Raw genomic sequence first — 243793 nt, forward strand, 5'->3', positions numbered from 1 at the left:
TTAAATATGTGAAATAATAGACCAGGTCTTTGCCTTTTTATACTCTTATTTTGGGGATAGAGAATCACACATCATTATTCTTATAAGCTCATAGGTACTGACACCCTGCCATATGCAGGATTATATAAGGTACAGATAGAAACCTTCCCATTAAACGGTGTGCTACTGTGTTCATTCCCTTGAAACTTTGTTTCTAAAATGGATATTTTGAAATAAATGTACATCAAGAGAATTGCAAAAAGGGTCAAGTAATCTACAGAAAGATATTCATGTCAAATACAAGGCAAAGATAATATTTTCTTTATGAGGAGTTGTGTACATTTTGGTTCATTTTTTTACCCTCTTGGTACACAAAACCAGGAAGGGATATTTAACTGAATAGTTCAAATGTTCCTGAGTTTTCTTTATCTCTGATGCTAGCTGCTTATTGGCCCCTAAAATATTTATAAAAACTACCATCATCTTTGTCTAATAAAAGCTGAGTAGGTTTTTTATTTGACGCAATTTTTAGAGTATGGGAAAAGAGGGAGGGAGAGGTCTGATGGATGGTTGTGTGAAATTAGGTATCAGGATTTTATTGTACCTGGGAGGGGGAAATGATTGCTATCATTGCTTTATAGCTCTTTACTCTGGTGAATTGGCAGAAAATATTGAGAAGTAGAAAAGGCTCTTTATTTAGGACCATGTCATATGCTTGGGTCAATTTGAAGATGAAAGTATCAGAAGTAATATTACGTTTCTCACCATGGCAGTCAGCCAAGTAATTGGAGTTGCTTTTAATTAAACCCTAGTAAGCTCTTACAGAGGTGTACAGAGACCAAAGCAGTATCTCTTTTGAATTGAATGGACTTTGCTGGCCAAAGCAGGCACTCAGATGTACACACTGTGGAGAGATGGAGAGAGTCATCCAGCTTATCCACCATGTTGCCCCGTCCCAAGGTGGTAAGCCCTTCCTTCACACTATATAGTTTCCTTAACTGTCTGAACACTTTATGCAGTCCAGTGTAATGACCTGCTTTGCAATGGATGATGATAAAATTAGTCCATGCCTCATCAAATATGATTGCTTGTATCTGATGAGGTGATTACCCCTCCACAGTATTCCTCTCCTTCTTACAGCTGTTGGAGAGTTTACCACTATTGAATGGTCTTGCTCTTTCGCTTCATGTGCTTGTGAGAGTCTCTATTTTGTGTTCCACCTCCCCCTAGGAGGAAGATAAAAACTCTTTCTCAACTTTCTTTCTTTCTTTCTTTCTTTCTTTCTTTTTTTAAGATTTTATTTATTTATTTGATAGAGATCACAAGTAGGCAGAGAGGCAGGCAGAGAGAGAGAATGGATGAAAGCAGGTTCCCTGCTGCAGAGATCCTGATGCGGGGCTTGATCCAAGGACCCTGGGATCATGACTGGAGCAGAAGGCAGAGGCTTTAACCCACTGAGCCACCCAGGCGTCCCCCCAACTTTCTTTTTAGCCAAGGCACAGGTATGTTTCCTGGGTTCTGCTGACCCTAAGACATCTTTCTAAAGAAAGTGGGAAAGCAGCCCTAGCAATAGCCATTTCCTAGCAAAGAGAGGAGGGAGCTAGCTTTTGAAGGCAGTGGTGGTGAAGGTTCTGGCCTTCCATCAGTGGTGTGGTTATGGAATCAGCACCAGGGTTCGTGGCTATGAAATCTTTGCTGGAATATTCCATAGTGTAGTTCAGATAATAACTTCCACTGTGTAGGCTTTAAGCATGATCCTTTCATCTTCTTTCAGAGATACTATAAACTACTTAATATCCTTTAATAGAAACCTTTTCTATTTGAATTGTCTCGTGCTCTTTTGTTTGCAACTAAGAACTCTGAGAGATTTAGGGATGGAGAATTTTTTTAAAAACAAGTATTTCTATTCAACACTACCATTTTATAACCCTGCCTGTTCAAGAGATTCACATTTGATGCTTAAAGGACTTCTTTTTTAACCTTGTTTCTAAAACATATTTGAAGAAATCTCAATAACTTTAGACAGTTTTATGTGATATTCAGAGAGTGATTCAGAAAGGCAGATGTGCCCTGGGTGACTATGAGCATTGTTAATCAAAACATATATAAAAAACTTAAAAAAGAATAAAGTGAATAGTCCAGGAAGGGAGTGGGAAGATGCGGAAGGAGAACAACAGGACTGCATGAAGAGTGCTGCAGCATAAATGTAAGGCTGTGTGTTTTGTATACTGAATGATGATCCCTCAGTACTGTGCAATGTGGAGGGGAGATTAAAGCTAACACGAAATTTCAGGACAGGGGAGGATAGTGTGGAATGGAAATCTGGGAAAGGATTACAGATAAAAGCAGATTGCAAATCTGCAGGTAACGGCCTTCTTCAGAGAAATCACTAGCTCAGGCTCTAGACATAAAAGGGAGCAAGATCATGTCCTCAGCAGGTCTCCTCCCGGGATGTAAGAGCCTTCCCTGAAGTGTAATCTTGCCAAAAACAAAACAACGCACACAAACAAATCAAGAATATGTTCATTACACCTGTTATGTAAGCAGCTTTTTCTTCCTGGAGTGAGTCCCTTAGCTTAAGGATCTCTTTTAGTTTTGTACATTGCATGTTATTTTCTCCATCGTCATCCCCCAAAGCCTATATCCAGTTCTCCTCTTTTTGGGCTGTTTTGCTAGGTTCCACTCAGAGCAAATGCACATGAAATTTTTCCTGCCTACAAGGAGTTTGCAATTCAGAGCTTAACGAAGGCCCCCCCATCCTTCTTCCTTCCCTTGATCCCCCATGGTAGAAACCTAGTTTATATCCTGGCAGGCGCTCGATTGTGATGGTTGGAAAGTTGAGATCAAGCCTCCCTTAATTTTCCTTCCTTAAACACCAATGTTCTGAGAACATCAGAATGCTCTTTCACTGTGCATATTTTCTTATTGTTAGAGTGATTTTAAGATGAAACACAAGGAAATTCTAAAAATGACATACTTATGAATAATCAAAGGAACAACATTGAAAGCTATTTTCCCCTCTTCCTTTTTGTCAGAAGTATTTGATCTAGAAGAAATTTAAAAAGGAAAACAAACATTGTAATTTATTACTATCTTTGATATACAATAGGTCAGTTTTGATGGTGTTCATAGGTCTAATTTAATGCCAAACTTTAAACTTCACTCGAAGCGAAGTTCTCTGAATGCTTTGATCCCCCAGTAATATTGTGTAGAATAGAAAAAAGATCTCAAGGAAGAACAAAATACTGACCTAAATATTCAGTGTATATAGCTTTAGAAAATGAAAACATTTATGGATTTTAAAATATGTTGTCCTTTGCCTGATAACATTTTCTTAGAATACATTATCCAACAACAACCTGTGACTTAAAGTAGTAAATGGAATATTCTTTTTTAAAAAATAGTATGTTTAAGTGTCCTACATCAAAACCTCTAGGCCAGAGCACCAAACATCTGCCAGAAATCTTAAAAATCAAAGACTTATAATAAAACGCTTGTCCAAGTTCCCTACACGTGGAAATTGACAGGTATTGAGATAGGTACACAAAGCACAATCATTCACATCTGTTTAATAAGCCATCTGTCTTTAATGAACTTTACAATTTATTTTTTATTTTCTTTTTTCTTTTTAAAGATCTTATTTATTTATTTGACAGAGATCACAAGTAGGCAGAGAGGCAGGCAGAGGGAGAGGGGGGAAGCAGGCTCCCTGCTGAGCAGAGAGCCCAAGGCGGGCTTGATTCCAGGACCCTGAGACCATGACCTGAGCCAAAGGCAGAGGTTTTAACCCACTGAGCCACCCAGGCGCCCCATTATTTTTTCTGATTACAAGGAAATAGCTCTTACTCTTTAATGAAAGGATAGAAAAATATAAAATATTTTTAACATTTTACATATTTCTTTTTATGATAGTATTAGACATAGAGTACATGTATTAAGATCATACTGTATATATAATTTTATACCATGTGTTTTTTCTTACTATAATGTAATGATTTGTCTATGTGTATTCTCTGTGTATGTGTTCTCTGTGTGGCATACATACGTATACTACGGTGTGCTAAGCCAGTCTTCTGTTATTAGATATTTGGATTGTTTCCAGTTTTGTGCGGTTATAAATAATACTGTATTGAATAGCTTCATGGGTGAAGTTTCCTGTTTTTTAGAGTTCCATCTTAGGAAAGAGTTTGAAAGTGGATCATGGCATCACTTAGTGGAATGGTGTTAGAGCTCTTTCTTGGCCTGTACTAAAGATTATTTCCTTAAACCCTCAAATAGTGGTGCCAACTTAAATTGCTATCAGGGGCTTATCAAAAAGAATAGTTCATAAGAATCTATTACCAGTGTCTGTGCTGTCTTATCGTCTTATGCTCTTCCCCCTCTTAAAAAATTGAGGTTTGTATCAAGGTATGTTGTGAGGAAGAAAAATATGCAACTCCTTTTGTAGAGGCATTGTTGAAGACATGGCATGGTCTGTCACTTACTCCTTAGGACCACATAGGGAAGAAACTGCCCTCAGGTTTCATCGACAAGGAAAGCTGTGACCCTCCCACCCACCCATAAACAGCTGGTATTCAGTCCCATGAAGCCCTGCAATGGCACGTATTTCTTTCTTGGACCACTAGGGGCCAAGAAAGCCATTGTGACTCATTTTCTAGCCTCATGGAAGACTTATTCTTATGTATTTATTTGTTTATTTTAATTCCAGTATAATTTGCATATAGTGTCATATTAGTTTCAGGTATACAATATAATGATTCAACAATTTTGTACATTACTCAGTGCTTATCATGGTAAGTGTACTCTTAATCCCCATCATCTATTTCACCCATCCCCACCGACCTCCCCTCTGGCAACCATCAGTTTGTTCTCTATAGTTGAGAAACTGGTTTTCTTTTTGCCTCTTTTTTTCTTTATTCACTTATTTTGTTGCTTAAATTCCACATATGAGTGAGAATGCATGGTTTTGTCTTTTCTGGGTAATTTATTTCACATAGCATTATACCCTCTAGATCCATCCATGTTGTTGCAGATGGCAGAATTTCATTCTTTTTTATGGCTGAATAATATTCCATTGTGTATATATACCACATCTTCTTTACTCATACATCTATTGATGAACACTTGGGCTGCTTCCATAATTTGGCTGTTATAAATAATGCTGCAATAAACTTCAGGATATATATATCTTCTTGAATTAGTGTTTTCATATTCTTTGGGTAAATAAATACCCGGTAGTGGAATTACTGGATCATATGGTATTTCTATTTTTAAATTTTTGAACTATCTCTGTACTGTTTTCCATAGTGGCTACACCAATTTGCCTTCCCACCAACAGTGCAAGAAGGTTTCTCTTTCTCCACGTCCTCACCAACACCTGTTTCTTCTTTTTTATTTTAGCCATTCTGACAGGTATAAAGTGAGATTTCATTGTGATTTTGATTTGTGTTTCCCTGATGATGAGTGATGTTGAGCATCTTTTCCTATGTCTATTGGCCATCTGGATGTCTTCTTTGGAGAAATATTGTTCATGTCTTCTGCCTATTTTTTAATGGATTATTTATGGTATTTTTGTATTGAGTTATATAAGTTCTTTATGTATTTTGAATATTAACCCTTTATCAGATATGTCATTTGCAAATATCTTTTCCCATTCCATAGGCTGCCTTTTAGTTTTGTTGATTGTTTCCTCTTCTGTGCAGAAGTTTCTATTTTGATATAGTGTCAGTAGTTTATCTTTTAGGAGGCTTATTCTTTGAACTTATTTGGCTTTGATTTGATTTTCTTAAAAATAATTTTTATGCCATTAATTATATTTTTTAAACTGCTTTAAATTCTTAAAGAAAATAGATGTGATCTAAGTTAATTACTAAGTAGTTTTCACTTAAGGGGCACCTGAGTGGCTTAGTTGGTTAAGCAGCTAACTCTTGGTTTTGGCTCAGGTCGTAACCTCAAGATTGTGAGATGGAGCCCTGCATTAGGCTCTGCATTCAGTGGGGAGTCTGTTTGAGATTCTCTCGCTCACTCCCTCTTTTCCTCTCCTCTGCTCACTCTCTCTGTCTCTCTCTCAAATAAATAAAACCTTTAAAGAATAAAAATAAAAAAATAGTTTTCATTTAAGAATTTGTTTGGTGATGAAAATACATTGTTGCTTTAAATTGTGTTTTATTGATTATTTATCAACTATTTTTAGTTCCCCCTTGGCAGTTTCCAATTTGTTCCTTTTCCCCATTTATCTCCTAAGGCCTTATTTTCCCTCTGATAATTTGTATGACTATTTTGTGTAGTCAGGCTATTGGAGCTTTCAATCTTTTTCATAATTTGTTGAAAATAATTGCTGGTTTTCTTTCTTTCTTTTTTTAAAAGATATTATTTTATATATTCGAGAGAGGGAAAGAGCAGGAGCTGAGGGGAGGAGCAGAGGGAGAGAGAGAAGCAGGCCCCCTGCTAAGCAAGAAGCCAGATGCAAGGCTCAATCCCAGGGTCATGGGATTATGACCTGAGCCAAAGGCAGACACTTAATTGACTGAGCCACCCAGGCGACCTCCTAGTTTTCTTTATGATTTTGTATCATTTTTATCTTTAAAAAGTTCCCTTGCTATTTCATCACATTCTCTACAGCAGGCTTTAGAAGCACTCAGTGCATGAACTGATGGATAGTAGAATTGATAATAACAGTATTATTTGTAATTTTCTTAAAACTACTTAGGGTCCAGTAGTAGTCATCTGTTACACTCCACTGGCTTTACAGATCATTTTATGCCAATGCCAAACTGAATTAATTATTGCACCTTATTATTTTTGGGGAAGGGATGTTTAGTTACTGTCCTTTTACCAAAACTACCTAAGCAATTCTTACCTATTTTATTTTTCTGGGTACACTTAAAGTTATTTTGATAACATCCCCCCAAATTTCTTAAGTTGTATATATTTTATTAAATCTCTAAATTGACTTTGGAAGAATAGACATCTTTATAATATTCAGCTTTCTATTTAAGAATGTGGCTCCATGTATTCAACTTTTAAGTATTTTAGTAAAACTTTATGATTTTATTCATTTAGTTCCCACAATTCTCTGGCTAAGTTTACTCTTGGGAATTTTATATCTTCTCTTGCTTTTGTGAATAGTATCTTTTGCTATTATTCTTTTTTTTTAATTTTTTTTTTAATTTTTTATTTTTTATAAACATATATTTTTATCCCCAGGGGTACAGGTCTGTGAATCGCCAGGTTTACACACTTCACAGCACTCACCAAAGCAATACCCTCCCCAATGTCCATAACCCCACCCCCTTTCTCCCAACCGCCATTATTCTTTATAATGATTATTGTCAATATATAGAATACATATTGATCTTTGGATATTTATCTGTATTTAGCCATTTTTCCATAATTTTTTTCTTTGTATTTATACATATAGAGTCTTAAAAACTACATGTAATGATAGTTTCTTCTACTTTTTTTCCCTGTGATTATTTCTTAAATCTTTGATCCGTATTTTTTTTTAAAAGATTTTATTCATTTATTCGACAGAGAGAGAAATCACAAGTAGGCAGAGAGAGAGGGAGAGGCAGGCTCCCTGCTGAGCAGAGACACCCCGCCATGTGGGGCTCGATCCCAGGACCCTGAGCTCATGACCTAAGCTGAAGGCAGAGGCTTAACCAGTTGAGCCACCCAGGCGCCCCAAATCTTTGGTCCATAGTTTTATTCCATTGGCCAATACTTATAAAACCAAGGTAAGTGGTACTGATAATAATGGGCCTCTTTGTTTTTTTTTAAACTCCTGATTTTAATGGTAATACCTCCAGTGTTTCCCCAATAATAATATGGCTGTTGGCTTGATATAAATACATTTTTGAAAATGTATGGTCCTATACCTATGTACCTATATCTATTTTCCTATACCTATATCTAGATTTGTAATAAGTCAAAAGTGAGTATGAGATTTTAAGAATTAACATCTCATCATATATTGGGATACAATAGGACTTACATACTGACTGTATGATTATTATTAAAAAATTTCTTTTTTTTAAGATTTTATTTATTTATTTGACAGATATCACAAGTAGGCAGAGAGGCAGGCAGAGAGAGAAAGAGGGAAGCAGGCTCCCTGCTGAGCAGAGAGCCTGATGTGGGGCTTGATTCCAGGACCCTGGGATCATGACCTGAGCCAAAGGCAGAGGCTTTAACCCACTGAGCCACCCAGGCGCCCCAAAAAATTTCTTAATACTAAACTATACTTTCATCTCCATGAAACTAGTGACACGATGGTATACTCTTTTTCTTTTTATTGTGTCAAAATCAACTTGCTGGCATGTTATTCAAGATTTTTGTATCTATATCTGTTTTGAGATCGATCTTTAGTTTTTGTTCGTTTTGTATTACTGCTCTGAGGTTTTTATATCATGGTTTTCCATTTTCATAATTAATTGAATAGCTTCCAGTGTTTGTTTACCCTTCAAAATAGTTAACATAGTAGCAATTATCTGATCTAAAAAGTTTAAGAAAATAATATTGTTTCTGTTTCTATTTATTTGTACCCTGAAACACTCTAAGGAGAACTGTTTTCTAAAACCTATATAAGGGGATAAAGTATAACTAGGACAGAATAAGCATTTATAGAAAAGGATCAAACTTTTACTGATACTAAAAATGGAAAAGAAAAGTTCCCTTGAGATTGCTTAAAGGTTGTGCTGCCTGATCCAGTCACCACAGCCCTCACAACCACCCCACACTAATATATGCTGGATTTTTAAAAATAATATCCTAATATGACAGCTGATGGCATAATATGAAAGTATAATTAATAAAATTGGCAAAATGCAAAAAAAAAAAAAAAAAGGAAATCCATCTCAGATAGTTGCATTCTCCCACACGGTCTGCTGCAATACAGTAAGTATAACATTTGGAGTATCAAATGGATGCATTGCCTGCTCTGTGGGACCTTCATAAATACTATTTTATTAAAGCTGAGCTTTTTTTGAGGAATGAGCAGTAAAACATTTGAAGTTGTAATCACTCTCTGCCAAGAATCTGTGGTGCAGATTTTCTGTACAGGTGCCATATGCTTTGAGACTCAACTAAGGAAGCGCAGGTCTGCCATCTTCTTGCAGGCCACTTGCCTGACCTGTGGCTACTCGGTGGGTCTGAGCCTGGCCCCTCATCGCTCTGTCCTCACACCCAGCTGCACCCGTGAGAATCTGTAGATTGACTCTTGCATCAAATGACCTTCTACCTTGCACTCTCTAACTTCCATTCAAGGCTTCAATGCCCCTGTTTGTCATTCAGCTGCTCTGAATTGAATATCTCTTGTTTTGTCTTGCACAGAACCACTCTGCCCTTCCTCTGGGAGCCACATCCTACTCTCTTGGTGCTCAGTCACCCTTTCTCAGATTCTCTGTGGTCCTGGTGGGCATGTCCATCTGGGTGCCCTTGGCCCAGGCCTCCATGTGTCATGTGCCCCAGACTGTGCCATTCAGAGTCTCCTGAGAATCCCAAGCTAGTCACACAAGGGCTAAAGGCAGAGGCAGCAGAATCATTCCAAAGACAGAGCCCTAAAAGAGGCTTCTCAGAGTTCAGCAATCTACTGAGCAATCTACTTTCCCAGATGTGGCCTTCAGTTCTTCCTGTGGTTCTGACTGACTCACTTTTCTTCCAGTTTCTCACCGTTTTTGGCCCCGGTTAGTCTCAGGTTCATTTTCTGTTGTTTACAGACTCAACACTGTCACAGGCCTCATATCTGGATTCCAGCTCTGTGTAGCCCCTTTGGGTTGTCATCCCAGTTGTTCTATCTGCTGACTAGTCAGTCACCTTGGCTGCATTCCTGGAAGCTGCCTGCCAGGTCACTCTCTATGCTCTCCAGCTGGGAATCTAGTCCTGCCCCACATCTAAGACCATCCCAGGGCCATAGCACCCCAGCCCACATTAAGGCTTTTTTTCCTCTTGGCAGAGGAGACCAGGCACAGTGCCCCGAATTCCTAGGGTATTTCACCACCCTGACTTCTTATCACATCTCTGCTGCCCACCGGCCTGTGTTCTAAGTGGAGTTTTGCCAACTTGCTGCTCTTGTTCTAAGGATCCTCAACAAACACCTGGTTTATATGCAGATGTTTCCAGGTAAGAGGAAGAGGAGGTGCCCACCACAGAGATAACCATGCTTTTAGACTCCTATCCAGACCTGTTCTACAAGGCAAATGTCTACTGTCCCTGGGACCCAGGCCTTCTGCAAGAACACATGTAGCAAGTTGTGATGGTGGTACTTAAGTATCCTTTTTTCCCTGGTGAGGATCTGTATGTTCTCTGTAAATAATATGGAGTCCTGACTTCTCTAGGACTCTCAGGTCTCAGCATGATAACCTCTAAGAACACTGCCCATTCCCACTGATCGATTTCTGAACTGGCTGTCCCAGGGTGTCTGAATCTTGTCTTCTTCTGTAAAGGTGGTGCTTGGAAGGTGGCAATAGAAATTGTATTTTGCCGAAGTGACATTTAGTCTATGTGTTAAATTGTAGCCATCTTCTTGTGTCTTATGAACACTGTGTTCTGTGACTCTTGTCTTAACTATCAGGATGATATGCCGAGGAAATCTCTTCACTGAGCATTCCAAGAACCCATGATCTGGAATATCTTCTACCCATTTCTGTGCCATTTCTCATTGCCTCTAGGAAAAGCTAAAGATAAGTGTTTTGGGGATCTCTTTAAAGGAAATCCTGGGCCAACTTCTGTTCTTTCAAGGGGTCTCTGAGCCTACATCCCTAGGAACACTTTTGGTGACTTTGTGGCCAGATGATTCCATGTTGGCTTGATAAATAGAAAAACCACTTATGTAACCGCGGTGTTGCAGAGGAAGATAGGAGGCCTGAAGTGTGCTTTTTAGCTAGAGGGGAGAGGAAGAAGAAGAGAATAAAACCTGATCCTGTCTTTATTTAAAATTGAAAGGGTACTTTCTGAAATGATTTTCTGTTAGATGGGTACTCTCTGAAATTTTTTAAGAAAATAAATTTCTGCTTGAGCTCTCTGCACCATGAAAAAAAAAAAAAAAAAAAAAGAAATGAGCTCCTTCTTTTGAAAACAGGAATTTCATGGCAGTTAAGGTGACCTCTGAGGTGGTGAGTCAGAGGGACATATCTGCTGCTTGTGGGATGAATGAAAAGGGGGTAGAAAGAAAGGAAGAAGCTTCTTCCTCAGCAGGTCAGAGAGCAGACAATGGCCTCATGGCCCCAAACACTGAATTTTGATAAAATGTAACTTAGTTCTTATCCCAAAATGAGACTGTCTATTCCCTCCCTTGGGAATAACAATAGCCTGGGATGAGATTGATTTGAATTTTCATCAATAGTAGAGGTGGGAATCTACTTTCTTGGTATTTAAAGAGTGTGTGAGGAAGAGACACTAAGCTTCACCTAATCCATCAGGCCCCGTTATTAAAGAATCTTTAATTCTGGGCTGCAACTGCACACAGAAATGAGCTTAAGTTTTAGTAAGGGAAATCAAGTGTCCATATAGGATATATCATTATGCAGGTTTTTATGGCACCCAGAAAAATCTTCGTGGGACTGGGAGTGGAACAAAGGCATGGGTAGTTCAAAAATATTTTTATCAGCAGGGAATAGCTTTAACTTAAGTGTAGAGCAAGAGAAAACATGAATTAGACCATTGATACCGTATGTTTCCATCATTAACATTCATAGTGTTGCTACATCTTAAAAGAAAAAACAATTTCTGACCCAAAAGTTGGTCAGGACCAATAGCTATGCATCATGCTAAAAACAGAAGTGAACCTAACTTTTTGAGAGCTTACTACGTGCATTTTTAATAGTTAGGTCATATGGGGGAAATCAGCATGTCTATTATTAAAATAGAAAAGCTGAGTGTTAGAACACTAATTTGGAGCAGCAAGATGATACAAGACAAATTCTGAACATGGGGACAATAACTCCCTTGAGCAGGAAAATAATTTCGTAGAATTTAATGTATTAACAAACCTATGGGAGAATGTTAAAAAGGAAAATCCAGCCAGTGATAATAGGAAAGACCCAATGGGAATATTCAGATTTGAGCTATAAATCATGTAGATACAAATGATCCATAGCACTTATTACAGAGCTTGGAGCAGCTACAGAAGTCAGAAAAAGAGCAGGAAAAATTTCAGAGAGATTGCTTTTGCTACAAAGTGGGTGTGTTTGTGTGTGTGTGAGCTTTAACCTAAACCAAATTAAAATGATAGGAGTGCTGGAGGTTTCTCATGGTATTGTACTATTCCCCCTCCAAGAGGTATTGCAAAATTTGAAGCTGTAAATCTCTTATACAGAAGGATTCTTAATAAGTCTCATTTTGGAAAGAGATGTTCAAGACAGAATGTAGACCATTAATTAAATGTTTGAACAATTATTCAAATGTATTTAATACCTCTCATATGGAAAGCATTGTGTCAGGGAGTTTATGAGCTTTCAAATGCTGTGGCACTTCAGGAAATGAGACAGGATACTTATAGCCAAGTTGATAAGTAATGAGGCCATACACAAAGTAGAACCTAAAAACTCTCAGTGTGCAGAACTGATTTTGTCTGCCTTTGCACAGTGGCTGTCTCTGTTTGGGTTTAGGGTTTGATTACATGTTGTTTCCCTGAGAATCGATCCTGCGAAGTACAGTGAGCAGGTGAAGAGGTGAGTTAAGGAAGGGAGGAAAGTCAGTGGCTTATTGACTTAAAAATTGGTTACCATTATGGCCAACTGGAGGCTATCCTACTGAAGATCCTCCGAGAGACTATATAGAATGTTCTCAGAATTGTCCCTTTGTGGGGAAGTACATATCTGTCCACTGCCATCCTTCAGTCGGTGACAGTTCCCTAGGCCCATTGTGCATGCACCAGGATGGCTGAGGTCAGAGAATGGCTAGGTCATCCTGGGCGCCTTGTGATTCAGTGCTTCCTCTGTGTCAGTCTCTCAGGTGGGCAATGACATGAGACATATGGACAAGCTGAGGCATTTACACTTTACTCAAAGGTACTACACAGTCACTGAGATACTTGGAATGAGCGAGTTCCCTACTCACAGCTTTACTGTCTCCTGGGCATCACTAAATTAATGGCCAGGACAACCCATGTTGTGTGAGATGGTTCCAGTTTTGTCTGCCACCATTTAGGTATCAGGAGCTCCTCTTCCTGGCACAGAGACCTCAGGAATACAACACCCCCTCTGTGTCTTATCAGTAGTCACATGCACTGAAGTTAGACACTTCCTGAGTGACAGATCTACTTTATTCAAGACATGCAGATACAGGGAGCAAACCGTACAGAGGGGGACAATCAGGGGCCCACAAAGTCTACCCAGGGTGTGGCCCTGAAGAGATTGATTTCCTTTCATTCATCTCTCTCTTTCTTAATAGGAAAGCTTTCCAAACATCAAATTCTGCTGCTTTTTACCCCCCACAAAGTCTCTTGTGGACATTTCTCCTCCCTTCCCCATCTCTGCCATAGCACAGACTCCCAAGAGACATGTTCTCTTTCTCGCTGAGCCACCAGGGGAAGCCAGAGACCTCTTCAGGCTCTTGTTTCCTGACCTTGCCTGGTACAACTCCTTCCCTGGCAGTCTGAGCAGAAAGTCTTCCAGAATCTGAGTTTTCACTGAGGTTTTTTTTTTTTTTTTTTTTTCTTACATTTTCAGCCTTCCATCTGGACCCTAAAAACTTCCCTTGTGCTAAGATCCTGAAGCCATTCTGGCTTCAAGAAAATATTTGCCAAACACCTTCTATGATTTAGGGACCAACAGATGAAGACATCCCTCTTGTTTTCTCAGCAGAAATGAACCCAACACACAGCTCAGTTTAAATCAGTAGATATTTGTGGAGAATCTACTATGTACCAGACACTTTTTTAGAGTCGTGGATAATGTAAGAATGTTTTCAGCTGTGAGTAAAGGAAATCTACCCAGAAGCCAGAGAGAAAGGCATACACTTCAATCTTATAGTTGTTTTTTATACATCTTAAAAGACCTGGCCAGGGAATAAAGGAGATTGGTAGCATGATGTCTGGCAGAAAAGGAGGGTACTGATGATTCATGACCCTGCAGCACAGAAGTTCTAAAGTGGACGTTATTTGGACATAACAAAACTCCCCCGAATCAGGTACAACTTTCTTCAGGACATATGGGACCATATTAAATTTAATTCACTACTTCTTGAATTTATTTTTCAGTCAGTAATTATTATTAATCATAATAATGATTATTGCCATTAAGTCTTTAAAGAAAATATAATCCATCTAGTTAGGAGTTAAATTTGGTTATGCAGTGGTATGAATTACATGCCTTTCTGTGAAATACAAAGAAACGTGTTCTTAGAATTCTGTGTAAAATCATTTTGGTAAATATACGTGTACAACAACAAAAAAGATTGATCCCTGAAAAGAATCAAGGTTCTTTAATGAAGGAGGAAGTTGTGTTAAATGGGTGTGGAAGTTGGATTGAATGTTGGTAAGATAATCAGTAGAATTGGATAGGTTTTCATGTATGATTGGTTATTCCTTGTAGTTTCCTATCACCTGCAAATATTTATAAGCTTGCCTTTTATTGTTCTTCAAGTAAAGGAAGAGCTGTGATTAATAATTCCAACATCTAAAGTCTTTTCTTGAAGAAGGACTGAAGTTTCTTCTGTTGTATCTGCTGACTCTCCTTTATGGTGTGATCCTTCCTTGTGTGTTTAGTTAGTTTTGTGTGCTTCATCATTTTCTAGATTTCACTAAAAACTTATTTGAGGGAATATTTTTGAAGTCTAAGATAAAGGGGAGCTCCTCCAGAAAGTATTTGCATTTCTTCTGCCAGGGCCTTGGGAAGTTACCAGCCCAATATTAAACTGAGTTCCATGGTTTCATGAAAATTTAGGGCTGCAAACCCAGCCACCAAAGGGGTACAGAACCCTTGCTTGCTCAGGAGTAAGGGTAGTACTGGTTGGAATGAACATCTTATGTGCATTAGATTTGTGACGCTTAAGGTAGGATTAATGTTTAGGGAGTGACCTTGAATTAGGAGCTAAAATTGTAAGGAAAGGTGCAGAGTGACATGGAGGCCTGAGCATAGCAGCAACACTTAAAAGTGTACAATAACCTGATGAAGTAAGATTCAGAGCTATAGGTTTTTGGGAGAAGGGAGGAATAATGTTCTGGAAGCAACACTGAGGAACAAGAAGGATCCCCACTTTTATCTCCTGACACAGTGATACAAGAGGTTGAGAGGGAGAAACCAGTCATCACTTGTGAGGACTGTGGAAACAGTTTTTCTAGGGAGAGAATCAGGCTTACATTAGAGCAGGAAGTGGAGGGAACCTCCAGAGAAGAGGCTGAAGATATAGGGCCTTTTGCTAATGGTGGATTTTGCTTTCTAGAAGGGCAAAACAGGTTCTAGGAGCTGGATAGGGAGAAAGGGACATATAAGATGTGCTCAGTCTTATGAACATCAACATGTAGGAGATGAGAAATGCACTTGAGATTCTCGAGCTGCTTGTGGTAACCAACATAAATAGGCACTGAGGGCTTAATGAGATTAACACTGGTAGACTCAAGAGTCTTGGGGAAGCTGTGAGCACTGAGGGTGAGAAGGTTGTCTGCTTTGTTACTGACCCCCAGTGATGAAGGTGAGGAGAACTGAAGTGATGTAGACTTGGTCCAAGTGCATGGAGGCTCTCTTGAGGTCTCTGTTCTGGAAGCCAGCTATTAGTTACCCTAAGCTTGCAGGAATATCTTAAAGAACGAACACTCTAAGGCACAGGCTTGGGAAAACCTCACTCTGGCTACTAAAAGGGGAAGGGTATTAACATTTAATCTATGTCCACTGTGTGCTAGGCACTGTGCTTCTTATGTTGTGTGATCAAGTTTAATCACCACAGCATCTGTACTTAGTATGAATTATTTTTATTGAATCCATGTTGCAGATGCAAAGATAGATCTCTGATGCTCTTTACCTGGGTTTAATGGCTTACCTTCTAGCATTCTCAGCAGATACTGCACTGAGGAATAAAATTCCAGATTGGTAGGAGGGTAGTGACATCAGAGCACTGGGATTTTGGGGAGACAGGAGACAGTGTAGGTGTTCCCCTTTACCCTCCCCCATCAGCTCCTACAAGACAAATGTTTTTAGGAGAGAAAACACATCCTTATAATGGAGGTGTGAAGACTCTTTTGAGTGTTGTATGCAATAGGCCTGGGGTGTACCAAATGGGACCCTAAAAGGGCAAGTTGAAGAATCTTTGCATCCCATCGTCATGAGAGAATGTTTGTTGTCCTCCAAAGACACAGCATTAAAATGCCCTTCTCTAACACAAGCCGGTCTTAAACTGAACATTTCTCAAAAATACACAATTGGGAATTTTCCTGTTGGGGCTGTTATCTTCAACTGCATCAAGTCATGAGGGGCACCTGGGTTGCTCAGTGGGTTAAAGCCTCTGCCTTCGGCTCAGGTCATGATCCCAGAGTCCTGGGATCGAGCCCCGCATCGGGCTCTCTGCTTGGCAGGGAGCCTGCTTCCTCCTTTCTCTCTCTGCCTGCCTCTCTGCCTACTTGTGATCTCTGTCTGTCAAATAAATAAATAAAATCTTAAAAAAAAAAAAAGACATGAAAACTTGGCAGCTTGAAAAATGTTTATACTCCTTTAAATATCTTCCATGGACAGCACAGGGAAATGACTGAAGGAAGAGATAGCATGGCACAGGGCACATTGATCATTCATGGTTTTCTGAACATCTCTCATTGGAGAAATAATCCATTATCATGTGACATTTGGGGGAAGGTTCTCAAGAGGGGACCTGTCTGTCCATTTGGAAACCCAGTGAATCACCAGCATGTTTTGCAGTTGAGAGATCAAAAGCTTTATGTGTAATAATATGCAGGTGATCTGGATAAGATTTATAATTTTTTTAATTTCACAATTTCATTTCCAATGCTGGATTTATTTGGCATTCCCATGAGATATATTTTCCTTCTCATGGTAACAGCACAATGATTTTAGCCTAAATACTTATTTAACTTAAATAATTTGCTTATGTAGAGGGATCCATGAAATGCAAATAAGCATGTTCCTAATTTTCATGTTTCCTGATCACCTTACAGTGCTACATATGGTTGCAAACTGCAAAGCCTTTAACCCAAAAAAACCCAGGCAGGTTTTCAAAGACCAGTGTACCAAAGCAAGTGTAGGTTAAGCAGGACAGGGGAATCATAACTTAAAAGAGTTCTTGAGCGCCTGAAATGGAGAGAAGGGAAGATTATAGCCAAGGACTGCATCTCTGTCTTTCTCTTTCCACAGCATCATGCATAGTGATACAAACCAAGTTAGAAAGCTCATAGAGCAACACTGCTCAGAAACCAGCCACCTCATTCCCACCAGCTTCTCTGGGCAGGAGGCTGCCTAAGATGCCTTCTCTCTTTTCTTTCCAGCACGAGTACATGTAATACTTATATTTGTATTTGTATCTATACACGGATCCATTCAATCATCCAGGCATATTTACAGGAATAGTACACATTGGGCAGATAAGCCACGCGCGTGCACGCGTGCGTGCGTGCGTGTGTGTGTGTGTGAGAGAGAGAGAGAGAGAGAGAGAGAGAGAGAAAGTGTGTGTGTGAGTATACCACCCACCGCATCCCGCTCAGGCATTGCGCTTTGTCTTGCCTTCGGCCACTCACCCCTAGAGCAGTGATTTTAGGAAAGACACCTGCTGGTGTGTCCGCTTCCCACCCTGCATTCGTTCCATGTGAGCACGGAGCCGGCAGGGTCAGGGATTTGGGGAAGCCCAGCTTCTCGCAGTATCTGGGTGGCACTGCGCGAGATGGGGGTGACGGGTGGAGAGCTGGGGGGGGGGGGCAGTCAGAGGCTAGCGGACGACTACGCCCTCCTCTACCGCGGTGGAGTGGCCGCGCCAGCCTTGGGTAAGGCGTCGCCCCAGTCGGCTTCTCGGAGACGCCGAACCCTGCTGCTTTGCAATGGGGAAGCCCGATTTGGGAGTCTCCAGCACGCCAGTGGTACTGAGTATACAAGTAAAATTCCCGTGCTTCCCTCTCCTTTTAAAATATTCAGTAGTTTCCCCTAAAAGAGCCCCTTCCAGTGTCTGCCTGTGGATCCGGCTGTCTGGGATCGGGCTGTCTGGTCCCACCTGGCATTAGGGAGACCTCAGGCGCCCAGCAAAGTTTGCTTTTGCTGCGCCCCAAGTTTCCAGTCGACTTGTATGCCCGTGCGGAGGTGGAGGGTGAAGGAACTGGTCAACTTAGCCCTGCCAAATGGCTCTCTGGAAGACGAGTTGAGGTTAACAGTCAGTCCCAGGCCCAGAAATAGGGGGCAAACCCTCCCTCCCCTGGCAGCAGCTAGGTCCCGCACTCAGAATTCCTTGGTGTCTTGGGGGACCAGACTAGGGGCGCCGCCCCCAGTACACCACTCAGAGTCACGCTTTACCCTCGCTGCAAACTCTCGGAGCCATGACTCCTCCGAAAGTACTTGCCACTTGGGGGTGGCTCCGCCCCTCCCCCCATGCCCCCGGTTCCACGCTGCAGCAAGACCTTAGCACCCCGACTTCCCGGAGCCAGTCAGCCCGCCCCGCACCGAGTCGTGCGCCGCTCCCGCCTCCCCTGTGCGCGGTGACTCCCTCCCTGCGCACCGCTAGTACTCTCGCCACGCCGCCGCCCGGCACTGCAGCACCGAGGGGAGGAGGCGCAGGCGGAGGAGGGGGAGGAGGACCGCAGCGTGCAAGCCCGGAGCCACTTTCCCGCCCCTCCTTTCGTCGCTGACACGCTCGGAGGAGTCACCACTCCGCGCGCTGCAGGCGAGAGTGGCAGACGGAGGCGGCCCCAGGGAGCGAGCTCGAGCGACGCCCGCGAGGCAGCAGCTGCAGCGCTGACACCACCTAGAGCAGGGGGTCCCAGGCGGCCAGAGCGGTGAGTGAGGGACCCCGGCAGCGGTGGCAGGTTTTCCAGCCGCCGCCTAATTTCCCTTCCGGACCCGGGAGCCGGGTGCTGCAGCGTGGGGAACTTTTTACTGCCTTGTAAAAGCGCAACTTTGCCCCGCGTGCCCCTGAGGAAACGGTTGCAGGTGCCTGGTGCTGCCCGGGCGGGTGCTTTTTTGCTGGGGCGGGACGGGGGAATTCAGGGTAAAGCAGATGAAGTGACTCTCGGATGCCCAGGGTAGGTCGGGGAGCCGGGCGCACTTTAGCCCGGATTCCCGGGGGACGCTGGAGGGCGGCAGCCGGGATTCGAAAGCCGCGCCCGCCTTCCGTGGGGACCTCCACAATACTTTGCTTACGTGGATGGACGGGGAGGGTGAGGTTGAATCAAAACAAGCAGCTCCGAGCCCCAGCCAGGCGTCCCACCTGTACTCCGACCCCAGCTTTGGGCTCAATTTTCCGGCGGGGATCCCTCTGCAGACCTGCGGGTGGCGGGAGAGCAGAGGCAGCCAGCCGCATTGGGCGCTGTGCGAGCCTGAAAGAAGCCCCGGGGCTTAAAAAACTATGCCACGGATGTCCCCGAAGCCCCCGTCTAGTGTCTGCGCGAGAACCGGAGAGGGATGGAGAACAGGGAATCCCGCGGGGCTGTGGCTGTTTGTAAGTGCCGCACTTCACTACATACACGACACCTTTATTCAGCAAAACCTACTGAGCGCCCACTGTGCTCCAAGTGCGGCGAAATAGACGGAATGGCGTGAGGCTCAGGGCGGGAGAGGGGCTATGACCCATAAACGAGCTACCTGGGTCATTTCAGGTGGCGGTGAGAGCTGTGGCGGCGATCACTCAATACACTTGACCCTTTCAATGATCAGACTCTTTCCCTTCCGCCTGGGTTCTAGAACTGGGAACACTTTTCTCCAGCTTGTCGCGGGGACCCTCCCCAGAGCTGGGCCCATGAAGACTGCAGAATATGGAGATGAACTTGTGGGGCAGCGGGCACCCCGCGGCAGATGCACAAAACCCAGGGCCTTTCTGTGGGCGTGCGGGGACCTTAGGCGCCGGGCGCGCGGGGGTGGAGGGGGTGGGGCTGAGTCACAGTGGCAGGAGGGGCCGCCTGGACGGCTAGAGTCGGCGGTTGTGGGGGGGGGGGCGCTCACGTCACCCGCTGCGTGTGCTAGTGATGCAAATGCAGACCCGCGAGGGGCAGGCGCGGGTGGGGGCTGGAGGGGAGGTGGCGGAGTCTTGATCTGGAAGAGCGCGCGTGTGCGTCAAAGTCTCTCGGGTGATGGATGCCCCGCAGCGCACCCCGCGCAGACAGCGCGCACCGGGCGGGGCTGCAAGGCGACTGTTGGGGGTTGGGGGTGCGCTGCGGCCCCGGCGGCGAGGAAGGCCCAGCAGGGCTGGGTCTGCGGGCCGGCCCGCAGCTCCGCAGTGCGCCACAGTGCCGGGAAGGCGCCGCAGCGACTAGGCTCTCTCCCGGGATCGAAAGATGGGGCGTCTTTTAAGGCGCCGCAGTGGGAATGCCCTGATGGCTTCCTCTCTCAGCAGACTGCCTTCCTAAATATTTAGTTGCTTGATAGCAGGAGCAAGTTGTTTCAGTTTAGCCATAATTCTGGAAGAGCATTTGGCATTCATCACTTTGGCGTTCACGCGTTTTCTGGGGCAAGTTCCGAAAGGCCTCGTGCTGGTGGCAGGTTTTCATGTGAAAGCTTTGACGTTGAGGTTCATGAGATGCCATAATGCTCATCCACCCCTTCACCATTCTTCAGGTTTGTCAGGACACCTGGCCTCTAAGTGGGGCTTGAGAATGGCTTTCAATATAGTGTGCGGCATTTCTCCTTTAGGACAGAAAAATGTGTGTTAAAAGCATTCCCCGGGGGAAAATAAAAAGCCCAATCTATGTTTCATTTTATTTATTATTATTTTTTAAAAAGACCCCACTTCTGGAAGCCTCCTGACAAAGGTTTTTCTACTGGCTTTGCTGAATGACTCCAGATTTGCAGGATATATGGCAAAAGGATTGAAAGGGGGGAGGTGGAGGGGAGGAAGGAAGGTAAAAAGGAAGGCAGTCATCAAAGAGCCCAGAGACAAAGATCCTAGTCCTGGCTTTTCCAAGCGTTATGTTATAATCACTTCTGACAAGTGACTTATCCTCTTGGGTTCATCCTCCACATTTGAGAAGTCTGAAAAATAGCTCAGACTAGCTCTTACTACAAAGTTGTTTTGAGGATAGAAGATGATGGTCTCAGCTTTGTGCCTACAAATTCTCTATGAATGGAAAATATGAAACACAGTCCCTTTAAGGGAAAAGGAAAACAATTTTATCTTTTAGAAAATTCTGGAGACATTCACCAGTGCTGTTCTTTTAATGAAATTTAGCTTTCAATGTCAGCAAATGCAGACAATAGACTTTTCCTAACAGTCTTATATAAAATCAGATGCCATTAGCTGCTGTCTGGAGAAGGGGTGGGGGAAGCTCTGGATTACATCTGAGTGTTTTGGGTGATGTTGTAGAGAAGGCAGATTTATTTTTCATGACCTGATGACAGTCAGACTGTGTGAGCAGCAGATTAGCCTAAGAGCTTTTAAGTAAAAATTCTACTCATTATTAATCCAGTCATATTCCTTAAGTGTGGAAGGTGCCTCAGAAAACAGGATGCAGTTTCCACCCTTAAAGAGATGACCACAAAGGGTATCATAATGTGCAATGTATCACGTGACCACAAGTCTCAGAAAATCCATTTCCTATAATTAAGGATATTATCTCTTACTCTAATGTTGATAATACAGTTCATGAATAAAAACATCTGATTTGTCAAAATGCCTTCCTAACTACTCACAGTGTTGTTATTCATGTTATTCATACATAATGCGGCATATCTATGAATGGTTAAAGTTAAGATGCCCTATTTAGCCAGTGCGGCTGTACCGAGGGAAAACCCATGATTCACCAGAAATAAATGGAGAAAGATCCGTGCATTGGGTAGTTTGGTACTTTTCTGGTTCTGATATTCTTTCCCTCCGTGAAATACAGAAATACATGATGAGTTATATTTTATTTTATTTTTTAAAATTTTAATTCCAGTATAGTTAATACAGGCTGTTATGTTAGTTTCAAGTGAAGTATATAGTGATTCAACAGTTCTGTACGTTACTCAGTGCTCATCATGATCAGTGAACTCTTAATCCCCTTCAACTATTTTACCCATCCCTCTGCCCACCTCTCTTCTGGTAACCACCAATTTGTTCTGCAAATTCAAGAGCCTGCTTTTTGTTTATCTCTCATTTTTTCTTTGTTCATTTGTTTGTTTCTTAAATTCTACATATAAATGAAATCACAAAACATTTGTCTTTCTCTGACTGACTTACTTCACTTAGCACAATACCCTCTAATTCCATCCATATTGCAAATGGCGAGATTTCATTCTTTTTTTATGGTTGAATAATATTCCATTGTGTGTATACCACACCTTTCTTTATCCCTTGATGAGTTATATTTTAAATTTGAACTTTACTTGTAAGTAGAATATAAGAAGTGTTTTTGTTAACTCACATTGCGATTTTACATGGAACTGTGGGCTCTGTTTTTGTAGAATAATTGATCTGCTAGATTTTGTATTATGCCATTATGATTATGGATTAAAACATTTTTAAAAAAGATTTTATTTATTCATTTCACAGAGAGATCACAAGTAGGCAGAGAGGCAGGCAGAGAGAGGGAGAGAGAGAGAGGAGGAAGCAGGCTCCCCGCCGAGCAGAGAGCCCGACGTGGGACTCGATCCCAGGACCCTGAGATCGTGACCTGAGCCGAAGGAAGCGGCTTAACCCACTGAGCCACCCAGGCGCCCTGGATTAAAACATTTTTAAAAGACCAAGATTGAAAAATAATCTCAGGTTTACTAATCTCAGTCAAGCAGATACTCAGATGAATTTAACATGACAAGTTTTATTTTATTTTATTTAAAGATTTTGTTTTTAAATAATCTCTATACCCAATGTGAGGCCCAAATTTACAACCCCAAGATCAAGAGTTGTACACTCTACCAACTGAATCAGACAGGTGCCCCTAACATGACAAATTTTAAATGCTTTCTCTTGAGCCCCCAATGCATACCATGGCTGCTCTATCATTTCCTGTGGACAGGATGTCCTGCAGATGATTAATACTGGAAAGTAAGAACTCTATTAATGGGCTTTAGTCTCCTTATAGCACTTGGGCCCTCTTACAACTCAAGAGCACAATGAAAATTATGACTGATTAGACCAAGTGCTTTTTCTTATTATTTGCTACTCTGAAAATCCTGTGGATTAGACTCTGTGTATAGCTGAAGAGACCTATGATTCTCAGTAGTCCTGTGTATCATGCTTTCCTGGGGAGCTGATTCAAATGGAGATGTCTGAACTTCATCCTAGATATTCTAAGTAATTCTATGCGTGGGCCCAGAATATACTGTTTACCAGGATCTGCCAAGTGGGTTATATGTCTTCAATAGGGGTCTACCCTTGCAGGAGTGCTTGAACTAGTACTTGACAGGGTAGCAGCATGACAGGGCTTTGTAGGCTGTGTTGTTCTCTTCGATGTTTATTGAATCTCTGCTTGAAGCTCTCAGGGAAATCACCTTCCAGCTGGAAAGACAGACTTCAAGAGGACCCAGTTCTGTGGTAGGAGTCAGAGGCAGAGTTGAGTGAGAGGGGTGGTTGGGAAGAACCCTGTGGAGACAGTTAGGTAGATGGTATCACAGAAGGGAAGGCCCAGAGAGAAGGAGCAACATTTGTGGCAGATTGCTCTGGTGCCAGAACCTTAGCTTGGCCTTCACGGTCCTGGATGGCTTGGCCCCTGCTCACTTCTGTAACTTCACTTTGCTTAACCTCCAAACCTCTCCCGTCCTAGCAACCTTCAAACATCAGCACAGTCCTGCTACAGCAGCCTTATCACGTGCTCTACCCTACCTTCACCATGTTAACTCCTGATGTTCTTTAGACTTCCATCATCTTTCCTTTCTGGGACAGCTTCCCAACCCTCTTGGGAGATGAAAATTCTTTATTCTCTTACAGTGTTCTTTTCTTTATAAATAAGGTAGTTGGAAAAAAAACAGGATACTCAGTAACTTTGAATGCAGATTAATAAAACTTCTCTTAATCTAAGTGTGTCTCAAATATTGCATGGGTCATAGTTACAGTAAAATGTTATTTGTTGTTTATATGACATTTAAATTTATCTGGGCATCCTATGTTCTTATTTGCTGAATCTGGCAACTCTGTTTATAAAACTTGTTTATTTTACTGTTTCCTCTTTTGAAAAAGTGAGATTGTTTCATTAAAGCCCGTCTCTCATGGCTGAACTACAAACTCCATGTGGCCAAGGACAGAATTAGAGATAGGTTGTTGTTTGGTCTTGCTGTTTATCCCTAGTGTCTAAAACAGAATCTGAAGCATCATAAGAGCTCAGTAAATTTTATCAGATGAATTAATGAGCTGCTTGAGAAAAATGGTATAACCATAGACAAATTTCTTTCTTTCTTTCTTTTTTTTTTAAAGATTTTATTTGTTTATTTGACAGAGATCACAAGTAGGCAGAGAGGCAGGCAGAGAGAGAGGGGGAAGCAGGCTCCCCGCCGAGCAGAGAGCTCTATGGGGGCTCCATTCCAGGACCCTGAGATCATGACCTGAGTGGAAGGCAGAGGCTTTAACCCACTGAGCCACCCAGGCACCCCCAAGTTTCTTAATCTCTTTGAGCCTTAATTTCTTCAGCTGTCAGAAGAGGATTTTTATGTCTACTTTCTAGGACTGTGTATAAAGGGTAAATGGAGAAAACATACATAAAGCTGCTATTGTGTTGCTTTGCAGGCATTGTACTGTAAAAGATGTCTTTTCTCTTCAATCAGTATTTGTTTTATAACATGACAGGGTTCTTTCTTAATGTGGGAAACCCTGCTTCCTTTTTATTATAATGCAATCCTCTAAGTAGTCAAATGTTTCCTGAATATTTACCTAATGCAAGGTACTCTGGAGACTGAGCTGTGCAATTCCTAAGGTCCTATTCTCAAGGAGCTCCCATCTGTGGAATGTTAACACTGAGGGCTTGCTTCATGGGCCCCATGGGGGTCTCATGGTTAGAAAGCCCCTGTGTATGGTTGATACTCTGCCATCACCTCTTGAAACTTTTTGAACAAGGGGCCCCATGTTTTCCTTTTGTCAGTTAGTAGCTAATCCTGGGAACCTATGTGTATTTGTACATACCTATGCATGTGGATCATGCAGACTTTATCATGACCCTGGGCCTCTCATTACTCAGAGAACTTGTGATTTTTTTCCCCCTTGTTATATGGTTTGTAATTGACTGAACCAAAATCAGTGTCTTTACTGGTATATCACGACGGTCTTCACCTGATTACAACCATCCAGTGTGGTCCAAATCTTTGAATGAGCATCAAAAACTTTTAAACAACTAGCTTTAGGGGGCCCTTGGGTGGCTCAGTGGGTTAAAGCCTCTGCCTTCAGCTCAGGTCATGATCCCAGGGTCCTGGGATCGAGACCTGCATCGGGCTCTCTGCTTAGCAGGGAGCCTTCTCCCTCCTCTCTCTCTCTCTGTCTGCCTCTCTGCCTACTTGTGATCTGTCTGTCAAATAAATAAATAAAATCTTAAAAAAAAGAAAAGAAAGAATTAGCTTTAGGTCTCCCATCCTTGGGTCATTTCCATGGACCTTCCCTCCCTGTCACCATTCTTGCAGTTGCTGAGAGACCACAGCTTCAGTTTCTAGGTCTGCCTTCGTAGGAATGCCAGGAACACCGGCAATGTATTTTAGACTCTGTCCCCTCCAGTATTCAGGTTTCTAAATCTGTGGATCCACACAAGATAAATAGTCATCTTGGGGTGTTGAAATTGTTCTAAGAGAAATATCTGAAATGTTTGTTCTTTGCTTTAAATTACCCAGCTGAGTCACACAGCTCAGGAGCCTCTGCACAGGGAACAACCAAGCGTTTTAGCAATGGGTAGAGAAGGTGACCCACTTTGTCATTTCCAGCTCTGACTGGCTTGTTTTAAAATATACTCATTGTAATATTACTCTCTGGTAGTGCTAAGTACACCATTTTTTCTTTTTTTAATTTTTGTGCTTCTGTATGTTTGTATTGAAGAAGCGACATTCTAGTATTTCCATTGGGACATTCTCATGTTTGCCTTCACACTAGTATTATTTTCAACATGTGACACCATGCTCCAGTTAATGCACATTAAACAAATTATGAGCTGCATTCAACATGAAAGTAATTTAAGTATAAAGGTAATTATTTTTTGAAGTATCCCGTTATATGTGCAGCCAGGGTTTCCTTTTAGCCACGTCAGTGTGGAGGTAGACATACAGGTCCAAACTGGCATCCACAGTCATTCCCCTGGTTTTATTCCTTCCACAGCTGCGGATTCCCCGTCTGCTGCAGGAGTCTTACTACTTCTTTGAGCTCTCAGGGATAATGCCTGTGGTCCTTGCCTCTGTTTCCCCTGCAGCAGCATCCCATTGCCCAGGATGCCTGGCTCCAGGATTATTGAACCTCCTGATGCTACCAAGTGCTCCTAATGTCCCTGGAGAGTGTAGAGGATGTGCAAATATATTGTGCTGGTGAGAAACATTGCAGGTGACACCACGTCCTGTATTCACAATCCATTTTCCCTTCTGACTCCAACCCATTGTCCTAAGACCATAAATTATGGGTCTCAGATGGTCTTCTGCTTGGACTAAGTGCTTTAATGGGAGATGTCTTAGTCCTTCCCTTCCAGACATGCTCAGAAGTACCAGAATATTAAGACAAATCATGAGAATTTTGCACAGGATGTTCTGTGCATATTATTTGTGGTAGTGAAAAATTGGAAACAATCTGAATGTCCTTCAGAGGGTGATCAGATCAAATATGGTTTATCTAAATAATGAAATACTGCACAACCATTGAAAAGAACGATTTCCATGTACTAACATGGAAATATTTGAAGATAAGTTATGAATTAAAAAATACAGCAATTTATTGACCAGAATATGTCATATGTCTCTATTAAAAAATTAAAGTACATCAAAAAGCCTAGAAAGACAAAGACCAAACTATTATCTTTTGGGGATTAAAAGGGAGAGGACCTGATACTTCTCACTTCATATATTTCTGAAGTATTTGAGTTTTTAACAATAATTACATGTTACTTTTATAATTAAGGCATTAGTAGAATTAGTAAAAATTAATTTCAAGTTGCCCTTGTAATGATGTTTCTCAAATATGTCCAGATATTAATGTTTTAGTGGCTAAAATTCAGTGTCAGTTTTTCCCATGGATATTTTTTTAGTTCATAGTACAGGAAGGTAATTGAGGTTGTGAGAACATAAATTATTTTGGTGCTCAATAAAGCTGTTTTCATTTTGAATGAAAAAGGGGAACTCACCTATAAACATCCAATACAGTGGACCCTGAGAGGAGCTGTGCATTGCTGACTTAGGTCATTAAAGTCGAGGACCTCTCTTCCATCTTCCACCTGTGTTCTCAATAAATCTTGTGTGTCCAGTGGCTGTCAAAAGCCTGTATTTCTCCTCAGAATGTTTTGCTTTTAGGAACATTTTTCATCCTATGGCTGTGTACTTGATGGGATGGGAGGTGGACGATTTTTATCTTCTCTTCCATGGGTCTGGAATGTTCTCCCTCCCACCACTTACCCTACCCCGACTCTCAACATATACCCACTCATGGAAAAGACTCCGACTTGCCTCAAGCCTCAGCTTAAAACTTCACACCTCTTCCTGGTAATTTGGGCCCCTTTCTTTGTTTCTCCCTTGTAGCCACCACCATCATAGTGCTTTTCACACTTTGTCATTGTGACTCTCTACATGATTTCCCACTGAATTCTGAGTCCCTTGAACTTAAGGGAAGAGGCCAAGTCACTGAGATCTTTGTAACTCCAGGTTCTTGACACATAGAACACATTTTAAATATTTATTAAGCCTTTTTAAGTGAAGTATAATATGCGGAGACCAAAATGTGCATATTAAAAGGATATAGCTAAACTGATTTTCACAAACAGAGCACATCTCTTTAGCCAACACCCAGATCTTGACAGGGGTGATTCCCGGCACTCTAGCAGTACCTTGCATGTCTCTTCCAGACGTAACCTCCTTCTGGAGGTGCCTAACCGTTCTCCCTGTCGTGCTCAGATGCCCATTGTCTGGGAAACTGCTTGGCAGAGCCTTATCACTGCTGATGGACTTGAGAATGTCATGACTGTGCCCAGAGAGGATGCTGTCTCCGGATGGCCAAACTCTCAGTCCGCCAGATGCCAGAGGCAGGGAAAGCAGTCCTAATTTGTTCTCTACTCTCCTTGGTTCCACCTGTGACCTGAGTCTAAGTCCCTCATGAGCAATTCTGTCATTTGACCTCCACTTCTATCAGGTTGGATACATTCACTTCTGTTTCTGATTTGCTAATATTTCTTATGAATGTGTGCAGAATTTCATCCAGTGCTTTTAAGTCTGGATGAAATTATAAGATTTCATATCAGATTGTAATGAATGTAAGATTTATTACAAAATGATTTCTTTTTATAGATAAATGCTCCAGAGTTTCCATTTCTTCTTATATCCATTTTGGTAAACAGTGTTTAAAAAAAAAAAGAAAGAAATTTGTCAATTTTATTTAGATTATCAAGTTTATTGCATAGTTATTTAAGATCACTGGTTTGTTTGTATTTTATGAACTCTTGTGATTCTTATATCTAATTGTATTTCTTCATTGCTTTGGATACTTCAGTCAATTTTTTTGTATAGATTCTAGAGACTTCAGAGTCATGTGGCATTATCGGTAGATCATTAAAAATGTATGTGAATTATTTAAAATGCATTCCTATCTCATTGGAACATGGAATCATTGCCTGTGGTTATTTGCAAGTATTTAAGCCCACGATTTCCTTTATTTACCATTAATCAGCTCTGAAAATATCAGAACATTAGTAACTAGATAGAATGACAGATACATTTAATCAATTTTACAAATATCTGTATGATAGAAGCCAGGTTTACAAAAGATTCCAATTTCTTTAAAAGCAAAGTTGTTGATAAAAATTAACTACTCATAGGCGTGCTATGATCTAATGGTTGTTTAGTGTATACATGTTTATAATCTGAACAGACAAATGAACCATGATTTGAATTTTCATGACAAGGGTTTTATTTGGTGAAAACCATGAACCATATTCAATTCTTACTACTCTTTGCCTGCCTTTACAGTCTGTCAGACTGTGGTAAACTTTGCAGATTCTATTCCTTAGTGATTGTAGAGGAGCAAGCTCATGAAATTCACACTGGCATGGTTTGTTGGAGAACTCTTCCATATCCCAGCAACTCATTATAGCTAGTGACTCAGCGTTGCATATTTTTTATAGTGCTGCTTAGCTTCTACCTTTTCCTTGGATCCCACCATTCCTTCTTTTTCCCAATATCCATCCATTCCCTGTCCAACATCATGAATTTCTTTTTTTAAAATTTAAATTCAATTAGCCAAGTTATAGTACATCATGAGTTTTTGATATAATGCTCAGTGAATTTGTTATTGATTTTTCTATCCCTCCTTTAACTGTACTTGCCTCCCTTATGCTGGGGTGGGGTGGTTTGGGGGGAGAGGAAATCTCATTTGATACATCTAATATTTACTGCTACATCATAGTGCCTAACTGGTTGCTCTAAAATTTAGTGACCTAAAGCAATTTCTTTTTGCCCATGCATCTCTGGACTGGCAGAATTTTTAATTTATATTGACCTTTGCTAGGTTTTCTCTGAATTACAGGGTAGGGTCATGTCTTTAATTCTACTTGGAATAATTGGCTACCCAGTTTATATCTTTTGCCTGGAGATGACAGAACTACAGGAAAGGTGAGTGGAAACATGTGATGCCTCTTAAGCCTCGGCTCAGGGCCCATGCATGTCACTTCAGCCCATGTTCCACTGACCAAAGACATAATGCATAGGGCAGTTCCACACAACAGAGTGTTGTCTCACACACTGTACAACGTTCCCGTGTCCCATCAGACATCCATTTAAGTAAAAATTTCATTTCTAATAATTCAAGTCGAGAACTTTTTCTGTATTTTCTGTATTTCTATAAAATACAAGTAATTTTTTGCATAGTTTTTATATATATTTTCTTTGGGCGAAACTACTTATCAATCAATCAAGGGAAGGCTATCCTTTGTTTTATTCAAAATCTTACCAAGAGTTAGTTGCTCATCATTTCCAACAATCATGTCACCAGCAGTAGCACACACCAATTGTGGTATTTAAGTTGCTAATAAGCACACCTCTGTTTGTCTCCTTGGTTTTTGTTTTATTTATGGTGATTATACACTTAGAAGCAAGCATTCCATGTCTTCATTTTGTATTTTAGAGTTGTTACACTAGAACATTTACATATTTAAAAACACATTTTGTTATTTTTTTCTATTTCTCCTTGACACTTTATGTATGCAGGTGGGATATTTTATTTATAAAAATTATATAATAAGGCATTGCAAAATGTATGTTATTACTAGATGTTGTTGGATTGCTCTAAATTCTGCACATTTTAATACCACATGTAGTAAGCCGACTTATATTTGGGGATGAGAAGGTATAAGTCGTAATGCAGGGAGGGCTCTTCCATTTTGGCATTTTCTCTGAAGGGAGCATGCTCTTTCTATGGAAGACTGCCACATTACTCTCTCTGTAGTATAGGGATAGGGGTGATGTAGGAGCTGGACTTGTTTATAGAAATGGTATGTCTGTAGAAAATATACAAGCTTTTATCATAATTCTTCTTCCAAGCCTCACCCAAAATGCAAGCAGTGGGAAGACTTGAGTTGTGAAGGCATGAATTTTTACTGTCTGCTCTAATCTTGATTAGTAATGGTTATGGATGGGGAAAGCTTATAGGAATGAAGAAAAAGACATTTTCAAAGATGGCTGCTCTAACAACTGCGAGAGATGCCCAGTAGGAGTCTGGTGGTTTCTTTCTAACCCTGCTTTCCAAATAACAATTTCTTGTTATTCTCTGAGGTTACTGCTAGACAATGTTTCCTATGGGATTCCCTTGCCTGTCTTCTGTGTTTGAGGTGGGAGCCATCTCAACTGCTTCCACAAGAGACTGACAAAACAGGGAATGAAAGGTAGTTGACCTGTCTTGGTCTGTAGTTCAAAGATAAGAATATTTTTCTTATCAACAGAAATTGATGTAAGGGTAATTCAAAAGGGAGACATTTAAGGAGTGACCTGGGACTGAAAATGTATCCAGTTAGTGTGCCTTTTAATCTAAAGTGAGAGTATTGATAAGGGCATCACACGCTATCTATGGTGTGCAGAGGACACTGTTACTAGGGCAGAGTTCCAAACATTCATTACTCTGAACCTGAATATGTAATGATCATGCCTGCCTTTTGGAATACAGATGTGTGTGCACAAGAGGGCTTGATTATATTCAAAGGCGGTGAATAATAAAAAAAAAAAATCCTAACCCCTAAAGGTTAAGATCCACTTCCCAGCAAGCCTGAGGAGAAAAGCCAGTGATTAATATAATTGAATGTGAGACATGAATACAGGCCATCTTATACTTTCAGCTTTATTTAACATCAGGAGAATGATACAATTCTTCTTTAAGGGTGACACCAGTGGAACACACTGGCTGCGGAAGATTTGGAGTCATTTGAGCTCTGCCTACATTATACACTGACAAGACCTGAGCCAAAGTTAAAGGGATATTTTGCAATAGACAACTAATTCATTTACTCCCAAGTTTTTTACATTATCTACACCCTTATTATTACCATATTACATACCTGCTATGTTGATGTCCACATCAGAAATTTAGTGTAACATCATATTGCATTTAATAAAGCTCCTAAAAAATAAAAAAAATAGATTTCCTAAGTAAAGATAGAAAATAAGAGTTCATACTCTGTCTGATCGTTGGCTTAGAAATTTTTTTCACTGAGTAAATGGTTTTGAATTAGGGTAACACAAAATTTTAAAAAATCATATGATGTACTGTCTTTGCCTAAAGTTAAAAAGTGCAATGAACCTGAGCTCTGGGAGCTCCCAGTGATGCTTTAGAAGTTACTTCTGCACCTCCTCCTGGCCATATTAGTGCTTCCTTTGCTGGTATGTATGTTTTTGTTGGGCTACTGTGTGTGTGTATGTCTTGTCTGCATGTCCTCCGCTGGTAGTGATGGGTTGTGACATCTTCACTCAGGAAGTCGTGACAATGTTAAGTGCTTCTCAGGGTTTTCTGATTGCATGGTGCTTTTCTGCTTGGAGGGGTTTCCTCTTTCCCTTGAAGGATAACTAACCATTGAGTTTTTTTCGTTTGGCTGACATATGACAACACAAAACTCTTTGATAACAGTTTTTACTGCCCGTGACTGACAGCATTGGGAATCAGGATGCCTAGCTTCTGAGTGTAACAGCTTCTCAGGTGAGCGCCTACACATGCCCTCAGCCTGAAGGCCATTTGGCTTTACAGTCACGAGGGTTCATCCTACCTTCTAGTCATGGTGAAGGGATTTAGGATGATCTTGTCTGATTAGATCAGATTTTCCTTCTTTTCACCAAGCTGAGTTTTTCATTCAACATTCCAAACTGAATTCTAAGGACTAGTATGTGTCTGTGTCTGTATATTACTTAGGCTAATCACTCTCTTATGTCTCAGAAGAGATGAAATTAGGAGTTGATGGCCAGATCTGAGTTTTCACTCTTAAGTCGAATTTGGTAAATGTGGCAAAAGCCTCTGCATGTAGAGCCCTGTTAGCAAAATGAGCAAGCTATTTTATTTGTGAAATGCTCAGAGAATAGTTATAATGTTGATGGACTGTAAAATTAGCAAATAGTTATTAACTTTGTTAAGTATTAGGATTATAAGAAAAGAAGGAACTTTAGATGAATCACAACATGTATTATTTGGTCCTTACTTGTATAAAGCCACATTTTAACTCAGCTGAGGTTCAAGGTTGGCTGTTCATTTACTTGTTTATTAGCTCAAAAGCTATACATATGTTAAATGAAAAAATACAGCTTCCCTGTATGTGAAGAAAACTAACATCCAAACTACAGTTAATCCAATATAGCAGTAGTTACCATTCTAAATGGATACTTTTTCCTATGAGAGCATAAAAAGTAGCAGAATGTATCTTAAGGATTTAAAGTTTCGATGCTCAAGATGGTTCTTACCTTTTCTTTTCTTCTTAATAGGACATAGGAGAAAGACTTGAATAAATAACTGAAATGTTTTCAAATGAAATAAAAATTTCAATTCCATTTCAGTTAACAAATTGATCATCTTCTTTGTGCAAGGGATATGCTGTGATCACTAGGGAAAATGAGCTGGGTAGGATTCAGCCTGTGATCTCAAGCACACAGACTTGTGAGGGAGGGCTCAGATGGGTTATATAGAAATTTTGTTGAACAAAGAGCAGGCGTTTGGTATAAGCAGTCCAAACCCCTGCAGTGGTTTGAACATGGCACAGGAACATTTCCTTAGGGGCTTCTCAATCCCAGCACTATTGATGTTTGGCCCAGATAATTCTTTGTCGCAGGGGGTTGTGCTGTGCATTGTAGGAGTTGGCCGCATCCATGACTGATACCCACCAGATACCAGTAGTATTTTCCCCTCCAGTCATCACATTCAAAAATGTCCCTGAACATTACCAAATATCTCTGGGTAGTAGAGAGTGTGCAAGATTGCCCCCAGCTGAGAACTGCTGACTTGAAGTATAAAGAGAAACTTCAGAAGCAATCACTTTTGAGGTGAGCCTTAAAGAGCAGTTGGGATTTTTTTTCAGGCAGGGAGGGAGATGCAGGATATTTGAGGCAGAGATGGAGTAAGTCTAGGAAAGTGCAAGTTATCCTGCTGATGGGGTGAGAAGCAGTATGAGCTCTAGAACTTAGCTGTGGTGGGAGATGGAGAAGCTGTGGTGGGTGGGAATCTTTGAAGGTTGGGTGCAGCAGTTTGGACTCAGAGCAGGGAGATGAATTTTAATCCAAGTGTACAATGATTTAGGGTAAGGAGAGCCTTGAGGTAAAGATACCAGTTAGGAGTGGCTAATTTCAGTTACTTCACATAGACGCCCACCCATTCTTCATTCATTCTGTGAGGCAGTTAGCCCATATGTATTTATTGTGCACCTATTAAGCACTAAGCACTGTTTCAGCTGCTGGAGGTAGAACAGAGAACAAGACAGATAAAGTCCCTATTCTCATGGAGATGACATTCTATAGGGGGAGGAGACAAACAATAAATAAATAATATGAAATGATCAAAATGATTTTAAGATAGTGCTTAGGGGCACCTGGTTTGCTCAGTTGGTTAAGCTTCCAACTCTTGATTTCTATCTTAGAGTGTTGAGATCGAGCCCTACATCCGGCTCTGCACTCTGCACAGAGTCTGCTTGATATTTTCTCTCCCTCTCCCACGGCTCCTCCCCCTGCTCATGCATGCACATGCTCTCTCTCTCAAATAAAATAAATCAATAAAGTCTTAAAACCTTAAATCCGATGAAGACAGTAGAACAGTTAATGTGATCTTCAGTGACTAGAAAGGCTGCTAATATTCATGATAAAACTTACTGTAACTAACACATTGAAACAATTTTGTTGCAATGAAATTGCATTTAAATCAACATTTTACAGCAATCTCATTGCTAGGTGACCCAAAATAGAGAGGTGAAATAGAATATATTTCTTCCCTGCTGATATATGAAAGTATCTGTTATGAAGAATATTTCTTCATAAAATTATTCTTTGGAAAGAGGTTTCACATGGATGGCTACTGGGATATTTGGACAACTCCTTTTTTTTTTTTTTTAAAGATTTTATTTATTTACTTGACAGACAGAGATCACAAGTAGGCAGAGAGGCAGACAGAGAGAGAGGAGGAGGCAGGCTCCTGGCCGAGCAGAGAGCCCAATGTGGGGCTTGATTCCAGGACCGTGGAATCATGACCTGAGCCAAAGGCAGAAGCTCTAACCCACAGAGCCACCCAGGCGCCCCTGGATGACTCCTTTTAAAACAGTGGGACCAATTACAAGAGAAGAAGAAACAAGGCATCTAACAGGTGCAGGGTTCCTAGCATACACCAGCTTTATGTTTCTAGACACCTGTTCTTAGTTTTTATCACACCTGAGTCCAGGCCACCATCATCTCTTAAAACAGCTTTTAAAGGGCCTTTGGCCTTCATTTTGTCCCTCTTCATTACACTGTTAGTTTGTAAAACAAAAAGACTGTGTCTATTTTCGTTTTAAAAATCAGCAAGGCTCCACTTTGCCTTAAGATCATGATCAGTTCCTTACTAGGGCCACAGTGAATTTCCACTGGTCCTTGATAGCTCTGGTACTCTTTCTGCCTCTCGTGAGACTTCCTGCCTGCCTGGAGGCTCTCCCCTTCACCCTCTACTCCATAGCTTTCCTATTAACTCCCATTCATCCTTCAGAATTTACCTAACAATAGTTTCCTTAAGAGAATCCTACTCAATTTTCCCAGTCCAATTTAGACACCATTCCAATGTGCACCTTCTTCTTGTACAGTGATAATACTTGTTACTCTATTTGGTGAACGTTTATTTCTTTGTCTGGGTTCTCGAAGGTTCATCCTCATGGACCCAGCAGGTGACACAGGGCCTAGCATAATCACGAAATATTTTGGGAGTGCCGCAGTAGAAGGTAAAGCATTTTAGACATTAAAGGACTGGTGCAGGAAGAACATAAGTTACTTGCTCAAGGTTATAGAACTATTAATAGTGAATTTATACCTGTGGGGCTTCAAAACCCAGGTATTCTCCATACACTGAGGGTATCTACATATTCTGTGGAGCACTGTAAGAGCATTACACAGACTTGTTTGTCTTAGATAGTTTCCATGCAGTCTTGCTGAGTGGCATTCATAAATATTCATTATTTATCCAACAGGAAACAAGATCCTGACTTTAGCATTCTCTTTCATTAATGTACTTCTGTGATGATCACCAGCCTAGAATTGCCAAGGCTCAAGTCCTCTCTGTTCATAGCAAATGAAGCCTTAGCATTTGAAAGATCGAAATTTTGCTTTTCATTTGTTTGATTCATTAATATTCCATTGGGCCCTTATACAAGTGCTTTTGGTATGCTTTCACTGTCTCCCACCACCCCCATTCTGTAATAACGTAAGTCCAAAAAAGCATATGGGTATATATAAAAAGCTATGTAGTATGTAATAATGCATAATTAAAACTGCTAAAATATTCAGTATGTTGTTTAATGTATTTCTAAAATTACTGCACCTTTGATTCATTATTTACCATTCATTTAGTCCTTTTATTTTTTGTTTTGTTTTGTTTTGTTTTGTTTTTGTAGTCACTGAAATGCAAAGTGGACATGGAGAGGAATTTTGTCCTATTATTTACCTGTATTCCTAATTTTTTTTTTCTTTTTGAGAGAAAGCATGTGAGCAGGGGCAGGAGGGAGGGGCAGAGAGAGAGGGGGAGAAAAAGAATCTTAAGCAGGCTTCATGCCCAGCACGTGAGGCTTGATCTCATAACCTTGAGACGATGACCTGAGCCAAAATCAGGAGTTGAATGCTTAACTGACTGAGCCACCCAGGTGCCCCATCAGCATTACAAATTTTAAGCTCATTTCTAATTTTATGATTGTAGTAAATAGCAACTTGTTTTTCTTGTGCATATAGAAATTTAAAGAACAATAATGAAACAAAATGTTTCTAATAGCATAGTGCTGAAATTCTTTTAAAATATTAATGGCTCTTCACGATGTATCTTAAATGGGTGTATAATGATTATAGCGAAGAAACCCAAAGTTTTTTTTTTCTTTCAAAACTTCGGCTTTTAACCTTATCAGTTCTGGCCAATGGAGCTGGGTTTGCATGCCAGCCTGTGGCATATAATCTTCACTGGGAAGGTGCATGCTCATATACTTAATTACCTGTATTAAGTTGGATTAATAGACTAATAATCATGGCAAATATTTGTTATTGCCTGGATTCTGCTTGCTGTAATACCTAAGGTATATTCATATGTTGTCTCATTAATTCTTCACAATTCTATGAGGTTGGTACAATTAAATTTTAATGTGTTTTTTTTTGGTGAATTCTGCTAAACATTTAAGCAAGAAATAATACTGATTCTACTAAGCTCTTTCAGAATATAGCAAAGGTGGATACACTTTCCAACTCATTTTATGAGGGCAAAATTGCCTACTCCTGAAACTAGACAAAGATGTTACAGGAAAAGAGCTGCAACCAATATCCTTCATGAACATAGATGAAAATATCTTCAACATAATACTAGCAAATTGAATCCAGAAATTTATAAAAAGCATAATACACAATAACCAACTTTATCCTAGGAATGCAAAGCTGTTTCAACAGTTGAAAATCAATGTAATCTGTCATATCAGCAGTGTAATAGATGCAGAAAATCCATGTGATAAAACTTAGCACTCATTTATGATTTTTAACAAACTCTCAGCAGAGTCAGAGTAAAAGGGAACTTCTTAGAAGGGGCATCTACAAAAACATTATAGTTAAAATAATATTTAGTGATGAATGGTTGGATGCTTTTCCCTTAATACTAGGAACTAGGGGAAAAAAAAAAAGGGATGCCTGGGTGGCTCAGTTGGTTGGACGACTGCCTTCGGCTCAGGTCATGATCCCAGAGTCCTGGGATCGAGTCCTACATCGGGCTCCCAGCTCCATGGGGAGTCTGCTTCTCTCTCTGACCTTCTCCTCACTCATGCTCTCTCTCACTGTCTCTCTCTCAAATAAATAAATATTTTTAAAAAATATTTTAAAAAATACTAGGAACTAGGTAAGGATTTCTACTTTAACCATTCCTATTCAAAAGTATATTAGAAACCATAACCAATGCAATAAAGCAAGAAAAAGAAGCAAAAGTCTTACAGATTGAAAGGAAAAAAACCACAGTTGTCTTTATTAACAAATCATATAGTCATAAAGTTGCAAAGTCCCAAAGAACCTCACAAAAAAGTTACTTAAACAAATATTAAAAAGTCAGTCATATTCTACGATCCTAGCAATAAAGAGTTGGAATCCAAATTTTTAAAAAAATTATCAATTTTAGTAGCACACAAAAAGAAATGAATCTAGCAGAATGTGCAGTATTTTTATGTTGAAAATGACAAAGCACCAGTGAAGGAAATCAAAGATCTAAATAAATGGAGAGCTATCCTGTGTTCATAGATTGGAACATGCAATATTATAAAGATACCAATTTTGTATCAATATTATAAAGATATCAATTTCCTTCAAACTAATCTATAGATTCAGTGCATCCCAATCAAAAATCCTAGTTGATTTTTTAAAAATATGTATGAATCAACAAGCTGACTCCAAAATGTATATGGAAAGACAGGGAACTAGGATAGCCAAAACTGAGAAAAAAGAAGCTAGTTGGAGGATTCACATTACTTGACTTCAAAATTGACTCTAAATCTATGGAATCAAAGCAGTGTCATATTGGCAAGAGGATAGACATATGGAAAATGGAAAAGCATAAAGATTCTAGAAATAAACTCTTATATATATGACCAATTGATTTTTGAAAAAGGTAGGCAATTCAGTGGAGAAAGAACAAATGATACTTTTTAACATATGATACTAAATACAAATCTTTTTAACAAATGATACTTAAATCTTTGGATATCCAAATGCAAAAAACAAAACAAATAAAAACAAAACAAACAAAAATATGGCTCCCTCAAAACAAAAAAAAAAAATTCTTGATCTATAGCTTTAGACTGTATGCAAAAATTAATTCCAGGCGAATCACAGAAGTAATTGTAAAACATAATAGTATAAATCTCCTGGTAGAAACTATAAGAGAAAATGCTTGTGATTTGGGGTTAGGAAAAGATTTCTTAAATATGAAATCAAAAGCATGATACATAAGAGAAAAACTTGACACATCTGACTTTGTCAAAATTAAGACCTTCTTTAGACACTGGTAAGAAAATGAAGATCAAGCCAAAAACTGGGAGAAAGTATTGGTAAATCTTTATTCAATAAGAGACTTGATTGTATAATATAAAAATAAGTCTCAAAACAAGTCTCAAAATAAGTCTAGAAAACAACCCGGGAAAAAATGGATAAGATATTTGAATAGACACTTTATCAAAGAAGATATATGAATGGCAAATGAGCACAAGTAAAGATGTTCAACATCATTTCTCAGTAGGGCAATGCAAATTAAAGCTACAAGTGTGCTTGTTGTCCATTTCACTCATCTAGATGGAAATTTATTGTATAGTGTTTTCATTTATGGGAGATTCAAACAGAAGTGGATTGAGGATTACTCTCACTACCCTCAGTAAAAAACAAACCGACAATACCAAATGTTGACAAAGATGCAGAAAACTGCAACTGTTACACATTGCTGGTGGAAATGCAAAATGGTACTTTGGAGAACACTTTGGCAATTTCTTATAAGGTTTAACATCTATTCATTGTATGGTCCATTGATCCTGATCATAGATATTCATCCAAGTGAAGGGAAAGCCCATGTTTACACAAAAACCTACATATATGTGAATATTTATACGGTCCTTATTCATATTTCCAGAAGTTGGAAGCATCCAAAATGCAGCTAAAGTCAGATAAGACCATTTGCTGCCTCTCTCTAGTGTTAGAAAGCTTGAAGGAAATAGCTATATTCTTCTCTCACACACACAGAAGAAAACAAATGGTTATTGTGAGAAGTTTCTCTTAAAAGTAATATTAATGAATATGTTTTTCTGCTTCAGATATTAAATGAGAATATGACTCACAGTATAACCTTACATTGCAGGCTGGCAACTATGACCAAGTGGAAATTGTTACTTTAAACACATAAACATACAGATATAGACACACCCACCCACCCGCCCACACACCCTAAACAGAATCTGCCAAAAGTCCTTTTTCCTCCTTTAGAGGATTTTCAAGTTTTACCAAATGTAGTGATTTTTAAGTAATGCTTATCAGCGAGCAACATACTATTCCAAAGTAAGATAATACCCAAGGTTGCTGTTTCTAACACTTTTCTTTGACTAGAAATATGTTCTAGAGGAATTCCAGTTAGATGAAACTTGCCCCCATCTTCTGCATTTAGCACAGTGTAGAGGAAGTTCTGCTGGATGGTTTTGGAATCTGAAAAATGAATCATAAATGTAAAAAGTCAAATTGGTGAACATATAGAAACCTGACACAGAAAGTCAGGACTCTGTATGTCCTCCTAGAGCTCAGTTACATTAGTGGCCCATCCTACACTGAATTATTATGCATATTCGTCATATTGTTATCCCCTTTTATCAGTTTTAGACATGACCAGATGTACACTAAGTGTTTTCTGGTTCTGTTTACTATCTATTTTAGACACACTAACTGGTTAATTCCTAAGAAAGAAGAAAATGTATTGATGTCAAATAAATTACAATTACAAATGTGAATTTCAGTATCTTAGTTTCCTGTTAGTTTGTACATTTGCTCAGCACTATCACTTTTCTTTTTTTTTTTTTTTTAAAGATTTTTATTTATTTATTTGAGAGAGAGAGCGAGAGCATAAGAAGGGGAAAGGTCAGAGGGAGAGGCAGACTCCCTGCCAAGCAGGGAGCCCAATGCAGGACTCGATCCCTGGACTCCAGGATCATGACCTGAAGCAAAGGTAGTTGCTTAACCAACTGAGCCACCCAGGCGCCCAGCACTATCACTTTTCCATGAAAAATGCAAACCCTTTTATAGAGCACCCAAAGGGTGATTTAGATATTGAAGTAAAATCTTCAACTAATTTCCACTATCAAATTTCATAGTAATTGCATAGTAACACTGATAACCATACATGTGACTTTTAGTAATTAGATAATGCAATTCAAAGTGTGACAGTTTTTTAAAGATCTTTTATGCCAAGTTTTTAATTAATAGTTGAAGAAAATAGTGCCTGGGTTGCTCAGTGGGTTAAAGCCTCTGCCTTCGGCTCAGGTCATGATCCCAGGGTCCTGGGATCGAGACCTACATGGGGCTCTCTGCTTAGCAGGGAGCCTTCTCCTGCCTCTCTCTCTCTCTGCCTGCCTCTCTGCCTACTTGTGATCTCTGCCTGTCAAATAAATAAATAAAATCTTTTAAAAAATAGTTAAGAAAATAGATCAAAGCTGTTAAAGCACTTACCTAACTATAAACTAGTTAGTGGCAAATGTAGTCTTAAAATCCAAGCTTCTTCCTTTATAGTTCAATACTGTTTTTATGTTGTCTCCTCATTGTTGTTATTTTGTATTGTATATTTTTTTAAATATTCAGGACTTCAGCAAGTTTTATAAATTTTAATTTAGAAAAGAGCAGAAAATACTTCCAAAATAATCAGTGAGGTATTAAGGATGCAACTAGGTCTCTAAAATGTGCATTGAGTTTGCTCCAGATTTACCAAAACAGTTTTTTTCCTGTGTACAATGTAGTAACTCAACAGTTATGTATGTTATGAAGTGCTCACCATGACAAGTGTAGTTACTATCTGTCACCATACAAACTTATTACAATATTCTTGTTAAAATTCCTTGTGCTGTACGTCTCACCCCTGTGATTGATTTGTTGCATCAATGGAAATTTGTACCTTTAGCTTCCTTCACCTATTTTACTCATCCCCTCCACCCCCTTTCCATAGGTAACCACCAGTTTGTTCTTTGTATTTATGAGTCTGTTTCTGTTTGTTCATTTGTATTTTTTTAGATGTCCATATAAGTGAAATTACGTGGTATTTGTCTTTCTCTGACTTCTTTTATTTAGCATGATAATCTCTAGGCTCATCCATATTTTTGTGAATGGCAAGATTTCATTCTTTTTAGGCTCAGTAATATTCCACTGTGTGTGTGTGTGTGTGTGTGTGTTTGTGTGTATGTGTGTGTAACTTTATTCATGTATAGATAGTGTATGTCTATAATAAATATATATCTTTATCCATTCATCTACAATGGACTGTACATTCTTATCTTGCTGATTGTAAATTATGTTGCAGTAAACATAAGGGTGCATATATCTTTTCAAATTAATGTATTCATTTTCTTTGGATAAATATCCAGAAGTGGAATTACTGGATCATATGGTATTTCTTTTTTTAAAATATTTTATTTATTTATTTATTTGGTAGAGAAAGACACAGCGAGAAAGGGAACACAAGTGGGGGGAGTGGGAGAGGGAGAAGCAGGATTCCTGCTGAGCAGGGAGCTCAATGTGGGGCTCCATCCCAGGACCCTGGGATCATGACCTGAGCTGAAGGCAGATGCTTAATGACTGAGCCACCCAGGCGCCCCTCATATGATATTTCTTTTTTTTTAAGATTTTATTTATTTATTTGAGAGAGAGAGATCACAAGTAGGCAGAGAGGCATGCAGAGAGAGAGGGGGAAGCAGGCTCCCTGCTGAGCAGAGAGCTTGATGCGGGGCTTGATCCCAGGACCCTGAGATCATGACCTGGGCTGAAGGCAGAGGCACTGAGCCACCCAGGTGCCCCTCATATGATATTTCTATTTTTAATTTTTTGAGGAGCCTCCTTACTGTTCTTCATAGTGGTTGCATCAGTTTACATTCCCACCAATGGTGCATGAGGGCTCCCTTTTCTCTATATCCTCACCAACACTTGTTATCTCTTGTCCTTTTGATACTAGTCTTTCTGATAAAATAATTTCTTTCAACTCCTTTGACCTGCTCTGTTACCCTCCAAAGAAATAGACTAAGGGAATATAAACACCTGCTTTCAATCATCCATGGATTTTTACTGAAATTACAGAAGTGGAGTAAAGGGGAGGGAGGGAAGCTGAATTTTCACCTTATTTTAGGTCTGTTGCCTGACTTTACTTGACAGGCCCCCTATGCAGTCTATGGACAATTCTGGGAATATGTTCATTTCCAAGGTGACTTTAACTCATGTGCAAATGTAGGAATACATTTCAGCAGAGGACACCGACAGGATATATGGTGGCTGTGGGTAGTAGCATTGTAAGCTTTTGTAGATGACGGTCTTCAGTTACATTGGTCGTAATCAGCTGAACACTTTTGAAAAGGAGCTGGCCAACGTGCTGAAATGCCTGGCCAGTCCAACAAAAAGCCCTAGGACAGCACTCCTTGAACTTTTTTGATCATGGAACAATTGAAGCTAAATTCAGTAGACAATTATCAATTATCATCTTTCATTACCTGTCAGCAACCTTTTTGACATGGTTGATCATTACCTCCTTGTGCTAATTGTTAAGAGACTGTCTCTCAGCTCCAAGACTACCTTTCTCTATTCTGTTTATAGTGACAGTGATGGAATACAAGCTAGACTTCTGAGATGACGCCATGTTAGGTTCTGTCAATAGGAGATACTAGAGAGAGACTCAGAGTCTGGAGGAGGAAGAATGGCCTTGCTCCTTCTCAGTCACTTCCTGTGGCTTCCTTTCTACATGTGGTTCTCATGAGTGTCATGGCTTCGAAAAACATCTTCACTCCAGAAGTGACAAATTCTTTCTGTTGCCACATATTATCCCAGTTTGTAGTTGTTCCAATACTTGCAGGACCTGCTGCTTCTGCACACTCCCCCGTGACAGCTGATGAAAAAAATCCATCTTTCCCTTCCCTCTCTGTCCTGTCACACTCTACATCAAGGAGTCTCCATGCCTCTGCTTTCAAATTTCATCTGGAATCTGACCGCTTCTCATCACCTGCTGCCTACAACCCTTGCTTGAACCCCCTGAGTTACTGAAGTAGTTTCCTACTTTGTATCTGGTTCTATTCTGGACTCTAGAGTCTATCCCAGCATAGCAGCCAGAAAAGTCTCTTAAACTGAAGTCAGTTCATGTCCCTTCTCTGCTCAGATCCCTGCAGCAGTTCCTCTCATACTCACAGTAAAAGCCAGAGTCCCTACTAATGTCCACAAGGCTTTACATTCTCTGATCCTTGTTACATTTCTGAGTTTATCTTCTACTTTTCCCTGTTACCACTCTGTTCTATCCATTCTGGTCTTCTTGCTGTTCCTCTAATATGCCAAGCATGATCATGACCTAGGGATTGAGTTCTGTCTGCTGCCCTGAACATTCTTTTTCCATGTATTCTTTTGGATGACTCTCACCTCCTATAAGTCATTGCCCCAATATTTTTTTTTAATTATTATTATGTTCAGTTAGCCGACATACAGTACATTATTAGTTTTTGATATAGTGTTCAATGATTCATTAATTTCCTAATTATTGCTTCGACTCACTCTCTTCCCACTCTTGATCCTCCTTGCCTTACTATTTATTTTTCATGGCATAGATTATCTTCTAATAAACCAGGTTATTTCTTTTAGCATATTTATTATTTATTATCTTTCTCCCCCTGCTAGCATGAAAACTTCACAAGGCAGGGATCTTATTTGTTACTGTTGTATCCTGGGTGCCTAGACTAGTGCCTGACACATAGCAGAAAGGCAACAAATAACTGTTGAATGTTTAAAGAATGAATGTATTTGCAGATCACTAATAGAAGCTCAAGAAATGAGTGAAACACTTGGGTTAAAGTAGACCACAAAAATGAGTACACCAAGGAATTAAATACTGCCAGAGATGACCAAATAACCAATGGAAAAATAAATAACTTACAACAGTAGGTTTCTTATGAAAATCAGTAAGTGATCCAAAAATGGAATAATTAATGTTTTGAAGTATTCTAATTTGAAAGCAACAGTGTTGCAAAATCTGAGGATTATAAATTTTTGCCCAGTTCCAATAATTTGAGAGCAATGAGGCCTTGTTGCTTTTGTGATTTCTGAATGTATAATATATAAGAACACCTATTAATATTTCTTCAACCTCTATTCCACAGAACATAGTTTAAGAAATGCTGCCATAGGATAATGGGCTGGCACAAAAATCCACTTTTGCATATATACAATTTAGATATAACAAGCAAATAACACCTTCAAGTTTTCTGTTTTCTTTTCAGTAATATTTTCATTCACTACTGTGTTTGGCAGTTAAGAATTGATTCCATAAAATATGTAAGGAGCGTTTGAAAATCCATAAAGGAAGCAATTTTCTCAAAAGAATTTTTTTTACAGTGTTGTTGTTGTTTTTTTTTTTTTCAAGATCAGCCACTTAAAAATAATGTTTATTCTTGGAAAACATAAAACATCTGAAGATCCCTTTAAACTTTACATTACACCTAAGTATGCAAAAAACCACATTTTTAGAAAAGGTCATGCACATTTAGTCTACACAACACAGTAGGCAAATGTTGAAGATATTTGGTTTTCAGGATATTTTTTTGGAGGTATTTGTCTACACTGAACCTAGAAAACCTTTGTTTTAGAGCCAGTGATCCAAGATCAACAGAGGGAGGGAACTGACAGAAGATCATGTGGTATGAAAGCAGCTTATGGATTTTTTTTAGGCATTATGAAAGCATTTTTAAAAATTCTTCCTTTTAAAATAGTAATAAAAGACATGAAATTAAACAATAATATGAAAGTAATAAATTAACTTCTTTCTATAATGCAGTCTGTAAAAAGGGAGAACATAAAAGTGAGGTCCTCTATGTAGGTACAAAAAAGACATAAAGAAAGGGATTGAGACAAAAGAGTTTAGAGGAGTCACACAGAAGGACAAAAATTATATGAGAACAGAGTGGTTCAGACACAAGCTATCAGAAACTAAAGACATGGGCAATATTTTCAGAACTTGCTCCAAAGACACATTTTAATTTCTATATTTTTACATAAAATTTTTAAGCACAGGGACCCCTTGGTGGCTTAGTCAGTTGAGCATTGGACTTTTGATTTCAGCTCAGGTCACGACCTCTGTATCCTGGGATCAAGCTGAGTTGGTCTCTGTGCTCAACAGGGAATCTGCTTAACGATTCTATCTTCCTCTCCCTCTGCCTCACACCCCCTCTTGTGCTCTCTCTCTCTCTGCCTCTTTCTCTCTCCCAAATAAATAAATCTTTAAAAAAATTTTTTTAAGTACAATTGTCCTTGAAATTCTGTTCTTCACCATATTAGAGGAGGAAATACCTTTCTGTTCTGGAAAAATGATATATCTAGATCCCATAGAGGAAAAAAAAAGTTTTTTTTTTTTTTTTCACTAGATAACCTTAAAATCATTTAACTTTTGGGCATACAAGACCATATTTTGATTTCAACTTAAAATCAAAGGTCTGTGTGACCTAGGGATCACACAGAAATAAAATGTGAGTTGAGTACTCCATCCTAAAGCAAATAGAGATAACTTGTTAATTTGGGTAATTGCAGTGAAAAAAAAATTGATTGGTTGTCTGGCATTGTGTAGACAAAGAAAAGGTTGACTAAATAATTAGCTAGGGGTTTGTGTTGGCTTCTTGTTTTCACTGTTGTCCTGTTGACTTTAGAGGCAAAGTGATTACCCCTAGGAAATTGATATACTAATGAACTTATTGATTAGTTTTAATTGTTTTCTTGTGCAATTCTTAGGCTTTTCTCTATCTAGTATATAGGAAACTAATACAATGGTATGTGTCTAGAAAAGATCTCTCAAGAAGTGTTGACTTACCTCAACTCTGATTTTTCATAAGCACAGAACAACAGTTAGAAATTACATTTGTTATGGACTATTCTTCAAGGGACACTATCCACAGTGTTTTTAACCACCTAACAACTGTGAATGGTGTCTCTAAGCACCAGATAGTGAAGTGTTTTGAACACGCGTGCCACAAAAGACTTTCTTTTATATTTCTTGAGATCCTTCGGCAGGGAATATTGTTGAATGGGGAAGAAGCCATTGCTTCAAAAACATTGCTGTGTTTGCCTGTGAAGCGAGTAGGCAGGGCATTCTCTCAAACCCAGGCATGATCCTGACGGAGCCATTCATCTAACTCAGCAGACCTTCCGAGTATGTGGAGTTCACATTTGGGATTAGACAGGAAAGAGCAGTCCTAGGAGCCTCTGACTTGTAGTACCAATGCCTGTGGCTCACAGAGCTGCAAGGCTGGTGTGCTGCAGCCATTCCGGGAGTGGGGCAGCCTGGTGGGCTGATGGCACAGATGCTGCTCCAGAGCTCTGTTGGTCTCCATTTGCCTCTTTCTGTGCATTGGACGGAGAGGTTAGAAAGTGAATTCTGAAATTTGGGATGGGATGAAACACACTGGAAAATGGGTGCAATGTCGCCTGCCTGCCATAAGGATGCTAAGACCGTGTTTGAAGTTCAGCACCGCTGGGCAGCTGAAAGGGCAAGATTAGGACTTGGCTTGGCTTAACATGTGTTAGGACTGGCCTTCTGAGACCCTGGGTCATCCCAGTATGTCACTCAGCCTCCATTTCTTTGCTTACGAAATTGGAATGAGGATCCAAATGAGGCTCATATGAGATAATGTCTGTGCAATTACTTGCAGTTGTTATTGTACTATACAGATGACGTGGCATAAATGCATATTCCTGAACACCAGGGGCGAGGGGTTGAATGCTGCCTGTATTGCAATTTCTGTATCATGCAGCAAGAGAGGAAACAAATATTTGAGGGAATGGGCAAAGAGAGCAGATAAACCTTATTGATTCTGCTTACAGATAGACAATCTTTTAGGATCTTTTAAATCATTAGGACCCAAAGCCCTCACTTACATTAAAAAATTTTTTTAATTTAGAGTATGATACCATTTTCAGCCAGGAGGAAAAAAATACACTTTACTGTGTTGTTTTCTGTAGTTATCATTGTTTTCCCTTGCAAACATGGTGGGTTAGTCCTCAAAACCCAGATGTCCCAAATATTCTATTAAAGCCCAAGGCACTGGTCATTTCTTAACAAGTCTGTCAAAATCTGGATCACACATCCACTGGCATTGCTTTAAAATAGAATCACCTCTAAGAGCCCACACTCAGCCCGTGGACTTTTCTGCCTTCTAGCAGGCTGGTGAAACGGACCCCTTCCCTGCTCCTCCTATCCTGGCCCTTTGTGCACAGCATGCCCCACAGTGCTGTGTATCCCAGCTAGCTGAAACGAGGTTGGAGTCCCACTAGACAGTGACTTCACAGGGAACAGGTTGCTCTTCCTTCTCTGTCTCCCATGCCTCTCCCACCATCCATTCTCCCACTGTTCAGCTTCTGCTTGTCACAGGCACTCAGAAATATGGACTAGATTCAATGTTACCATGACCCAGGAGTGATTTTTTTTTTTTTTAACTGTCCTTTGAATGATAAGTTCTTTCACTAACTTTCTTTTTTTATCTAGATCTTTCTTAAAGAATCACTTCTAGTCACTTAAGGTTGTACTTTCCTTATGACTATAGCAAATGTGATTATTAGAGAAGAATACTTAAAATTACTACCTGTAAATTATGAGGAAGAGATTGAGAGAGGGCATACTTCCAGTAAGGAACTGTAGTTTGTCCTCCACCTTCTACCCTGAGTATTTCCAGCATGTATTTTCATTTGAAGAGTGACTTGCGAGACTCTTAGAATTAGATTCCATTCTGCTGATGTAGACAGGAAGACAAAGCGAGTCTCTTTTTGCAGACCATACTGGCTGTGACAGAAACAGTTGACAACTCAGTGGTAGCATCAAACTAATTTGCTTCCCCAAGATTAGACCGAGGATCCTACTGAGAGGCAGTGGTATTCTTCCTGTTCTTGTGTTATAAGAATTGCAATGGTTGCAGGAGAAGGCCTCTGTCTTTCTTAAGGAAACTTCTCTTGTTGGCAACACTAGGAAAATGTGTCCATCCCTATTCATCTGACTCCTGATGAGGGTATCTGAACACTTGTACTGAGAATGCTTGTTCTGTAATGTATTTGGGGCTGCAGTGTCAGGTAAGTATGGGTGATGTTGCTTTTTCCACTTCCTGGAGGAAGGATACACACAAAGCACGAGTGGCATGTCAAAGGCCTTAAGAAGGCCTATAAAAACAGTAAGAACAATAAAAATATTCAGCTTTGCTTATTTTAGTGTTCTGTTCAGGAATTTGTTTTACAAGTAATTTTAGAAAGTGTCGAGCATTCTTTAGAAAGTGATGGGAATTTAGCTAAGAACAAAATAAAAGTTCCCTTTCTCGGGGTACCTGGATGGCTCAGTTGTTAAGCATCTGCCTTTGGCTCAGGTCATGATCCCAGGGTCCTGGGATTGAGCCCCACATCAGACTCCCTGCTCAGCGGGAAGCCTGCCTCTCCTTCTCCCACTCCCCTGGCTTGTATTCCCTCTCTCATTTGCTCTCTCTCTGTCAAATAAAAAAATAAAGTCTTTTTTTTTTTTTTTTAAGTTCCCTTTCTCATGGAGTTTATAGTTTCTGGAGATCATCAAGTAATAAAAAAAGTAAAAAATATATAACATGTTGTCAGATAATGAAAGATGATAAGGAAAAACAACATAAAGGGTCAGAGAGTGATGATGTGGGGGCACTGTCTTAGTGATCTAGGGCTCTATGTGGAGGTGGCATTGGTGAAGGGACCAAAAGAAAGTAAGGGAGGGAGGCCAACAGTTATAAGGGAGGGAGAAGAGCATTTTAAGCAGCTAGAATAGCAAGTGCAAAGGCCCTGAGGCAGAAGAGTGGCATATTTTAGTACGTTGGGGTGTGGTAGAAGATGAGACCAGAGAGGAGATGGGTTGGACCCTGTTAGGGAGAAGCCCCTGGAGGGCTCTTAGACGTGGAGTGATATTATCTGTCCTATCTTTGGAAAGGTTTACTCTGCCTGCTATATTGAGAAAAGCCTCTGAGGTCAAAGGTAGAACTGGGAAGACCATTGTAATGTCCAGGTGAGACAAGATGGTGGCTTGGACCAGGTGATGAGCACTGGAGGTTGTGAGAAAGTGACAGGTGTATTCCCATCTTAATGGTCCATAAACCTTCTTTTTGAGGAATACTTTTTAATATCTCTTGGAGTACATTTTAGAATATACTACTATATGTAATCAGGTGTCAATCATGTATTTCTGTCATTTATACCTTCCTCCTTGGTGCTAATCTGTAGTGGATAGCAATGTCAGAGAGATGAGACACCCAAAAGCTAATGGAAGAAATTGAACAATTTTAGCAAGTATGGTCAAGGTTGAGTTGACTATTGGCCCCAATGGCGTGACAGTTACAGAAGTTACAGTTACATTTCCAAAAGTGGAAATCCATTTTTGGTTTTGCTTTTGTTTATTTTGTTTTGACACAGGTACAGTTGTGCCAAAGTCTCTCGTGCACAACATGTTTATTTATTTTTATTTTGATGTATACTGAGTTCCTATTATGGCTTCAATAAGCTAATTCCTTAGTCTGTGAATGCTTTACTTGTCTGGTCAAATCAGTTTAGATCTCACTGTATCTCAGATTATCAGAATAACATGTGCCAGCACATAGCTATTATTACATTATAAGACAATTATCTGTTTAGTGCTTGGATGCTCCTCTAAATGGAAAATTCCTTGGTGATGAGGACCCGTGCCTTTAATTTCCGTATGCATGGAGTCTGGGAAGAGTCCAGACGCTACTACTGAATAAGTAAAAGTATCTCTTAGTTGAATGAGGGTCTGGGATTGTCTTGGGGACTAAGGATCTGAGATGAACCCAAAGAGTCTCTTCTTTTAAATAACTAGTAGTCTGATGGGGTGGATGGATGAATTCTGACTTCACTGTGACTGTTGTGTTAGGCCCAGATCTGTTCTCATACGTTGGAGGAATATTCAGTAATCCACTCGACAGGTTTTTAACAAAGAAGTCCATCTTACCTCACCAATATTCATCTTATCAACCCAATTAGTGAACTTGGAATTCCATGATTTCCACGTTTCCTTGGCCTAAAGAGTTTAACTAAAAATAGGTCAGCAAAGGGAGGAGTACTTTAGAAACTCCCTAGCCATTTTTGTATATGTCCTGTGTGAATTATTGAGCAGCTTGTTTCCACATAGGCAGCAAAGGAGAAGGTTTTGTTGGAAAAGAGAGGAGGGCACCCATTCTTCAGTGTCTACCTTGGTCACGCAGAATTATCTTGCAGCGAGAGAGTCCTAGCCTCTTATACAGAGAAGGAACCTATGGTTACCAGTGGGGAGGTGGGCGGGTAAATGGGTGAACAAGGTGATAGGGATTAAGGAGGGTTCTTCTTGTGATGAGCACCAGGTAACGTATGGAAATGTTGGATCACTATATTGTGCACCCGAAACTAAATACAATGCTGTATGTTAACGAACTGGAATTTAAATAAAAACGAAGCAAAACCAAACTTAAAAAAAGAAAAAAAAAAAAAAAAAACACCAAACAGTTGGAGAAAGAGAGAGCCCTGGGCAGCAGATGGTACATTGAATCCATGGACACTCCATTCTTAGGCTTTGCGGATCACCACCCCAACACCTCTGTCCCAGAGCTGCAGCTGCATTTAGCCACAGGGCACTGGTGGAGGTGTCCTTGTAGAGGCCCCAAAGCCAAGGGAACAAGGAGAAGAGCATCCCTGGGGATAAAGCTCTAGGGAGTTTATCACGTCCTCAGAGGCGCTGAAGTAAACAAAGGCAGCTGCCTTTGTAGCCGTGCCCTGGGCAGCTTGCAAAAGGAGATATGGACAAAGAAGAAAGAGAAAACACACCGTTTGCAGACATTAAGGGGAGAATAGTGCAAGCCTGGAGGAGTCTCTTCCCTTTCTCCTGTGGACGTGAAGGGAATTACCTGAGGTCCTGGGAGAAAGTGTTTTTCTGTTATCCATGTGATAATATGAATGAGGCAGATTTGATAAATGTGGCTCTGCCTTTAAATTGCATGCATACTGCAAGGACGCTAATCACATCGCCTGACTAGCTCAGAAAAGACAAGCAGACAAATAGACATTGCTCTTGGAGCTTTCCTTGCTGCTAGACCTCAGGGTGTGTATCTCAGCAACAGCCATAAACACCTCTGTGAGTCTCTCCCCAAGAAGAGCACTGTGCTTCGTGACTCCCCAGCCTGGCTCCTGGGCGAGGGAAGCGCACTGCCAACCCGTGATTCTTGGTCATTTTTCCTTTCAAAAACGGAAATTGCCAGCATTATCACTGCTGGACTGTGAATTATATTTATAAATGACATCCTTTTATACTTCTTTAATTTCAAGTACACTGGCACTTATTGAGGAAGTACCATGTGCCTAGGGTTGCCTTTGATGCTATTTTATGTAATCCTCCAAATGGGGCTTTTATCTTCCATTTTACAAAGAGTGTATGTAATTGATGACTAAAGACCGGAAGTGACTTGCCTAGTGTCACAAAGCTAGCAAGGCACAAAAGCAGGATTGGAACCCAGGTGTGTGTTTGACTTACAAACAAGACCACTGTTTATGTCTAATCACTTAGGTCATTTTAATATGTCAAGGACACCTGTCTGCTCAAGGGTTGCAGTAGAGTTTCTGTACTAATGTAGGAATAACCAGGTGTTTATTCCACTGACACAGTGTGTGCATTACATGACTCTTGTCATGTTCTGTCTATGCATGTAAGTGATTGCCAGACACTGCTTTTTGGCTCCCTAGCCAACTTTTAAATATGTAAGATATGGCCATCTAAGTTATAAATTGCCTGTGTCCACTTCTTTCTCTTCTAGTTCCAGTGATAGGCAAGCAGAGGAAATGGAAATTAGTCTCATTTTACGGTAGCTCTGACGTCAGATTGAGTGAATGTGGAGAAGGGTAACTGATCACAGGTCCTTATTAAGTGTGTACTGGGTACATTGGAGGGTTGGGTTTTTCTCTTGATTGCTTTGTCTGTTCTGAGGAACTTTTTTTCCAACTGTCTTCCTCCTTCCTCATACCTGTCTTTAAAAACATTTAATAAATGGTGCCTTTATTTTGAAGTTTTCGTATTCATTATCAGAGATTATAGCCAGAACAAAGATTGGAACAGATGTGAAAAGCAGGGCTAATAAGATACAGTAAAAGAAAAGAAAGCATTTCCAGTGTTTACATAAATAGGGTTTTATTAAGCTACGTTTTTCCTACCTTAAACCCATCCACTTAGAGTAAAACCCAAAATCTTTACTGTGGCCTTCAAGTCCTTGATGATCTGTCTCTATTCACTTCTCTTGTTGCCCCTCCCTGACTCTACTCAGGCCCTGGCCTCCTTGTCTTTCTCCAGCTGAGGGCTTTTTCTTGCTGCTCCTTTGTCTGGAAAGCTCTGAGCCCCTGGAGAGCAGCCTGGCTTATCACCCTGGCCTTAGTCAGGCTTTTATTCAGTTTTCCTCTATTCAGAGGCTCTCACTGAGATGACTCCTCTTAGAATAGCTGCCCTTCCTGCACACCCTAACCCTACCGTGTCCAATAGGGTAGCTACTCATCAGGTGTGGTTATTTAGATTTAAAATTTTGCCCAACTGTTATTGGATAGTACAGATCTAGAACATCTCTATCATCACAGAGAGTTCTGCAGTTCTCCTGCCCTGCTTGATTTTTATTTGTAGTCTTACCACTACATGAAATCATATATTTATTTGTTTGTTACCTGTCTTATGACTAGAAAGAAATCTCCATACCATCAGGGCTTTTATATGTGTTTTTCAGACTCCGCTCCTAGCAACTCCTAGCTGAGTATCTGGGATATAATAGGCATTTAATAAATTCTGCTTGAATGAATGATGGGATCTTTTGAGGGCCCCTTTTTAATCCCAGAGGAGATAAGAAGAATTATTGAGGGAAGTTGCTCTTTTTCCTCTCTGCTTTTCCCAGGCCTCAAAAGACTTTGTGTTAACCCATGCGCTTCTGGAAAGGAATTCAATTCCTGGTTTTGTTTCTCTTCAAGTTTTCTTCCCATGATCCGTAAGTTCTAGTGAAAGGAGAACTGACCCGCATTCACTCTGAGTGGTTATTGCCACATCCCCAGATGGTCCCTTTCCAACCTGGCAGCCTGGGTTTGATGCCAGGGATCTCATCTGCCAGAATGTCTTTGGTCATTTTGTAGAAGAAAATATCTCATTCTTAAGAGTAGTAGTTGCATATGACAGAGTTGTAGATGATTATGCCTGATGATATAGATTGTTTTGATGCTCGTCAGGCATCTGGCTTCCCCAAGGGGTAACAGCATCCTGATAGCTACTTCGGGCCAGGAATCTAGGATATTGTACTCATTCTGGGCTTCACTGAAGACACTCTGAGTCTGCTTGCCAGTTCTCCTGCAGTGTTGCTCCTCTTAACACCTGACCAGGGATGGGCCAGGTGCATAGAAGGACCTAGAGAGGACGGCTGAGATGGGATTGTCAGAATGGTTCGGAGGCTTTCCTCTCTGAGTTCTCCATAAGCAAGCCTGACCTGGCAATTGCAGTTCATCTGCTCTATTCCGTGATTGAAATTCAGGGAGTTCCCTTCCCACCGAGGCCAAGTTTGACTGTGGGACAGAGCATACTTCCTGGCCCACTGAATGGATCTGACAGACACTAAACTTTGTGGCCAGGATATATGTCATGGTTCTGAGAAACCAATAAACAAATACACAAATGAATAAAAAGTTTTAAAATAGATATATCTGTATATGTGTGTATGTATCTTGTTCATTAAATAACTGGCACAATACAGGGAAAGTGTCTAAACTTCACTGAGTTACGTAAAAGAAGACTTGAATAAATACAAAGATGTATTTTTGGACGGGATGACTATTTTAAGATTTTGAGTTCTAAAATTAATTTGCAAACTTAGTTCAATTCTAGTTGAAATTCTAATGAAAATTTTCTTGGAAAATGACTAACATAACACAAAATAAATAAATTAAAATAATAAAAATTTAAAAAGAAAAAAATAGAAATAATTTATTGTCAATCCAACTTTGATTAAATAATATAACAAGCAGGAAGTAAGCTCATTTGCTGAGCTAAAATTGTTAAATATTGATATGCTAGAGTTTGCTCAAAGTGTGTGAAGAGGCATTTCATCCAGAACAGGGCAATTTCCTTGCATACTCTTTAGTTATTGTTGTGAAAGGAAAATAACAAGTATATTAATAATTCTCTATATTAATTGCCTGTGTATACACTTCTAAACATGTTTAGTGCTGCAATTCTTTGTAATTCTTTTCTCCCTTTTGGTTAAGTTTCTTCTGATTATATCTACTGAAATGCAGATTTCATGTTTGTTGAATCTAATAACAATAAATTAAACTTAGATTTTATATCTTTTAAAAAAAAGAAAATGACTAAGCAATTCTAAAGTTCATTTGGAAGACAAATTCGATGGGATGCAAATAAATATTTGCAAAGGATGAGTTCTGAGGGCTAAAAGCACTGATAGATATTAAATTTGTAACAAAATGATAAAAGTTAAAGCCAAATGGTATGAGGGCAATAAGAGACTGTAGCAAAATTCAAAACTGAGGAGAGACAAATGTGCATAGGAATTTTGACTCTCATAAAAGGGGTGTTTTAATAAATGTTTCTGGAATATTTGTTTATTCATTTGAAAAATCCCTTCCTTGTATAATATAGCAAAATAAATTCCAGAACTAAACATTAAACAATGAAACTGAAACCAGTTAGAACAAATATGGGTGAATTTTTTTGAACTTCAGGAGGGCCTTAATACACTAGGGCCTTAATACACTACTGAAGGCAAAAAACATAAAGGAAGAACATTTTAAACAGCCTATGAAAACAGTCAATAGCTTCGCCTGGCAAAAACACCATAGATGAGACCCTCTGAGACAAGTATTTATAATATGCATGACAAAAGAGTTTGTATATAAATAGTTCTTAAAATTCACTAAGAAACAGATCTTGTGTTCTTCTCTTGAGGCTGCTTAACAAATTACCACCCTGGTGACTTGAAACCCAGAAACTTATTTTCTCACAGCTCAAGGTGATGCAGGGATGCACTATCTCTCTCGAGGGAACAACCCCTCCTTGCCACTTGCAGTTTCTGGTTGTTCTGGGCATTCCTTGTCTTGTGACTGCGTAATCTCCGCCTTGATTTTCTCATGGCTTTACTTCTGCGTCTGTGTCGTCTCTCTTCTGTATTTTATAAGGACACTTGCCCGTGGAATTAGAGCCCACCCACCTAATCCAGGATGATCTCATTTCAAGATCCTCCACTTAATCTCTTTTCCAAAAAGGTCATATTCATAGGTCTTGGGGATATGATTGTATTTTTTTTTTTAAGATTTTATTTATTTATTTGACAGAGAGAAATCACAAGTGGGCAGAGAGGCAGAGAGAGAGAGAGGAGGAAGCAGGCTCCCTGCTGAGCAGAGAGAGCCCGATGCGGGACTCGATCCCAGGACCCCGAGATCATGACCTGAGCCGAAGGCAGCGGCCTAACCCACTGAGCCACCCAGGCGCCCCTGATTGTATTTTTTGAGGGGGCCACATTAAACCCACTGTGTAAATCTCAATACAAAAATGAGCAAAAGATAAAAGATTTCCCAAGGAAAGAGATGTTCAATTTCACTGGTAATCACATGCAATTTAAAATAATAAAACACCATGTTTCTGTAATTTGGCAGAAATCTCAACTCCTGAATTTTGGTAGGTGAGAACACAAGGAAATGGGGGCTCTCCTTCAGGTTTCTGAAAGTTATAAGTTGCCCCAGTCTTTTTTTTTTTTTTAAGATTTTATTTGTTTATTTGAGAGTGAAAGAGAGCATGACAGGGGAGACGGTCAGAGGGAGAAGCAGACTCCCAGCAGAGCTGGGAGACTGATGTGGGGCTCAATCCCAGAACTCCAGGATCATGACCTGAGCCGAAGACAGTGGCTTAACCCACTGAGCCACCCAGGCGTCCCTAATTGCCCCAGTCTTTCTGAAGAACAGTGCAATATTATATATAACAATCATCAAACTAGTTTCTTCCTTTGACTTTAGGAATTCTAAGTGAGATCTACCAGAAGGGTGTGCTTCACCACATTACTAATAATACTGAAATAGTAGAGATAACCTAAATGTCCAAGATAGGAGATAAGTTAAATGAATTATGCTATACCATAAATAAAAGTGTAGAAGAATATTTAAAAATATGAAAAATTTAAATATAAAATATATGATTAAAGCAGGTTATTAAAGTGCCAGCCTCTGGGTCAAGATGGTAGATTGAGCAGAGGCTAAACTCTATTTCACCTACATGGATAGTATATCAAAATATTATTATTTTTTTTTAATTTTTTATTTTTTTATAAACAGATATTTTTATCCCCAGGGGTACAGGTCTGTGAATCACCAGGTTTACGCACTTCACAGCACTCACCAAAGCACATACCCTCCCCAATGTCCATAACCCACCCCCCTTCTCCCAACCCCCCTCCCCCCAGCAACCCTCAGTTTGTTTTGTGAGATTAAGAGTCACTTATGGTTTGTCTCCCTCCCAATCCCATCTTGTTTCATTGATTCTTCTCCTACCCACTTAAGCCCCCATGTTGCATCACCACTTCCTCATATCAGGGAGATCATATGATAGTTGTCTTTCTCTGCTTGACTTATTTCGCTAAGCATGATACGCTCTAGTTCCATCCATGTTGTCGCAAATGGCAAGATTTCATTTCTTTTGATGGCTGCATAGTATTCCATTGTGTATATATACCACATCTTCTTGATCCATTCATCTGTTGATGGACATCTAGGTTCTTTCCATAGTTTGGCTATTGTGGACATTGCTGCTATAAACATTCGGGTGCACGTGCCCCTTTGGATCACTACGTTTGTATCTTTAGGGTAAATACCCAGTAGTGCAATTGCTGGGTCATAGGGCAATTCTATTTTCAACATTTTGAGGAACCTCCATGTTGTTTTCCAGAGTGGCTGCACCAGCTTGCATTCCCACCAATAGTGTAGGAGGGTTCCCCTTTCTCCGCATCCTCTCCAGCATCTGTCATTTCCTGTCTTGTTGATTTTAGCCATCAAAATATTATTTTGATAATAAATAGCTGACCTCAAAAGAAAGAAAAAGAAGTTTGTCATGTCTCAGAAATGGAAAGTGCAGACATAGCAGTGTGTGGGAGATGACACTGTGCGTTCCAAGTTGTGACCAGCACATGTCAGCAGGCGCACACTGCCCATTCCCACCTGGAAGAGAAGACAGTCCACAACTGCCTGCCCTAGACAAGGCTTGGATTTCCACCTGAGATGGAAACCCTGAGCTTACCAGTATCTCTGGAAATATGGAAATCCAGAGCTGAGCTACTGATAGAAAACAGTTCATCCTTTTGTGAACCTTTTGGGGCTCAAGGAGGGGCAAACCTGACCAAACCCTACTGGAAAAAAAACAAACTCTCAAGGAAAACCTCTACATCTCCAGGTTCAAGCAGGAGAGGATTCCTCTAGAACCATAATTCTGAATTTGGTCTGGCCTCCATAACCATTTTTCACTCTTAAAAATTATTAAGAACAAAAGAACTTTCATTTTTGTTGGCTGTACCTATTGGTACTTACCGCTTTAGAAATTAAATCCAAGGAACTTAATTTTATAACACAAGAAATTCCCAAGTACACATTTCATTAGAGAAATGATGTCACCACACACGTAACCTTTGGAAAATGCCACTGTACACTCGTGAAAAAATGCAAGTGAAAACCTCAAGTAACATTTTTTCTATTATGAAAATTATGCCACTCCTCCTGCTTGTGCATGCTCTCTCTCTCTCAAATAAAATCTTCTTTAAAAATTGCATAAAAAGAATGTTAATATACTTAAAATAAAAATTTCCAGGTCTTTGAATGACTTATTACTTAAAAATATGCAGATATGCTAAATACTCTTTATTTTTGTAGCAAATATCTTGTAAGAGATTATATTTTGTAAGCTTAATTTCAGTTTTGATAGACTTGAAATACTGTATTTCATTTAAAAATATTATTTTAATGTAGAATTTCTGCCTTCCATCCTGCTTTTCTCCATTAATTCTAATTAGTGAGTTTTATGGTATTTTTTAATAGACATATTAAAATTTAGGTTTTTTTTTTTATTTGACAGAATTCAAGTAGGCAGAGTGGTGGGCAGAGGGAGAGGGAAAAGCAAACTCCCTGCTGAGCAGGGAGCCCTACGTGGGCTCAATCCCAGGACCCGAGATCATGACCTAAGCTGAAGGCAGATGCTTAACTGACTGAGCCACCCAAAAGTTCCTAGACATGTTGGGATTTAGAAGGATCTTGGCATTTATTTTAATACTGCACTGCTTGTTGGTGTCCTGTTGAGAGTGGGGACATTCTGTCAGAATAGTTTGGGAAATGGTTGGATAACACATTTAAACAAGGGTCTTTACAAAAAGCTTAAACTGTGTGTGACACTTCTAGAGAAGGACCTATTATGAGACAGAGACTTCCCAAATTTATTTGCCCATAGAACTTTCTCCACTCGGATCACCTTGTAGGTCCACATACTGCAGACTACACTTTAGGGGAAATGTCGATCCAGGCAAGTCCCTCATGAAGAAAGGGGCCGTCAGAGAGTTGGCCCCCTTACATTGCTTGTGTCCTCATTCAGTAACATTGCTTTATAGCACTTTCTTTTACTAAATTCTTGTTTTCACAGAGCTTACGTTCTAATAGGGAAGACCGTTGCACTCATGGATAAATGTAAGACATGATTGAATGCCCAAAGGAAACTATGCTTAACTGGAAGCTATGATTAGGTTGAGAAATAATGAAAGGAAATCACTAAAAGAATAGGAATTTATACATATTTACAGATAAATTTAAGGGTTTGGAGGATAAGCAGCATTCTTGTTTTTTTTTTTAAGATTTTATTTGTTTATTTGACAGACAGAGATCACAAGTAGGCAGAGAGGTAGACAGAGAGAGAGGAAAGCAGGCTCCCCGCTGAGCAGAGAGCCCAACGTGGGGCTCGATCCCAGGACCCTGAGATCATGACCCAAGCCAAAGGCAGAGGCTCAACCCACCAAGCCACCCAGGCTCCCCGACAAGCAGCATTCTTAAGTGAAAAATGTCTGATTTTGAAGATTTGGACAGGCTGGGATGATGGATCAGTATATTCTTTATCTGCAGTGTCCTCTCCTCCCCCCCAAAATCTTCTTTTCAGAATGCTGTCTCACTGCAGATATGTATTTCTGAATTTTAACTCTGGTCACCTTCAAATAGTATCTCTTGCACAAGGTTTGGCTATATGTAGTAGTGGTGTAGACTTTTTCCATAATATCTAGAGCTCCTCCAAAGCATGCCCATCATCTTATCTTTCTCCACCAAAGTCCAGAGCTCAGATATGCTGATCTTCTTTGTTGACAGTTACTATAAGGTCCAGAGGTTTCAAGCCTGTGCTGAATGAGCATTTCAACCAATGTTTCTGCCAGAATAAGCGTCTTCATAATCTGGTAATCTGCACCGTATCTGTTGCACTCTGTTCTTTTAGTCATCACCAGAGCATCTTATTCAATGTAAATTATTCCTCGATGAAACTGATCTTAAGCCTTTTTAAAAAATCGTTATCTTTAGACATGTGAAATAGCCATAATAAAGAGGTATCTAGTTGTTTACAATCAGCCCTGCATGCAAGGTGGGTGGTGAATACTAAGAATTGCCTTTCTTTCTGACACAAATCATAGATGAAAGTGCATGTTAGTTTGGACTAATGCATTATAGAGTTCCTCAAAATACTTCTGGAATATTTGTTGCAATTTGAATGTTTATGTCACTGCCTTTCTGTTTTAACAAAGCTCTATTTTATGACATTACTATAATGTCATCACATAGAATTAGGTGGAAAGTGATAAAGCTCTCACTGGGGTGTCTGGTGTGCTTTGTTATAGTCCTGACCAAATTATATAGCACTGACTTAAGGTGAAGTTTTATTCCCCACTTCTCAACCTCTGCTCCAGTACAGGGATTTCCACTCTCCCCAGGAGAGACAGATGTGGAAAAACACTTGCAGCTTCTCCCTTTCCCACCATACACATACCCTGACTCCTCCCCAAGAAAGAAGGACGAATTTCTCAGGCGAACTGGGTGAAAGACCTTGGCCTGCCGGCCTCAGCCCCATGGAGGTGCTTACCCAGGTCTGCTACTCCTGCAGCGTGGAAAGTTCCCCGGACAGCCTTCCCTCCAGGATGAGTCCTGTGTGGTGCTGAGTCCCAGGAAGAAGGTGGGGCATTGGGGATGAAGTGTGGGCATGATTCTCCATGAACTGGTAACTGATCACTATCTACTCTGTTGAATGTTTCCTTTAGATCCGAACTTAGGAGGGAAGGAGGGTTGTTAGATAATGACCCCTCCCTCCAAGCCCAACATGCTGGAGACCTGCAAATACTTTTGAGCGTTTCTATCATCTGGGTGTGGCAGGTAGGGCTGTCTTTTGCCCCAACTTTGCAGTATCAGATTTCTGTTACCCTCCTGGCTCCCATTTCTGCTAATTGCTGATAGTTTTAGTATAAGTGGTTAGGCCTTGCAATAGGCTTGTGTAGGTGTGAATTCTTACTGGGTAGGTTTTGATTTTCCCATCTGTAAAACAGAGATTTAAAAAGCATTAAGACTCTTGTTAAAATTCCTGTTCTGTGATAGTACCTCTGAAGTGCATAGCACAGGACTGACGTAAAAATGGGTGAGCTTTTATTATTACTGTCATTACTCTATGTGTGCCCAGTGACTTCAAAGCTCCATAAATACCCTTATTAAAAGTAGTGGACTACGGGCGCTTGGGTGGCTCAGTGGGTTAAGCCTATGCCTTCGGCTCAGCTCATGATCTCGGGGTCCTGGGATCAAGCCCCGCATCAGGCTCTCTGCTCAGCAGGGAGCCTGCTTCCTCCTCTCTCTCTCTGCCTGCCTCTCTGCCTACTTGTGATCTCTGTCTGTGAAATAAATAAATAAAATCTTAAAAAAAAAAATAGTGGAATTTCCCAGTATCTGGAAGATCCCAGAACGTTATGGTGAGGAGGACTATCTCTCCCACATCTTTTGATGATGGTGGTGTTGAGGGCTAAAGCAGAAGGAAGGACTAGAGGTTCGGGGACAGTGTGGGGAAACTGAGAGAAACATCTGTGTGTGTGTGTGTGTGTGTGTGTGTGTGTGTTGGGAGGGTTGTGTGTCACAGGAACACATGTAGGATGGTTTTGATATGGTATGTGATGTGAGCAAATGTACGCCCTGTGACATGAATTATTAAAGGGGAAAAAAAAGAACTGAAATTCTTTTTTGCCAGAATAGCTCTCATTTATGTGTACAAATTATTATTTGGGCAAAATGATTGTCACACACATGGAGATAAGGCTGATTTGTGCATGTCATTAAATATCTCAGATAAGCTGTGCTGTAAATATTCTTTGGTTGTAACAGCCACTTCTATAAATAAGGTTTTAATCAGCTGTGGGACCTGTTGCTGATTAGCAGGGCACCTAAATAAGTAGTTATTCAGTTCTTATTGCAGGAGATACTGTGACTGCTCTGCCTTGATATTCTGGGATCCCCTTCATTTTCTCTGCTCTCCTCTCCTGGCTCCTGTGGGCCTTTGCTTCCACCAGCCAGCACCTGTACCCCTTCAGAGGACCATCCCTGGGTCCTGAGGAACTGCCTAGCTTTGGGTGCAGAGAGCCAGAAGTGCCTACAGTTCATCCCTGCCCTGGGTGGCCCTTAGCCAACAATGGGTGGGAGTGGGAGCATGAAAGCCCCACACCTTTGCCTTGAGTGGGAATAACTCTGAGCAGAGGCTGAAGCTCACCCCCCAGGATCCTCCCTAAAACTGTCTTGCCTCAGTTGTCCCTTCCTTTATCAACTCCTCTTAATAAATGATTCGCACCTGATTCCTTACCCCGGGTTCTGTTTCTGGGGAAACTGAATTAAAATCATTTGATATATGCCAAATTTTCTCCTGGACGCAGTGTAAAGAGCACTTATTATTCCTCACAACTCTGCAAAGTGGTTGTGTCATTACCCTTATTTCATGGAAAAGTACACCACCTTGAGTTACAGGGAACAGGCAGTTGCACTTGACTGGAGGCGGTTGGGGGCTCATTGTCTTGCCTTCTTTCCTGCCCTTCTTGCCCGCTGACATCTTTGTCATGTTTGGAATGACTATAGGATTATCTTTTGAAGTACAGCTACCATGTTGGGATGGTTAATCTGAACAAACAAGACCATATTTTGGAATTATTACCCATATAAAGCCTATCATGAGTGAAGATATCACAGTAATTTCCCTTGTTTCAGAACGTACAAGGTGATTTAGGCAAGAGGCTGTAAAACAATTTTTGTATAGGCAACCAAGGTATCAGAATGACCAGGAAGAATGCTACTATGTTTACTAAGCCCTTAGCAAGAGTACTGGGTGAAGCAGAGATGGGTAAGGGTCAAGGCTTTGGGGTCAGAACCTTCTGAGTTGGAGTCCCAGTGTCTTCGCTGACAAACGTGACCCTGGGCCATTTACTTAATCTCAATAAGCCTTAATCTTACCACCTGTATAATGGAGACTATAATACCTATTTTGGAGGATTGAAGTAAAAATTAAGTAAAAGAATTTAAAAATGTATAGAAATTTCTTGGCATGATGTCTGTCACAGGGTATACACAAAATCAAGCTGTTTTTTATTAAAATGATGTCTGGCACATATTCTGTGGTGTAACTCAGTGACTCACCCTGAAACAGAGTTAATACGATTTGAGTCTCTGAGCCTCCATCCGCAAACTCTTTTCCAACTGCCTGCTCATCTTTTCTTAATTGGCTCAAGGATCCTCCCATCTCTCCCTTCCCCTGACTCTCAGCTCTCCAAGAGAAAAAAAAGGGGGGGGGGGACATACAGCCCTCTGTTAAGACATTTGGCAAAAAAGCTCATAATCATATGTTTATTTTAATTTCACTTTGCTGTCTTCCAAAACACAGGCCTATGCAGAACCATGCTTCTGTTTGCCTCCTGGGCATTCACAGTTATTCAGTGGTAACGATGCACAGTCCATTTATAAACAAACATCTTTTTGTCTTTATTGCTGGGTTTGTTTGTGATGTCTGAATGAGCCGTTTAAGTATATGTTTATACAGCTACTTATCAAGTGTTTTGTACTGGGTGCAAAAAGAAGGTAGAAGTGGCTATTACATAACTCATGGTTTGGAGTGCTGCCACAGAGTAGAGCTTGGGGAGTTAATGATGGAGGAGAAGGACTCTCTCACATTTATATCCCCTCTCTACAATGGTGGGCCACCAGAGGGGAGAGCTCAGTGGACAAGTGAAAGATCAGTTCCCATGTGTTCAGCCTGAATGTAAGCCAAGATCTAGGGTGCACTCAGTGAGAAAGAAAACCAAATGGTGGGTCATGGGAGACCCATGACTCGGGTATCCAAAACAGCAGTTAACTGGAGTGGCAGTAGGACAAGGTGGGTGTGTGTGTCCAGAGACAAAGAAGATAAGAGACAAATCCTGAAGTATTAACAGGGTGGGGTTGTGAAGGGACATGGCATGTGGCTTACCTGTCCCTGCTGGCCTGGAGGTGGCCTCTGAAAGGATAGACCCCGACTAGACAAACCATATGTTCTAATCCAATGTTTATCAAAAGGTATCTGAAATCATTTGATGAACTCTGCCCATTTCTCACTGATCTGATTGTTGTACTAGGGGGAAATACTCCGTTGTGGCTTTGGGTGCCATATGAGTCTTTGTTATTTATTGAAAGGAGAGATAATGAAAGTAGAGGGGAAATGCATCGTGTATAGGGCTGCTTACCTGTGATTTTTTTTTTCACTATTGTGAAATAAGGTCAGATGGGATTCTTCTCCTATTCTAGTTTTGCCTTTGCAATGTGTGTATGTCTCTGAGCAATACTGTTTTTCTCAATCAGAGTATATCTTTATAACACTTACAAAATGTGTTAGATGTACTTTTAGAGGTACCAGATGTCCTGTTTTACTCTCTGGGGAATGCCTGTGTATTCTATCAAAGTTCTCAGGGGACAGAGTTCCTTAAACACCAAATAATAATAGTAATAACAACAGTAAAACCCATTAAGTATTCTAAGAGCTGATCACACCTGAGCAGAGAACTGTTGTTTGTTGCATGTGGACAGTAAGATCAAAGAAAGGAAAAGCTAATTCTGTGTCTTAGTCTGAGGGAACAGTGAAAAGAGACTAGGAAATAAATGGTAAAAAAAAAAAAAAAAAAAAAAAAAAAAAAAAAAAAAAAAAAAGATAAGAAAGGAATAATAATGGTTTCATGTGGTTTTTCTTCTTTTGCAGTTCTGTTTTGACCCCAATGTGGATGATGCAGTCAGGGCCGAACCACTGATCAGAATCTGAAAAATTCCCATTTTCTCAGTCGCCTTCAGTTGAGATAAGATGGAAGACTCTTACAAGGATAGGACTTCACTGATGAAGGGTGCCAAGGACATTGCCCGGGAGGTGAAGAAACAAACAGTAAAGAAGGTAAATCAAGCAGTGGACCGGGCCCAGGATGAATACACACAGAGGTCCTATAGTCGGTTCCAAGATGAGGAGGACGATGACTATTACCCGCCTGGAGAGACTTACGATGGGGAGGCCAATGATGATGAAGGCTCCAGTGAAGCTACAGAGGGTCATGATGAAGATGATGAAATCTATGAAGGAGAGTATCAGGGCATCCCCGGTATGAACCAAGGGAAGGATAGCATTGTGTCCGTGGGGCAGCCCAAAGGAGATGTGCACAAGGACCGGCAGGAGCTGGAGTCAGAGAGGAAAGCTGATGAGGAGGAACTAGCCCAGCAGTATGAGCTGATAATCCAAGAGTGTGGTCATGGTCGTTTCCAGTGGGCCCTATTCTTTGTCCTGGGCATGGCCCTTATGGCGGATGGTGTGGAGGTGTTTGTTGTTGGCTTCGTGTTGCCCAGTGCTGAAACAGACTTGTGCATTCCAAATTCAGGATCCGGATGGCTAGGTGAGTGTACCATGTCAATGAGACAAATTCTGAACCTGGATTATTTATTGAGCACAGTTAACAGATAGAATAAATACTTCCCCTCTAGAGCAGTGTGTTTTTCCCCCAACATTTTATTTTATTTATTTATTTTTTAAAATATTTTATTTATTTATTTGACAGACAGAGATCACAAGTAGGCAGAGAGGCAGGCAGAGAGAGAAGTGGAAGCAGGCTCCCCGCTGAGCAGAGAGCTCGATGTGGGGCTTGATCCCAGGACCCTGGGATCATGACCTGAGCCGAAAGCAGAGGCTTTAACCCACTGAGCCACCCAGGCGCCCCACCCCCAACATTTTATTATGAAAAACTTTAGACATACAGAGAATTAAAAATATTGTACAAGGATGCCCATATATATCCACCACCCAGATCCTAGAGGTTACATTTAATACCGTATTTTCTTTACCATCTGTCCATCCAACTCATTTCTTAACGCATTTCAAAGAGCAATAGATTTTAACTTATCATATTACAAATGTTTTATTGGTTTCTCCTTTATTAACTTCCAGAGATATGCCCTGGGAATTTAATAAAGCTGTTATGTGAAAACCTATTTGAGTAGTTTCCTAAATATAGAGATTAATTCTAGAAAACTCTGACAAACGTGATTTCACATTTCAAATTTTATGTGAAGTACTACAATTTAAATACTTTGGGGACCCTGCTAATTTTTTTTTCTATAATCTATGTGTATGTTTGCTTGTTTATTTTTTCACTTAGTCTTAGTCATAGAATTTTCTCTAGATTACATTTTCTATCTTTTTCAAAGTTCATTCCTTTGTGCCTAAACTGGGAAGACTTCCTCATATGATTTTAAAAATCTCTTTCAAATCATATTAATATCTAAATTATATGTATAAAAATATTACCTCCCTATAAAATATCTAGATAGCCGATTTGAGTTTTGTTTTAAAGTTACCATGGGGCAGCTGAGTGGCCCAGTTGGTTAAGTGTCTGACACCTGATTTTGGCTCAGGTCACAATCTCATGTCAGGCTCTGTGGTAGGTGTGGTGTCTACTTGGAATTCTCTCTCTCCCTCACCCCTCCCTCTGCCCCTCCTTCTGCACATGCTTTGCACACACACCGCCTCTCTCTAAAAAAAATAAGTAAATTAATTAATTGATTTAATTAAATAAAATTAAGCTACAAGGTTTACCTTGTTACAAGATCTTAGTCAATGTTCCCACTTATTCCCTTGCTTGATCTCGCCACCCTGATCATGACCTGAGCTGAAATCAAGAGTTGTATTCTTAACCAACTGAGCCACCCAGGTGCCCCGAAATGCCATTTTCTAACCTGCTCTGTGACGTTGTGAGAGAGATAATCATGAATGAGAAAAGGATTTATATCTATTCCTTTAACAGCTGTTTCTTTATATCACTTCCTTCTAACATCTATTTTTTTAGTCACTTAACTGAGCGAGATAGATCTGTAGAAGATAGATCTGTAGAAGCAGACAGTGAGGGAGAGAAGGTATGGGGGAATGGGGCACATTTTGCGTGTTTTTCCTGGTAGACTCATCTATGTGTTCAGCCATCAAAATGCAGAACATAATTCGGAGGAGGGTCATTAGTCATTTGTCAAATTGATCCTTTCAGTGTATCCCTTGTGTATCTAGTGCACCATATTTTGTCTTTGGTTTTTTCTTTGGTGGGCACATAGATCTACCGTAAGTCTGGACATCAAAACCTTTTATTAAGATTTTGCAAAAGGAATATATCAACAGAACATTTTAGAAAGCTAGAGCCTTAGAAATACATGCAGGGGCACCTGGGTGGCTCAGTGTGGTTAAGCCTCTGCCTTGGCTCAGGTCATGATCTCAGGGTTCTGAGATCAAGCCCCGCATCGGGCTCTCTGCTCAGCAGGGAGCCTGCTTCCTTCTCTCTCTCTGCCTGACTCTCTGCCTGCTTGTGATCTCTGTCTGTCAAATAAATAAATAAAATCTTTAAAAAAAAAAAAAGAAAGAAATACATGCACACACATATTTAATAATTGCAAGCTAAATTTTACCACAGACATCTTTTCGTGTTGTGATCCTAGCTTTTATATTGGAAACGTTCCAGGAGAATCTAAATTATGCTTAGTGTGGGATGGAAGCACAGTATTGCCATGGTGCCCTGACCAGTCTATCCCAGAAACCTGTAAACCCCAATGATGTTACACACCCCCAGGTGGCACCCAGAAGTGCAGAGAATGCCGCGGAACAAACACAACACAGATATTTTCATCTTCTCATGAATATTGGCTGCTTTAGTGAGTTAAAAATGTGTCCCTGGGAGTGTATGGTTTCACTCAATGTTGCGGGTCCTCAGCAGAAGCATTTTAATGGTTTTGTAACAGTCCCTCCCAGACTTGCATTTCAATTATTTTGCCATTGTAATTTCACTTATAATTGCATTCTAACAGAGTTTTTTTTGGGGCAGGCATTGAAATTGTTTTGCCGTTTTCATTTCATCAAATAATAGCTTTGTAATATGATTATCACACTAAGTCACAGCAGCGGGATCAAAATACAAGAAAGATGCATGGCCCATGTTTGGTGGTGTTTGAGGAGTATAGATTTGCAAAATAATTTCTCATTTGCTACTGAGCGTTCTGTCATTTCGTCAAGGAAGGTGAGGAATGAAAAATAGGAACCAATGTATGTCTCAGTTATTTGGGAGATCAGTCATCTCTTGGTGTTTGCTAGAAGATTAACTTAAAGGGAGTTAAGAGTGTCTTGTGTGTGCATGTCTCTATGTGTGTGGTCTGTGTGTATGTATAACATTATTAATTAGAGTAAATATTTAATTATCCAACAAGTTGCTCTTTGAGGGGATGAGTGCAGTCACTTTAAGATAATCCATGCTTTATTGCCAAAGTCTATTTATTGAGCAATTACGTGCACAGCACAGTGTCATATCACAGGGGGTAATAGGGCAAGTAATACGAGGCTTCTATGTCAAAGAATACAGTCTAGTACAGAGAACGCACAAGTGCCAGGTTAGTGGTACAAAGAGTGTGGTACCAGGTTAGTGGTACAAAGAGGCAAGTACCAACAGCTGGGAGAGACGTGTAAATAAGGAGACTTGAGGCTGAGAGGCCACAGAAAGGGTTAGGACCTCACCAACGTGGTGAGGAAAAGGCAAGGATTTCAAGAGGGTGGAGTCAGCAAGGATCAATTCCAGAGGGTGGAGTCAGCAAGGATCGGTCCTTGATTAATTCAGACAGTGGAACAAGTGGACAGTTGATGAAAAGAAGGTGACTCATCTAAGTAATGCAGAGTACTGGTCCTAACATGAGGAAGAAGGATGAAGAGTTGGTTTTAGACTTCTTTCTGCGAGATCCTTGGGGGTGTCCATAGAGCCGCTGGGCTACTCTCCGTTTGGGCTGAAGCATAGTTGGTTGGTGAGCCATCTCATTTAAGATGACACTGCCAGTGACCTTCACCAGGAGGCTGGCGACATCCTGCAGAACGCTGTTTATGGGTCTGGTGGTGAAGAGGAGGACTGAGAAAGAGAAGCCCGAGTAAGAGGAGCAGCCAGGAGAGTGGGGAGGCCTGGAAGTTGCTGGGAAATGGAAGAGGCCTGTAACTCTTGAGTGCTGCAGTGTGGTACAGGAAAGGTTGCAAAGGGTCTCTCAGTTCAGGCAGTGAAGTTCTTGGCTATGCAAATGGCTCTTGAGACCCACAAAGTGAACAAGGCTAGGTGAATAATAGGTTCAACAGCTAAAGAACGGCACAAAATTTTAAACGTCTTATCTGGACGGTCAGTGACATTAGCTGCCACTCTGACGTTACAATAGGTTCTGTGTTGGAGTAAGAGGTATTTATGCAGTGGCTCTGTGTGGGGGGCATGGCCCAAGGCCCTGTAAGGGAGATTAAGATGAGTAAGGATTGGTTCCTTATATGGATGGAGATCATGGTATTCCCCAGTGGCTGGTGCCTTAGGGATTTAGGCAGACCCTGTCGTCTTAAAAGTGAGGGGAGGTGCTCTGGGCATGTGGGCAACTTGCCTAGTCCAGGGCTGCGTACTGGGGAAGGCAGACTGTGGAACATACTTCCCAGCTCCTCATCCCATGTTTCTTTCCAGTTCTCTAATATTTTCATTTGAAGTCCTCTTGTTTGGGTTTACTCCTAGGAGAAGATGATATTCTCAATTACTAGCAGAAATATACCACTCTGGTATCTCAAGGGATGATCTAAAATTCACTTTTTGTTTGTGAACTCCAACAGTGTAATCACCTGTTCATCTTAGACCTTTGTCGCCCTTTTCTAAAACCCTAATAGAGGATATTGTCTGGTTTTGTTTTTTTGTTTTCTGTCTTTTTGAATTTATAGACAGTACATAATGGTAACAGTCACAAATGAGAAATAAGATTTTCTCTGAGAATTAACATGTGAAATCAACCCATAGTACAAAGTCATCTTAAAGAGGCAGAATAGTAGAAGTAAAATAGAGGGAATGTAAGCCCCATGGGACCAGGGGCTTTTGTCTGTGTTGTTAAGTACTATCTCCCCCCTATCCAGATCAGTTCCTGGTACATATTAGAATCTCAACAACTCTTTGAGATGACAGTCTGTGAGACCATTAACACATTGAGAACTCATTGAAGGTACTGATATATCCAAAGGAAGAATGTGTTGTTTCAAATGGGACTTCGTTAGTTGTGGAGGACCAACAGGAGGGAAAGTCATAGATGTACATGTTGGCAGTGCCCTTCTAAATGCTGTCAGGGTTGGTATGCTCCGATCTAAAAATTTTAACCTATGTATTTTTGGGACCACATGTATCCCTATTATAAGGAAAACCACATTAGCCTGGAGTCTGTGAAGGCATGACTCCTGTAGCAAAGACATTTCGTTCTCATTCCATGCTCCGTAGCACTTTAAGATTTCAAATTCAGCTTTTTTTAGAGTTTTCCCATTAGGAATGTGCTTGCCAAAGGATGCCAGTCTTTTTGGCAATTTTGGTTTTTTTGGTTTAATTAACCAAATGTCCATTCTGGCTTTTATCCATCTGTCTTGGTGAGGTTGACTACTGAGAGTCTGTTTCTGAAGATGGATCTGTTCAGGATGTGCTGATACGTCCAGTTTTGACACATGTAGTTCTGAGGTCCAGAGTAGGACAGGATAGAAGAAGCTGGCACCTACATGGCCTACTTGGGTGGTCCCCTGGGTTTCCTGGAGAAATATCCTAGAGTAATACTAGTTTTCTTTTAGAACATGTATAATATTGGCATATTGGGCAGAAATGGAGGTAGACCATGAACATCAAGCATTGAGAATATATTTGTACATATGAATGCAATTTTACTTGACATTTTTTTCACTTTTTGAACTCTTGGAAGTTTAAAAAAAGATTTGTAAATAATTCTAGAATAAATATGGACTTTTGTGAATTTAAGATATATTTTTGACTAGAAGTAGAGGGGTGATTTTCCTTTTAGTCAATACTTGGCTATTGACTGTATCAAGTCAGACTATTGGCATTTGTATATCTTCTCTTGATAACTATAATGTTCACTCAACAAAAATGTATTGAGTGCTTATTATGTGACAGGCATGATTTTAGATTCAAGGAATACAATGGTAAAAAACAAACAAACAAACAAACAAAAAAAAACCCCACAAATCTCTAATAGACCTGAAGCATATTTTTTAACCTTTCTTTCTTTAGTTTCTAAACCTAGGTGGTGGAATTCCTTGGAACATACAGTGTTTTTCTCTCTCTTTCTCTTTCTTTTTCATTTTGTTTGCCACTTCTAAGAAGGGTGATTTCCTTGAAGCCTGAGCTGGATGGAGATGACCTGAACTACCCCTAGTTTCTCTTTCTCCATCCCTACACATGCTCCTTTATTCTTTTAGGTATTAACAAAGGAAGATACATTCTTTTGAGATTTCTAACCCCTTTATATTTAGCTGACTACATTTTAAAAACAAAACAAGCTTCAAGTTTCTGAGATACATTTTGTTTTAGGCCCATTCACTACTGATTGCCACAAAACTGCAGACAGATTACAGAAGCTGGCTCACTGTTCATTGAATCAGCCCTTTCACTCAGTCTGTATCACCCATTCCCAGTGCTGTCAGGTAGACCAGTATATCCAGGCTAATAACAAGATGCAGTCTTAGCTTTAGTCCAAGCTTTGATCTTTTAGCATCTGGGTATTCTCTGTATGTTTTTCACGGTTTTATTGAAAAGTAACTGGCATACATCACTGCATAATTTTAAGGAGTACAGCATGATGGTTTGGTTTGCATATATTGTAAAACGATGACCACTAGGTTTAGCTAATGTCCATATTCTTATAGATACAATAAAAACAAAAGAGAGGGGGAAAAAAGGCAAAAAATTGTTTCCTCATTATGGGGACACTTAGGAATAAGAACCCTCTTAGCAACTTTCCTAGGTAGCTGACTCTTGAATAACGTGGGGGTTAGAGGTGCTGACCCTTTGCATAGTCAAAACTCCCCTTGTAAATTTTCACTCCCCCCAAACTTAACTACTAATAGCCTTCTGTTGATGGGGAAGCCTTACCGGTAACATAAATAGTCTATTAACACATACTTTGTATGTTACATGTATTATATACTATATTCTTATAATAAAGTAAACTAGAGACAAGAAAATCATAACAAAGAGAAAATACATTTACTCTACTGTACTGTATCTATAAAAAAAAAAAATCTGTGTATAACCCAGATAGCTTCAATCCACATCGTTCAAACCTGTGTTGCTCAGGGGTCACCTGTAAATCGTACACCAGTGTTAGCTAGAATCATCATTCTGTACATTACATCTAGTACTTTCTTATCTTATAGTTGGAGGTTTGCGTCATTTGACTACCTTCCTCCATTTCTCCCTACTTCTTCCCCTCTCCCTCGGCCTCTGGTAACCACAGTTCTGATCTCTTTTTCTGTGATTTTTTTTTTTTTTTTAGGTTTTTGGGTATTTTTTGTTGTTGTTATTGTTGTTTTACATTCCACATATAAGTGAGATAATACAGTGTTTTTCTTTCTTCTTCTGGCTTGTTTCACTTAGCATAATACCTTCAAGGTCCCAGCATGTTGTTGCAAATGGTTGGATTTCCTTGTTTTTTTTGTTGTTGTTGTTTTATTTTTTTTAATGTCTGAATAATATTCCAGTGTGTGTGTGTACGCACCGCAACTTTTTTTTTTAAAGATTTTATTTATTTATTTGACAGAGATCACAAGTAGGTAGAGAGGCAGGCAGAGAGAGAAGGGGAAACAGGCTCCCCACTGAGCAAAGAGCTTGATTCAGGGCTTGATTGCAGGACCCTGGGATCATGACCTGAGCTGAAGGCAGAGGCTTTAACCCACTGAGCCCTGAAGGCACTCCTGCACCATAACTTCTTTATCCATGCATCCATCAACAGACAAGATTGTTTCCATGTTTTGCCCATTGCAAATAATGCTGCTATGAACATGGGAGTGCAGGTATCTTTTTAATTAGAATTTTTGTTTCCTTTGAATATATTCCCAGAAGAGGAACTGCTGGATCATAGGGTAGTTCTATTTTTAATTTTAAGAGAATCCTCCATACTATGTTCCTCAGTGGCTGTACCCATTTACAGTGCCACCAACAGTGCACAAAGTTTCCCTTTTCTCTCCGTGCATGCTAGCACTTTTTATCTCTCATCCTATTGGACGGCCATTCTGACAGGGGTGAGGTAATATTGTGGCTTTAATTTGCATTTCCATAATGATCACTGATGTTGAGTTTCTTTTTATATGTTTATTGGCTTTTCTTATCTCTTTTTTGGAGAAATGTCTATTCAGGTCCTTTGCTCATTTTTAAATTGGGTTATTTGTTTTTTGCTTTTGAGTTGTGGGAATTCTTAAATATTGTGAATATTAACCCCTTATCAGATATGTGATTTACTGATACTGTTTTCCTGGTCCATAGGTGTTCTTTGTACTTTGTTGATGGCTCGTTTGCTCTGCAAAGGATTTGTACTTTGATTTAGTCACACTTGTTTATTTTTTATTTTGTTGCTGGTCATGTCCAAAAACCTGTGTCATATCAAAAAATCATTATCAAGACCCATATCAAGGAGCTTTATTCATATATTTTCTCCTAGAGCTTCACAGTTTCAGGTCTTACTTTTAAATCTGTAATCCATTTTGAGTTAATTTTTGTGAGTGCTGTAAATTATGGGTCCAGATTTGTTCTTTTACCTGTAAATATCCAATTATCCCAGCACTGTTTATTGAAGAGACTATCTTTTCTCCATTGAGTATTCTTTGCTCCCTTGTCAAATATTAGTTAAGCATATGTGCTTGAGTTTATTTTGATTCTGTCCCACTGGTCTATTTGTCTGTTTTTATGTCAGTACTACACTGTTTTGGTGACTATAACTAATATTGTATAGCTTGAAATCAGGGATTGTGATGCTGCCCTCTTTGTTCTCCTTTCTCATGACTTCTCATGACCCTATTCAGGGTCTTTTGTGGTTTCCTATGAATTTCAGGAGTGTTTTTTTCTATTTCTGTAAATGTGTTCTAAGTTTTAAAAGGAAATGCTTTGTATCCTAAAAGTGTAGGCTGCAGATTTCAGGAACAGCAGCTGTGTACCCTGCCTAATCCCTTTGTCATTGACATCGGCCTTGGCGTCTTGAAGGGAGGTTTGAGGTCCAGGGTGTGTGTGTGTGTGTGTGTGTGTGCACGCACACGCACGCGTGCACACACCCTCTGGATCTGTTTAGCCTCTAAGCTGTCACAGTGATTCTAATTGGAATTAAAAAGCTATTGGCTTCTAGAGAACATCCTGTCCACCAACACTAGCAAAATCTTATTTGGATTCATTATTGCCAAATTGGAAAAGAAGACTCAATAATTTGTTGCCATTATCTTCCTGGGTCTTATTTCCTTTGGTCATTCATATTCTCCTGAGAGATGTGAAGTTTTTAATGTCCTAGTGGAGTTGGCCAAGTAGCCTGAAAAGATTCCTCCATCCCGAGATTCTGTGATCCACTTTCACAGGATAGGATTAAACAGAAGCTCCATGCCACATTCCTGAAACTTGCCAGTGAGCAGCATTCTGGGATGGTGAGAGTGTGATAGTAAACGCCTTTCTGTCACCTGGAGGCTCATTGGAGCTTTTTCCACAATACGGCTTTGAACCTGAAAACTGATCCTTGTATCCTGATGTCCTAGAGCACTCCTGAATGAGGATTCTGATTCCACTGGTGGTCCTGGCCTTACATATCCTGATTCAGCGTGGAACTCTCCCTGAAGTCTCAATAGAACTTGTTGATCTCCAAAGAACAAATAATCCAATCAAGAAATGGGCAGAGGACATGAACAGACATTTCTGCAAAGAAGACATCCAGATGGCGAACAGACACATGAAAAAGTGCTCCATATCACTCGGCATCAGGGAAATACAAATCAAAACCACAATGAGATATCACCTCACACCAGTCAGAATGGCTAAAATCAACAAGTCAGGAAATGACAGATGCTGGCGAGGATGCGGAGAAAGGGGAACCCTCCTACACTGTTGGTGGGAATGCAAGCTGGTGCAGCCACTCTGGAAAACAGCATGGAGGTTCCTCAAAATGTTGAAAATAGAACTGCCCTATGACCCAGCAATTGCACTATTGGGTATTTACCCTAAAGATACAAATGTAGTGATCCAAAGGGGCACATGCACCCGAATGTTTATAGCAGCAATGTCCACAATAGCCAAACTATGGAAAGAACCTAGATGTCCATCAACAGATGAATGGATCAAGAAGATGTGGTATATATACACAATGGAATACTATGCAGCCATCAAAAGAAATGAAATCTTGCCATTTGCAACAACATGGATGGAACTAGAGCGTATCATGCTTAGCGAAATAAGTCAAGCAGAGAAAGACAACTATCATATGATCTCCCTGATATGAGGAAGTGGTGATGCAACATGGGGGCTTAAGTGGGTAGAAGAAGAATAAATGAAACAAGATGGGATTGGGAGGGAGACAAACCATAAGTGACTCTTAATCTCACAAAACAAACTGAGGGTTGCCGAGGGGAGGGGGTTTGGGAGAAGGGGTTGGGATTATGGACATTGGGGAGGGCATGTGATTTGGTGAGTGCTGTGAAGTGTGTAAACCTGGTGATTCACAGACCTGTACCCCTGGGGATAAAAATATATGTTTATAAAAAATAAAAAAATTATAAAAGCAAAAAAAAAAAAAAAAAAAGAACTTGTTGATCTGTTGTCAGTTTAGAGAATTTGTTAATTACAGGTTGGTTTAAATAGGGCAATCTGAAATGTTAATCACCTAATAACTACAAATAATTAGGCTTGTAGGTTTGAATTCCAAACATGAAAATGCAATCATCCCCTTCCATGGGAAATCTAACCTTTCAATATTCTTACATAGCAAGAGCTTTTATAGGACCTAAGCTTCCTGCAGAATGCTTTGGAGAGTAGGAAATGGTTTGATTACATTCATTTTGAAGAGTTAATCTGATAAATTACTCAAGTAAGTATTCCCAGCCCACATCTTTGCAAACTGACATACTTACCTTAAACTTAGAAAATTCTTATTGGCTTTTTCAAGATTGTGAGAGAAAAAATAAAAGAGATCTTTGGGTATAGTTCTTACCTTTGATTTCAAAATTGAGATCTCTTGTCAAATATAGAATGATGAAGACACAATGAATTTTTCCAGTTGTTTATGTAAGTAATTTGCTTTAAAACAATATAATGATCTTTAAATTATTTTCACACCTCTCTGTTATCTAAATGCTAAAGATAATAAATTTTGTTGTGTGTATTTTATTACATTAACAAATGTAATCTTAAATGAGCAAATATGTCCACATGTTGGAATATCGTTTATTTTTGCCATCAAGTTTATTTTTTCACTCTCAAGACAAAGCCTGGAAACAGAGAAGCTGACAGCTGAGAAATGCCTAACATCCTATTGCAAGCACTTTCCATAGCCAACTTACACTGTGGGGCTGCTATGAACAGTTGTGCAAGTTGTAACCCGCCCAAAAGCACCTGGCAGGTGCTGGAATCCAGCCTTCCTTCTACTCACCAAGCCATTCACCCTGGCTTGTGGGTAATTCCACCTGCCTATAAGAAGAGGTGACTTTTGCTAATTCTTATACTCTAAGGAGATTCTTTTTTGTCATTTATCCACCTAGATGAGGACCTTTTCTCAGTTAACATAGAGGAGCCTTCTGTGCCAAGAGGCTCCATTATTTGGGGCTCTACATCAGGTAGTGGGGAGCCTGAGGGGATTCAAAAGGAGGAGGAAGATAAGAAACCAAGGTCTTGCCCTTCCAAGAACTTATGGCAGGTTTAGATTACTCAGAAGAAGGAAAAGATCAAAGGAAAAGCATAACTGAGGTGCAAATATAATTCAGTAAACATTCACCCAAGCAGTTACAGTTGTTGGGTGCTAAGCATAGTCAAATCAATATGGGCTTTATGTTAGAAGATCATGTGCCTAGTTTCATTGACTTAAAATACTTTGGAAATGTTGAAAAATGGGGGACTTTATGTTTGTAAAGGCACTACATTTGAATGTCTCAGAACTACAGAAGTGGAGAGAGTAGATCTGGAAGGGACACCATCATCAGAGAGCTTCAATCCCTCTCCCAACCAGCGGCATGCATGTATTTGTTGCCCAGAAATTGCTGAGTTTTGTTTTGGAAAAAAAGTAAAGAGCACAGGCCTCCTTTTCTCGTCCTCTGGAGGCAGGCTGGTGCCCCAGAGACTCTGGGTGGTGATGAGAGAAACCGTGAGGCTCAGAGCCCTAGGACAGTACAGAGGGGAATTTTCAGATTTGCCCTGATCCTAATCATGGGTAGGGTATCCTGCTAACACTCCCTATGTGTCTGGCATCTCAAGGGTAAGAAGGGTAGCCAGCGCTAAAGTTAGCAGAAATGGCATATGAGGGAAGGGCTGCCCCTCAGCCTGGGATGGAAGGTCCCTGGACAGAGGCTAGGATGGGGTGCCCTTAGGTGGTAGGGGATCAAGCATGTTACAGGTTTCATACTCGGTCCACTTTATCTTCCTGTCTCACCATCTTTTGTTCATGCTGCCTCTTCTAGTAACTTTGCGCCATTGTCCTTAATAAATGACATCAATATAATTACCATTAAAAAAGAGAGAGAGAGAAAGAGAGAAGGCCCTGCTTTAGGACAAGGGACTCTGCTAGCTATGCCTCTGATGAGGGAGTTTTCAGTCAAACAGAAGACCTCCTAACCTGCACTGAGGCTAGGCTGGGGCTTGGTGGAGTGGCCAACATGCATCTGTACTATCAGGTTAACCAAGGAACATCAGAGAAAGTTGGGGTGGGTGGTGAAGAAGAGTGTGTTCTTTCCTGATGCCCAGGGGAGAGCTCAAGGAGAACAGGATGAAGTCATGCACCTGGCACTTCTGAAGGGCAAATAGCCTTGGAGTTGCTAAGATGAACATTGCATCAATACAGCACCCTTGGTTTGTGCTTGGGAGAGCTCCTTTGATGGGTATAGTGTAGGATCAGGCTCAGAGAGGGGAAGTGAAAGGGGATACTTCACATTCAGTATGGCCCTTTGTGAAGTCAGGAAGAGAAGATGAGAAAGTTGGGCTTTGCTTTCCCTAAGACGGGATGTTAATAAGACACTTCCAAATAAGTGTTGGAACCCAACATTCTTCTAGGAGACTAAGATTTCTGTGGTTCTGCAGAGCAGCAAGCCTTTGGGGAATAGTTTGTAGCATTTGAATTACCAACGATCAAGACACAAAATAAATTACATTCATGATGTCTTTGGTTATTTAAATTTAGGCATTTATAGCATTCAAAGAGAAGAGGAAAAAGTTGTTTTAAGTAAAATCATTACCAAGAATAGCTCAGTCCTTGGGAGGGATTTGCATGAACCAAAGTGAGAATAAAGTATGTAGCCCCTTTTCTGCATAGAGGCTGAGGGTGTGTAGCATAGAGATCTGCAGTTAACCTATTTAATATGCACATAATGTGCCTATAGAAAGAAGAGAACGGATGGTGAGAGGCCAGGTTTGTGACCCAAAACAGGGTAAGGTTTTAGGATGGGGTCTCTTTATACCCTCCCCAGTGACTAAGTAAAACCAAATCTACCCACAGGTGGTACCATGGTCAGGATGGGGAGAGCAGGAGCTGGGGCATATTTGGGAGAAGTTTGGGGGGAGTGTGTTTTTACCTCCAGAGTCAAGAATCCAGTTTATCTCTGTGACCTTAGGCTAGGACTTTCCTCCCCCAACTCTGAGACCATATTCTTATAGATTGCCATACTTTACTTCTGTAGGCTCAATCATGGCAGTGTGGCAAAGATATTTCACACACACACACACACACACACACACACACTCACACACACTCCTTCTCCTAGGGATTCAGGTAGAACAGAAAAGCACAGTGTGTTCCAACTATGTGAAAAACAAGGCTACTATCCCTTGGGGACAATGCTTCCTGACAACAGTGAGCTAAAGTGTAAGGAAGATACCACCTTGAGGTGGAGTCAGCATCTCCATCTTGTCAAGTTAATGTAGGAGATGGATGGACTGGAGGAAGCCATGTGATGGTTAGCAGTGCTCAAAGTTGGAAGGAAGGATGACATTAAATAATCAGAAACCAAATATAAAATCAAACAAGAGAAAACAAATAGAAAGTAAACCATAAAAGAACTGCTTAGAAGAAAAAAGATACAGGTTTGATACAGGCTGCAACATGAAAAAATTTTGAAAACCTTATGCCTGAGGGAAATAAGCCAGACAGAGAAGGACAAAAAGGATTGTATGACTGCAGTTATAGGAATTATCTAGAATAGGCAAATACACACAGACAGAAAGTAGATTAGAATTACCTGGGGCTGGAAGGGAGAGGGAATGAGGAGTTACTACTCAAAAGTTAGAGTTTCTACTTGGAATGATGAAAAACTTTGGGGAAAAATGGTGATGATGGTTGTACAGCAGTGTGAATGTACTTAATGCAGCTGAATTGTACAGTTAAAAATGGTTAAAATGGCAAATTTTGTGTTGTGTAAATTTAACACAATTCAAAAGGAAAAGGGAAAAAAAAACCAACCCAATTTGAAGGAAGTTGTTTTGGAGGTGGTTGGGTGCTTGTAGCCATCTTCAGAGATGGCCGGAGTTCACTTGTCTCCTGTGTTTGAGCCGCTGCTGGGCCTAGCAGTGAGTCCTGGACGGACACAAATGGCTTCCCAGAGCAACTTCTCTAGCCATTTCCTACATTTTTCACAGAAATCTGAGTCCTGACGGGGCTCAAGTTCTTAGTAGCCTGCTCCTACTGGTAGCTTTCTTCCTGACAAATTCCAGGCTGATTCTGGGCGTGGAGTTTGCCATAGTGGCTTCTTACATAAGAATATTCTAGGGGCACCTGGGTGGTTCAGCTGGTTGGGCAACTGCCTTCGGCTCAGGTCATAGTCCTGGAGTCCCGGGATCAAGTCCCACATCAGGATCCCTGCTCAGCAGGGAGTCTGCTTCTCCCCCTGACCCTCTCTCCTCTCCTGTTCTCTCTCTCTTTCATTCTGTCAAAAAATAAATAAATAAAATATTAAAAAAAAAAGAATATTCTAGACTGCTAAATTCTTGAATATCTTGGGGAATATTTGAGGGTATAGGGAGGGATTTGGATATAGATGAATTATGTGACTTAAAAATCATAAGGGAACAAGTAATATAACCTAGAATATTTTGTAGGCAATTTTTCAGTAAGCTTGTAGTCAAGATAATCATTAGATTAAAATGTGCGACTACACTATGTAACTTGTTTGAGAAATGAGGTAATTTTTTTAGGTAAATGAAGTTTAACTCCTCAAAAACCAAAGCTGCTCTTGTTTAAGCCCATTTCTTCAAAGAAAAGCAGAAATGTTTTATATTATTTCAAAATTTATCTTCTATCATTTAAATGTGTCTTCATGGTTCAGGGTATTGATTTTTGTTCTTTGTGTAATACTTTAGTTTTTCTTCATCCCTTTCTATCATCCTGTCTCTGCTGCCACTTTAACTGTCTCTAACTTATCCCCTGATGTATCTGTGCTATGGGTTAGGAAACTAGATAACCAAGGTTGTTAAGAATTATCAGTTAAACAAGAGTAAATAGATTATGAGAAGGAACTGAGAATTATTGGGTAATTGCTTGACTTTATAAGTGAGGCTTTGTACCAGATAAACAGGATGTCCAGAAGCCAAGCTCAGGTTCTGTGGAGGAGGCTTTGGAAGGACATGGGAAGTTTGGCTTTTGGTACTATTTGTCATTGTTCTTCAGATCATTCTTGGGGGAGTGGGATGGAAGATTTGGGTCACAACACATCCTTGATCAAATGTTTGCTGTTTGGTTTATAGAGTGCCTTAAACTCCCGAGTATGGTATTCCAAGCTTTCCATAACCTGGGCCTGATCTCTTTTCCCCTCTTTTCTGCTGTTCACTCCCCTCTCCCAGATATTCCAAAATCAGGATGTAGAGTTGCCGGATAAAATACAGGGTGCGCAGGTGAATTTGAATTTGAAATAAATAACAAGCAAATAATATTTTTATAAAGGTATGTCTAATGCAACATTCGGGATACACTTAAAATATTATTTGTTTATCTGAAATTCAAGTTTAACTGGGCATCATGTGTTTTTATTTGCTAAATCTGGCCACCTTACTGGTGAGTGGTGATAACAGCAGGAGGCAGAAGGACTAGAGTTTGTTCTTTACCCTTTATGTGTCAGGCATCCCATCAGTCATTAAATTTACTATTTCATTTAATCACTATCATATCTGGTCTCAGACTTTGTGAGTCGGTGCTAAGGGACGTGTGTATGTTTTATAAGCATCCCAAATGATTCTCATTCAAAGGAAAGTTTCAGAAACACTGTGATAGAGACCACTGCTTCTCAGACACAATGTGCAGATGTCACCCGAGGATGCAGCTTTTGATATAGCAGACCTGGGGTGGGCCTCAGGTTCCTCACGCTAAGATGAGCTGGGATCACAGGTGAGGCTGAAAGTGGTGATTATGAACCCCACTGTGAGTAGTGCAGTCTTGGGCCCCCAGCCAAGCAGCAGCACCATCCCCATCATTGTGATAGTGAAGGTAGATGTGATACTATGATTTTAAACAATGGGGTATGTGTTAATGTAAATTCACCAGCAACATTCATTACAGCAACATTCATTACAAAGGAACCTAATGGTCTATTTTTGAGGAAAGGTTTTCTTTCCAAACAGTAAATCTCTCTCTTATTGACAGTTAAGAGATGCCCATTTGTTTTTCCTCCACCGAAATGGCTATTGACTTCTTTACCCCAGTTTTTCTCCTACACAGTGGGGGAGGGAGGGGTGACATCACATTTACAGCCACGCATCACAGAGTGGTCCCCAGATGTGCAGGGCAGTGTGACTCTGCTTTGTGGAAATAGTTTCTCAGTACCAGAGCCATGGTGATAAAATTATAATGTGAATTCTTCAGGTTTTTCCCAACTCCTGTGTAACATGAAATTAAATGACGTTTCTGAGTGGGGCTTATTGTCTCTGTAGAATCTAGTGAAATCAGAAGTATGAAAAGTACTGCTGTGTCAAAAAAACTGATTGGAAACTGGCAAGGGTTAACCAGACTGTTTCCAGGAACAAAGGAAAGCCCCACAGTGGGACTCAACCCAGCTGTTAACACACACACCCAGGCGGAGTCCGATTATATGTGTGAGAAGTGGTTGGCTTCTCAGGGCTTTCTGTCTGATCATGTGGTTAACTACTCATTTTTCTCATTAATAGGCCAGAGATGCCTTTGTGGAATGTAACCTTTCAAATTTTAACAGTTCATACACAGAAAGACACCAGCAGGGGTCCTCCACCTGTTCATTCCTCAAATTCTTATTGACTTGGTGCAAGACACTTGCACTCTGTTTTGTGGCAGATACAGACATCAGCCAGACCAAGGCACAAGGCACTTCCCATCAAAATGGTCTGGGGACCAGAGGATGGAGAGAGAGATTCTGTTTCAGGAAGGCTTGGTTTTAAAAAAGGTTTCAGGAGATCATCGTATTTGACCAGGCTTTTCAATGCGGACACAATGTGGACTTGCAAAGCCAAGGGTGGACAAAGGGGGTTTCTAGGAGAGGGAATAGACTGAGCAAAAGCAGGAAGGCAGGAAAACCATGGGTCAGGTGTTGTGAGTAGATTGTGGTTCCATTTTGTTGAAGTGGAGCATACACAGAAGGGAGTGCTTGGAAGGGTGGGTGGGGACCTACCTGTTCATGGAGACTAGATTGAGTTTTTTCAGGTGTGGGTATGGAGCGCTTTAGATATTAGCAGAGAAGTGATGTGGTGAGACTGCTCCTTTGGGAGACTGTTGTGTTTAGAATGGGTCAGAGATGAGCCTGTGGGATTAGCTAAGAATCATTTGCATTGAGTGGTCCAGACAGTAGGTGTGGAGGGCCTGATGGTGGGTGATGCACAGAGGCTGTTGGAGGACAGGGGTTTCCCAGTGAGTATCTGGACCCTCACAGCCCACTAGCTATGCGAGCAAGGGAGAGGAGCATACCAGAAGGCACTGAGGTTTCATGCCCTGGTGTTGTGTTGGGCAGGAATGCATAAAACATAAACTACAGTTCTGGCATTGGTGGGGAGGTACCGGGAGCCTGTGTGTAGGAAGATGAATTTAATTATTATAGGTGCAAGAATTGAATGTCTTAGTCACAGACTTCCCTTAGCCTAGTGATCACGTGCCCAGTAATTTTTTGTTGAGTTTGAGGTGCCAACCAGACTCAGAAGAAACGATCCAGGAGGCATTTAAAGTGGGTCCTGAGACTTGGCAGGGAAAATAACCCTAGAGATGGGTGTTGGAGACATCTTTGTTTTTTATTTATTTATTTATTTATTTATTTATTTATTTATTTGACAGAGATCACAGGTAGGCAGAGAGGCAGGCAGAAAGAGAGGAAGGGAAGCAGGCTCCGTCCTGAGCAGAGACACCAATGCGGGCCTCGATTCCACAACCCTGGGATCATGACCTGAGCCAAAGGCAGAGGCTTTAACCCACTGAGCCACCCAGGCGCCCCTGGAGACATCTTTAAATAGAGATGCAGAGCCCACAGGAGAGGATACTTGCTGAAAGAGAGAGCCTGAGGAGGAGATGGGGCTAGTGACAGATCTTCAGGGAATGCTTAGGGGTGACCAGAGAAAAGTCATGAATAAATGGTAGGAAAAGTCTCAGCTGCCTGGAGGCCGAGAGTAGCCAGGATTTCAGGGGGAGGAGGTGGGTATAAACAAGAGTGCTTTGGGGTGAGGGGAGGGGGGCCAGCAGAGGAAATGACATTGGCTGTGGCAGTAAGAAAACTCTTCCAGAGGGTGGAAAGGACAGATGTCAGATTAATCACTAAACTGAGTTCTAATGTCTATTTTAAAGGGAAGGAAAACAAATCAGCATTTAAAAATTGATTCTAAGGTACTGTGGTATATTTGTTTTGGATAATGCTTCTAGTAACATAATTATACCATAGATTGGAGCAGCTGAAAAAATATTAATCCTCTTCTGCAAAGGAAAATTGCACATTGGTAGCCATTATCTAGTGCTCCTATGTCCTTAGGTGCCAATAATCACATCCAGATTATATAGAGGAGAGAAATTGGAAGACCAGGAAAGAAGTGCGTTAGCCACTGCTATCTCATTTTTTTTTTAATTTTTCCAAATGGAAAACTATCAGTTACCGGTACCTCTGGATTTAACAATAAAATAAACTTTGTTGAAATGTTCACATTTAAGCAGTCAAATAGGAATGATAAATGTAAAGAATTGCCCAGGGGAAAGATAGCTCCCAGTGACCACTCCCTTGTAGGGGTGGCCCTCAGTGAGAGGGTCTTTCACGACTACACAGTATAGCTTTGCCCCCTGGATTTCTGCTGGATCAGTAAAAAAGCCTCCTGTCCCCTGCCTCTCCCTATCTTAAGCATACTACATTTGTAGTGTGATGGTGGCTCTTACAGACTCCTATGGTACATCACATAGTGTGGATGATCCCTGATCATATTTTCTCAGTCACAATGCGACATGTTGTTCCCACAGAGATGCAGTTTCCCTCCTTTGGGAGAAATAAATTCTTACAGCTATGACACAGAAGTGCATCTGGATGGCCTGTTGTGAAGCCAGGAGAGATGAGGAAAGCCAGGGGATGGCCAGCTTCTTCCAGTATGGGGCAGGTGCTTCCTCTGACACCTGCCCCCGCCTCCAGCCCCACTGCAGCCTCCTGAGCTGTTCCTGTTTGAGAGAGACCCCAGCACTTCCCCCAGCCTGGATCCTGAAAGGAGTTCCTGGGAACAACCTCTTCCCTAAGCTTCCTCATATCACATGAGTTCAGTCTGGAGGCCAAGCCTAATGAAATGTTAACCACCCCCTCCTCTCTGAAATTGCATCTGCCTTTGGCTTTTTCTGGAGTGTCCCATTTTCCCCAGTGCTCATTCTGCATTCTTCTCTGTGCTCCCTGGAGGGTCTTCCCAAGACTCAGCCCTTGGAGCTTTGTTTTCTGTGTATGTGTTGTGATTCGAATTGCTTTTCTTTATGCAGTCATCCAACAAGCACTTCCTTGGTGTGTTCCCTGCCCAGGTCCCAGACTGGATTCTGGGGTTGTAAAGACATGGTCCTTGCTCTCAGGTGCTTATAGGCCAGGGAGGGAGACAGACAGGGAGGGAGACAGACACGTGGCAGATGAGGGCACCTCTGTATTACAGATGCCATAACAGGGAGATTGAAAAGAAGGAATGGCTAGTGCTTTGAGAGGGCAGGGCTGGAAGGATTTAATAGAGGCAACATCAGGCATTTTCTGATGATTTCCAGGCCTCTACCTTCAAATGTCTAGTTATATATTCCCATTAGAATAGGCAGGAAAGAGTCAGAGGATGGCCTGTGACTTCGGGCAAGTTTCTCTAAGCTTCAGTAAACTAACCTGGAAAAAGAAAATAAATAGCATCTTTATCTTGTAGACTTTTTTAAAACTGTGATCATCACCTTTCCAGAGCTCTCATCCTTTGTTTCTGATAGCCTACAGCCAGTTGTGATTAAAACGTCACCTTAGGGAGCAGCTGGGAGGATTTGAGACAAAGTACAAAAACCCTAAGTACTAGAGGGGGCTCCTGGGTAGCTCAGTCGGTTAAGTGTCCAACTCTTAGTTTCAGCTCAGTTCACGATCTCAGGGTCGTGGACTCTGAGCCCAGCAAGAGTCTGGTGGAGATTCTCTCCCTCTTCCTCTTCCTCTCCACATCCCCCCGCCACCCCATTTGCACTCTCATTCTCTCTCAAATCTTTTCTTTTTTTTTTTTTTTTAAAGTTCCTAGTACTAGAATAGTACTAATAAATGCATATCCTGTCATCATCAACTTCTGCCTTAACACATTTTTAAGTGTGTGGTACAGTATTAAGTGCGTATACCATGCCTTACTATAGATCTCTAGGATTTGTTCGTCTTGTGTAAGTGAAACTGTGTACCCTTTGATTAATGCCTCTCTTTTCCCTTCTCCACAGCTGCTGGCAACCACTGTCCTACTCTCTAATTCTCACCATTCTATTCTCTATTTTAGCTTACTGAAATAGTGGGATCAGATAGTATTTGACTTTTTTGTGTGCCTGACTTATTTTACTTAATACAATGTCTTTCAAGTTCATGTTGTGGCAAATACCATGATTGTATTATTTTTTTAAGGCTGAATAAAATTTTATTTTATGTACATATACCACATTTTAAAAATCCATTTATCTGTCATGGACATTTAGATTACTCCATGGCTTTACTTTCGTAAATAATGCTGCAGTGAACATGGGAATGCAGGTGTCTCTTAGAAATACTGTTTTCAGTTCTTTGGGGTATGTACCAAGAAGTAGGATTCCAGGTCATATGTAGTAGTGGTAGTTGTTGTTGTTGTTTTAGAATCTTCCATTATGTGTACCATAATGGTTGTACCAAATACATTCCCAGCTTTCCTTTTCTCTACATCCTTACCAACATTTGTTATCTTTTGTACTTTTGATAATAGCCATCCTAACAAATATTTCATTGTAGTTTTAATTTGCACTGCCCTCATAATTAGTGATGTTGAACACCATTTCACATATGTATGGCCATTTGTATGTGTTTTTGGATAAATGCCTTTTCAAGTCTTTAGTGCATTTTAAAAACCACTTTATTTAATTTGGGAGGGTTTTTTTGTTTTTGTTTTTGTTTTTTTGCTATTGAGTTGTTAGAGTTCCTTATATATTTTGGATATGAATCCTTTATTTGAAAACATTTGAAAAAATCTTGAAAGCAGCAAGAATAAAACAACTCACCACTCATAAGGGAGAAGTCACTAAGGGAATAGTTTTAAAATGTAGTGAGAGGGGTGCCTGGGTGGCTCAGTTGGATAAGCATCTATCTGCCTTTGGCTCAGATCATGAGCCCAGGGTCCTGGGATCGAACCCCACATTGGGCTCCCTGCTCAGCCAAGAGCCTGCTTCTCTGTCTGCCCCTGTCCCCCTCTTGTGCTCTCTCTCTCTCTCTGTCTGTCTGAAATAAATAAATAAAATCTTTTGAGTGAAAAAAGAAAGCAACGGGGAGAGACATGATACCTAGAAAACAAAAAAATAAAAGAGCAGATGTAAATTCAACTGTGTATAAATGATATTAAGTATTTATGAATTAAATAATCCAATCAAAAGTCAGAGATGATCAGACTTGATAATAAAACAAGATCCATATTAACTGTTGACTTTATATCAGAAACAGTGGAGGCCAGAGATAGTGGAATAGCATATTCAAAGAGCAGAAAGGAAAAACAAAAAACAAAAAACAACCTTAAACCTGTTAACCAAAAATCTTATATCCAGAAAAGATATCTTTCAGAAATGAAAGCAAAATGATAGTCCTGGATAAACAAAAACATAGGGAGGATTTATGGATAACAGGTTTGTTTTAGAAGAAATACAAAAGGGAGTTCATCAGCCTAAAAGGAAGTGACCTCACCCAGTAATTTGAATCCACATGAAAAAAACAAAGAGCATTATAAAATTATAAGAGATAGTACATATGAATGAATGTATCTTCTGCCTTCTTCTGTAAACTGATTTAAAAAGCAATTGTGTGTATATATACAATATATATAATATATACAATACATACACTTTATACACACACACATATGAAATAACGTTGGGCTTGTAACTTACAAAAATACAACATGCTTGCCAATAATAGCACAAAAGATGTACATGGAGCAAAACTGTACTAGGCTAAGAAAATAACTCCAGATGGTAGCTCAAACTCACAGAAACAAATACTTTTTTACAAAACAAATTCTTTTTTTCAGAAACAAAACCAAACTCTTCTTTAAATATTTGGTAGTGAAAATTCAGCAGTGAAGCCATCTGGGCCTGAGATTTTCTTTGTGAGTTTTGTTTTTTTTTTTAATTATTATTATTAATTTAATGTCTTTTGTTTTTTAGACCTATTCATGGTATCTGTTGCTTCTTGAGTCAATTTTGGTAATTTGTCCTAGAATTAACTTTAGCCTTACACTAACTTAATTCCTGTGAGACAGAAATGTTACTCCTATATAGCTCTATTCCTTTCTCTACCTTGTTATGACGTTGTTAAACATATTATAAGAGTAACAAACCCAACATTATCCTTTTACAATTATTACATTATGGCATTTTTTTACTGGAGCTTCTAGCTAAGGTGGTTAAATTAGAGAAAGAAATAAAAGGCATCCATATTAGAAAGAAGAAGTAAAACTGTTTGCAGATGATACAGTCTTGTATATAGAAAATCTTAGAATGTCACTAAAAAACTACTAAACGTAATAAGCAAACTTAACAAGTATATTAGTTTTTAAAAGCTGTTCTGACAAAGTACTACATTGTGGGTAGCTTCAAACAATAGAAATATATTTGGAAGCTAAAAGTCCAAAATCAAGGTGTTGGTAGCCTCTCTGAGACTGAGTGGCATCCTTCCTTGCTTCTGTTAGCTTGTGTTTGTTGGCAATCTTTGGTATTTCTTAGTTTGTAAATGCATCATTCTGATCTCTACTTTCATCGTCTCATGGCCATCTTTGTCCTGTGTGTCTCTCTCCTTTTCTTATAATGAGACTATCAAATGGGATTGAGGGTCTGTCCTTCTCCAGAATGAGGTCATATTAACCTATTACATCTGCAGTGCCCCTATTTCTAAAGAATGTCACATTCTGAGGTATTAAGGCAATTCAGCTTATCCTCTCATTCATATATATATATATATATATATATATATATATATATATGTATGTTTAGGGGGATAGGGGTCACAATTCAACAATAGCAAGGTTGCAGGATATAAACTTCATATGCTAAAATCAGTTTTATTTCTCAATGCTAGCTATGAATAATCTGAAAATGATAATTAAGAAAGCAATTCCATCTATATAATTTTACCAAAAGGAGTAAAATACTTAGGAGTAAATCAAACAAATGTAAAACTTATACTCTAAGACTAAAAAAAAAAAAAAAAATGCTGAAAAAAATGAAAGAAGACGCCCCAAAATGGAAAGATAACCCATGTTCATGGATTAGAAGACACTATTATTAATGGCAATATTCCTAAATCTGTTCTACAAATTCAACAGCAAAACAATCCAGCTAGCTTCCCTATAGAAATTACATACCAATTCTAAAATTCGTATGGAACTTCCAGGGATATAGAATAGCCAAACAATCTCAAAAAGGACAACAAATTAATTAATGAACTGTTATTTAAAATCTAGGAGCATTTACAATGTCAAGACTTACTACAAAGCATCAGTGATCAAAACTGTGTGGTAGTGACACAAGACTTAGACACATGTGTCAGTGAAATAGAATTAAGAGTCCAAAAATAAACCTGTATCTAATATCAACTGACTTTCAACAAGTGTTCAAGACCATCCAATGAGGAAGAATTGTCTTTTCAACAAATGGTGCTGGAACAACGGGATAACTGCATGCAATAGAATGAAATAGAATCCTTACTTCATGCCAAATGCAAAGATTAATACAAAATGGATCAAAGACTTAATGATAGAGGTATAAGATTACAACACTTAGAAGAAAATGAGGGGTCCATGGGTAGCTCAGTGGGTTAAAGCCTCTGCCTTTGGCTCAGGTCATGATCCCAGAGTTCTGGGATGGAGCCCTGTATCAGGATCTCTGCTCAGCAGGGAGCCTGCTTCCTTCTCTCTCTCTGCCTGCCTCTCTGCCTACTTGTGATCTCTGTCTGTTAAGTAAATAAATAAAATCTTAAAAAAAAAAAAAAAAGAAAATGAAACCTTCATGACCTTTGTTCTGACAAAGGATACTTAGACATGACACCAAAGCACAGGCCACAAAAGAAAAAAATAAACAAATTAGACTATCAAAATTAAAAAGTTATACTTCCAAGCACAACATCATGAAAGTGAAAGGACAATCCATAAAATGGGAGAAAATATTTTAAATCATATATCTGGTAAAGGACTTGTGTCCACAATATATAAAGAACTCTTACAACTCAATAGTGAGAAGATAACCCAGTTTAAAAAATGGACAAAGGACTTGCATAGACATTCCTCCAAAGGAGATTTCCAAATGGCCAATAAGAACATGAAAAGATGCTCTACTTAATTAGTCATAAGGAAATGCAAATCAGAACAAGATGAGATACCATTCCACCCCACTAGGTTGGCTAGAAACAAAAAGTCAGATAATAATAAGTGTTGACAATGATTTGGAGAAATTGAAGCCCTCTGTGCTATGGGGGATTTAAATACAGGCACTTTTTGGTAAAAAGTATGGCAGTTCCTCACATGGTTAATAAAGTTATCATATGATCTAGCAATTCTCCTTTTAAGCTATATACTCAAGAGGAATAAAAACCAAAGTCTATACAAAAGCTTTACATGAATGTTTCTAGTAATGTTATTGATTATAAAAGGTGGAAACAACTCTAATGTCTATAAACTGATGAATGAATAAATAAAATTTGGTATATGCCTACGATGGAATATTATGTAACCATGAAAAGGAGTGAAAGTTACAATCTAAATGAACCTTGAAAATATTATGCTAAATGAAATCCCAGTCAAAAAGACCACATATTAAACCATTCCCTTTATATGAAATGTCCAGCAGAGGCAAATTTACAGGTATAGAAGGTAAATCATTGGTTGTTTAGGGATAAAGAGGAGGAAGACAATAGCTAAAGACTATAATGTTTTTTGGTTTTTTGTTTGTTTGTTTGTTTGTTTAGATAAAGTTATGTTCTAAAGTTGACTGTGGTGATGGTTGCACGAATCTATGAATGTACTAAAAACCATTGAATTTTATACTTTAAATAGAAGAATTGGATAGTATGTTAATTACCTCTCAAGTTGTTTTTAAAAAAGAATAGACATGTAAGGTTGTTTGGCAAATTGACTGGCTTGCTTTGTAAAGTTAATTCAAGTATGTGTGCAATGCCATTTTAATGGCTATGTAAAATGCAGGACAGAAATAAGAAAATGGTGGGATCTTATCACTTGGTCCTCTAATTTTAAATCAAACCCGTTACTCAGCTCTGTTAGCTATAGACTACAGTGTCATGTCATTGACCATTTTACTGAAGCTCTTTACATTCTAGATGGATACTCTTGGGTAATTTGGTCTAGAAGGGGCAGAAAACTCTTTTCAGAGTAATAAGCCCTACGAGCCAGTAGGTTAGTAAGATTATAGCAACAATGAAGATATAAGAAAACGTCATTGGCATGGTGATGGAAGTGACACCGTCAGATAATGATATTTTTGAGACCCTACTGACCCTTTAGCCCTGGTAATACATTCTGTCTTTTTTGCCTGAAATATTTAATGACTGCTTCTAAGGAAAAGGCCATACATTTATTACTGTTTTTATTTTCATATAGTGACTTATTAAATTTTTAGCATCTACCATACATACCTGTTGCATAGAGCACATGAAAGGCAGGTACTTATTCATTAGGGCCTTAGGTCTGGGATTCAGAGCCCAGGATTTCTTCATCGTCAGGCCACAGATTAGTTTTGTCCAGACCCAGCTGTGGAATCCAAAGATTGTGCCAGAGGTTTCCCAACAATCTCTAGCCTTCTTGGATGCTGAGATTCTATGAATGATGAATTATCTCTTTGTATCTTAAGCAGAAGAAAGATGGTAAAAATGCTGCGTATATGTTCCATGGCATCCTACCAGATATTTGGATAGCAGTGACATTTCTGGAGAATTAGCCTGTTTATGTGGACTGGGCCTTCTTGGAATCTTTCATGGGACACAAAGTATCACTTGCTTGATCCTATCTTTTTTTTTTTTTTAAGATTTTTTATTTATTTGTGAGAGAAAGAATGAGATGCAAACAAGCACAAGGTAGACAGGGGAACAGAGGGAGAGAAAGAAGCAGACTCCCTGCTGAGCAGGGAACCCAATGCGGAACTCGATTCCAGGGATCATGACCTGAGCTGAAGGCAGCTGATTAACCGACTGAGCCATCTGAGAGCCCTGAGCGATCCTATCTTTTCACCATGGATGCCTGTGCTCCCACACCTCTTTACCAGTCTGTAGTCCTGACAGCCCAAGCTGTTTCTCAAGCTGGATCCTGTGAAGTATTAAAGTCTTTGCCAGAGGACTTCTCACAGCCTTTCCTATGCAAAATTGGGACAATTAATACAACATTCCCAAAGTGATTTGGCTGTAAACCTTTTGTTTCATGGAGCATTTGGTCATACTTCAGTGAACAGGAATTCAGAGGAATACAGTTTGGAAGCCTCTACCTTGGATATCTGTGAACCAGTGTCAAAATTCACTGCCTCCAAGAAACATTCTTTGGTTGCTCTGTATTTATACATCCTTGGGCCACCAGTGCTGACCACATAGTTATTATTCAAAACTCATTTGTGGAATTAGGGGCACCTGGATGCCCAGGTTGGTTAAGTGTCTGACTCTTGATTTCAGCCAACCCAGTTGGTTAAGTGTCTGACTCTTGAATTTGGCTCAGGTCATCTAAGGGTTGTGAGATAGAGCCCCATGTTGGGCTCCATGCTGGGCCTGGAGTCTGTTTGGGATTTTGTTTCCCTCTCCCTCTACCCCCCGTGTCCCCTCACTCACTCTCTCCTAAAGGAAAAAAAAAAAAAAAAAGCTGGTGGAATTAGTGATGGAATAAACAAGTGATACGTGAGTATGTACATGGACCATACCCCACTATTCTCCCTTCTAGTTAGCATTTATGTAGTAAGCTTGGATAATATAAATGAGCTCTGCTTCTAGTGACTTTCCCCAGGAGTTTTGGGTTTGAGATCTGAAGGATTCTATCACCTCATTCATCACCCTCTTTAATGGTACTGTGTACTTCATTAGTTGTTGGCCTGACCTTGTCCCAACCCTGTCTTGGCTCTTCCTAGCTCTGCAGTTCCAACCTCAGGAACTGATCTTCTCCTCTGCAAGCCCTTTCTCTCACACAGATCAAAGAGTTGAGTTTCATAATGAAAGCCAAATTAGACCTATGATGACCGCCATTGTAAATGTTCTACTGCAAGATCATTAGCTTCTCCGGACTCTTGAACTTCATGCTCTTCTCCCGGTCCTAAGAAGGAATGAACCATTTCAATTTTCTGTAAACTCTCACTCAGAGCATATGGAAGGAACCTCTGCGAATGCAAAGAAAAATTCTGGAGCCCTTGGGTTAGGTGTACCTAACATTAGGGCAGACACTGACATGGGGAAGTAGTTCTGACTGGCATACCCAACTGCTGTAGTCTTCACAGTCTTCATAGGTGTGCCATAAGCACTTGAAGTTCACTGTCTTTTGAGAATTGGGAAAAACGTGTTCACCCATTGTTGCCTTTTCTCAGCAAAGATGGATACTGTCAACATCTTAACTCAATTGTCAAGTCCAAGTAAAAATGTCATTCACTGCCTACATTCTTAGAGCCCTCAAAGCACCAGGTCACATGAGAACAATTATTTTTTTAAGGTGCCATGTTTTCTTTAAATACTCTAATCTTATTTAGAAGTATTAAGAGTTATATTACTGGCTTCTTTGATACTTTTCAGGAACTCATGAATTGTTAAGAGAATCGCCCACTCCTTTTTCAGATAGTCTCAAGATCACATTCCATGCAACAGCTGTGTACACCAAGGATTGGTGTTCATGTCAAGGAGAAATTATACTCTGCATGGTAGTATAAGAACTATATTATAGAAAATAATTGCCAAAAGAAAAACAGCCAGATTTGATTGATGTGACACATTTAATTTGCAGGTCACCTCCATTTTATGTGTCCACTGTTTGAGCTCTTCCAGTTGAAGACAGATCATAGGTTAAATCAAGTGACTTATTCAACTTTCTTTGGTTTTTCAACTTTAGTGTAAACTTGACACTAAATTCCATATGATTTTTTTTCATTAAGAATGTGATGGAAATGAGTTCTTGTTTTGGCACTCTGCCAGTCATTTTTTGTCCCTTCTTGGGACATGCTGTGGCCGGGAATGGAAATCATGACCTTACTATTGAAGAGATATACATATTTATAAATCATTTTTAAAGTAGTTTGTGATCCATAAAAAGTTGCAAAAATAGTACAAAGAGTTCCCACTTACTTTTCATCCTGCCACCCTTCAGTATAATAGCATACAAAAGCTCAATATATTATCAAAATAGGAAATAGACTATTCTGTGATACTGTTAACTCAGACTTTATTTAGGCTACAGGTGTTTTGTTTTGTTTTGTTTTGTTTTTTCACATCTATTCTTTATTTTGTGTTTGTGTGGGGATATCGATGTAAGAAATTTTATCACATGTATAGATTTGGGTAACCTCACCACACAACAGGGTCCAGAACTGTTCCGTCACCACCAACAAACTGCCCCATGTTACCACTTTCTTGTCAGTCATACCATCTCCCCAGCCCAACTCCAGGCAACCCACTGATCTTTTCTCCATCTCTATAATTTGGTTATTTTGAGAACGTTATAGAAATGAAATCACGAAGTGTGTAACCTTTGCAGATTCCTTTTTCTGCTTTCCACTTAGCATAATGCCCTTGACATCCCTCGTTGATTACATGTATTAATCATTTGCACCTATCTATTGCTGAGTAGTAGGAGTCATATCAGTTGAGCTGGGGGAAGGTGGTGGTGTGTGTTTGCTCGCTTTTTGTTATGTTAAGACCAAAGTCAAGAAGACCAGACCAGTAGCCGAGTAGACTCAGGAACTGGGAGCCAGTAGAGTGAACTAAGGTCGGGCAAGAGGCAGCAGGACAGATTGGGGCAGAGAGCAGGGATAGAATCAAGACTTACAGCGAGAGGAGTAAGGCCATGCTGCCAGCTCCTGACCAGGAAAGCGATACCTGCAGCAGAGATGTGCCAAGAATCAAATCACAGTCTAGAACGAGGTGTGGCCAGAAGGAAAGCTTGGTGGGGGCAGGTTGGGAGTGGGTAATAATTCCCCACTGTCTCCTCCACCTGTCCTTGGCTGAGCCCAAAGCTTCCTGGCCACTGTTCTCCCTGAGTTTCCTGATTTTGTTTCTGCCCTGCAGTATCTTGTGTTAATATCATACCCAGAATAGAAATGAAGATAAGGGGTAGGGTGCAAATACCTGCATGGGTTAGAGTGTGAGGCTGAGGCTTTTTTTGAAAACAAAGAAAATTCTGATCAGTTGACCTAGCACTTAAGAACACAGCAGAATTCCACATCCCCACAGTGTGGAATCTGAGGTGATTTGGCTCCGTTTCCAAAACCTTTTAAAGGCAGGGAAGGTGAAAGAAGTGGAAACTCGGTTTTCTAATTCCAAGTATAATTGAAACCAACAAATGCCTATTTGAGTCATTAAATATCCTTGCTTAGTACAGATCTGATAGGAAAGTAATAAAAGAAATGGGACTTGCAACAAATGAAAATAAAAGACATCTTTGTAGAAATCATCATTGATATTATGGCAAATAAATCCTGCAAATATCTGTGAGCTGGGGTCAAACCAATAGACACAGCTGTTCCTATTAAATGCTGCCTTAGAAAATATTTCACTGAGGGGCCCCTGTGTAACTCAGTTGGTTAAGTGTCTGACGCGATTTCAGCTCTGAGCATAATCTCAGGATGGTGAGATCGAGCCCTGCATTGCATGCTGCTCTGGGTGTGGAGACTGCTTGGGTTTCTTTCTCTGCCTCTCCTTCTGCCCGCCCCCTCCTCTAAAAAAGAAAAAGAAAATGTTTCATTGAGTTATTTTTCCCTCACCTTCAAGTTTGGGAATGTGGCATTTTGTGGGTCCCCCGTATGCTCTTTCACAAAACGATAGAAATGATTTGGCAAACAACAGAGCCCATGTTTTAGGCATCCAGAAAACGTGTTCTCTTGAACACCACAGGCCCACAGCTACAGTGGAGCTCTTTTCCCACTTGAAGAGAAACTTGAAAAGAAACCTGACCATGTTCAAGGTCAAGTCTGTCAGTGGAAAGGGTTCTTCTGAGAGGAAATGATCAGGCATGGGGTTGATGACGTAGAAAGCCTCTTCATTACTTGATACACATGATGTAGAATTAGTACATTGAAGGAAAGTAAAACCACATTGGTTGTATCCCATGCTTAGCCAACCCCTACACAATTATTTAGTGACCCTCTCCTGTAAAGCTCAAGACGTTTTCACATTTGATCCTGCTACAAAAAAGAAAACAGACTAGGTTATCAATAAACAGTGGTAATATTGACCTAATAAGTACTTGCTATTAATATGTGAACCTTGACACACTGGCAAGTTTACTTTATTGAATTCTACCACTGGTTCTGTTGCCGAACTGACGCTAGGACCATAGAAAGCTTTAGCTATAAGTTTTCGCTTGTAAAATGAGTGTTTGGCTCAATATATCCTTCCCTTCTAGCTTTCTGTCCTCCTAGGCTTGTGTTTTGGTGGCCTTGAATGTGACTGATTCGTGTGAAAAGTTCCAAGTTGCCATGACTCTTTCAGAGTTGAGTGTGTGCACAGACATTATTTTTGTGGAGACAAAATAGGAAGGCAACATTAGCTTGTCTTTCCTAATGGGGAAACCCAGGATAATAATAATAGCAAATATTTACATAGGTTTTTACTATGTGCCAGAAAGTTCTGAGCACTATACAAGATTTAACTTGTTTTATCTTATTAGTAACCTTATGAGGAGCTTACTATTATTATACTTATATTGCAGACAGTGAAACTGATGCCCAGAGAGGTTAGTTTGTCCAAGGTCACATGGCTAGTAAGTGTCAGAGTCTGGATAAAAGAGCAGTCCTTCCTGCCCCACTGAGTGGTTGGGCATGAAGAATCTTCAGACCCAGGAATTAGAATCAGAATCTCTATCAACCGAGTTATTCTTAAATCCCAATGTAGAGAATGCACTTCACACCACTTTTTGGTCCTAAAAGAATACAGGAAAGATAGGAGCTCAGTGTGTAGGACAGAGAAATCTGCTTCTGTTTTTGAGACAGGAATCATGGAACCCACTTTCATGGTATCTAGACCCATGATCTGTATATGCCTGTTATCTAGCCTCTGATTGCTTTCTTCTTGCAATGAAGGGCAATCATTTATAAGTCCTGGTTAGGACATTATTGGTGAAAGGGTTCCTCAGTTTCATGCATAAATGCATGTGTCAAAACACACCTGGCCCTCTTGATCGTGTACATAAACCATAGACTTCTGCACTAAAATCCATGGGTCCAGAGTCACCTGTTCCCAGGCAAGTAGAACCTTTCCTGGAGGGTTCCTACCAGTGCCGTCACTGTGGGCTTCCCCTGACCTCCAGGACTCTGCATCTTGGGGCTCTCTCTGATGCTCCCTGCTTTATTTGACTCACCCCCTCACATGCCCAGCTGCCAGATCCCTGCTGCCCACCAGAACTCCTCCCCCTGGATCTCACCTACACCTTGGACCTACCTCAGACAATGATGGGTAAAACTGTTTCATCTCCTGTAATCATACTGGCCAAGAAGAAAAGCAGGCAAGCAAAAAAGCAGACAGTAGAAGATGATTCTATAGAATTTTGGACATGTTCATGGATGACAGATCCACAAACACTAATTAAGTGAGAAAGTATTTTACTTTTTCTACTTTACTAAATTAGGAATTTACTAAATTCCTGATCTCTTTTTGGAGATGGTATTGTAGTGGGTAGTAGCACTCTCTGACCAAATGCCCAATGCCCCATCAGCAAGTCTCCCTAGGAGGCAGCTGTCTCTATGTGCTTTGCACACCATGGCTTTTACTTTCATGTGCCCTGAGGTGAGTATATCTTCCCTTTCTTGGCAGCCCTCCCCTTTCTCTCCTAAATTCCATTATAAGTGTGCCTTGTAAAGTTCAGAGACCAAAGGTTCTCACAGATTTTCCCATAAAATATAAAGTAATTTTCCTTTTGTGAAAATCTAGAGGCTCTGGGCATTTTGTGGTTCTGAAATGACGTTCCGGGAGTGCTCCAGTGATGAATTTAATCCTGAAGAGATTTGTTCAGGATTTGCTTTGCTTCTTTTGTTCTTCAGACCGCCCTATTGACACCATGGCTTAATTTATCCTTCTGGTGTAACATTAATCTTGAGGAATTCCTTTGGTGCTAATGTAGCTGTGATAGTTGCTCTAGCAAGATCTCCCTATTTTTCTGCTAGTAACTATTTCACTATTTAAAGTATTGCTGCCTTTCCTGCTTTCCCACAGCAGGCATTGCTATTAACTGGGTGTGAAAAGAAACATAACAAAATAAAAGCATAAATATGTTTTATTGGACAGAAAAATGAACAGTTTTTCTGTGAATGAAAAATGTTCATTGAAAAACGTTTCAATGAAAAATGAACAATTGTCCCATCAAATTTTGAATATATGGGGGAGAATTTTGGAGGTATGTCAGAAATCAGTTAATCCAGGGACATTGGATATTCAGTAGTTGGTGAGATGCCATTAGTGATCCCATTTAGACGTATTGTGATCTCCAGAATGCCTGTTTATTGGTGTGACAAGATTGGCTCAGGTCTCTGTGACTAGTGTGTGGTGGTACTTAGCATCTAAAAATGACGTGGTATTTGGAGAAACTTTAGTTCTGGCTGGAAACTGTGGCAGGGTGGTGGGAAACTAGGATTTAGAGGTTATTACAAAGGCTTAAGTAGATGTAGTTTATCTCAGGCTTGTCAGTTAAGATTTTCTTTCTAAAGCCGAGAGGACTACTACAGCAAGGAAGATAGGACAAAAGCAACTGAGGCCTCATTTCCACCAAGGGAATCCATCAACTGCATCACACCATTCCCCAGTTAGTAAAAGTTTGGGCAAATCCTGTGTCAACCGAAAGTTGGTGATAGGAATGTTGCTAGTTGGTGCCTTTATATGGAACTCATGGACCAAGCTGCCAGACCCTCTGATGCTGTGGGGAAACCAGCAACAAGAACACATGATGTTTGAAGGGCTTGAGAAAGGTGGCTCTAGGTGAACCTGCTTGCTAGGGAGCAAGACAATTTGGCTGGCTACAAAAAGCATGCTGGTAGAATAGTGCTGTCAACTTCCAGAGAAAGTTGGTAGGAAAGAAGTCATTTTCTGAGAGTCAGAGGGGTGTTTTGAGGACTGGAGGGCAGTTGGAAATCAACTGTGCAAGAACGGTGGTCACCGAGTCCTTGCCCACAAAAATGTTGATGTGACAATCAGTCATCATCTCAACCCCATCTTATGAAAGAAATCTACCCTCCTCTGATGTTTATCCTCGGGACGGAAGTAAGAATGAAAGAAGATAATCTGCCCTTGTTCCATCAGGCCTGCCATTTGCGCCTCTAATGGAACAAGAGAAAGATCCTGAATCCGCTGTTGGCCATACTGCTCCCCTCCCCCACACCCTGATAGCACCCCAAGTATGAAGGATGCTGGAGAGCAGGGATCAGCAAGCTTTTTCTGTGAAGGGCCAGATAGCAAATCCTTCGGGCTTCTTGGGCTACCTATGATCTCTGTCATCCTCTTCTTTCGGATAACCCTTTTAAAAATGTAAAACCCACTCTTAGCTCACAATCTTAGCTCCATAAAAACAAATTTCTTGATCCCTTCTATAGACCTGTACACACTTGGTTACTAGCTGAGAATGTGTCTTCAAATTTGGGCATGGTCTCCTATCATGATGATCTGGGATCCCCTTTGTTTGGCATGACACCAAGACCACAGGCAGGCTATAGCGGCCTGCTCTGTTCCTTCTCGGTCAGCCTGAAAGCTGACCCTGGTGATTGCTGTTGCTGTGACTGCGGAAGTCTTTGTCTCAGACCTGGAGCCTCATGTCCTTTACCTGTATCAGTGAGACAGATAAGGAAACTTAGCAAGGCAAGGTAAAATCAGTTCCTGGGAGAAGCTAGAGGCAGAGTAGGAGGAAGGGAAGGTTGTGTCTGGGCAAGAGGTGATACAAGAGCAAAAAAATGTAATGGAGATGATCCAATTGAAGAGATTATTTTCCACCCCAACTACACTAGCTGCATTTTTAAATCTCCAAAGTTTTCCATTTTGTCTTTCATAGAATCTGAACTCCTCTTTCTTGCTGGGTAAAAAGAGGGGGAGTCTTTGGCTCCCTCTAGAGGTGTTGTTTGCCAACAACAGTAGGGTCCCTAAAACAAACTGATTTCTTTCACTCTTTGTTATAAAACAAAAGGAAATTCGGCATTGACTAGATTTTACTCCCATGGCCTAGGGATTAGGCATAATTCAATTAGAAAGGGAATTTATCCATTAAAGTAGGAGGATATATATACATATATGGTTAGCTATATATACACACATACACATAAAATAAATATATATAATTTAGCTTTATAACTATTATAGATAACCATATTTATAATAAATATATAAATTTGGTTAGATAATATATACATATGTAATATATATATATATATATTTAGTTAGAATGAAAAATTGATAGTGAATATAATTGTGAATGTTTAGACATTAGTGACCAATTATAATTGTTGAAGTGTAGAGAGAAAATTGGATCTAACACCAAAGGGCTAAATAGTAATAAATTTGGCCACATTCTTAGACAGCTTTGTGTATGCAGCTTGATTTGCTGATGGGGTACTCAATGGTAATCCTTAATGTGCTGCACTTTAGAAAAATTATTGGTAATTTGTTTTTTAGATTGCTAAACAATTAAGACAAGAGGTCTAGAAACCTACATAAAATGGATTATTTCCAAAAGTGGGACTTGGAACTTTTGAAATGAAAACTACCCATACAACCCAGAGGTTTATTGAATCAGATTCTCTTTGGGAAAGTCAGGATGTGGGCCCCCTGAGAGAGACAGGGTTGGAATCGGCATATAACAGTCTCTCTCCGTTGGGGTGGGGCAGGTCTCAGGGGAGTGCAGGGCAGCATTGTCCTAAGGTCTGAATGAGAACGGGAGTTTAGCACAATCTGATCACTACACCCACTGTTGTGCTTGTTGGCACCAGCCTGGCCCCAAGAAATAGTTTGTTATCTGTGACAACCTGTATACACGTGCCCTACTCCATCCTTCCCACCATAGTGAGTCAAAGTTTAACATGCTTAGTCATATTTGTGCTGTGAGATTTAAACAATCACTGATTTACCATGTCATGGAGCCTCAAGATGGAAAAGGTGGAGAGGCCTGGAGAATCTCAGTTTGGTGGAGGGTATCTGAATATAGAAAAACATGGTAGCCAGTCTGCTACCCAGTTTCCCAAGAAGAACTGTGGTTCCATCTCCTCCTGCTGCTGGCTTTATTAATCAGCCACACTGTGGTGGGCATGCTCCAGAGCACATGGAATTTATGTCCTTGTGTTCTTCCCTCTAGGAGCTAATTAATATGCTGTTGGTGGGGAGAGAGTGATCCCTATGTGTTCCTGCTCTTGAAGTCGTGACCAGATCTCCCATCATAAAACCAAACCACCCACTACCACCACCGCCACCCATAAAACACCCTCTGCTTCAAGCCTACTTGACATTTACTTCATTCCTCTCTCCCCCCTACTTTAAAATTCACTCACTAAAACAAAATAACACCTCCTCAAATCTTTCCTGGAATTTCCTGGAAAAAGACAAGACTTGATAGGAGCCAGAGGGAGAACTTGCTAGCTTCATTTCTGGTTCTCCATTTAGTTTATGGCTGGCAGTTAGCAGGAGAGGGGAGTTTCCCTTAATATTATGTTAATATTATATTCTTATTTTGAAATCATTTGCAGTGGGAAAAAAATATTAACCATTAAACCACTTTGATCTTTCTTAAAATAAGTAGAAAACTGTTTTCCTTATAGTCTTGGTGTCCCAGTGAAGAAATGTCTTTAGAAGTGTAAGGACTGTGCTATTCTAGGTATGTGTTATTGTGTAGCAAACTACCAAACACTTAATAGATTTAAACAATACCCATTTTATTAGATCTAACAGTTTAAGTTTTATTTTATTTTATGCATTAGGAATCTGGAGAGGTCTTGGCTGGGTGATTCTCCCTTTTTCATGATGCTTTCAGAGATCACTCAGTGGTGGTTTAGCTGACACATGGACTGTTCTGAGGGTCCAAGATGGCTGACCCTTAGTCTGGGTTTAGCTGGGACTTAGAGGATTGTGCCAGCATGGTATTCTCCGGGTAGTCAGTCTTCTTAGATGGTAGCTCAGGGATCCAAAAGCAAGTGTTCTAAGTGAGCGAGGTAGAACTTACATTTTATGTAAGCTTTTATGACCCACTCTTGGAAATCAAAGAGCATCAGTTCTGTCATACTCTGTTGGTCAAGTGGTTGCCCAGAATCCAGGAGAGGAAATATAGACTCCACTCCTTGTGGGATGAGTGGTGAGAAATTTGCAGCCACGTTATATAATCATCTTATGTGCATGAAGAGACATCCCTATTGTTATGTGTTAGAAATTCATTTTGTGAGTCTTGGTTTAGTATATTAATTTTCCCCTGTTAGCCTTTTTTGAGAGTGCAGGATTTCCAAAATATTGTTCCCACCATTTTGAGATTATACTAGTGATGTTCAGTTTTGGGGATTTTAAAGTCCAATTTTTAAAAAAGTGAGGATTGGCCAACTTTTTATTTTACTAAGGAAGGTGATTTAAAAATAATAATTGCAGCGCACCTGGGTGGTGCAGTTGGTTGAGCAATAAGTGGCAGACTCTTGATTTCTGCTCAAGTCATGATTTCAGGGTCCTGGGGTCTAGCCCTGCCTCCAGCTCTGTGCTCAGTGGGGATTCTGCTTGGAATTTCTTATCTCCCTCTGCCCTTCCCTCTATTCTCTCTTTCTGTCCCTCTCTCAAATAAATAACAGTTTAAACAGTAAAGATTTAATAAATCTTTAAAAATAATAAGAATTGCAACAAAATACATCACTCATTATGCTATCAATTCATAAAACAAAAGGCATGTTTGGGGTGCCTAGCTGGCTCAGTCAGTTAAATGTCTGCCTTCGGCTCAGGTCATGATCTTGGAGTCGTGGGATAGAGTCCCACTTTGGGCTCCCTGCTCAACGGGGAGCCTGTTTCTCCCTCTGCCCTTATCCCGCTCATGCTTTCTTTTTCACTTTCTCTGTCTCTAAAATAAATAAATAAAATATTTAAAATAAACAGATAACAAAAAACCCCAAAGTCATGTTCACATTAAAATAATAAGAAGGACATAGCCTTAGAATAAAAGATCTTTAAATAAATTTATCTTGACAAAATGGCATATATTATTTTTCTTTTCCTTTTATTTTCATTTCACTATAGGCTGGTGGAAGCTTTCTCATGAAGCCTATTCTGTAGGTGTGTGCATTTGGGTATCACTCTTCTAGACGAAAGGTCTCAACTATATGATTTATCATACTTATTTGGGATACTCAAGATCTTGCAGTCAGGATTTCTGATTTACTTTAGTTCCCTCGGTCACATAGTTGTGTGTGACTGGTTCTAGGGTTTAGACTGGTTCTGAACTCCTGCATTCAGTTTAAATTACATCAACCAGGTTTTACTGATTGAAATGTGCCTAGAACAACATAGTGTGATGGAGTTTCAGAATAAGCTATCTATGATATGGTAACTTGCAGGGGTCAGATTACATGTTGGTTGTAGAGCTAAGACCATCACCAAGAGTGCGGATCAGATCATGGATGAGAATAGATAGAGGTCACTCACGAAAACCAGATAGTCTGGGTGTGCTTACAAAAAATGTGAAGGTGAAGTTCAAGAGACAGGGTTTGGATGAAAGGCAAGAGAAAGATGCATCTGGTAAGGTTCATTGGGTAAGAGTTCAAAGAAAAGAATGACTGTAATGTGTTTGTGAAACATTGAGGCATTTGGGGTCAGGGTGATTTCTAGCATGTCTCGTCTTAGGTTCTAGAGGACAAAACAAAATTGATTCAACATTCTTTTGTTTTGTTTTGTTCCTGAGCCCTAATATAGTAATTGATTCAAGTTCTTGCTTTTTTCTTATTCTCAGAGTGGTCCCATTTTTTCCTTCCTGATCTAAGCAGATGGCTAACTGCTCATGCTAGACGCAAATCATTTATAACCATACCGAGAATAATGAGCCGCTGAAGAACAGCTTCAGTCCTGCGGGTCAATACCTGAATATTTGCATGACCTTCCCTGAAATACCTAACTGTACTTCTGACAGTTGGGGATTGAGGAGCCCTTGCATGGTGTTTCATCACTAATGACAAAATAAATCTCCAGTGTCAGGAAGTGCTGCCCCGAATTCATCTCAGCTCGGCCAGCAATAATGGGTTAGGACCAACATCCCTTAGTGCAAGGCCGATCCTTGTATTTATTCACTTGCTGCTCTGGGCTGACAGCTCAGGTATCTGCCTGTTTTGGCAAATAAAAAGTCTTTATGGAGCATCTGAAATGGATTACTGAATTCTCCTTTAGACATTTACTGTAATCTCTTATGATCTAGTCCGGTTTTCATGATGCTACTTCACACCTTAACTTAAAACAAACCAAAAAACCCATCAGCAACAAAAAAACTTCCACATGGCTTTCTGAAAGGGGTCTTGGAGGACTTGAGGAATCATTTTTCCAGTCATTATCGATCATGCACGGTGTGATCTTTAAGTCTATTTTCAGGCCTATTTTCCTACCATGCAGTTGCATCCCCAGTGTCTGGAAATGGCCTGAGTTAAGCTGCAGGAGCCCTTTCCCTTCAGGCATTTTGGTTACTTAAAATATCTAAAGATAGCGTATGGACAGAGCTCCAAGATTATATTCCTGTTCTGTCCCTCTGAAGTACCCCTTCCTGTTAGATTTCTAGGCTTTGTTTGTTCACTGTGCTTACATAAAAGAGACTCCTCTGGGAAAAAAAAATCCTTTCATTGCTTGCAGGTAAACTTGAGATTAAGGAATTTCTCATAAGCCTGTTTTTCTTGCATTTTCTGGGAATGAGACACATGAGAGCTCTCTTCTTCCAGAATAGCCCATTCTTTCAGTAGCAGAAGCCCTCTGCTAGGCTCTTCGGTATCTGCGGCTGTGTTTCAGGGCAGTGAGGTGCATGTTAATAGGCTTGATATTTTCTTTATTCTCACCCCCCCCCCCCCACCTTGTGTTTGCTGCTAGGTTTGTCTCCAGCCCAGCAACATCCCACCCCTGTGCTCCTTGGAGCTGCAGCTTGCTTAGCTACACCCCTGCCTGCCTGTCCTCACCACCACCCTGCTTCAGCTCTCCCCTGGTAACTGCCCCAGCACTGCAGTTGCCCCACCCCGAGACCTCTGGCGCCCTCTTCCAAGACAAGGGCCTTCTGGGCTCCCCCTGGAGCTGCCTTTCTGTTTCTCCCTTCCTTCTGAGGTGCATGCTGTCTCCTCCATCCACACCCTCTTCTTGTCTCCTTGCCCACACTTCTTCCCTTGGACTTCTTTTCCCTTCACTCCCCATGGGTGTTCCTCAAGGGTTGATCCTGGGATCTCTGTCCTCTTTTCCTTCATCCTTGTGGAGAAAACCCATGTTTCACAAGGCTCTCCTGCTGCCACTCCCCCACCCCACCTCCCAATCCCTGCCTTGACATTAGGCTTTCTACCCTCTCCCAGGTACTTCTTCTGGCCAGTTCAGTCCTTGCACCCCTGCTCCCCGCGCTGCTACAGGCAAACTTTTCCTCAGGGTGGGGTTTGCAAACTATAGTTGCCTCCCTGCCTATTTTTGTGAATAGTTTATTGGAATGCAGCCATGTGCATTTGCTCATGTATTTTCTGTGGCTACTTTCGCGCTGCAGCCACACAGGTGAACAGTTGTGACAGAGCCCTGGGGAACCAGCAAAGTCTAAACTGCTGTCCTCTTTCTCTGGCCCTTTAGAGAGGAAGTTTGCCAGTCCTGCTCTAAATGTCCTGGTCTTTTCACATTAGGGCTTTGATGGCCTTATTTCCCCATGTGAGAACACATCAGTGGCTCCCCCATGGTCTATGTAATTAATTTCATCTGGGGGGAGGGCTTGTAATTTAATGATTTTCTCTCACTTATCCTGCTTGTCTGTACTTCTCCACACACCCAACCCAGCCACTCTAACCAGGTTCCATCCCCTCTGCTTACCTGCCCAGCCTTCTCCTGCTCTTTCCCACTCCAGAACTTCCCCTGCACTATCGTGTATGTCTGAGGGAATGCAAAAAGCCGTCCTGCCTATCCTCTTACTCATGTTCTCCTTGTTCTTTGGACACTCAGCTCAAGCCCTGCTGCCTTCCTGAAGCACTTCTGAAGATGAGCCATCCTGTTCGTGGCCTTACTGATTTTCCTGTGTTACCTGTACTGCCCTATTTGGCCCGTTCAGGGATAGTATGGTGAAACCTAGCAATGTGAACTCCCCCACACTTGTTTAAGACCCTGACCTGACAGGCCCACTCTCGTCTTGCAGTCCCTTTCTTTATGAATTTTACTATGAGCCATCCCAAGCCCGTCTACTCTTCCTTGCTTCACCCTTCAGTGTATAAGAACTATGGACCCTGACCACGAAAAATACCCCTAGCTATGTGAATCTTCTCCAAGCCCACTGCCCCTCCCTTAGATCAGGTTGCTGTCATTCCTTCACAGGGCTATTTCTCAGCGGTATTGCTGAAGCTGGTCTTTTTTTCCCCTTGGTGGAAGCACAGATTTTAAAAAAAACACTCATTCTCAGGGTCGCACAAGTACAGAGTTGGCTCCTGAGAGGGACTACATCCCTGTATGTTGTGCTCCAAGCCCCTCGGGCAGCAAGTGCCTTGTCCTGAGCTGGATCCGCCCCCTCTATCCTTCCCCACTGCAGTTGATCCTCCCCGTAGTTTCTGGAATGATCTTTTCCGGCACTGATGATGGCCAGTCTGTTTTATAGTTTCCCAAAGGATAAAGGCTTTGGATTGACTCCAACTTGTCTTCTATCCTGGTCTCTTGTCACTCTTGTCCCCAAACATGAGCTCTATATTCCCTTCATCCTCAACTACCAGAAGTCCCTTTGGTGTGCTGTGCTCTGATACAACTCCAGAGCTTTTAACTGAGCCTTCTCTCCCTGGGAACATTCCCCTCTTACCTGGAGGATTCTTACTCATTGGTCACAACCCAGCATGATCTACCTTCTTTGGGAAGTTTTCCAGAATTGTGTGGAACTAATTAAGTTGCTCCTTCCTTTTTTCCCCTTAAGCACAATGTGCTCACCTTAATTAAGCATGCTTTTCATTTAATGGTAATTAATTTTCTGCATGTTTTTAATCTCTCAGGAAACGAAAGGTTCAAGGCCGCAGTTTTATATTAAAACTTTCAAGAAGTTTTTTAAAAATACTCTTGTCTAAGCCCTACCCCAGGACCAGAGCCTCTAGGGGTGACCTAGGCATCAACATTCTTTTTCTGGAAGCTCCCTGGATGACTGTGATGTGCAGCCATCGTCTGAAAGCACTATGCTAGGCTGTGAGCTGCTCAAGAGTGAGGACCATGCCAGTTTCATATTTGTGGACCTCTCCTCACTGCTCTTCTTCCCTTTCCCCTGCCCTCATTCCTCCAAAGGTACCTGACTCACAACAGGAACCCAACAAAGAGCTGTAGACTTAATGACGACCTCCTCATTGTTGACTCAGTGACTGAGCACAGGCCTGCAGTGGGGGAAGTTTCCAGAGAGAGGGGTCCTGTTGGTGTGGAACTGATAGGTGATCTCATGGTATAAATCATAAAATGACTGTCTGTAATGCTCTTCATTCCTAAGACTTGTGTGTTTAATGCTTTGATCACTGAAGAGGCTGTAATTGCCCTTTTTAGGGGCTTCCAGAGCTATCCATATAAAATATGTTTGAATATTTCTTCCCATTATCCAGTGGGTTGGGTTGGGCTGCATACTAGCCATTTGAGGAAGGATGTTAGAGAAGACTGGGCTTCCTTCTTAGGACTCTGCTTCTTCCTTTGGCTCTCTGGATTCGGCGGATTCGGCAAGAGTGTCTCTAGGCCTTCAGAAGCTGTGTCGTGCCCAGGGAGACTTAGATAACAAGTAGTAAATGCTGCTCGATGTGGCCTTACCTGTCTGTACAAGCAGCTGCCGCCATCTCTGCTCCGACCAAAGGACTTAAATGTCAGACTTCCCCAGTGTAAAAGTCAGAGATGGGCTGTAGACCGCAGCTGATATTTACAGTTCTTTCTAGCGAAGGTGAGCTGACTTTTGTTGCAGATGTTCTCCATTGCAAATTAGGAGGATTTTTCTTTTTCATTTGTACATATGCCTTGGATATTATCGCTTTCCTCGCTTGTATTTGATTTTGTGCAAGTCCACAGATGCAGTCAAACACGTGATGGCCCTTCCCTGTGGCTACTAAAAATAGTAATTGAAAAAATTATAGGGTTGGGTAAGAGAAGCCCATTAATTATTAATTACTTAAATTAATTAGATTTGAGCAATCACTTATTATTTACTCATTTGACTAGTTTAAAATTGCAAAAGAAAAATAAGTCTTTGAGACTTAAAAAAATTACTTAAGTCTTCCAATACTGTTTCAGGCGGTGTCTTTTCAGAACTTGAGCCAGGGGAGCCCAAAAGCTGTAACTGTCTTTGTATACCAGCTGGAGCCCACTCGCTTTCATCCTGTTGTCTCTTTTCCATCATCATTTCCTTCGCTTCTTTTCTTTCTCTTGCACCAGTAGTAATATTAGCATTTCAGGACCTTGCATAAAAAGGGACCCTGCTCAAAATCCCAAACAAAGGCTCACTCACCTTACTAGAATCAGGAAGTCTGTATGTGTCCTCATCTGGAGGGCACCTCTCAGTGTTACTGGCCCTAGACACTTTCCCTTGAGTTGGTCTGGCCAGAGAAGATGCAAAGACCTTTCAGTGTAAGAAATATTAGGCCAAATCCTGCTCTATTAACATGCTCCTCTTTGGTAAGTGGTACTTTGTGGAAGATAAGAGTCCTGCGTGAAAAAGTTAGTTTACCAGCCAAAGTCTGAGATTATGTCTAGTGCTGTCTTCCATCCAAGTATGACAGCCAAAAAAAAAAAAAAAAAAAAATCTAAAACCTGATCATAGACTTCAGAAACAGTAGACTTATCTGCATAAGTATCCAAATAACAACAGTCTGGAATCTGGCCTTTTCAAGTATATCCCTACAGAAACTATTACTAGGGCATAGCTATGGCCCAAGTCAGTCTTCTCTTTCAGCATAGCTTTACTTTTTTTCCTTTTAATTGAAATTTAGTTAACATACAGTGTGACATTAATTTCAGATGTACAACCTAGTGATTGGACAACTCTTTATAGGATGCTATGCTCCCCCCAAGTGTAACTACTATACAGCACTATAGAGCACTATTGCAATACCACTGACTATATTTCTTATGCTGGACCATTCATCCCTGTGACATATTCCTTCTATAACTGGAAGCCTGTATCTTTGACTTCTCTTCACCCACTTTGTGAGTCTCCCTACCTCTCTGTCCCTGGCAACCACCAGTTAGTTCTCTGTATTTATGGATCTGTTTCTGCTTTCTGTTTGTTTGTTTGTTGTTTTTATTCTGCATATGAAACCAAATGACATTTCTCTTTCTCTGTCTGACTTAGTTCATTTAGGATAATACCCTCTAGGTCCATCCCTGTTGTTGCAAATGACACAATCTAATTCTTTTTATGGCTGCATAATATTCCTCTGTGTGTGTGTGTGTGTGATATCTTCTTTATCTATTTGTGTATCAATGGACACCTATGTTGCTTCTGTATCTTAACTATTGAGAATAATGTTGCAATAAACATCGGGAGGTACATATATCTTTTCTTAGTGCTTATTTTTATTTTTCTTTGACTTAAAAATTTGTTTTATCCTAAGACAACCCCCTTATAAAAGGTGACTATGATCATTACCTCATGGAGATTATTTACCATTGAATTCAGAATACTGCCACAGAATAATTTTTGTAGAAATCCAACTTGTAAATAAATAGTGCAGTGAATTTTAGAGTAATGCATTAGCCATGGATAACTGAAGTGCTTAAAACAAATTTTAAAAACCTATTCATTAAAAATTTCTATGAGAAAAATACTATATACATTTCTTAAAATTGTTCTGTTAATTTAAAATGTGCTTTAAAATGGCGCTACAAGGAAAAGATGGGCCCCCTTAGGTATTGTCAGAAAGGATCAAAAGCAGCTTATTAGCAGAGACAGAAATAGAAATGTGATATTCATCGGGGGAAATGAGGGTATGATTAAATAAATGGAATCGGTCCCCACGTTGGAAAATACTTTAATGAGGAAGTCATGCTTGAGGCCTCTTTTGGTCTTCTGAAAGACCGAAGGGCTGGCCAAGCCTGGCCTGAGCCCAAGCTGTGGTAGGAAGAGTAGTGAAAGCCTCAGGTCACGTTCAACCTCCCAAAAGCCCAGCTGAATTAGAATCTTCATTCAGGTGGTATCTCAATATGGACTCTGAAAAACAATCTGAGGGTTTTGAAGGGGCGGGGGGCAGGAGGTTGGGGGAACCAGGTGGTGGGTATTAGGGAGGGCACGGATTGCATAGAGCACTGCGTGTGGTGTAAAAACAATGAATACTGTTACGCTGAAAAGAAACAAAAAATTAAAAAAATAAAAAGAGTCTTCATTCAGTTCATAGAAGGATCTGAGAGTCACAGCCTGGCCTCTCTCAACATCAGAGGCCTGCCTCTAGCTAGTCCTGAGGAGACATGTCCTAGGAGAAGCACAGAGTTCCTATTTGCCCTTTACATATCTGCAACTGGTATGGGGAGTTCTTGCTTGTTCTGTGTCTTTGAAATTAAAATATTCCATAGCCTGCATCTCCTCCTATCAAATATGTATTAGACAAATGCAAACTTGAAGTAAAAAAATGTATTAGATTAAGTGTTTTAATGGAAAGCACAGCAGACTAAAATTGCTTTCAAACTCTGAAATGCTCACAAATCTGTGGGAATCTTGTCCAGATGCAGCTTCTGACTTCTGTAGGAGTGGAGTGGAGCCTCACAATCTAAATTTCTAGCAAGTTGCCCTGGGATGCTGGTGCTTTTTGTCCAGAAGTCATACTCTTGTGGAGCAAGAATCTAGAAGACCTGATTTCAAGTACTGGCTTCTCACAGCATTGGTTTTCCTATCCTTATGGACTAACATACCTTTGAATTCTGACCATCTGCAGCATCATGAGGAGTGGAGAACAGGAGGGTGGTCTATGTCAAGAGCATGTATTGCTGCTCTGGGTTTTCCCGGAATCCCCATCAGCACACAGCAAAAACAACATGGAAAACAGCACACAGTGAAAACAACATGGAAACAAACAAGCCAGGAAATACAGCTTGTGTTCTGACAATCCCGGAGTGTTTCCGGTTTTATTCACTCTGTGCCTTTGCTAGCATTCAAAGGTTTGTCTTTAATTAGGCCACACAGTCAATAAATGAATCTTCTTATTGTGCTGTCTGTCTCAAATAAGCTCAAGGAGAGGCTGAATTCCTGTCCATGGCACAGCCAGTGGGACAGGCTAATTACCAATAATAAGCAATGTAGGGTGGAAAGATTGTTATCTTTAGATCTGACACATATTCTTAACCAGAATAGAAGTGAAGATACAACTTGATACTGTATTTTGTTTTGGTAAACCTATTGCTTGTGGAGGAATTTAATACCATCTCAAAATCTTCCTTATCCTTCAAAGTCCTCTCAGATAGCCCCTTCTCAGTGAAACCTTCCCAGAGTCCAGTCAGAGTTACCGGCCACCTCTTGTCGCCTTGCTCCCACTTATGCCCTACTGGCGTGCATACCTCATGGCTGGGCTCCTTCTGTTGTGTGTCTGAGGTCTCCCTCACTGAATTATGTGCTCCTTAAGCCATTTGGATGGAATAGAAAGAGTTCAGGGACTTAGAACCGAGGTCCCTGGGTGTGCATTCAGCACTGCCCTGTCCTGGTCATGTGTCCCCAGGAGGCCATGGAAGGTTTTGATCTGGCTGTTCCACTCTGTAATGTCCATGATCAGATGGGGTGTTGGGAGGGTAGTGTGAAATAGTGGGTGTGCCACTGTCTCCATCTTCTGGCTTGGACTGGGCACCAGATAAAGGTTTGCTCAGGCTCTGCCTGGGTGAGCTCAGGGATCGTGACTTATCAATCCTTGTATTTCTAGCACTTCAGGAAAAGTTAGGTTAAGTGCATGCTCAGTAAATTCTTTATAATTGAATTTGACATTATCTTTCAAGGAGGTTGTGGTGTATTAATTTTAGGCACAGAAAAAATACAAGATGGGGAAATAACTGGTTTTCCCCTGGTAGCTGATAGTGCATGCTTTTCTGAAATAAATGAAATGTGTCTTGAAGTAATTATTAAAATTCTGACAGAGATTTATTTCTGGTTTGCTAAGTTCAGAAATCCTATATACAACAGGAGAAAAGATAAATATTACACAGAACAAAGACTATTTTTTAAGACTTTTATTTATTTATTTATTTGACAGACAGAGATCACAGGTAGGCAGAGAGGCAGGCAGAGAGAGCGAGGGAAGCAGGCTCCCTGCTGAGCAGAGAGCCAGTCTCGAGGCTCCATCTCAGGACCCTGAGATCATGACCTGAGCCGAAGGCAGAGGCTTAACCCCCGGAGCCACCCAGGTGCCCCACAAAAACTATATTTAACAGGAAATTCATAAAGATTATCCATTTTTCTATGCAGTAATAGGTATAAACTTTTTAGAAGAATTAGAAAAACTGATAATAGTTACCTTTGGGAAGAGGGTCAAAGGCAGAGGAGAAGGAAACTTTCATTTGCTATATTTCTATGTGCTTTGAATTTTTGGCCATGTAGGCATATTTGGGTTGTAGATATACATACATAGAAATATATATATGTGTGTGTGTGTGTGTGTGTATATACACACACACACACACATATATATATATGCACACATATATACATATATGTGAGTGGGTGTGTATTAAGGATATCTGGAGGAATTGAAGGATGGGCCATTTTTATTTTAGTCTTTTATATATAAAAACCTCTAATGAGTGTAATTTGGGGGTGGCTTAAGTACAAAATGCTAATGATAAATGTGGGTGCTCTGCCCCTTGTCAAGTCACTGAACCCTCACCATCACAGAAGTCAAGGGCAAACTCAGCTCACTCAGCCCTTCCTTTGTCCGAGCTTTAAGAACTCCCAGGCTGGGGCTGTGTTCTCACACTACTGCCAGTTGGGAAAATAGAAACCAGTTATGAGTCCTTAAAGTGCTGGAATCATCTCTTCATAAATCCATGATCTGGCTTAGTAAAGATGAGACTGCAGGTGACTGCCTGGAATAAGGAGAGTGGTAAGATATAGAGCCCAGTCCAACAGGAGTACCATCCCTCCTACAACCAGAAATGCAAGGGAGTTGCCCTAGTTGCCCTTCTTTGGAACATAGCATGTCCTTTTTTCTTTAGAGCTGGGTAGAGGGGCACAGAGAGAAAGGGAGAGAGAGAATCTTAAGCAGCCTCCACGTCTAGCTTGGGGCTGGCTGCAGGCCTCAGTCTCACAACCCTGAGATCATGACCAGAGCCAAAACGGGGTTAGATGCGTAACCAATTGAGGCACTCAGGCACCTCCGTAGCATGTCCTGTTTAGCAAGATACTGGGTGTTCATTTTTCCTTGGCACTCCTGAGCTGTTTTCAGCATTGACCTGCTTACCTCCCACCAGCAGGTGGGGATGTGCCTATTTGGAGTATCTGAGAACAAATGGTGCACCCCTTGTCATATGCTTGTGTAGAATGAAGCAGCATTTCCCTGTAGCTTCTGCCCATGATATTCAGCTACCCTGGCCTTAACTCTGATTTTGTGAGTTAAGAAGGACACACCTCAGAGACCTTTCAAACAGTGCTTTCAGTTCTGGGTGGTACCACCACATAGGGGCCGGGGCAGACGGGGATGTTTTCTTGGCAGGGCATCCAGGATTATTAAAGGAATTGTAACCATGTTGCATGAAGAACTGCTGATGGGCTGGGATGTAGTCGCCACTCACTTTTCTGTGGTCAGATCGTTCGATTCTCTGTGCGAATGAACTGGGTTCCATAGTATTAACCTCAAAGGAGTGTTGTAAGGAAAAAATACATTAGTTCATACAAACACTTAGAGCTGGTAAGGGTTCAGCAATTGCTAGGAACTGGTTTTTGTCCTTGGGGCTGGAGGTACAAGAAAGATTCCCACATCTTTGGACTGCAGCAGTCACAGTCCCCCTCCTGATCTAAAGGAGTTCACCTTCTGGTTTGTAGGCATTTTTTAAAGTCATAGATATTATTATGAGAAGCTTAGCTATTGATTATTCTTCTGAGAGGCTTGAGTAGCTGATTTGAGCCCCTTAAGCTATAAATAAGAGATTTGCTGCGTATGCATTTCCCTGTGTGAATCTGTCTCCTTTGGGAATTCCTTTGCCTTGTGCTGATACATTATTTAAATTGTCTTGTAACCATGCACTGGGCTTTGTGATATGAGTATCTTCCCCCCTTCCTTTGAGAAGGATGCCCTGTGTATGATTAGCCCCATAATAAAGAGAAACTTGTCATTCCCCACCAAGGCAAAGGACCACTCACCCCTTTGCAGCGTTCCAGTCTGAATAAAAATGGCCTCTATTTTGTCTTACTGTACAATTGTGCCAACATTTGCCATTCAGTATAACTGCCTATACTCAGCTATATACAGAACAGCATCCACATGTCATTGATGTCAAGGTCATCAGACTTTTCCAGGTGTTCTCCTTCTGGGTCTTGTATTGATCCATTAACTGTGTGTTAAGCAAATGAATTCAGGGTGAGTGTTTAAATAGGATATTTCCCAAACTAATCTAAGGCAAAAAATCAATGTGTTTTTCTAACTTGTGTCTTAGATGCTGCTGAGTATCTTGAATGTGCCTTTGAAAAGAACTATTCAAGTGGTGATTTGGTGAAGCTGGGGAAGCAGAAATGGATGAGAGGTGTAGTAATAGCTTTGTAAATACCTCACCCAGATATAACAAACTTCCATTTATTAATTATGTCGTTTCCCCTAGTTATTGCACACCCTTTGACAAACATCTCTGAAGTAACTTTTGCCATACCTAGTACGATTTCATCTTAAGAAAGATTTTGGACAGGGCTTCTGGGGGCCTGTTTTTTTGGATGAAGCAAGTGAATTAGAAAATTCACAGGGCATCTTAGTGGCTCAGTCATTTAAGGGTCCAACTCTTGATCTCAGCCCAGATCATGATCTCAGGGTTACATACTGGGCATGGAGCCTACTTTAAAAAGAAAACAAAAGAAGAGGAAAGGAAATGTGTACTCACAGTGACACCAAGAGGGACATTGATCTAACCCTGGATTTTCCATTTGTTTCCACTATGGGAGTAAAGCCAGCCATGATAAGTTTAACAGCTCCCAAACTGCAACAGTTATTTTTCTTCTCCTTAGGCTCCTCCTTAAGCTTCTGATGCCAAGAGAAAGTTTTTCCTTATTAGCAGAGTTTGAGACTATTTTAAGATTAACTCTTGTGATCTCTAAACCCACCTTCCCTAGCCTCCCTTTCCTCCCCAGGGAAGGGCCAGGGCTTTTAGGAGAAACTAGGGAGAAAGAACCTATGGAATCTTCGAGGGAGCCTGCAAGAGTTTGGCCTTGGCCCCATCATCTGCTACAGGCAGAGATTTGAAGCAGGTTGGGGGATCCACTTTGACCAGGAAGTCCTTGACTCAGTCTCCCATCTTGGCCTTGTCAAGTGCTAAGCTGGACATTTATATGAAAGGGAACATGCCGTGAGTCAGACTCCAGGATTGCCCAGTGTGGAGACTCCTTGTGCCTGTCCACTATGTACCCATTCTCATGAGCCAAGTGAGAATATCACTGTTTTTTCTTTTACCCCCGTCCTTGGTTGTGACAGCTAAAGGTAACCCACAGAGCTTACTTTCCAGCTTGAAAGGTGATTTGTGTATCCAGAAGGATGTATTTTTTTAAAGAAATTTTTTCCCATGAAAAACGCTGAAATGTATTTGTCTCTTGTTCATTTGATCTAACATGTGTCATTTACTCCCAATCTGACACGCTTCTCTGTTTTTTGTGTGTTGCAGGCAGCATAGTGTACCTTGGGATGATGGCAGGGGCTTTCTTCTGGGGAGGACTGGCAGACAAAGTGGGAAGAAAGCAGTCTCTTCTGATTTGCATGTCTATCAATGGATTCTTCGCCTTCCTTTCTTCATTTGTCCAAGGTTATGGATTCTTTCTCTTCTGTCGCTTACTTTCTGGATTCGGGTAAGCTTTTTTCCCTTTCATTTCTCATAGTAATGTTTATTCTTCATAATTATACATGTTCTTCACTCCAGAGGACCTCATTACTGGGAAATTACCCCTTAACACACTTCTTTCCCTATCTTCACATCAGCCTTAGGAATATGATACTGATAAATATATAATTATCAACCGTAAAGGAGAACACACTTCTGTGTTCTTGTGGCTGATTCTGGTAGTATTTTTACTTCTAGGAAATGAGTTTTAGTTTAAGTGGAATCTTGTTTCTAGGGTAGAATGCATTCCTAAGTGTCTTTTTCTTCTGGTCCTACCTGTTATGAGCTAGTATAGGTTCAAACTATTCAGGCTTGCTCTTAAGTACAGGATGAGTGTGTCTCAAGCAAATGTTATTTTATTGATCTGTGTTAACTGTCTAACTTGGTAGGAAGCCTACTTATTGAGATGTATCATGTTCCATTTGTAAGTTCTTGATTTTTGTTGAATTAATGGAAGTTGTGATGTTGGCCAAGTACAGTGGAATAGTCCCATACGCTCCCCCTTACTCACGGGGAATACATTCCAGAACCCCCAGAAGATGTCTGAAACTGCAGATAGTACCAAACCCTATAGAAACTATGCTTTTTCCTCTACCTACAGACCTATGATAAAGTTTAATTTATAAATTAGACACAGTAAGACATTGACAGTAACTAATAATAAAATAGAACAATAATAAAAATATACTACATATAATAAATATATATAATAAAAATAAATATAAATAAATATATACTGTAATGAAAATTATGTGAATGTGGTCTCTCTTAAAATATCTTACTGTACTATACTCATTCTTCTTGTGATGATGTGAGATGATAAAATGCCTATGTGATGAGATGACATGAGGTGAATGAAGTAGGCATCGTGACCTTCTGATGATGAGTCAGAAGGAGGAGCATCTGCTTTGGACTGAGGTTGACTACAGGGGGTTGAAACCACAGATAACTGAAACCTGGGAAAGTGTAGCCAGTGTTGTAATCATTATCCCTAAAGAGCTGGAATCACCTGTTGACTCTACAAAGTAAATTCACAGCTGAGGAAACCCCAATAGCTTAATTAGGAGAGTCAAAGATACTCTGCTCTGATATGGAAAAAGTAAAAATAAAGAATTTCTATTTGAGAACTTTATTTTCATTAGAGTTGTTCTTTCTGAGATATCTATCAGAGGATGAATCAGTAGGAATACTATAAAATAAAAGTAAATAAATGGAGAAAAGAAAGGAGACAGTCCTGGGTTATGAATTTGAGAAGCATATCAGTTGTGGTTGTTGAGAGTGGAACCCACACAGCAAAACATAGTTTGACCAAAAGAGAAGGTCAGAGAACTGCAGCATGTCTTCCTTAATTAGCTCCAGTAGTACTTTAAAATCAGAACTAAGATGAGAAGGAATATAAGCCATCATAGAGAAAGACTGTATGATCTGGTTACTTCAGGGATACAAACATTTCTGCATGCAAACTAATGGATCACTTTTATAACTCATTCAAAATATTTAGAAAAAAATTTGTATCATTTTATGCCACAAGATGAAGTATGTGCATATTAAGATTGGTGGATCATTCACAGATTTTTCTGATGTGTCTTTTCATCTGTTTATAGCCCTTCATATGCTACATTCTGCTCACAGTGGGCACTTGGCAAATACATGACTAAGTTGCCCAAATCAGGAGCCTTCCTTAGAGTGAAGACATTCCCATTGACCAGTCCAGTAAACCAAGAAGGTTGGAAAGTCTGGGAAAGTGTAAAATTATTTTTTCCTTAGGGGAAAAAAATGATCAAAATCAATAATTAGCTTTGTAATGAATAATAGAGAAGGGAGGCTTTCCCTTGGTGCTCAGAGCTCTGTGTGAGATTGCCAAAATAACATGGGTGACCTGGGGAAGTAATTCGGATCATGGATTCAAAAGGCTACAGCGGTGAATTGGGGTGCCTGAGGAAGAACATGTGTTATTTGGGGCTATTTGTTAAAAGACCAGATTCTGAGGGTCCATAGGATAAGACATTCTTGCCATCAGGAAAGGCTAAACCTTTCTTTTACTTTCTCTTACCTACGTAATACCGTGTCAGAAAAAAGCTAATGGCCTAAATTCTGAACTTTCCAGTCCTTTCCATTTACAGTTTTATCGAGGAAATTTCAGTGATATCCATAAACTCAAAGGTACTGGAGTGTGGTCAAATTATTACGGCAGTTTTAATTGCCAATTCTGGATTGTGATGTGGTCAACCCAATTGACTGCAGAGAAAAGGGTCATTATGGTGGCTGCGGAACACTCCTAAACTAATGGACTGTCTAGAAGTTAATTCAAGGGCAGGACAGAAGCAGAGACTGCCTGGGTATATTCATGATATCATACTCTTCCCTGTCGCAGACAAATCATTCTTCAGCCAGCAGCTCAGGGCTGCTGACTTCTAAATAACGTAATCTACCTGGCAAAGCACAGACTGTGTCTTGCTAGCTCAGCTAGCCTCCATGAATTGTGATACCAGAGGTTAATTCACCGTGCCTTTGCCAAGTTGGCACAAGACTGGGAGGCCAGAAATCCAAGTCCACCCTGCTCCTGCCCTTTACTGAGGACCCTGGGAAGGTCATTCAGGCTTTCCAGACAGATTCTTCTATTGGGTTTTGTTTTGTTTTTTATTTTTATTTATGTATTTTTGTTTCAAGTTCGTATTTAAATTCTAGTTAGTTCACATAGAGTGTAGTGTTGGTCTCAGGGGTAGAACAACACCCAGTGCTCCTCACAGCACCTTCCCTCCTGAATGCCCATCCCCCATCTAGCCCATCACGCACCCACCTCCCTTCCAGGAACCCTCAGTTTGTTCTCTGTAGTAGAGTCTCTTATGGTTTGTTTCCTTCTCTTTTTCCCCTTTCCCTCTGTTAATCTGTTTTGTTTCTTAAGTTCCACATAGAGTCAAATCATACAGTATTTGTCTTTCTCTGAGTGACTTATTTCGCTTAGCATAATACACTAGCTCCATCTGTGTTGTTGCAATGTCAAGATTTCATTCTTTTGATGGCTGAATAGTACTCCATTGTTTGTCTCCTTTATCCATTCATCAATTGAGCTCTTTCCATAGGTCTTTTGGGCTCTTTCCATAGCTTGGCTATTGTCGGTAATGCTGCTATAAACATCAGGGTGCATGAATCCCTTCGAATCTGTATTTTTGTATCCTTTGGGTAAATACATAGTAGTGTAATTGCTGGGTCCTAGGGTAGCTCTATTTTTAACTTTTAGAGGAACCTCCATACTGTTTTCCAGAGTGGCTGCACCAGCTTGCATTCCCACCAACAGTGTTAAAGGGTTCCCTTTCCTCCACACCCTCTCCAACATCTGTTGTTTCCTGTGTTAATTTTAGCCATGCTGACTAGCATGAGGTGTATCTCACTGTAGTTTTGACTTGTATTTCCTTGCTGATGAGTGAGGTTGAGCAACTTTTCATGTATCTGTTAGCCTGATTCTTCTTTTGTGAAAAGAGATAGAGATTACCAAGGCTGGGGGTGCAGCTGAGGGGGTAGCCCAGGTGGCAAAACACTCAGAGTTTTGTGCGATCCAGGCACTGAGGGAACCTGAGGACTGACGTTGTTAAGGAAAATGAAGAAAGTTATCTCTCTTCCTCATCCAAGTTTATGGGTAATGTCACCTGTACACAACACATGAGGCACTGTCTCCATGAGAGAGGGCTTTTCTCAGCAGCTCTAGAGTTTCATTTGGACATGCTGTCTCTGAACCTCTGGGGCGTCTCAGCCAAGGCTCTGCTTTCTCCAGAGATCTTGTTTTTCCTACTTAGTTAAGAGCTCCCTCTATCCACATCTGATCTGGGTTTTAAATTAAGTAAAACTGAATGGCCAAGGAAATAAGGCTTCAGAATGCTGGAGTTCTTCTGGAACGGGCACCTGGCCTCAGACACATCAATGCTCCATGTGTTTCCCAGGAGTGTTGCTCTTGCCGTCTTTTCTGCTTCAGAGGTTCTTCTCCCAGAGCCCTTGGCACTCAGGGCCCCGGGGAGGCCCATTCTAAGACCAGCCCTCCCTGCAAATACTTGCTTTTCATGTGTTTATTTCTCTCTTCCTCCCATTGTAAATTCCAAAATGCTGAGGTTTATTTGCTCAAGGCAGGGCAGGTTTGGTTACTTAAAGGACACTGGTCCTGCCAGGGGTGGACCTATATGGCTTTGGCTAGTTGATCGTGGTGTTGCTGCCAGAGTGAAATAGATGGGAAGTTTGCTGAAGTCTTACTTGATCTGTATAAACAGAAGAATTCTAGGTCAAGTGAATGAAAGTTTAACTTGAATCATAAAAAGTCATGAGGCTCATGAGAGTCATGACCCATCAGTGAATTCCGAGACTCGACTGCAGTCTGCAGACCCAGAACTCCTCAAATGAAGGGGAGGCTGGGTCTCTTGAGGGAGAAGCCCCAGACACCACTGAAACTATATACCTTAGTCTTTCACTCAGCCTTTCCCAAGGGACTTACAACCTTTTACTAGGGTAGCAATCCTGAGGGGGGAAGGAGATAATCAGACTTTAGGGGGCTCACCTGTTCTGAACTGACACTAATTCCAGGAGACCCAAAATGTCACTGAGGTCCACCAGTCGGTGTAGGGGCTCATGGAGGTGGGGTGATCATGAAATTGTACCTCAGGCCCATCTCAGAGTGGGTCCAGAGGGTCCCTGAATCCATCCTCTGATTATTTCCCGGTTACTGAATGCGTACTGGAGTAGACATTGTTACAGATAGAATCTCCATGTTGGTACAGCTCCTGTCTACCAGTTCCACGTGCTGGGAGTTTCAGAGGAGGAAGAGAATTTCTGGGTCACAGACACAGCCTTCGTTTTGCAGATTAAGGTGCAGTGATGGAATCAGGAAGGCACAGCAAGGACTTAAGTCACAACTAAGTCCTTTTGAACTAGCAAATTTGTACTTAACCGCATTATGAATCCAAGATCAAAATGCCTTTGTGCTGATTTTATTGCAAATGCCACAGGTTTCCAGCTGTTTTGTCTTATTTCATGGCTGAAGCATCAGGAGCAGCACTGTGTTAAATTTCTGTTACTGCATCTAAGGGATACTGAAAGGAGTGCTTCATTTAGCCTGAGGTCTACCTGAGTTTATGGTTTCATTGCCTCTAAATGTGCTTTCCTCTTAATTTCCCACACCAAGTCATGAGTATATTTTGTTAGAAACATAAATATGTCCAGCTGCCGTATTCTGTGGGACTTTAAATATTTATTCAGTATGACGAATGATTTTCCAGCTGGGGACAACAGCGTGAGTGAGGACTAAGGCATCACCCATTATTCATCTGTCTCTCACTTTCCTAAGTGAATCTCACACCAGGGAACAGACACTTCCCCTCTCCTCTTTTGTTACAGAAAATTAGAAAGATGGGAAATAGAGTTGACACCACTGATTCATTTTCATTTGCCCCAGAATTAAATTATTTGTTTCCAGTCACTGTTAATTATGGGAATGGTAATGCTTCAGATGCTGGGCAATGTCAGAGTTGGGAACTTCTCACCAAGGGCCTGGCATGGCTAAGCGTAAAGGTCAGGGGAAAAATATGACAGCAGCAGAAATTAAAATGAAATTTCTATGTATCTGTATATCATCATGAACAAAGAGTCATTTCTCCCTCCACAAATGGAGCCTCACAAATGCATACTTCATAGCTTTATGCTATAACCCTCCATTAATCATATTATAACCAGATTGCCTTGGCTTTGTAGAAATGATTTTCAACTAATTGGAATCTTCAGTGTTTTATATTTAGGATGTTTAGGCCCACAACATTTTTAATAAATAGGCATGCAAAAATCGTACACTCTTTTTTTTTAAGTAGGCTCCAGGCCCAGTGTGGAATCCCACGCGGGGCTTGAACTCAAAACTCCGAGATGAAGACCTAAGCTGAGATCATGAGTCATATGCTTAAACCGCCTGAGCTACCCAAGCGCCCCTATTGTGCTTTTAAAAATAGAGGCACAGGTAGATTAAGTGGCTTCTAAATGTTCAATAGATCCTCTACTCTTCTGAGGTTTAGTCTAGTTCTGAACTCTGAGGGTCTCCCTTCAAAGTAGTCTTTCTCTTAAGATATGTTTTACCTCCTTATCATATTTGAAAAATGCAAACTCATTTCAAAATTTTCAAAATGTGTTTTATCAAACACCTATATATGCTTGCCCTATGAGAGATACCAAGCACTTTATGATACTGACTCCTCTAAACCTCAGAGTTTAGAGGAGGAAATTAAGGCACAGAGAGGTTAAGTAATGGTCCATGGTCACACAGTAAGTATTGTGGTCATACACAGGCAGCCTGGTGCCAGGACCCGTGCTCAGACCACCAGACTGTGCTGACTCAGATTCAACGAGAAGTATCTCTGATTTCATAGGACATATATGATAGGCACTAAATTGTCACGGCGGCGCGACAAATCAACCAGAAATGTGAGGGTAAGAGGATGAAGAAAAGAACTCAAGAAGTAGAGAGATGGGCGCAGGAGGAGCACTGAGGAGGATGTCCAACAGTGCTGATTTTATTCCACATTTTACAAGCATTTTTAAGGCAGATCACAATAGAAGGAATAATACATCAGTATTTAGTCAAATAACCGCAAGTTCCTATAACAAGTTTACATTAACTACAAATAAATCTCGTGATGCCAGGTAATCACGGCAAATGCCATTAGCTACTATTGATACAAGAAATTACAATCAACCAGGGAGTGGGTTATGGGAAGTACAGGAACAACAAGGACCAACTAAGAATTTAAGACCCTGACCACATTGTTCCTTTCTGTAGGGAGAGCGTGTGGGAAGTTATGTAGGCGAGCGCACATAGCACAGACCCTTTCTCAGTGTTACTCAACTTTCCTGTCCTTAACCCCTTATCAAGGCGTCTGGACTTTAGAGGAGACACAAGTCAGGGCCTGGTTTGATCCACAACTCCAACTGTGCTGTGGTCTCCAACACTAAATAAGCATTTTGGATGGATCAATTCAGGAAGGTTTCTGACCCAGAGAATTAGGATTGAGAGCTCTCCCAGTATGAAAGATGAGAAAAAACTACATTACCTTTAATCTTTTTAAAATGGTCACAAACCCAGATGGTAAATAGGAGGTCGTTGTTTCCTTAGGTCTATGTTGTTCAACAGGCAGCGTGTAGCTACGGAGCACTTGAAATGTAGCCAGATTGACATGAGCTATAAATGCAAAATACCTAGCACTGGTTTCAAATACTTAGCATGTATGAAAGAGTGCAAAATACCTCATTAATAATTTATATATTGATTCTGTGTTAAAATGACAATATTTGAATATATTGAGTTAAACGAATATATATTAAAATTAACTTCACTTGTGGTTTTGGGGGTGTTTTTTGCTTTGTTTTAATATCTTTTCTAGAAAATTTAAAGTTATACATGTGGCTCACATGGTACTTCTATTAGAAAACACTGTCTTAGACAATGCGTTTTATGAGAATTTCCAACAAAGAACTTGACCTTTTGGGCACACATTATTTCCCACTATGCCCTTTGGCAAAGGTGCTATTGGTCCCAAGAGAGAAGTAACAGAGCGAAATATCTTCCAGACTTACAATACGTAATTTGTGGGAAAATGAACCATATGTACTCTTTAGAGTCTTTTCTTGAGAAAAAACTGTGAGCTCCTTGAGGGCAGGAACTTGGGTGCATGCATCTCCAGCAACTGGGCTGTACCTCACCCAAAGTTTGCCTAGAGTGGGTGGAGGTGAGGGTTGAAATGGATGGTAGGTGGGTGAGAGGTTGAGTGGAGGAATGGATGAGTGGACACATAGAGTGTCTACAGGTTTTTGTCATCATTTCTTACAGATCATCACTATCTTTATTCATGATGACACCATGTAGGTGCTATGGGAATGGATTTTTCCAGCTCTCTCAAGAGCTCGATTAATTTTTTTAAAGACAGCATTAGAATCCTGATCTATGACTGGACCTGTTCCCCGTGGCATACTGTGCTGCTGTGGATACTATAGGTCTGTCAGCTTAGGGCGCCAACCTGATTGCAAGCAAGGGCTAGGGAAGTTGTATTGAAGCTGTTTTCTTAGAAACACACCTTTTACCCACACTGTATATTTACATCTCAATATTTTTAAAATAATCGAGTTTCTACCAATTGTTCTATCCATAGTTCATACAATATTGGGAAATAACAACTGCCCCATCAAAGAATATGGTTTTTTAATCTGTGGCTTTGGACAGTGGGAAACTAAAACTACCCACACGACACATCCTTTAGCACTGCCACTGGGTCTGGGAGATTTCCATTCTTGATTTGGTGATTGGTTCGGGTACCAGTAAGTGTTCTCCTGTTTCTGTCTTGAGTACTCATCATGAACAGGTGATACCTTCTAATCAATACCACAATCTCATTTTCTGTGAAAACCAGCCCGTTCAGAGACAGATCTGTGTTCTTCTCTCTAAGCCTCTGTGATAGTCTATTTACTTTCGTGAAAAGGAAGTCACTGAAAAGTTCTTCTTTGGGGCTAGTGCTTTAATTGTTTATTTCTGGGTCCAATTTAAAACATAGTGAATTGGTTCTGAATTGCTATGCAATTTGCCTGGCATTTCAGTGTCGTTGATTTTCCTTTTTTGTTGATTCTGAGTGAGGATTAAAAGGCTATTTTCATGCAACTCTTTTGTAATTGTGATTCCCAGTATAGACTACAGCATTCAGTGTTCTTTTTATAAACCCATAGTACCCATCTTAATAAAAGCTGTCAGAATCAGCTCTTGGTAGACTTTGCCCTCTGCGTATTATCAGTATAGAACACGTGACTTTACAATGCATATTCAACTTCCTCCTTAATTCTGTCCTCGCATAATGCCCCATTTCCCAAAGGAAATGGGAGATGGAAGATTGAGGTGAGAGACTGACAGTCACATGGTGAAATAAGTTAGAATGAAAGTATTCTTTGTTACATGCCCACTACAGCAGAACAGAATCACTCAGGAGAACCCCTCCTCGGGACAAGAAGTCATCTGACATTCCACACTTTCTCCTCTAAACTGTCATGTTTCAAGCTATTTTAAGTCCAGCTACCCTTTTTTTTTTTTTTTAAGATTTTATTTATTTATTTGACAGAGAGAGAGATCAGAGTAGACAGAGAGGCAGGGAGAGAGAGGGAGAAGCCGGCTCTCTGCTGAGCAGAGAGCCCGATGCAGAGCTCGTATCTAGGACCCTGAGACCACGACCTAAGCCGAAGGCAGAGGCTTAACTCACTGAACCACTCGGGCACCCCCTAGCGACTCTTTTTATCCACAGCCTCCCTCTTTCATAGCAGAACCCTGAGCCCTTTCCTATCTTTGCCTCAATAGCCAGAGTAAGTCAGTAACTATGATTTGGTACAGGGACAAACATGGTCCACCAGAGTTCCATCTGAACCCAAGTAATAGGAGGTGTGGCTGTGAAATTTGCAATCTCCGTGAAGTTCGTGCAGACAGAAATATTTGGCATTCTCTTTCATCCTACTATGCTAAAGGGACTTCAACTTATGAGTCTCACATTCCCAGCAGAGTATTTGTGTTTGTAAAGCTGACACACCCTTTGCCTTACACCATATCCCACTTGTGAATTTGCCTTAGATTATTGAGGTAAATAAATATGTTTCATGATACTCTCCAGACACCTAGGATTGAGTCATACGTAGGTGGTTTGTGTGTGCACATATGTGTGCATATGTGTGTAGAATGGGTTTGGAGAATGGTCCCAATTTATTCTAGAATGTGTTTTAATACATTTTTAAGCTTCTTTATATTTCTATAATTAAAGTTGCAAAAACGTAACCTTAATCTTACTTGAGAATAACTCCAACTCTGAAATTTCAACGATCAGTGTTCTGTTTCAGTTGTATCAGTTTAATTATTTTGAATCTGGCTAATCTTCCACCTCTATAGAGTGTGGATTTCAATTATTATTCCCCCTATGCCTCTTTTTACCAAAGATAATTAAGATTTAACCCTCTTTGACAGTTATTAAAATAGACTTAATATCTGATCCTGAAAAAGTTCTTTGTAAACCACCCTCATCTGGTGGCTTCATTATGTAAACATTCCATCAAAAATGAACTTGAGAAAATTTCAACAGTAGCTAACGGATCATTAAATAGTGAACCATAAAAAGATCTCTATGCTAACTGGATTTAGAGATATATTACATATCAGGTAATGTAAAAGATAACCATTTCATGCCTTATGTTATGAATTTTTAGTATAAAACAAAGTACATTTTCCATATTAAATCCCTGTTACAAAAGTTTCTCTACCTTGGTACTATTAATATTTTGGGATGGATTATTCTTTGTTGTGAGGAGCTGTCTTCTGTATTTTAGGATTTTTAGCAGCATCACTGGGTTCTTCTTACTATTTGACAGTAGCACCTCCTGAGTTGGAGAGCTAAAAATGTATCCAGACATTGTCAAATATCTGTTGGGAGAGGGGAGAACATATGCAACTGTATTTAAGAACCACTGATATGTGGGACTTCAAGAACAGCCACATATTTGTTATTTCTTCATGTATTCTCAGAAATTTTATCTTGATACAATAAAACAGACCAGGAAATGTATAGCTCTTGCACAAAATACTGAAATGTTGATGTAGAATAATAACAAAAACATTTTTTTTTACTCATAAAAATGGGGGGGCAGCTTTTTCCTATCTTCAGTACTTAAAGGAACAAAACCATATCGTGAAAACGTATGCTTCATCTCTTATCTAAATTTTTATTATTGTTGATAGCATTCTGGAAGGTATCAAAGATTTTAGGAGTCCGTGGAGTGCCCAAGAGGATTGCACATTCTTATGCCCAGGGGTTCTAAGTAGCTCTTTTCACCAAGGTATCTGGTCATGAGGTGACTGTGCAACTCAGACATAGCGTGATTTCAAGAACTCTTTTGCTACCGGGAACTCTTTTGCTACTGGGACCTCCATTCTAGCACCCATAACTTCTTTTATGATTACATTGACCCGGAACATCAGATGTGTGTTTCCATTCGTGGGAGGTGTTTAGGTCCTCAGAGCAAGTTACTCTAGTCTGTTTGGAGTGGCACCTCCATCAGCAGAGAAATACAACTCTCTTGAGACGCACCGAGTGCGTGTCCAGTAGGCCAGGTAATGGAGATTCAAAGATGAATGGGATATAGTCCTCACCCTCAAGGGGCCTTCAGTCTAGTGTGAACAATGTTTATGATCTCTGCCAATGTATAAAACACTAGTAAGACTTAACATGACATCAGGCTGTAATGTTTTTTTCTGCAGTAACATGAGGAGTAACATGAGGAGCAATGTTTTCCCTAAAATGGGTGATCAGCCTACAGTGAGAGATATGAATGCCTATGTTGTTTCGTAGGGCTCTGAATCTGAAGAATTTTGCAAAGGATTTGAAGAGACCCCTCACTCATTCTTTGGACTCATTTATGTATTGGTATTAGAGTTTTTTGTGATCTGCTTTGCAAACATATTGTGGGACATTGGTGCAAAAATAACCACCTTGAAAAAGAGGCATTGACTCAGAACCAGCTGGATTGCCTATATGCCCCTAAAAGCTGGTATTCTTTTACACAACAATAGTTTGTGTAAAGCCAGCAAGCAAGGCTATGATCTTCCACTTGCCACTTTAGCCGTCCCAGAGTACATTTCTCTCATTTCCGAGTGGCCTGGCATATCTTACATGCAACTGTGCCTTCATGAAATGGGAGTGATAGCTCTTATGTATGGAATGTCCAGAATCCTGATGAAACATTAATTAGGACGTGGAAAGTCAGTAAAAACTGGACTCTTTTTATGCATCAAGAAGTGAAGGCATAGATATGGGACCTGGGGCTTTATGGTGCAGAGAAACAGATTCTTCACGTCAAATGAAAAAAGCAGTAGCATTAAATGATTTATGACACAGCTGTTTTATTTCCTATTAAAATTGTGGGTTGTAATGAAACCATTTAAATCTGTTCAGGGCTTTGTGGAATTTTAAAATTCAGTTAGTTGTCCATGGTTTCTGGTCCTTGAGAAGTTGGGCAGAGAACTGTGTGTGGGATAGAGCCAGCTCTGACTGCCTGCCACATGCCTTTGTTTCTTGTGTGTGGAGGGGTCCACTTGATGACCTTCGAATGCTTGGCTCCCCCTAGTGTAATGGCACCAAATGGCCACGTGCTGCATCTGAGGTCATGTGGGGTCCAGCAATTTTAGGTAGAACTGCCACATTCATAGCCCAGGCAAACAGATAGAGATGCTTTTGGCTAGTGTTTTTTTCAAGTCTTTGAACAGCAATTCCCATGAACAAACACATTGCAATCCAATATACATTTTTATACATATTTATGTGTTCATGTATATAAATTTATAGTAGACACGTATATGCATATACATGTGTACTTTCGACATTATAAATATTTTTGTAATGAAAACAAAAGTTTCATGAAATGATATTTATCCTCATTACTTTAGTTGTGCTTAACTCTTTTCATTTCTAGTTCAATTTTTTAAAAAATTCTGTTTATAGCTACTAAGTTAATTTCATAGCCCACAGATTGAAAAGCGTTGGCCTAAGTTGATATGCCCATGTCTCGAAGTAGATAACTATCATGTCACTTTAGGCAGGGGCAAATGAATGAAATGGTGCTATATTTTGACCTACCATTTGATGCACAATGACATGATGGATCCTGCAATTGGATTGGGGCATCCAGTTGGCTACAGATAAGGCCTTTCTCTAAATTTCATTTGCTAAGGTCACTGCCAATACTTCTTTATCATATTAAAGACTTTGAGGAAATCAGTTATTGCTAACTGCATAAATATATGTTTTACTTCTTGACATAAAATGTCAATAGCAATTTACCTTACAGAAATCTAAGCATAAAGGAATCAGCACATATTTTTAAAAATGTATTGCTAGTGTTTTCTCTGCAACTTGCTCTTGTATATTGTTGTACATCTTCCCCCCAAATTTAAGAATTCATATACTATTTGGGATGATGTTGAGTAATGTTTTCTCCTACGTCCCTACTTCTGAGGCTATGTTTTTTAAAACTTGGGGGTCAAAACCTGTTTGAAATGCAGATGAGATCTAGGGCCCATCTGCCTAGAAGGAACAAAATATTTATTCTATAGACCCTCATTGGAGAAGCCTTAACCTGAGTGGAAGTCACTATTCATGTCAAGATGTCTTATAGTTACACTACCAGAAGGAAGCATTGTACCCCATTCTATTGGTATGGAAATCAGCAGTGCCTTATTTGATTCAACCAGTGTGCATATACATGTACTCGGGCAGCAGTGAGATCTACTGGGTCAAAACCAGAGTGGTCCAAGAAGCAACCTGGTTGGGCCTGTGTCCCACAGCACAACAGGCTGACCGGGCTGCAGGACCAACTGCCACAGAGTAGCCACAAGTAAGCCCAATGGCAGACAGCCTCCCAGAAGTGTTTGAAGCTCTTTCTTTCTTTCTTTTAAAGATTTCATTTATTTATTTAACAGACAGAGATCACAAGTAGGCAGAGAAGCAGGCAGAGAGAGAGGGGGAAGCAGGCTCCCCCCTGAGCAGAGAGCCCGACCTGGGGCTCGATCCCAGGACCCTGGGATCCGATCCCAGGACCCTGGGATGCCGAAGGCAGAGGCTTTAACCTACTGAGCCACCCAGGTACCCCTTGAACCTCTTTCTAAAGTTACCATGTCTTTGACTAGGACATATCCTAGTACCTCTTTTTAAAAATGAATTCATTAAAATATTCATGAGATTAGATCCAATACTGTAATTTTTGCAAATATGTAGAACATTCAGTCAACCTGAGCAGAAACCTCTCTGATCCTTAAGCAAGGGTAAGCATTATAAACCCCATGACTAGGGCACCACTGCCACCTTTTGGTGACATCCCTTAATTACAGGTTCTGGAAGGATAAAAAACCTATATTTAACAGAGATTATAATATTAAAGTTATAAAATGATAGAAAATATACATCCCTGGATATGCTGGGGTGAAGAGAGAGTGTGTGTTGCTAAAGCTTGCTTTGGTTCTGCCCTTTGCATCTCCTACAGCTGTCCTTGCTCTGATCTCACATAGTCTTTGTCGCTCTTGGCAGGATTGGAGGGGCCATTCCCACGGTGTTCTCCTACTTCGCGGAAGTGCTGGCCCGAGAGAAGCGGGGGGAGCATCTGAGCTGGCTGTGCATGTTCTGGATGATTGGCGGCATCTACGCCTCTGCCATGGCCTGGGCCATCATCCCGCATTACGGTAAGAGGCTGGCCTGGCATGAACAAGGCATCACCTTCTTTGACTTCGGCCTCCCTTCTGTCCCTTTCTTGTCTTGTCATTGCTGGTTTGAGAACAACACTGTCATGATCAAGTTTTTGCCTTTTGTTTATCTAGGATTTTCTCCCTTGTATAGAGATCTGTAGAAGGGTTCTGTAGGAATATTGCTGCATTTTGCTGTTCTTCAAGGGATCACTTTCATTGGCTTTCTATGTGCTATCAACTCTAGGCTCCCCACCAAAATGGACAACAGGGGAGACATAGGTCATAATTGGCATAGAAGGCAGAATGACTTACCATTGTTTTGGGGACTATCATACACATCAGGCACATACATGTGCCTTTATTCATCCCTTCTGGGTCTAGTTCAAAGCTCAACCCCATGTCAGTCCACCTCTGCTGGCAGCTGAGAACTGGGATGAGAGCAGGAAGCATCCTGTCTTGTCATGGAACATCTATTTGTAGAACTTAAGAGATGACTCAACTGTCCTTGCTGGCTAGACCCTTCCTGAGTTTCTTCTAAGCTGTTCCTACCACCTCTGAACACTTTTAAGTTCTCCTGTTTCTGGGCAGTCAGCACTGTCCTGCTTAGAAGCCAGAAACTGCCAGGTGCTTCACCCACAAACAGTGAAATGCAGGGAGAGGTTCATCAGGAATCAAATCCAATAAACAAGACAGAGGGGAGTGGAGGTTTTCTGGTTGTGTGTATCTGTGTGAAAGAGAAAGAGAGCAAACATGTTGAAGTTTGCAAATTATGAATACTATGTAAATTAAAACCACATGTGGACTTTAAAAACTTACTCTTTGTTCAACCTAAAATCTAATTGATCATTGGGTGAAAAAGTAGATTTCAAAAATTTGCTTTTGGATCATTTTCTTTTTTTTCCTTTTATTTTAGAACAGAGCAATTTTGGCTATAAAGCCTAGGTTTGTTAGGGAACAACCCTGAGTGAATTTGATCCACTGTTAAAATCAAAGACAAGGGGTCCCTGGGTGGCTCAGTGGGTTAAGCCTCTGCCTTCACTCAGGTCATGATCTCAGAGTCCTGGGATCAAGCCCCACGTCGGGCTCTCTGCTCAGCGGGGAGCCTGCTTCCCCCTTCTCTCTATGCCTGTCTCTCTGCCTATCTATGATCTCTGTCTGTCAAATAAATAAATAAAATATTTTTTAAAAAATCAAAGACAAGATGTAAACTTTAGTATTTGAACTCATTGTAATTGAGCTTTATCCTATTGAGTTACAAAATTTATGCATGTCACACTCTTTTAATAAACCTATAAAGTTACATGCAAATCAATGTTGTATATAACAATAACAAGGAAGGCATAAGGAATTGGTTACTTGGCCTAAAGAGAACTTTTCCTTGCCAGACACTTAAGTTGAGTGTGGCGTGCGAAGCGCAAATGGTGGGTTTTCCTTTTTTGGACTCTGGTCTGTTCAGGGCCAGAGATACCCTCCCAGAGGTACTAACTCACACCTGCCATAAGGCTTGTCGTCTCCCACCATGCAAGGAATTACAGGTGATTCTTCTTCTCTGTCTGGGCCCCGAAGACCTCAGCCACCCTCAGAACTAGCTCCCAACTCACTTACCTGGTTGTTTGGAATGGAAAACCCACTTAGCTGCCATGGAAAGAATTGCTTTAGTACGCCTGGATGGCTCAGTCAGTTAAGCATCTGCCTTGAGCTCAGGTCATGATCTTAGGGGTCTTGGGATCCAGTCGCAAGTTAGGCTTCCAGCCCAGTGGGGACACTGTTTCTCCCTCTCCCTCTGTCCATCCCCACTCCCCCTCTTTCTTTCTCTGACACAAATAAATAAAACCTTAAAAAAAAGAAAGAAGAAGAAGAAGAATTGCTTCTTAGGAGCTCTGCGTGAAGAGACAAAAAGGAGATGCAGAGCCCGGGCAGAGTCCAGCTTTCCTCAGCATTGCTCCTGGAGCCGCCCTAGTCCATAAGCAACCTCTGTATGAATGAAAATTCGTTGCCTCATCCAAGCGGACGCAGGGGCAGCCCCACTGGCCAGCTCTGCCAGATGCTCACACAGCAAGTCACTGCTGACCGCTTCACGTGGCGGCTGGATTCCTTTGGAGGCCAGCCTTTTTCTAACCCCAGATGGCGGCACAGCTCTTTGGCTCCTGGATGTTTGCTGTCCCTTCTTCCTGGTCCCCTTCCCATCCTGTAGAATTTCTCCAGCTGGTCTTCCCAAACTTGGAACTCAGATTGGCTTTTGCAGTCTGCACTTTTCCACAGGCCTGGGCGTTGATTGGTTTTGTTTGTTTGTTTGTTTGTTTTTATTGTTTGTTTATTTGTTTGTTTTTCCTCATTGGGTATTTAGTTCTTCAGACTCCTGCTTTTCACACATCCCTACCCTTGAGCCATGGTGGGCTCCAGATTTTGCCTCTGGACTCACCAACCATCAGCTAGTGGCTGACCCACAAAAAATGAGTGTAATTTTACCTTTATTTTTCTCAAGCATACATAAGATATTCTTTTTTATAGCAAAATGGTCTGCCTAGTCCATACATAATTGGAAAGAGCTGAAGCTGTGAATCAGAAACAATTTCTAAAAAGTTTACCAAAAAAACCCCAATGACAATGTAACAAAATTAAGTGTATCTGAGGCTGGCATTAATTCTATGTTAAAGGAACCTTGAGAAATAATGACCTGGTTAAGAAATCAGTAACAGAATATTGAAACTTTACATGAAGGCTTTCCTGGCCAGAAATGTGGCCAAAGCAACAATTATTGCAAATAAGCCTGTCTGTATAGTTTTATCAACAGGGGAGATTTTTAAATATCCTTGCTGAGTTCATTGCTATGCTCTTGCAACTTGAGAGCTCTAATTATCTCAAAAGAAAAGAACTTAGTTTTAAAAATCCTGTGTTGAGGCTTCTGGGGGTTGATGATGTTCTCTATATTGGTGTGGGGGAGGGTGTTTCAGGAGTATTCATTTATAAAAATGCATTCAGCTAGGTACTTAAGATTTACATATGTCACCATATGGGAGTTACACTTTTTTTATAAATATTTTTTCATAAAATTTACCACTTCTGTTACCCCCTGAAAATACCCACGCTTGGGTCCTACTCTGGATCAATCGAATCTAATTATCTGGGTTAGGGATTCTGCATGGATGGGGTTTTTTTTTTTTTTTTAAATCCGCTGAGCAGAGAGCCTGATATGGGGCTTGATCCCAGTACCCTGGGATCATGACCTGAGCCAAAAGCAGAGGATTTAACCCACTGAGCCACCCAGGGGCCCCTGCATGGATGGTTTTTAAAGCCATTTAAAGCTGGTTCTCTGCAGCCAGGTTTGAGAATCTTCAGCTTCCTACCTCTGCCAGGGGGTGATCTGGGAAGCCCCTGAGGCTTCACCATGTATGCACAGGGAGGGGGGCTACAGATGGGCACTAAGAGAAGAGTGAGCCTGACTGGCATGGTTGACTTGTTCAGTGGGCGTTTAAGTTTCCATATTGTTGTTTTCATCCAGGCTAAAGGACTTTCCCCACTCATGTGGCTGAGAATCACTTACAAAGTGGCTTTGACATCTTGGTCTGTCTTCTTAATGCTACATCTTTTGACTTTACGTAAAATGGATAAGAGCTGTTAAGTCCATCCACTTTCCCTACAGTCTCAGAGGAAGTGAAAAGATTTCTCTTTTGCCTCTGAAATTCTGCCTAGTATAAATGGTGTCACAGCTTATAGAAAAAGGAGAGTACATGGGTCCTGGGCCTCCATCCTCTTTCATTCAGGAGACCCCTGGGCACCAGCACCTGGACAGCAGATGGAGTTTTCACCCAGCAGGGGAGGAACCTGGGAGTATCATAGAACGACTCAGAGCCAGGTTCTGGCCCATCTTACATCAGTAACGGGATTTGTGCTCGAGGGAAAGGATCAAAAACTGGCACCCACCCACTTAGGAGAAGAATCAATGAAACAAGATGGGATTGGGAGGGAGACAAACCACAAGTGACTCTTAATCTCACAAAACAAACTGAGGGTTGCTGGGGGGAGGGGGTTTGGGAGAAGGGGGTGGGATTATGGACATTGGGGAGGGTATGTGCTTTGGTGAGTGCTGTGAAGTGTGTAAACCTGGTGATTCACAGACCTGTACCCCTGGGGATAAAAATATATTTTTATAAAAAATAAAATATTAAAAAAAAAAAACTGGCACCCACACCATAAGCAATTCAAATGATAAGTGATGCAGATAAGAAGGTGTCTGTGGTGTTCTCTTTCTGCGTTTTGTGGCTGTCAGTGCACAGAGCCCTCAGCCTTCAAGAGGCTTGAATTCTGACTCCCAGACAAACTTCTTATGCAAAGAGACCAAGAGCGGTCACTCAGGATGGGCAAGGAAATCTGGAAGGATTCTTCAGAGGTTAGACAAGGCCAGGAAGGGGGGTTGGACAGCTGCAAGGGCTCCTGAGTTCACATGTGGGCTGTGGCCAGGGTCTGCTGACCGACAGAAGGAGCCCCCCAGCTGGCCGAGGCTCGTCTCTGGACCAGCCCCGGATCATGATGGTGCTTTACCTTCACACTGCTGCTGGTGGGGATGAAGATTTCCCTGCAGACGGTCTCCAACATCTGAAGGTTCCCAACAGAAGATTACATCGCCCACTCTGACACAGCCTTAGGGGGCAGAGTGTTTGAATGTCATCACCTTTCCTGCCAGCCCCCTCCCCTGTGACCCACTCCTTCCAGCAGCTGGGATCCCTGTGAGAGAAGAGATAGCACAGGGATGATGCTTTTCCTTCACCCTTCCTCCCCTGAGTAATCAGGACAAACACGGCATTAATGGAAGCCCCTGGGCCTCAAGGGAAAAGGGAACAGGTTGCTGACTCACAGCACTTTCCCTCTTCCGCTGAGAGCTGAGAGCTTGCCCGTTGGCCCGGGCTTTGGAGTTGCCCTGGGATTACAGCACTGTCTGCTCCATTAAACCCTCCCACGTCATTTTCTCTTTGAAATTCGTTGTGCACATCAGATGAGGTTTGTCCCCTGCTGAGGGGCACCACTGTGCAAAGCAAGGACATTCAATTAGCTAAGTGGGAATGTTCTCCGTTCAGCACAAAATGCCTCAGCTCTTAAAGCCCAGAGTGCATGGGGCTGCCTGCCGCACTTTAGCCACACCACAGCCTCCATCACCCTCTGCCCTTCACCGCAGACCTCCCAGGGCCAAGCTGAGGGCACCCTGAAGGCCAGGCCCATCCCAGCACCACCAGCTTCCCCACCAGCCGCATCTTGAGGTCTGGACTTAAAACCTCACATATTCCTGACCAAGATGTGCCTGCTTCCTTTAGTTCTGTGATATGGGAAGCTAATACATTTCTAACTCCCTCATGATAAAACGGTGTGAAAGGAGCACAGTCTAGTCATAGTCTAATGACTGTCTGGCTGAAGAAGGAAACAGACGAGGGTATCACGTTTTGTTCATGATTAGAAAAGCACTGTGGCCAAGGGAAGGGATGGGGGGGGGGGGTGAGTGCTGATCTCGAATCCCTGCCACACTGCTTCTGGGTATGACCTTTGTCAAGCTTTTCAGTCTCCCATCCCGTTTTCTGCATCATGCTGGGGGTTAAGCATGACAATCATGTTAACACCCAGTGCATAGTTAGTGCTCAAAAACTGGTAGATCTTGCTGCTGTCAGGTTTACCTACATGGGCTCCCAGACTCCATCAGCGCAGTCCAGCACGAGCTCTGAGCTACAGGAAAAGACGGAGAAGGAGCTGAGAAATGCCAAACAATAAACCTCACCTCGCAGGTGAGGAGATCAGAGGAGTCAGAAGAAAGGAAAAATCAGGAAAAAATTTAAGATAATGAGAGAGATTCAAGGAAAAAAATAATACCATAAAACCTGGATTACCTGGAACCCAATGAATCCATATCTTCCATTCAATTATTGGTTGAATGAATTAATATTTGAAGGACACAAACTATACAAAGACCCACCTTCAAGGCACTCTCGCCAGGTAGAAGGAGCAAGATGTCCTAGCCTGCCAGCAGAGATGCTGCCCAGCCCACCAGGTTACAGGGACCTTGGCAGAGTCATTGCTGTCTTGGAGGGAAGGTGTCCTATGCTCTGGACCTGGTAGGAGGTAGAGTGGTTCCTGGCATGGGATTAGATCTAAGGCATGCCTGGTTCCAAGCCGACTCTGCCATTCTCTAGTTTTGTCACCTCTAGGACCGTTCTTGGGCTGTCTCGTCCTCTGTCTCCTTGTCTAGAAAGCAAGCATACTACCGCATAGTGCTGCTGTGTTCAAGCACTGTGTACGGAAAGTGTTTACACCATGCCTGACACGCATGGCCACTAAGTGCGGTCTTTTATTTCCACAGATGGAGCTAATGTTGAGGTAAGGGTATGAAGAAGGAACTGGAAGAGTGAAGAAACCATACTCCCCTTTTGCTGACCATATTCTCTCAGTTGTGTGCTTATCATTTGAACGTTGTGGAGGTGGATAAGAAGGGGGAAGATGCGAGAACAGAGCTTGTAAGGCATGCCAAGTATTCTGCACCCACTCCAGGTGACAGGTGACAGCTGTGTCCCACTTTCCCACCCAGCCAGGTGCCCCCAGCCTTGCCACCCACCTTTGCCGTCCCTCATTGAATGTCATGACACTGAAGATTTTATGCTTAAGTATCTGAGTAAGACATTGCAAGGGGAATCCCCTTGGTACATCAGTGTACACCAGTGCTATTTCTTAATTTGTCCATTTTAGGATGCATCTTATCTTTGATTTCAACAAAATGACTCTTAGGCTCAGATTTCCTTCACTCTATGACTTAGCTTTCCCCAAATGTTAAGAGGATACATCAGCCCCCAAAATAATAACGACAAAGTCCTTCTTTAAGAGCTTAAGAAATGGATATGAGGCATTCTCATAGTCAAGTGTATGGCTATGTTTTTAGTGAGTGTGTGTCATTGTTCAGGTGTTCTGGAAGCCTCCTTTCTTAAAGTCACAAGCTCTCCCACCCCCACCCCCAGACCTCCCGCTGCTCTCCTCATGGGAAGTGCATCACCTGGGAAAACATGTGTCTGCTTGGGTACAGGTAATCCCCCACCTGCCACCCACCCCACCCCTGCCAGTCCTGCACAGTTCTGGGAAGTTCTTTTCAACATCCTCACTCTGACCACCGAGGCATAGAGGAGTCACTCTTCTATTGTGCATTAAGCCAATTATCATGGTGCTCAAGTCCTCCCACTGCCATCCACACACCTCAGAAACAGAGGGGCGGCAGTCATTTGTTGAGAGCCTTCTGTGTCCCAGACATTGTGCCAAGCACATTGATCTTAAACTCACAGTCTGAAAACAGAGATAGGGGCTTTAAAAATATGACAGTTTTCCCATTCACATGTGGGCGGGCAAGGCTGCAGGTGCATATGCTGCTGGCGGTGCTGGGTGACCCCACACAGCTGGGCTGCTCGTCCATCCCTTAGCCTGCACACCTCTTCTCAGAATAATGCTTTTAAAGGCAGAAAATAAAAAAATAGGATTCTAAATGAGACCAGTTGTTAGTAAAATGAATTGGTGTATGAAATAACTACAGCTGGATCAGACATAATAGCTATCTTTATTTTTAAGTAGATATGGATATAGAAGCTAGAAGTCAACAAATCCTTTCTCTTGGCTCCTAAGAAACCACTGGTCTTTGAGTTCTCCCAGAATCCCACATTCCATTCTTTACCATCTCTTAGTTAAGATTAGGATTGACTAAGGGGAGAAAAAAAATTAAGATTGATGGATATAAGAGAAAAAAAAAATCAACAGAGGCAGGAACAAGATACAAGCTTATTATATTAAAAGAAGCCTGGATGGGGGCTGTCTAGTACTGGGATGGTAGTTCCACCCAATTTCTTTTAACTCAAAATTCCTTTTATCCACCATTCTTAGTGCATTTCATCTGGTAGGTCCACATTTTAGGCAGGACAAAGCAGGAGGGATCTATAAAGATACACCTGGGCTGCCATTAAGAATCTCCATGGAAATCTCACACAAATCTACTTAAATCTCATTAGCCAGAACTTTAGCTAGCATACCTAGCTACAAGGGAGTTTTGGAAATGTAATCTTCTATAACCAAGCAATAAAGAGAACACAAATCAGACAGAGTGGATATTGAGAGACAACTAGCCACCTCTGCTTGACCATTTCATTCTTCTTCTAGAAAGTCTTTAAAAATGTCCATATGGTTCTTGATTTAAATTTTAATGTGGCCTTTCTGTATTGGGCAGTTTTTAGATGTACATAATGGAAAGTAAGTCAAGCTAACTTAACCAGAACAGTAATTTATCAGGAGGCTATTGAGTAGCTCATAGAATGGCCAGGAAAGCTAGAGAACCAATCTTAGAAAATGGCAGGAACCAAGGGAATCCTTCCTTAGATGGCTGGCATGGCTTGTGAACAAATTCAAAATGTCAACACCCAGACTCAAAAAACCCCCAGATACAGCCTAAGAGAAATTAGCTCAAAATACACAGCTTCAGTTTCCACTGCACCAAGGAGTTTTGATAGTGGTTTAATTGTTCTTCAAAGATGGTGGAGTTTTCTGTGCAAGATTCAATCATGAGGGGTGGCACCTGCTGTTAGAAAGGCATGATTACCAACATGTGACATCCTAGTCAAAGTATCTTGAGGCCCTAGTTAGGGTAGAGCACTTCACATGCAATAATATGTGTCAGGGAGGAGAATATGGGTCCATATGAGGGCAGGTGTAGTTTGAGCTAGTGTGGCCTTTACATGTTGGTTACAGAAAATTCGGTACAACACTCTAAAGAGCCCTAGCCAATGCAAATTCTGGACATCATTCCAGCAGACCAGACATCCTTATCCTCAGATTATAGCTGACTAGACCCCTGGGTCCTTCCCAAAGCAAATGTGAATCCCAGCCTAATCACTGGCCTAGATCTTTCATAAATCTTGGAGAACTTGATCTCCAGAAGAGATAAAAGCACCTATATTTACAATAAATAAAACCACAAAAGTTGGTTTCACTTACTATAGATAAAGATGCTTTTTCCAAGAGCTGTTGACATTAAGGTTTGCCTTGGAACAAATAGTATAAACATTTGATAGTATAAAAAATTTATTTAACAAATGAATGGTGATACTGAATGCTGAGAAGGATTCAGAGAAACTGCATGTTTCATACATTACTTGTTGCAAAATAGTGCAGCCACTCTGGAAAATAGTTTGGCAGTTTGTCTAAAAAAAATTTAAACACACCTAATATATGACCCACAATTGCACTCCTAGGCATTTACCATAACCCAGAGAAATGAAAATTTACCTACACGAAAACTTGCACATCATTGTTCTTAACACAGGATGCTATAACTCATCAACAAAAGGAACTTGATAAATAGCTTGAATAGGCCCCGAGGCATTTTGCTGAGTGAAAAAAGCATTCTCAAAAGGACAAATAACAAACTGGAGAAAAAGTTAATGGTTATCAGGGGTTAGAGGGAGTGAGGAGAAGGGGAGCAGGCATGACTACAACAGGCTAGCCCCCGGGAGATCTTGGAGTTGATGGAAAGGTATCTATCTTGAATATAGAGGTGGCTACATAATTCCACACATGTGTTAAAATGACATAGAACTACACACACACACATGATCCCACTGCCAGTTTCCTGCTTTTAATACTGTACATGGTAATTTCAGAACAAAACATTTCTAAGCATTGAGGGAAACTGGGTGAAGAGGACCATGGGATCTCTCTCTATTATCTTGCAAGTATCTGTGACCCTAGTTACTTCAAATTAAAAAGGAAAAGGCAAATTAATAATGTGTTTTTGGAAAGGCATTTTTTTTTTTATTTTATTATTTTTTTTAAAGATTTTTATTTATTTATTTATTTGACAGAGAGAGATCACAAGTAGGCAGAGAGGCAGGCAGAGAGAGGAGAGGAGGAAGCAGGCTCCCCGCCGAGCAGAGAGCCCGACGTGGGACTCGATCCCAGGACCCTGAGATCATGACCCGAGCCGAAGGCAGCGGCCCAACCCACTGAGCCACCCAGGCGCCCCTGGAAAGGCATTTTTATATCTATCATCATATTTATTACAATTACCTTAGAAACCAGAACAACAGTAGGTGTTACTCCCATTTTTTTTTTTGAATGGTGAACCTGTTGCATAGAAAGTTCATCATTTCCCAAAGAGACTGAGAAAATGGAAGATTAGAAATTAGAACCAGTTTTCTGATCTTCATTTCTTCAAAATGTCTTCCACACATGTCAGAGCTAAGAAACGTCTCAAAGAGCAGCCCACAGAGTTGTTTGGAGCCAGAAGTTGTTTGGTGGTCTCTACAGTGTGCATATACAACCCATGTGACAAACACTGGTCCCCTGTCCTGTCTGGGTAATGCCTGCCATCCCAACCCCTTGGCAAGCATTGCAAGACTCATGCCTCCATCCTTTGCCATAGGAGAAACCATTTAAACCCAGAATTCAATCATTTATAAAGTACCTTACTGGGCGCCTGGGTGGCTCAGTGGGTTAAACTCTCTGCCTTCGGCTCAGGTCATGAGCCTGGGCTCCTGGGATTGAGCTCTGCATCGGACTCTTCGCTCAGTGGGGATCCTGCTTCCCCCTCTCTCTCAGCCTGCCTCTCTGCCTGTGATCTCTGTCTGTCAAATAAATAAATAAAATCTTTAAAAAAAAAAAAAAAAACTACCTTACTGCAAATGTCATAAAAGACAGAAGAGGTTTTTTTCCATCATATGCCTTATAACCCACAACTTCATCAATCTTTATGTGATACTTGTGTGCCTTTGAAAGGCTGCTTTATATCTTCTCTCTCTCCCTCCCCCATAGGATGCGACTTCACTGGCTAGTCTCCTTCCTCCAGGAAGCTGTCTGAATGGCCCACCTGCTTTCCTTGCTTAGGCAGAGAAATTCAGCTCTGCCCAGCTTCTAGCTCAAAACGTACATACCCTACCTGTGCTAGTCTGCTTGGGCTGCCATAACAAAATACCATTGACTGAGTGGCTTAACCAACAGAACTTTATTTTCTCACAGTTCTCAAGGTTAGGAAGTCCAAGATCAAGGTGGTAGTTGATTCGGTTTCTGGTTGGGGGCTGTCTTCCTGGCCATCCTCTTGCTGTGTCCTCAACGTGGCAGAGAGACAGAGATCTCTCTTTTCTTATGTTTGATCAGGGCCCCACCCTTTAGATCTCAGTTACTTCCTAGAAACCTATATCCAGATATCACATTAGGCATTGGGACTTTAATATATGAATTTTGGGAAGACATGGTTCATGTCATAACACCACCTCTTATGGTTTTAGCAAACAGGGAACCTTCCAGTCATCAGAAGTACATGGGTATTCACCTACCCTTTAAAGTCATTGGAAGCTAAGAATTTTTTCTAATGTTTTTCTTGTCAGGCCCAACTGCAAACTTAACTCTGCAACACTGATCTTTTTTCCTCCCTTAAATAAGGTCTTATGATATCCTTATGTTTCAAAAGAACTGCCCATCTCACTTCTCTGAACATTTGTATATTCTGAACAAGACAAAATGCATGTGCGTATGTGTTTCCTTGAAAAGAACTATTCTGAGAATACACTTGCTGGGCTGAATTCATCATTAACCTAATTAGATCCTTTTTCCCAGGCTTACAATTAGCACCATTACCAAGTCTTGATAACTAATTACAGTGCTTCTAAATCAAGCTCCACCTGGAGAGACATGAGAATTGTAAACTTCTAAAGTGTTCCTTGTTTGAAGAGGTGACCATTTCCAAGATTTCTGTCAATAATACTGAACGGGCTTAGAGGGCAAGAGATATATTCACAGTACTATGGAGAGGTAGAGAAGGTTTCCTTGACATCTTAGGGTACAAGCTAGAGAACCTGGACATCACTTTTTTTCCAAATGCATAGTGAGGTCCCCAAAATGTGTAATCCCTCCACTAACCCACATGGTTAAGATGAAAGGTTGTAGAGCTGCCCATCTTTTTTTTTTTTAAACAAGTGCAGTATTCTTTCATTTGTAAGAAGTAAACTGAACTTTAATTTTTACATCAGAGGCATTGATGCTAAATGACCTGGAAGTTCCTATTCTCTTATGGACTGACTTAGCATCTCTATTTTATATAGCTGTCTCTGTCAAAATTGAGTTTAGATTTACTCTGATTTGCTTTTAGAGTGTCCCAGAGCAATCCCAGTTAAAGATCAAGGGTGTGGCATCTTAGCAAATGTGGCCATTTGGCACAACTGGACCACAGAAAGGATACCAATGTAACTAATTTCATAAGATGCACAATTAATGCCTGGAATGGAAGCTTAGAAAAATAGACGATTAAGCAGGACAGAGTTTGAGGTTGAAAGCATGATGAGGGGAATCTTACTATGCAATAAAGTATTTCCTTCTCAAGTATAGGAGGTGCTTCTTCTTCAGGAAGTGCCTGATCTTTATGTAACATTGGAACACGCCTCCACTTGAGGACGGGTTGGATTATATTGTCCACTCTTCCTCACCCTCATGCCCACCCCTCAGTGAGCCGTTTGGCTGTGCTGCCCATCATCCTGTGTAATGTACAAGACAAATGGTGGTCGTGAGGCTTGAAAGGGATACCTGCAAAGAGGTTGGAAAACAGTCTGAGAACTATGTGCTGGGAAACAGTGGTGGCCAGGCTCTAAATTTGGCAAAATTAAAGGATACCAAATATGGCAAAAGAAAATGTGGGTGAAAACAGAGCAGACTGGTTACCATAGATGTGAGTCAAATGGACCATCCTGCTAATGAGAGGATGCTCTTGCTGGTTGTGTGATTCAGTCGGAGTGAAGAGACGCGCTGTCTCAGCCATTTGTACGTTCCCTCACCCAGTCTTCTCAACAACTGGAAGCATGTCTTAATGAGGGGACTGGCAAGGGTCAGGAAACTCTCTGAAGGTCGTGGAACCCATTTATTTTTTCCTAAGCCTAAATTATCCCACGAAGAAGTGGCTCCTAGAAGTGAATCCTCATTACTGCTAAACTAACAGAGATTGAACCTTCATTGAAATTACATGATGAGATGTAACACCGCGCTTTGGGTGTAGCAAACATTTGGGGGACATCTACCCTGTGACTGGCCCAGTGCTAGAAGCTGGAGAAGGTTTGAGGCTATGGTGGAAGTCTACAGAAACATCTGATCTTGGGTAACAAACAACAACCTTGAAATCAAGCTTTGCTTCCAGTCTTTCCTGTTGCAGCCTGTTGGCACAAAGCACCCCTTTCTCAAATACTGTGGATTGGGAAGTTCAGCCTTGCCCCGGCCACTTTGAATTCCATGGGTCCTTTAACATACAGATCATGTTACAGTGTAGTTGGAGGGAACACATCAGCCTGAAAGATTAGGGTGGAAGGCTGGGGAAACCTTAGGTAAGAAGGGAAGATGAGTTGTGAAAAGTCAGAGACTCCTGGTTTCATCCGATTCAACAGTTTACCACTGAAGTGACCAATTTAAATATCATAGTGCCCAGGCAGGCAATGTGTATGCATGAAGCAGACAAGAAAGGGAATGGAGGCAAAGAGAGAGTCCATGCCCTCTGTTGAGGGTTGGCAGCTACTCAGCCCTAACAGATTTAAGCCAACCAGTTATTGATGCCTAGTGTGGCCAGATTTACTGGGAGAGAGCCGAATTCTGGACAGTTACGTGAATTCTCTCCAATTTTTAATCTGTCAAATTTTAAATTATTTTTATAGGGCTATAACTTACCTGTGTGGTAGGCAGAATGATGGTCCCCAAAGATGTCCACATCCTAACCCTCTGGACCTATGAATGTAAGAGTTTCCATGGCAAAGGATAATAAAGGTTGCAGAGGGAATTAAGGTTGCTAATCAGACCTTCAAATAGGAAGATGATCCTGCATTTTCTAGTGGGCTCAATCTAATCACAGGGGCTTTGACAGCAGAAGATGGAGTCAGGAAGAAAGACGGAGAAGTAACAGCGTAGGCAGAACTCAGTTTGAGGTTACTTGCTTTAAAGATAGAGGAAGGGGGCCATGAATGAAGGAAAGTGGGAAGTCCCAGGAAGCTGGAAAAGGTAAGGAAACCTATTCTCCTCCAGAGTCTCCATGAGGAAGGCAGACCTGCTGATACTTTGCTTTTAGGGCAGTGAGATCCATTTTGGACTTCTGACCTGCAGGGTTGTAGGATAATACCTTTGTGTGGCTTTTAAGCCAGTAGAGTGTACAGAAATTTGTTGCAGAACAATAGGAAATGAATATCACATACAATAAAATCAATCCGTTTTAAGTGATGAGATTTGACAAAGGTTTACAATTGTGTAACTACCACCCCAGTAAGATACAGAACACTCCCATCACCAAAAAGATCCCCTTGTACTCCACGGCAGTCAATTTCCTCGCACCATCCCTGGTCTTTGGTAAGCAATGATATGTTTCTGTCTTTTATAAAATTTCTTATATATGGAATCATACAGCACATAATTTTTGTACTTGGATTCTGTTTGGGCATATGTCTTTGAGATTCTTCTTTGTAGCTGAGGGTTTGGGGGTTCATGTCTTGTGGTTACTGAGTGATATCCCATCATATGGATGGGTCACAGTTTGCTGTTGATCCTTTCCCCAGTTGATGGATCTTTTTGGTTGTTTACAGTTTGGCTATTAGGATTAATTATGTACATTTGAGTACAAGTCATTGTGTGAACGAGGTTTTTATTTCTTCTGGGTAAATATCTGAGGGGTGAATTGCTGACTTGTTTGGTAAGTATGTCTTTAACTTGATGAGAAACTGCCACGTTGTTTTCCTAACTGGCTTTATCACAATCACCTCATCTTTTCAAAAAGTTTTCAAAGCTCTGTATGGACCAAACAGAATGTACTTATAGGCCAGGTGCTAAATTTAACACAGGAGGAACCATTTTTAAGCTGAAAGGAGCTAACATGACCTGGAAGAGAGAAGACCAGTCTTCAGCTTTTGCTGAGGGAGAGATGGTGCCTCTCTGGAAACCAGAGTGGGAGGAAGATCTCCTGAGGAGAAAGGCAGGTGGGGCTCCTGGTCATTAAGTACCTGTGGGACAGCTGTGCCCTCAAACTAGAGGAAATGGAGCTGTGTTGTGGGGTGCAGTCCCAGTGACCAGAGAGAGCAAGAGCTTAGTTTGGGTCAGAGGTTGGACGTGAGCTAGTGGCCCCAGAAGAGCAGGGCCTCAGCAGTGGCCTGCTGAAGGGTGAAGAACCTAAGGCACCTTCTGAGAAGTAGCAGGAGGCAACATGTCTGACTGCCAGGTGTCCTTATCCTAAATGAGATTTGCCCTTGGTTGTTTATGAAGATTTTCAGAAGCATCCTCTCATAACCCAGATAAAAGTCAAAGTATGTGACAGCCTGTCCTGCCCAGGAGCTGACGGGGCAGAAGGCACTAGGTAAGCAACTAGCAGGACCAGCTCCTTCCGTGACCATCTTCTCTCTGCCATGTGTGGTTTGTGCTGCCGGGCCAGCAGTGAAGTCTCTTTCTACAGTGTAGAGAGGGCAGAGGACAACTAGAAAGGAGATAGGAAAGAAAGACTGTAGACCAGGGCAATTCCCCCTTTCTGACCCAAATATCATACCCCTGGGCCATGGTGCCTCACACGCTCTATGTGACCAGGCACAATTCTGCCTTCTTCCACAGCCATAATTTATAGATTCAATTTAAAAAATGCATCTTTCCGAAATACCCTAAGCAATTTCTGGACTCTTTGAAGCCAAAGATCAATTCTTTTTTTTTTTTTTAAGATTTTATTTATTTATTTGACAGAGATCACAAGTAGGCAGAGAGGCAGGCAGAGAGAGAGAGGAGGAAGCAGAGAGCCCGATGCAGGGCTCGATCCCAGGACCCTGGGATCATGACCTGAGCTGAAGGCAGAGGCTTTAACCCACTGAGCCACCCAGGCGCCCTCCAAAGATCAATTCTTAGTCATCTTTATAATCTCCATGGTACCAGAACACCATTACTGGCCCAGACTAGCTCACAATGAATGTTTTGTTGAACTGAGTCACCAAATGACCTGGGGAGGGATGTTAGACCCCTCTTCGCATCTGATCTAACATAACCACTTAGTTCTACTTAGTTTGGTTAAATAAGCTTGTGCTATGAGGTGTTTTTTTTTTTTTTTTCCTTCGTGAATCAATGTCTTAGGAACAAGTTCCCATCATTGTGATGGTTGGGGCTGATGCGGCTTAAAGGGGAGGAACTGGCTGCTGTCATCCTGGTTCACTCTTTCTGAGCCCCTGCAGGAGCAATGGCTTAGAACAGGGAGATGAGAAATAGCTCTCTGTTACCTAAAGTTCTGTCACTTACCTGCTGCTAAGTTACTGGAACTTACAGTGGTTCCCGGATTTCTGGGTTGTTTCTACCCCCCCACCCCACCCCTGCTCCTCTCCTTTTATCTTCTGGCCTCTGACGCATGTTTGGATTCTAAAGGACTATCTCAGTAGCCTTTGCCGGCTGCTCAGGGGATCCAGACTGTTGGGTTTATTTACGGCATCAGACGCTCATTATGCACCACACTGTCTGGGAGATTTTCCCTGCTATTAACAATCCACTCCAGTCGAATCAGGTCCACTTGGGCGTTTCTCGAAGAAAAGCCTGTGCATGTGGTCATGGTTTGAAGAGCAGGGAGAGCCTGATTGAGGGGTGACAGAGCAGAAGATGTGCTACGCTGACCTGAGAGTTTGCGGCTCTCAGCAGGGGCATGTTACAGTGAAGACGCTTTGGAAAATGAGAAATGGGACTGTCACACTAAGGAGAGCTGGTTTGTTCTGCATTCCAGGAAGAGTTGGCAGGAAAAGTGGAGAGCATGGAAAAATCCAGAACAGAGCAGCTAGAAAGTTAAGGCATGAAAACTGTTTGCCCTTTTCCTGCTAAGAGAGGGTGAAATGACGCCCCCCCGGAGGAGTGAGGATGTATGTCAATTGTGGTGCACGTGGACAGTCCCCATATTCCTGTAGGGATCAGAGACTAAGGCCTTCCTTGTGCAGGAGACAGAGCCTTCCTTTCACCTCAAGCCCATGCTGAGGTGGGGTCTCAGTGACTAAAAACTGAAAGCAAGGGAAAACAGGAGGTTTGGAGTGGGAGGGCCTTGAACTGAGAGTCTTCTAACCTAGGTAAGGAAGTGTACTCTGGTATAGGCATTCTGGAGAGTGGTCAGATGATGCTTGTCAAAATGTATAAATAAATACCTTCTGACATAGCATACTCCATCCCTGGTATATATCCTGAGGAATGCATACATACATCCATCAGGGGCCATACCGAAGGATGGTCACAGCAGTACTGTTTGTGAAAGGAGTAAATTGGGGCAATCTGTCCATCCATCACTAGAGAGTGGGTTAGTGAAAGTTGGTGGCACTCTTGGCATCAATTAGAAGCAGTAATGGCGACATGATACCACAGTAAGTGAAAAGTAAGAAAAAATTGAAGAACCTAGCATGTTGCCATTTTCTAAGTTAAGGGACCTCCGACTTGTTTTACAAGGATTTTATTCAAATTTGAGTCAACATTGGCTTAATCTTTTTGAATTAGAGTTTTCAGGGTGATTTTTTAAAAAAATAAATTCCCAGAGTGGAATTACTGGATCATTTAGTGTATCTATTTTTAATTTATTAAGGAACCTCCATACTGTTTTCTAGAGTCGTTGTACCAATTTACATTCATGGATAAAGAAGATACTGTGTGTGTGTGTGTGTGTGTGTGTGTGTGTGTGTGTGTATACAATTCGATATTACTCAGCCATAAAAAAATGAAATCTTCCTATTTGGACAATGTGGATAGATCTAGAAGGTACTTTGCTAAGTGATAAGTGAGTCAGAGAAGGACAAATACCATTTGATTTCATTTGTATGTGGAATCTAAAAAACAAAACAAATGAACAAATAAAAATAGAAATAGACTCAAATATAGAGGGTAAACTGGTGGTTGCCAGAAGGTAAGGGGATGGGGGGAGGGGATGAGTGAATTAGATGAAGGGGATTAAGAGATGCAAACCTCCACTTATCAAATCACCAGTAGGAAAAGGAAAGCATGAGGAATATTGTCAATAATACTGTAATAATGTTGTATGGTGATGGATGGTAACCACATTTATTGTGGTGATATACAATATATACATATTGTATACAATTGTCGAATGATTACATTGTGCTCCTGAAGCTGGTGCAGCATGGTAAGTCAACTGTATTTCAATAAGAAAAATTTCTTTTAAAAAAAACCATAGAGACATGGGGGTATTAGGGGAATCATAAGAGAGTGGGGAATGTTGATAAAAGGGGGAAATAAATACGCACATGATTCCCATAATCCTGTTGAGACTGTGGTAGTTGGGAGGGTCATTAATTCAACCCCCTGCACCTAAGATTTAAAAAATGTCAAGGGTTTTACTGGAGTTTATTTAGTAAATAAATTAAAATGTTTTCTGAGCATAAGCTAAGTGGGGAGCAGAGCTAAAGTAGCAGAGAGTCCCGGAATAAGAATCAGATGACCTCTTTTCTTTTCTTTTTTTTTTTTAAAGATTTTATTTATTTGACAGAGAGAAATCACAAGTAGATGGAGAGGCAGGCAGAGAGAGAGAGGAGGAAGCAGAGAGTCCGATGCAGGACTTGATCCCAGGACCCTGAGATCATGACCTGAGCCGAAGGCAGCGGCTTAACCCACTGAGCCACCCAGGCGCCCCAGATGACCTCTTTTCTTACTTAACCTCACATGCCCTTTGGTTCTCCAAGCCTCAGTCTCTAACACCCGTGCACTAGAAAGTGTGCACCTTGTTATTAATTCCAATTTCCTATTCTGAGGAGCTATCACAGGTCATTTGTAAAGGCTGAGGAGTGATAAGGAGATCTCCAAGGGAAATCTCTGTCCAGTGCAGGAATCTGCAGGATTCATTAGCACCTGTGAATATCCTAGAGTCAGAATGATTGCCAGGGTTCCAAAACACCTGCCTTCTGGTCTGCAAAGACACCCGTGTTTGTGAGCTGGTGCTGTTGCTGCTCACGGCTGCTGTTTTCTGGTCTTAGGAAGGTTGTTACCGAAATCGTTTTTATGTCACAACAGTGAAACTGCATTAATGCACCATATAGAGGGACAAGTTTTATTAGGAAGGCTTCCGTATGTATAATTCTTCTAAACAAATGCTGTTTTGTTTAAAGTGTTGGGCACTGTTATAAGCTGGGATGTAAATGGGCCTATCAGTTTGATTTGTGTGACCATAGCAGGCTAGTCAATAAATATTTAAATTTAATGGAGCTAGTAGTTTAGAACCACCTACTCTGTTTCTAGAACTGCCTAGCCATAGTAATTTGTTATGTGTCCTTTTTGCCACCAATGAAATTAGGTGTGTATATCAAAAATTCACAATGAGTGAGTCTTTATTATACATATTTCTTTAGAAAATTATTAAAATTTTAAAGCCCAATTCCAAGTGACTCACCCTTTAACCAAACCCAGGACAGCATATTTCAAGGTCTGCCTGCAGTGGTCTTACATGAAAAATGCAGTAAATTTTCAGAGGAAAACTAATTGGGGGTTTTAACTCAAAGAACCAAATGCTTTGTGGCCATGGTCCTGTGATTTCCAAATTGGAGGGATCCAAAGAGACAAGGTTTGTTACGATACATCATCTGCTTCCTCAACAATGCAGCATTTTGAGCAGCAAGTAGCAACCTCATTTCAGGCTTCTGTTTTCCTCGGTTGCCCAAGTGAGGCTGTGGCCCCTGCCCTAAAAATACAAGCATCCTGGCATTCTGTAAGAGCATTATAGATCATAGTTTTATTTCAGGGAAAAGATTATTGATTTGCTCATTTATTCCCTTCTCCCTCTGGTTCAGACTTCAGTGGGAAATTGAAACTTCCTTTATGCAGTATAATATGGCCAATCATAAGGGCAGCCTGCGCTTACCTGATTTGTAATGGAAGGTGACACGGGTGAGCGATTTCACATGGCTCCTCCTGCAGTAACTGTAATCAAGAGATAAAAGCTGAAGAAACTACACAGGCTGGCCAGACTTTGTCAGAATTACATACTGCATTTCCTCAGACCGAGATGTTTGATCAGTTGAGATGGAAGAATGAACGTAGGTAAATGGCAAGACATTCGTTTTTCATTTTTTCATTTGGCTTTTACAGCCGGCCAATGTTCTCATTTTCCTGTGGTTATTAATTTGGCCTTTCAGGATCAAATCACCTAGTGAGATTAATTTAAATGATATTTTTCCATATGAGAGTCAGAAAAAAGACAAAACAAAGGGAGTTTGGTCCAAGGAGAAAGGGGAAGAAAAAGTAAATAAGAAAATGGTGATGAGACATTCTATGATATTTTAAAAGACACAGACTCAAGGAATAAATGAATATCCTTAGTAAAATGCAGAGAAGCCATAAAATGTTTCGGCAAAGCAAACAAGGCTTTGGTAGATTTTTTTTTCCCTGTTACATTGTGGATTTTTCCAAGACGTGACATACATATTTGGTAAAGGGAAACACATCTTTCTGTGTACCGTGCTGAGTGAAAACATTTCTAAATTGGGACAATTATAATATGCTAAACATATATGGAAGAAAAGATAGAAATTATACAGAAAAATAATAAAAATCCCATCAGTATAAAATCCTATATATAAACAGTACTGCAGTGCCACTGTTTGCAACATGGCAGAGACTCAGGACATAAAATCTTGGCTTTGAAGTGTATTGTGAATGCTTATATTGGAAATCTCAGGCTATCAATTTCACATGGGATTTGCTTAGTGCAAAAGATGAATCAAGATTAAAAAATAATAAACATAATAAAATGGCATCTGACCCATTTTCAAATCCAGAGAGAAATATCATTTTACAAAATCCACATTTGTTTCTTTTGTCCTTAACTTACAGATACACTTAGTGTATTTCATTAATTGTGCCTGCTATAGATGACTCTGCTGGTGTCTAAATTGATGAAAGTTTCGAAAAACAGGGTGATGTGAGCAATCTCCCCCAGTCCCATCCTATACAAAATCAAAAGATGCATGTATTTTAAAAGATGGGTCTTAATCTAGAAATTGCATGCTGTGGAGTTGAGCAGGAAGACCCTTGTCTTTTTCCTACAGAGAAACAAATCCCTTGTCTCAGCTGAGCCATTTTTTTCTCTAGGATGAAATGGATCACTTTTGGTAGCAGATGTTCCACTCACCATGTCAGCAGTGTGTCCAAAAACGTTTAATGTAACACCTGGTAATCCAACAAAATGGGTTCTAATGGATGATAATAAAAAATTGTTCTATGTCCTGCCCTCCCCACCCTCCTTTCCTTCCCTTCAGGAACAACTACTTTAACAATGAGAGTCGTTTCCTCAGAGTTGTTGTATCTGCCTCTTTTTTTTTCCCCCCAAATTATGTGGATACACTGTTTTCCCCTTAATGTGTCTGTTACACATTATCTGTTGACTAGCATGGAAATAGACAATTTGTGTTTTTACTCCCCACCTCCAAATTCTTTTTCTCCTATGCTGTCAACATAGTAAACTCATAATGTTTGTTTAAATCAGGAATCAGAATTTATATCATTATGAGTTCTGCAAATCCTAGTAGTATGCTATGATTTCTTTCTTGCATACCTTTGACTTTTCCTGGAGTCAATAATTACATTGCATTTTCATTTGCCTGGCATTCTATGTGTTTGATGAAATCTTTGTACATGTACAACCTCTCAATGTGGTTTTCAACATAATTAAATGTATCAGATAACCTATCATTTCCACTACTTAATGCTGAAGGCCTTTCTTCTGGGGTTCTTTGGTTGTTGTGTTTCTTGGGTCAGCTACATACTTGTCATCCTGGGACATCCTTTCACAGCTCTCCTTAATTGATTCCCAATTTCTGGGACCCATAGACTTCTGGATGTACACAATTTTTTTTAAACATATAAAATCTTTTTACCTTCTTTCTTCCTCTCCCCTCCCTTGCCTCTCCCCTTCCCCTGCCTTCCCCTTATCATTCCATATACCAGGTTGATAGTATGGCTGATAATAAAATTCTAGGTTGAAAATCATTTAGTCTTAGAATTTTTGATGATGCTGCTCCACTGTCCTCCAGCATCCAGAATTATTGATAAATCTGATGCCTTTCTGATTCCCTTTGCTCTATATACAACCTGTATTTTCTCTCTCTAAGTTCTCTTTATTCTTGGTGTCAAGGTCATAATATGCCTTCATGTGTCTCTTTTTCTCTTTTTCTCACTTTCCTGGGACTTACAGAGCCATTTCAATTTAAACACTTAAGTCCTTCAGTTTGGAGTAATTCCCCCATGAGATTTTTCACCCAATAATTACTTTCCACCACTTTTTGTGTTCTAACATTCTAGAATGTCTGTATATTGGGTGTTGAACTACCTAGACTGATTGTCTAATATTTTGATTTCCCCTTTTGTTCATCTTTTTTGTCTTTTTGTTCTATTTTCTAGGCACCTTTTCAACTCTACCCTCCAACCATTCTATTGAGTTTTCATGTCTTATCTTACTTTTTTTTTTTTTTTTTTAACTAAGAGATTGGCATGTTCTTTACCCTTTTCTGTGCAACCTTTCCATACTGCATGGCTACATTATGTTCTCTTACATCTCTGAGGGCATTGGCAAGGGATTTGAGGGATTGGAGTGGGCAGTGTTTCTCCTTACATTACCTGTTTTTCTGAGTTTCTTCTGTTCTGGTCTCTCTGATGTTGGAACTTTTCTTAAGTATCTGGTGATCTTTAGCTCTCTGTTCCTACTGAAGAGTGAAGCACCAGAAACCTGACTGAATATTTTGTATGCAAGAGGAGCTTATTGATCAAGGGTGATGCGTGCAGGTGGCTTGGCATAGCATATCCTGGAAAAGGGTAGTCTTTTTCATCAGAAGACCCCCCTAAATCTTAGAATCTATTTGTCTTTTTTCTTTAAGACTGTTTTTGCAGAGATGCTCTGTTGCTCCATTGCAGCACAGAAGTGTAGCACGTGTGGGAAGGAATATGCTTTTGTTTCTGTGCCAACCCCAGTGGATTTCCTGGTCTTCCACCCCAAACTGAGCAATTAAGTGGCAGTTGCATAATGAATTCTGCCTGAAGCAGATGTATTTTGTTCCCGGTCCACATCCCCAGTACCCTTACATCAGTGCCATGTAGACAGTAGGTAGACATTACCTACTGTCAGTAGGTGTCCTGCCACAAGCACTTGCTATGGGGCCTTCTAATTTTGGGGCTCAATGCTCTTTTCAAAGACCTCTAGGTCTGTAAAATGCAGCTGTAAAATGCAAGGGAGTTTATTCTCAGAGGTCAGCCCTCAACTAGTAGGCAAAAGGAGGTGGTGGATAATTGCCTTAACTTCACCTCCTGTGGAGGGACCATTCTGTGACACATTCTACATGGTGCCTTAGAGAACCCCCAGTGGGCCTGAGCTCCTGTTGCCCTAGGAAAAACCACTCCAGCAAGGCATCCTTTATACATGATTTCTTTCCTTCCCTCTCAGTCTGCCTTCCTTCATATCAAGGAAGGAAAGTATACCTCCCAAATAAACTACCTGTACTTAAGTCCTTATCTCACGCTCTTTTCAGGTGACACCAAACCGTGACACTACCTCTAAACACAGGAAGCTTTTTTGAAGTTCCATGTACCCCAGAGAAGTAATATATAAGTGTAAAATGACCAATTTTTTAAAGTATATTAATTCTACCCTATAAGTAGATGCTAAATAAATAATATGCTGATTAAATATTTGTACTTCTTATTGAAAATGCAGACTCCAGACCAATTCCAGTCTGTGCTTTTATAAGGACTGCTGGGCATTCTGATATAGGTAGATCCTAGACCATATTTTAAGAAACACTGGACCTTGTGGCTTCAAGTTGGACCCTCTTTTTCTTTTTTTTTAACTGATGTGAAACAGTGCTCTGGGGTCATGCAGATAGTAGGTGTGGAGCTGGAATTCAAATCCAGGTGTTTTTTTCCTTGAAGCCATTCTGCAACTGACGATTTGCGATACCTTGGAACATTTTGTTTCTTCAAGAAAATCAAGATGGTAGCATCTACTCATTGGGTAATTAATAGAATTTAAGATGACTCCTATAAAATGCTTGGTGAGGAGGAAGTCACCTTAGCAAGTGTTCAGAGAATGGTAACAGTGTGTATATGTAGGTATGTTTGCACTACAGAAAAGCATTGAATTGAAAAAAAAATACATGTCTTCTAAAACCGGAATGAGTCTGTCAGCCATTGGCAAACATCCATTGAAGGGTTCCACAAGGACTCCCAAGTCAGTTCTATAGTCAATATAATACTAAAGGGATCTTACTACCTGATGTAGCTGAAAGTCTTCCTCTAACACTTCCTCAGCTGAGGTGAAGACAAGGCTAGGAGCAAAGAGACATTCCTGCATGATCATACTGTGGGCTCACCGTGACATTGTTGGCTGAAGAATGACTTCTTAAAAAGATGGCTTTTAAAGTGATTGTTTTCAATTTGTAGTAAGATACTAAGCAGATTTGGGGCGCCTGGGTGGCTCAGTGGTTAAGCCGCTGCCTTCGGCTCAGGTCATGATCTCAGAGTCCTGGGATCGAGTCCCGCATCGGGCTCTCTGCTCAGCAGGGAGCCTGCTTCCTCCTCCTCTCTCTCTGCCTGCCTCTCTGCCTATTGTGATTTCTCTCTGTCAAATAAATAAATAAATAAAAACTTAAAAAAAAAAAAAAAAAAAAAAAAGATACTAAGCAGATTTAACTTGTCCTCATTTCCTGTTGCATGTACCTCGAGATGTTCAATAAATTGCTATTGATCAGTGCCAGAGTCTCCTAATGGCTCCACTTCCCCTTTGTGCTCTCTAGTCTATTCTCAGTAAGGCAACCAGAATGATCCTAAAAATGTAGGGCCATTTTCCTTTTCCTGCTTTCAACCTGCAGTGTCTTCCCATCACACTTGGAAGTCCTTGCCTTGGCCTCCCTGACCTACCTGGCTGAGTCCCTGGCCTACCTCCTATCCTACTGCTCTCTCTTGCTCATAGTGCTCCAGCCACACTAGCCTTGCTCAGCTCTGTACGTGCCAAACATGTTTCCTTCTCAGTGTGTTTGTATGTGCCATCCCCCTCTTCTGGAATGTACTTCCTTCAGATAGGGACTGGCTTCTTGCCACACTTAGGAGATTTACAGTTGAAAAAAGTAGATTCACACTCAAGTTCCTTGAAACATACTTAACAGTTTTCTAATAACAGAGTCAAGCATCAGTTTCTACATTTAAGTTTATTAAAATTAAGTAAAACTCCTAATTCAGTTCCTTAGGCACATTAGCCAATTTCAAAGGCCTAATAGCCATATGTGGTTACTGGTGCCATATTGGCCAGCATAGGTCTAGCGGGGTATGTAAGGCATCTAAACATACAATGTGAATATACTTGTGAAGAGTTCATGTAAAGAACGAATGCAAGGTCTGAACACTGTCTTTGCACATACCTGTTTCCTAATGAGCATTTGTCATTCTTAGGACTTAACTGATATATCAACTTTTCCAGGAAGCCTTGTCATGACTCTCAAATGGAAACGAGTCCTCTCAACTGTAAGCTATAAGAGCACCCTATATGTCTCTGTCTTCATTTTGTCATGCCTTGTTCTAACCGCTATCTATATTGTTAGATTTTTATATCTCCCTAATTTGTCCATTTCCATGTGGCCAGGAAGCTGTCGTCATTGATTCTCCAGGGCTTGGCCCTCAATAGATATTTGTGGAACAATTAAATTAATTATGAATTAATTAATTAAATAGCCAAAACTTGAAAGAAAAGGAAGTAGGGCTAACCCTGTTGGAACAGAGATGCCAGGGTGTTAAAGGGGAACCAGGATGGTGCGGTGGTGGGGCAAAGACAGAAGATTAGTTCCTGCAGGATCTGGGGAGTCAAAGAGGATAAGCTAAGAAAAGTACCAGGTTTAGTAACCAGAGGATCATTTTATGGGAATCCACAGAATCATTTAGACAGACCTAAGTTCACGGACAGCCCTGATTTAAGAATGGTCGATGCTTCAAATGTTGTGAGTAGGATTGGAATCTAGGGCCATTGCCCAGTCTTAAATGTTGGGTCAGCTGTGCTCCTTCTACTGACTGTAGTTCCCTCTAATGGCAGCTGTTAAATCTGTATGCTAATTGAAACTGTGAGTTTGGGGTGCTGTGTGATTGATGGGCATCTGATCTAAAGATACTTAAAGGATGGAATTATTGGAGCCAGGAAGAGATGTGATTAATCAGACCAAACTGTTTACTAAGTGGCCCCACTAAAACACTACAGTGAAAAGCAGCAAAGAACTTTGGTTCCATCCATGAGGCAAGAGGGGTGTGTGTGTCAACATGTACACACAGGATGTTAAAGGGTGATTTTCTAGCCTATAAGAGATTGGGGTTGGGGGATTTTTCAGGACATCATCGTATATTTATCTTTTAAGTTTGTTGACACTCCCCATCACCATTAGCAGATGTAGAAGGCCTTGCTCCTTGTTTGCATTACAGGAGTCCTGGGGGTTGGGAGAATGACTGTAAAAAACAATACAATGAGTAGTTCTTTTATTTATATTCTTAAGGCCCCAGTGTGAGTCTAAGCCTTTCTGTTTCCCTGAAGATTCCTTTCCTTTTGTTGCACTACAAGGGGCTATGGTTCCCTTTGCCAATATGACTATACCAAGAAACCAGTATACAAGTCAAAAATTCCTAATATTTACGTTGAAAAATGACAATAACATAAGTACTTGTCTTGAATAATTGTTAATTTATTAACAGCAGAGTTAATTGAGTCTTGTGTCTGGCCTACCCAGTGGACAGTCTTATTCATTGTTGAACACTTGGCCCCAACAGACACCTTAGACGTAAGTCTAAGCTTAGATAGCTGTAGACTGTCTGAAGACCTGGTCAGGATTGTTCCTTTCAAGAGAAAAATTGGACTCATTGTTGAGACTGTGGAAACAGACTTCTTCTGGGTGCATGTTCCCTGAATCCTAAATGCTAACACCCCTCACCCCCAACCGTTACATGGGTACCTTAACTGCAGCTTGGGCAGGGTGGAAACACTTCTACAATGCAGAAGGGACACTCTGCTTGAAAAATCAGGGTAGTAGGGGAGGGGAAAGAGGGAGTGCTTTGAAAGTACTCTGTAGGGACCCCATACACCCAACTAAGAAAGATGTAGTGGTTCTTCTCCCCTCTCATGAAGACTTAGTATCCCCACCATTTTCTCGGCTTCCTCACCCAAGGATATACACATGGATGAACAAACACTTCTGTTTTCTGCTCTAATGTCACCTACTTGTGCAAGCAAAATGGTTTTAAGAAATGGATCCCAAGTTCATGAAATACTCACAGAATTAGAACCCATGGATAATAGTTAAGGGCAGAAGCCTCAGGGAGCATCAAGTGACATCCTTACTTTTCCTTTGAAACTATCTAGCCAGGAAATGATTCAAAATGATTTATTTGCTGAGAGGTATAGCTGTGACCTTTACAGAGTAGAAATTGAAGAACCAGTCTTGAAAAATAATAAACTCACAATCTTTAAGTGCTACTGTCCCAGTTTCCTCAAGGGTAAGATAAGAGCCTGAGTTGTAGTCACACCCTAAAAAGGGATTCACTCATTGTCAGAGTGCTGAGTGACCTAAGAACATGCTATGCGATGAGAGGAAATAGCCGAGTCAGAACAATGACTGACACCTTTAATTGTCAGCAGATGGGACCCTGAATTATAGGTAAGTATTTTAATGGAGTCATAGTGTTTCGTGGGCATATCGTGATTATTTGTAGGCTCCTTTTCACTCACCATGTTCACTCCTTTCCAGTCGGTAATTATTGCTCAAAACCAGCTTCCCTTTTCACATGTAAGGATAGAAGTGTTTACTGTGAACTGTGGACAGAAGTAGAAAAAAAATTACCTTTATTGAGCACAACTCATTTTTTCTTGTGAGTTGATTATTATCTGTATGCTTATTTCAGATAATGAGTTATTACTGCTGGTAATGCCCATTCCTTCTTCTATCTGCTGTGCCTTGGCGCACGGAAGTTGATTTTTTTTTAATTGCTACATATTGGGGTGCCTGGGTGGCTCAGTGGGTTAAAGCCTCTGCCTTCAGCTCAGGTCATGATCCCAGGGTCCTGGGATCGAGCCCCATATTGGGCTCTCTGCTTGGCGGGGAGCCTGCTTCCTCCTCTCTCTCTCTCTCTCCCTGCCTCTCTGCCTACTTGTGATCTCTGTCTTTCAAATAAATAATGAAAAATAAAATCTTAAAAAAAAAAAGAAACAAAAATCAAGTTAAAGAGCGCGTTGGCCATTTTATTTTGTTTTATTTTTTTAGAGACAGCATGCAGGGGAGGTGCAGAGGGAGAGCGAGAATTTTAAGCAGACTCTATGCAGCACACAGCCTGATGTGGGGCTCATTCCCACCATGCTGAGATCATGACTTGAGCCAAAATCGAGAGTCAGACACTTAACTGACTAAGCCTCTTAGGTGCCACACCATTTTATTTTTAATACTAGTTAAGTTTCGATTTTTCTTAATATTGTAAAAAAAGCAGGACATGAAACAAAAGAACAGCCACAAGAACATGGAATAGAGAGTGAGACAAAGATGAGGCATCTGTAGATTTTTCTTTACCAATGAGGGACCGTCTGAGATAAGGATGGGGTGTGTAAAGAGAATTAAAGCTATCAACCACTCGGTTTTCTCAGCTGACTTCTGCAATTTAGAGAGAGTGCCTTTGAAAGAGAACGAAGGGGCCACACCATAAACCAAGTATTCAGAATAAAAGCCTTCAGTTGTGTAGCAAATGGGACAGTAACCCACTGAGGATTAATAGTAAGGCGATTCCATTGAAAAGTATCTCATTACAAGGATTGTGACAAAAAATTGAGCAGCTGTATGGTTGTCTGATTGAACTGATAAGGAGACTACAAAAATTTATATGCCCCAAGGTTCTGCAGGGTCTTTGACTGGGTCTAGCACAGTGCTACCAGGGACACTGTACAAAAACCCAGCCATGTGCTTCATTGACATACCTGTAACAGCAGAGTAAGGCAGTAGTAACATCCCCGCGCTATCTTATCACATCAAAGAGAAATTTGTACAAACGGACATCTTAATAACCATATGAATATATTTTCATTAAAAATAGTATTTATAGGGGCGCCTCGGTGGCTCAGTGGGTTAAAGCCTCTGCCTTCGGCTTGGGTCATGATCTCAGGGTCCTGGGATCGAGTCCCACGTCGGGCTCTCTGCTCGGCGGGGAGCCTGCTTCCCTCCCACCTCTCTGCCTGCCTCTCTGTCTACTTGTGATCTCTGTCAAATAAATAAAATCTTCAAAAAAATAAAATAAAATAAATAAAAATAAAAATAGTATTTATAAAATGAATCACTTTTCCAACCAAATAAAAGCAGCTGCTGGTATTAACACAATTACTTAAAAGTCTCAGATCATATTAAAATGCTACCCAAATTGGATTTAAGTTATGTTACAATATTTTTCAAAACCAACATTGAATATTTAATGGGTAATGGGACCGCATCATACATCTTTTCAATTTATTTCCTGTGTTATTTTCTTTTTTAACTTGGTGACTAGAAGGAGAGCGTAAAATTGATAAATGTTTTGCATCTGGCATAAGACATTTCCCGTTGGTGTGAGTGCATTAAAAATAACAACGGACTCCAGAGTAGACAGCATCCACTAAAGGGGCTTCCAACCTCATGTTTCATAAACTCCGAACAGCTATTAATTGCTTACATCAGCTCAGAATTCTAATGCACAATGGAAGTCATCTTAGAGATTTCCTGTGTCCCTCTGAGAGAGGCTCTCCAGGTCGCTTCTCCTTGTCTCTTCAGAGCTGATCCCAAATTTTATTTTTCTTCAGGTCAAACCATGGTATACGTATTTTTAAAAGCTGATAGCAATTTTCTCAGTGACCCAGTTGCAGCCTCAACATTGCTACGCTTTGTCTCCTAACACGTGCTCCCTCCTCTCAGCACAGGGACTTGGGGCTCACAGTTCTTTGTTTCAGTCATTCAACAATTACTGACTGCATGTCTGCCATGGGCAGGGCACCAGGCTGGAAAGATGGCCGCTGCTCCTGGTTGACGGGGTGTTGCCCACAAATCCCTATGTTGAAGCCCTAACACCCAGTACCCCAGAATGTGATCGTGTTTGGACACAGGACCTTTAAAGAGGTAACAGAGTTACATGAGGTTACTGAGGTGGGTGCTGACATCCTTAGAAGAAAAGGAGATTAGGACACAGAAAACACAGAGGGATAACCATGTGAAGACAGAGAAGTAGGCCATCTAGAAACCATGGAAGTAGGCCTCTGAAGAAACCAAACCTCCCAAGAGCTTGACCTCAGATATTTAGCCTCCACAATCGTGAGGAAATAACTTTGTTACTTAAGGCCAGACTCTGGCATCTTGTTATGGCAGCCCTAGGAAACTAATTCAGCTGCTATATGTATATGTATGCTAGGCTCCTGAATTACCACAGATGATTACTCCACACAGCCTGAATGTGGAAGGCCAGAGCACATAATGACGTGTTCTTCTCTTAAGAATATTACCAGTTCTGGGGTGCCTGGGTGGCTCAGTCATTAAGCAACTGCCTTCAGCTCAGGTCATGATCCCAGGATCCTGGGATCAAGTCCCACATCAGGCTCCCTGCTCAGCAAGGAGCCTGCTTCTCCCTCTGCCACTGTCCCTGCTTATGTTCCCTCTCCCGCTGTCTGTGTCTCTCTCAAATAAATAAAATATTTAAAAAAAAAAAAAAGAAAGAAAGAAAATTACCAGTTCTGAAACCTTTTTTAAGGTCAATACAACATGTATGTAACTTGGTCATTAGAAGTCCTAGACCAAGAACCTTCCACATTGTGGGCAATTTTCTCTCTTCAGTATGGCCTTGCTTGTCTTCCTTCAGGCATTTAATAATCACTGGCATCAAATATCTCTGCAGGTGGGGAGGGACTGGCTGAGCCCTGCTTTGATTTTTTGCTTTGCCATCTACTTATTTATAAAGTACCAACATACATGTACTGGTAGATTTTCAAATTTAGTCTTAAAAGCTAATGATAATGGCATTGTTGGTATTTTGGGTAATTTAGCAGTTTTCAGATTTAATAGAAAAAAGAAAGACCACTTTAGGTCCACAATTTTATAAGACTCAAATTTATATTGAGAATTCAAATGTTTTCTCTATTTTTCATAGATTGTTAGAATAGAACTATCTCCTAGATGCTGTTCCTGTTCTTCCTTGGTATGTAGCAAATTTATTTTTTGTTTTTCTTTTTTTTTTTTAAAGATTTATTTATTTATTTATTTATTTGACAGACAGAGAACACAAGTAGGTGGAGAGGCAGGCAGAGAGAGAGAGGAAGGGAAGCAGGCTCCCTGCCAATCAGAGAGCCCAATGTGGGACTTGATCCCAGAACCCTAGGATCATGACCTGATCTGAAGGCAGAGGCTTTAACCCACTGAGCCACCCAGGTGCCCCTTGATTTTTGTTTTTTATATATGCTGTCAACAAAAACACTCCTTGTATTTTTAGTCTTGTATCTTTTTTCCCCATTTAAAAAACAAAAACAAAACAAAAAACAGAGAACAAAAAACAAATTGTTCAGGGCTTTCTTCCCAAACAAACCAAAGTCCTATATCAAAGACAACCTATTAGAGATATTCTGACTGAAAGCTTGCATATCTTCTTGAGTACACTGTGGTTTAGAGTTGTTGCTGCTGATTTACCTTTTCATTTGTGCTAAATAAGCAACCTATGCAAACAGCATTCAAAACCCATTAGCATCAGGAGTTCTGAACCACTTCTTCCCATCCATTTTCTAGATGCATTAAATACACTGTATTGGAAGAAGACAGGTATATGTCTACTTGTCCAGCTGCATCATTCTTCCTATATGAGCAATCCTGGATTGGGTTCCCTCCTTGCCTCACTGAAGGTAGCCTACTGTGCCTGTGATGGAGGCTGTTTGATGGCATACTTCCTGGGGCAGCGTTAGGAGCCTTGTGATAGATGGAGGAGGGCCCAGCTGTCCTGACGCAGCACTGAAACAGAAAACAGTGCTGTCAAGAACAAAAAATAGTTCTTTGTAGCCAGGTAAGCATGGCTACATCTTCCCTTAAAACTTCCATGGATGGTTTTCTTCTTAATATGTTTGTTTCTGTAGAAAAGGGAAGACCAAGTGGACTTCTTATCCTTGCCCACGAGAGGAGCCACCATTAGTTTGTGTATTTTGAGAGGTCTTCAGTTATATTCTGAAAATGGTATAGACATCAAGCAGGTCTCCTTTGCTGATGGTCCTGTGGTTTACCCTGACCGATGGCAACACAGGCATCACCTGTAGAATGGAAGAAAGAGCACTTCCCACCTCTGCGACATTTGGGGACATGTTGATGCAGAACTAGTGCACTTTAAATGCTTCTTCTCGTCTTCTCATCCCATCTCCTATTAAGGTAATCCAGTATGATTCCTCACACAGAAATCATCCTGAACAGCAAGTGTTCTCAGACTTTGGCACGTAACAGAGTCACCTGGAGGGTTTATTAAAGTAGAAGTTGTGGGGTGCGTGGGTGGCTCAGTGGGTTGAAGCCTCTGCCTTCGGCTCATGTCATGATCCCAGCGTTCTGGAATCGAGCCCCACATTGGGCTCTGCTTGGCGGGGAGCCTGCTTCCCCCTCTCTCTCTCCGCCTGCCTCTCTGCCTACTTATGATCACTCTCTCTCTCTCTGTCAAATAAATAAATAAATAAAACCTTAAAAAAAAGAAGTTGCTGGTTTGCCACCCCAGTCTCTGATTCTGTAAGTCTGTGGACCGGGGAACATGCCTCACTAACAAGCTCTCAGGTGATGCCAGGCTGCTGGGTCAGAGACCCCTCTTTGAGAACCAGTGCTATGGAGTGTTAGAACTATCCATGCTCCTGTTCATTAGCATCACAGGTTTGGGAGACTGGTGTTTTGAACTTGTTAACAAGATTTTCATATTCCTGGCATTGATATCACTTGTGTACAAGACCCCAAGTCCTAATTTGTTAAACTTGAATCCCTGGTATCAAAAGAGTAAGGGAAACATTATCTGACACTGACGTAGAATTTTCTATCTTTACTTCCATTATCTCATCCATGTCTCCAGACAACCCCAACACTACTGCTGCTGCTGCTAATGATGATGATGATGATTGATTGAAAATGAGGTACAGAAAGAGCAAGTGACTTCCTTCAGGTCAGTGAGATAGTAGAATTAGGTCTGTTACCCGGCTAACTCCAGACTTTGATCTTCACACAGAGGTATGCGAAGTCACTGTCCGAAGAGGACATACACAATGTTAGTTTTTAAAAAGCCAATTTTAAGCAGTTCCATACACAGCCCTCCCTTAAGCTGATGTACCCAAGAGAGGTGTAGAGCTCGCTCAGATCCTCAGCTGGGAAGCTCTAGGTTTTGAAGAAGGGATAATTCAAAATGTTGGTGTAGGTGGTTGGAAAATGACTCTAGTGAGCAAGGAATAAATGCCTTTGTAGTCAAGTGGTTTCTGATTCTTTGGTTTGAACAAGGTTGAGAACAATCCAATCGAATAAGCTGGCAGGCCATTAACAATGTTTGATGAAAGCTGGGAGACGTGAGTGTTCCCAGCATTGAACCTTGTAGCTGAGAGTCAGACTCCTTCCATTCACATTTACTTATTTATATGAATAATAATTAATGATAAACTCTCTCACATTAGCAATACTTAATATTCACCCATGGTTACAGAAACCATTGGGGGGGGGGAACCCTCCATTTCATGTTATTGAAAGATATACTTCAACAAAACCTTATTTTTTAGTTTAAAATTGTCAAACTTGAAGATGGCGGAGAAGTAGCAAGCTGAGACTGCTTCAGCTAGCCGGAGATCAGCTAGATAGCTTATCTAAAGATTGCAAACACCTGAAAATCCATCGGCAGATCGAAGAGAAGAAGAACAGCAATTCTGGAAACAGAAAAACAACCACTTTCTGAAAGGTAGGACCGGCGGAGAAGTGAATCCAAAGCGACGGGAAGATAGACCCCGGGGGGAGGGGCCGGCTCCCGGCAAGCGGCGGAGCAACCGCGCACAAAATCAGGACTTTTAAAAGTCTGTTCCGCTGAGGGACATCGCTCCAGAGGCTAAACCGGGGCGAAGCCCACGCGGGGTCAGCGTGGCCTCAGGTCCCGCAGGGTCACAGAAGGATCGGGGGTGTCTGAGTGTCGCAGAGCTTGCGGGTATTGGAATGGGAAAGCCGGCTACAGAGACAGAGCCGACAGTAAGCTCGCAGCTCCGTGTTACCTTGAACCGGTCGCAGGCTCGGTGAGCTGGGAGCGCGGCCGGAGGTCAGGCAGACGGGAGTAACTGGGCGCTGTTCTCTGAGGGCGCACTGAGGAGTGGGGCCCTGGGCTCTCGGCTCCTCCGGGCCGGAGACCAGGAGGCCGCCATTTGTATTCCCGTCCTCTGGAACTCTACGGAAAGTGCTCAGGGAACAAAAGCTCCTGAAAGCAAACCCGATTGGATTACTCACCCCGGCCCCGGGTAAGGGCGGTGTAATTCCGCCTGGGGCAAAGACACTTGAGAATCACTACAACAGGCCCCTCCCCCAGAAGATCAACAAGAAATCCAGCCGAGACCAAGTTCACCTACCAAGGAGTGCGGTTTCAATACCAAGGAGAGCAGCAGAATTCCAGAGGAGGAGAAAGCCAAGCACGGAACTCATGGCTTTTTTCCTGTGATTTTTTTTAGTCTTGCAGTTAATTTAATTTTTTCTTTTTCTTTTTTTTTTTTTTTTTTTTTTCTCGCCTTCGGGTAAAATTTTTTTTTAACTGTTACCTTTTTCTTTTTTAACGATTTTTTACTAGTTTATCTAATATATATATATATATATATATATATTTCTTTTACATTTTTCTTAGGTGTTTTCTTTCTTTAAAAATATTCTTTTCTTTTCTTTTTTTTTTTTTTTCTTTTTTCTTTCTTCCTTTTTGAACCTCTTTTTATCCCCTTTCTCCCCACTCACGATTTTGGATCTCTTCTAATTTGGTTAAAGCATATTTTCCTGGGGTTGTTGCCACCCTTTTAGTATTTTACTTGCCCCTTCATTTACTCTTATCTGGACAAAATGACAAGACGGAAAAATTCAACACAAAAAAAAGAACAAGAGGCAGTACCGAAGGCTAGGGACCTAATCAATACAGACATCGGTAATATGTCAGATCTAGAGTTCAGAATGACAATTCTCAAGGTTCTAGCCGGGCTCGAAAAAGGCATGGAAGATAGAGAAACCCTCTCGAGAGATATAAAAGCCCTTTCTGGAGAAATAAAAGAACTAAAATCTAACCAAGGTGAAATCAAAAAAGCTATTAATGAGGTGCAATCAAAAATGGAGGCTCTAACTGCTAGGATAAATGAGGCAGAAGAAAGAATTAGTGATATAGAAGACCAAATGACAGAGAATAAAGAAGCTGAGCAAAAGAGGGACAAACAGCTACTGGACCACGAGGGGAGAATTCGAGAGATAAGTGACACCATAAGACGAAACAACATTAGAATAATTGGGATTCCAGAAGAAGAAGAAAGTGAGAGGGGAGCAGAAGGTATACTGGAGAGAATTATTGGGGAGAATTTCCCCAATATGGCAAAGGGAATGAGCATCAAAATTCAGGAGGTTCAGAGAATGCCCCTCAAAATCAATAAGAATAGGCCCACACCCCGTCACCTAATAGTAAAATTTACAAGTCTCAATGACAAAGAGAAAATCCTGAAAGCAGCCCGGGAAAAGAAGTCTGTAACATACAATGGTAAAAATATTAGATTGGCAGCTGACTTATCCACAGAGACCTGGCAGGCCAGAAAGAGCTGGCATGATATTTTCAGAGCACTAAACGAGAAAAACATGCAGCCAAGAATACTATATCCAGCTAGGCTATCATTGAAAATAGAAGGAGAGATTAAAAGCTTCCAGGACAAACAACAACTGAAAGAATTTGCAAATACCAAACCAGCTCTACAGGAAATATTGAAAGGGGTCCTCTAAGCAAAGAGAGAGCCTACAAGTGGTAGATCAGAAAGGAACAGAGACCATATACAGTAACAGTCACCTTACAGGCAATACAATGGCACTAAATTCATATCTCTCAATAGTTACCCTGAATGTGAATGGGCTAAATGCCCCTGTCAAAAGACACAGGGTATCAGAATGGATAAAAAACCAAAACCCATCTATATGTTGCCTCCAAGAAACACATTTTAAGCCCGAAGACACCTCCAGATTTAAAGTGAGGGGGTGGAAAAGAATTTACCATGCTAATGGACATCAGAAGAAAGCAGGAGTGGCAATCCTTATATCAGATCAATTAGATTTTAAGCCAAAGACTATAATAAGAGATGAGGAAGGACACTATATCATACTCAAAGGGTCTGTCCAACAAGAAGATTTAACAATTTTAAATATCCATGCCCCCAATGTGGGAGCAGCCAACTATATAAACCAATTAATAACAAAATCAAAGAAACACATCAACAATAATACAATAATAGTAGGGGACTTTAACACTCCCCTCACTGAAATGGACAGGTCATCCAAGCAAAAGATCAGCAAGGAAATAAAGGCCTTAAATGACACACTGGACCAGATGGACATCACAGATATATTCAGAACATTTCATCCCAAAGCAACAGAATACACATTCTTCTCTAGTGCACATGGAACATTCTCCAGAATAGATCACATCCTCGGTCCTAAATCAGGACTCAACCGGTATCAAAAGATTGGGATCATTCCCTGCATATTTTCAGACCACAATGCTCTAAAGCTAGAACTCAACCACAAAAGGAAGTTTGGAAAGAACCCAAATACATGGAGACTAAACAGTATCCTTCTAAAGAATGAATGGGTCAACCGGGAAATTAAAGAAGAATTGAAAAAAATCATGGAAACAAATGATAATGAAAATACAACGGTTCAAAATCTGTGGGACACAACAAAGGCAGTCCTGAGAGGAAAATATATAGCGGTACAAGCCTTTCTCAAGAAACAAGAAAGGTCTCAGGTACACAACCTAACCCTACACCTAAAGGAGCTGGAGAAAGAACAAGAAAGAAACCCTAAGCCCAGCAGGAGAAGAGAAATCATAAAGATCAGAGCAGAAATCAATGAAATAGAAACCAAAAAAACAATAGAACAAATCAACGAAACTAGGAGCTGGTTCTTTGAAAGAATTAATAAAATTGATAAACCCCTGGCCCGACTTATCAAAAAGAAAAGAGAAAGGACCCAAATAAATAAAATCATGAATGAAAGAGGAGAGATCACAACTAACACCAAAGAAATACAAACTATTATAAGAACATACTATGAGCAACTCTACGGCAATAAATTTGACAATCTGGAAGAAATGGATGCATTCCTAGAAACATATAAACTACCACAACTGAACCAGGAAGAAATAGAAAGCCTGAAGAGACCCATAACCAGTAAGGAGATTGAAACAGTCATTAAAAATCTCCAAACAAACAAAAGCCCAGGGCCAAATGGCTTCCCGGGGGAATTCTACCAAACATTTAAAGAAGAACTAATTCCTATTCTCCTGAAACTGTTCCAAAAAATAGAAATGGAAGGAAAACTTCCAAACTCATTTTATGAGGCCAGCATCACCTTGATCCCAAAACCAGACAAGGATCCCACCAAAAAAGAGAGCTATAGACCGATATCCTTGATGAACACAGATGCGAAAATACTCAACAAAATACTAGCCAATAGGATTCAACAGTACATTAAAAAGATTATTCACCACGACCAAGTGGGATTTATTCCAGGGCTGCAAGGTTGGTTCAACATCCGCAAATCAGTCAATGTGATACAACACATCAATAAAAGAAAGAACAAGAACCATATGATACTCTCAATAGATGCTGAAAAAGCATTTGACAAAGTACAACATCCCTTCCTGATCAAAACTCTTCAAAGTGTAGGGATAGAGGGCACATACCTCAATATCATCAAAGCCATCTATGAAAAACCCACCGCAAATATCATTCTCAATGGAGAAAAACTGAAAGCTTTTCCGCTAAGGTCAGGAACACGGCAGGGATGTCCATTATCACCACTGCTATTCAACATCGTACTAGAGGTCCTAGCCTCAGCAATCAGACAACAAAAGGAAATTAAAGGCATCCAAATCGGCAAAGAAGAAGTCAAATTATCACTCTTCGCAGATGATATGATACTATATGTGGAAAACCCAAAAGACTCCACTCCAAAACTGCTAGAACTTATACAGGAATTCAGTAAAGTGTCAGGATATAAAATCAATGCACAGAAATCAGTTGCATTTCTCTACACCAACAGCAAGACAGAAGAAAGAGATATTAAGGAGTCAATCCCATTCACAATTGCATCCAAAACCATAAGATACCTAGGAATAAACCTAACCAAAGAGACACAGAATCTATACTCAGAAAACTATAAAGTTCTCATGAAAGAAATTGAGGAAGACACAAACAAATGGAAAAATGTTCCATGCTCCTGGATTGGAAGAATAAATATTGTGAAAATGTCTATGCTACCTAAAGCAATCTACACATTTAATGCAATTCCTATCAAAGTACCATCCATCTTTTTCAAAGAAATGGAACAAATAATGCTAAAATTTATATGGAACCAGAAAAGACCTCGAATAGCCAAAGGGATATTGAAAAAGAAAGCCAACGTTGGTGGCATCACAATTCCGGACTTCAAGCTCTATTACAAAGCTGTCATCATCAAGACAGCATGGTACTGGCACAAAAACAGACACATAGATCAATGGAACAGAATAGAGAGCCCAGAAATAGACCCTCAAATCTATGGTCAACTAATCTTCGACAAAGCAGGAAAGAATGTCCAATGGAAAAAAGACAGCCTTTTCAATAAATGGTGTTGGGAAAATTGGACAGCCACATGCAGAAAAATGAAATTGGACCATTTCCTTACACCACACACAAAAATAGACTCAAAATGGATGAAGGATCTCAATGTACGAAAGGAATCCATCAAAATCCTTGAGGAGAACACGGGCAGCAACCTCTTCGACCTCTGCCGCAGCAACATCTTCCTAGGAACTACGCAAAAGGCAAGGGAAGCAAGGGAAAAAATGAACTACTGGGATTTCATCAAGATCAAAAGCTTTTGCACAGCAAAGGAAACAGTTAACAAAATCAAAAGACAACTGACAGAATGGGAGAAGATATTTGCAAACGACATATCAGATAAAGGACTAGTGTCCAGAATCTATAAAGAACTTAGCAAACTCAACACCCAAAGAACAAATAATCCAATCAAGAAATGGGCAGAAGACATGAACAGACATTTCTGCAAAGAAGACATCCAGATGGCGAACAGACACATGAAAAAGTGCTCCATATCACTCGGCATCAGGGAAATACAAATCAAAACCACAATGAGATATCACCTCACACCAGTCAGAATGGCTAAAATCAACAAATCAGGAAATGACAGATGCTGGCGAGGATGCGGAGAAAGGGGAACCCTCCTACACTGTTGGTGGGAATGCAAGCTGGTGCAGCCACTCTGGAAAACAGCATGGAGGTTCCTCAAAATGTTGAAAATAGAACTGCCCTATGACCCAGCAATTGCACTATTGGGTATTTACCCTAAAGATACAAATGTAGTGATCCAAAGGGGCACATGCACCCGAATGTTTATAGCAGCAATGTCCACAATAGCCAAACTATGGAAAGAACCTAGATGTCCATCAACAGATGAATGGATCAAGAAGATGTGGTATATATACACAATGGAATACTATGCAGCCATCAAAAGAAATGAAATCTTGCCATTTGCAACAACATGGATGGAACTAGAGCGTATCATGCTTAGCGAAATAAGTCAAGCAGAGAAAGACAACTATCATATGATCTCCCTGATATGAGGAAGTGGTGATACAACATGGAGGCTTAAGTGGGTAGAAGAAGAATAAATGAAACAAGATGGGATTGGGAGGGAGACAAACCATAAGTGACTCTTAATCTCACGAAACAAACTGAGGGTTGCCGGGGGGAGGGGGTTTGGGAGAAGGGGGTGGGATTATGGACATTGGGGAGGGTATGTGATTTGGTGAGTGCTGTGAAGTGTGTAAACCTGGTGATTCACAGACCTGTACCCCTGGGGATAAAAATATATGTTTATAAAAAATATATATATATATACAGTGGAAAAACAAAAAAACAAAAAAACAAACAAACAAAAAAAAGAAGTGAAGGGGTAGGAAGCCTAGTCAAGAAGCTTAGAGGAAGAACTACTCAATTTAAAGCAAAAATCAAGAACCAGAGGTACCTGGTTTTCTCAGTCAAGAGGGTGTGGGACTCTTGATCTTGGGGCCATGAGTTTGAGCCCTACACGAGGTGTGGAGATTACTAAAAAATATAAATTAATTAAATAAAACCTTAAAAACAAAACAAAACAGGGGCTCCTGGCTGGCTCAGTTGGTGGAGCATGCGACTCTTGATCTCAGGATTGAGTCCCACGTTGGGTGTAGAGATTCCTTAAAAACAATAACATCTTAAAAAAAAAAAAAAAGACTAAATAAAACAAACAAAACAAAACAAAAAAAATCTGAACTTTCCTCATCAAATTTGGCAGGAGGTAGAAATGTAACACGTCTACAAATTTAGCAGGGCAGCCTAAGAGCACTAGGGTGCCCTCCTTTTTCTTTCATGCTTCCAGAGTGGTGGTGGAAGCTGGTTTTGAGCACCCCGAGTGGAATGAGACCTAACGTAAGCGTTACTTCAACCTCCATATTTAGCTTTATGATGTGTCTCTTGACCTTTCTTCCACCCCTTAGGAACTGTCTGTTTTCTATGAGAGTGTCCAGGTTTAAAAGGTAATGTCTGAGGCAGATAGGTCCAGATATTCATTGTGAAATATGCAGATTGCCTCCAACATACTGTGAGCCAAGATTCGTGTTTCAAAATCTTAGTGAATGAAACTCTTCCTTTCCCAAGGCTCTCAGGAAATCTTCTCACGACTTAATACTAATAAGTGTACTAAACCCCAGATATTAATTGTGTTTATCTCTGGGTGCTGAAATGTAGGGTCATTTGTTTTCTTTTAAATTATATTCTGGGGGGCTCCTGGGTGGCTCAGCGGGTTAAAGCCTCTGCCTTCGGCTCAGGTCATGATCCCAGGGGCCTGGGATCGAGCCCCACATCAGGCTCTTTGCTCCACAGGGAGCCTACTTCCTCCTCTCTCTGTCTCTGCCTGCCTCTCTGCCTACTTGTGATCTCTGTCTGTCAAATAAATAAATAAAATCTTTTAATAAAAATAAAATAAATAAATAAAAATAAATAAATAAATTATATTCTGTATTGTGTCAATTGCCACATAAGGGTGTATTGTTTTCGTAGCTAGAAGACGACAATAAAACTGCTCTCCGAGGGTAAAGAGAAGTGAGCAAGAGAATCCTAAGCAGGTGAAGTGAACCAAATTCATCCCCTTCCCAGGTCAAACCAGACAAATGAGATATTCAGGATTGATTTTTCTTTTTATAAGACTATCCCCTCACTCCAATGAATTTTATTTTTGTCCACAGGTTTTAATACTCACTGTTGGAAAATTCTCAGCTAACCAAAAATTTCAGGCTTTTCCCTACTATTGTGGCCTATGGAAAGAGGAAAAACAGCTGTTTGATATAATGCTAATCATTCTTAATAGCATTAAAGACACTTCTGAAGTTCTATGATACTCCATACTAATTCCTAATAAGTCAAATTGACCAGAGGGGGTTTTTTCCCCCCACAGAATCAAGAAAGGTTTTTTGTTGTTGTTTGGTTTGGTTTTGGCTTTTTTCTGCCAGGAAAAATCAGAACCACTAATGCTTTATCTCTTAAGATACATTTCTAGCTCAATCTTTTCTGCTGAGTTTCTGTTTTCCCAGACAATGATTCACCAATGTATTCTGCTGTGCTGTGGTTATAATTATATGAAGCAGTTGGGAACAGGACGAGGCTGCAGTAGTCTTGAGACCCTGTTCTTATGTTGTCCATTTCTCCCATGCCCTGCCCCCCCCTCTTCGGCCCCAGCATGTCTGCGGTACCCCTTACCCTCACCCCTGTCTCAGAGTCCTGTTCTCATAACCATCCTTACAGACTCACGCTTCTTTCTTTACTGTAATCCCAGAGTTGCGCTCAGACCCCAGTGTCCTAGCTTGGATCTCTGCGTAGCTCACCATTCCTTTGCTCCATCAGACTATTCCTTTTCAAATCCTGGAGAGTAAGTTGGTTTCAAATAACCCTTAAACATCTGCAGCCCATACCTGTTAAAAGCAACCCCCCCCCCCACTCCACCCAGTGGAACCTACCAGGGTGGGCATGCCAGGCCAGCCCCAGCTCACCCCTTGGGTCTGCTGAGTCTCAGAGCCACCAGAAGAGCACTGCGTCATTTCAGCCCCTCATCCCTCAGGCCACCTCCCAACAAACACCAGAATCCTTTGGTCCTTCCTGCCTCTTTTCACCTGGGCTCCCATCTTGGCCCTTCCAGGAGAAAAGAGTGCTTGGGTTCTCTTTTGAACCTGGTATTAAGAATGAAATACACTCTCAGGTCATTTTTCCTACTTCGTTTTTAAAAACACAAAACCTGACAAAAGGAGGTGGGTGCAGGCTAGGTTCTGGAGATGTTTTTACAAAATGGTGGGGAAGGATTTACTCTTGAAGCAGTTCTGATCCTCTGTACTTGCTCCAAAAGGCCTTGACTTTGTATCATGACCCTCATGGAGGCTGCTCTGTGCTCTGGCTTCTTGTGACTGGGTCTCTCGTCATCGGAGCTGAAGGGCAGGCCCCTTCCTTTCCATCTTTCTGTCTATCTCCCAGGGGAGCCTTTCCAGGTGCATTTAAGAGTGTAGCGGTTGAGTTAGAATTTGATGAGAACCTTGAAGGAAAGAAAAAGCACAATAGCTTTTGAGCCCTAGTCTGAATTGCTTCAAGCTTCCCCTCATTCTGGAAAGTGAAAGTCACCAGGCAAGAGGCTTTTTTTAAGAGTGCCTCATCTTTGTGTAGCTTGTGAACCCAGAGTGCCCTCCAGTGTTGATTAGGGTTAATCACAGCTCACCATTTCTTAGAACACCCTAGAATGGATGAGGGAGATGCATTTTGGCTTGGTGATTTGCAGTCAGTCCTATTTTTCTGCCAGATGCTTCTCTTGTGTTCGTCACGAAGTTCAGTCTTTCGGAGAGCTCCTGAGGTATTTTGAAAAAGTCACTTTGATTTTCCTTTGTGTAAACTGGACTCTGAAAAAGGGCCATTTCTACAGAAATTCATTTCCTAGACAGAAACTCTCCCACTCCTAAATCTTTTCTTTTTTTTTTTTAATATGCCTCCTTTTTAAAAATGTCATTTTATTTATCTTTTCAAGACATCCATAAAACTGAAAAACTAGTCAGTTCACATTTCTACTTGGCCCTCAGAAGGCAAATGCTTGACCAACAAGTTTCTTCTTGTTGATCTGAATTTTAAATCTCTACAGTTGCACTTGAACTTTTTCTACTGGTCTCTACGCAAATGCAAATGACTTCTAAACTTCTGCAAACCCTCTTTATCTTCATCTAGACTGTATCAAAGCATGCCTCCCATTTTGTTTAAACAGCACCACCTCCAGCCATCTGCAGTAGTTAGGAACCTTCACAAGTGTTCTGTGCACCAGACTTCGAGAACCATTGAGTTAAGCAAAGAAATTCCTTGCTTTTCCTCCTTATTTATTTATTTATTTTTAAAGATTTTATCCATTTATTTGACAGACAGAGATCACAGGTAGGCAGAGAGGCAGGCAGAGAGAGAGGAAGGGAAGCAGGCTCCCTGCTGAGCAGAGATCCTGATGCAGGGCTCAATTCCAGGACCCTGGGATCATGACCTGAGCCGAAGGCAGAGGCTTTAACCCACTGAGCCACCCAGGCACCCCTCCCTTATTTATTAATCTTATTAATTAAAACATCTTATTCCTTCAGCTCATCATTTTTGCTGCCTCTAGGGCTAAATATTCTTAGTTCCAGCGTGTATGCATGTATGCATATGAGCCTGTGCGTGTGTGTGTCAGAATTGTGGTTGTGAGGGATAGGGTGGAGGGCAAAGAACTTATTGAGATACAAAAGTCAAAACTACCTAAACTACCTGTTTCTGTGGCTTGAACCCTTAGCAACAGTAATTCTGCTGTCATCCTTTGGATTACGTGGTGCTGAGGCAGAATGTAATTTTTATTTGATTCGTCTGATTGACTGCTAAAGACCTTCTTAGGCAGCACGATCCTAGTCAGAAGGGTAACAGCCTCAGGAAAACTCCCGTTGGCAAGGAGGAATGGCCCCAGCTCCCTTAGTTCTCTGGTTGGAAACTCTACCTTTAGGATTTACCTTAGTGCAGGAGAACCCCGCCAAAAGGGGAGAAGGAGCTTCCTCTGGAACCTGAGCCTGACCTGACCTTTGGTCACCTCTGCTGTAAAAAACAAAAAAGAATGTTGTCTGTTAAAATGCAAGCAGTTGAAATAGTTCTAAACCCAGAGTAATATAATTTGCATGGCTCCAAATCAGATTAGTTGATAAAGTAGCTAGTGCTTCGCCCGGAGCTCTGGCATATTACTAGGATTGTAATCTTGGGGTAGTTGTCCTGAGAGGACTCTTGCTTAAATTGAGATTGTAATTTACATCCCAAAAGATGCAAGAGTCTTAAAGGTACAGTTCGTGGATTTTGATGATTGTATACATCCCTGTAACTGCCACCAAAATCAAGATAACACAACATTTCCATCCTCCCCAGAAGTTCCCTCTCACCCATTTTCAGTCAGCCTCTTGACTACTCACCCTAGAGGCAACCACTGTTCTGATTTCTGTCACCAAAGGTCAGTTCTTCCCAGTTCTGAAATGAATATAAACACAGTGTGGAACATTCTGGGTTTTTCAGTCAACAATAATGTTTTAAAAATACCTCCATGTTGTTTTGTTGCATGTATTAGCAGTTCATTTTTTCGTTATAAAATAGTCCCATTATATCAACACATCACAGTGTGTTCTTCCGTTCTCCAGTTGGTAGATGTTTGGATTGCTTCTAGTTTTTTGTGGGATTTTCTGTGTATGTGGAGGGAGAGGGGTCTGTTTTTAGCTTTCTGGTCATTCTTATACAGGTCTTTTGAGCAGCCTCAACTCGGTTTAGGTTTTCATTTTTCTTGGATAAATACCCAGAAGTAGGATTTCTGGGTCATATGACAGAGACATGTTTAACTTTACTGTGGATTCTCTAAAGTTGTACCATTTTACACTCCCACCACCAGCGTGTGAGAGTTCCGCTGGCCTCACACCCTTGCCAACGCGTGGTGGGCGTGAAATGGTATCTCCTTGTTTTAATTTGCATTTCTCTGAGGACTAGTGATGTTGAACAATGGTAACTCAAAGTTAAGGCTGTTTTTAAAAAGAATCCTCACTTTTTTAATTTCGAAAGTGTGATGGAGCAATGTCACAGGGGAGCCTAAACTGAGTGTGTTATCTTGAGCACATCTGAGAGGCTGGTCAGGGTGTGCTTATAAAGACTCTGACCACCCCCCTTCCTTGGGGGGAGAGAAGCCCCTGAGGGAAGAAGACAGAGAGGAAAAGGAGCCAAAGAGACAAAGCTGGCACAGTCACCCAGTCAAAGAGAAGGACCTATGACAATTGTACACTTTCTCTTCCCTCAAATTTCAGCTCAGTCAGAGGAAATGGCAGATGAGCTATAAAAGATGTCCTTGAAGGAATCTTTTGAGCTTGGTGGAGCCCAAGATAGGAAAAGAGGAATTTTGATACTGGGTGAAAGAGCCTTTGGGTCCAGGCCTATGAGTAATGATGGCAGGGCCAAGTCTGGCACAAAGAGCAGCCTTGGCAATGCACAGCACTAGTTTTGATTCCCATCAGACTAATCATTACAGCAGCCCCCGCCTGCGTCTCCAGGCCCCAGTGCACAGCCTGCCAGCCCCCCAGTCCAGCTCTTCCCTTCCACTCATGCCTTCCTTAGACCCAGAAGGACAAAGCTCAGACATCCAGAGACTAGAGGAGAAAGGAAGTGAGTGGGAGAGGCAGCTTGATGGGTTCTGTACAGGCTGAGTTTCTAACAGGGATGGAGGGCTGCTCAGTCAGGAACCTGAGGAACTTGAGCAGGAGAGGAGGCAGCAGAGCGAGAGGACCCCAAGATCTGCCTGCCCTCCCTTCAACTTCAGGAGGCTGAAGGAAATGGAGAACAGAAGACCAGGCCACCAGCTGTCTGGCCTCAGCCCTTCATGCCTTAGCACTAAGCCCACCTCCCTGCCCACCACTAGGCCATGGCTGCTAGGCCCTGGGCTGGGTGATTTTCAGTATTTGTAAGCATCTCAAGAGAACAATAAAGCATTTGGTGTAAAAAGAAGGAAAGGAAGGAAAGAAAGAAAGAAACAGAATCAAACGGTTAAGTCCATATGGCAATTCCTCCAAAAACTAAACACAGAATTATCCCATGATCCAGCAGTTCTCCTTTTAGCTCTAAACCCAGAAGAACTTAAAGTAGGGACTTGAAGAAATATTTGTACATCAGTGTTCATAGCAGCTTTATTAACAATAGCCAAAAGAGAGAAACAACCGGAGCCTACTGATGGATGAATGGATAAACAAATGTGTGATATATACACACAACGGAATATTCTTCAGCCTGGAAAAGGGTGAAATCCTGACAATAAGATACCACACCGACAAACCTCGAAGGCATCAATGTAAGTGAAATAAGCCAGATACAGAAGGACAAATACTGTATGATTCCCCTTAGATCCAGTACCTGTTGTAGTGAGATTCACAGATACAGAAAGTGAAATGGTGGTTCCCCGGGGCAGGGAGTGGAGGTGGGAAATGGGCCATCACTGTTTATAGGTATAGAATTTGCGAGATGAAGAGTTCTGGAGATGGATGGTGATGATATTTGCCCAACAACATGAACATATCTGATGTCACTGAATTGTACATTAAAAGGGGTTTAGGGACACCCAGCTGGAAGAGCACACGACTCTGGGGTTGTAATTCCAAGCCCCGTGTTGGGGTAGAGATTACTTAAAAATAAAATCTTTAAAAAATTAAAAATGGTAAAAATGGTAAATTTTTATGTTGTGTGTATTTTGCCACCATGAAAACCCATAAACAATTAAGTGGCTTGCTCTAGGTCTTACAGCTAATAACCAGCAGAAGGAGGATTCCAGTTTAGGGGGTCTGATTCATGGCCTGAATTGTCCACCCCTTTGCAGAGATGCTTCAAAGTCGTGCAGTGGCAGGTGAGCAGGGCATCCTCTGGCTTTGCTGGGTACTGAAGGCCTTTCTATCTGTCAGTAGGTTCCCAAAACACAGAAACAAAAGACACCACAGGGTGATGGCAAGCCTTTATTCATGGGTGCATCTGAGATGTTCCCTGGGCATCTCCAGATGTGGTAGCAGAACAGCTAGACTGCTCTTAGTTAACAGGGGGAAATGAATGACTGATACGGATCTTATAGCCCAGTTAAAAAAAAAAAATCTGGTATAACTGAGAAGTAATAGGGAAACAAAACTGGACAGATGTGTGATTTACAATAAGACAGATGTGCAATCCAAGTACAGTAGGACTTTTTAAATTATATGGCAAACTATACTCGGCATACCTTTTCGGCTGTAGAAGTTATACCCAAATCTAAAATAACCTTTTGTTTATTCCTTTATGCTTAACATGATCCAACAGATTAAGTGTTCTACCTCTGGAATATGGCAGAGAACTTGCTATAAACAAATATGTGATAAATGCTGGAAGAGGCAGGAAGTATAAATCACTGTAGGAATACCAAAGACAAAGCTGTTAATTCTGGGCAGTTCTGTTGCATTCACGGGGAGGGCCCAGAAGTATAAACAGGAATTTTGCAAGCCAATGATAAGGGTAAGAAGGAAAGAACCGAGCTGAGGCACTAAAGGGTGTCTGTCACAGGGGGTTGCAACCAAGACCAGGTGATGAGGGAGCCTGGAAGCTGGTTTTCTTAGGTGTAAAGCTTGCATGAGAACTGCCTGGGCTGCTGTTGGAGATGCAGGTTTTCAGATCCACCTCAGCGCTCCTAAATGTGGATTCTTACAGGAGTGGAGGCTGGTAATGTACATTTTCTTTTTTTTTTTTTTTTAAGATTTTATTCATTTATTTGACAGATAGAGATCACAAGGAGACAGAGAGGCAGGTAGAGAGGTGGGGGAGCAGGCTCCCCACCGAGCAAAGAGCCCGCATCTGGGCTCGATCCCATGACCCGAAGGCAGAGGCTTAACCCACTGAGCCACCCAGGAGCTCCATTTATGTGCATTTTCAATACTCTTCCCTGTGATTGCATTGCCACTGACATGCCAGAGAGAGGAGAGCAGGTGAGCTGTGCAGAGGATGGGCATGAGTGCTATGAGAAGCCCGTGAACTTGGACGATGGTATCCCGGGGCATGGTAATGGACCAGACCAGAGATGGATGCCAAGAGGCTGGAGCCAAGAGGGACCTGAAGAGGAGGAACATTTCCCCAGGTCCTCAGTAGAGGTCTTGTGGAACCCCATGTGGGCCTTCCAGCCCTGACTGCCACAGCTTGACTGGTGTAACCTGACGGGGACATGAAGTTGAAGCCAGGTTCTTTTACTAAGGATGCTGTTTCCCCATTCCTGAAGATTAGCAGGCAATTTGAAGAGGAAACCTCTCCCACCCTTATGAAACAAGAATACAAATCCTGCAGGGAATATTTGGTCATTACCTTGTTGGCAGTAATAACCACTTATAAGCTGCAGGTGTTCTCAAAAGCATTTGAGGGATAATGCTAGCCTTGGCCAAAACCCCAATGGGGGAGAAACCTTTCTTGGCTCTGTTGTACTATGTGCCACTTTTGTTTGTCAGGGTGCCTTTAAAAGTATGTAAGGAGGAAAATGACAAACCCATAGATCAATTGTATAGCAGAAAGAGCTTATAACTTTATAATGAAAACTAATACTAAGCAAGACGCCTTCATCAGGAATGAAATCTAAAATCTTCACAAACTCTGCTTCCCCATATCTGTTTGAAAACAATCTTCAAACTATCTTCATCAGCTCTGTTAATTTTGAGTCCTGGTAACACAGACAACGCCAGTGACTAGTTGAGAGTGCTGCTGATATTTTGGACTGGGTAATTCTTTGGGGGTGGAGGAGCTGTTCTGTGCATTGTAAGATTATTTAGCAGTATCCCTGGCCTCTGCCCACTAGATGCCAGTAGTAACTCCTCCTGCAAGATCATGACAATCAAAAATGTATCCAGACATTGCCAAATGTCTCCTGGGATATAGTTACCAGAATTAGCAAAACACACACACACACACACACAGACACACCAGGGTTCTTAGTTCAGTGCGAGCTTCACATAAGCAAACACATAAATTTTTTAGTATAAGTATATCTCAAATATTGCATGGGACATACTTATACTAAAATTTTTATTTTAAATCAAATCTGGTGGCCTGCCTATTATCCATTCACCCTATGGAAGTGGGGGGGCGGGGGTTGGGGAACAGGATTGTTGATGTATTAACCAAGAAGATGTGTACGAGATGCCTGGTGAATGGTGGGCATGCTCTAAATATTCTGGGAACATGCGGCAGGCCATGAATCTGTTCCACCTGTGTCCCTCTTGGAGGTCGCAGCTGGTACTCAAATCTTCCTCTCTTTTGCCAAAACTGTCATCAGAGTGGGTATACTGTCCTGAGCAGGAAGGGAGCCCACATAGGAAGCTCTCAGGGCTGGGAAATACCATTCCAGTTGAAGCTGGTTTCCTAGCCTCCTGTCCGGGAGCAGCCACCTGCCTGGGTTCTGGTGCTTTGTCATCATGGGCTCCCTGAGTTATTAGATCATTTCTCCTCAGCAGCAGCCACAGAAGGTGATAGGGAATGAAAAACTGCTGCATTTGTCCCAGACTCAGTCACTCTGGGTTTGTTTTTTTCTGGCGCCACAGCCCTCGAAAAACATTCTCTGGGATACGCCAGGACCAATCCTTTCTACAGTCAGTAGCAGCTAGGAGCTGCTTTCTGGCCCAGGATTAATGACCCAAGCAGGCAGCCTTTCCAGAGAGCAAAGGTGAAATTTAACTCTGGGTAGATGCCTGACATTTTGAACAAAAGGGAAGGGGCGAGTGAGGAGAAACAGCATTTGTATGTCTCCTACAGGGTTATAAATCAAGGATGGGCAGAAGTGAATTGGGTCTCTGCCAACTGTTGAACTGATGTGGGCTCTAGGATTTGTTTTCAGACAATCTGAATGGAAGCAGGCTTTAAAGATGTATTGTCTGAGGTATCCCTTTGAGTTAAATACCAGCTTATTAATTCCTGAGAATTTTATTTTTCCAAATGGAAATCCAGTTTGTGTGTGGGATGTATTAATTTTGTCCATGAGAAAATGCATTCATTGCTGTAGGGGGAAGCTCCCTTTCCTATCTGGCTGTGGGGGAGATATACCATTAGAAGCTGGGGAAATGGGTCAAAGGCTTGCACAGTTTTCAGTGAAAAGATGAATAATTTCTGGGGATCTAATGTCTAGAGTTCTATATATATCATGGTGACCATAGTTAATAATCCTATATTGTATACTTGAAATTTGCTGAGAGGTTGATCTTAAGTATTCCCTCCACAACCCCCATGCAAAAAAGGTGAGGTGATGTATGTGTTATTTAACTTATTTGTGGTGATCATTTCACAAGGTGTGCACACATCAGATCATCCCATTGTACACCTGAAATATATATAATTTTTATTTGTCAGCCATACCTTAATAAAGCTGGAAAACAAAAACAAAAATGGATCACTCTGTGTACTAAAGCAAGTTCCACCATATCTCAAAAACCACCAAGCATACTCTTACCACCAGGAAATCAAGTTAGATATCAGTTACAAAAACAAGACAAAAACAAACACCCTCCTATATATTCCCTAACTTAGAAATTAGGGAATAGATAGATTTTCAGAAAATCACTTTGAAATATTCTAGGCAAACTGATCATAAAGGAATCCAGGAGTGGGTTCTTCATTGGTTAATTAAATAAGCTTTTACTGAGTGACCACTTTTTGCCATATTTCATACTAAAGATGAATAAGACATGGCCCCTGGCTTAAAGGAACAGACTTGCAGATAAAAAAATGAGTCTCTCCTGTGGCTTTTCTGTCAATCACTGTTTTGAGCGCTATGGGAATTCACAGGATACCAAGAAAACTCACTGGAGGAAGTGATTACCTTTTAGTGTGTCCTGAAGAATTTTCAGAAGTCATTTCTCTCTACTTGGTAAATAGAAGACTAAAATAAAGTCTAGGAATTCTCCAAATTGATATGGGTGGGGAGTGGTGAAGATGCCAAAGTATTTGCAGATAACATTTCTTAGTGGCCAGCTGGACATAGAGAAGGACAAGAGTAGAGGCTGACTGTCCCATTTCTGGTGTGGAAGGCTTCGAGGAAGGTTGAGTGCCTCCAGTTGGGCGGGGCCTTTTAGGAAGGATCTGGTGTCAGAAAGCTAGAAACCTGAGACCATGTGAAGGGTGTGGTGTTAAACTGGATCCATGTGAACCACAGCTGGTGACGGGACTTGGAGGGTGACATCTCCAAAATTGTACTGCTGTCCACTGCACTTGGAAGGGGCCTACGATGTCCCCTTCCTTAAGGCAGAGCCCCGGAAACCAGAGCTCCCAGGTCATGTGGTTGCACGTATTTCCCAGCCCATTAGAATGGAATTTCTTTGACATAAATGGCAAAGCTCTAAGGGTCATTTTGGGGCTGAATCATGAGCTAAGCAGCTGTTTTACTTGTCAAGTGTTAAATGATTTGTTCTGGATCAGAGACTACAAGGCAAAAAATGGGGCCAGAAAAAAGGAGCAGGTAGAGGGGAAAGAGTTGGCAAAGATGTATGAGTGTGACCTTTGGCATCAGCCACAAAGAGTACTTGGGCTGACCTCTGTTGTCATAACACAGGAAATATTATGGCTCTCTCTTTATCCCCACCCTGGGGAAATAACTTTCACCTAAAAATGGTTTCCATTAGTATTCTTGTATCATATCATTGAGAATCTTTAGGGAATAGATAGCTTTTGTTGATCACGAGCGAGATCTTGCTGAGGCCATATGCAAAGAACAAAAAGAAATCCTGATCTGGAATAAAATAGGAGACATGAAGTTATACAGAGCACAGTTTAGGGGGGAAAAAAGTATTTTATTTACACCATATACAAAAATAAACTCAAAATGGATTAAAGACCCAATAAGGAGACCCAAAACCTAAAAACTCCTGGAAGAAAACATGGGCAGTAATCTCTTTGTCATGGAGCATAGAAAGATTTTTCTAGATAGGTTTTCTGAGCCAAGGGAAACAAATATAAAAGCAAAATATAATGGTTTTGCATAGCAAAGGAAACTGTCAATAAAATGAAAAGGGAACCTGCTAAATGGGAGGAGATGTTTACAAATGATATATCTAATAAGGAATTAATATCCAAAATATATGGAGAACTTACACAGCTCAAAACCAAAAATAAAGGGAGCCTGGATGGTTCAGTGGGTTAAAACCTCTGCCAGGGTCCTGGAATCAAGCCCCACATTGGGCTCTCTGCTCTGCGGGGAGCCTGCTTTCTCCTCTCTCTCTGCCTGCCTCTCTGCCTACTTGTGATCTCTGTCGGTCAAAGAAAGAAAGAAAGAAAATCTTTAAAACAAAACAAAACAAATAATAATAATAATAATAAAAAGAAATGGGCAGAGGACCTGAAGAGATCCTTTTCCCAAAAAGACACACAGATGGCCAACAAACATGTGAAAAGACCCTCAGCATCACCCATCATCAAGGAAATACAAATCAAAACCACAATGGGATACCACCTCACTCCTGTCAGAAAGGTTAGTATCAAAAAGATAAGAAATAACAAGTGCTGGCGAGGATGTGGAGGAAAAAGAACCCTTGTGTACTGTTGGTGCATGTAAAAATGATACCGTCACTGTGGAAAATAATATGGAGATGCCCCCAAAACTAAAAAATAGAAATATCATATCCAGTAATTCCAATATGGGGTATTTACCAAAGAAAATGAAAACACCAATTCAAAAAGATAGGTGCACCCCTGTATTTATTGCAGCATTATCTGCAACAGCCAAGATATGGAAACAACTCAAGTGTATAGGACAGATGAATGGATGAAGATGTGGTATATCCATCCAATGGAATATTACTCCACCATAAAAAAGAATGAGATTGTACCATTGCAACAACATCGATGAACATAAAGGGCATTATGCTAAGTAAAATAAGTCAGAAAATACAAGTCCCACATGATTTCATATAGGTGTCATCTGAGAAATCAACAAAAAACAGAAACTGTTAAATCCCAGGAACAAACTAATGGTTGCCAAAGGGGAAGGGAGAGCCGGGATGGACAAAACAGTTGTAGGGAGAGGGAAATACAGGCTTCCAGATAGCAAATGAATACATCATGAGGATAAAAGGGACAGCACAGGAACAGAGTCAATGGTATAGTTAGAGTGTGGTGACAGATGGCAGCTGCGCTGGTAGTGAGCACAGCCTAACGAGCAAAACTTGTCAAATCAGTATGTTGCACACCTGAAACTAATGTATAGAACATTGCGTGTTTACTGCAGTTAAAAAATAACTGAACAGTATTCTAAGGACAGCTACTTTAAAAGCAGATCGACTGGGTTGCTAATATACAGAATGAATATCGTTGTTTTGCCGCAAGTCCTTTTTCTCAACCTTTGGGCATTTGTCAGAACTAATGGCAGTTCACAAGTTGGTTTAGTTTTATTTTGTTAAGTTCTGAAAGGGCTCCATTTCTTATCATGGTCCTATTCTCCAGAGAGAATTTCTGATGGCTTCACCTGTTCCAGACATAAGGTCTTAGAATCAGAGAGGAACTTAGAGCTTTAGAGTCTGTTAGTCCAACTTTTTACCTGTTGGAAGAATTCTTAATATTTAGTTATGTTTGCTTTTCAGTTTCCTAAGCCAGGGCATTAGCTTATGCAAGAGATTATGTATTAATATAAAACCTCTAATGGGACGCCTGGGTGGCTCAGTGCTTTAAGCCTCTGCCTTCAGCTCAGGTCATGATCTCAGGGTCCTGGGATCGAACCCCACATCAGACTCTGCTCAGCAGGGAGTCTGCTTCCCCCTCTCTCTCTGCCTAATTGTGATCTCTCTCTCTCTGTCAAAAAAAAAAAAATCGTAATATAAACCTGCAAACATACACAGTTGTTGTTAAGTAAATATTTATGTAGGATAGAGAAGGAAAGTCAATGTGTCCCTATATATGCTATAAGATAATAAGTGTAAGTATATAAAATGTGTAGTTACAAAGTAATGAGCTGCCTTTTTATGCATTATGATACAAGCTTCATTTGTATGTGGTCAAAATTTACCAATTCTATCGGCTACTATAGTATATAGTTACATAAAATCTTTGATAAAATTTTAATTGACCTACATTATCATAATACTAATGTTATACTAGTGTCTGTCTAAAAAAGAAAATCCCAAAGAATCTTTGTTGAAAACAGAAACACATATACACACTTCTTATGCTATCCGCTTTTTTCAAACCCTTAGACTCTTTCTTCCAGTGGAGTTTGTGAAGCACCATGCTTGAATGAGTCATTCATGCTTGCACCAGGAACTCTTCCTGGGAAGGCACTCATAGTCACTCTTTCCATATTTGAAGCCCTCACAGAAGATAATCCAGAAAAAATAATCTTGATGAATAAGCCCATGAATTTCTGACTTTCAAAAGCCACTAGGAAGTTTGCTTCTTTGAAAGCATGGTTAGGATGACAAGTCACACTCAGGAACCAGGGGTATAACGTGACTTCCCTCTGCTGTTGACCACTCACTCTGCATTCCCAATGGTAGGACCAGAGCTCACAGACAGAAAGAGAGAAACTAGCAGGAAAGATGAGCTGGTTGCTCGGTCCTGCTCTTAGAGAGAGATGCCTCCCGCAGCTATGTGGACTTGGACCCTTGGGCCCTTTCTCTGGGGTGTATAACTCCAGTTGAATTGACTCTCTCTTTTTAAAGGTATGGTTATGTGCTGCGGGCAGATCCCTGCCAAGTTTTGTTTTTGTTTTTGTTGTTTTTTTTTTGTAAAGATCTGTTTATTGGGAGAGAGAACACAGAGGGCCAGAGGAAAAGAAGAGAGGCCGACTTCCCGCTTAGTGCATAGCCCAACACCAGACTGGATATCACAACCCTGAGATCATGACCTGAGCCAAACTCATGAGTTGGATACTTAACCAACTGAACCACCCAGGCAGCCCCCCTGCCATTTTTTTGTGTGTGTGTTTGCTTTGTGTGCCAGTGTCAGCAGTCCTGCTACATGATCGGCTCAAAATGCACCTGGCCTCTGCCCCAGGAATCCGAAATTAGCCTACGACTAGAGTTACCGGTTTAAAGATCAAAGGTCTGTGAATATTGTTTTCTTTGCGACCTGGAGATGCCAGGGCAATCTCTGGCACTTTCTCATAGCTAGCCATCAACGAGCACTATAGTGTCAATGTTCAGATTCATTGCAATCGGAATGAACATTAATTTAGTTCTGAGAATTGTATGGAGACTGAATAGTATCAAAATTATCATCCCACTTTCCTTATCCTTTCTTCCCATCACGCCTTGTACTGGAGAAAAATCAAAGGCTTACAACTCTTCAAAAAGTTCCCCCCCACCCCCGCCTTTTCATTAAATAATATACAAAGGTTATAGAATACTCAAACAAATAATGCCAAAAGTGAAAGTCCTCTGCTAGTACCCACCCCATACCCTGAGTAGCCATTTAAAGTAGGAGCCATTTAAAATAGCCTTAAAAAAATAGTTAAAAGAAAAGAAAAGAACTTTTTTACTAAGCAAGCAGTGTAACTTGGACATTTCCCTGATCAGTTCAGAAAGATCAACCTCATTCTTTGCCAGTAGTTACACGGTTTGCTTTTGCATGGCTGTATTATAGTTGATTTAACTTTTCCCCTCACCCTGGCTTCTTTCTCTTTTTTTTATTTTTTATTTTGTTTATTTATTTATTTTATTATTTATTTTATCTTTTTGTTTTTTAATTTTTATTTATTTTATTTTTTTAGCAAATGAGGAGGAGGTGAAAGTCTCTGCTATCAGCCTCAGGGACTGTCTGGCTGGTTCTGAAGTCACAGATGACATTAAATCCAGGACAACCTGAGTTTCTAGCCAAGTGTTAGTGTTTCACATTGATTGGATAGTATTTATTTTGTAAACCAGTGACCTGTTGAGGGGATAAAATTTTATTTCTGTAAGAATAAAATCAGAAATTTATCTGATCTTATTCCCTTCCTAAGTGTGTTGCCACTTGAGAAAAGGGATTTGAGCTACTTTTCCAAAGAGAATTTTGGTTTTCACTGACAAATACAGGCAATTTACTTCTACTGCTACTTTCCTATTTTTGCTACTTTTGCTATTTACTGCTACTAAAATCTCATCTCCCATAGATTTATTGGTTATTAATACTGATTTCTAATGTTTAAGAACATTGAATCTGTGTCTCGTGCCTAAAATCTGTCTTTTGGGGGCTCCTGGAGAGTCCCATGTTGGGGGTTGGGGGGACTCCCGGCTCAGTGGGGAGTCTGCTTCTCCCTCTCACCCCTGCTCATGCTGTCTCTCTCTCTCACTCTCTGACTCTCTCTCTCAAATAAATAAATAAATAAATCTTAAAAAAAAGAAAATCTGCCTTCTTACCAAAGACTGTGTCCCACAAATATCACAAAACTGGTTCCCAGATATAGACTGGTAAAGTAGGTGCTCATTAACGACTACATCAGCCACTAAGCCCCCCAAAAGAGCACAAAAGCCAGCATTCTTCCACATGCATCACATACTTCTGCCTTGGCTCTCTGAAAAATTTCAGACAGTCATGCAACTGGGGAGGCAGCTGGTTTCTGCAGTCCTCCAGCACATTGGCTCAAGGCTTGTAAATGGCCTTGATTATTATGCAAGACGCATAATGCTCTTATTAGTGCCATGCTAATGAGTGCTGTGCAGGAACTGCTTTCTGTAATACCCTAACTGAGGTCCTTCCTTGTGTGGAATTTACATTATATGTAGATACATCTCTCAGTATGACATTTTAATGGGTATTTTTTTTTTTAAACAAAGTCCAAAAGACAATTAGAACCACCACCCATGCAAGAATCACCTTTTATTTTATTTATTTATTTATTTTTTTAAGACCAGAAAGGCGTGGTGCCAACAGTGGGTTCATTTAAGATGATCCATTTTTCTAAGTGCAGATGAGTATCTAGATGCAACAACCCACCTTCCTGGATGCATGTGGCCTGGTTTCATATGCTGGCCCTTCACTCCTGTTGATGTCTCCCTGCTTCTTGATGTTGGTGGTTTGAGAATTTCATTCTCAAATTCAAATGTAAGCCATACTGAAATCAAAATGGGGAGGGGTCCTAGGAATCCATGGCTGAACAGTTACGGTGTCCACTTCATTCTTTTGTTAATTTTTGGATCCAGATAATGGTATTATAGTTTGTAAGAACATCTGCAGGGCTATTTCTCAGGACTGTCACTGAGTCTGTCCCTCATCTGGGCCATAGAAGATCATCCATCAGTCTTTGACCCCCTTTCCCAGGAGCCATGTCCTAAATGGGGAGTAGCATTGGTCTCCCTTTCTAGGACTCCCTCCTCCCACTCAAGGGCTGTCCTCCCTTTCTTCAGGTCAGAGGGTTAGAAGGAAAATGTTAGGGACCAGGTATGGCACAACCTGTCTTGGCTACTCTCATCGACTTCTTAAATATTGATTTGAATTGTAGCTCTAACTTGAGTGTTAGGAACTTAAGAATTCGCTCTTTGTTCAGGACCCAAATCAGAAAAGAGATTTCGCTAGGGCTCTGGAGAAAATACTCTTTGGGATAGATACCTCTACCTCTTCTGTACCCCACCACACTTTCTTCATAAGCTGTTCCAGCACATGTGGGACTGTTTGTTTTGTCTGTTAATTAATTTACCTCTTCTCCTAGACTAAAAATCCTTGAGGACGGAAAAGAAGTCTTACTGGCCTCCACATTGTGGAGCATTGTGACTAGCATATATAGGTACTCAATGAAAATATGAATGAATAAGCAAAGTAAATTAAGATGATCACTAGGCAGTAGGGAAATGCAAATTAAAACCATGATAAAATACCATTACATACCTATTTGATTGGCCAGGGAAAAACAAAACAAAACAAAACCCTAAACTGCCGAAACAGTGGTAGGAAGGGTCTGAAGCAGCTAAAAGTCTCTCACACTACTGAGGGGAATGTAAAAACATACAGCCATTATGGAAAATAGTTTGGCAATTTCTTATAAAACTAAACATAAACTTATCCTATGACTCAAGTAGCCTACTCCTTGGTGTTTTATCCAAGAGAAAAGGAAAACTTTGGGACATAAAAAAATCTGACTGAAATGTTGACAGCTACTTTATTTATAATCCCCTAACACTGGAAACAATCCACTGTCCTTCACTGGTGAGTAGGTGAACAAACTTGGACCTACCCACAAAAGCCAGTTGTACTCGGCCGTGAAAAGAAACAAACTATTGGTAAGTGGAACAGTCTGCGTGGATACATTATTCTAAATCTATCAAGCCAGATTAGGATTCCACTTAGATGACATTCTGAAAAAGGCAAAACTATAGGGACAGAGAAAAGACCAGTGGTTATCGGTGGTTAGGAAGGGAGGAAAGATTGATGGCTAAAGAGCAGAGGGAAGGAATGTTTTGGGCTGATGGACCTGATCTGCCTCTTGATAATGATGGCATCCATGTGACTGTGCATTTCTCCAGCTCATAGAACTGGAAACCTGAAAAGGTAATAAATTTTATGATACACGAATTACTAATTTAATTTGGTAAAGTAAGTCAAGGTTGTTTTGCTGTTAAGTGTGAATGTAAAAAACATCAGAAGAAAAGTAGGCTTCCAGCCTCAGTGATCTGGCACATGTTCCCAGAGGAATATATGGCACTTGGTAGAGTCACTGAGACTATATTGGTGAGTAACAAAAACAGAGTTCCTACTCTTCTGGTGGGGAGAGGGACAGAGAGAAAACATGTCATCAAATCAATGCAGTTGATGGGTTTGGATAGCAGTAAATGCTGTGGAAACAATAAGATAGGCCTTTGTGACAGAGAGTGGGATTGAGGGTTTGGCTTCTCTGAAGTGATAATCTTAAACCTAGGAGAAGGTGGGAAGGAGGTATCAACATATGCAAAACATATGTAAATATCAACATATACGGAGCAGTCCTGGGAGGGAAAAGAGCAAATGCAAAGACTCTAAGGGAACTACAATGGGGATAAGATGGCCTGAAAGACACTCTCACTTTCAAACCTCATAGAAAGGACAACTAAAATAGAACAAATGCTCATAAGATGAAATTAAGCTTTGAATGTTCAAAGAACTGTGAGCCGGTAAGTCGGGCCTGAGCAAGAGGGCAAGGGGAGCCGCAGAAGGTGAGCTCAGGTAAATAGCTAGGGATCTGTTTCTGTTGGCTCCATAGACCGTGGTAAGGCATTTGGATTCCATCCAAACGTCTTGGGAGTCATTGAACGCTTTTAAGTGGCAGAATGAAGTGCTCTTGTTGACATTTTAGTTTAGTTTATTTCTTTTTAGTGATCTTTACACCCAGTGTGGGGCTCGAACTCACAACCCCAAGATCAAGATTCACATGTTCTTCCAACTAGGCCAGGCAGGTACCCCTCAATTTTGTTGAAGTAATCTCTACACCCAACGTGGGGCTTGAACTCATGACCCTGAGATTACGAGTCGCGTGCTCTACTGACTGAGCCAGTCAGGCGCCCCCTCTTACTGATCTTTTAAAAGGGTAAGTCTGGCTGCTGTTGGGGACAGTGGCCTGTGATAAACTGGGGTGGGGTGTCCAGGGAAAAGAGAGTGAAGCTTCTGCTGTAGGTCAGGGGTACAGTGCTGTCAACGAGGGGCTTGGTGGTGCCAGGGAGATGAGAAGAGGTAGGTGGATTTGAATTCTGCTCGAAAGAAGGAGCTTTCAGAGAGATTGGCCCTTGAGTGTGGTGAGGGGAAAAGAGGAATCGAGGATAAGGTCTTGGTTTTGGGGATGAATATCTGAGTGGCTGGCAGTGTGTCATTTGCCAAAACAGGAACATTGAAAGAAATGTGAGAGTTTTCTTTGGTAGCAGAGTGAGAAATTAGAAGTTCCATTTTGGACACAGTAACTCCGAGATGCCCATTAGACACCTCTGTGAAGATGTGAATAGGCAGGTGGAGATGGGTTTCTGGAGCTCTGGAAAGAGAAGAGGCTATGTTTCAGAGATCCTGGCCTATAAGTGGTGCTTAAAGTCATGGAAATACATGAGTCTGCCTAGAGAGCATCTGGATCCAGAGAACAGGACTGACAATCAATATTTAGGATACACTGACTTTGGAGAGCTAGTGAGAGAAAGAGTCACATAAAGAAACTGAAGGAAAGCCAATGAGCTGGGAAATAAACTAGCACGTGTAGTGATGAGGAAGACAAGGGGAAAAGTTCTTCAAAGAGAAGAAAATGACCAACTATATGGAATGATTTAGACAGCTCAAATAAGACGAGGACAGAGAAGTGCCTATTAGATTTGGCAAGACAGATGACCTTGACTGGCACAGCTTCTGTGGTTTTAGGGGCAGAAGCCCATTTGCGGTGAGAAAGTGGAGACAGTTGTTCTAGGCCATTCTTTTGAGAATGAGGACAGAGAAGTAGCAGTGCAACTGGAGAGTCCTGTGGAGGTCAAGGTAGGGTTTTTTCTTAGATGGTGGAGATGGGTGTGCTGATGGAATGACCTGTTGAGTAAGATGAGAGGACTCCATGAAGAGGGCCAGAGAGGAGGGACAGGAGATTATAGTTCTGTCCTTAAGAGAGAGAAGGAGGAGTCATAAGACAGATTGGCTTTGGATTGGTTACAACAGACCAACTGCCATTGCTCCTGAGGGAAGACGGAGGGTGCAGACAGGTGCAGGTGGATGGGAGATTCAGGAGCTTTGAGAAGATGAGAAGTATGCCGTTCTCTCTGTGTTTGTGTTCTCAAAACAGTAGGGTAGGGGTCAAGTGCAAGAAATTGAACAGACTGCTAGGGATTTGAAGAGAGACAAAAAAAGGGGTACAATAGAATTTTGGAGACTGGGAAAGCACATACTGCAGAGAGAAAAATGGACCCCACCCCCTTTATATAAAGCAAGAACACAGTGCGTGTGCACACACACACACACCATGCAGGGACCTGAGACCACTTCACGGCTGATGAAATACAGAAGGGTGTGAGCCGCAATGATCAGGCTAAACTTAAGCTGCTGGACAGAAGATGATACCCCTGAAGAAAATGCATTTTGAGTTGGGGACTCTGACCAGCTAGCTCTCCTCTGGGATTAGGTTCTATTTGTAGTTCAGTGTCCTCTGTGCGCTGAAAACTGCTCAAGTAGAATCACATTGCACTCAGTCTCTTCCCCCACTGATGTGAGAGTGAAGAGCAGTATTTCTAAGACCAGCTATCAGAAAGGAGAAGTCTTAGGCGAGGCCTGCGGAGAAGTCCAGGCAAAAGCCAGGAGCCTGAGGTTTCATAGAGAAGAGCTGAATTTCTCCAACTTAATTGCTTTCAATCGTGTAAGCAGCACAGCTGTAACTACAGAGAGTTGTGTGGCTTTCTCAATGCTGTTGTAAGAAATCACTACAAACTGATGGTTTTTAGACCATATAAGGTTGTTATCCTAAAATTCTGGAGGTCGGAAGTCTAAATGAGTTGGTGGAGCTTCTGGGGGCGGGAGCGGAGAAAACAGTCCTCACCTTTTCCAGCTTCTGCAAGCCGCCTACATCGCTTGCCTGTGGCTCTGGCAACTTCTACATAGCCCGCACTGCAGCACCCTCAGCTCTCTCTCCGAGCTGACCCCTGACTTCCCTCGTCACATCTCCTCCTCTCCCTTTCTCTTACAAAAAGGCTCTTCTGCTTCTCTAGGTCGGGCCCCGCTCTGTGACATAATCAGTCTACCTCAAGATCCTTAACTGAATGCCCCCCTGCAAGGTCCCTTTGCCAAATAGGGTAACAAAGTCCCAGGTCTGGGCATGCGGTCATCTTTGGGCAAGGAGGGAGCCCTATTCTAGTGCCAGAAGGTTTCGGCTCCATCCACTGGTGTGAAGTCATCCTGTGCTTAGCCTTGCATTTGCTTCACTCCACCACCCAAAACTTTTATTTATCCAACATGTCAAATAATAGGACCTAGAGCTTTTTAAAAAGATATTCTTGGGCTCCTGGATGGCTCAGTCAGTTAAGCATCTGCCTGTGGCTCAGGTCATGATCCCAAAGTCCTGGGATCGAGCCCTGCACTGGGCTCCCTGCTCAGTGGGAAGCCTGCTTCTCCCTCTCCTTCTCTTCCTGCTTGCATTCTCTCTCTGTCAAATAAATAAAATCTTAAAAAAAAAAAAAAGATATTCTTTGAAACAAACTTTCTGATCAAATGTGAAGTGAACAAGGTATGTTTTCTCTATTCCATCAATTTTTTTTTCTGTGTTTTGAGTATTTGGGACTTTGGAACTCCTGCTACAAAAATCCTGTGAGGGGACATCCTCTTCTAAAGTTCATGATGTGGTTAATTTACCAATTCACATAACCCTCATGTATTAAATTTCCAGAAAATGTTTATTAATCTAGAATTGATGTAGTGTGTCATTGACATTTATGTCATTTGTCAACATATTCTGTATTTATGAGCAAGTGTGCATGGACACGAGGCTGGGTATGGTATATGACTCTGCCTCAGATCCTGGTAGAGAAGATGCTGTGGCTTGGTGCCCTGAGAAAGTTACATCAGCCTCAGAATCACACTTGGCTTCTGGGTAAATAATGAATAAGTATACTACTCTCTTGGGGATGGGATATAAAATACCCGACTTTTGGTCACAGAATGCCTTCTAAATGCCAAGTAACGCCAAAAACTAAAATGTTGCCTCATGTAATTCATCTATATTTCTATACATTTCCTCTCTGTTTTCAATTAGATTTTATATCCCTCATTATTTCTCATTTAGAATCATGTTTGAATTTAGCCATCATCCATTTTATATTCATGCAAATATCAGTTTCCTTTTAGTTCTTTTTTTTACCTACTGTTATTTAAATTTTATTAAAGTTATTTTTTACTTGTTATTTCATTTCAGCTTTTATTTACTTCTTACACTTAGCTATAACTAGGGGACTATGGCAGTGGGATTCCTGGTTATTCTCAGCAGATTTTCCTTTTAGTTCTTAAAGAGATTTGTTTGTTTCCCATTATGCTTATTTTTTTATTAGAGTAAAAATACTATTTAGAAACTTTAAATTATCTTTATCTATTTTAGGACATGTGCATGTGGAGAAATAACACACTTGCCATTTCTTCACAACTGTACTGCTAAGGGGTGCCTGGGTGGCTCAGTCGTTAAGCGGCTGCCTTCCGCTCAGGTCATGATCCCAGGGTTCTGGGATCAAGCCTAGCGTTGGGCTCCCAGCTCAGCGGGGAAGCCTGCTTCTCCCTCTACCACTCCCTCTGCTTGTGTTCCCTCTCTTGCTATCTCTTTCTGTGTCAAATAAAGTCTTTAAACAAAACAGTCAGTACTGGTCAGGCTGCTGGCAGGAAACCAAGGACACCCTCACAAGGGATCACTGAAGAGTCACTTGGAAACAGTGAAAAGAAGCCCAGAGGGAATAATAAAGCACCTAGGAGCTAGCTGCAGGAGAGCATCTTGTACCTACCTGTGCATCAGAGGGCACCAGGGCTGAGGTATTGTCGAAGGCTGACAAGAGCTGTGGCTGTAGGAGACGGTCCTAGGAGATGGGCATACCCAATGCCAAATCTCCCAGCCAAGGGAAGGGAGAAGGGAAGCAAGGGAAGGAAATACCCTGAACGCTGCTTCCACCCTCCCAGACCCAGGGGAAGCCAAGGTACAAGGGAGCCAGTTGATGGCCCCATAGCAGTCCATTTCCCGGCCCGCAGCAGGGGGAGAGAGGAGGGCAGTGACCAGGAGGAGCAAACAGAACATGTTCCAGCACAGGGGTCTGTTGGAAAAAGTATTCCAAATTAATTTATCATGGCCTTAGGAATTCGGTTGTACAGAAACACATATGTCCCCCCATACTTAAGCCCTGACCCCTTTGGTTTCTTTCTCTAACCGCTGCTATTGGTGTTTGTAAAGTTGAGTTGGTCACTGTGGCTAATGCCCAGATTGGCTCAAGACTTAACAATACGTTCGCCGTGTAGACACTCACAGTGATTAGGGGAAGGGTCCTTGCTTTCCCAGCAGGCCGTCTGAGAGGCGCTCTCCTTCATGCTTCCATTCTTGCTTTTCTAGGATGGAGCTTCAGCATGGGGTCAGCTTACCAGTTCCACAGTTGGCGTGTGTTCGTGATAGTCTGCGCGCTCCCCTGTGTCTCCTCAGTGGTGGCCCTCACATTCATGCCTGAAAGCCCACGGTTCTTACTGGAGGTAATGTGTATTACTATGAAGAGTTAAGGGAGCCACACACATTGGAACAAGTTCCCTGTTAATTCTAGGAAAGTGTATGGACGTTTTTCCCTTGCTGCCATGGGACCATAGAGGGATTGGTTTCACTGAGACATGTTTTATTTTACTTTTTTCATTATTATTTTTTTATTGTGTCATGTTAGTCATCATACAATACATCATTAGTTTTTGATGTAGTGTTCCAAGACTCATTGTTTACATATAATGGAGACATGTTTTAAAAGACCAGTGTGTGAAAAAGCTCCTTGTGGCCAGAAAGCACTAATTTCCTTCTCAAGCAAGTAACTTTTCCCTCAATGAAGAGACTTTGTCTTACTTTTTTATACATGAACTTTTTGCAGCCAAAGATGCTATTTCTAGCTCTAGGCACATCCCTTGAACTGCTCATGTACTTGAGGCTGTCCAGTGGGATAACCCATTTGTGCAATTATACCCAGCTTACTTTTACAACACAAGATGGTTATTGGAAAATCAGGGAGAATAAGTGTTTTACCTTTTAGCCCTTCAGTGTCTGTTCACATTTCTTAGGTTGGAAAACATGATGAAGCATGGATGATTCTGAAGTTAATTCATGACACAAACATGAGAGCACGGGGTCAACCTGAGAAAGTCTTCTCGGTAAGTACCTGCTTCTCAGCAAATCATCTATGCCAGGTGCAAGGAAACATTTTCTGAAAAGGCCAGATTGTAAATTCTTCTCTCTACACCGGCTACACTTATCTTTTCGTTCCTCATATTTCCACTTCACTTAGACGTATTGCTCTCACTGGCTCTGTGCTTGCTGTTCACTCTGCATGGAATGTTCTTACATCTTCCAGTTACCAAGTCTATTCTCAGTGGGGAAAGCCAGTCTAAATTAATAAAAATTGGATGGATGGAATTTTTTGGAAGGAACAGTGGTTTAAATTTTTTTACATAGGCAGTCATGCAATTAGACTAATGATGTTTTGTCTCAAATAGGTTTAGGCAGACATACAGTAAGACATAAGGGAGACATAAATAAGACCTTCAGTGTCTTATAAATAACACCAAATATAGGTGTTAAAACATATGAAATAGTTCCTTATTAAACAGTCTGTTGACACCTTATTTATTTCTTTTTTACTTAGGAAACAAATTTTTCATATTGTAAATATATACTTAAGTTTGGCCTTTATCTACATTACCACACATTCTTCATTAGCATATATTTTTTTAAAGCAATGTTATGGAGAAATGGAATTCAGTAATGGATGTCTCCTATTGAGGACCTGGAAATGTCTGAATAAACCCTTCTTTTAAGAGATACACAAGAGAGGAGGGAGTTTTTTTAAATGAGACAATTAGAAGGCTGGAGGAATCTTGAGGCATCATTTAGAGACTCAATGTCACTTAACCCTTCTTAGCCACATGAGGAAAAACGCTTTATCAAAGTGATCTTCTGAGGTGAATCTCTCCAGGGCCTCACTGTGCTACTTTACTGCTTTTTCTTCTGGAAGGTTTGAGTCACCAAATTCACACATGGTCATCCATGTTGCTACTACATTATGTGAGAATATGAGGGAATACTTCAAAAGAATGGGTAATCTCAGAGTTGGGTAATTTCAAAGTCATTACATCATTTCAACACGACAGCTTTTTCCTTTTCCCTGCTATGCCCACAATATAGCAAATCTGCATGCATTCCTCCAAAGCCTCTTTTTTAAGCTCTTCTTCTTATGCCCCTACCTTACATATTGTTTTCCAGGACACTCTTTTTAGCTAATTTCTCTTTTAACCTAATATACTTTCCTTAGCTGATTCCAGCTCACCATCTCCTAATGGACAGTTCTCCTGAGCTCCAAATATACATGTTGAAGGCCATTATGGACATCCTTCTATGTCCTTTCAAAACTGAATTTCTAAGTCTGACTTCACATCTTAAGAGACTTCAAGCTTCCTCCTTTTACTGAATTCTATCAGAAGATACCACCAGGACCATGCAACTGGAAAAACCTTAAAACTACCTTGTTTCTTGCTTCCCTTTATCCCCATAATATTCAAGGCCTCACTCTGTCCTAATATTTCCATCCTAAATATCATTCCTCTTTGTTCCTTACTTTTGACCCTACTGTCACTGATTTCTTTCAGCCCTCATTACTCGCTGCCCTCTGCCCTCGGACTATTCTTCAGGAATCTAAAACTCTTTGTAGTTGTCCAGTCCCTTGTTTTCTCTCACAACTCAGGATGTTTGCACATGGTATCTCCCATGCTTGGAATGGCCTCCAAGTGATTCACATACATGGCAAATGACACACTTCTCCATAAGTCCATGAAGATTTCTCTCATTCCCAATTCAACTTGGGTGTTCAGTAAAATACATCTTTTCCCTCTAATATTGATCTCCATTAGAGTTTTTTTTTTCTTTGTATGGTAATTTATTTTTGGAACTACACAGTCTAGTGCTGAACCTGGTACCCAGGGAGTTCCCATGAATGAATGAACAAACATTGATGAGGAGGGAAGAAGAAGCCTCCCACTAATAGTATGTTGAGAGATAAGAACACCTCTTTGATTTAAAAAATCTAGAGTATCACAAAGAAATGCCTCCATGGATTATTTTGAGTTGACTCTATTTGGAATCCCACATTTAACTCATACATTATTTTCATTAAATACAGACCTCTTTGTTGGCATAGCAGGAAGAGGCTACTGCTTACCTCACATAATTTGAGGGTTCCCAAATCACCACTGTCAAAAGACAGTGTACCTGGATTCTCACAATAGAAGTCCTGCTTTGGATATGGGTAGAATCTCCAGGAAAAAAAAAGGTGTTCAAAAGTGACCCCTGGCAGGGGTAATATTTGTGCAATTGTCTGTGTTCTCTCTAAAAGTTGAATGAATGTTGACTAAAAGGGTAAGATGGGACAGGTCCACAAAAGGAACCATTCTTTTTTTTTTTTTTTTTTTTTAATTCTTATTTTTCTCTTTTCAGGCTTTACTCTCTGTGTTGAAAGCATTGCCTTTCCCATGTCTGGCTTCTTTTCCCAAGCAGAAGAGGCTAATTTAAGTCCTAAATGCAGCCCTTCCCAGAGATCTCCCATCATTTATTTCCCCTCTGTCACTGCAGAAGCTATGTTAATGCTTCCAGTCAGAGCCCATTCTCTGGACTTTGTACCGTGCTTGCCTGTGGCTATTTGCTGACCAGCCTGCTGTGGGTTAGGTTACAGGAAAAGGAAGAAAGGGTCATAAAATACAAAGATAACTTGTAAGAACACAAGTTGGATGAGGAAGCTTTAAGAACTATATTGAGGGACCAAATTCAACAAATCCATGGGCTCCAAAGTAAAGTATGTACAATCACTTCAGTCCAAGCAAAATAATTCTTATTCCAGAAGCTAATCTCTCTGAATGTTTTATCTGTGAAATGTTTGCCTTTATGGTTATGCTGCAAAGAAGGGCATTTTGGTTTCATATTACTCTACCCCTACTTGTTCTTCCCCCTTTCTCCATAGTATTCCTTCCCATTCATTCTTTATGCAATTCTTCCAAGTGGTGTTGGGGTCCGTATATTTCTATGCTCATGGTCTAATGTAAAAACGGAATGATTATCAGATACCTGCTTGCTTTTTTGGGATTTGGGCTTTGCTCCTTTCAAAACAAATGATAGGCCTTCAGAGAAGAGAACTCAGCACTTGGCACTGTGTTGCTCTCTACAGGTCCACAGAATCAAAACTCCCAAACAAATAGATGAGCTGATTGAAATTGAGAGTGACACAGGGACATGGTACAGAAGGTGTTTTGTCCGGATCCGCACGGAACTCTATGGAGTAAGTAAGAGACACCCCCCAACCCCCCACCGGCATGTGCTGGCTAACATGGTGCCTTTAAAGTTGATCAGAAGCAGAGTGGATTGTGACCATTCCATGAGTGAGCCTGTGCCCCCTGCTGTCCAGGACACCTCATTTTCCTACACTGGGACCAGGTGAAAGGGCTCCTCTCCCACCCCCTCCCCACCCCCAGAGACAAGTGGGCTAGCCAAGACATTCCAAAGACATTCCATCTTTGGGAAGGGAAGTGCTAGACAAGGAGTCTTGGCAAGGCTGGGACACACTCAAGTTTTAAGTTACTTTGTCCATTGGCTTCCTGGAAGCTAAAAAAGTGAAACTTGCAGGATTTGGTTTCCTAGAGCCTCCAGCCTTGACACTTGAAGTTCCAACAAATCTGGCTCAAATAACTGGTGTTTTAATAACTGGTGAAGGCGATTGGGAGTGGGTTCACTGCATAACCGCATAAGAAAACTAACTGTTTAATATTTTACAGATCTGGTTGACTTTCATGAGATGTTTCAACTACCCTGTCAGGGAAAATACAATAAAGCTTACAATAGTTTGGTTCACCCTGTCCTTTGGGTAAGTAATATTTCAGTTCTTGGTGAGTGAAATCTTTATATTTCCACACGGTAACTCCCAGTCCCATGGCTCTCCTTTCTTACACTCTTTGATGCTGTTAGTATGTTAGGAAGGATTTTTTTTTTTTTTTCAGTTTAGGTTTGCTGGCCCTGACAGTTTTTATAAATGACTTTATTTTGTCATAATGCTGGGTGGCAAAACCAATAGTTCTTGGAAAGTCTTATGAGACCATGGGTGATTTGCTCCCCTTGGCTTCTCCACTTTCCTCTCCTTTGCTCGCCACCAACCCCAGCAACCTTCTTGCTTTTCCATGAACATGCCAGAACGTTCCCATCTCATGGGACTGCCTTGGCACTGCTGCCCAGATATTGCCCAGCTCATTTCCTCACCTCTTCTGAGACTTGTCTTGGATGTTACCTTCCCAGGCTCACCTTCCTTAAGCATTTACTTAATGGCAACTCTTCAGCACTCCCTGCCCCCTTCTCAGCCTTATTATTCCCCCAGAGCACCTTCTGTCTTCTAATATTCAGAAAAGTTCTTTATTCTCTAGAGAGTAAAGCTCTGTCTCCCCCTCTGTGGAAGCTCTGTGAGAACAGGGATTTTAAAACTGTCTTGTTCACTCCTGTATGCCCCTGGAACATAGTAAGTGCTCAATAAGTAATTAATGAATCAAGTCTCCATTTATGCGTTCTAAGAAAAGAGATAGAAAGAAAATATCAGAATTTTATTAGCTAATAGCTTTAGAATATTTGTATCCAACTCTATTTTGCACAATTTACTATTTATAAGAGACAATTAGATAATACCCTATACTTTCAGGTCTGTTGGCTCTTAATGCCCTAGTAGAGCCCAGCGTCGATGCTGTAGGTTCTATCTGCAAACCTCCCTAAATGCAAACAGGCAAGTGATCAAAGACAGTCAATCTTTCATAGTGCCATGAGGGGTAGCAATGGGACAGACAGGGAAAGTGTGGATCAGAAGACCCAACATCTCCCTCTGCTCTGTGACTTGGAGATACTATACCAAGTTTTATTTCCTTATTTCCAAATTAAGAGGGATGCTTCAGATTATGTAAAGTAACTCCCACTCAAGTTCTAGGAGACACATTAATCAATGAAGGTAGACAAGGCTGAAAAGTGCCTACTATGTACTAAACACCCAGCTAGGTACAAAGGCATGTAGTCAAAAGTTCTCTTGATGTGGAGATTTAGGTGGTAATATCTGGTTTGCTGATATTTTGTTATTTATTGCTGACCACATGGTAAGCTTTATAGATTCCTTGTAATGTCCCTAAAATGTTAAAGAGTGCCTACATTTGGTGGATATTCAGTAAATGTTCACTGAGTAAATGAAAAATTAGGTGAAACTCCTCCATGTCGTGAGGATGTATGCTCCAGGCCAACTTGCTTCCCTCATTGTTGCCATTTTCAAAGATTTTTGTCCTGAGTATATGAGTAGAGAGCAGGGTGATGGATGTTCAGGGTATATGTATCCTTTAAATGAATATTTTTGTATTCTCTGGTTAAATACCCAATTGTTGGATCATAGACATTTTTGCAAAGAAGACCGAGGGATGGCCAACAGACATATGAAATGTACTGTCACAGCTGATGAGGGACATACAGATCAAGACTACAATGGGATATCACCTCACATCTGTCAGAATGGCGAAAATTAGCATAAGAAACAACAGATGTTGGAGAGGACACACAGAAAGGCGACCCTCCCGCACTGTTGGTGGGAAGGCAAGCTGGTGTAACCACTCTGGAAAATAGTACAGAGCTTCCTCAAAACATTAAAAAAAAAAAAAGCTGCCCTATGAACCAGCAATTGCACTAGCCACATATCAACCGCGCGGTTGCCATATGTGGTTAGTGGCTGCTGTACTAAAGAGCACAGAGGAGTGCCTGAGCTGTGCCCTGCTAGAATCATACCTAAGAGAGTATAGCAGCAAGTGGAAATAACCTGGATTTTCAGATAATAAACCCAATGACCCTTCTCCCAGCCTTGAACCACTTGAGAAATGGATCTCTGCCCTTGAGGTCACTGTATCACAGTAGTGTAGGAACCCAGAAATAGTCCCCATGAGTAAAGAGGTCATTCTTTAATGGTACTCAGAGTTTGGGGACCCCAGGAGTTTACACCAGCAGATTAGGAGATGGGGTTCCTCAGTGAGGCCTAGGCTGATGAGAAGAGCATCAGGGTCAGGAAGCCCTGTGTTGGTATAGCATGGAGGTCCCTGTCCAAAAGCAGAGTGCAGAACTCCTCCTATCTGTGGGGCTTCCCAGGCTGGCTGGCTCTCTGGCATGATGTTTGTGGGCTGATGCATGGTGAGAAGATGGCTGCTCCATGATTCCTTCTGTAGCAGGGAGCGGATCAGAACCACAAGTGCTTCTCCAGGAACCCCTGCCTCTCTGAAATTGTCACTTGGCAGGGGTCGGTCACTGCCACGGGTGTGCCAGCACCCGTACAAACTCCTGTGTCTTTGTTTTTGCAGGTACTATGGATTATCTGTGTGGTTCCCTGATGTCATCAAACATCTGCAGTCGAACATGTTGCCCATTGAAAAGATCGAGAGAGAAAAATTTTCAAATTTCAGTGTTAACTTTACAATGGCAAATCAGTTGCACATGGGAGCAGAGTACGACAATGGCAGGTCCAGAAACTTTGAAATAACTTAATCTGCTATCTGTTCTGAAAAAAAGTCTTTCTTCCTAGTCTTTGCTGCATGGAAGCATGTACCGCTGTTTGCTTGTTTGTTTTTCTTAGTTTGTACATTAGTCATTTTCAGACTGAATTTAAACACTTCCAAACAGGCTTAAAAAAAAAAAAAAAAAAGGTATATGTGTATCAGTCCTTGACTTAAAACTGCTTCTGAAACTGCTGCTTCACATTTGTGAAGTAGCGGAATTAACTGGTATGAAAAGAAAATTTAGAGAGACCCTGGAAAGTAACAGAAATGAGTCATGAGAGAGAAGAGGGAGGAGTACAAGGCAATAAGATGGTTGATGGTGCTACTTAATTCAGAGAAGAAATCTGTAGTGTAACATGATGCCTGTCTCTTACCCCTGAGAAGGGGGACCACTTTCAGAAGCCCTTCCTTCTCCACTAGGCTGAATCTGGAAGTGATGTTACATTGTACCAGTAAGACTTTCCCTTAAAGAACAGAAATGATTCCCCAAAGTTCAGGGCTTTGAAAATACAGAATGAGTTAGCAAAGGACTTTTTTTGAAGATGGACTCTGGAATGCCTCTTGGTATGCACAGAGAACTGGCTTAGGAAGGTGGTTCCAGTACATTCTTTCATAGGGGGAAAGGAATAGATGAGGTCATTTCTTTCTGTTAGTTGTCGTCTAGGTAAATAATGGCTGGTGTGTGCTCCTGATGGCTTGAACATTGTTCTTAGGAAATTGTCCCAAAGGCAGATATGGTAAAAGTAAAAATTTTTAAGAACTGGACCAAGTTTTCCCAGACAAAACCACTTTGGAAGGATGAGAAAGAATTCTGTAGGATACTTAGGGTTTATATGATGAAAGGGAGAATTATGAAGCAGGAGATAATTGTTTAAATTGGCAATTCCACACAGGGCTTAATCCTCATGCAGGCCATGTAGGATCACCTTCACTCTCCCACATAAAATCCCAACCCAAGCCTGCGCTTGTCTTTCCATGGAAACCTTTGTAATGGCAGGGTAAAAATTTACTTCATTGATTTTTAAAAGTGTTGTTACTCCATTAGACATGTCTGATATGTTTGTGTCTCTGACCTATTTTAAATGATGCTGGTTAAAGTTCTAAGCCAACTCTTTGGTCACCACCACCAGTTTTTTACACTAGCAAGATAATTATTAGCCATTTTAATAGTATTAAAATTCCTGTAAAACATATATATTTATTTTAGAAGGCAATAGAATTTGTATTGATTTTCTTGTTTGTCTTTCAGGGAAATGAGAAATGCTGCTAGCTAATTCATTTTTTACAAAGAACTTTCCTGTTCAATACCATAAAATGGCATCTCTCCTTCATGCCGTGGTACTGATCTGGAATAGCCTCTGGGGTAGACTGTCACCAAACAAAGCGAACAGTATAGAATTGTGTGTCTTATTTGCTAGCACTCCATAAAAAGAATGCTCCTAAGAGCATATAAGAAACTGGCCACACTGGCAAAAGAACTGGGAGGCTTAAGGTTAGCTGGGAAAAGACTTATTTTATCCTTTTTCAGTGTTTTCAATTTTGTACCTTGTGAACTCTGTGTATATATTATCCATTCATAAAAAAACCTGAAACTGTTTTCCCTTTCTAAATTCACTTCTAGTTCAGAAAGTTGATAATATTCTTAAAATGTGCCATTATTGGGACATCTGGGTGGCTCAGTTAGTTAAGGGTCTGACTCTTGATTTCTGCTCAGGTCCTGATCTCGGTTGTGAGATCAAGTCCCGAGTCATGCTCTGCTCTCAGTGTGGAGCTAATTTCGGATTCTCTCTCCCTCCCTCTCTCTCTCCTTCTGCCCCTTCCCTGCTCACTCTCCCTCTCTTGAAAAAAAAAAAAAAATAGTGCCATTATTTACCCTTCTTTAATGGCTAAATTTATGGCTTAGATGGATTTACTCTTGACCCCTGGAGTAGAGGTTGAAATGAGATTACTTTTTAAGAAGGTGTTGTGTTAGGCCACAGCATTTTGAGCCGACAGATATCATCAGGCATTAAGGTGAAAACAATTTTGGAAGTACTGAAGAGGGTATAGCTTTTAAGTCAGTCAGCTTGCTTGCCTGGGAGGCTCAGACCCTTTCTGCCCCGAGTGGTATTTGGTGTAATAACTTATTCTCCAGTTGAACAAGCATTCTCCTCTCAGTGCCTGGCTAAGTATCGATTGATGATCTCTTAATAACTTACCGAGACACAATGATGACTGTCGACCCATGTCTTCTGGGAGGCATTATCAACACAGACAGATCTGGTCATAGACTCTTTTTAAGATGTTAGGATCATCATGACTGTTATTATCTTCACCATCTAGAACCCCACACCCCTTGCAGCATTCAAAAAGGTATCTGAGCAGGTTTCATCATTCTACACTTTCCCAAAAAACAAGCAGAGCTCTCATCACTCTGCTTGGTTCAAGGAATACCAGTTGGCTTTGACAAGAAACTTATTTATGGAAATGAGGGTGACCTATGAGTTTCTTCCTTTCTACCAGCCCTGAGTCAATCATTCCTCATGTAAATGAAGCCCAATTCTCATTGTTCTCTACCAGAAATCCCTACAGGAAAATGAAGAAGCCTTGAATTTTTAGCTTAGGAAACAGACTTCTGTCAAAAGTGAGCATGGGAGCACATTAAGTTAAAGCCATTAACCTCAAATAGAGAATTTTCAAATAAAGACATATGATCAAGAGCAAGAGGATAGGATTGAAAAATAAGAAATCGGTAGCCTCTGTTAGTCTTCAAACTCTCTATGTTCGTTAACATACCCTACAAAATCTTTTACCAACATTGCAAAAGCTAAATGAAGTTTTCCTGAATGCCACCTCTTCTGCTGGGAAATAATATAGGTGAGCCAGGAGATAGCCAAAGGACAGGCCGTGTGAAGAAGAAGGGTGGGCAGTTAAGAACCTAGAAGATCCAGAGACTAATGTCTTTATGGAGAGTCCATAGTGGGGCATCAGATCTCTAAACCCTGATGGACACAGTCATTGATAAGAATTTTTGTGTGTGTGTTTTGGGCAGATTTCTAGGGATGAAGTTCAAATCTGTAACTTTCAAAGACTCACTTTTTAAGGCCTGCGTCTTTGAGGATGTGACTTCAGTCAACACCTACTTCAGGAACTGCACATTTATAGACACTGTTTTTGACAACACAGGTAGGTGTGCTCCTTTGCGCTGCCTGGGGCCTGTTCAAATGGCCCAGTTCTTGGAAAAACCTGATACCCCTGTGATAATGTGGGCAAAGGCGTATGGGGAAAGTAGATATTAAAGTATAAAGGAATGGGTTTCCTTAATCAGATTGGATCATGGTTAAGCTTTTATTATTTCTCTCTGTCAGATTTAATGCAAATAGGACTTGCTGAAGTTCCAAGTTAAAAAAATAAAAATCCTTGAGGTGCCTGGGTGCCTCAGTAGGTTGAGTGCCTGGCTCTTGATATCAGCTCAGATCATGAGCCCAGGGTCAGGATCAGGAGGTCCCAGGGTCAGGAGATGTCAGACTCTGCACTGAGTATGAGGCCTGCTTAAGATTCTGTCTCTCTCCCTCTGCCCCACACCCACCCACTCTGCTCACATGTGTGCACGATTTCTCTGTCTTAAAAAGAAAAAATACCTTTGAGTAATTTTTTAAAAAGATTTTATTTATTTATTTGAGAGAGAAAGAGCACACAGGTGGGTGGAGGGGCAGAGGGAGAACAGACTCCCTGCTAGGCAGGAAGTCTGATGCAGGACTCGATCCCAGGACCCCGGGATCATGATCTGAGCCAAAGGCAGACCCTTAACTGACTGAGCCACCCAGATGCCCCTCCCTTGAGTAATATTTGAAGAAAAGAATCGCCCCTCAGTTTGTTTGTTTATAATCCTGGCTTCAAAATTTGATGTCTACTTAAGTGATAATGCCTGAACTGCAGCGAACAGAGATGGACTATGCATGGCTATGTTTAATCAGATAGTTTTTTGTCCAATCCTGGTAATGGAGTTTGGAAAACTCCCCAGGGGAAAAGAAGAGTTTGGTGGGGGGAGGGTACTGATTGAGCACCTACCATAGGCTGGTTCCTACTTTCCATCATTAGACATTCATTATCTCATTTCATGAGATAATAGTGGAGACTTGGAAAAAGTAATTTGGCCACATTCGTAGATCTAGTAACAGCTAACATTTGAGACCAGTTTCATCTGATTGCCGAGCCCATGCTTTCCCACCCCTGCACTCCGGTGTGTCTGTCCTATGAGTCCAAAATAACAGCCCAGCACAGGGAGGAATATAGCGCTACCTTGGGTCAGTGCTGCCTTCTTGGTGTTCAGACAGGAAGCAGCTCTGCCCAACTCCCAGTGAGAGTGGAATCAGGTTTTTTTTTTAACAGTGCTTTAACTGCCTTCTAACCCATTCAACCTCAGAAGCCAGCTTCTTAGGCACGTTTTGATCAGTAAGAGACAATAACGGTTTTGATTCCCACTGACTTTTAGCGGAACCCACCATTCCTTTGCACCTCTTCTTGGATAGATCCAAGCTCCAGGAAAAAAAAAAAAAAAAAAAAAAAAAAAAAAAAAAAAAAAACAGTGAATGCCAGTGACCTTCCAATAAGGGCAACTCTTATTCCTTTGTGTGTTCCTCCACTTTGACCTCAACTTCTACATTCAACCTTATGGGTCCAACAAAAGGCTGTTCCTTCTCTTTAACTCAGAGTCCCATAAAATAGCAATGATAAGCCTGATTCATCTACATTTTGAAACAACTTGTTTTTGTAGTTGTAGTATGGAAGCTATCAGTTCTATAATAATAGTACTTATGTAACATGATAATTAGAACAAACTAACATTATAAAGGAGTAAGCAAGTAATATAATTAGCAATGGCCAACCAGAAAAAAACAGAGGATAACTAGACTCTAATATATTCTTTTATTCAACAAACCTATCCTTCATTCAGCTACTTTGTAATGTGAGGTTCTAGAGCAGCCCCTGTGTGTTGGCCAGGACCTGAAGCCCTCAAGTTTACAATACCATGTTTCTTTTTCTGAATTCTTGACTGGCTTTCTTCGACTGGGGCACAAGTGTCAAGAGCCTGATGAATGTTTTTGTGTCCACAGATTTTGAGCCATATAAATTCATTGATAGCGAATTTCAAAACTGCTCATTTTCTCACAACAAGACGGGATGCCAGATTACCTTCGATGATGACTATAGTGCCTACTGGATTTATTTTGTCAACTTCCTGGGGACATTGGCAGTGTTGCCAGGGAACATCGTGTCTGCTCTCCTGATGGACAGAATCGGGCGCTTAACGATGCTAGGTATGTGCTTGATTTTATGTAAAATAAAAGAGCTGCCCTTGCCATCTCTGGGGAGCCTGGTTCCCACTGTACTCCCTGCCCCCTAAGGGATTTGCATCCCACAGAGATGAGGAGAAATCCCTTAAGACCCTTCATTAGGACTAAATCTCAGCAAAAATTATGCCTAATTACATTTCATTTGAGCAGCTACCGTGAATTAACAGACTGAAGAACTAATTATGTGTGACTGATGTATATTCTTCCACTTAAGTAGCTGAGTAATTGACGATATGCATTTCCTGTTTGCTGTGTTCAGAAGGCAGTTGGAGAGGCAAACCTTTATACAGGTGAGCCTACCTGTACCTGAGCTGTTGGAGTCCAGACCACAGCCTCCCCGTGGGATTCAGGTTTGCTGAGAGATGACAAGGACCCAAGGATTATTCTTTCTAAGATGGCAGGAAACATGGCACCCTTTTGTCTTCATCGTTGGCAGGTGGCTCCATGGTACTTTCGGGGATCAGTTGTTTCTTCCTCTGGTTGGGCAGCAGTGAGTCCATGATGGTAGGCGTGCTGTGTCTGTATAACGGATTGACCATCTCGGCCTGGAACTCTCTGGATGTGGTCACTGTGGAACTGTACCCCACAGACCGCAGGTATGTTGAAAGCTCCTTGGGGCCCCTGAGAAGTCATAGAAAAATAAGCCGAACTGTCATTTCCCAAAGGACGTGAAAATCCAAAAAAAAAAAAACATGGTTTATGAGGTCATAGTTTTCACTCATACATTTTAAAAAGAAAATGTCAGGGAATGTAGTTGCTAGTAGGAATAAGTAATTGGGAAGTGAAACTAGTGAAGACATTTACTTGTGTCCATGACTTGGTTTATTGGCTGACAGTATGAGTAGCCCGTACTGAAGTAGTGAGGGGAAGGGTTTGGACCACATTTTCAGCTCTTGGACCACATTTTCACTAGCTAATCAGTCCTGAGAGGACTCTTACTTTCCTTTGTAAGTGTCTGCATGAGCTCTGTATTAAGCAGCCACAGAAAAGTCTCTACACCATATCTCTTGACCTTCCTGGGAAGGTCAAGGCCCAAATGTCTTGGGAAAGCGCAACACATTTCCAGTTATAACAACAACAACAACAACGATTACTATTAGAACAAAGTTATGCATCAGTCCCAATGTGGAGATAAAGACTTTGCATCTTATATCAGAGAATGGACAAAAAGTTAGAGTTTTGGGGTCAAGCTGTAGCAGCTGAATAATTAAAATAATAAAAGCCCTGTTTTTCCATTTGACATGAGTAGACCAATGGCCTTTGCCCTCTTTTATTTTGTGTATACTTTGTCACCATGGAAACCCTCTCTGCTGAAGTATGGGGTCAGTATTTTCTGAACTTGGAAATGCAGGAGGGATTTTTTCTAAGTCTATGCAGAAACATTTGGGATGAGAATTTTCAATAACATCTATTATTGAGCTTATAGGAATGCTATAGGAACTATATACCCATCTCCCACAGAACATCTCAAACTCTGACAGATGTGTGCTTATCAAATGTTCTACTAGGCCCTCAGTAACCTCCTGCTGAGTATTTAGGCTCTGAAAGGAACCATATCCTCCAAATACAGCATCTCCTTTATTCATTCAACAAACATTAACTCTCTTTTGTGAGCAAGCTCGGGGGTAGATGCCACAGGCCTTGGGATGAGGGTACTGCCAAAAAGAAAGAAAGGAAGGAAGGAAGGAAAGAAAAGGAAAGGAAAGGAAAAAAAGAAAAGGAAAAGAGGGAAGGAAGGGAGAAAGAGAAGGAAAGGAAAGATTAAGACAATGCAGTATCCAGTGAGCATTATTTTATCAACTTTCTTCCTGCAAATAGGGCCCAGATGTGGATTAAACTATACATTTAAAATAAACCCCTTAAAGGGGGCGCCTGGGTGGCTCAGTCGTTAAACGTCTGCCTTCAGCTCAGGTCATGATTCAAACCCTGCATGGAACCCAGCATTGGGCTCCCTGCTTGGCAGGAAGTAGGCTTCCCACTCTGCCTGACTGTGTTCCTTTTCTCACTGTTTCTCTCTGTCAAAATCTTTTTAAAAATTTTTAATAAAATAAATAAACCCCTTAATGTTAAACAAGGCTATGGCATAGCCAGATACCTTTTTCTTATCCACGTAAGAGTTTGATACTATTTTAGATGAATCAGCTGCTTATCCCTCTACCAGAATGAATGAAAGGATGAATATTCTTCTATGGCAAAATCTGACTTAAAAAACAAAAAACAACAATTTGGGCAGTTTCCTCCAATGAGAAACATGGGCATGCTGTAATTCTGTTGTTAAAATTTGATATAATTCCAATGACAGAATTTCTTAGTTAAAAACAGAAATTGCTATTTGTGTTTGTTTGCTATTTGTCTGCTCTAAGAAGCAGAGGATAGGACAGAACTAAACGTGTACAGATTTTAGTAGGAGACGTGGCTGTGTGAGTGAAAATGGGGATGGAGGAGAAGTCTGGGCATGCTACAGGGAAGCCTGGACCCCAGGGAAGGAGTGAGGAAGGATAGTAGGGGGGACTGCCCCCCACCTCCTCTGGCAGTCTCAGGGGGGTTTGGCAAGACGATGGGGGGATAGAGCTGCTGGGGGTGGAGGGTGACAGCATCTGCTTCCAGCAAGTCCTGTGTGTCCCAGGAACCGGCCAGCAGTAGTACTCCTAACATGTTCTGTTATTAGAGCAGCAAAACGTGGGGATGAATTTCTGAGCTCAGCAGCTGGGGCAGCGACTTGGATGTCCACAAGGCATACTGCAGCCACAGATATGCTGGTGGACATTCTGCAACTCTTTCACAGATGTGAGTAGATAACATGCAGGAAGTCAGTTTCCTCAGTGATGGAGAGCTAACTGGTCCTCCAGAGCATTTCTGCCAGAGCCCTAGTGGGAGATCCAGTCCCATCTCTTCTGTTATAGGCAAAAACTTGCTCTCCTGTGTCTGCCATGCTCCCCTGGGCCACAGAAGGAGTCTCCATGGATCTCTGGCTTAGCTCGTAGAGGAAAACCCCAGTGGTGCTGAGTGCAGGCATCCTGTGGCCTCTTCTCCCCATAAAAGCAGAAAAGAATACATCTCAACAGGAATTCTCACTAGACGTGGTGATATTTCATATCAGAACTTTAGCACTGCCAACTCCTAGCCCAGTTTCTGGAGTCTCCCTAATGATCAGAATAAGACACTCTGATCCCAGGCCCTGAGCTAAAAAAAAAAAAAAGTAACCTAGGGAGCCAGTTAACAGCCAGCTCCTATCAAAATCCCAGTCAGCGGCACCAGGGTGGCTAAGTTGGTTGAGCATCTAACTTTTGATCTGAGCCCAGGTCTTGATCTCAGGGTGGTGAGTTCAAGCCCCACATTGGGCTCCATGCTGATTTTTGTTAAAAACAAAAATCAAAAATCCCAATCAAAATTATTCTATTTGGGGAACATAATGTAAGGTATAGTCTAAGCGCTATGACAGTTGAAATCTACATTTGTCAAACACGTTATAGATTTTACTTTTAATGTTATGCCTTTGACTTTTACCGGGGGCTACATTTGCCTTTACTGTGAAAACCCCAAGGAGGACAGGATACCATGCATTACAGTGCACACGTCCCTCTGTGCAGAGGCTGCCCCCCCAATATGCAGGAAGCTCTAGGGCCCCCTTCTGAGAAGTTGCTCTGTCCCTTCCTTTCATGTCATAAAAATAGGTAATTCTTCACATTTCACTCTCCGTTATGCAGAGAGGAGGCCGCTCTCTGCTAAATCTGCATGGTCTGGCTATTTGCTTTGTTCCTTCTCATTCTGATTTACTCTCTTTTATTCCTATTATATTATTTTGTTTGTTTGTTTTTTATATGCTACCCTAATTTTTTTCCTAGAGAGGCAGGAAAGTTCAAGATTAAAATTATACATACTGAATAGCACTTTCCTATGCTTAAAAAAATGAAACCAAAAAAAGCTATAAGCACTTTTTGTAAAGGAAAGCTCTGTTTTTCTATTGAAAGAATAGTATTTCTCAATATTATACTTCTGGCCATGAGATGTGGGGGTTTTTCTTAATTTTCTATAATTCACAGCAAACACCAGCTGAATGTCCTTCAATTTAACTCAGTTCTGACACTATTTGCCTGGTGACAGCATCAGATGCCACAGGTTAAGAGCTCAGTTCCCACAAGATTGTCCCCATTGCAGATGCCAAACACAAGTTAGGTTATCACCTGCACTTCTGACCCACTGGCCATAAATTGGAGTTCTCATGACCCTTCCTTGAGTTTGATCATTTGGTTGGCTCATAGAACTCAAGGGAATATTTATTTACATTTACCAACTTTTTATAAGAAGATATAGAAAGAGCCAGGAAGAACCAGATGGAAGAGATGCAGAAGTGAGGTATGAGAGGAGGGCGAGGAGATTCCATGCTCCTCCAGCTGCAGGACCCTCCAGGACCTCCAGTGTTGACCACTCCGGAAGCTCAGCATCTTGTTCAAGATTTTTTTATAGTCCACCCGGCCATGCCTCTCACTCCTTCGCAGTTCCAACCTCTAATCACTTGTTTCTTCAACCCCCTCCTGAGGCTTTCTAGGCACTCCGCAAGTCACCTCATTAGCATAAACTCAGGCACCATGAGAAGGGTGCCTTATGAATAACTGAAGGCATGCCTCTCACTCACATTTTAGGAGCTGGACAGAGACAACATGTATTTCTTAGACTGTACCTTTCTACTGTGTCAATGTCACTATAATTCTTCTAGCTTCAAAAGCTTAGCATCAGAGTAAGCATAACACAATGATTGCCTGATGACATTTCAGCTTTTCTCCCAGGTTAGAAAGATCATGGACAGTAATGGCACCTGATAATTTGAGGGGCACAGAAGAGGATAGAAGAACCCTCACAAACACACATTTTAGTAGAGTCCTTATAAGATGCAATTTATTTATGGAGATGTGAGGAAATCAATTTTTTGGATAAAGCTTGAGGAGTATATTCTTTGATACTCTCTCACACCAAATATATGGTCTTTTCCAACACCAACCAATTCTCCAATTCTAACTCTATGTGGATCTGGTATCAGCTCCTGCAAGTTAAAGAGCTCAGTCACACGAAGCTGTCTCTATTTCAGATCCACTCTGCAAATGGGGTACCCAGGCAACTCACACTTCTGCCCAGCCAACTACAGATTTGTGACTTTCCACAACCCCAAAGAGGTTGGACCATGTTTACTAGACAAAGAAGTACCTAGGGTGAGGCACAGAAGAGTCTGAAGTGCATGAGTCTCTGTTCCTGTGCAGTTAGGGCACACCACCATCCGCCTTCCATGGGAGTGCACTCACCAGTCTGCAAGCTCTCCAGATTTATAAAGGTTTCATCATGTAGGCATGATCAATTAAACCCTTGGTCATTGATGACTGAATTTGATCTCCAGCACCTCTCCCCTCCCTGGAAGTTGGGGATTGGGTAAGAGGTTGAAATTTTAACTCTCTCTACACATGGTGGGTTATTTCCAGAGACCAGCCCCCATCAAGAAACTATCTAGGAGCCCCTCAAATTAAAGCAGAAATGTTATGAAGTTATCTGTTATTATGCAGAAAATCTGAGGTTTTAAAGACTGATACAACTCAGTCTTACCTGGAGCCCGTGAGGGCAGAATTGCTGCTTGGGGAATTCTGAAAACATGTACCACTTGTTCAGAAGGTGGGAATCTAGCAATCTCAATGTTTTTCCCTATAGATGAGGTGTTGTTTCCTTTGGCTGCTTTCAAGATTTTTTTCTTGGTCTTGGTGTGGATTTCTTTGGCTTAATATATTTGAGATTTACTCAGCTTCTTGGATCTGTAGGTTTGTGTCTCTTGACAAATTTGCAAGGTTTTCAGCCATTACATATTTGAATATTTTTCTCTTCTTCTGTCTGAACTCGAGTGACATGAGTATTAGACCTTTTGTGATCATCCCAAAGGTCCTTGATGCTTGGTTAATTTGTTTTTAGTCTATTTGCTGTTTCTATTCTTGGAAACTTTCTATTATTCTCTTCCAGTTCACTAATTATTTCCACTGACTCCTCCATTCTGCTGTTAAGCCCAATCACTAAGCTTTTTTCTATTTTTTCTATATGTTTTCTATATTTTATGTGTTTCAAGTCTGTTCATGATTGCTTATTGAAACATTATTATCATGACTGCCTGAGAATCTTTGTCAGATAATGCTAACATCTCTGTTATCTCTGGGTTGGCCTCTCTTAATTGTTGTTTTCTCAGTCTGTTTGATATCTTTCCAGTTGTTCTTAGGATGAGTGATAGTCAATTGAAAAGCTATCTTCCTGTTATTGTATGAGACCTTAAATCTCTTATAAACCTTTAGTTTCTGGACACCTGCCTGTGGGGAGAAACAGGTGCACTGCTTTATTATTGCCAGGTGGAGGTAGACATCCAGTGTCCCACTCTACTGACATCCAAGAGGCTGGGTATCTTCATTATTGCTGGCCAGAAGTGGAGTCCAGGCTCCCCTCATGACGATGATATGATGGAGGGAAAAAAGGAAGAAGGGAAGGAGCTCTTTATTGGCCAGCAAGGGTGAAAATCCCAGCTCCCTTCTCAGCCTCCTCTAATACCTCTTCAGTGACAATATGGAGTCACCTCATCACAGTTTTGTGAGGGTGGAAGTCAAGGGTCTCTCCTAGGCTTTTGCTGGTGGGTCTAGCAGTTGGGCTATAATTTTTCTTATGTTCATTTGGAGGAGAGAGATTATTATCTAAATATTCTCTGTCTGTCTTGTCTGCTCCATCATAGTCCTTTGGCTAGAGAGAACAGGGTTTGTTGGGGCTTTTTAAATAATCCACAGCTGGTGATATTTCCACATTGCCATCTTCAGTCCTGAGTCTCCCCACCCCCAAGGTCCCTAGCGCCTCTGCCTTTTTTCTGTCTTTCAGAGTCGTCTTATGTTTGCTTTTTAATATCTAGTATCTTTAGCTATGGTTAGGAGGAATGCTCATGAAAGTATGACTGTTCCATCTCCGTATGAGTTTTAATATTGTTCACTTACTTACTTAACCTTTTTTTCTTCTCTTTTGAGTGCCTATGATACAACCATGAATAAGCCATTTGTGGTCATTACTCTCACAGAGCTTGTGGCAAGTGAGCATCAGGTACAATAGAATGAGGTCAGTGTCATTGTGAGGGAAGTACATGGTGTTGTGAAAGCAGAGAAGAGGGCTTCTTGAAAGAACTGACATCTGACATCTGAGCTGAGACTGGGAAAAAAAGTAGATGAGAGCTGGGCTAAGAGATGGAGAAGGAACATTTCAGTCAGACAACATACGAAATACTATCTAAAAACTTCTAGAGGTAAAAGAGTCAACAGAGGTAAGCAAGGAACAAATCAGGAAGGAGCTTGTAAATTGCATCATCCTAAGGGTGATGGAGAGCCTTGAAGTGTTTTAAGAAGAAGAGAGAAGAGATCAGGCAAGGTCTGGTTTACTCTGGTGCCCAGAAAGGAGGCAGGAGGACTGGTTAAGATGCTGAAAATAGTAATGTGAGCTAGAAAAATGTGGGTAGGAAAGGAGCAAAATCAACATTCAGCATGTTCACGGTATTTAGAGATATAATAAACAAAACTTCATGGTAAGTTAGATGGTGGGGTAAGGAAGGAGATCATCAGAGATGATTCTAGTTTCTGCTTGTGCAGTTGAGGGGATGGTGATGGTCATTTTGAGACTGGGACACAGGAGGGAGAGAGACAGTTTGGGCTGGGGTCAGGAAAATAATGAGCTGCCATTGTGGACATGTTTGGTTTTCATGTGAACGTAACATTGTCTGATAGGCATTTGGATAATTTTGTCTGGATGACAGAAAGACACCTGAGCTGGGGATAGAGTGTTCATTCACAATTCTTTAAACAGATGATTTTGGAATATGTATCATGTGGCAGGAATTATTCTGGTTCTTGAGGTAGAGTAGTGAACAAAACAGAAAACCCTGTCGTGATAGAGCTTATGTTCTACTTGGGAAAAGACAGTCAGTAAGTTAAGTAAAGTAGATATATCAAATGGCCCTAAATGCTATAGAGAAAAATAAAACTACATATGGGCATAGAGAGCATCGGGGTCTGGGGAATTATAATTGTTAACAGGATGGTCTAAGAATATGCAACTGTAAAAGGTGACATTTGAGCAAAGATGCAGGAAGATACTTAGGAAGAGAACATTCCTGGAAGCAGCAACAGTGAATGCAAACATCCTAAGCTGTAAGTGCAGGAGACCAGTGGGAGGAAGGGCAAAGAAGCTTGTCACATTGGAGCAGCCTGACCAAAGAGGACGGTAAGAGGCAATATGTCAGAGTAGACATAAAGGACTTCAAAATTCATGAAAATCCATGGGAGGGTTTGGGGCCAAGTAACGACATGATCTCATGTATGTTTAAAAGGAGAACTGGCTTTTGTGTCTGATATACGCCACAGACGTTGAGGCGGCTGAGTGGCTCTGTTGGTTAAGCAACTGCCTTTGGTTCAGGAATCCCAGGATGGAGTTCCACTCAGCAGGGAGTCTGTTTCTTCCTCTGCCCCTCCCCCACCATGCTGTCCCCCCCCCCCTCATTGTCTCTCAAGTAAATAAGTAAAATCTTTTAAAAATATATACTACAGAGGATCTGAGGTGGAATCAGGGAGAGTAATTAGGAGTGCACTATAACAATTCTCGTAGGATACAGTAGTGCTAATGGATGTGGTAAGAATTGGTTAGATTCTACAAATAAGTTGAAGACCAACAGGCATTGCTAAAAGATTGGATGTGAGATATGGTGTAGGTGGTGTGGGGAATACTCAGAATGATCTCAGGGGTTTTGACCAGAGCTACTGAAAGGCTGTGGGGGTGCCTTGGCTGAAATAGGGAAGACTGTGTAAGAAGGAAGTTAAGGAGGAAGTATCAGGAGCTCAGTTTTGTTTCTATTAAGTCTGAGATGCTATGGAATATCCAAATGGAGATGTCAACTAGGCAGTTGCATGTATGAGACCAGAATTCAGAGAAAGGCCTAGGTGTAAGGTAAAAATTTGAGCCCTTTCAGGGTACAGATAAATTTTTAAGTCATGATGTCAGATGACACCATCAAAGGACAGTGTGTAGGTAGAGAAGAGGGGCGTTTGAGGACTTAGTCCGGAGACACGGGAGAATTCAGAGGTCTAGCTGATGAGAAGTCAGGAAGAAAGATTGAGAAGGAGCTAGGAGTGAGATAAAGAGAAAAGGCATAAGTTGGGTCCTGGGAGCACAGTGAAGAAAGTAGTTCAGGAGGCAGTGATCAGGCATGATAGATGCTGGTGATGGACCAAAAAGATGAGGGGAACTGATGGCTCAAATTGGGGTTATGGCAGCAACCAAATTACCAGCGTGACAGTAAAAATAGGGTCCTGCTTACTAGTATTACAGCAAAAGCCCAGTGGCCACACTGCCATCCACACAAGTGATCCTGAGGGAAGCCCTGGATTGACCTACCTTGAGGTTTAGTGGACCTCTGCTCCCCAGACAGGGCTGAATCCACAGGTGGGAGAGAAATGACCCCATGTGTAGAGACAAGAGGACCTTCAGGACAGTCAATGAGTATACACATGTACATGTTTGAAGACAAGCAGCCATCCCTTTGTTCTTCTGCCTTCTTGTGACATCACTCTTCTGGCTCCTGGGCTGGTGACAGTATGTGGACTATAGGATTAGAGAGGCCTAGCGGGTAGTGCAAGGCAAAGGAAACAGAAAACAGAGGCCTTCAGAAGAATGTGTCTGAGAGGTCAAAGGGACTCTTCTGGTGGTAAATCCGTCAAGGTAAGCAGATCCAGAGTCACCAGAGCAGGTAATAATAGAGGCCACAGGATTAGTATACAGGCTAGAAGATAAGGAGGGGTTCAGTGGGCCAGAAACTCAGGCTAGGAGAATAGAGAACAAAAACCCAGCCTGTCCACACGTGGTCAAGGAGGTAAGAAGGAGGAGGCATCATCGCCTTGCAAAAATTAGGCCTGACACCAAGGAAAGGCTGCGTAAGTTAGAATTCTCTGTACGTTCTATGCTTAGTACAATGGGACAATAATAGCGCAGCTGATTCTCACTCGTGTTCGTTGGACTGACTCTTGCCCAGGGCCAAAGTGAGCTCAGATACAGGCAGGGGCATTAGAACTCACTACATGGGACTTGGAGGAGAGGAAGGTGTCTTTCTGTTTTCACACTCACCCTGGCTGACTACCTCCATCTGATCTTCTCTCTTCATCCCAACTCTGCACTGACAGCTGGGGATCCTTGCAGAAGCTGGCTTCCCAATAGCCCCGAGCATCTACCGCAGTGACTGGGGCTCAGTGGTCCATGCAGCATGCATCTTCCTCCAACTCAATTCAGAAGCGTGACCTTGAAGGAAAGAGTAGTACTTGCAGATCTGCAGGGATCCCTGCTGGGAACTGGGAATGGTGGAAAAGCAAACGGAGTTGAGCATGTGTCCATGAGGCTGGGAAGTCAGGACAGCTTTGAAAGCATGATAAGGGAATAAATGGAGAGCAGAGCAAAATGATGGACCTTTGGAGTGTGAGCATTACTGAATATACAAGTTGCTGTATAGTATTTTGACAGCTTCTAATCATCCCTACATGCATCAGCCCTTGTCCTGTGTCAAAAATAAGCAGGGATCCCATTATCTGTAATGGAAACAATGGGCAACTGATGAGAGATTCTTCTAGTAGATGGGAAATAGGACAGCAGCACTGCGCTGGAGAGAGAACAGATTTTCCCAGCTTGCAGAAATCTAAAAGGGGGCCCCACCCACTGAACAGACTGGTCCAGGGGAGTTTCCTTTTTCTACCATTTCTCCACACCCAGGTGCTTCCACCATCTAAACTGTCTCAGTCCTTCTTGGATTGGGAGATGCCAACACCAGATCCCATCCATTTACTGAGTTCAGTCAGGGCTGGTTGGAGTCCAGCCCCTGTATTCTAACAGTGAAAAAAAAGAATGACTTTTCCCTCATCTCTTCGAATCTTCAAAGAGTAAGCAATATGTAATGATAGGGTGACCTGGATTTACCTAGGATTTGTTAACCCCATCCTTTTGCTCCCTTCTTTTCCTCCCCTCCTTGGTTAAGGTTTTAGACCACCTGAAAATCCTAAACATAGCCACATGATGTAAGAGACACATGCACCGGGTCATTTGGGTTCTCAGTTCCGGCCTGTCATTCTGTGTCCAGGTGGTGACATCCTACTGCCACCCTGTGGGGATGACAGAGCTCCACTGCTAACACTGCCTGTATTGTTACAGCCCAGTGGCCGCCTGTGACCCTTTCTCTGTGGAGCTCAGGGCAAGGAGCTCCCACCTTGTAAATGGTGAAACCCAAGCTGTCCCTGAACCAGCAGGTCTGTGTCCTGGGTATTCATCCAGCAATGTGCTCCTGCCTTCCGTGGCCACCAACCCCCTGCCTTTCTTCCCCCTTGCACATAGTTTCAGACACGTCCTCAGAAAGCATTTGAGAGTCAAACTGATTGTTCCCACCTGCTATTCCCTGCTCATCCTGGGCAGCTGCTGCTGTCACCCAGTGCCGTGGGATACTCCTTTTCCTCCGTGAGCAGAACCAAAGCATCCTCCTAGAATTCTACCACCCGAAGCCCCTCTCCATGAGGACTGTGTGTGTTGAGACAGAGTAGTTCCCCATCCCATCCCCAGGCTCAATCCTGAAGGTCTTTAATCCTGGATCTCATAGTGACTAGCTATGTGACCTCAACAAATCTGTGCCTCATTGGTTTGAGATACAAAATGATGACATCCTACATCTGTGGTTACGAAGATGAAGACCTTATTTAATTTTTTTGAAGATTTTGAGATGAAATATTCTTTCAACTCTCTTGTCTAACTTTTCTATCATTTCTACCTTTATAGACCTTGTCATTGTATTATATATGTCTCTGTTTTATGCAACCTGAGTCATTCTGGCCATTCAGGCAATGTCAGACCCTTTTTGTCTCTGGCAGTGAGAAGTGGAGTGTGGGGGTGGGGGTGGGAAGTGGATGTGTCTATCACCTACCACCTCTCTCCAAGGTGGTTTGTTACAATGGCAGCAAATTCTACCAAATGTGTGCAGACGGGCACAGAAACGGTCCTACAGCCGGTTCTTGACCCCAGGGAATGCCATCTCTCTGCCCTTGGGGACTAAACAAGCCCTCACAGGAAAGGGCTATGGGACCATCATGACTGACATCCGATAGCAGGACCATCAGCATTGGGGCTGGTCAGGCCTTTAAGTGTTCGGGTATAGGACCAGTGGGCTCTAGAACCTGCAGTCTCAGCCAAGGGTACCATTCCACCCGTTTGAGGTTGCTGGGCTAGGAGGATGCTTGCTTATCCATGGTGCTACAAGGGCAGAACATTCTTTCCAGTCAACTGCATATCAACCACTCCTATCACCAATAAAACATTGTCTCTGTGTGCATTAACAGACTTTCTCATGCAGATTTCTAAACTGATGTGTAAAGCCCTAAATAACTTTCTCTGGCCTGATAATTCCTGATTAACACGTTTTAAATTCTAGAGTGTAGAACAACTTCTCTTTGTACTGAAGTGCTTTTAAAGCAAATTAGCACCAGGACATGTAATGATAGAATGGGAATGTGTGTGTTTGTTTAGTATCTGTTTCCCACTAGAATGTGAGCTCTTTCAGGACAGGACTTCGTTTTCCGTATTTATTAGCGTAGCTCTAGGTGAATGGGAGAAAGGGAAGAGAAAGGGATGCCTTTTAAATTCTCCTGGTTATGGGCTACAGTTTTTCCTCCTCATGTGGGATCTAGCACTGCACGCATCCTCCCGCATCTAGGTAAGCTAGTTAGACCTGTTGTGAGTGAGAAGCATTCCTCTTGCCTTCCCTCTGGCTGCCCTCTGCACCCCTTTCCACTTCCGCCAGCCAGAGCCACTGACCTTACGATGCTTCAGCCTTCAGCTCCCCCTTGGCCACACAGCACTGCCTACTGGAAACCCTCCTCTTCTTCACTTCACCTGCCTCCATCAGTAGTCAAGTGGAGTCCTGGCATGGCCAGAGAATAGCTTAGATCAGTCCTTTAGGCTTTCTGGAGCTTGGTTTCCTCATCTGAAAAATGGAGGTGAGTCCGGCTCAGTGCTGAGGATTTAGGTCATCTCATTTAGCCATATGTGATCGTCACTCCAAGCCTATAAGAGTAAAGAGCCTTACTCTATTTTCTAGAGAGGAAAATGAGGCACAGAGAAGGGAAGAAACTTGCCCTGGGTCACTGAGGCTCAAACCCAGCTCTGTGACTCCTCGGTGCTGCTCCCAGCACGGATGTACCTACCCCTCTCCTAGCCGGTCTGGGTGGAGCTCTGGGAATTGGCTTCTAAGAAGCTCACCTGGTAATTGGGATATCCAGTCACGTCCGCAAATGCTGGCCTTGGATGAACTCTAAATGGCTTTCCAGTGCTTGCTTTCATTCCATCATTATCTGCTCTGGCCCAGGTGTTCAAGGACTTCCTACTTAGCCTCATCCCATACAAGGAAGACAGGCACGTCCCAGTACCTGCGTCACTCACCTCACATCATCTCCTCATGTAGGCATTTCCTTGTCTTATGCCGTCACAAAAAGTGTGAGTGAGGACGGGGTGCCTGACTGGCTCATTCGGGGGAATCATGGGACTCTTTATCTCAGGGTGAGCTTTGTGAGTTAGGCCCCACACTGGGTGTAAAGATTACTTAAATTATTTTAAAAAAAGAAGAAGAAGAAGGTGAGCTCAGTATAATATTTTGAGAGAGAGACAACACTCACCTAACTTTTATTATAGTATATTATTATAATTGTTCTAGTTTATTGTTAGTTATTATTAATCTGACGAAGCCTAAATTTAGAAAGTAAACTTTATCAAAGATACACATATATAGGAAAAACATGTATATATATAGGGTTCGGGACTATCTCTGGTTTCAGGCGTCACTGGGGGTGTTGGAACATCTCCCCTGCAGATGAGACAGGGCTACAATATTGCCAATTTAAGAACTGTCTGTACTTGCCAACATGGTCCTTGCTGAGCCCTTAGTATTTCTTTTCTTCTTCTACCAATGAAAATACAAATGAAAACAAGAAGTTTTCAACTTCTACCAGTGATCTAAGTTGTCCATAAAATGTTACTTCTGAAAGTTTAAGCAAAGGGAATGTTTCCATTTTATCCCTTAAAAGGCAAATTCCATGAGCTGAGTCTGGATCCCCCCCCCCCATTTCAGGCCTTTTCAAAATGAATATCTAATTTATTTTCCTGATTTCAGCAATCAATGGGACAGATCCTTCAGCCAGTGTTGGAAACAATGGCTCCCAGTGGCATGGCGCCCATCATGTGCCAAATGGCCTACAAACTACTATTATTCAGCGTCCCTTGCTCTTCCCAGGAGCCCCATAAAACCCAGTGCAGCTGACCTGCACTGAAGTCAGAAAAGTGAAATTTAAGAAAGAGGCCAAATGTGAGGGCAAAACTTTCCTCACTCTATGCAGGATGGTGCCAGTGGTTTCCTTTTCCCAGCCTCTAATCCAAGCCAAAAATGATGTAAATGAACTGGAACCCACTCCAGTGGGAAGGCCCTGGATAAACCACAGTGAGTCCAGCCTCAGGAGGGATGCTCTCGTGGCCACACCCCCAGGAGCAGAGTGAGCAGCTCTCTGCACTAGCCCTGGGTTCTCACACAGATGGGGTTAGTGGTACAGGACAAGGCCACCATGATAATATGTGGAACAGGGCTGTCAGGGTCCCAGGGTAGTGTTTGGGGAAAGAATTGCCATGTAAAAGAGTTAAGTAGCTTGAGCAAGAATTGAAAACAAAGGATTCTTGCTGGAGAGGTAGGGGAACAAGGGATGGAGTTCACGGAGAGATCACAGATCAGTTCATTCTTTCTCCTTGATACTTGTTGGTTAAGAGAAGGCATGGAACATCTTTGGTCTGAAAAAAAAAATTCAGTAGCTTGTCCTGCTGTTGAGAAGTCAGCAAGTCAAATGCTGAGCTCTGCAAACTCTGAGCTCCCACCCTCAAAGGACTTAATGAACATGGGGTGACTTATAGTTTGTGTGTCTCTAGAAGTTCATGGCTTTCCATTAAGTAAGAGCAAGGGAATAAATGAACTCAAAGTTTACTTACTTTATAAACAGACAACCAGCAAGGGAGAGCTACTTTGAGAATGATTTTGGTAACACAGCTGTGTGTCTGATACATGGGAAACCGTACCCTGCAGCTCACAAGTATTAGAAGAAATAATTTATTTATCCAAGGAAAGGATGGTCACATTTTCTTGAATGCCATACCAGATTTTTGTGTAAGGAACTGCCTCTAGTTGGTAAATGAAGATGGAGAGTCATAGAATATAAAGATTTGATCGTTTGGGTTTGTGTGTTTTTTTTTTTTTTTTTTAAAGCTTCAGACACCAGGTGCTCCCAATACGTGTCTCTTCAGTGCTGTCCAGAAATCTCAGAAAGTTGTCCATACCATAAGAAGACAGCCATACGTGTTTTATACACTGTTCAGAGTTACAGCTTGGGAAAATACAGTTATTTTAACCCAGCTGTAAACTCTGCTTGGGTCATTCTGCAGTTTCAGCACCAAGAGACTTCTTCCTATGGAAGAATGTTTTCCTCTTATCAGCACCGTACACACTAGCCATTTTTCCCACACCAATACAGTTTATCTTACTACCAGATGATGTATTTGGTAATTTATGAGCCTAGAAACTGGAAACTAAAATGTGGTTTAAAAAAAGTGAAGGAGGTCAATCTGAAAGGCTCTCTGCTATAGGACTCCAAACATCTGACATTCTGGAAAAAGCAGAATTAGAGACAGTAAAAATGTCAGTGGTGGCTGGAGTTATTGGGGAAAGAGGAGGAATAAGTGGGGGGAGCCCAGGGACTTTAGGGCATTGAAACTATGACTCTTATGATACTGTAACGGTAGATACATGGCATTATACATTTATCAAAGCCCATAGAATACAAAACACAGAATGAACCCTGACATAGACTATGGGCTTGAGTTAATAACAATGTACTAATCCTGGTCCATCAATTGTAAACCTGTGTACCACACTGATAAAAATAGAGGTTCAGGGTGAAGGGGCATATGGGAACTCCCTTTGCTTTTCACTCAGTTTTTTCAAAAACCTAAAACTACTCGAAAAAAGTGTTAATGAACAAACGGAGTTCAGCCTCATGGCCTATCCCTGAGGTGGGGAAGGCAGTGGATGACTACGTCATTCTCCTGAAGTCTTCAGCGGTCCCCAGCATGTATCCTCCAGCAATTTCATTTGAAAATAACTCTCAGTATATTCATTCTTACTTTTCTAGTGGTCATTGCTATTACTAGTCTCTTTATTTAAAAACAAACCAAAAAGAAGAAGCTTATAAAATTAGCTTACACTCTTCTCAAGAAGTTCCTGTTTTTCTGTCAGAGATTGTGTTACACCCCTTCCACATTCCACACAGTTGGTAATTTTGCCACACTGCCGAGACCTGCTTACTCTACCTTCTAGGTGTCTTGGCCAGAACGAAAGTTGGCGCTTGCTACCTCCTTTTAGGTCTGTTCTGACCAGTCACTGGCCCTGGACAAAATCACAGGCTGAGTTCTGTAGGAACTCGGCGTAATCCTCTCTGTGGTATGGAAAGGGGGGAAGGGTGGATCAGAACCACAATGAGTATCTATCCTCTGTAGAAAATGGCATTAGGAACAGCTCAGATAGTGATGAGTAGTTGTGACTTGTCGAAGGAAACCCAATACTTACCCATTTTCAAATCAAAGGAAGAGGTGTACTAGACGCTGTATTTTATAGCGTATGAAATGCACTTCCCTCTGGAGGGGGAAAAAATGTGTCCAACAATGATCTTGTGTTCAATTTGCCTTGAAAATACAGATCTATCCAGTGACAGACAGGAAAGTGAACTGACATAGAGGCCAAGGAAATTCATATTATGTCATGATGTCTGTGGTGTCAGTACCCTCATGAACAAAATTAAGTTTCCTACCTACAAGTGCAGAGTAGAATCATGATCAAATGCCAGCAGAAGGAGCAAGATCTTCTCTACTCTAGGCTGACAATCTGATTCTCCCCTATATTTTCCTGGACGTGATCAGAACTCTGATGAGAATGGAAGGAGTGCCGTTAGCTCGTGGTGGGCCACCAAGTTCAGCGTTCGGTGTCTGCCTGCCACCAAAACACGTGTGAAGACAGCATGATAATTCACCTCTATGGCACCCAAAAGATGAGGAATACAAGCCAATCATCTGATTTTCTCTGAAAATTCCATGACTTAGCTACTTAGAACCTTACATGTTAACAAAGCTCTGAGGAAAGAGGGAGGGGAGAAAAAAAATGAAAGAAATATATGATCCTGTATTCTAATTTACCTCTGGAAGAGAGAAGAGACTTTTTGCCCTGGAATGTTCTTTCTTTCTGTTCACGGTAAAGTGGAACGTCCGGGCAGAATAAGAATCAGTCGAGGTGAGGAGAAAATCAACAGAGGGCTGAAGGAACAGTACCAACAGCTGAGATTCTCTACCTCCAGACGCATTTCATTACTTGTCTTAATGAGACACAAAACTCTTCAAGAAGGCAATCCTTGGAAAATACTGCCTAGGACATTTGTGTCTAAGGTTGCATCTGGGAAGTCACTTTGTCAACCCTGTCTTGTGTCTCTTCCCCTTGCAGGGCGACAGGCTTTGGCTTCTTGAATGCCCTGTGCAAAGCAGCGGCCGTCCTTGGAAACTTAATATTCGGCTCCCTGGTCAGCTTCACCAAATCGATCCCCATCCTGCTGGCCTCCACTGTGCTGGTGTGTGGAGGACTGGTGGGCCTGCGCCTGCCAGACACACGAACCCAGGTCCTGATGTAATGGGAAACAAGCCATCCGTATACAGCATCTCTTTCTTCTGCCCTGTGTCGACCCTCCGGACTGACTCAAGGCTTCAGATTTTTTCAGATCTCAAAAGGTGGTAAAAGATCGGAACACTAACTCTTACTGTGACTGAAATGTAGATGCGTACTGTCCTGCCCCCTTAGATGTGAGTTTCCAGGGTTTTTCATGCCTTCTTACCTTTCCTAACTGGGATACTCCCAGCTCCCAAGAATCAGTCCGTGGAAGCATTTTTTTTAAGTGTCCTCGTCATCCAGGCCTCCCTAAGATTCTGTTCACTAAAGGCTGAGGAGCCCGGGCTGCTGTAAGAAATAGATCCCGCTTCTGATTTCACATTCACGGGAAATGTAAGTTGGCATATTATTGCATTTGTGCTGAGGAGAGGGATTCTTTTTTTTTTTTTTTTTCCCCAACAGAGTGATATTTCCTGTTTACTTAGAAAAGGACACCCAACAATTCTTGCTGTTACAGCAGGGCCTTTCAAAGAAAACCATGTGGCACCACACGGAGCTGGGTGGAGCTCTTTGAGGCCTGACAGGGAAGGTGGCCTGCTAAAAAGAGAAAGAAAGGCTGGTGAGCAGCAAAGATCTGAGTGAATGACAGAAGCCAGATTTCTGCCCCGTTCCAGTCCTGAAAAATCTGAGGAGGGAGCCGGGCCAGAATGTTAGAAGATCGGAGACAGATCTTCTGCCTCTGTTTACCACATGCCCCGCCACCACCCTCCCCCTGCTGTCTTCTCCCCACGCTCACCCCAGCTGCCCTTGATCTTGCCAGGGAGCAGATTCCAAGAGAGAAAGCCACTTTCTGAGCCCTGGGTCAGCCTGCCTGACTCTGCCCTTCATCCAAACTGTGTTCAATCTAGAGATGGTCAGTCATCTCTGTTGTTGTAAATTGCCCATGAGGAAGAAAGTACCCCCCCCCCCAACGATTTGGAAATGCAAAATGCTACCTTGAGGGTACCACCCTTTGGTGCCCCCACGCCCTAGACACTGGGCTTCCTAGCTGGCAGCGCTGAAGTGGGTCTTCTCCTCTAGTTTCCACTGGTCTGTGCGTTCCCCCGCCGCTGTCTGGCTCTTTGCGGAATCCCAGCCTGCTTAGTCTGAGCAAGGGGCCCTCTGGCAGACAAGGGCAGCGTCTCTGGTGGTTTGGGGCTGCTTGCTTTACCTCTGGAATCTGCCTGGGCCTGGAAGACAGAGGTCAGCAGGACATTCCCAGGGGCTGTCAGCTATGTGACCTTCTCACCCCTCGGGCCTGCCCCTCCTCCAGGCTCATCCTTTTTACTCATCTTCTTTGAAATCTGAAGCCTCCTTATAGACTTGCAGCAGTGACCAGCAGCCAGGAATAAATCCCATATTAAAACAATAATCCTTTTTTTTTTTTTTTTAAACTCTGTGTTGTAAAAGGGTTATCCTTGTTACTTGTTATAGCCTTTCCAGCAAGCCACAGCCCTGGGGCCCCAGGAAGGGAAAGCCTTTGTTTCCAATAGCCATTCCCTCCAAAGCCCCTTCCTAAGCCTGAAGGCACCCTTCCTCCCTCTCCCCTTCCTAATGGTGCTCCTGGAGCTCCAGAGTAGAGTTCTGACTCTGTGAAATGTTTCTTCCATTAACATAGCCATGGATCGACTACCCTCTTGAAGTCATTCAGGTCTGTAAAGGGGACAGCGTGGTGTGGAAGGCTGGCAGGAGGAGGGTGGTTCCCTGGGAAGGCCGGCTCAGGGCCAAAACAGCAGCAAAACGCCAACCCCAAACCGCAAAGGTGGCAGGAAGAGGGAGAATAAGTCAAGACTCAAAGAGATCTCTCAGCCAGATGCCAGAAAGTCAGGGAAAGAAATGGAACCAACTCTCACTTCTGCCTCTGTAATATTACTGGAGAACAAACCTAGCATTCACACAGCCCAGGAAGGTACCCTGTATATTATCCGTCCACGTGGATTCCTTTCCCTCCCTACCCACCCCTTGATTCATCTTCTTATAAAAGGCACATGTAGGAACCCAAGTGGGTCATTTTAGCTGAACACAGCATGTACAATAACCACTACCAAAATAAGATGTGTATGTTCACCAGCCCATTCAGAAGCAAGAGAAATGTGCGTGGATGTCGCTGTCTCTAGTCTTCTTAACTTTCTGGAAGTCAAGTTAATCCAGTAAGCAAAGTTCACGATCATGTCTCACATGTCTGTTGTAGCTCTAAATGTGTAGGAAATCTCCTGAGCTGCTGAGCATAGCAGATGCAGAGTTTTATTGGAACGCTGATTGGGTCAGAATGGGATAAAGGAGCCGAACCCCACTTCGTGAGACCTGACACCATGCATCCCCTTCAAAAGGCCCTTTCTGGGCCTTCCCGTCACCTGATCCAAGCCTCCCAGGTGGCCCAAGAGGGATCTGTTCTAATCTTCTGGACAGTCTGTGGTCACAAGCCTTCTTGGTCACCACCTTTTCCACCTTCCACGCAGTTTTCTCTGCTTCTTTGCATTGTTCCCGTTGCCTTGATTTTCTCTGAGAGAGTTCAGGTTGTTCCCAAAGTATGTGGTCCGGCCTGTCTGGCTTGTTGTGGGGTTAGCTGGATTAAGATAGAGCCCTGCGATTGATTACACAGGAACTCAGCTCTATCCACGGAGCAGCCCGCTGGCGCCGGGACCAGTGACCAGCATCTCGTTTCACCCACAAAAGGAGGAAAATGAGAGTATGTGCCAAAAAGGAAGCCTAGGAAACCATTCCGCTTGCTCCTGTATTTCTGACTCCTGTTCTGGTGAAAATGTCCTCCTAGCTCTTTGGGATCAATTCAGAATGCCAAACCCACTGGTCGGGGATCACCTTAACAGTCAGAGTAGTGACCCTGGGAGAGAAGATAGGGGACTCTAGCTGCCTCTATCCTGAGCATTACCTCCTCTCAGTGCTGGTTTGACAGTTATCATTGTCCGTTCAGGAAAGGGACCCACCCAGTCACATGTACAGGACCAGAAGACTCTCTGGTCACCATGCTATCACAAAGGCTTTGTCCTGTAGCTGTCCCGACTCCTTCCTCCCTTTTGTTCTTGAAACAGGAAGATGTAGGGCTTCAAAAACTGAGTTTTGAATGGATACCACCTAAGTTGGCAAATGCACCTCCTCTTCAGATCTCACCAAATCAGACTTCAGGTGTGTGCCAAAACCTGCTTTGCTGCTTCTCTGGATGTCCTTAGATATCATGGGAGAGGTGGGGAAAGAATGTAGTGTCAGTGAGAGAGTCCAAGATATTGCTGAGAAGGTTCCAGTGAAGGGCATACTGGAGACTTTCTAAATGCTGGGATCATTTCAGAGTCATTTCGTGGGAATACCTTTTGATTCCCTCTGCCAACCAAAATAGAATATGATAGTCTCCAGTTTTTTCTATTGAATATCAAAGTGGCCTTTATCTGTTTTTCATCTGTTCATGCACTAAAGGCTCTAAAGTCGACAATGTCTGAATTTGGCTTTTCCCTGGTATCGTAGAGAGACAAGTGATTGGTTGTCCTTGGAAAGACAAGTGATTGGTTGAAGGTGCATACTAGCTGTCCATTTGGTTTTCCTTTAACCCCCATGTCATGTTGCACTTAGTCCAGTGACAAGACCTATAGAAACACAAGTTAGTTGGCAAAGACAGAAAGAAATCTATACCATAGGGCACTCTGAAATGAACTATTCATTTCTTACAGTTTTCGGTTTCTGCCAAACAATGTACGTTTTGAGTAAAGTTTTCCTCACAATCTGTATGATGTAGACAAAATTATCAGTGTCTCCTAGACATATGTGTCCCTTTATTGTTCCAGGTATGGAGTGGCAGTCCTCCATGTAATGTTCTCTTGCTCCAAATGTTGACTATTCCTCCTATTAGCAGCATCGCATCAACCAGACACACCATTGCCAGAACTTTCTTGGCTCTTTCTCCAGCCATACCTAGATCTGAGTAATCCCAAGATTTTGAGTTATAAGGATATGGTTTGCAGATCTGCATTGTTTAAGGCCAGCAAGGCTGGGTGGGGCAAAGCATTTACTCTTGTCCTTCCATGTGATTATTTGGTAGATACTGATGGAGCACTTCCCATGCGCTGGGTTGGGGCAGTGTGCTTCCTGTGGATAGTGAACCATTTGCAGGACTTAAGTGAAGGCAGAGGAAATGAGCGTGAAAGAGAAAACAGCTATAATGGGGTCTCATATAGAAGCCCCTTCCCTATAACACAAAGTGTTGTTTTCCCAAACAGCTGAGAAATTACTCAGACTTGGGACTACCTTTGATGGGAGCAGAAGGCCCCTCAGTTTCTTGGCCTTTTTTGGAGGAACTATAGATTAGTACTTGGAAAAATAAGAGAAATGAAGGCACACATACACCTGCTTTGAATGCCTTGGCTTGAAATCCTCACTAAGGTATTAGTCAAGGAAAGGAAGCAGCAGCAAAGATGGCCCCTTCTTCGTAGAGACATTGACTTTTAAAGTTCTGGAGTTCTTTGCAGGGCCTGAGAGGAGAGGTGGGGGCTGGGAAGTCTGGTCCGGTGCAGAGTTAGCCTTCCCCTCAGCTGCAGCCCTGTCCCCTGCCTCAGCTTCCCGGGCTGTTTCCTTTCTGATTCTGAAGATTGGTGACGGCGACGTCCACTGTCTTTGCAGATATGCCGGAGCCTCTTTGCTCCCTCTCCCTTCGGCAGATAAACCACCCAGAAAACAGGTTCTGACCTTAAGTCGCCGAAGGCTTTCACATTTCAGTTCAAAACCAGTGCAGAGTTGTTGCAAAGCGTCTTGATGCTGCAAGGACCTTTGGGGCTCTGGGGCCTGAGGGGAGACAGAGCAGTGAAAGTAGTGGGTAGTAATCCTCCACCCTCCCCTCTGGGAGCCCCAATTTCCTTTTTCACCCACTAACCCACCCCCTTTTTACCTCCCCCAGGCAGTACAGACTCACTTCCTTTCTTCCCCATCTACTTTTCTTCCTCCTTGCCTCCTCTGGTCACCTCTTGACTCCAGCCGTGTACAGAGGCCTGGCCAAGCTTTCCTGGTGCACTTGGGACCAAAGAGTGCACTCACCCGTGCCTCTGATGGAGGCCCAAAGGATGCAGAAGGTATTGAAATCAGTAGGTGTGGGGGAGTCTAAGCTCCAGACTCTTGGGCTGACACAGCTCCCTGAATCAGGAGAGCTTTCCAACTGCTTCTCCCTCCCATGCTTGATTAGATGGCCACCACTGGCATGGGGTCCAAAAGAGGCCCATGTCTGGGGCAGAAGTCTGAGAGCTTAGTATTGGATTCCCAAAAGAAAGATGAGGCAGCCTGCCGTGAGGCTCTTGGAATTCACTGACCCGTGGGAGGTAGAGGCCCCACTCCAGGCGTGTCAAGGGTCTGCCCAGTGCCGAAGGCTGGGAGCTTTCTATTCCAATTTAAATGCTGACACTGCAGAGACTGCCCCCTCTTGCCAACCCTGCCAGAGTTATGTTCCCCTGAGTACCAAGAGTGCCCAAAACTAGGAGGGGGAAAAAGCAGCCCTTGGCCCTCTGTTCAGACTCCGATAGGGCTCAACACCAACCTAGAAGCCCACCCTAGAAGTAGGTGTGCAGAGTGAATGAGGGAGCCTGCTCACAGGGGCCAGAGGCCTTGAAAGCCAGCGACATGAGGGAGCAGACTCAGACCCGCTCCTTGGAGCCAATCCTTTCAGTCATTTTGTGAGCCAGTTTGGGAAACACAGCCATAACTAAAAATTAAGTTATGAAACTTTACAATTCAATGGTAAATACTTAAAAGCCGTTGCTGTTTAATTATTTCACCGCACGTTAGCAGAATCCATGCCCTCGAGGTGATGGCTGCCTATGGTCTCTGGATGGTAGCGATGCTCTATACCAGCGGGCTAGTGCACACGTCTTCCCAATTCCACAGTCAGTGATGTCACATTCGTAGCTTGGAATCGGCCCAGGTTTGTGGGGAGGTGGGAGCGGTAGGATTTGCACCATGGAAATCTTCCAAGGCTGCCAGTCAGACTTGTAGCCCCAAAGCTCTGAACACTGGATGACCTCCCGCCTCACAGACCCAGGCCACACCAAAGTGAGTCCTGTAGGTTTGTGGGTCAGTGTAGCCCACATGCCCAAGGGAAGGAAAGACTTAGCAAGCTCAACCTCACCTCCTTTCAGTGCACAAAGGGTTTCTTTCTGCATTTGTATTGACTCAAACAGGACCCACTGTGCGGAGAATCCCCCGCTTTCTATGGGTATTGGTCCTTCAGGGAGATGTACAGTCTATTGGCTATTGTATGCTGTTCAAACAAAAACAAACTCTTTGAAGCTATGCAGTGTCTTCCCTCTCACACCCAAGTAGGTGTCCAAGAAGGAAACTCCTTCCTTGCCCTTGACATTCACCAGGCCTCCCTGGATAGAACAGGACAGATTTGCTTAATATCACTTCTACCATTTATAAATGTTAGACATTTATTGTGCTGAATCTAGGTCCTAAGTCAAACAGAAGAAAAAAGAAATGGTCTTTCTTGATATGTGCTTTTGTAACATCTAAGAAGTGGTTATATATCCTCACCCCGACCTGGGAACATACTGAATAGATCATGTGTTCTTCACTGATGTCTAGATGCTGTAAATAAAGTCCTGCAAGAGTGGGTTTTTTTTTTTTTTTCTTTCCTTTCAGGTAAACCTCCATTTTTGGACACATGCTAAGCCCACCATCTGCTCTCCTTTGCAGTGAGATCTTGGCAGGGGTCCTATCCATGGTTTTGGCATTTGGATGTTTTGTTTTCCTCTGTCTTGTTCCTTTCCTGTTTTCACTGCTCTGTAAGACCTCCTCCTGTGAATGTTCTAGTTACCCCAATTGTACTGTATATATGTGCTGCATGTGTGAACCCCAATAAATTCTGTTTCAGGTTTCTGGAGTTTCCATCTTCCCTACAGCTGGTCCTGTTGTGATCTCATCTTTCTGGTATGCTTCTCTGTGTCTGAGTCCCGATTGCTAAAATGTTTGACCAAGTATGTTTTAACAAATGTCCCAAGACCCATGCGTATCCTTGTGAACGGGCATGCTCTGTGTGGGATGACTCGTGTACAGCATAAATCTATCAATGTGGAAGTGTGCGTACATTTACTTACCAGATACCTAACATTCATGTAACAGCTGCAAAGATAATTAATGTACATTGGATTATTAATAAAAGAGCATTTTTTGCTCCATTATATTCAAATAAAGGTTGTTGCATGACTGGCTTCCCTTCCAAGCATGAATTGACCCTTTAAAAATAAGGACTTTCTTTTCTATGCTTGGGCATCCAGAAAACCTGTTTCCTTTGAGATGGGCTTATTTGAATTGCTTCTGTAGGCTGGGATCCTGGGTGCTGAGGTATTGTTGATGTTTCAGGAACACTTTCTGATCGTTAGCCGGGACTATTGGGAAGCAAGCGTTTGTGGAGGAGTTGGTGGCAGAGCACATGTCTGTGTGCTTTTGCTCTAGAACAGGAATAGCAAACAGATTTTTATCTAGCCTATTAACTCACTTGTCTGATAGCGGCTTCTCAGAATGTTAGTCTGAGAAGCACGATGAGAAAAGGGGATATATTTTGTAGCGTTGCCCTTGAAGGCAGAAACAAGGAGTGCCTGCCATGGATTTCCTAATCCCAAAGGAATACCCTTGTCTGCATGTAACAGAATATCTATATAATAAATATCCATAGTAATAAAGGGAATTGTTATTTCACGTAACAAAGGACAATTCCAAGGTTAGTTAGGACATAGCTGGGTGATATCCCCAAAGACCCAGGTTCTTTTCACCTTTCACATTAGCCATCTACATTAGCCAGACTTGCCATCATCCCCTCAGGGGCATGAGAGAGCACTTAGCAAGTCAAAACATTGGATCTTCACGCAAAAATATGAGGACCAGAAGGCAGACTATGCCCTCGTTAGGACCCTCTTTAAGATCTTGGAGAACATTCTCAGAATCCTTCAGCAGACTTCCTTTTACATCTCACTGACGGGATTTGCATCATTTGCCTATTCCATAGCCAGTCACTAGTAGGGGAAGGTAATTACCATATCTGGCTTTGAGTGACCAATATCCGTCTCCCTCTAGAGAGCTCCAAAGGAGTGCCCTCTCCCCTAAAACACATGGCTTCTGACTACCTGAATTAAACTGAAGTTTAATGAGCAAGAGAAAAGGAAGGTAACCATTGAGTAGGCAAGCAATGGTGGGCCATGACTTCCAGAACTGGGTTATGTAACACTGTTGCCATACTCAGCTAATTATAGTTATACTTAAAGTAATTGCAACTAAGAATCAGTTCCTCAGTCATACCTAGCCACATTTCAAGATGCTCTGTTGCCACATATGGTGGGCTAGTGGCTACCACAGATGTAGAACATTTTACCATCACCAGAGGTTCTGTTGGATAACATTCCCCTAGAGATTATGCACTCACTTCCCTCTGCAGGGTCAGAATGTCTGAGACGGCAAAGGGTCTGTTATCTATATTAGTTTGCTATGGTTGCCCTAACAAAGTACCACCGAGGGGCTCAGGCTTATTTTGTTACCATTCTAGAGGCTTGAAGTTCAACATCAAGATGGAAAAAGAGGGGTGGGGGGTGACTGGGTGGCTCAGTGGGTTAAGCCTCTGCCTTCGGCTCACGTCATGATCCCAGGGTTCTGGGATCGAGCCCCAAGTCGGGCTCTCTGCTCAGTGGGGAGCCTGCTTCCCCCTACCCCACTGCCTGCAGTGGCTCACTGCCTACTTGTGATCTCTCACGCTCACTCGCTCTCTCTCTGTCAAATAAATAAAATCTTAAAAAAAAAAAAAAAGGTGGAAAAGGGGCCCTTTTCTTTGGAGGCCCTCCTCCTTGATTCTAGATGTACTTCTTCTCTCCATGTTGTCCCATGGTGTTCTCTTGGTAGACGTCTGTGTCTTAATCTCCTATTTGAATAAGAGCACCTTGGATTAGGACCCATACTAGTAATAACATTTTAGGCTAATTACCTCTCCAAGGGCCTTATCTCCATACGCAGTCACATTCTGAGGTTCTGAGGGTTAAGACTTCAACATAAGAATTTCAGGGGGACACAGTTCAGCCCAGAATATTATCCCAAATGCTACATATTTTATTGTATGTATATACTGTGTGTAGAATTGTGTGTGTATTGTGTCCAGAATGGGATAGAATTTGCCTGTGGTCACATGGGAGAGAAGCAAGAGGTATACTGTATGCGTTCACTCCTGCGTGTGCTGCTCATTCAGAGGGGGACATGAAGAGAGACAGGGGAATAACCCTTGGGCCCAGCACTCCTAAGCCAGAAGCGGAGAACTCTAGAGGATACCACCGGGCAGGCTGGCCAGCCCCTGAGGCCTGTGTCAGTTGTTCTTAAACCAGTGACTCTTTGCCCCCCTCAGGCTCTCTGCTGACTAGTATTCCACATGAGACCTGCTCTGTCCATACAGTAACTTTCTCTAATCCCAGGGTCAGTGGTATGGTGTTCCCCACACCACCACAGCCTCTGAACAAGGCAGCCCCTCTCGGGCCTCGCCTGGCGGGGCGTCCTCTGATTGGGACCAGCTCGTGCGCTGGTTGGCTGCCCGGGCAGCCGGGGGCGGGGCGCTCCCGGAGCGGGAGTCGGGAGTCTGCAAGGTCTCAATGCCGCAGTCCCTTTGTTCCGCGGGGAGAACCGACGGAGCGTCGTCTCCTGTAATTTGCAGTCCGAACACCAGGTGGAGAAGTGAAAACCATAAAGAAGACAAGTTCTTGAAGGCAAGGCAGGCTCCCGCCCCGCAGCGCGGCAACTGCCTTGGGCCAGAATGCAGGGCGGTGTCGTCTGGGAGCCCCAAGGACGCAGTAAGCCCCACCCCTGACTCCAAGGGCACCAGCGGCCATCTGCCGGCAGCCCTGTTTCTGTGCTCCCTGCTCCACTCCCCTCCCCTCGCCCCCCACCACGACCCAAAGGGCGGCGGAATAGACCGTATGTACTGCAGTTACACTCCCTCCCAGCTGCTCACACCTGAATCCTTGCTCCGGAGAGAGCATCTAAAAATTCTCTGTGGACTGAAAAGGCCAATGAAGTCAACCAGCAAACTCCATTTCTGCTGAACGGGAAGCTACTGCACATTGCAAAAAGCGAGGCAATTTTTAAGTTTCCCCTACCCTTCTGGCCTCTGAAAACATCGGACGTGTCCCACTGCAGGGGCAAGCCGGGGCTTTGTTTTGTGTGCTATTGCACCCTAGACTAGAGGGATACCCAAATCCCTTAGAGGACGTCTGTAGCACCATCCATCGAAAGTTCTGGAAGCTGGGGCTTTTCCAGACCTCGGAGTCCCATTTCTCCATCCACAGAGAGGACTGGAGAACCTTCCAATGGAGGAGGCAGAATACTGCTGCTGCTAAGAGTTTGAGTTTGAGCAACGTGAGTTCCAGGTTTGGGGGTTTCTCCTTGAGAAGACTATAATAAAAAAAAAGTTAGCTACCAAAGTAACTATTTAGAATGAGAAAAGAAGCTCTCAGAATTTCTAAAAGTTGACGTATATCACAGACCATAGCAACATTCCAGAAAAATAACACACTATTATAATTAACTGCCTGACACATCTATTTTCTTTTTCTGTATTATTTGGCTGCATAGTCTCTGCTTACCTCTTCATATAGTAACAGCTTTGTGATATCATTGTCTAGACAGGGAATAGAAAGATACAAATTAGTTTTGATTATTAATGGTTTTGGGGGGGGTTGTTTGTTTGTTTTGGTGGGTGGAGGGGGAAGTTACTTGTTTCTTCTCCATTTCCCACATACATCCTGTGCTAAGGACAGAGACCACATTCACGTTTGCCGTCCAGCCTCTGGCCCTGTGTGTACAAGTCACAAGGCCAAGTGAGTGGGCACCGTGGGCAGCAGGAATATTCCCAGAAGCCCTTCCTTCAGAGAGACGGCCAGCAATACTTAATAATCACAGAAGTGATTGTGAGCTACTTCAGTGCATGTCACCGAACTCAAACTAAGTATCTACCCAGCTCAAATTCCTCTCAGCCAGCTTTCCAAACTGCCTACCTCCACCCAACACCAGGGCAAATTTGAGGGAGAGATGGTAGCAAGAAATGGTAGTTTCAACGGAAGGAAACCAGCTATTAAGTTCTTCTTTAGTTTTGTAATATTGTAAAGAACGTATGACCATTTGAATACACTGTTAGGGCCCTCCAGTGCCTCTAAGGGATGAGTGCAAACGGGGGCCTTGGGGTTTATGCTTCATTAGCTTTGTAGTAAGCACTCTTCTGAGTTTTGAAGTCACACAGATGTGGATTTGAATCCTGACTCTGCCACTTAGCTAGCTGTGAGGGCATGGAGGAAGCCAAACTTGGTCTTTCTGTGGGCTCCTTTCTAGAACTATACACTAGAAGTGATGCTGATTGGTATTTTCCTGGGATTTTTAGAGACTGAGAAAATGTGTATAAAAAGCTTAGCAAAGCAGTTGACACAAGGCCTCAGGACATGGCAGTCAGTATGATAAGCCAGATTGGCTCAATTCTGCTCTTGGAGGCAGCTCTGCACTTCCCTTCAGACTGAGGATGCTGAGGTGCTCTGGTAACAGGAGCCAGATCCTCCTGGAGTCCCACTGTTGTCTGGCTCTCACAAAGCTTCTATAGGATCTGTCGACTAGTTTCTACTGTCCCAGGCAGGCCTGACGGGTACCTGGGCCTCTCCTGATCCTGGCCACAGCTCCAGGTGATTTCCCTACAATTCCCAACTCAGCTCAGCTCCACAGCAGGGACCCCTGACAGCCGGAAAAAGTAGGGAAAAGTGGCGGCATCCATTCCGGGATGCCAGGACCTCCCCAACTCCAGCGTCCCTAAGAAGACCGTGTAAACTTGGCACTTCTCCTCAAGAGTTCCCTCTTCCCCCGGTGGCTGGGGCTTTGCCACTCAGCCTGCTGCAGACACAGGATGTTGTCCGAGTTTTTCCCAGGTACAGCTGCTGTGAATAGAGCCCAAAGGAGACTTGCTTCTTCAGGGCTAAGGCAAAGGCCAAAGAGCAACTGTTCACAGTAGGCCAAGCTCATACAACAGTGGAGGAGGAAATGAATAATTTACAGGGAGGAACAAGAGCCACGTTAAGGGATGCCTGCACACAAGAAGGCACAATGAGAAGCCAGGATGACACAGGTCTGGAGCCTGACACAACACAGTCCCATAGGGGACCCTCTGGAGGTGTATTGGGGGCACAGAACGAGCATGAGTTAGGAGCTTTGTCTCTAGACTAGGTCAAACCTGAATTCAAGCCCTAGCTTCTCCACTAGTAAGCTGTGTGATCCAGGGTAAGTTTATTAACCTCTCTGAGTCTCAGTGTCTCATCGATAAGAGAGAGATACTTGAATTGTTCATTAAAAGGACTAAATGATACAACACAAGTGCTTAGCACATTGTCTTAATGATGTCTTTTGATGCACAGAAGTTCCTAATTTTAATCTACTCTAATTTCTCAGCCTTTCCATTATAAGTTATGCTTTGAAGACCATATAAAAAATCTTTGTTCTACCCCAGTGTCATGAAGACATTCTCCTCACCTAGCTGCTTTATTGTTTTTCATCTCACATTTCGCTCTACTTTTAAGCTGGAATTCATTTTGGGTTACCTTCAGTATCGATCAGAAGACCAAAAGACACCATTAGTAGAGTAGAAGCACAAGCTGCAGGGTTAGAGAGGGTGTTGGCACTTTGAATAACCAACAAAGAACTTTCATCCAGAATAGATGAAGAACTCCTACAAATCAATATAATAAAGACAGATGACTCAATAGAAAAGGAGCAGAGGCTTAAATGGAAACTGGAAAAAAGATGTCCAGAAGAAAATGGCCATGGAACATATGAAAACAAGGAGTTCCTGGCTGGCTCAGTAGGTGGAGCATGTGATTCTTGATTTGGGGGTCATGAGTTCAAGACCTACGCAGGACATAGAGCTTTCCTTAAAAAAAAAAAGAAAAGAAAAAAAAGAATCTCATGAGTCATCAGGACAATGCAAATCAAAATCCATGTTACATGTTTTAATACCATAAAATATCCCCTGCCCCCAGAATGGCTAAAATTTAGAAGACTGATAATACCAAGTGTTGACAAGCACCTCTCATCACAGAACTGCCACTTACTGCTGGGAAGGTAAATTGATATGACCATTTGAAAATGGTACAGAATTCCTCTCCTTGGTATATATGCTCAGTAGAAAGGTTTCCATACATGCATCAAAGACGTGCAGCATAATGTTTGTAGCAGCCAATGCCAAATATGGGACAGGCTAGGGAATTGCTGCCATTGTATCCCCAGGGCCCTGGACCATGACTTATACATAGTAGGCACACAATTAATATTTGTTAAATGAGGAACACCTTGGTGGTGCCATCAGTTAGGAAGACCCTTCCACCTTGCTTTCTCACGTCACTTTTCCCCAGATACAGACTCAGAGAGAGATTCCCATAAAGGATATATATTAGTGAGTGCTTTGGGGAATAACACCCATAAAGGAGTGAAGAAAGCATCCCTGGGCAGCAGGAAAGTTAACTGTGACAGAACGGCGCCAGAGGTCTCCACTGATCCCATGGGGCTCTGCTTATGGGACAGCTTTCAGAATTGCCCCAAACTGAGGCAAAGGGGGTGGGGCCTTTCCTTTGTACCTCTACCAACGACCTGTGGTGTGAAGCCATCTGAGGCAGGGGGAAACCTTGGGAGAAGCAACTCCCTTTGACAAGAGAAAGAGGGGAGGGATTCAGCTGGGAGCCTTGGGCAGACAGCAGTCAGGGCCTCTGGGGAGCAAGTGCACTGGTCTCAAAGCAGGATCTGGGCTGTGCGTCACAGCACACACTGCACCCCCTCATTTCTCACAGGTAAGAAATGATCCAATTGCAGCCTTACCTACCCCAGGAAGCCTACCCTGACTTCATCTACTGCCCCCTCCCCAGCAGCTGAGCTTCCATAATCTCCAGGGTTCACTCCTTTGTGTGTCTGTCTCCTCCAGTAAACTAAAAGTGCTGGAGGGAGGAACTAATTTCATTTACCTCTATCTCCCTAACACACTTAACTTGATGCCTAGCTTAACTGGAGACATACATTCGAAATTTGACTCTATATAATAAAACTAAATCTACAGCTGTCTCTATTTTTTAAATATTTTACTTATTTTGAGAGTGTGTGTGTATGGGTCTGTATTTGTATCTGTGCATGTGTGTGTAAGCAGGGGGAAGGACAGAGGCAGAGGAAGAGAGAGACTCTCAAGCAGGCTCCACACCGAGCACAGAGCCCCACACAGAGCTTGATCTCAAGACCCTGAGATCATGACCTGAGACAAAATCAAGAGTCGGACGTTTAACCAACTGAGCCACCCAGGCGTCCCAGGTGCCTCTATTTTTCCATATAGATAGTGTAGCGTAATAGATAAGAGCATGAATGTTGGAACCAAGTTTTGTGGATCCATTTCCTGGCTTTGTCACTTTTAGCTGGATGACCTCAGACAAGTTGCTTAACTGCTCTGTGCTCAGTGTTTCATCAATAAAAACAGAAAAATGGTAACTACCTCTTAGGCTTGTTGAGTCAATGTGCAACGCTTAGAGCAGTGCCAGACACATGGTAAGCTTGCAATAAACGTGAGCAATTATTACCAAAGGCATGCCTATCCTTAGCAATTCCATTTACATTGTCAGGAAATGACTGAGTCGAAAAAAGGCCTTGCAAGTCTTGGATCTCATCAAGAACTCCTAGAGAGATTTTTGGCCTGCATTTCCATTGCTACCTTTTTTCATTGTCACACACTGGGAAGTCGTGTACCAGACATCCCAGAGCAATGACTCCAGGTAGTGAGCCGCTGACTTTCTTCAGCATGTGGGAGTCAGACAGCATTTGCATGCGGAGGCAACAGACATCAGCTCCACATTGATAATGGCACAGCCACAGCCATCACTTCCTGCTGACATTCTGACACCAGGTTCCAGTTGTATGGAATGAAGGATACATGTCATCCCTTTTGTCTTGAGCTATTTTGGGGGTGGTTTGCTGGAAAAGATGCAGCAATCAAACAACCACAAACATGCTGTCCTGAGTGCCTACTTCCCCGCTCTGCCCTCCATGCCTGCAGTTCTTCTTGAAGGGCCCTAGATCTATGGAGATTTTCTCTCCATACACCATTGCCTACCTGACTGCTACCCTCATTCTCTAGAAGAAATAAGGGGAAGGAAGGGGAGAAGAAAGATTGGGGTTATAAAAAAGGGAGGGGGGATTTTCCCAAGAGGGAAAGTCCAACATATTCCCCTCCTTCTTCCTAAGGCCCAAGATAATGTCATGGTCCTGTTGAGCTTCTAATGAACCCAGCAACCATGTTTTGTAGTTCTCATTTTTCCCTTGTGAAACCCTTCATTCAAGTTGGCTCGAAAAATGATATCCAGATGGGCTGCAGACATTCAGTAATCCCAAATTGCTGATCATTACAAGTTTATTAATCCACTTAAAAAAAATAAATACCAAGGAACCACTCGACACCAGAAATCACTGTAGTCACCAATAACAAATAAGACAGATGTGGTCCTCCCTGTTTTTGAGAACCTACATTACAATGGGGAAGACAGACAATAAGGAAACAAATTAGTGAAGATGGTCTATAGGACTGATACACAAAATACAAAGCAGGATTCTACACCTCGTACCCTCCATCACTGGGTATGAGCTACTTCAGAACAGCTGGCCAGGAAAGCCCACCTCTGAGGCGGTGACCATTGACCGGAAGAACAAGAAGACATCTCCAAAGCTCGGTCTGGGCTAGAGTGTGTTTAGCTATGAAACTCTCCAAGCAAGGTAAATCCTTCTTCCCAAAGGAAACAGCTACAGAATCAGCTGCTGGGCTGTATCAGGAAGGGAGTGGTGGCTGTGGCAGCAAAGAGAACTTGCTGCTCTCCTCCATGCTCATCTTGAGTCAGCAGCTTATGGCTCTAATGGGCTCCATTAGGGCTACTCCAAGTTTTCCATCCCAGACGCCCAATCTGTCCATCGTACAGATACCAGAATTGTGACCAAAGCCATGTGGTGTTTGCATAGCTCTAGTTGTGGAGCAAGGAGACCATGTCTCTGTAGACTTTGCTTGTGGAAGCCTGCAGTGCCTGCAGAACAGCCTTGTCCCTTTCACGGCTATTGTAGATGGATCGTACTTCGTGGGTGCTAAACCTCAGCTTAAAAAAAAAATCTCACATTACCCAACAACCGGAAAAAATCGAAAGAACCAGCAACCCCGCCCAAAAAGAAAGCTTATGGGACAATAGATTTTTTGTATCCCTCCAGATTCTCTTTTCAAATTTGTTAACGTGCAGGAATATATTTTCCACAATTTTGATCAGCATCGATACACAGATTTGTACCTTGTTTTTTTCTACTTAACATTTTTCATACAATATATTTCCCCTCAGTAAGATTGTTCCCAAGTGTCATCTTAACAGCTTAGGCGAATCTATGTGTGTTGAATTTCATCATTTGTTTATGTTTGCTTGTTTTCATTACCTTTTTGAAGACTGAGATTATTTGAAATGTGTGTGTGTAATACAAGGTCCTGGGAAGGACATGAGGTAGACTTGGTTTTTCTTTTCTTTTTCTTTTTTTTCCCTCTCCTTCTCTTTTGCTTTGTGAAAATAGTCTAGAGTGAAGTGACCAAGTCAATGGGTGTAAACAGTTCTACGGCTCTCGTTAAATTTACTAGACAGCTCTTGGGAAAGGTGGAGCCGGTTTACCGCACCGGCCAACAGTGGGTATGTGCCTCTTAGATCTGCTTCTCAACGGGTCTTTGTCGATATAAAGAGATAAAAGTGTTGCAAACAATTTGAAGGAATTCCTTGTTTTATAGAAATAAAATCTCAAAGCATTCCTTTAAAGCCACTAGTGGTTATATAACCTTAATTTAACCTTAGCCTTGGTACTCCATAAACGGACCACTCTATGCACCTGCCACAGGCCTTTGTCTTTACTTCTCCCTCCTCTGAAACCCTCTTTCCAGAAAGTCGCATGGCATGCTTGTTTACTTCAGTCAGGGAAGGAGAGCCCTTCTGTCCTCACCCCACCTAAAATGCCACTTTGCCCCTGTCACTCTCTCTCCTCTTACCTTGGACAGTCCTTCCCATTGCCTGAAACATGTGCCTTTTTTTGTTTCTATTGATAGTATCTATGTCTCTCTTCCAGAATGTACATTTCATGAGACCAGAGACTTGGTGTCTTCTATCTGCTTCTATGTTCCCAGTGCCTAGGAGATGCCTCATGAATAGTAAATATTCCGTAACTATTGCTGAATGAACGAGGGAGTGAATGAACGAAGTGTCTGATTCCATCGTCAGTCTTGGCATTCTGATGAGTAGGAGCCGGAAACATGTATGAGGCTCGCTGGTAAATCTAAGAGTTTGCTGGTCATGAGTTCCTAACTTGAATGAAACTGCTGCATCCTCTTGTCCCAAGAAGGTACTCTGACAGAACCTACTGTATAATTTCTAAGGGTTCTGCCTGCCTAAAGTTCGTAGTAGGTCCAGAAATCTCAACTGGAGAACTAGTGCTCCACCAACTACAGTGAAACCCGGAAATCATCAACTGGCAGGCCTACAAACCTGCTTGTTTTAGTTGGGCTCGTAAAAGATTAACTGGCACAAGGTTTTTTCAAAGTTTTGTATCGGTTGCTTCGTAATTTAAAAAAAAAAAAAATCTGAAAATTTCTTCCGGAAACCAATCCATATTTCTCAATTTTCTTGGAAATTCAAAAGACCTGGCAGCCCTCAGCCCACATTCCTAACTGAAGATAAGCAATCACGGCCCCGGGTGACGTCTGTCCCCACGGATCCCCTTGCTTCTCTGGTTTAGAAACTGAGTGTTCATGACCATTTATTACTGGGTTCAGACTGTTGTTTTCTTAAACCTGAGTTGAGGGGAAAGCAAAACAGACCTCTGCCTCTATTTTTCTCAAGCCAGGTCCAATCACGTATTTATGTTACATGCCTTGCCACTTCAGGAATTTGACTTGGGACCCCTTACCTAACTCAACCATGAATCATAAGTTGTGGAAACTCAGACCCAAAATGGTTAAGAAACTTGCCCAAGATTACATGGGGCCTGACTTAAACTCAGGTTTCCTAAATCAGTGCTCTTACCCGTGTACCGTCCTCTTGACTGAATAAAGAGCTGAGAAACATACCGTGTCGTTAGAAACCATGGGTGCCTGCAAATCTGTCAGAATTGGCTAAGTTTCTCAAGGCCATCTCTGTACACCCACCAAAGGCTCAGACACATCTGAGCAACGCTTGACCTAGTGAACGAACAAATGAATGACTCAGTTTTCAAATTAGAGTTGAAGCTGGGGAAAATTAAGATTCATTTAAAAGCCGCATTTCACTAAGAATTGAAGGTGTGATTTTTAATTCTGA

At 41.6% G+C, this 243793-nt stretch overlaps 1 protein-coding gene across 1 annotated transcript; it reads left to right on the top strand.

Moving 5' to 3' along the window:
• The first annotated feature begins 18629 nt into the window (after positions 1 to 18629).
• On the top strand, positions 18630 to 232609 carry SV2C (synaptic vesicle glycoprotein 2C). Its single transcript, XM_059175276.1, has 13 exons — positions 18630 to 18898; positions 64960 to 65635; positions 116104 to 116284; positions 130437 to 130588; positions 194989 to 195122; positions 195690 to 195779; positions 198839 to 198949; positions 199443 to 199531; positions 202029 to 202187; positions 205255 to 205388; positions 207320 to 207523; positions 207996 to 208155; positions 225210 to 232609. Exons 2-13 carry the CDS (start codon positions 65059 to 65061, stop codon positions 225391 to 225393), a joined length of 2175 nt encoding a protein of 724 aa, XP_059031259.1. The 5' UTR covers positions 18630 to 18898; positions 64960 to 65058; the 3' UTR covers positions 225394 to 232609.
• Positions 232610 to 243793: the final 11184 nt, after the last annotated feature.

The sequence above is a fragment of the Mustela lutreola genome, chromosome 5 (genome assembly GCF_030435805.1).
Source record: "Mustela lutreola isolate mMusLut2 chromosome 5, mMusLut2.pri, whole genome shotgun sequence".
Lineage (NCBI taxonomy): Eukaryota > Metazoa > Chordata > Mammalia > Carnivora > Mustelidae > Mustela > Mustela lutreola.

Coding starts and splice junctions, on each gene's coding strand:
- SV2C (XM_059175276.1), top strand. CDS start 65,059: ATGGAAGACTCTTACAAGGATAGGACTTCACTGATGAAGGGTGCCAAG. Junction 130,589..194,988: donor GGCCATCATCCCGCATTACG/GTAAGAGGCTGG, acceptor TTGCTTTTCTAG/GATGGAGCTTCAGCATGGGG. Junction 207,524..207,995: donor CGGGCGCTTAACGATGCTAG/GTATGTGCTTGA, acceptor CATCGTTGGCAG/GTGGCTCCATGGTACTTTCG.